At 37.2% G+C, this 258,427-nt stretch overlaps 2 protein-coding genes across 8 annotated transcripts; both read left to right on the top strand.

Moving 5' to 3' along the window:
• Positions 1–15,154: 15,154 nt before the first annotated feature.
• EVI5 (ecotropic viral integration site 5) lies at positions 15,155–206,721 on the top strand. 7 transcript variants are annotated; one of them, XM_044383641.3, is made up of 21 exons: positions 29,968–30,019; positions 33,935–33,983; positions 50,390–50,619; positions 73,909–74,098; positions 74,742–74,966; positions 75,781–75,855; positions 81,567–81,692; positions 83,330–83,473; positions 84,754–84,843; positions 84,952–85,049; positions 95,885–95,945; positions 104,737–104,790; positions 106,616–106,648; positions 107,223–107,369; positions 126,446–126,580; positions 129,018–129,158; positions 130,300–130,458; positions 140,109–140,255; positions 148,874–148,969; positions 176,821–176,916; positions 202,439–206,721. In XM_044383641.3, exons 3-21 carry the CDS (start codon positions 50,471–50,473, stop codon positions 202,748–202,750), a joined length of 2,478 nt encoding a protein of 825 aa, XP_044239576.1. In that variant the 5' UTR covers positions 29,968–30,019; positions 33,935–33,983; positions 50,390–50,470; the 3' UTR covers positions 202,751–206,721. The 7 variants fall into 7 exon arrangements, with proteins under 7 accessions (XP_026353394.1, XP_057166445.1, XP_044239578.1 ...); XM_026497609.4 differs by lacking the exons at positions 29,968–30,019; positions 33,935–33,983 and adding an exon at positions 15,155–15,425; XM_057310462.1 differs by lacking the exons at positions 29,968–30,019; positions 33,935–33,983 and adding an exon at positions 15,253–15,425 and having other exon boundaries at positions 202,444–202,582.
• A 20,932-nt stretch (positions 206,722–227,653) lies between these two features.
• Positions 227,654–238,514, top strand: GFI1 (growth factor independent 1 transcriptional repressor). Its single transcript, XM_026497614.4, has 7 exons — positions 227,654–227,696; positions 230,060–230,266; positions 230,586–230,768; positions 232,549–233,036; positions 233,141–233,278; positions 234,313–234,478; positions 237,192–238,514. The coding sequence occupies exons 2-7, from the start codon at positions 230,152–230,154 to the stop codon at positions 237,368–237,370; spliced, it is 1,269 nt and encodes a 422-aa protein (XP_026353399.1). The 5' UTR covers positions 227,654–227,696; positions 230,060–230,151; the 3' UTR covers positions 237,371–238,514.
• The last annotated feature ends 19,913 nt before the right edge of the window (positions 238,515–258,427 follow it).

The following is a 258,427-nucleotide window of genomic DNA, read 5'->3' on the forward strand; positions in this document are numbered from 1 at the left end:
GTAGGAGTTAAGGGAGCCACTTTATACCATTTACACAGAGTTTTAAATAGGATCACTTACTGATGGGAGTGGGGGGCATGGAGATCAAGCAGGTGTTATGCAGCTACTCTGCTCAAGGTCTGGAGCTTAATCCACAGATTTTATAGAGGAAGTGATGTGCAGAGGTCATTGTGGTGAGGGTTTAACATTTAACAGGCTCCGCGCACCATCTGAGAGCCAGAGGGGAAGAAAGGGAAAAGACTACATTATCTCTACTAGTTATCTAAGCAACTTTACGGAAGATCAGAACAAGCCTTCCTTCATTCCAGTCAGGGCATACATCCACCTGCAAGGGGCCTGGAACACGTAGCCCGGAGGGAGATCATTGCATGGACATGAACAAGATGGAGGGCCAAAGATGGAGTAGCATTGTCAGCCCTCCTAGGCTAGAAATCTGTTTCATTTTATTTTCCATGAAAGAAATAATTTGAGGAAGAATGCAGCTGTAAAATTGTTGAAAATTGTTGTTCATTTGACCAAAATCTGAGTTTTGATCTCATTTATGTCACTGCCTACTCTATATCTACATCCAGGTGATTCAGTGGGCTTGGGGTAAAGCACATAACGGCGCCAAATGCCCACATTTTGTATTCACGACTGTGAACTTCAAGTAGGTCATTAATGATGTCTGGCAATCATACTGTATTTCTCTAGTGAATTCATTTTTTCACTCTCCGACAACTCTTTCATACCTTTTCTTGGCTCCTTAATCTGCCAGTACTTTTTCCACCCTCACTCTCAGACGATGACATTTCTTCTTATTTCACCAGGAAATAAGCACAACCAGAAAAGAATATCCACAAATTCCCATGAGCCACCCATCTACATGCCTTCTATCTTGTAACAGGGGGTGACTTGTCCGTGATTCCATTTGAAGCTAACTCTTCCACTCTGGTACGAGGCTCCGTCCCTTCTCACTTATGCCATGATGTCGCTCCAGGAATTCTCCCTCAGTTTGCCCTCTCCGAGAAATCTTTCCCATCAGCCTTCAAACATGATGGTATTTGTTTTGCTTTAATAACAAACAAAAACCACAACTACTCCTCCATTTTTCACCTTTCCTTTATAGCAAAACCCTTCCAAAGATTTTCTGTTTCTCTGATTCTACTTTCTTTCTTCTTTTTTCTTGGACCCACTTCAGTCAGGGTTTTTGCCTACACTGTTCCTGGAAATAGCTTATGATCACCAATGAGTTCTATGTTGCTAAATCCTATGGTCATTTCTCTTGACCCATCAATAGCGATTGACTCAGTATTTTTGAAAGACTTTTTTTCTCTTGGCTTCCCAGACTCTGTGCTCTCCTGGTTTCCCTTCCGATTCACTGGGTGCTCTTTCTCAGTCTCTCTCATTAGTTCCTCTTCTGCCCAAACTTTAATTTTCCTCTAGCAAAGAGTCAGTCTTTGATCTTCTCTTTTTCATCTATACTCACTCCCTTAGTTCAATGTCATGGCTTTAAAAGTATCTGATCTTATTTTTAAAAATAAACAAAGAAACGGTAAGTATTCATACACTCAGAAATGAGACAGAAAGGAAATAGGCCAAAAAATCAATGGTGAATATCATTTGGTCATGAGATTATAAGTGATTTCAATCTCTGCTTTTCTGTAACCACATTTTACACAATTAATGTGTAATGTTTCTGTAATCGGTTAAAAAAAAAGATTCATGTCTGGAGGAATGCCTACTTACCCAATAAACTCTATTATTATTATGTAATTGTATTTTTAAATTATTATTATTATTAATTAAAGATTTTATTTTTAAGTAATCTCTGTAGACATGTGGGGCTCAAAGTCACAACCCCAAGATCATGCTCTACAGACTGAGCCAGCCAGGTGCCCCCCTGCCCAATAAACAGTCTTCTCCCACCCAAAGCATCAGAACATTTTGAAAATAATGAAGAGGCATGCAGATTTGAAGCAATCCCTTGGAGGTGGGAGAGAAGAAGCCTTGGACAACAAAAATTATGCCAACTGACTTGCATTGACCGGGAGGGAACCTAATTATATATCCTAGGTCCTCAGCGACTGAGAGGGACATTCTCCTGGGGAAGGACAATGGGAAGGTCCAAAGGCTCAAGGATCCCCTCCTATCAAGGATCTTAGGCTCTGGATTTTCTTTGAAGTAGAATGAAAATTCACTGAATACTTTAGTTCCCTAAAATTGGAATTTCAATAGTATTACTTCTTGTTTACAAAATCAGAGTTCTTCTTTAAAAATTTTTTATTACTTAATATTTGCTAAAAAAGAAAAAAAAGGGGCGCCTGGGTGGCACAGCGGTTAAGCGTCTGCCTTCGGCTCAGGGCGTGATCCCGGCGTTATGGGATCGAGCCCCACATCAGGCTCTTCCGCTATGAGCCTGCTTCTTCCTCTCCCACTCCCCCTGCTTGTGTTCCCTCTCTCGCTGGCTGTCTCTATCTCTGTCAAATAAATAAATAAATCTTTAAAAAAAAAAAAAAAGAACATGTGTATGTAATGAAATTCAATGATTAAAACAGACAGACTTGAACCTGGAAATTCAATTGGTTACTAAACATTACCAATACCTTTGCACATATTTGCACCACTCCTTCCCTGTCCTATTCATCTGCCTCTCTCCCCAGAGAAAAAGAACACTAGCCTAAATTTATCATTTTCATATCTATTTTAATAGTTTTTTTTTGGTATGTATTTTTTCTTAAACAAAGTATTATTTAGTTCTTATGGAACTTCCTAAAAACAACATCATGCCTTATCATGCTTCTGCATGTTACAGTTGCTTCTGTAACTCAATATTATGTTTCTAAGGTTCATCCACGTTGTTGGATGGTGCTGTAATTTTCATTGTTATATAATACCCTATTGTGTTAATATACCATATACATTCTCCTATCAGTGGATATTTAGTTTGTTTTCAGTTTTTTCTATTACTAACAATACTACTGTGAACTTCCTCAAGCCTGTCTCCCAATACACATGTGTACAAGTTTTTCTAGGTCAGTAGCTTTTGTGGTTTTTTTCACTGCAACCCAAGTAATGAGTATATTTTACTCAGTAAGTCAGTATACCTGTATGGCACAGATGGCTAGCTGTTCCTATGCTAGAAGTCACTGAGAAGTTTATCTTCAAATACTGAGATCTCTGGGGATTAAAATTGATTTCTCTTTTTATCTTTAAGATAGAAAGATAAATAAAATTTTTGTTGTTGACTTCTAATTTAACAGCATTTTCTTCAGAGAAAATATCCCATGTAATACCAATTGTTTGAAATTTGTTGAGACACACTTTACTGGCTGAAAAGCGGTCAGGTTTTAGAAATGTTCCATGCCAATTTTTATAAATGGTTCATGTGTGCTTGAGATGAATGAGTATTCTCAAATTATTGGATATAGGTTTCTATCTTTATGTAATAAATTAAAGTTCTTAATTACTTTATTTAAATAGATATATATATATTTAAAGATTTATTTATTTAAGAGAGAGAAAGTGTGTGCACAGGGCAGGGTGAGGAGCAGAGGGGAAAGAGAAGGAGAGAATCTCTAGCAGACTCCCCCCTGAGCATGGAGCACATTGTGGGGCTCGATCCATGGATCCTGAAATCATGACCTGAGCCGAAATCAAGAGCCACGCACCCAAATGACTGAGCCACCCATGTGCCCCTGTTTAAATATATTTTTAAGACTTTATTTATTTATTTGAGAGAGAGAGAGAGCAGTGGGAGGGGCAGAGGGAGAGGGAGAGAGAGAATCTCTAGCAGCCTCCATGCTGAGCACGGAGCCTGATGTGGGGTTTGATCTCACAACGCTGAGATCGTGACCTGAGCTGAAACCAAGTGTTGGATGCTTAACTGAGCCACCGAGGCACGCGTAAATATATCTTTACAAATATTTATAGGTGAAATAAATTTGCTTTAAAATAAAATTTTATTGAGGTAATTGGATATGCAATCATAAGAAGTAATGCAGAGAAATCCCTTCTATGTTTTGCCCAGTTTCTCGCAATAATAACATTTTGCAATACTACAGTATATCACAACCAGTTTACTAACATTGATAATTTGCCTTTTTTCTATCACTTTACTTCAAACCTTTCCATGTTCTTATGTTTGTGAATAGTTTATCTCAGATTTTATTTCTATTTTTTAATCCAATCTATAACAGTCTAGTTCAACCCATTTACATTTACTAAATTAGTAACATTTCTACTTGTTTCCAATTTCTATTTTTTCCTTTTTCATATGCTATTTTTCTTGTCGCCTTTCGTTTTTTACATTATGGTTTTAAAAAATCGTTGTTAACTTGTATATTATCATATTCCATTTTCTTCCCTCTACTAGCTTGGAAATAGCATAGTCTATTTCTGTTCTTTCAGTGATCACCCTTAAGGCATTCTTAACAGCATCCAAAGTTAATATCTTCCCTTCAAAACAATATAACGGACTTTGAACCCTTTAACTCTGGCCATCCCAACCTAAATGCTATTATTCCAGTTTTTTAGTTTTATCATTTTCTTAATCCTCCAAATTAGCATTAAACTGCTGTCTCTTTAGATCTAACTACATGTTTACCCATATCTTTGCTTATTAATTCCTCTCCCACCGCCCAGCAAAGGATTATTTTCTTCTCTCTTCTCCTGTTCCTGAGCTGAGACCAGCAACATTAGCGTTACCTGGGCAATTATGAGAAATGCAAACTCTTGGGCTCCCTGCTTAGATTTACTCAATCTACACTATCTGCATTTTATGAAAATCCCTGGGTGATTTGTATACACATTAAAGTTTGAGAAGCAGTGCCCCAAAGTATTCCCTTTAGAAATTCATGGAATTCTTGTTCACTACAATCTGCCTCAAATATCACTTACTTTGTGAAAACTTCTTTGACCACCCTGGTATTAGTCAGGACTCTTGATTGCATATGACAGAAACCCAGCTCCAACTAGCTCCCACCACTCTCCCTGCTCCTCCCTCAGTCTTCCCTGTCACAGTAAATGGCAACTCTAATCTTTCAGTTGACAAGCCCCCTAATCTCAGAGTCATCTTTGATTTCTCTCTCTTTATCCCATAGCCAATCTGAAGGGGAATTATGTTGGCTGAAAATATATCCACATTTGCTCACTTCTCACCCTCTTGCATTTCCCACTCCAGTCCACACAGTCATCATATCTCAATAGCTTCTGACTGGTCACCCCATTTCTGCCTTTCCCTAGAGTCAGTTCACTGCATGGGAGCCAGACAATGCTTTTAAACAGAAAACATGAGTCAGATCATGTCACTCTACTTATTTGTCCCATTTAGAGTAAAACATGACAAGTAAAGCCCCCCTATGTTGTCTGGTTCTGCTTTCTCCCTGATTTCGTATCCTAGAATTTTCTCTCTTGCTTGTGCCATTCTAACCACACCACTAGCCTCCTTGCTGTTCCTTGGATACACCAGGCACATTCCTGCCTCGAAGCTTTTGTACTTGCTTTTCTCTCTGCCTGGAATGTTCTTTGCCAGATGGCTTGCTCTCTCAACACCTTCTTTGTAACGTATTCCCTGACTATCCTCATTAAAGCATAACCCTTCTCCACATTCCCTTTCCCCTTTCCTGTTTCAGTTTTCTCCATACGCTTATACCATCTCATATACATTTTTTGTTGTTATTATTATTTCAACCAAGTCAAATCAAGATTCTTTCTCCTCATTCCCCATTCTTCCTTCCAAGATGATCTAAATTCCTAAGAAGCCTTTTCTTTTTTCATTGTAGGAAAATATGCAAAAAGTGAAGTTGACCATTTTAGCCATTTTTCGGTATGTATTTCAGTGGCATTAAGTACCTTCACAATATGGTATAATGATCATGATTATCTAATTCCAAAACCCTTTCCTCACCCCCACCAGAAATTTTGTGTCCATTTAGCAGTAACTCCTTATTTACCACCTTCCCTGGGCTCTAGTAACCCCAATTCTACCTTCCATCTCTATGAATATGACTATTCTAGACACCTCACACAAGTGGAATCATGCAAGGTTGTTCTTTTATGCCTGGCTTACTTCACTTAGCATAGCATTTTCAAGGTTCATCTGTGCTCTGGCATGTATCAAAACTTCATTCCCTTTTATGGCTGAGTAACATTCAGTTGTATGGATATACAATATTTGGTTTGGCCTCTTGGTTATTTTACCTTTTGCCTATTATAAAAAGTCCTGCTGTGAACATTGGTGTATCTGTTTGAGTTCCTGAGTTGAATTCCTTTAAGTGTCTTAGAGTAGAATTGCTGGGTCATATGGTAATTTAAGGTATAACTTTTTGAGGAAGTGCCAACTGTTTCACACAGTGGCTGCATCAGTGTTTACATTCCTTCAGCAATGCACAAGGGTTCCAGTTTTTTCCCCATCCTTGCCAACATTTGTGATTTTTTGCTTTTTTCATAATGGCAATCATAGTGGGTATAAAGTGATATTTCATTATGGTTTTGATTTGCCCGTTCCTAATGACTGATAATACTGTGCATCCTTTCACGTACTTTGTATACCTTCCTTAGAGAATATCTATTTAAGTCCTTTGCCCATTTTTTAATTGGCTTTTTTGTTGTTGTTGATTTGTAGCAGTCCTTTTTATAATCTAGGTATTACTCCTTTACCAGAAATATGATTTGAAAATATTTTTCCTATTCCATGTGTTGTTTTTTTAACTCTTTGGATAGTGTCTTTTGATGTACAAACATTTAAAATTTTGATTAAGTCCAATTTATATATATTTTCTTTTGTTGTTTATGTTTTTGGTGTCATATTTAAAAATCATTGCCAAATTCAATGTTATAAAGATTTTCCCCTATTTTTTTAGTAAGAGTTTTATAGTGTTAGCTCCTGAGTTTAAGTCTTTAACTTATTTTGAATTAATTATTCAATGTGGCATGAGGCGAGGATTCAACTTTATTTTTTTGCATGTGGATATTCAGTTTTCCTACTATATTTTTTTACTTATAGTACATATCTGTTTATTGTCTGTTTATTTCCACTATAATTTAAGCTCCATCAGGCAGGGATTATGTCTGTTTTTGTCACTGATAGGTTAACTATCTATTGCTATTCTATTTATTGCTATTTGTGGCAAAAAAAAAAATCACCTCAAAATTTAGAGCCATAAAACAACAATAAACATTTATTATTATTTTTTAAGATTTTATTTGTAAGTAATCTCTACACCCAATGTGGGACCTGAACTCACAACCCTGAGATCAAGAGTCTCACATTCCACCAACTGAGCCAGCCAGGTGCCCCTCTCTTACAGTTTCTATGAGTCAGCAGCAATTTGGGAACAGCTTTTTGACTGGTCCTGGCTTGGGGTTTTACATGAGATTCAGACAGATGTTGTTTGAAGAAGTTCCCTGGGGGGCTGAACGATCTGCTTCCACAGTGGCTCATTGAGGGGCTGTCAGGTTTGTCCTGGGTGCTGATGGGATTTTTTTCTTCATAGAGTTCCACACATATGGTGGCTGGTCTCCCCCAAAGCTTTCAGTCTAAGAGAACAAGGCAAAAACTCCAGTGTCCTGATGACCTAGCCTCAGAGGTTGTACTCCTTCTCTTTTGCCGTATTTTATTGGTTACACAGACCAGCCCTTGTTCAGTGTGGGAGGATCTGTACAAGCACATGAAGAACAGGCAGCAAAGATCACTGGGCCAAAGGAGAGGATGGCTATCACATGTATCTAGAACAGTGCCTGTTAAAATAACCAGCTCTGATAAGTATTATATATTATATATGAGGCTCAGGAAAAGCGGGATTGACTGGAATTTGGGATTCTAATATCTTCAGGATGCTCTCCATCTCATTTTTGCTTCTCTGAGTATGGCCAGCATCTCTGGGTTTGTACCTTTAGAGCTTCATAATGAGAAGGCAAAGGGCCTTTACCTGTTCAGGTCTGGTTTGAAAAATCCCAGGGCACAACTCTCTCAGGCCTACCCCCTCACCCCAGTCAGTGTGGTCATGGAGTAACATGATTGGTTTAGCTTGTGTCAGGCACCTACACCTGTTAATAGAAGATGGAAGGGGGTGTGAGCAGATAAAAATAGTACGACTCCTTCAGCCGGGTTAGGTACTTCCCTTTTTGTATGTTTCCACAATAACATACCTCCATATGATAGAATATATTTGTATTGTCCATTTATTTGTTCATATGTTTGTTTTCTACATCAGACTATATGTTCTTACACTAGAGCCTGAACATCAGTACTACATTTTTGTAACTCCAGACAACATGGGCTTTGTAGTGAAGAGAGACTTATGCTTGCATTTTTGCTTTTTCCTTCTACTCTTATTGTGACTTTGGACCAGCCTTAGTTTCCTCATCTTGTGAATGGGCCTAATGATGGCTGCCTCACGTGGAAGCTCATAATGTTATTGCTGACATGTTGTAGGAAGTGAGAGTGTTAGTTATAGTTCTTCTTAGGAAAGTGCATGACACAATTGTATATACTTAATATGTTTGTGAGTGAACGAATGAATGAATGAATGAACAAATGAAACATTCTTAGTGACTTGCTTGGGGTTCACTTGTAAATGAGGACCATAATAGGGTAATGGTGAAGATTAAGTGAGATTAATGAAAAGTGCTTCTATAGCCCAACTTATGGTAAGACTTCTAAAAAATAAGCTAAGACTTCTAAAAAATAAGCTATCATTATTAGAGAGCAATCTTTTAAAATTAACATATTATATTGGATCACTTTCAAGAGAATGGGAGAATAATGGAGAATAAAATTTCTCTATTTAGATATCTCTCACAGAGCATATCACTTGCTTCTATATTTTACAATAAGGTCTCAGTAGCCCTGAGTAATACAAATGCAATATCCATTAATAGAACACAGTAGCCTGCAGTATTCCAAGAGCTAAAGAGTTAAAAAAAAAAACCCAAAAGGTAAATCATACCAGATTAATAACTTTGTCTAGTGTCAAATTCTAAGAGCTGAAACCACCTAATATTTAGAAGCTTCTAGCCCATGCCTCAGAATCAGCACCCCAAAGACAACAGTTCATAGATAGTTGTCATTCTGAGACAAGTCAAGTCATTTAAGGAGGGAAGGAGAAAGGAAGGAAAGAAGGAAAGAAAGGAAGGAAGGAAGGAAGGAGGCAAGGGAAGGAGAAAGGAAGGAAATGTGGAAGAAAAACAAAATCAATTCGTTTCTCAAAAGACCAAAAAGCACTGGTTACTGCATTTCTAGTCCTCCACATTCCCAGCTTCCCCTAAAGGTCCTACCTAACAAATATATAAGGTGGAACTGAAAGGGTGTTAAATGGGTGGATCCCAGTGGCAATGTCATTGTAAACACTCCCTATGAGTCAGCTATAAATTCAATTCAAATCCCCAGTCTCCCTGTCTTCTCTGCTTATCATGGTTACCACCAAAATGACTGCTGCCTTTAGAAACGCTAATGGTAAACAATTAAATGTCTACAATGTTTGATTTTATTTCAAAACTTATAAAAATGTAAGCACTGCAACAGGAAATATTTTGTTACTGAGTTAGGGTTTATATACTTTGCTTAGTCTTCGAAACACAGGAACGGCTTGTTAACATTTCTTCAGTTTTATTTTAAGAATGTTATTGTATTATGGCCATTTGAGGGATTAACAAGAATTAATGAAGCATTAGGTTTAATTTCACACCTGTAAGAAAGGTATTTTAGTAACTGACTTTTTGTAATTCAATACTGCTTCTTTACCTTGCTGTGGTTGGCTACTGGTTATCTTTTCTGAATGTACATTCTCAGAGGAGATCTGATGAGTCCATAATGGTTTCACATTTCTCATGTGGAGAGAAAGAACAGCTGAGAAAAATGACTGGGTTACCATAGTTTTCATTCACAAATTCCATTTGGTGGCAATGTTGAAGGTTGTGTGGACTTTCAGTGATGACTTCAGCAGTGGTTGCTTCCCTGTTGTTTAGGAGTGCAGTTCGTAATAACAGCTAAATTAGGTTTATTGTAAAGCAATACCTTCCTAATGTAGTTTCCTCATCCTTTTTTTGTGGAGGTGAGGGCAGAGTGTTAATTAACATTAGCTAAAGTTTGTACTTTACTGTTAGACCATTTTCACACGAAATAACACATCTTAGAGTACATCGGTCTTTGGCAACTCTTATTCTTATTTGCCAGATGAAGAAACTGAAGCCTACAGAAGTTAAAGGCCAATTAGCAGGTGGTAGAGTCAGGATTTTTCTAATTCAGAGTCTTTTAAAAAATCTTTAATCTTTTTATTTTTGCACCTTGGTGCTTTGTGGCTTTGGATAGTAGCAATTACCATAGCTACCATTTGTTGAATGCTTATGTGCCTTGCATGTATTATTTCATTTAATTGTCACTTCAGTGCTTACGTACGTATGATTACTATTATTTCCAGTTTATAGATGAGAAGATTGGATCTCAAAGAGGTTAAAGCACATTTTTGGCAAGCACACTGAAATTTTAGGTCAAATCTAGTCGCTTGCATGAATGTAGAGCTTACTAGTTATCAGATAATTGGATAGTTTAAGTGGAATTACTATTTTAGCTGTACCAAATTTTACCTTGCTTTAAAGCAGTTATCTCAGAAAGTCAAGAAAGGAACAGATTGGGTGGGATGGAAATTGGCACTCTATTGACATCCCATTTTGGTGGCTCAGTTTTAAAATTGTTGTTGGATTGATAGTGCGAATGTCTAATATCACATATAAAAATGATGTCCAAACTCTCAAGCCAGGGAGCTATTTCTTTACCACGACTGTGGCAGATCTAGTCTCTACCTGTGCACAAAGAGCCAGGAGATGGCAATAGAATTGTGTGCCTCTTAACAATGTTCTTTTCTAAGACAATGTGTCTTGCAAACAATGGAATGTGGTAGAGGCGAGGTTAAAGCCATTTTTATAACCTCAATACGTTAAGAGGCCAAAATTTCAGTGTTTCAATGAATTTGGATTCATGTGGAAAGCAATGAGCCAAGTGAAATAGGCTTTCCCTATTTCATCATGAGCCTTCATTTTTCCAAAGCAAAATGTTTGGAACTTTAGCTGGGAGTCTCAATGGAGTGTTGTTTCTCCTTTTTCTAGAACAGCGCTGCCAGGAGAAATTTCTGAGAGATGGAAATGTTCTATATCTGTGCTGTCCAAGATAGTAGCCCGTAGCCACACATGGCTATTACTGAGTACTTGAAATGTGTGAGCACAAATGGGAAACTGAAATTTTAATTTAAGTTTAGATGTAAACAATCACATGTGGCTAGTGGCTGCTGTATTGGACAGCGCAATCCTAGAATGTAACTGAGATGCCCTTGTTCTCTAAGGGAGCCCCAAATGCCAGTTGCTCAGGGTGGGGGTGGGATGTTGTTCCCAAATGGGTTTGCCTCCACTGGTGAGTTCCTCTTCCATATACTGGGTAGATTTTGCCTCTCAGGAGTATGCCTCCTTTGCTTTTCCTTTCGGTGAGCAATGACTCACATGGCTGACTTATAAAACACCTTTGGCAGTTGAGAGCATGGTGTTCTGAGATTTAACCCTTGCCAGGTTTAGAGAGAGTAGAGCTCAGGCCCTTTCCTGTACAGTTGACACAAATCAATGCCAAGGGCGTACAGCATTAGAACATAGAAAACTTTTGAATTGCTAACTGAATTTCCCTCAAATTTAACTGTCTCCAAGGAGGGTGCCACTGCCCACTGCACCCATGCTTCCTCTATTTCGAAGTTCCAGAGTGTGAACAGCAGAGAGGTGGAGAGCTGGAGCAGAGGTGGTGTTGGTGTGGAATTCACACAGTAGAATTTCGCTTACGCAAGTGCTCAAGCACTTGTAAGAGATCAGAATTAGCTATTTCTCTGGTTGGATTGAGCTATTTCAGTGAAAATTTAAAGTGTAAGCTCTTTCATCAAATAAATTGAGTGAGTGAAGGAAAGAGGTAAACCAGGGAGATGGCTAGAGGGTCAGAGCTAATGGTATAAGCTTATCTCCTCCGGCCATTTAAGATAAAATATCTCAGGCATTTAACACAGCAGTGATTATTTAGATTTTTTGGAATATGTGTGTGTACATTATATATATATGATATATATATTTATATATGAAGTAGATACCTTGTACACTTATATATACATATAAGTATACACATCATATACATATAGTGCCAATTAAAAAATATAATTTGTACCAATAAAATCAACACCAAACTTGTTCTTTATCATTCATTCGAAATACATTGAACAGCTACTATGCAAAGTACTGGGGCTACTAAGAAGCCTAAGACAGAATATGATTTCAATCATTGCAAAACTCTTGATCTAGTGGACAATATACATAAACCATTTTCTGGCATTAGACTGACTGGGTTCAAAGTGCTGCCTCACCATTTTCCAGTTGTATAAATAGGAGAAAGTTACTTGGTATTTACTAAGTCTCAGTTTTCTCATATGGAAGGCATTCTAATAATACCTGCTTCATGAACATACTACGAAGATTAAAAAAATAATGTATATACAGTCCTTGCCAATACTCATACATGAAGAGTACTCAACCATGTGTTAGCTTATTTTTTAAATAGTAAGTTTCATTTATTTTTATAAATAAAGGTAAAATTCACATTAATTGAAATGTTAACTGTCCATTTTTTGACAAAATGAACACACCTCTGTAACTCGCATCCCTATCAAGATTTTTTTTTTAAAAGATTTTATTTATTAATTTGACACAGAGAGACAGCCAGCGAGAGAGGGAACACAAGCAGGGGGAGTGGGAGAGGAAGAAGCAGGCTCCCAGCGGAGGAGCCCGAAGTGGGGCTCGATCCCAGAACGCTGGGATCACGCCCTGAGCTGAAGGCAGATGCTTAATGACTGCGCCACCCAGGCGCCCCACATCCCTATCAAGATTTAAACAATTTTTATCACCCAGAAATTTCTCTCTTGTACCTTTCAAGTAAATTCCTTGCCAGAGGCAACCAGTTATGTTTGTTTGTTTGTTTTTTCACTACAGATTGAGTTTTGCCTTTTCTGGAACTTTGAATAAATAAAATCATACAGTAAGCACTCTATTGTGTCATTTATTTATTTTTTAATAGGTAATATGTTCACATGGTTGGAAATTGAAAAGGTACAAAAGGGCAGTCAAAAGTGTTTCACACGCACCCAGTTTTCCTCTCCTGAAGCAACCAATGTTATTAGTTCCATGTGGGCCTGTCCCGTAGCATTAGGGGTTTATACCAGGAGCTTTGAGAACTCCGTTTTAAAGGTTACCCAAAGAATATTGTGACAGCCCAGCTAAAACAACATAAAATCAGTTTTAAAAATAACCGGAGTTCTTTTTAGATTCTGATTCCAAATGTCAAATTGTGACATTTTACCTTTCTATGACTTAGGTAATCTTTAAGCCACATCTAGTTCAAGTTCTAACATTTTATGATTTTCATTCATCTATTAAACAAATATGTATTGAACAAATATGGAAATACAACCATGATCCAAAGAAAACCAAGCTCCTGGACTTATGGATGTAATAGTCCAGTGCAGCGGGAGGGGGGGAGAATAAAAATTCAACAAAATAATCATACAATTACAGTTTCAGCACTGTAGGAAGGGACCAACGTGAGGAGGTCCGAAGGTGCTTCTCAGAGGTAGAGACAAGAGCCAAATGAAGTCAGAAGGATGAAGGTTGGAAAAGCTTTCTAGGCACTGAGCGAAGCATATGCACAAGCTCTGTGGAGGGAGGAAGATTTGAGGGCCTGGAAAGGCCAATGTGGCTGGAACAGAGACAGCAGGATGGAAGAGACAGCAGTGGTCTGAGCAGTGAGAAGAGATGAAGAGATGGGCAAGGTACCTGACTATGCAGGGCTTGGTTAGTTAAGGGGTTTTGTCTAAGAGAATGGTAAGCTATTAAAGTGGTTTACCTGGGAAGTGACAGGGTCACATAGCCTTCTGTGTGGAGAAGAGATGGGAGAGGAGCTAGGGCGCAGGTGGGTAAGACATTTAGAAGAGTAGGTTCCTTCACCCTCACCCAGGAAGCTTGGACTAGGGTGGTGATGGAGGAGACATAAAAGAACAGATTCAAGGAAAATTTCAGAGGTAAAATCAACAAGATTTGCTGATACAGTATAGGAGGGAAAGGTAGATTTTCAAGATGTCTCAACTTTCTTATACAAAATGGATTGTTTCAATAAAATTGTTGATTGAAATTAAATAATGGCATGACCTAAAAGTCATGAAAAATTCTGCCTCATAAAATTTCAAGGTTTCAGAGTTTTTAGTTGGGTGGACAGCATGTCTCTACTTCCTATATTTTAGTATTTCCTAAGCCTGTTTTTAAAAAATGGAGACTTTTCCTTTTTCTGAAATGCTTACTACAGTGGAATCCCTTCCGGAGATTGTAAATGTATATCAGAAAATAACCAGGGGCTATCTAATTTCTAGGCAAACAATTCTGGAGTTTTTTTGTGCTGGTAATTACTGTCATTTTGTAACTTATAAATGTATAATGAAAGTAATTTATATTGCCTTTATTATTTTTCTTGCCCGTTTTTCTTGGAGTTGGACCGGAAATAGTAGATAGTTTCTGTCCCGAACTAAGTACTTCTAAGAATTTCTTCCTTGGTATTGGATGGTTGCCCGGCTGGACTTCATATATCTGTGCCCATGCTCTGCCCCCTGCCGGACTCTGCATAAAGCCAGTGCGTCGAGACGACTGAAGGTAGAGGGATTTGCAGTCACAAGCGCTATTCGCACATTGATTATTGTTTTTGAGAGTGACCTAGGTCACCTCTCGGGGAGCTCGGAAGGCCTTTCGGAAGCCTGCGTGTCTGCGTCTCGTGCCTGAGGCCTGGGAGGCGCGTGGGCAATGCGGTAGTGCGAGGCCCGCAGCTGCAAGCTGGGGGTCTTCTCGGGCCCCCGAGGGGGTGTGTCCTGAGCAGCCCTTACATGCAAGGGGCGGTCCAAGAGACTGGGGAAGTCTGCAATTTGTAAGGCCGAGGGCTGGCGCTTTGAAAGAGAGGCGGAGGAGGGAGCGGGATTTCCCCGCCCCCGTTCCCCACGGCCCAATCCCTTCGGCTTCTCCTTTTCTCGACCGGCCGCCCGGCCCCTAACCTGCTCGAACTCATTATGCGGTAGAGGCGGCCGGTCTCTTTAAGGCCCTGCCGCGCCTGCGCCTTGGGCTTTCCTGACGCGGCCGGCCGGACCCTGGAGGAGCCAGCGGGCGGGCTGGGTAGGGGTCGGGTAGTAGTTAAAGCAGCGGCGGCGCCGGGAGGGGTGGGTGAGGGTCGGTGGCAGCTCTGAACTCTCGAGTGAACGCAGCGCTCCAGAGAGGGAGGGGAAGGCGGCCCGCGGAGCCGGAGCGGGGCCGAGGCGCTGAGACGCGGCGGCGAGGCTGCCGGCTGGATGGGAAGTTAATGTTTACGGCGGAGTCCACCCAACGTTTCCAAGGTGAGGGGCGCCGCGCCAGGCCGGGCGGGCCGGGAGGCCGGACGGGCCGCGAGCCCGGGTTCTGCGGGGCGCAACACGGGGCCGAGGCGCGGCGAGTGGGGGCCGCCACCAAACTTGCGGCACGAGCGGGGCGGGCGTGCCCGGCCCCGCCGGGGCCTAAGTTCCCTGAGGCCGCGGCGGCCCGGGACCCTCCTCCCGGGAGCACTGAGGAGGAAACTCGCTCTTATGTCTTCCAGTGGAGTCCCAGGGAGGTGGAGGGACCGGGCAGCTTCGGGGGCGCTTCTTCACAAATCCTGTGGGGGATACTGACCTTTCACCCCCGCCCTCGAGGCCAGAAGTCCGTTCTCCTTGGGTGTCCTGATGGAGTGAGACCGTCCGCTCCCTTTACTTGTAAAGTTGGTTGTCTTCATTTGGCCTCCGGGATTCTGCGCAAGGCAGAATCTCCAGGCCGGTGATGGGCTAGCCAGGTGTGCTAGGTGACTCCCAAGGATGCACTTGGAGAGCGTTTGTAACCATCACGGAATCACCTTATGACTAGCGGGGCAAGCCTCAAATTAACCGCAGAATTTCCGGTAGATTGGATTGTGGTGTTGGTGTTTGCTTTAGAATTGCCGTGATTTCTTTGTGTCTGTCTGTTTTTTGGGCGTCTTAGATCAAGTCAGTTGTCATCTTTTCATTGAAGAGTTAACCAAAACTTTTGTAATAGTTCCTTTGCTTTTCTCCTATCCATTGCTGTTAGAGGTGACTTTGAAAAAGCATTTTCTTGCAAAGATATCTTTTGGTTTACAGTGTAGAATAATAAACTCCTTTCTTAGCTGAAAGAAATCCAGTGCTTCTTGAAGTTCAAGAAAAACTATCTGTTGGTGGTTTTATCTTTGTTCTGGACTGATACGTGTTAGTAGCTTTTTTTGTTTGTTTTGTTTTTAACTTTATTAGTAAACTTTCTTGAGTTTACTTGACGCTGCTTTTCTATTCTAAAATGCTAGCCTTAAGGTCTCTGAGAACTTTGTGTCAAGGAAACAGAAAACTTATTGAAGTATAATATAAGAAAAAGTGCACAATCCTGAGTGCAGGTAAAGAATTTTTACTAAGTATACCATCACAGATCAAGAAACAATGTTTCTAGGTTGGGATTTATACCTAGGAGTGGAATTGTTGGTTTGTGAGATATGTGAATGATAAAACTTTAGTATTAGATACTGTTGAGCATTTTCCCAAAGTGGTTGTGCTAATTAGCAGGGAATGATAATTCAATTACCCCACATTCTTGCTGATGCTTGTCAGTTGGAAACATTTTTGCTCTCCTGGTAGAGATGCAGTAATATATTAGTGTGGTTTTATTTTGCGTTTTCCTGATGGTTGTGGTTTTATGTTTTATTGGCCATTTATATGTCTTCTTTTGTGAGATGTCTTATTTTTTTATTTATAATTTTTTAAGATATGAGTCTTTCTGGGAGGTACACACACACACACACACACACCCCTAACTATAAACTATACATAATTTATCTTATTCCACCCTGTCTTTTCACTCTTTTAATGGTGGGTTGTTTGTGTTTGTTTTTGTTTTGATGGATGGACATTGTTAATTTTAATGAAATATATTTACTCTTTTTCTTTATGAGTACTACTTTCTGTGCCCTATTTAAGAAATTTTGCCCAGCCTAAGAATATGAAGATGTTTTCCTATGTTACCTTACAGAAGTTTTATTTTGTTTTACTTTTCACATTAAAGGTGTACAATTTACAGTAAATTTCGGATGGATCGTAAGGGGTCAAGATTTACTTTTAACCAGGTGGATATCTTTTTCACCCAGCATCATTTTTTTTGAAAATACCATACTTGTCCCTCTGCACTGTGTGGCACTTTCATAAATCAGGTGACTGTTTAAGTGTGGATCTGTTTCTGGGTACTTTATTCTATTTTATTGGTCTTTTTGTTATCCTTGCACCAGTATCATTGTATTAATTAATGTAACTGTATAATAAGCCTTGATATGTGATAGTATAAGGCCTCCAACTTTGTTTTTTTAACACTGGGCAGTTCTTGGCTCTTAGCATTTCCATATACATTTCAGTTGTCGATTTCAACAAATTTTGGAAATTGGAATTGAATCTCTATATATATCAATTTGGAGAGTATGTTAACACTGAGTTTTCCAGTTTATGAGCGTGGCATATACCTGTATTTATTTAGGTCTTTTAAAATTTCAGTAATGTTTTGTAGTTTTCTGGACATCGTTTATTTATTCTTAGGTATTTGAAATTTTTTTATGTTATTGTAAATGATTAAGTACAGTCAATCTAAGTCTTTAATCTTCATTCAGGACCTAATCCAAATTCTACCTTGTATGTTCTAGTTTTCCAAGTTGGTTCATTCGTTCTCTTCCTTTTCTCTTTCGTTCGTTCGTTCGTTGTCTAGGACCAATTAAAGAGTTATAGAGTGTTGAGTATATTGACAATCACTGTGTTAGGCCTTTGAGGATACAAAGATGATTAAGATGCTGCTCCTGCCCTTAAGGGGTTTAGAGTCTAGGAGAGGTAAGTAGAAATTCAAGAAGAGACCTTTGTCCTCCACTGTAAGTGCTATTATGAAAATTGGTTTGGCAGCATGCAAAAAGGACATTTAAATCAAACTGGGCAGGGTTGGGAGTGGGGGAGGTAATACGACTGGCTCGCACTGTTCTGAGAGCTTGAGCAAAGGATGTGGGCTGTGGGTAGGTAGGGGCTGCTATTCACTATACATGTTTCTGCTTAATCCCTTGGCTTTCAGCCTTAGCCTCATTCCACTCTTTGGAGTCTGGAGTCTCTCCAAGTCACTGTTTCTAGAGAATAAATTTATGAGATGATATAAATGAAGGGAAACTAGAGGATCTATACATTACAGACTTGATGCAGACTTTAAATTACTAACCTGCTCTTTGGCCCCATACCTCTCCCCCACTGACCACATACTGTCTGGAGACTCCCAAGTCTTGAGCCTTCCTGGGGTTCTGTGAGTGAGGCAATACCAGCTACTTGACCATATTCCCTTATGCAGGCCTGTAGATTTGGCTTCCTCTCCTCTACTCAATTACGAATTCCTCTCTTTCTTGTTTCATGGATGCCATATCATCTTTTATCTGTCTGAGAATGTTAAAGATAGTTTACTTAAGCTTTCTTTTCCTTGCATAGTTTGTTTCTTCCAAGTTACTTTTTGTCTGTTTGGTGTAGCCTCAGCAGTAGAGGCCCTCCTCAGAGTCTTGATAATCTTTGGTTTGGGCAACTAAAAGCTGATGGGAAGCCCTGAATTTGTAGGTGGGACTTATTGACTTCCAGTTTTACTCTATAATCTGCATAGAACAGTTGTTCTCAAGTTTGGTTGCACATTAGAAACACATGGGGAGCTTTAAATACACACACACACACACACACACACACACACACACACACGCTGCTAAACCAAATAGAACAGAATCTCTGAGGGTAGGGCCCAGGTAGCAATATTTTTTAAACATTTAGGTATGATTGCATACGGTAAGATACACACATTTTAAGTGTATAGTTTGATTTTGTCATGTATACACTCCTGTGTCACCACCAAAGGATACAGACTATTGTGAAAACCTTAGAAAATTCCTTTATATCCCTTTGTTCTGTCTTCCCCCCTCCCTGCCCAGAGGCAACCACTATTCTGATTTCTATCCCCATAGATTAACATCAGTATTTTCTAAAGTTGTCCAGGTGATTCCCCTGTGTGGCCAAGATTGAAGCCATTGGTTCAGGTGGACTGTTTGAAGTTATTCCAGTGTCTCTGTCTTTCCTTTTGGTCTGGTCGGATTTCTCAGAGAGTCTCGTCCAGTTTTGTGCTTGGAGGATAGAGGTTTGGTTGCCAGTGATCTGGGAACTCAAGAAAGAGGGCTGAATAATGAGCTGTACAACATTTAGTATATAAGGTCACATAATTTGCCTCTTTTTGTTGGGATACCTGTGTCTTCTACCATGTATGGTTTATCGTCTTGAGAGAATACATCTCCAGTCAGCTGCTGCATTGAGGATGGGCCACTTGGTAGCTTGGAGGAGGAATGGGGTCTAGGTTTCTAGCTGTTCACAACTATCACCTGCTCCTTTCTTTCTTTAGTCTTCCCTACCCCCTCTTTGTTCTGGCAATCCCTGAGCCTTTTGAGGATTGTATGGTATATATTAGGCTTGTTCTAAGTTGCCAGCACTGCTGGCTTGTGATTTGGCTGTCTTTGACAAAGTCAGTTACCACTCCTTCATCTTATTATCAGCTTCCAAAATTTTATTGTCATCTCTTCCTCCATTCTCCTGTCCTTGCGGTTTATGAGCTAAAAACAGAACACAACAACATTTTCTTTAACCTTGCTTTAGTAGAGTTTTGGGGAGGGAGGAAAATTAGTTGTGTGTTCAATCTGCCAGCTTAACCTGAAAGTCCGCGTTGTCTGCTTTCCTTTATACAGAAATGTGTTGCCATCTGCTGTTCACTTGTCTCCTTGGAGGGTTATATCTTTTAAATCTCTTTGTTTTCTCTTAGGCTAAATTTATACACTTTAAAGTATTTACCTTTAAATTATGTCCATCCTTTTCTGTGCTAAAATGTCCTTTTTCATACGAAATTTGTGGTGTTTTTTTGTTTGTTGTTTTCTTTTTTTTTTTTTTTAAAGATTTTATTTATTTATTTGACAGAGATAGAGACAGCCAGTGAGAGAGGGAACACAAGCAGGGGGAGTGGGAGAGGAAGAAGCAGGCTCATAGAGGAGGAGCCTGATGTGGGGCTCGATCCCATAACGCCGGGATGACGCCCTGAGCCGAAGGCAGACGCCTAACGACTGCGCCACCCAGGCGCCCCTGTTTGTTGTTTTCTGTTATGTCCTTATTTGACAACATAAAAAGCTGCCAACCCCATTTTGCCCTTCAAATTAATTTTTGACAAGTTTCGTGAAATATAAAAGTCTGCTTAACACTGCCCACAATTCTCAGTGGTCTTTGCTCCTCCACCAATTATTTTCCTTTTGTTTGCATATAAAATTAAAATATAACATTGGCAGTTATTACTATCTTGCTGGTTTGCTAGTCCTTCTCTTGGAAACATGGAGGTTAATTAATGCTTTGTAGATGGAACCTGTTGACTGTGGCCTCATATGTGTTTGCTCAGAAAGAATCATCCCATTTCTCATTATTTCAGATTGCCTGGTGTTTATTTGTTGCCATTTCCAGCCCTTGTTTTAATTGTATTGTACTTGAGGAGAGCTTTCCCCTGCCTGTGCTGTTTGCAGTTTATCCTTTAAGTGGCCAAAGATAATGTGGGTTTAGTGCTTGTTAATTGTTCTTTGTACTAATCCAATCCTGACAGTTGTACTCTGAAAAGTGTTCCCTAAAGCTGGTCAAAGTGGCTATTATCTGGTCTTCATCATTGGTTTTGTTATTCATTGTCTTGTGGGTTCATGATTAGGGCTCTCTCCTTGAGGAACTGATGGTTCCTATGTTCTTGGAAGGGACCTTGATGAGAGATAGGAACAGAACTGGCTTTGTTATCAATCATCGCTCTTTTTTGTTTTTCGTAGTAAAGTGCAAGCACTGATGTAAAAGTGAAGATGGGGATTTTGACTAACTTTAAGTTGGTTTTTAAATGATTACTAGCTGTCTTTTTTGGCCTGGTACAGATCTTTTATTATGTCGGAAATGAATCCAGCATTCTCATAAGTTGTGGTAGTAAGTTTTTTAGATTAATGTTAATAGATACTGGATAGAAGTAAAGCTTTAATGAACAGTTGTATAATATGATGTTTAAATGAGATACATGAGAGAAAGAAGAAAAATTTATTTTCCTCAGGTGTACCACAAATCAGGATAGTTTAGAAGACATGGTGGTGAGAAGATAGAGCTTTAAGAAAATTGAAAATGAATTTTAGGGAATAAGCCCATGAGAAGTCTAATGCCTTTGAATATTTATCCGAAATACATGTAAGAGATGAGCACAAAGTTTAGACTCTACTGCCTTTTTGAAAATGTGGAGAAGCTTCTTTTCTAGTGTCATGAGCAAGGTTTATAAAAGTTGTCATGCTAGTCCATTTACATGTAACATACAAGATTGGAAAAAGGAATCAGTAAGTGATCTAGAATTTTAAAGAAGTTATAAAATTATCAATAAGTCATTAAGAACCTCTAAAGATAACACATATTTAGCATCTCCTGTGTGTCAAACATAATGATAGGTATTGGGAAGATAATGGTGATCTATTCTACGTAGATAAAATCCTTGCTCTCACAAAATTTACAAACTAGGGGAAGGCACAGTTGATATATTGTTTCTGAGTGAGGTGATAATTTTGCTAAAAAAAAAAAAAAGGGTAATTAAGTGATTAATTTGTTTTAAATCTTGAGGCTTTTTATAATTCGTAAGGGAAAATGCTGAGTGAAGTAGGTTTTAAATCTTAATATTTGCTTTAAAAGTTTTTGGGATAAATTTATATATAGTGAAATGCATAGAACTTAACTATACAGTGCGGTGAGTTTTGATAAATGTATATGCTTTTGTGAATCTCTCTCCCCCACCCCCAATAATCCCTCAGGGTTTTTTTAGTCAGTTCCTGTTGTTCTGTTATTTTTTTTACCACAGATTAGTTTTCCTTGTTCTTGAACTTCGCATAAAAATAGAATAAATTAGTGTGTATTCTTTTTTTGTCTGGCTTCTTTTGTTCAACACAATGTTTCTGGCATTCAAATGTTTTAACGGTTTGATTTAACTGATTTAACAGTTTTTGCACATACCAGTAGTTTGTTCTTTTTAGTTGGTGTGTAATCCATTGTATAACTATAACACAGTTTATCCATTCTCCCATTTGACTATTATGAATAAAGCTGTCATGAATGCTTGATTACTGGTGTCTTTATAGACATACATTTTCACTTCTCTTGGATAAATAACTAGGGGTGAAATTACTGGGTCATGGGGCACATATATGTTTAACTTTAGAATACATTGCCATACAATTTCCCCAAGTGCTTATACCATTCTATAGTCCAATAAGCGGTCTGTGAAAGGTCTAGTTAAGTGACAAAACAGAATTGAGTTTCAGAAAGATTATTCTGGTACAGTGGGGCACAGGACTTGAAATAGGGAAAACACACAGTAAAGTAATATAGTTGAAAATTGATGTATTCCTGTTTCAAGAAATTGATAGGGAGGGAGAGAATCTTAGGGATTCTAGAGCTATGGTATGTGTGGTGAGGATAAGGGAGGAGTCAGATGACCCCTTGGTATCTGTCGTAGCCTGCTAGATATTGGCGTAGCAGTCATTAATAGAGGGGACACAGTTGAAGATTAGATTTTGGAGGGAAAAGAGGGTAATAAAAATTCTGTTTTGTTTGTGAGTAGTAATTGGGGGTAAAAGGAAGTAGATGAGATAGTTCTGGAAGTGCGTGTCGTGAGGAGAGAGCCAGATTGGAATGGGCATTTTGGGAGCCACTGATACTAGAGAAATGAGCTGATGAAGAGGAGTCTACAAATGAACAGAAGGAGTAACCACTACAGAAGGAAATATAAATCAGGAGACTGATTTAACAGAAACTATAAATCAGGAGACTGATTTAACAGAAACTATAAATCAGGAAACTGATTTAACAGAAGTTGAGAACTTTGAAAAAGGAGAGAAGGACTTGAATATTGTTACTGTGAGTAAAAATTAAGTACTGCCTTTTTGGAGGTTAATTATATTACACACACGCACGTGCACACACACACACATATATATATATATATCTGTTAAAATATCACTTTTTTTTGAGAGAGAGAGCACATGTGTGGGCATGCACAGTGGGGGAGGGGGTGCAGAGTGGGTGGTGAGGGGGAGAGGGAGAGAGGGAATCCCAAGCAGGCTCCACGCCCAGTGCAGAGCCTGATACAGGGCTTGATCTCACGATCCTGAGAGTATGGCCTGAGCCAAAATCAAGAGTCAGATGCTCAACCCACCGAGCCACCCAGGCACCCCACATTTCTTTTGTTTTTTTCTTTTTCAAGTAACCTTTACACCCAATGTGGGGCTTGAACTCACAACCCCGAGATCAAGAACTGCACATTCTACCAAATGAGCCAGCCAGGCATGCTAAAATTTCACATTTCTTGATCTAGTAGGTGTATTTTATAGAATAACTCCTGGAGAAACTGAAATGTGGAAAGATGTGTTTAGAGGTATTCATGGCACCTAGTATATAATAATAAAAAGTTGAAAACAACCCAAGTAGCCATCAGTAAAGGATTGCTAAATTAAATATGGCACATTCTTAGGATAGAATGTTATACAGCTAGTGTAATGCGGTGTATTTGCTATATTTCCTATTGCTGCTGTAATAAATTAACAGACTTAGCAGCTTAAAACAAAAATTTAGTCTCTTACAGTTATGGAAGCCAGAAGTCTGAAATGTTTCCCTGGGCTAAAGTCAAGGTATTGGCAAGGCTGCTTTTAAGGGTAGAATCTGTCTTCTTGCTTTTTCCAGCTGTTAGAATTGCATTCCTTGTATTCCCTGCATTGCATTCTGTGGCCGCTTCCTCCATCTTCTGAGCCAACAGTTAAGCATCTTCAGATAGGCCCAACCCAGATAATCCAGATAACCTCCTCATCACAAAATCCTTGACTTAATCTGCCAAGCCTCTTTTGCCATTTAAGGTAACATTCATAGGTTCTGGGTATTATGATGAAGAGCTCTCTAGGAGGCCATTAATCAAGCTACTAAATAATACTAACAAGGACAGAAGATCAAGGTGCATTAAAAAAATTCTCAAAGAAAAATATGTGTTAGTATGATCTAATTTTTGTTAAGTTAAAAAATACATATATTCTTTTTTGTTAGTACATGTATAGATTTTGTTTTTTTTTTAGAAAACTTGATGGAGATAGACTATATTGCTAACAGGCAGTCTTCGAGAGTAGGACTACAGAGTATTTAAACTTTTAATTTTTTTCTGTGATATTTCAATTCTTAATTAACATGTATTTTCTAATCAGAAAAACCACAATAAATAAAAGGATAGAGTATTATACTGGGTCACCTGTTGCAGAGAGATAAAGAGGCTCTTGGTGAGCAAACTTGGTAAGTGTGGTTTCAGTAAAATGGTGGGGTAGAAGACGGATTGCAGTGAAAAAGTGGAAGGTGAGAAAGGGAAGAATGAAAAGCTAAACATCTTTCCAGTTGCCTAGTTATGAGGGATGGCAGGATGCTGTGAGACCAGGGATAAATAAGATCCAGTGAGATTTTTAAATATGGCAGAGCAGCATGTTTGAAAATTGAGAGCCCAAACTGGGAGGAAGAGAGAGATTGCCTGAATTTTGGGTTAATTGAAAGAGCCTGAGGCCTGAGGTCTTCTGACTTGATTAAGCAGCAGACCCACTTGCTTATGTCAGGTGAGACCTAGAGAGGTGTGGCTATGCATAGTAGTTAAGTTTATAATATTTTAGTTTTATTCTGTATTATCAGATTTTTAAAAAAATCTTTTTTATTCAATATTATCAGATTTTAAAAAAATCCTACATGCTTTTTTGGCTTCTTCTGAAAGTCTAAGGTTATTGTGTAACTATGTAAATTTAGGCTTGCCAATATACCTTTATTGTTTTGGTTTGTACCCAAAACTTCTGTTTCTGTAGCCTAGCATATGAGTATCAGGGAGTAAGACCTTAGTTTTCTAGGTGCAACATTTTGGGATTCTTTTCTGTTGTTGAAACTATTGCGTTAAAAAATCTGCTTATATAAGCTTGTATCAGTTTTCTCTTGACTCTAGAACGTTACAACAGGAAAGCATTGGGGATAACCTTCAGTTCAACCTTTTTTCAAGTTCCTGACAAGGAAAAAGAGCTTAAATAACTTTTGAGGAGCTTAAGTAACTTGCGGAGGCCACATGTATCTTGTAGATAGAATCTGGTACTTTTACCTTGCTGAGATGCTGAGGACCTTTTTAAAAATTATTTCATTGATACTTACTATAAATGTGCCAGGATTTCCTGATTTTTCATATGTATTCTTCTATCCAGTTTTGATTAACATATATTTCCCCCTCTAATTTGATGACTCTTCCTTTATTACTATCAGTGTAATTAAATTAATTAACATTACTAGCATTAAAGTAGAATTTTTAGGACTTTGCTGTGATCTGTATACTATTTAACCCATTTGCAGAATTATGTTGAGGATTCTTATTGCCATTTTAGGATTTTTCAGAATAGTGGTAATTCATTTTTATTTCACATTGGGTATGGAGTGACAGGGCTTAATGTACTTTTTTTTTTTTTTTAAGAGAGAGGGCAAGAGAACACATTAGCAGGTGGGGGGAGTTGGGGGGGGGAGAGAATCTTAAGCAAGTTCCATGCCCATTGTGGAGCCCACACAGGGCTCAACCTCACAACTCTGAGACCATGATCTGAGCTGAAATCAAGAGTCGGACACTTAACTGACTGAGCAACTGACTGAGCCATCCCTTAACATATTTCTTGACACAATGCTTGATATGTTGTGTGTACTAAATAAAAAATTCATGTAATATATAATATATTTTAGGAGGTACTTGTTCTGAATTTGTACTTTTTTCAGACTAGATTGAAACATAGGGAAACTGGTATTTTAGTACATACTCTTGCTGCTGCCAGGAAAGAACTGTGTATGCGGATATATCCTTTTTTTTTTTTTTAATAGTTTTTTGTTTGTAACAATGGAAGGTTGAGGTCAGGGAACAGACTGAGGTCCTTACCCATGAACTTCAGCACCTCAGCTATAGCAATTTTAGGTGCAGCTCAAAGGATCAAATTTTAGTTAGCTAGTACACTTAGTGTACTTTAGACAGCATTCTCTCCTCCGAGTCTTTTTTTTTTTTTAAGATTTTATTTATTTATTCGACAGAGATAGAGACAGCCAGCGAGAGAGGGAACACAAGCAGGGGGAGTGGGAGAGGAAGAAGCAGGCTCATAGCGGAGGAGCCTGATGTGGGGCTCGATCCCACAACGCCGGGATGACGCCCTGAGCCGAAGGCAGACGCCCAACCGCTGTGCCACCCAGGCGCCCCTCCTCCGAGTCTTAATACAAAAGTATTTTTGGGGAAATTACATCAGTAATATGGTAATATAAAAAAAGATTTTACAGAATAATAATTTCCCCTTCTGGGAAGGAAAACAACCTTAATTTTTGTTATTATCTAGTAAAATTCTATATTATAAATAATTTCATTATAAGAATTGATGGCCAGAAAAAAAAATGTGGCATGATGTAGTAGAACAAGCATTTTGCTTTGTCATTTTGATTGTTACTTAACCTCTCTGGGTCTGTTTCTTTTCCAGAAAATGTGTTTTCATATTTACCGTGCATGGTCATGAGGAATGCAAATAATAGATGTAAAGAACTTGGAGCAGTAGGGGCACGTGGGTGGCTCAGTCAGTTAAGCGTCTGCCTTCAGCTCAGGTCATGATCCCAGGGTCCGGGATTGAGTCCCCCATGAGCAAGGAGCCTGCTTTCCCTCTGCCTGCTCTGCCTGTAGCTGTCCCTGCTTGTGCTCTCTTTTTCTGACAAATAAATAAATAAAATCTTTAAAAATAATAATAAAATAGAGAAAAATGGTAAATTAAAAAAAAAAACTTGGAGTAGTAACTGGCACAGGTTTTATGTTCAATATAAATAGTAGCTGTTATTTTGTGATTATGATGTTATTAAAGGAAGACTAAAAAAATGCCCAAAGGACAAATGGAATTTATATGGGAGGTAATGTATAAGGAAGATCTGTCTGATAGCAAGATTAATTTGTTTTGTATTCAGTTTTGAATTACCAAAGTAGCTAAGCGGATTAATAAAACTACCTACAAGATCATTTTCTCATGTTAGTGTGATAAATGATAATATCTACATAATGATTGTTGTTTGATGTATTGTGTGTGCTTAAAAATATTATCTTATTCTTTTTATGGTTTAGGTTGGCATAGTAGCAGGAGAGTTCTAGGTTTGTGTAATATCTTTTATGGATTCTTCGCTGAAGTGTATAGCATTAAATAAGACTTCATTTTTTTTAGCATGAACAAAACTTAATTCAGATCCATAGCTCATGGTAATTTTTGTTATTTGATCAAGATGGTTTAAAGGGACACTATTTCTTAAGAAATAAGTGTAACCTAGTAATTAATATATGAATTTATAAACATGAAAAGTATTTTAATACTGGATAGTAGTTGAAATGGCCAGTTAAAATATTTAATTAAATTTTTGAATATAATTGAACTTCTATAGCTCTTAGATTCTTACGCTAAATGAATGCTAATTCCTCAGGGTAATTGCATGCTATATCTAGTACAATTTCGGATACTTTAAACATTTAAAATGCTAAAACTGAGTAGTACTTCTTTCACTTGAAATGTTCCAATCATATAACCTATATCAGCAATACTCAGATGTTTTGAATGGGTTGGAAGAGAGAGAGAGAGAGAGAGAGAGAGAGAGTGTGTGTGTGTGTGTGTGTGTGTGTGTGTGTGGTAACTTTGTATGTAGCTTAAGGTATTTCTGACCTGTCTCAGTCCCATAGAATTAAGGGAATTTAGTTAACTAGAGAGGAGTGCATGTGGTACCCTTTAGTAAAGCCCTTTAACAGTGACTATAAATACAGATTTGCAACTATTAAACCATAAACTCATATTATTGGAACATTAAATATAAAACATTAGCAACAAACTGACATTTTATATTTAGAAGATTTTTTTGAAAAAAACTTAAGTCTGGTAAACAGGTTAGTTGGAGTTGGTAGCCTTGGTAAAATTCCATTTTCCTCCAGTATAGGCATGGAGTTGTGATGTGGTGGTCATTGGTTTCTATTCTCTGTTCATTTTTTCTTTTTTCTTTAGAAACTATTGCTATAGTTTACAAAGGGGGAAGGTTTCCTTTTGTGCATAATGTTAAAGTCAGGAAAATGTCAAATGTTTCTCCAGATCTGTCTTACAGATCTGTCCAGTTAATATAAAAATTATAAAAGAGGTTTTTACTGATATTTTTGAGACTTTTTATACTAGTATTACATGGATTAAAGAAAGATTACATACAGTCTGTAATAGGCTATTTACAAAGGAGGTAGGAATTTTCATGTGATATGTTGACAATTTCATTTTCAAATATAATTTCCATCTCAGTATTTTAATTAACTTCTTAAATTGGTAATCAGATTGGTTTTGGGCAGGCCCTGTTCTGTCAAAATCGTCAGGCTCATGACGTGTTCGGATGTACTATTTTCTTTTACTTATATGTTCTACATTTAGTTTTAGCTCACCTTCCTATCAGTGATTTACACTTAACAAGATGATTTTGTTTTGAGGCCAAATGGTTAGTATCCTAGATCCATCATTTTTTAGCTAATGGATCTTGGACAAATTGTTTAACCTCCACAAACATCAGTAAAACCTATATTAGGGTTATTGTGAGGATTGAATAAGGTAATGGATGTAAATCTTGTCACAGTGCTTGGTACATAGTAAAGTATATAGTAGATGATGGTGGTGGCAGCAGTAGTAAATAGTATATCATTGTATACAAATTTTGCTTTTTCGAAATTTAGCTCTAGAGGTAGGAGGGATTAGAGAGAGATGGAAATGCGCTGTATGCCTACAGAAAATAAATTAACTTGGAAATTTGTCATGTAGACATTTAAAGGAAGGAGACTTGTCAGCGATGTTGCTCTTATTTCCTGTTTTTTTCCCTTTCACTGTAGTATCTGTTCTATTTTTTGATTCCTGTTGAAGCCAGTCAGTGCTCTATATCTTCCCTTCTTCCATCTCTCTTTGACAGCTGCTAACTTACATAAATGAAGGACATAGTTTGATATTCTTTGTGGATATTTACAGGCTGTTTTTAAAAATCCATGCTCTATATTTATTGATAATACCCAAAACACGCAAGACATTGCTATTTAAAATATTTATTCCCATGTTTAAAGAATTGGAACAATACTTTTTTAATGACATGATCTGATTTTTATTTTTTTTGAAGATTTTATTTTAGGGATGCCTGGGTAGCTCAGTTGGTTAAGCATCTGCTTTCAGCTCAGGTCACGATCCTAGGGTCATGGGATTAAGTCCCCCATTGGGCTCCTTGCTCAGTGGGGAGCCTGCTTCTCCCTCTGCCTGCTGCTCCCTATGCTTGTGCTCTCTTTCTCTGACAAATAAATAAAATCTTCAAAAAATAGAGATTTTATTTTATTAATTTTAGAGAAAGAGAACGCAAACGGGGAGAGGGGCAGAGGGAAGGGGAGAGAGAATCCCAAGCAAACTCTGCACTGAGCATGGAGCCCGACAAAGGGTTTGATCTGAGGACCCTAGATCATGACCTGAGCCAAAATCACAAGTTGGGCACTTAACTGACTGAGCCACCCAGGCACCCCTGGAACAATACTTTCTTACAAACTGCTTAAAAGATTGAAGATGTATATTACATTTTTACCAGCCTTAAATCCTACTGGAACAAGGTTGAGTATAAGTAATTTTTTTTTCTTTTCACACATTTATTCAGTTGAATATAAAGTTTTTCATGGGCTCAGAATTTCCAGAACTTTGAAGAATGAAGAGAAGTAACAATGTGTACAGGTAAAAGTTAATGATTTTTTATGTTTACATTGACATAGACTATTTTGATATTTGAACAAACATTTTAGAATGTACTTCTAAGTTGGATACATTGCTGTTTATTGTGGAAGCAAATTAAGAAAAGACCTCCCTGGGTCCATTTGGCATTATAAACACTTATTACACAAAAACCTACTAAAAAAGCATGGTGCTAGAAGTTGATGAGCTCTGGGAATTATAATCCTGTATAAGCAGAGTTGTAGTTTAAGTAATGATCCCAGAAATACAATATCCTGTCATTCACCTACCTGCCAGTTTCCCTGTGAATTTATGGGATCCTGTGAAACTTATGGTGAAACTTGAGATGCTTGAAATAATCAATTTCAGGCTAGCAGTATAAAAAATAAGATGTGGGTGGAAGAGCTTGGATATCTATAGAATTGTCCTTTTCTTTGGTCAGAACAGATTTTAATTTTGATGTATTTTCTCTTCCCCCCACATCTTACCACCACATTAATGAAAGCCAATTTACAACAGTTCTTTTTACCTAGTATATCATATCCAATGATCAAGAAATATTACAAGACATGCTAAAAGACAAAAAGCACAGTTTGAAGAGCTAGAGCAAGCATCAGATTGAGACTTAGGTATGGTAGGGATATTGGAATTTCAGACCAAGAAATAATTTAAAATAACTATGATAATCCTAAGGGCTCTAAATGGATAAAGTGGACAGCATATAAGAAGAGATGGGCAATGTTAGAAGAGAGAAATTCTAAGAAAGAACCAAAAAGAAATGCTAGAGATCAAAGACATTATAGTATTGTGACAGAAAAACATTGTAACCATTTGGTGGACTTAATAGTAGACTGGACTACAAATGGCTGAGAAAAGAATCTCTGAGCGTGAGGATTTCAATAGAAATTGCTAAAACTGTAAAGGAAAGAAAAAAGATGGAAAAAACAGAGCAGAATAGTTAGTAACTGTGGGACAACTACGAAAGGTTTAACATATGCATAATGACACAAAATCTATTTTGTAATAAAGTGTCGAATATTTCATGTAATTTTTTGAATACTGCAGTGAAGGTGAAAAACTAAATAGTTGTATGGGTATTGAATGGTTTTAAGTTTATTAGTTGTTGTTACTTACTGTCATGACTGTGCATATGACGGGCAGCTGTGGCTCACTGCCACTGCCCAGCTTCACAAGAGCATTTGTACCACGTGTTGGTAGCCTGGGAAAAGATCAAATTTTAAAAATAAGAATACAGTTTCTACTTCACTTTCACACCATCAGAAAGTTGAAAAATTTGTAAGTCAAGCCATTGTAAGTCAGGGACTGTTTGTATAGTAGAGTTACAGGAAAAAAATGTTAACACACAAAGTCAACTGATTTTCTATGTAAATAGGAACGAACAAGTGGGATTTGAAATTAAAAACACAATACCTCTTACAGTAACATCTCAAAAAACGAAATGCTTATATATAAATCTAATGGAATCTATTCGAGGTCTGACATAAATCTAATGAAATAGGTACAAGGCCTGTGTGAGGAGAACTGTGAAACTCTGGTGAATGAAATCAAAGAACTACCACATAAATGGAGAGATATTCCATGTTTATAGATAGGAATACTCAGTTTATAAAAAAGTCAGTTCTTTCCAACTATATAGATTCAATACAGTCCTAGTCAAAATCCCAGCAAATTATTTTGTGGCTATTAACAAACTGATTCTAAAATTTATATGGAGGGGCAGAAGACCCAGAATAGTCAACACAGTTTTGAAGGAAAAGAAGAAAGGTGGAAGACTGATAATACTTGACTTCAAGATATATTCTTAAGCTACAGTAATCAAGACAATAGGATATTGGTGAAAGAATAGACAAATGGATCAATGGAACAGAGTAGAAAGCCCAGAAATAGACCCATATAAATATAGTCAACTGATTTTCAACAAAGGAGCAAAGGCATTACAATGGATAAAAGACTGTCTTTTCAACAAATGGTGCTGGAGCAATTAGGCTTCCACATGCACAAAAATGAATCTAGGCATAGACTTTACGTACTTCACAAAAATTAATTCAAAATGGATCCAACACAAAAATTTAAAATGCATAACTGTAAAACTCCTAGGAGGTAACAGTAGAAAGTCTAGGTGACCTTAGGTTGGTGATGACTTATTAGATGCAACATCAAAGACATGATCCATAAAAGAATTGATACCTGGACTTCATTAAAATTAGAAATTTCCCTCAAGCTACAGACTGGAAGAAAATATTTTCAGAAGACATATCTGATAACATACTGTTATCCAAAATATTCGGAGAACTTTTAAAACTCAGCATTGAGAACACAACATGATTTAAAAATAGACCAAAGATCTTAACAGATACCTCACCAAAGAAGATCTACAGATGGCAAATAAGCACATGAAAAGATGCTCCACATAATGTGTCATAAGGGAAATTCTGATTAGAACAATGATGAAATACTACTACACTCCTAGTGGAATGAATGGCCAAAACACCAAATGCTGGTAAGGATGTAGAGCCACAGGAATTCTCATTCATTATTGGTGGAAATGCAAAATGCTACAGCCAGTTTGGAATACAGCTTGGCAATTTCTTATAAAACTAAATTCAGAACTCATGCTTCTTGGTATTTACCTAAAGGATTTGAAAAACTATGTCCACACAAAAACCTGCTTTATTCCTAATTGCTAAAACTTGAACTCAACCAAGATATCTTTCAATAGTTGAATGGATAAATAAACTGATACATCAAGACAATGGAATACTATTCATTGCTAAGACAGAATGAGCCATTAAGCCGTGAAAAGACATGGAGGATACTTAAATTCCCCATTCCTTCCTTCCTTCATGGTTTTGTGGGGGTTTTTTGTTTTTGTTTTTGTTTTTGTTTTGTTTTGTTTTGTTTTGTTTTTTAGTAGGCTGTCCACCCAGCGTGGAGCCCAGTGTAGGGCTTGAACTCACAACCCTGAGATCAGGAGTCAGATGCTTAACTGAGCCACCCAGGCTCCCCTTAGATGCTTATTTCTGAGTGAAAGAAGCCAGTCTGAAAGGGTTACACACAAGGTGATTCCAATTATATGACATTCTGAAAAAGGCGAAACTATGAAGACGGTGAAAAGATCAGTGGTTGCCAGGAGTTGAGGGGAGGGGAGGCAGAGCACAGAAGGATTTTTAGGGCACTACAGCTACTCTGTGTGGTACTATGACGATGAATACTTGTCATTACACATTTGTCCAAAACTATCAGATGTACAACACCAAGAGTGTACCCAAATGTAAATGATGGACTTTTGGTGATAATGGTGTGTCATTAGTTTCATCAGTGGTAGCAAATATTCTATCTGGTGGTGTCTGTTGGTATTGGAGGCTATGTATGTGTGAGGACAAGGGGTTTTTGGGAATTTTCCGTACCTTCTCAGTTTTGCTGTGAACCTAAAACTATTCTAAAAAATAGTCTATTTAACACAAACCCAAAACAACCACAGAAGTTACGGAAGGATAGGCATACCTCATTTTATTGTGCTTTGCTTCATTGTGCTTGCAGTACTGTTTTTAACAAATTGAAGGCTTGTGGTAACCCTGGCTAAGCAAGTCTGTTGGCACCATTTTTCCAGCAGCATTTGCTTATTACTTCATGTATCTGTCACATTTTGGTGATTGTCATAATATTTCAAACCTTTTCACTATTATATTTGTCATGGTGATCTGTGATCAGTGATTACAACTCGCTGAAAGTTCAGATGATGGTGAGCATTTTTTAGCAATAAAATATTTTTTAATTAGGTTTGTGCATTGTTTTTTCAGACATGCTTTTATACACTTAATAGACTACAGTTACAGTGTAAACAACTTTTATATGCACTGGGAAATCAAAAAATTCATTTGACTCTCTTTATTGCAGCATTCACTTTATTGCAGTGGTCTGGAACTGAACCCACAGTATCTCTGAGGTATGCCTATAGAGGATAGTAAAAATTTTTGAGAATGGAGGTCTTTAAAGTACAAAAGGAAAGTTTTCTCTCTCTGCTTTTATTTCCCTTGCTAAATTTTCACTCCCTTGAGATAGTTGTAAATAGCTTGATATATAGCCTATCAAAAAATGGAATTATACTGCATATCCTTTTCTTCACCAAAAACTGATTGGTTCCATCATATTGGGAATTTCATTTTTTTTATGGCTGCATTCTTTTTTTTTTTTTTTTGAAAGGTTTTATTTATTTGACAGAGAGAGAGAGACAGCCAGTGAGAGAGGGAACACAGGCAGGGGTAGCAGGAGAGGAAGAAGCAGGCTCCTAGCGGAGGAGCCTGATGTGGGGCTCGATCCCAGGACTCTGGGATCATGCCCTGAGCCGAAGGCAGACGCTTAACGACTGAGCCACCCAGGCGCCCCTAATGGCTGCATTCTGTTGTATGGTGGTGTCATAACTTATTTGCTCATTCTTTGATGGGCATTGGGATTATCACCAGTTGTTTGCTGTTAGAAATAGTTCTGTGATTAATTTTAGTACATACATCCTTATTTACTTGGGCAAGTAATTCTTTCAGACAGATTCCCGAGTCAATTTATGTACATGTAAATTTTGTTATATATATTTCCAAATAGTCCTTCAAAACAGGTCTACTAATGTATGTGCTCACAGTAGTGTGTTTAAAAATACTTATTTACTTTATGCAGAGCGTTGATTTTTTTTATCATGAAATATTTCAAACTTAGAAGGTATAAAGAAGTGTAATAAATGCCTCTATTCCTATCACCCACCTTAACAAATAAAACATTACAAATGCTCTTGTAACCATAGTGCCCCCTCTCCCTCCAAACATAACATTTTTATGCTCGTGAATATGTATGTATTTATAAACAATATAACATATAGCCATAATGTTACATGAGGTAGTTAGCGTGGTTCCTGATAACCCTACCTCCTGATGTACATTCTATGTGGTTTCCTTCCACACTAAATAGAAATGACTTGTGGAATAATTAGGTTAGTGCAGAAATGAAAGAGTGTGACTTAAGATGCAAGGTCATAAAGTTATTATATCTTCTGTTTTGCTCATTTGTTCTGGGGAAAGCTGGCTGCCACATTGTGAGGATATTCACCAGCTTTCTAGAAAGGTTCTCATGTGAGGAACTGAAGCTTTCTGCCAATAATCATGTGCAAGAGACATCTTGAAGCAGATCTTCCAGCCCCAATCAAACCTTCAAAGATGATAGCACTGGCCAAGATCTTGTCTGCAACTTTATGATAGGTCCTGAGTAGGATCACTCAGTTAAACTATAGCTTAATTCCTGACATGCCGAAACTCTGAGATAATAAATATTTGGTGTATTAAGCTACTAGATTTGAGGGTAACAGATGAAAGAAAGAGAGAAATAAATAGGTAGATATGGAACCTTGGTCCCATCCTTGTGAATTGTTTTCAAGGGAGACCAGGGGAATGGGTATATGGTACTTTTTAGACTTAGGTGGGAAATCCCGGAACACTAATGGGGATTCAGATGTTGGGTGGCCAGAAAGAATGACAGTACAGTTGACCCTTGAACAACATGGGGGCTAGGGAGTGCTGAACCCCTGCACTGTTGAAATTCATGTATTACTTTTGACTCCCCAAAAACTTTACTGTTAAGTAGTTGTTAAGTAAGCAGTTGGCCCACTGTTGACTGGAAGCCTTACCAATAGCATAAACAGTTGATTAACATATTTTGTATGTTATATATATTATATGCTACATAAAGTAAGCTGCAGAAAAGATGTTATTAAGAAAGTCATAAGAGATTGGGGCGCCTGGGTGGCACAGCGGTTAAGCGTCTGCCTTTGGCTCAGGGCGTGATCCTGGCCTTCTGGGATCGAGCCCCACATCAGGCTCCTCCGCTATGAGCCTGCTTCTTCCTCTCCCACTCCCCCTGCTTGTGTTCCCTCTCTCACTGGCTGTCTCTATCTCTGTTGAATAAATAAATAAAATCTTTAAAAAAAAAATAAAAAAAAATAAAAAAAAAAGAAAGTCATAAGAGAAAATACATTTATAGTACTGTATTGTAAAAAGTCTATATAAAGTGCACCCACACAGTTCAAACCTGAGTCATTCAAGGGTCAACTATAAATAGATTTTTTTTTGAAGATTTTATTTATTTATGTGACAGAGAGACAACCAGCGAGAGAGGGAACACAGCAGGGGGAGTGGGAGAGGAAGAAGCAGGCTCCCAGTCGAGGAGCCCGATGTGGGACTCGATCCCGGAACGCCGGGATCACGCCCTGAGCCGAAGGCAGACGTTTAACGACTGCGCTACCCAGGTGCCCCTATAAATGGATTTTTGACCGCACAGGCAGTGGGAGAGTTAGCACCCCTTACCCCTGTGTTGCTCAAGGGTCAACTGTATATACTTTTGTGGCGTTTGTCATATTGTATTGCAATTGTTTCCATGTTTGTCTCCTCACATTCCATTAGTGGTGAGCTACTTGAGGATAGGACGAGATAGGAACTGTGTGTCTTACTCATCATCCCACTCAATGCCTGGCCCTGTCCTTACCCTTACTAAGTATTTGTTGAGTGAAATTGATAGAGTTGTATTGGATGTAAAGAACTTAGAGGCAATATTAAATCCCTGAAGCTGAGGTAGCCAGATTTTGAGTCATTGTCAGATAGCATGTAAAGACCACCTTGTTTCTTCTGAAGAGTAGCCATGGTCAACTTCTGAACTACTACTGTTACTTTGGTTATAGGAGTTTGGCACTGATTTTGATATTTGGCTGCTTTTTTTTTTTTTTTTTTAAGAGAGGGGGAGAGAGGGTGAGGGAGGGACAGAGGGAGAAGGAGAGAGAATCTTAAGCATGCTCCATGCAGAGCCCCATATACAGCTCGTTATCACAATCCTGAGATCACGATCTGAGTCAAAATCAAGAGTCTGTCCCTTAGCCAGCTGAGGCACCGAGGCGCTCTGATATTTGACTTCTACTTTACTATTGTTCTTTGGACCTTGGGTTAGGGAATGTTATCTGTAGATTTTAATTTTAGACTCTTAGGCATATTAATTGAAGATAAATGTTTTCTTTTCATTTTTCAAAATACGAAAGAATTATAAAAGACCTATAGCCCTTTTAATTGAGGACTTTGCTGGTGTATGTACAGGAGGCATTACTTACCCACATCCTAATGGATTATTTTTATTTTTGAATTATGGAAAGATAATATATTACCAGCAAAAGGTCATTATATCTAATTTTAGAATATCTGGTTTGAGTCTTACTTTTAGTATTTATTAGTAAGTGTGAGCCTCTCCGAACTTGTTTTCTATTTGGAAAAATTCTTGATTCCGTTCCATCAACTCAAGCACCCCCTGCCAAATGACAGAATGTGACTTTCTTCAGTCACAGAAATGGCACCACTGGTTGCTCAAGTCAGAGTAAATTACACTCATGATTTTTCTTTCTCTCTCATTCTCTACATTCAGTTAATCAAAAAGTTAATTTGTTTCAACTTCCATAATATCTTGCATGCATCTATTTTCTTTGTCTCTCCTGCCTAAACTTTAATTATTTCTCACCTAGCTTTCTATAACAGTCTTCTGCCTAGTCTCTCTACTTCTGCTCTCATTTTCTGTGATTTGTTGTTTAAAAAGAGAGTACTCTTTAGAGAGAGAGCACACATAGGCAGGGGAAGCCGCAGGTAGAGGGAGAAGCAAGCTCCCTGCTCAGCAGGGAGCCTGATGCAGGACTCAATCCCAGAACCCTGACCTGAGCTGAAGGCAGATGCTTAACCAACTGAGCTACCCAGGTGTTGCAGAGCACTCTTTATAAAACAGAGAAGATCAAATTTTTCTTTGCATGTTTAAAACCCTCATGACTTCCAGTTGTACTCCAAGTAGATTCCAAATTCCTTTCTTGTAAGACCCTTAGTGATTGGGCACCCATTGATTTTTCATCTTTCTACACTTCCCTTTAAATTACTATGTGTTAGCCATAATGGTCTCCTCTTAGTTCTTCTCACCTGTGTTGTTCAATATGGAGGCCACTAGCCACATGTAACTATTGAACACTTGAACTGTAGCTAGTCTGAATTGAGATGTGCTATAAGTATAAAATATACACTGAATTTCAGACTTAGTATTAAAGAATATAAAATATTTCATTAGATATTATCTGTTGAAATGTTCTGGATATATTTGGGTTAAATAAAGATATAACTTCACTTTCTTTTTACTTTCTAAAGTATAGCTTCTAGAAAATTTAAAATAACTAATGTGGTTTGCATTTGTGGTTCACCTCGGATTTGTATTGGACAGCCTTCTCTAACCCACCAAGCTTTAAAATTCCTCATGGCCTTTGTACATGTCATCCCCCACCCCCTTTCTTAAATTAATTAATTAATTAATTAATTAATCAATTTTTATTTATTTTCTATATCATAAGAATTCTATACTGTCTTATTATTTTAAGATTTTATTTATTTATTTGACAGAGAGAGAGAGACAGCCAGTGAGAGAGGGAACACAAACAGGGGAGTGGGAGAGGAAGAAGCAGGCTTCCCAGTGGAGCAGGGAGCCCAATGCGGGGCTCGATCCCAGGACTCTGGGATCACGCCCTGAGCCGAAGGCAGACGCTTAACAACTGAGCCACCCAGGCGCCCCTCTATACTGTATTCTTACAATAAAGCAAGCTACAGAAAAGAAAAAAAAATTTAAGATTTCATTTATTGATTTGACAGAGAGACAGCGAGAGAGGGAACACAAGCAGGGGCAATGGGAGAGGGAAAATCAGGCTTCCCGCTGAGCAGGGAGACCAATGCGGGTCTCAGTCCCAGGACCCTGGGCTCGTGACCTGAGCGGAAGGCAGACGCTTAAAGACTGAGCCACCCAGGTGCCCCATCCACCCCCCCTCTTTTTTTTTTTGCCTAGCTCTTTGCACAGCTGGCTGCTTCTTGCTCATCTTCTAGATCTTAAGTTGAATATTTCCTCTTGAGAAAGACAATCCTTAACCACTCTATTAAATTATTGTTTGTTGCCCTTATATCATATATCTTTCTCTGCATTTGTTTGTTCAGTCTTTTACTTTTTAACTAGCTCCATGAGGAGAAAGAACATGTCTATTTTATGATAAATGTTCATATGTATTCAGCACCCAGTAAAGTACTCTTTTGGTGTAGGTTCTGAATAAATATACTTGTCAAATGAGTAACACGGGACTGTCTTCTTCTCAGATCTGTTTTAAGGATAAACTATGTGAAACTATTTTATAAACTATAAAGGACTGTACCCATTTTATTTATATGCAGAAAAGCTGAAGAAGTTGGTTGTATATACCTGGAAATTAAGATTCAATTGGATGAAGCAAAAATCTGTGAATTTAGCCTGCATTTCAGGGTGTTCTTCAAACTTTGCATCTAATAGTTTGACACACTACTCATGTATTATATCACCTAGATTTTTGAGAGTTGTCATGTTTTGTAAATAATCTTTAAAAAACATTACCTCTATTCCTTTCCTTCAGGAGTTTTTTTTTTATACTATACCTTTTTTCTTTGTAGGGATAGGTATTTTAAATAGTGTCAGACCTCAGAAATAACAGGTGCTAAAATACTTGTAAATGAACCACTGTTCCCTTCAGTTTGGGCAGTATATTTTTCTTGGCAATTCCTTAATGTGCCAAGGTTATCAGAATATGGCTCATTATGCTGGTCAGTATTCATGTATCTCTCTCGCTTAAGTTATGAGTGAAATTCGTTAAGAAATTACCTCTGTAGGAAGAATGCTTGTCACAAAGAGCAGTTTTGATAAATTTTTTTTTCCCTTCCGTAGTTACACAGCTGTGCATTTGTATATAAGAAAACAAAGGGTGAAGGCAACCCTCTTGGGTCCCCTACCTCTTCAGGAGCTTTGTACTATCACTTTACTGTCACTCAATAAACTTTGCTTTGCTGTCTCCCCCCTCCCCCCCCAAAAAAGAAAACAAAGGGTGACTAACATACTTGGTAACATACTGATTACGAGACCATCAGTAACAGCAGAGGTCTGGAGGAGGAGTAGGAGATAATTCTTTGTAAACTGTTAGAAATGGGGACAAGAAACAAGCAAGATTCCAAATATAATTTTGAAATGTATAGTTAATTTACATCTCTGACGAAGCTTAGGAGATTTGTTGGGAGCATGTGGATGGGCCTTTTTAGTAGTAGTCATAGTGGTAGTAGTAATAGTAGTAGTAGCAGAGGCAGTAGAAGTAGTAGTAATGTAATAATGGCAAACATTTGAGTACTATGCCAGGTAGTGTTCTAAGTGTCATAAAATGTTTAATTTTCTGAAAAGCATGGGGATTGATATGCCTTTTTTTTTTTTTTTTAAGATTTTATTCATTTGAGAGAGAGAGTGAGTGAGAGCACACACAGGCAGGGTGCAGGGAGCAGAGGGCGAGGGAGAAGCACATTCCTCAGGCAGGGGCTCTATCCCAGGACCCTGGGATCTTGATCTGAGCCAAGGCAGACACTTAACCCATTGAGCCACCCAGGCACCCCAATTGATATGCTTATTAATCCACTTTTTTCAGATGAGGGATTGAGGTTAAGTAAATTGCCTAACATAACACAGCTAGTAAGTGGTAGAGATGACTAGAACCTGAATACAGAGTTCATATTGATCCAGCCTAGAATAAAAAAAAATGGCCAAAGACATATTTGTGGAGGACAACATCTGATAAAGCATAGAAAGGACCCAACAAAGAAGATTCCTGAGAAGTAGAAGGAAAACCCTAAGAACATGTTGTTATATAAGCCAGAGGAAAAGAAAAGAAAAAAGAAAAAAATGATTGTAGGAAAATAGCTGCATTTATTGAGTGCTAGGTATATGCCATGTACTTTGGGTACATTTTACTATTATTATCTCTATTTTACAAATAAGAAGCTAAGGCTTAATATCAGCAGTAAGTAGAGATGCGAGAGTTGAACCAGGTCTGTAATGTCAAACCCCGGTGCTCAGCCACTGAGGGGTCCTGCTTTGTAACAATATCAAGTGAGGCTGTGTGAGATGAGCACTTGTGGAAAGTAGTGATTAAATTGGGAGGAAACGTAAAATCAGAAATCCAACCCTAGAAATATAATAGTTGAATAATAATTTAAGAAAGAGAGGAGATCTAGGGAGTTTATCATCAAAGAAATAAATTAGGAAAACTTCCCAGAACTGAAGGATATGAGTTTCTAAGTTAAAGGAGCCCATCAAAGTGCTAAATAAAATAAAATTAAAAAAATATTTGCATTAAGGCATTTCATTGCAAACTTTAACAATTAAGGGACCAAAGAGAAGAGGGAGAAGTTCCCAGAGGTGAAGGGAAATAGAATAATTAATATAATTAGAGTGGTTTCAGACTCTTCAATGAAAATAATGAAAGGTAAAAGGCAACTGAAGGCAATGTCTTCAAAAATCTGAGGGAAAATTATTTCTAATTTGGTTTATAATGCAGCCAAATTTTCAAGTGTTACAGTAGAATAAAGATATTTTCACATAGGCATTGTCTTAAATTTACCTTTCAGGAAGCTATGAGAGGAGGTATCCCACCAAAATGAGAGAATATATCAAAAAAAAAGGAAGAAAGACAAGGTGTTTAGGAAATATTATCCAACCCAAAGAAAGGTGAAGGAAATACCTGGATCACAGTGAAGGGAGATCCCCAGGTGACAGTTGAGCACCAGGGGTAGACAGCAACCAGTCCAGAGTGGAGCAGGTCAGAGGGTTTTAAAGTGGGCATGTTCAAAAATATAAACTTGGTTAGAGATGAAGAGAGTTGTCAAGGATTCCGTGCATCATAATCTGCTCTGTTATTTTATGGAAAATTTGTCCATACCTAAACTTTTAAAAGCAGCTTCCTAGATATATAATTCACATACTATACAATTTTCCATTTAAAGTGTACAAGTCAGTGGCTTTTCATTAGCCCAGAAAGTAACCTTGAACCCTTTAGCTATAGCTCCCTGTCTCTCCACTCTCTGCAGTTCTAAGCAATCACTAATCAACTTTCTGTCTATAGGTAATGCCTATTCTGGACATTGCTTATAAATGGAATCATATGTGGTTTTTTGTGACTGGCTTCTTTGACTTAGCATAATGTTTTCAAGATTATCCATGTTAAAGAATGTGTCAGTACTTCATTCCTTTTTATAGCTGTGACCCAAGTTTTTAAAATGTAAATTTAATTACAAACCGCTTAAGCTCTTTTGTATATCTTTACTGAAATGTTTCTACTTTATTTTAGTCTGTTAGTGAAAATATAAATATTTATAATAAAGTCTTCAAATTATATCCTGTATCACTCAGAAAACAAGATTTTTTAAAAAAATTTATTTGTCATAGAGAGAGCACAAGTAGGCAAAGCAGCAGGCAGAGGGAGAGGGAGAAAGCAGACTCCCCGCTGAGCAGAGAGCCCCATGTGGGGCTCTATCCCAGGACCCTGGGATTATGACCTGAGCCAAAGGCAGATGCTTAACCGACTGAGCCACCCACATGCCCCAAAAAAACAAGATTCTTTAAGAAAATAGCCTACTTGTTAAAAGGCTTCCTTGAAATTCTTATTTCTTGGCATTGCTTTAGCATGCTAATCAAAATGCCGTTTTAATAGCAGTGGAAAAGTAATGATGTGGTTTAAATGCATTTGACTCTGAGCCACAAATCAATGATAAATTTTCCTAACTGAATTAAATGCTGTACCCTCAGGCCTCTGAAGCATTAATCTAATTCTCTGGTACTAATGTCTACTTTTTTTTCTTCATGTACTGTCCTTGTATCTACTTATATCACACTACAGGTATGTAAAAAGATGTTATTTCTCAACTATGTGAGCCCTCGATCCCTTCAAAAACAAGTTCAGAATGATGTCTTTACTAATAATTTATACTTTAATTTCATGGTTTCATTTCAAGTATTGTTAAATATTTTAATTTTGTGAGATAATATGATACTGTTCCAGGTACTATAGCTGTATAACAAACCACCATAAAACTAAATGGCTTAAAATAATTGCTTTAGTACATCCATGGATTCTGTGGGTCAGGAATTTGGACAGAGCATTGGGAGAAGGGCTTGTCTCTGCTTCAAAATGCCTGTGAAGCAGAGAAGCTGGGAAGACTCAGAGGCTGGGGTTGATTCTTCATCTAGGGTCTAGAATCATTTGATAGTGTATTCACATTCTTGTCTAGTGATTGATGCTGGGGCCCCAGCTGGGCTATTAGCCAGAATGCCTGTACTTGACTTCTCTGTGTGGTCCCTGTGTGGGCTAGTTTAGGTTTCTCAACAGCTTGGTGGCTGGGTTCTAAAAGTCAGTCTCAGTAATCATTTTTGTTATACGTTATTGGTTGAGGCAGTCAAAAATCAACCCAAGGAGGTCCAGACCAAGACACATTATACTTAAAATTGCAAAAATAGTGATAGAGAGTTTTAAAATTTGCAGAAGATAACAGTTACATGCAAGGGAAACCCCATAATACTATCAGCAGATTTTTTCAGGAAAAACTTTGCAGGCCAGATGGAAGTGGCATGATATATTCAAAGTCCTGAAAGGAGAAAATCTGCAGCCAAGAATACTCTATCCAGCAAGGCTATCATTCAGAATAGGAGAGATCAGGAGTTTCCCAGACAAACAAGGGAGTTCCTGACCACTAAACCAGCTCTACAAGAAATGTTAAATGGTACTCTTTGAGTGGAAAGAAAAGGTCATAAGTAAGAGTAAGAAAAGTAGGAAGCACGAAAGCAGTAAAAATAAGTATATCTGAAAAATCAGTCAAGGGATTCACAAAATAAAAGGATATACTGTATGACACCATATAACTAAAACATGGTGGGGGTTGGGAGGGAGAAGAGTAAAGAATGGGTTCAAACTTAAGTGATCATCAACTTAATATAGACTGCTATATGTAGAAGATGTTACATACAAACTGAGTGGTAACCACAAGTTAAAAACCAGTAATAAGTATGAAAAAAAAGAAGAGAAAGGAACCCAAGTATATCACTGAAGGAAGCCAACTAATCATGAGAGAAGAGAGCAAGGGAAGAGAGGAACAGAGAACTACAAAAAACAACCATAAAGCAAGTAACAAAGTGGCAGTAAATACATAGCTATCAATAATTACTCTGGACTTAATGCTACAGTCAAAAGATACAAGGTGATGGAATGGATTAAAAAAAAAAAAAAAGACCAGTAGAACAGATCAGTGAAGCCAGGAGCTGGTTCTTTGAAAAGATCAACAAAATTGATAAGCCTTTAGCTAGAGTCATTAAAAAAAAAAGAGAGAGAGAGAGATCAGAAATGAAGAGGAGAAATAACAGATACCACAGAAATAGGATTATAAGAGGATATCATGAAACATTATATGCCAACATATTGGACAACCTAAGAGAAATGGATAAATTTCTGGAAACCTATGACCTCCCAAAACTGAATCAAGAAGAAATAGAAGGTTTGAACAGACCCAGCTTGGGGCTTGAACTCACAACCCTGAGATAAAGAGTTGCATGCTTTACCGACTGCCAGGCACCCCCACTCTCATCACTTTTATTCAGCATAGTACTAGAAGTCATAGCTGTAGCATCAGACATGAAAAAAGGAATAAAAGGCATTCAAATTGGTAAGGAAGAAGTAAAACTGTTACTATTTGCAGATGACATGATATTATATATAGAAAACCTAAAGACTCCACCAAAAAAGTACTAGAACTGATAAATGAGTTCAGTAAGGTTGCAGGATACAAGATCAATATTCAGAAATCCTTTGCATTCCTATACACAAATAATGAAGCAGCAGAGAAATTAGGAAAATAATCCCATTTATAATTGTCCTAATAATAGTAAAATACTTAGGAATAAATTTAACGGAGGAGGTGAATGACCTGTACTCTGAGAACTATAAAACATCAATGAAAGAAATTAAAGATGAGATAAACAAATGGAAAGAAATTCCATACTCATAAATTCGAAGATACTGATAAATGTCCATATTACCCAAAGCAATCTACAGATACAGTGCAATCTCTGTCAAGATACCAACAGCATTTTTCACAGAACTAGAATAAACAGTCTTAAAATTTGGAACTACAAAAGACCCCAAATAGCCACAACAGTCTTGAAAAAGAAAAAGCTAGACATGGCACAATCCCAGATTTCAAGATATACTACAAAGTTATAGTAATCAAAATAGTATAGTATTGGCACAAAATACAGACACATAGAACAATGGAACAGAATAGAAAACCCTGAAATAAACCCATGATTTGTGGTCAATTAGTTCTTGACAAAGGAGGCAAGAATATGTAATAAGGAAAATTCTCTTCAGCAAATAATGTTGGGAAAATTGGACAGCTAGATGGAAAAGAATGAAACTCGACCACTTTCTAACACCATACACAAAAAATAGAATTAAACATCTAAATGTGAGACCTAAAACCATAAAAATCCTAAACGAGAGCATAGGCAGTAATTTCTCTGACATTGGCAATAGCAGTATTTTTTCTAGATATGTCTCCTGAGGCAAGGGAAACAAAAGCAAAAATAAACTATTGGGACTGTATCAAAATAAAAACTTCTGCACTGCAAAGGAACCAATCAACAAAATTAAAAGACAACTGACAGAATGGGAAAAGATATTTGCAAATGACATATCCGATAAAGGGTTAGTATCCAAAATACATAAAGAACTTACACAACTTAGCACCCAGATAACATGTAATACAATTAAAAATGAACAGAAGACATGAACAGACATTTCTCCAAGGAAGACATACAGATGGCCAACAGACAAATTGAAAGGTGCTCAGCATCACCTGTCATCAGGGAAATGAACATCAAAACCACAATGAAATTTCACCTCATACATATCAGAGTGGCTAACATCAAAAACACAAGAAACAAGTGTTAGCAAGGATGTAGAGAAAAAGGAACCCTCTTGCATTGTGGATGGGAATGCAAACTGGCATAGCCACTATGGAAAACAGTATGGAGGTTCCTCAAAAAATTAAAATTAGAATTCCCATATGATCCAATAATCGCACTAATGGGTATTTACTCAGAGAATACGAAAACACTAACTGAAAAGGATATATGGACCCTTATGTTGATTGCAGCATTATTTACAATAGCCAAATTATGGAAGCAGCCCTAGTGTCCATTGATAGATAGGGGTGTGTGTGTGTGTGTGTGTGTGTGTGTGTGTGTATAATGTAATATTATTCAGCCATAAAAAGAAAACTTGCCATTTGCAACAACATGGATGGAGCTGAGTATAATGCTAAGTGAAATAAGTCAGAGAAAGACAAATACAGTATGATTTCACTCATGTGGAATTTAAGAAACAAACAGGAAAAAGGAGACAAAACAAAAAAACAGACTTTTTTTTTTAAAGTAGGGCCCTATGCCCAACATGGGGCTTGAACTCATGACCCTGAGATGGAGTGTTACATGCTCTGCTGAGTGAACCAGCCAGGTTCCCTCCTCCAGACTCTTAACTGTAGAGAACAAACTGATAGTTACCAGAGGGGAGGTGGTTGAGGGGTGGGTGAAATAGGTAAAGGGGATTAAGAGTACACTTGTCTTGATAAACACTAATATACAAAATTGTTAAATCACTATATAGTAATCTGAAACTAATATAACACTGTGTGGTAACTACAATGGAATTAAAATAAAATAAAAATTATGGGGCGCCTGGGTGGCACAGCGGTTAAGCGTCTGCCTTCAGCTCAGGGCGTGATCCCGGCGTTATGGGATCGAGCCCCACATCAGGCTCCTCCGCTAGGAGCCTGCTTCTTCCTCTCCCACTCCCCCTGCTTGTGTTCCCTCTCTCGCTGGCTGTCTCTGTCTCTTTTGAATAAATAAATAAAATCTTAAAAAATAAAATAAAATAAAATAAAAATTAAAAAATAAAAATAGTCATTTTGGGGAGTTAAGAGCATCTTTATAACTTAATAAAATACAGAGCAGTAGAGAAACCATGATTGTTTTCATGGGAGATCCTATTCAAATATTGTAGTAATAACTAAGATTCCTATTGAACTTTATTTTATTAAGGTTTTACTTTTTTAGAACAGTTTTAGATTCATAGCAAGATTGAGTGGAAAGTACAGAGATTTCCCATATACTCCCTGCTCCCGAACACGCATTCCCCACCAGAGTGATGTACCTACATTGACACATAATCACCCCAAATCTGTAGTTTACATTAGGGTTCACTCTTAGTGTTTGTTGTGCATTGTATGGATTTGCTCAAATGTGTAATGACACATATCCAAATGATGGTATTACACAGAGTATTTTTACTATCCTAAAAATCCTCTGTGCTCTGCCTGTTGATCTCTCCCCTATTCCCAACCCCTTAAACTACTGATCTTTTTACTGTCTCCATTGTTTTGCCTTTTTTTGTATGGTTGGAATCATATATTATGTAGTTTCCTGAGATTGACTAAGCCCTTTTACAATTGAGATAATGCACATACCATAAATCCATCCACTCATTTAAAGTGTGCAGTTCAGTGGCATTTAGTATACTCACAAAATGGTGTAACCATCACCACAATCCAATCCCAGAACATTTTTGTCACTCAAAAAAGAAATCCCATGTACATTAGCAGTCATTCCCGTAGGCCCTTGAAGTCACTGATCTACTTTCTGTCTCTGGATTTGCCTATTCTGAACATTTTATATAAGTGGAGTCTACAATATGTGGTCATTTGTGCCTGATTACTAAGCATTTTTAATGATGGTTTTAACCTTTTTAGAGTATGTTCATGTATAAAAATAAATGCATAACCCCTCTATGAGGTAGACAGGAACTTTGTGATGTAATGGCATTGTCAGATTTACTATGTCTTCATGACCTCAGTTTACCATAGGATGAGGGAAGGAGATTTAGAGGTGACAGGGTGGAGATTTGGAAAAGTACTGTAGAGTTAAAAGAAAAATAGAACATGATGATATATGAAAAATGAATCAGTCCTATGGGATTTCTAGAACCATGAGTATGAAACTTTATTAAAGTGCAACTCCAATTAAATACTCCGGTTATATTTCAGTATTTAACATATGAAGATGAGTTATTGAGCCTTCAGTAGTTCTAAATTGAATCTCATATCAGCTGAATTTCAGCAAAGTTGAAAGGATGTCAGGATTGTGCTCTTGGTTATTCCAAACTCTTTAAATGGAAGCCTGTTGCTACGGTGTGCAGAAGGGGTATGATAAATTTATTTGTTTTGATAAATGAAAGCAAATAGTAGGAATCTTTTGCCTTTCCTACAGTTAACTCTGGTAGAGAACTTTTATGTAATGGAAATGTGAAGTATTAATTTTTGAAAGTTGTAAGCATATTTGAAATTAATGGTTGGTATTAATAAGAGGTAACATTTTTCTGTAAATTTTGTGTGTTAGGTTTTCTGTTTACTGTGATTTGGGGATGCCAATTAGTGCCATCTTGATAATTGAATTTGTGGTTGTAATTAGGTAGAAAGATCAATAGGATAACAAATCACAATAGGCTATCTTGTGGTCTACCATAGCTCCTATTCTTTGGTTCCTGTCTGGCTTTTTGCCCTGAGGAGCTGTGCTGCTTGTCTATACATTGGTGAGGACTTCTTTTGCCTGGAAGCCTAAATGATCTGCCCCTTGCTTCTTTTCCTTGGGTCCCATACTGTATCCTGCTTGTCTTTCTTAGGGTTTCTTCCCTCAACATTAAGAGTCCCCTAATCCCTTCTATAATGCTGTTTCCAAGAGAAGTAAATTCTAAAACGAGTTCCTGAAAATGAGAGGTATTCTAAGGTTAATAAAACTTTTGGCCTTTTCAGCACTTGTAATCAAATTTTTGTCCTAGAAGTTCCAGCCTCATATTGAATTGTATAACTCTGACCTTAGAATCCCTTTTCCATTTTATCCTTTCCTTGCATCAAAGTATCCTGCTGGGTTGGGGTGGAGGAAGTGGGGGCAGAGGGAAAGAGAGAGAATCATCAATGTATTGAGGTGAGAAAAAAAGCCTTGGGCAACCCATGAAGAGAATAGTGTTTGCTAAAATAGTCTTGGTGGGATTGTATGCCTCGGTATTTTAATTTCTGTGTGTATGAATTGCTATGTATAACTAAGATTAGCCGAGACTGTGCTGAATCCAAAAATAATTTGCAATGCTTTAGCCATTTACCTGTGACATAAAATTTAAGATCTTCTCGAAGCACATGAAAGCACGTCATAGTTTTTAGCTTTTATATATCTAAGTACTTCACGGTCAAGAAGTTCTTTTCATGATAGTTTTTAGAAAATACAGTCCCTTAAAAAGCCTATTAACACCTTATTTTGTAAACTCGTATAATTAAGAATGTTTAGTTTTATATAGGTATTCAAATATGGCTATTACATTTTTCATTAGTGAAGTGATAATGCCATGTTTGAATATTATTTATGTATATTCTATTTTTTCAGCTGAATTTGTATACATACCTGCTTAGGCGATGGACATAATTTATGATGACTTTATGGACATATGTGTAATTCACTTAATCTTAAGGATAGGAGGGATCTTAAGGGTTTTTAAAATTCTGGTTGCCCATTTAAAACAGAAAGTTATCTTCAACTCTGACATTTGGCTCTTACAATAGCTGCTTTGTTATAACCATTGGTGGGGATGTCTACTCTTTCTAGGCATCCCATTCTATTTCTGATTAGTTACAACTATGTGAGAATTGTGCCTTGCATCTCTTCTACTCTACTAACTCAACCATTTATCATAATTTTGTTCCTCTAGAAGAAGTCCCTCTTGTATAAAAATATTCTTTAGCTGTTTGGAGACAGGTATCATGGGTCTCCATACATCTTATTTAGGCTAAGCAACCCCAGTTTTTGTTGAATTATTAGTCATGTTACAGCATTTCTCTATCCTCATCACTCAATGGACATGTTTTAATTCCTTCACTTTCAGATGTTTTTGACTACAGAATACATTTTATATCCTAACTAAATATACCCATAAATATATTATAGGTAGTACATAGTTTTAATACGTACATGTAACTGAAACAACGATTTCATAAGACAGTATTTATTTACACTGATACTTTCTGTTCTTTTTCATTTTTAAAAATGCTGGCGTTACCTATCATACTGATTTTATTACTCCCTGATGGATTTTAGCCTGTAGTTTGGAAAAAGCTGTTCTAGTTTGTTCATATTGCAGAACTGAAATATTTTCCAAAAGTCGGGTGTTAGGATGATCGTTGCTAAAGTAAGTTTTACCTTTATCACCTCAAAGCAAATATTGTGATGGTGGTTATTAAGTAAAACTTAGCAGGGTTATCATGTTCTTGGTGATGAATGCAATAAAACTAAAATATATTCAACTTTCATTTTTATCCATAGGTGGCGACAGACAAGGTTGCAGAAAAGCTGAGTTCTACTCTCTCATGGGTGAAGAACACAGTATCACATACAGTCAGTCAGATGGCCAGTCAGGTGGCAAGTCCATCTGCCTCATTACACACTACATCCTCATCTACCACACTATCCACGCCAGCCCTTTCACCATCTTCCCCTTCACAGTTGAGTCCAGACGACTTAGAACTCCTGGCTAAATTGGAGGAGCAAAATAGGTGAGTGAGGTTGCTTGGCTTTTCTTTCTCTGCAGTTATATGAGCTCAACCATTCATTTATATATATATGCCATAATCAAAATTTACTCATATTAAGAATGTTTATTTTCTAGTCTTTGGCTCCTTGTTTATCAAAATTACTTAACAAAAGTATTCAAGTTTTTTTTTGGAGGAGTTGATCTTAAAACTAAAGTTGTACTAAAGTTTTCTTCTGGCTCAGATAGCTTTAGAGATTTGTTTTCTTAATACAGCAAATTCCCTAAATTGTTCCTGAATTTTAGAATTTTTTTTAAGGCAAATAAAACTACCATTTTTTTTCCTTTTTCCTTTTTTTTTTTTTTTTTTTTTTAGATTTTATTTGAGAGAGAGCACAAGTCGGGGTGGGCGGGTAGGGGAGGTGGAAGGACAGAGGCAGAGGGAGAAGCAGGCCACATGCTAAGCAGGGAGCTTGACAAGACATGGGGCTTGATCTTAGGACCCTGGGATCATGACTTGAGCTGAAGGCAGATGCTTAACTCACTGAGCCACCCAGGTGCCCCTAAAGCTACCATTTCTGATTTAAATTCTCAAACTAGCCCCCTTTAGTTAATCTGTAAAGTAATTTAATTTAGGGTAGATACCTGATTTATGGTTTAGAGTGGGAAATCTCTTCATTCAATTTATTAATGGGAGCCAAAGTATCCTTCTCTCTTAATGGAATGAAATAGAATAGTAGTTTGTTGAAAATGTATACTATGGACCCTGTGTGTCCTTCACTATATTATCAGAAGCTCTTTTGGCCATCAGCTACAAAAGAATTACTGGAAGAGACCCCCTTTTGTGTTCAGTCAAGATGTATACTACCACTGGCTTTAAGGGTAGTAACAGAGACAACTTCTTTTTTTTTTTTTTTTCTTCAAGATATTTATTTATTTATTTGACAGAGAGTGAGCACAAGCAGGGGGAGCAGTGGTAGAGGGAAAGGGAGAAGCGGATTCCCCACTGAGCAGGGACCCTGATGCGGGACTTTATCCCAGGACCCTGGGATCATGATCTGAGCTAAAGGTAGATGCTTAACTGACTGAGCCACCCAGGCGCCCCACAGAGACAACTTCTAAGAGCTTTTTTCACGTATAATTGACATAATAAAGTACATGTACTTAAGGTGTGCAGTTTGATAGATTTTGACATATGTATATATCTGTGAAATAATCACCAAAGTCAAGAAAATGAACATATCCATTATCCCGTTTCCATCCCTAGGCAGCCATTGATCTGCTTTCAGTTACTATAGATTAATTTGCATTTTCTAGAATTTTATAGAAATGGAATAATACAGTATGTACTTTTTTTGAATGGAGTATTTTACTCAGAATAATTATTTTGAGATTCATCCATGTTGTAATGTGTATGAATAGTTCATTTTTAATTGATTAGTAGTATTCTTTTGTGTGGATATGTCATAGTTTATTTGCTTTTTGTTATGAAATGCTGTGAACATTATTTATTTATACAAACCTTTGTATACATAGATATATGCTTCATTTCTCCTGGGCAGATACCTAGGATTGGAATGGCTGGTTTATATGATAGGTGCACATTGAACTGTCAAACTGTTTCCAAAGGGCCTATACTTTCTCACATTCCCACCATCAGTGTATGAAATTTTTAGTTCATCTACATCCTTGCTGATACTTGGTATGGTTAGTCTTTAATCTTAGCCATTCCAACAGGTATTTGTATCTTGTATTTTTAATTTGCATTTCCTAATGGCGTTGAGCATCTTTTCATGTCCTTATTTGCCATTGATGTATCTTCTCTGTTTGAAATTTTTGCCCATTAAATATTAGGTGGTTTGCTTTCGTATCTTTGTATTTTAAGAGTTCTTTGTATATTTGGGATATGAGTTCTTTATCAGATATATGCTTTTATTAGATACATGCTTTTAAAATATTTTTTTCCCAGTCTGTAGCTTATTCTCTTAATAGTATCTTTTGAAGAACGTAAGTTTTAAATTTTGATGAAGTCCAGTTTGAAATTGTTCTTTTATGGGTTGTGCTTTTGATGATTCAAGGTCACACAACTTGAATCATATTTTCTTACATAAGTTTTATAGTTTTAAGTTCTATTTTTAGGTCTGATCCATTGTGACTTACTTTTGTATATGGAGCAAAGTACAGATCAAAATTCATTTTTTGAATATGCATATTTAATTGTTCCTGTACCATTTGTTGAAAAGGCTATCCTTTCTTCACTTAAGTACTTTTGAGCTTTGGTCAAAAATTAGTTATTGTATATATAGGCCTATTTCTAGACTTACTCTATTCCACTAATCCGTTTTCTGTCTTAATGCCAATGTGGTACTGTCTTGATTACTGTGACTTTATGTCTTGAAATCAGGTAGTGTTAATCCTCCAACTTAGTTCTCTCATTTTGACTACTTTTGGAACTTAGCATTCCCATGTGTATTTTACATCAAGTTGTTAATTTCCACAAAAATACTTGCTGAGATTTTGATTGGAACTATATTGCCTTATGTATCCCACTGCCTTGCTAAACTTGTTCTGGTAGGTTATGTTGTTGTTGTTTTTAGATTCCATGAGATTTTGTATGTTTTATTTCTTCCTTTCCAATCTGGGTACCTTTATTTCTTTGTCTTGCCTTACTGCAACTGGCCAGCATCTCGAATACAAATTTGAATATAAGTAGTGAACATACATTCTTGTTTTCTTGATCTTAGGGATAAAGCATTAACTATGTTTACTGTAGGTTTTTGTAGATGGCTTTTATCAGATTGAGGAAGTTCCTTTTTCTTCCTTGTTTGCTTAGAGTTTAAAAGAAATAGGTGTTGGATTTTGTCAAATGCTTTTCCTGAAACGATCATGTGGTGTTCCTCTTATAGTTTAATATGGTGAATTACATTGATTTTTGAATGTTAAACCAACTTTGCATTCCTGGGATAAACCCACTTGGTCGTAATATATTGTCTTTATAAAATATTGTTGGATTTGATCTACTAAAATTATATTTAGAATTTTTGCATCTGTGTTCATAGTGGATATTGGTCTGTAGTTGTCTTGGGATTTTTGACAGTTTTATGTAATATCTCTGTCCTTGTATTGTCCTTCCTAATATAAATGTTTGGTGCCGTACATTTCTTTTCAAGCCCTGCTTTAGCAATAGCTGTTTAAATTTATTGAGACTTGTTTTATGGTCCTGAATATGGTCTTACTTTGGTAAACATTTTATGTGAATTTGAGAAGAAGGTATATTCAGCTCTCGTTTGGTGGAGTATTCTGTTAACACTGATCAATTAAATTTGATTGATAATGTTAAGTCTACTATATCTTTGCTGGTTTCCTGTTTCCTTGTGATATCAGATATTGACAGAGGAGTACTGAAACCTCCAACTATAACTGTGGATTTGTCTGTTTCTCTTTAAATTCTTTTAGTCTTTGTTTCGTGTAATTTGAGGTTGTATTTTTAAGCATATAAACGTTTGGGTTTGTTATGCTGTCTTTTGAGATGCCTTCTTTTTTTTTTTTATTTAAAGATTTTATTTATTTATTTGACAGAGATAGAGACAGCCAGCGAGAGAGGGAACACAAGCAGGGGGAGTGGGAGAGGAAGAAGCAGGCTCATAGCAGAGGAGCCTGATGTGGGGCTCGATCCCACAACGCTGGGATCACGCCCTGAGCTGAAGGCAGACGCTTCACCGCTGTGCCACCCAGGCGCCCCTGAAATGCCTTCTTTATCCCTTGTAATATTGTTTGCTTAGAAATAGACTTTATATCTTCTTCCATTCTGTGGGCTGCCTCTTAGTTTTTTTGACTGTTTCCTTGGCTATTTAGAAGCTTTTTATATTGATGAAGTCCCACAAGTTCATTTTTTCTTTTGTTTCTCTTGCCTTTGGAGATGTGTCATGAAAAAAGTTGCTATGGCCAATGTCAAAGAGGTTGCAGTCTATGTTCTCCTCTAGGATTTTGATGGATTCCTGTCTCACATTGAGGTCTTTCATCCATTTGGAGTTTATCTTTGTGTATGGTGTGAGAGAGTGGTCAAGTTTCATTCTTTTGCTTGTAGCTGTCCAATTTTCCCAGCACTATTGAAGAGACTGTCTTTTTTCCACTGGATGCTTTTTCCTGCTTTGTCAAAGATTAGTTGCCCAAAGAGCCAAGGGTCCATTTCTGGGTTCTCTGTTCTGTTCCATTGGTCTATGTGTCTGTTTTTTTGCCAGTACCATGCTGTCTTTGTGTTCACAGCTTCGTAGTATAGCTTGAAATCCGGCATTGTGATGCCCCCAGCTTTGTTTTTTCTTTTCAACAACTCCTTGGCGATTCAGGGCCTTTTCTGGTTCCAAACAAATTTAAGGGCTGTTTGTTCCAGTTCTTTGAAAAGTGTCATTGGTATTTTGATCGGGATGGCATTGAAAGTGTAGATTGCTCTGGGTAGCATAGACATTTTAACTATGTTTATTCTTCTGATCCATGAGTATGGAATATTTTTCCATCTTTTTGTGTCTTCCTCAATGTCTTTCAAGAGTGATTTGTAGTTCCTAGAACTTTACATCTCTGGTTAACTTAATTCCGAGATAACGTATGATTTTTGCAAATGACACTACAGATGAAGATTAGTATCCAAGATCTACAAAGACTTCTCAAACTCAATACACGGGAAACAAATAATCAAATCAAAAAATGGGCAGAAGATATGAACAGACACTTTTCCAATGAAGACATACAAATGGCTAACAGACACATGAAAAAATGTTCAAAATCATTAGCCATCAGGGAAATTCAGATCAAAACCACATTGAGATACCACCTTGTGCCAGTTAGAATGGCAAAAATTGATAAGGCAGGAAACAACAAATGTTGGAGAGGATGTGGAGAAAGGGGATCCCTCTTACACTGTTGGTGGGAATGCAAGTTGGTACAGCCACTTTGGAAAGCAGTGTGGAGGTCCCTTAAAAAGTTAAAAATTGAGCTACCCTATGACCCAGCCATTGCACTACTGGGTATTTACCCCAAAGATACAGACGTAGTGAAGAGAAGGGCCATATGCACCCCAATGTTCATAGCAGCATTGTCCACAATAGCTAAATTGTGGAAGGAGCCAAGATGCCCTTCAACAGATGACTGGATTAAGAAGCTGTGGTCCATATATACAATGGAATATTACTCAGCCATCAAAAAGAACGATTTCACAACATTTGCAGCAACATGGATGGGACTGGAGGAGATAATGCTAAGCGAAATAAGTCAAGCAGAGAAAGACAATTATCATATGGTTTCACTCATTTATGGAACATAAGAAGTAGGAAGATTGGTAGGAGAAGAAAGGGAAGAAGAAAGGGGGGATAAACAGAAGGGGGAATGAACCATGAGAGACTGTGGACTCTGGGAAACAAACTGAGGGCTTTAGAGGGGAGGGGATTGGGATAGGCCGGTGATGGGTATTAAGGAGGGCACATATTGCATGGTGCACTGGGTGTTATACGCAAGTAATGAATCATGGAACTTTACATCAAAAACTTGGGATGTACTGTATGGTGACTAACATAATAAAAAATTATAAAAAAAAAAGAAATAGACTTTATAGAATTAATACCTGTTCTTTTGAAGCTGTTTCAAAAAATAGAAATGGAAGGAAAACTTCCAAACTCTTTCTATGAGGCCAGTATTACCTTGATCCCAAAACCAGACAAGGACCCCACCAAAAAGAAGAATTACAGACCAATATCACTGATGAACATGGATGCAAAAATTCTCACCAAGATAGTAGCCAATAGGATACTACAGTACGTTAAAAGGATTATTTGCCATAAGCAAGTGGGATTTATTCCTGGGCTGCAGGGGTGGTTCAACATCTGCAAATCAATCAGTGTGATACACTACATTAATAAAAGAAAGGACAAAAGGACAAGAACCATGTGATCCTCTCAATAGATGCAGAAAAAGCATATGAGAAAGTACAGCAAGCTTTCTTGATTAAAACTCTTAACAGTGTAGGGATAGAGGGAACATATCTAATATCACAAAAGCCATGTACAAAAAGCCCACAGCGAATATCATTCTCAATGGGGAAAAACTGAGAGCTTTTTCTCCAAGGTCAGGAACACCACAGGGATATCCGCTGTCATCATTGTTGTTCAGCATAGTACCAAAAGTTCTAGCCTCAGCAATCAGACAATAACAAAAAGAAATAAAAGGCATCCAGATTGGCAAGGAAGAAGTCAAACTCTCATTCTTCACAGATGACATGATACACTATGTGGAAAACCCAAAAGACTCCATCCCAAAATCGTTAGAACTCACACAGGAATTCAGCAACGTGGCAGGATGTAAAATCAATGCACAGAAATCAGTTGCATTTCTATGCAGTAACAATGAGACAGAAGAAAGAGAAATTAAGGCGTTGATCCCATTTGCAATTGCACCAAAAACCATAAGATACCTAGGAATAAACCTAACCATAGAGGCAAAGGATCTGTACTCAGGAAGCAATAGAAGATTCATGAAAGAAATTGAGGAAGTCACAAAGAAATGGAAAAACATTCCATGCTCATGGGTTGGAAGAACAAATATTGTTAAAATGTCTTTGCTACCCAGAGCAATCTATTCATTCAATGCAATCCCTATCAAAATACCATAAATTTTTTTCCACAGCCTGGAACAAATAATCCTAAAATTTATATGGAACCAGAAAAGACCTCTGATAGTCAAAGGAATAGTAAAAACCCAATACTGGTGGCATCACAATCCCGGACTTCAAGATCTATTACAAAGCTGTAATCATTAAGATAGTATGGTACTGGCACAAAAATAGACACATAGATCAATGGAACGGAATAGAGAACCCAGAAATGAACACTCAACTCTATGGTCAGCTAATCTTTGACAAAGCAGGAAAGACTATCCAGTGGAAAAAAAAGATAGTCTCTTCAACAAATGGTGTTGGGAAAATTGGACAGCCACATGCAGAAGAATGAAACTGGATCATTTCCTTATACCATACACAAAACTAGACTAAAAATGGATGAAAGACCTAAATATGAGACAGGAATCCATCAAAATCCTAGAGGAGAACACAGGCAGCAGCCTCTTTGACCTTGGCCACAGCAACTTTTTTGCTAGATTGGACGTCTCCAAAGACAAGGGAAACAAAGGCAAAAATTGGGACTACTAGGACTTCATCAAGAAAAAAGCTTTTGCACAACAAAGGAAACAATCAACAAAACCAAAAGACAACCAACAGAATGGGAAAAGATATTTGCAAACATCTAATCGGGTAAAGGACTAGTATCCAAAATCTATAAGGAACTTCTCAAACTCAACACCCAAAAAGCAAATAACCCAGTCAAGAAATAGGCAGAAGACATGAACAGACATTTCTCCAAAGAAGACATACAAATGGCCAACAAACATCACTCAGCATCAGGGAAATCGAAACCAAAACCACAATGAGATACCACCTCACATCGGTTGGAATGGCTAAAATGAACAAGTCAGGAAATAATAGATGTTGGCGAGGATGTGGAGAAAGGGGGACCCTCTCACACTTTTGGTGGGAATGCAAGCTGGTGCAGCCATTCTGGAAAGCAGTATGGAGGTTCCTCAAAAGTTGAAAATAGAGCTACCCTATGACCTAGCAATTGCACTACTAGAGATTTACCCCAAAGATACAAATGTAGAGATCCGAAGGGGCTCCTGCACCCCAATGTTGATAGCAGCAATATCCACAATAGCCAAACTATGGAAAGAGCCCAGATGTCCATCGACAGATGAATGGATAAAGAAGATGTAGTATATATACAATGGAATATTACTCGGCCATCAGAGAAAATGAAATCTTGCCTTTTGCAACAACGTGGATGGAACTAGAGGGTATTATGTTAAGCGAAATAAGTCAATCAGAGAAAGACAATTATCATATGATCTTACTGATATGTGGAATTTAAGAAACAAAACAGGATCATAGGGGAGGAGAGGAAAAATAAAACAAGGTGAAATCAAAGAGGTAGACAAACCATAAGAAAGTCGTGTTTTTTTGGGGGGGGTTAATTTAAATTCAATTAATTAAGTATATTATTAGTTTCAGAGGTAAGGTTCAGTGATGTCAGTCTTATATAATACCCAGTGCTCATTCCATCCAGTGCCCTCCTTAATGTCTATCACCCAGTTACCCATCCTCCTACCTCCCTCCCCTCCAGCAACTGTCAGTTTGTTTCCTATGATTAAGAGTCTCTTATGGGGTGTCTCCCTCTCTGATTTCATCTTGTTTTATTTTCCCCATGTTTGTTTCTTTTACTAACCAGAATCATGCTGTATGTATTGTTCTTTGATGTGCTTGCTAGAGACGTTCTCAGCCTAGCACATTTCTTTTACCCGTTATATATTCCACAGAATTAGTGTCACTACTTGGGTTGCTTCATTCTGCTGTTATAATTATGTATATCATATGTATATGTATATATCACTTTTGTGCACAAACTTGAACACAGGGGCTGGAATTTGAGGGGAAGAGTGTCAGTTTGAGTCCTTGTCAATCCGAGGTGAATGTGTGTTAACTTGGCATTGAGCAGCTGGCAGGGCATACATGCTGACTCAGGCAGGGGGGCATCTGGACTGTGAATTTGGGACCCACAGGCTGATGGCATCATGTGTGACAGGGACGTGGCTGGTTTTGCTTTTAACTTTTATTTTTCTGGGACACTATCTCTCCTTCTATTCTGAATGAAAGCCTTGCTGGATAGAGTATTCTTGGCTGTAGATTTTTTACTTTTAGCACTTTGAATATATCATGCCGCTCTCGTCTGGCCTGCAAAGTTTCTGCTGAAAAACTCACTGATAGCCTTATAGGGTTTCCCTTGTATGTAACTGGTTTCTTGTCTCTTGCTGCTTTTAAAATTCTCTCTTTATCACTACTTTTGGCCATCTTATTTACTTTGTGTCTTGGTGCAGACCTCTTTGGGTTGGTTTTGTTGGGGGCTCTCTGTGCCTCCTGGATCTGGATATTTCTTTCCTTCCCCAGATCAGAAAGTTTTCAGCTATTAATTCTTCAAATAAATCTTCTGCCCCTTTTCTTGCTCTTCTCCTTCTGGGATCCCTGTCATGTGACTGTTGTGCTTGACAGTGTTGCTGAATTCCTTGGGTCTGTTCTCATTTTGAGTATTTTCCCCCCTCTCATCTGCTCAGCGTGATTACTTTCCATTATTCTGTCCTCCAGGTTGCTGATCCATTCTTCTACTTCCTCTTGTTTGCTGTTTATTCCAGGTGGTCCTTTTTAATTTTCATTTAGTGAGTTCAGTACCTCTAACTGGTTCTTTTTTGGTTTCCTAGCTCTTGGTGGAGGTCTCATGGAAGTCCTGCACTCCTTTCTCAGTTCTAGCGAGTATCTTTATGAGCATACCTTTAAATTCGCTATCAGACAGATTACTTATCTCCATTTTTTGTAGGTCTTTTGCAATGATTTTGTTCTGCTCTTTCATTTGGAACATATTCCTCTGTCTCCTCATTTTGTCTATTGCTGTGTCTGTTTCTATGTGTTAGGAAAGTCAGCTACATCTCCCACACTTGAAAGTAGTGGCTTTATGAAGAAGAGGTCCTGTAGTGCCCTGCAGTACAATGTCTCCTTTTCACCAGAAAATGGTACTTTAGGGGTATCTCCTATGTGCATTGCTACAGGGGTCTCCTACCATTGTGGTGGACCTGTGTTTGCCTTCAGTCCAGTCTGCAATGGCTCTCTGCCTGTTGTAGGCAGAGTTTGGTGCCTGTGTTGTTAGTGGGCTGGCCTGGGACTTCCTTGGGCTTGAGTTGAGTAAGACCAGGTGTTTGCCAGAGATGAAGTAGCACCAAACTGCGGGGCACTTTCCATGTGTTGCCCCTTGAGAAGCTTTTGTTGGTGGGTGGGGCCTGCAGTCAGACCAGCTACCTGTCCCCAGTCCACTGCTGTGGTCACAGTCAGACTGTGTGTGGTTATCTTCCCCTCTCTCTGGAGCAGGACTCACTTTGGAGTGGTGTTGACCCTTCTTTGGGCTGCTTGCACACTGCCAGGCTTGTGGCACTGCTTTGATGGGATCTTGCCAAGAGTAGTCAGAGGGGGTGGATCTGCATTGCTGTGGCCTCTTGTCTACATCTGGCTATGGAGAGTCTGTTCTGCCAGTCTTCGGGTTGCTTTCTGGGTTATTTATGCCAATGTGGGTGTTCTCTAGATGGCCATGTGACAAGAGGTAAGCCAGGGTTCCTTTACTCTGCCATCTTCCCAGCAGCCTGTGCTCAACCATAAGGGACTCTTAATAATAGGAAACAAATTGAGGGTTGCTGGAGGGGAGAGAGGTGGGGGGATGGGGTAACTGGATGTTGGACTTCAAGGAGGGCATGTGATGTAATGAGCACTGGGTATTATATAGGACTAATGAATCACTGACCTCTACCTCTGAAACTAGTAATACATTATATGTTAAGTAATTTGAATTTAAATTAAAAAAAATTCCTTACAGGAAATCCTAAAAAAAGAAAAGAAAAGAAAAGAAATTGTCTTTATCTCCGTGCACCTGAGTGGCTCAGTCATTTGGGGGTCCAACTCTTGGTTTTGGCTCAGGTCATGATCTTGGGATAGTGAGATTGAGCCCCATGTTGGTCTCAGCAGGGAGTCTGCTTGAGCCTGTCTCTCTTTCTCCCCCCATCCCCCATGTTCTCATTTGTGCAAGCTCTCTCTCTCTCTAAAAGGTAAATCAATCAATCTTAAAAAGAGAAATCGACTTTATCTCATATAGTCATAGTAGCTTTCTCTTGAATAGTGGTAAAATTTTATATATTTTTTCCATCCTTCCTTCTCTTTTTTCTTTATCCTTAAAGTTTGTCTGGTAGGCAGGATATAGTTGGGTGTTGCTTTTTAAAATACAAACCAATGATCTTTCCCTTTTAATTGGAATATTTGGACCATTTACTTTTTAAAAAATTACACTAACAAAGCTTTATTTCTTCCTCACATTTCATGTTCATCTCAAACTGCAGGTTGAGTACATCTTTGTTCCACACTTCTTCATTCCAGGACCAATGTCCTGTCCCTAACCAGGAACAACCAGACTTGCAGCAAATGGAAAAGAGATAGAGTGGAAATACCTTAAAGTATCTGTTAGGGAGTGATCCACATAAGTTCTACTTAGGTTTTATTGGCCAAAGCAAATCACGTACCCAAACCTATGGAGTGAAGTGGGAATTACAATCTTCTTGCAGGGATGGATCCAAGAAGATATGTACTTTATTCTTAATGTTTCATCTGCTTTTTTCCTGTATTTTTATCGTATTGTTACTGCATTTTTAATTTATTTGCACACTGTAAAATCCACCATTTTAAAGTGTACAAATATAGTGGCTTTTGTATATTTACTAAGTTGTACATCCATTACTACTGTCCTATTTCAGAACACTTTAATCACCCCCCAGAAGAAAGTACCCATTAGTCTCCCCTTTTTATCTTCCAGTCACTGGTAATCTACTTTTGATCTCTATGGATTTGCCTCTTCTGGCCATTTCATTATGGAATCATACAATAGGTGGTCTTTTGTGACTGGCTTCTTTCATGTAACATAGTGTTTTCTAGGTTTTGAGGAAAATAGATCATTTATATTTAATGTGATTATTGATAGGCTTATGTTTACCTCTGTCATTTTGTTTTATATTGTTTCCTTTTTATTTTTCTGCCTACTTTTGATTTAATGGAATATTTTTTAATGATTCTGTTTATTTTCTTTGTTGATTTATTAGCTATAACTGGTTTTGTCTGTTTGTTTTTACTGGTTGCTTTAAGGTTTGTAGTAGATGTCTTTAATTTATCACCATCTGCCTTAAAGGGATCTCATAGTATTTCACATGTTGTATAAGTACTTAGAATAGTACATTTCCATTTCTCCTCTCCAGTCCTTCATGCTAGTTTTTTCAAGCATTTTTCTTCTATATATGTTGTAAACCCCGTACTATATGATGATACTTGCTTCAAGCCAATTATCTTTTAAAGAGATTGAAATAATAAGAAAAAATCTCATGTATTTACATATGTGGTTTCCAACTCTGGAGCTCTTTGGTTCTTTCTTTAGCTCTAGATTTCCAACTAATTTTCCTTCTGTCTGAAGGACTTTCTTTAAAAGTTCATGTAGTGTGGGGCTGCTCTTTTATGTTTGAGCCTTTGTTTTTCTTTTGATTTTTAAAGATATTTTTTCTGCGTATAGGTTGACAGTTCTCCCCCCAACCCCCGTATTTTAATGATGTTTCATTGACTTCTGTCTTGCATTGTTTTCATTGGGAAATCTGATTCTTTCCTTATCTTTGTTCCTGTGTATATAATGTATCTTTTTTCCCCCTGTCTCTTTTTAAGAGTTTTTTTTCTTTATCTCTGGTTTATGCAGTTTAATTTTGAGGTGCCTTATTGTACTTTTTAAAAAAATTAATTAATTCATTTAGCAAGCATGTGAGTGAGGGGAGGGGTAGAGGAAGAGGGAGATAAGCAGACTCCGTGCTGAGCAGGGAGCCTAAAGCGGGGCTCAGTTCCAGGATCCTGAGATCATGACCTGAGCTGAAACCAAGAGTCAGATGCTCAACCAATTGAGCCACCCAGACGTCCCTGTACTTTTCTTCTTGTTTCTTATATTGGGGTTTTGTTGAACTTATTGTAGATTTATAGTTTTCTATAAATTTGGGAAACTTTTTGACCATTTTTTTCTTCAGAATTTTTTTGTTGCTTTCCTCCTCTTCAGAGATTCTAATTACACAAATATTAAGCCCCTTGAAGTTATTCCACAGCTCAGTGAGACTTTGTTCATTTTTTGGAAACTTTCTACTGCTATGTATTCAAGTTCACTAATATTGCTTTCTGCCATGTCTAATTTGCCATTAATCCCATCCAGCGTGTTTTTCATCTCTCACATTGTGGTTCATCTCTAGAAGTTGGAGCCAAGTGTTGTTTTTATGTCTTAAGTACTTAAGTTTTAAACATACAGAAATATAGTCACAGTAAATTTTAATGGCCTAATAGGCACTTATAGGTAGTGCTAAAGGGTATAAAGTATTTGTAAGTTTTGAACTGGTTCTTACATGGAAAAACAGTTTGCACAAAAGATAACTTTTGGTGCTGAGTTTTAAGTGACCAAAGTTGAATTTATTTTTATGGTTGTGATCAGTAATTATTGTACAACTAAAATATACAAACCACTGTTGTTTGTTAAGTATGGATACAGATGAACTTTTTTCCAAGTAATTCACAGTTTGTTTGGGAATACCAGATGTGCCCTGTGTATATGTTCATATCTAAAGAATAATTACTAGAGTTTAAAGATGCAGAGAAAAGAGGTTTTGACAAGTAAGAATTTGAAGAAATAAAAGGAGCAGAAGGTTGTCACCCTTGTTCTTCTGTGGATTGCTCAAAATCTGTACTTGAATTTTCGAGTTCACATTTTGAGACTTTCGGGTTTTCTCTCTCTCTCTCTCTCTTTTTTTTTTTTTTTTTTTTGTCATTAAAACTCAAACTCCATGGGAAGAATTTATGTGTAGAGAATGTAATGACATCTTGTTTTGCCTTAGAACAATCCTGGTGGAAAAACACATCTCTGACTCTAACAAAATATAAAATGACAGATACTAGGTCCAAATTTTCCTCCCCCCTGTTCTGCCCTACTATCCTGCCAACCTGTTAAGTCCAAGGAAAAATTATAAGAATCATAACTTAAATTTTCTCTGACCACTTCTGTGGTTTATAATGTAGATATGGAAGTTACATAACTAAAGTAAAAATTATGACTCACAATTACTACTTGTAACGCTTTTATTTATGATTTTTTGTTCTCTTCAAATATAGATGAGTCTCTGGTTATGTTACTTAACTCTCTTTGATTCAGAAAATATAAAAATGGCAATATTTAAGAAAATGATAATTTAGGAAACATGGAAAAATCAAATATCAAACAAACTGTTTTTCCTTCCCATTGTTTTATGGCAATTATAACTTTTAAAGTATCAGTGTATGTAGCAACCCCAGAAGGCTGTGAAGAAATGGTTCAATACAATATCAAAGATCTGTTTGATGAAAGTTAATAATTGATAGTCTTAAAGTTGAATTGGGACAGCTATTTTTTTCCTATGTGTTAAATGTGTTTTTCATTTAAAAATACAGAGGCTTTGGCAGAGATGAATTTAGGAAGGTAAGGTTCAAGTGTGATAACAGTGCATTTTAATTAAGGAGAGGAATGTTGCTAATTTAAATTTTTAATGGGCCATTATTTATGTGGTTTAGAGGTTTGGCATTGCAACCATGTTTATTTCCTTTTACATTCTTTGCTTTTTAACAGATTTTTGGAGGTGAGATATGAGAATAAGGAAATGGATAAGGGTTCTTTTAAACTAAATGTATTTTATGTATTTTTAAATATAGTAAGTAGGAATCTTTGCAACCTTAATGTATATATCTTTATCTTACCAACATCTGGATCTATACTGTCCAGTATGGTAGCCACCAGCCAGATGTGGCAATTGAGCACCTGAAATGTGGCAGGTCTGAATTGTTATGTGCTGTAAGAGTAAAACGTGTACGAGATTTTCAAGAGTTGATTTGAAAAAAAAGAATATCTCATTAATTAAATTTTTTATTACATGCTAAAATGGTATTTTGACTCTGGTAAAATTATTAAAATTAATTACACTTTTTTTTTTACTTTATATGCATTTAAACTGATATAAGGGGCTTGCAGTATATTTCTGTTTGACAGGGCTGATCCAGATGATCTAACTTTCATCTTACATTTTTAATTTTACTACTAAAGCATTACCTTGTTTTCGTGAGTATATTCTCTATAACACAACCAAGAATATTAAGGAATTAAAAAGCTTGGGAGGAAAACAGATCTTTTCAAGTCTCTCTGTTAAAAATTCATGTATTTTCAGTCATAGGAGAGGTCTTTAAGATCTTCACACAAAATGTTTATTCTTTTTCTTTTCATTGAGGATTATTTTGCATTTCTTATCAGTTGTCTGATTTCCTAAGGAATTTGATGATGTAATTCAGAGAATTTATTGAACTACTTTTTCTGTTGTATTTAGCTTAGCTTCACGTTGTGTTTTTAAATTAAGAAATCTTAGAAGTTAAGTCTGCTATGCTTGGCTGTCTGGAGTGTCTATATAAAAGTAATCCCCAAATGATCAGTTTCTGGTCAGGATATTTGGGAGGGAGGTACAAGTCTCCTGTGCTTGCCTTCTCTGAGACCTCATCTTAAAGAAACAGAAGCAAAAGAAAAACCCCCATGCTTTCAGAACTGGAGAGATCCCTGTCATGTAGGCACCCCACTGTGAGTTGTCTCTGAATTGTTTCCTGTGCTAATTCTTTGTGTTTTCTCTTAATTCTCCCCTTTTTGTTTCTCTTGCTCTAAGACTTGAATTTGTGCTTGATGTTGATGTGAAAGAGTGTGACTACTCTGTGAGTCAGCCATGTATTTTGTTGCTACTGATTTGGTGTTCTTTTAGCTTGCTAGTTGCTGTTTTTCTCTCAGTACGTTCATATTCTGTTTCTTTGATGTAACATTACAGATATTTGAACCCTGTATTTGGAAAGTTGATTGCCCTGCAGTAGGTGACAGTGTATTTAGCTTTCCAAGTGTTTTTCTTATAGAGCAATTTTTTACCTTAGCTTTTCTTCTTCTTCTTCTCCTTCTTCTTCTTCTCCTTCTCCTTCTTCTCCTTCTCCTTCTTCTTCTTTTTTTAGTTAATTAATTAATTTATTTGACACAGAGAGAGAGAGCACAAGGAGGGGGCGTGGGAGAGGGAGAAGCAGACTCCTTGCTGAGCAAGGAGCCCGACTGCGGGGAGGGGGAGCCAACCCAGGACCCCGGGATCATGACCCAAGCCAAAGGCAGATGCTTAACTGACTGAGCCACCCAGGTGCCCCTACCTTAGCTTTTCTTAGATCTTTCCTTAGCTCTTTGTAAATTATCTTAGCAATTTACACATTTCCAAATGGCATGATGACCTGTTGCTGTTGTATCCTGATCTTTTAGTTCTGGTATCCATAGGAAAGTATGAGTACAATACTGAGTACAATAGGGTATTCAAAAAGTTTATCAACTCTTTGTAAATACGGTAGTTCTCCATTGTCTGTGGAGGATACATTCCAAGAATGTAGCCAGTGGATGTCTGAAACAGTGGATAGTACTGAACTCTATGTATACTGTTTTTTCTATACATAGGTACCTGTGATAAAGTTTAATTTATAAACTGGGCACAGTAAGAGATTAGCAACAATCACTAATAATGTCATAGAACAATTATAGCAATATGGTTTAATAAAAGTTGTGTGAATGAGGTTTCTCTTAAAATATCTTAATGTACTGTTCTCTTGTGGTGATGTGAGATGGTAAGATGCCTACCTATGAAGTGAGGTGAGTGACCTAGGCATTGTGACATAGTATTAGAGCACTGTTGACCTTCTGACCATACGTCAGAAGGAGAGGCATCTGCTAATGGACCCCAGTTGATTGTGGGTAACTGAAACTGCAGGAAGTGAAGCTGCGGATAAGGAGGGACTACAGTACTTGCCAGATGGCTATTTGTAGGCTTCACCTCTCTTTTAAGGTTCAGACTTGTCTTTTCCATTGCTGTGCTTCTTACCTACGTTGATGTCCCCCAAGTACTTAATATTTCAAATACCGAAAAGAGAACCCATTGTTTTCCTTCTCCTCCATTGTATTTTTCAATCATGGTATTATGGTGAGGGGCTTTTTCTTTGATGTTCATCAAGCGTGCACTGCCACACACAAGCTGTTCTTTTTTCCTCATATGCCCATCATGAAGTACACACTCGCTGTTTTCCTTCTATAGGTGACCCCTTGGTGAGGAAAAGGTTCAGTTCTCAGTAGCAAAGATACGGTGAAGATAGTCTGCCTAATGAAATAAAACTGAAACTACTCTCTGTGTTGGTATATTCCCTTGTTCTCAGTTTAGTCACGAATTCTGTACATTAGGGAACTGGACATGCTTTTTCTCTTCCAAGTCTTCTAAGCTTCTGGAAGCAGCCAAACCTAGACTTTCTCTATCCTTGATGCTACTTAAGTCCAGCTGAAAATTAGCTTTAACAACCACATCTCAGATAATGTGGGGCTATAGCCATTTTAAATGCCGTCCTTAGAGCTGGAGCTACTCTAACAAAAACTTGGAGTTGCTTACTTAGACTGAGGATTATGAATTCTCCAGTCAGTAAAGATCCAACCTCTGATGTCTTAGTCTGGCAGCATTCTGGGAGGATGAATAGATCTGGGCTTGTGAATTGCTGTATAGCAGTGGCAGATAAAAAATGTCCAGGAGGCCACCCAAACCTGTGGGGAATGCCTTTGATTGGAGCATACAATATTCCTGCTGGGCTAGTATTCTTTTCCTTCCTCTTACATTAGTCAAATGGAAATTAAGATGGGATGGAAAGGTGGTTTCCTGTTTTGCAATAAATCTGTGCAAGGCAGTGAATCCACGTGCTCTGGAAAGAGGGAAATAAGTACGTTTTGAATAGACTTCTCAGTAGTCCGAGAACCTATGAGTAATGCTGTATTACCATTTTCCCAGTTGTTAGCCTCAAGTCTTTGGAAATTGTTGACATTTTCAGGTAGTATGCACCCTCTACTACCATGTCAGAATATTTTAATTATATTGAAACTAGGTGGCAACCTGTTTAGGAGTCTTTCTGAGTTGTTTCATCACTGTATTTAGCAAAGAGGAGTAAAAATACTTGATTCTAACTACACATTCTATAAAGTCTACATTTACTTTCTTTTCTTTTTTTTTTTTTTTTTAAAGATTTTATTTATTTATTTGAGAGAGAGAGAGACAGAGTATGAGCAGGGGGGAGGAGGCAGAGGCGGAGGGAGAAGCAGACTCCCTGCTGAGCAAGGAGCCCTATGTAGGGCTCAATCCCAGGACCCTAAGATCATGACCTGAGCCGAAGTCACACGCTTAACCAACTGAGCCACCCAGGTGCCCCAAGTCTGTATTTTCTTAATGAGTGTCTAAATTCTTTTTCTGTGTACTATGACTTAGAAGCTCAGTGGGGAGAGTCTTGACAGTATCAATTCAAGTATTCTGGAAAATTTTCCAGCTCTCTAACAGAAGACTTCTTCATTATACCTGTAGCACTGAAAAAAAATTCTGAAGTTTAGAAAAGTCTGAAATTTGCTAGAATGGGGCGCCTGGGTGGCACAGCGGTTAAGCGTCTACCTTCAGCTCAGGGCGTGATCCCAGCGTTATGGGATTGAGCCCCACATCAGGCTCTTCTGCTATGAGCCTGCTTCTTCCTCTCCCACTCCCCCTGCTTGTGTTCCCTCTCTCGCTGGCTGTCTCTATCTCTGTCGAATAAATAAATAAAATCTTTAAAAAAAAAAAAAAGAAATTTGCTAGAATGACCAACAAATTAGAAAACAAAAAAAATGGAATAATGTTCATATTTTCCTTTCTTTACTAAATAGATACATTTGGGGGTTCCTGGGTGGCATGGTCGGTTAAGAGTCTGACTCTTGGTTTTGGCTCGGGTCATGATCTTGGGGTCCTGGGATCCAGCCCCAAGTCAGGCTCTGTGCTCAGCATGGAGTTTGCTTGGAATTCTCTCTCTCCCTCTTCCTATGCCCTTCCTGCTTATGCTCTCTCTTTCTCTCTCAAATAAATGAATCTTTAAAAGAACAACAAAACAAAGTAGATACATTTAATATATAAAAAAAATCCTTTTTAAAGTAATGGTCATCACTTTAAAAAAAGTTTTAAAGGGCTTTCACCAATTGAAAGCAGTAGTTTCTCACCTAACTGTCACTACTTCTAGTGTCATTACAGAGGCAGTATTTTCTATAAATTTTTATAAAGTTGATATATAATTTGTAATTAGAGAAATGCTCAGTTCTTAAGTATAGTTTGTTTTGACAAATTTGTGTATAATCCACATGCCCATTAACACACAGATGATTTCTATCATGTTAGGAAATTCCTGTCATCCCAGAAAATTCCCTTGTCCCCTTTCTAGCAATCTCACCCCCTTGAAATCTCTCTTCTGGTTTTTATTTCCATCTATATATTTTACCTGTTCTTTTTTTATTTAACACTTTTTTGAGCTATAACTCATATACATACAATTCACTAGTTTAAAGTGTACAATTCAGTGTCTTCATAGTTGTATAATCATCACTACAAGAACGCACATGTCCATTAGCAGTCACTGTCCTTTCCTTCTTGATCCTCTTACTTCTACTCCAGTTCTCAGCAACAACTAATCTACTTCCTGAGTTCTAGATATTTTATATAGGCTGGAATCATACAAAATATTTCCTTTTGTGACTTCTTTCACTTAGCATAATGTTTTCAAGGTTTGTCCATGTTGTAGCATGTACAATATTTCACTCCTTTTCGTGACCGTGTAATACTCATATGGCTATACCAGTGGTTTTTTTTTTTAAATCCATTTAAATGTTGATGGACATTTGGATTGTTTCCACTTTTTTGGCTAGTATGAATAATGCTGCCATGAACATTTGTTGTATAAGTTTTGTGCGGCTGTCACCGCAGGAAACTGCACGTCCATTAGCAGTCAACTCCTCTCCCTTCTTGGGCATAGGTTTTCCTTTCTCTTGGTTATATGCCTAGGAGTGGAATTGCTGGGTTCACATGATAATTCTTTGTTTAATCATTTGAAGAATTACCATACTGTTTTTCAAAGTGGTTTACCATTTTATATTCCTATAAGTGGTGTCTAAGGGTTCCTATGTCTCCATATCTTCACCAACACTTGTTATTATGTCTTTTTATTACAGCCATCCTAGTGGTTGTGAAATGGTGTCATATTATGGTTGGCTTGCATGTCCCAAATGATTAGTGATGTTGAACAACTCTTCATGTGCTTATTGGCCATTTATTTATCTTTTTTTGGAAAAATGTGTATTCTGCTTCTTTGCCCATTTTTAAAATTGGGTTGTTTGTCTTTATCATTGAGTTGTAAGAGTTTCTTACATATTCTAGATATAAGTCTCCTGGGTTGCAAATATTTTTTCCCATTCTGTGGGTTTTCTTTTCACTTTCTTGATGGCATCCAGGAAGGTATGAAACTTTTTTAATTTTGATGAGTTCAATTTGTGTGTATATGTGGGTGTGTGTGTTGTGTTTATTTATTTATTTAGTCACTTGTGCTTTTGGTGTCATATTTAAGAAGGCTTTACCTAACCCAGAGTCATGAGGACTTACTCCTATATTTTCTTCTATACTGTACTTTTTCTTGAACTTCATATATATGGAATCATGTAGTATATGCTTTTTTGCATCTGGCTTCTTTTACTCAACCTGTCATTTATAAGATTCATCTGTGTTATTATATGTATCAGCAGTTTGTTTCTTTTTATCGCTGAGTACTATTGCAATGAATGAATATATCACAATTTGAGCACTTATTTTTTCTGGATATTTGGGTTCATTCTGGGTTTTAACTATTATGAATAAAGCTTCTATGAACTTCTTCAAGTCTTTCTCTTGTTGGCTCATATGAAAATGTATTTAGTTCTTCAAAGTGGTTGAAGTATGCCATCAATATATGACAGTTACAATTGCTGTCATCCTAGGCAACACTTATTATGGTCAGTCTTTAAAATTGTAGCCATTCTAATGTATACATGACTTTAACTTGCATTTCTCTGATGACTAGTCTGTTACTCATTTAAACAGCTGTGTTGTTTGCCTTCTTAATTATTCATTTTAAGAGTTCTTTGCATCTTCTGGATATTAATCTTTTGTCAGATACATATGTTGAGAACATTTTTTCTCAGTCTATGCTCATGTTTTCATTTTCTCAAGGGTATCTTTTGAAGAGCAGAGTTTTTAAGTTTGATGAAGTCCACTTTATTTTTTAATCAATTTTCTCTTTTATGGTTAGTATTTCCTTGTGTCTCATTAACACACTTTGCCTTCTCAAAGGTTGTAAAGGCTTTTTTCCTGTTTTCTTCAAGGAATTTTAATAGTTTTAACTTTAATATTCATGGCTATTGTCCATTTGAGTCATTTTTGTATGTCATGTGAGTTAAGGCAGGGACAGTATTTTAAGTAATGTAGTATCTTTATTTGGAATACTTCATTTATATATTTTTCTTACAGTTATTTCACTGTCCTCTGAAGAGAAACTGCTTTACCTTCTTCCCTAACCACCCATGATTGCACTTGGCATTCCTGCATATACCAGAAGTTATAACTTGGCAATGTCTGAGACCTTTCTGACTCTCTAAAAGCTTTTTCATCTATATTTCCATTATATATCAAACTTATATTTAGCTCGGGAAATACCATTATTTTCCTTTTAACTGCATGACTCTCTATTGATGGTAGTGCTGTAATTTAATTACTTGGCATATAGCAAGCACTCAAAGAATAATGAACTGAAATACAGGACTTAAGTTCAAGTTATTTCAGTAAAGTTTGTTTCTCTATTCCATTTAGAATTCTGAGGGATTAGACTCATACATAAAAGTATTTACATATGTACACTAATTTTTTCCACAAGATGTATTGTGGACTTACTGAAATAATATCTAAGGAAAAAACAGTATTTAAGTAAACATAATCATTATTTTTTTTAATAAAGAATATTTATAGCAAATAATTGACCCTTAATTTGCCTGATTGTATAAATTTTTCTGTTTCTGGCAATGCTTGGGATATTTTATATAAATTTTTGTTGAAATGGAGATGTATTAAATTATCCCATAAATAAGGATAGAATTTGTTCAGTTTGTGTTACTGTGTTGTATTATTGAATATGACATATTTGGGATTTGTAATTTTTTTTAATATGGGAATTTTGATTTTATTTCAACTCAGTCAATATTTAATGTACTTTGTACTGAGTTAAATGCTGTCAGGGTTATAAGGATGAGTAAGTTATAAATCTCCCATACAAAGGGTGTTTCTTAGTCTGATCAGTAGGGTTTGACACCTATGTTTCTTTTCTTTATTATTTTATTTATCTTAAATTATTACTGGGAGCATTTCTTGCATCCTAAGCAGATGACTGTCTCAAGAAATTACTGGAAGTAAATAGTAGCCATGTTAAAAACACAAATAGATTTTTTAGGACCCTTATTTGAATGACATGTAATTTACATCTTTATAGTGATGGAGCCATATTTTCCAACCTTTCTTTATAGTCTGTTTCTTTATGAAAGAAATAATGGATTTGATGTTGTGATGAGTCATGGAATTTATCTCTGAAATAATCTTAATTCATCTTTCAACAGATAAGGAAACATGAAGGCAATAGGGCCTTAAGAGTGAAGAGGTCTTAGTTTGAGAGTGCAAACCTAGTGATAAATAACAGCTGTTAGTTGGCCTCAGTTTTTGGGAGATAGTAAGGATTATAGAGATTGAGTGGATAAAAATCCTCCATCAAAAGCGAGAAGCTCTTACTCTGCTACACCTTGTTGTTCCTATGCAGGAATATGGGCCTGGTTTTGCCCTATCTTTTTATTTTTCAAGAAGATCCCCAGAATTGTAAATAAATATATGTGTGATATATGGGTATGTAAACAAATAAGTGAAATTTTCCAATTTTAATATTAATAATTGTTCAATTTATACAAACACTGCATGGCCAAACAGAACACTTTTTGTTTGGGCAGATTTATACGTGGGTAGAGAAAAATAAAAAAAGAGAAGGGATTTGGATATCTAGCCCAGGACATATTCTAAACATGTTAGAATTAGTTCTTTCACAGAATTTGTTATACCTGTTCCAACTGTAGTTTCTTTTTTCCTGAAGACCTCCCAACTATTTTTCTTACCAGATTTCTTCTAATTTGTATTTTTAATAGAGATGAAGGGAAATTATGATGGGACTAATAGCACTAAAATATGTAACATAATTTACTATCAAGTTATGAAATTGCGGGGTACCTGGTAGCTCAGTCAGTTAAGCATCCAACACTTAGTTTTGGCTCAGGTCATGATCTCAGGTATGTGAGATCGAGCCCATGTCAGGCTCTGTGTTCAGTGCACAGTCACCTTGAGATTCTTTCCCCCTCCCTCTCCCTACCCCTCCGCCCTCCCCCTACTCTCATTCTCTGTCTCTCAAATAAATATATAGTCCTTAAAAATTTTTTGAAATTGCTATGCTTAGATGAAAAAATTTTATAGATGCCAATCAGATATTATGAAATTATGCATATTCTAAAACCATGGCTATAGTGAAGCTCTAAGTATCATCATTACTTCATCTCCTATTGCTGTGAAATTAGAACTTGAGCAATTTTTAATTATGTTTTAGATTGTTAGAGACGGATAGTAAGTCTTTAAGATCTGTAAATGGGTCAAGAAGAAACAGTGGCTCCTCCCTTGTATCAAGTTCATCAGCCTCTAGCAACCTCAGCCACCTTGAAGAAGATTCTTGGATTCTTTGGGGAAGAATTGTTAATGAATGGGAAGATGTACGCAAAAAGAAGGAAAAGCAAGTTAAGGTATTCATATTCTTTGGTGACGTTCTTCCTCTTATCCCAAAGGGGCATCAAGGCATGAATTTATAGAAGATTTTTAAAAAATCAGATTCTAGTACTTTCCAAGTGCCATAATAAAGAGCTCTGCTTTATATTTTTCATTTATTTGTGCCCATAAAAGTTTTGACTTGTAGATATCAGTTTTTATAGATATCTCCTAATGGTAGAAATATATAGCTGAAAATTATTTTAGAAATTAAGTCCTTGTGTTTTATAGATTCAAGAATGAAGTTGTAACATCTGACATCTTTGAATTATCGGTATTTTACTTTTTTTGCCTCAAACACCTCTTTGAAAGATAACGGTTACTGTGCTTTCATTCACAGCTCTGCATATAGCTTAATAGCTTTAGAGGCCTTACTTTGGGAGAAATGTCAAGAATTTACATTGGCATTGTAGCCCTCTGACCAGAATAAGACACACCCAAGGGCCAAGTCTTAGCCTTGGTTAAAAGGTTCCCTAGTATTAAGAGTAGCTTTGTGAATTATAAATTTTATAAAGTGTTCCACTCCAGTCCAACCCCCAGTAAGTCTTCTTTGGCTTTTAAAGTAGGAGATTTAAATGGTTCATTTAAAAATTTTTATTTTACTTTTATTTTTATTTTTAGGAGCTTGTTCGTAAAGGGATACCCCACCACTTTAGAGCAATAGTTTGGCAACTTTTATGCAGTGCACAAAGTATGCCAATTAAGGATCAGTATTCAGAACTCCTGAAAATGACCTCACCGTGTGAAAAATTGATCCGAAGGGACATTGCTAGAACTTACCCTGAACACAATTTTTTTAAGGAAAAAGATAGCCTTGGACAGGAGGTTTTATTTAATGTAATGAAGGTAAGTTCTGTTTATTCATTTTTTTTTTTTAAAGATTTTATTTATTTATTCGACAGAGATAGAGACAGCCAGCGAGAGAGGGAACACAAGCAGGGGGAGTGGGAGAGGAAGAAGCAGGCTCCTAGCAGAGGAGCCTGATGTGGGACTCGATCCCATAACACCGGGATCACGCCCCGAGCCGAAGGCAGACGCTTAACCGCTGTGCCACCCAGGCGCCCCTGTTTATTCATTTTTTGAAATGAATTCTCAGAAGATTGAAATTATACATATAATGAAGCATGAACCCTCACCACAATAATCAGTTTCTTTTGCAAAAATTTGCTGTTAACCTAATTTCTGCTTTATTTTTGATGCTCCATTACTGTCTAGTTTGGAGAACTTAGAAAATTCATCACTTTGCTTGGTACTAGTTGGTTGAAATCAAATAACCTGCAAATCACTATACACCATAGAATGATCATTTATGAAAATGGATAATTTATCCTCTGTGAGTTTCACGATCTAAGAACAAAGTTTTCTGCTTACTGTGGCCAGCACTGTTAAAAGTTCTTAGCCCTTAAACATGTGCCACAAATTCCTTTATTTTCTTTTCCTTAGGAGCTGTCAACTTCTAGTTAAGAAATTGTCAGAAGAAAATTTTATATAATAAATCACCTACTTTTTAAACACTTATAGGATAACCTGTACAAGCAAGCAAACGCTTTTCTAAAAAAATAAATGGTCTCTACTCCACTGTCTCACAATTTTTAGGTTTTTAGAGAAGGAAGATATAATACATCCTGTTAAAGTATTCTCAACATTTTTTGCTTTTTAGGCATATTCTTTAGTGGATCGTGAGGTTGGTTACTGTCAAGGAAGTGCTTTTATAGTTGGATTATTGCTTATGCAGGTAAGTTAGTATAAGTATTAAGTGTCTCATTAAGTTCTTTATTGAAGTTGGATTGGAGAATTTAAAAATCATCCTTGTTTTTATTAAGCGTTTGACACTGGGCATTTTTCCCTAGGCATAATTTAAATAGGGATATTTAGTTTGCAGTTTAAAATATTAAAAATGTTGAAAATAACATATGTAGTAATAGCCTGCCACTAAACAAAGTTTCAGCTTCTTGTTATCTATATTTGGACCATAGTATTCCACTAAAGCCTGTATCTACTTTTAAATCTTAAATTATATGTCAATATTTAATACTCATCTTTTCTGAACCAAGGAGGACATGATTGAAGTGTTGGTATGAAAATCTTATTAATATCATACATCTTTGCAAATTTACACAGAAATTTTGATTGTCAAAGAGTTGTGGGCTTGTTATGCATATCTTGGTGTAGGCTCTAAAATAGAGGTACTCAGTTATTCTTACTGCCCCAGAGATATAACCTATATTTCCATTAGCAGCGAATAATTTTGGAGTGGGTTTGGGTGGGATGTTTTCAGAAGTCAAGGACAGGATCATCAGTTAATATCTTTGAATGGCAAATAGTGTTTTGTTTTCTCTTCACCTTTGTTGAAATTTTTTTTTCAAGTCCGTCATACTCTATATTATTCTCAGATTAAAATGTAATCTGAAGAGAAACCTTGGAGATAACCTGATTTGAGTCATATATATGCTGGGTTTTGTATCTCAGTACTACACTGAATTCTGTGAATGTGGGCTAGATTATTTAATCTCTCTCTGAGCCTAAATTAGGAATACTATCTACTTTCAGATTCATTGTGAGGTCACATGAGATAATAAATGTAAAGACCTAGCATGGTGTTTGCCACATAGTAGACATGCAATAAAAGTTCAATGACTTGTCCAAAATCATTTTTCTTGGTCGATAAAAGCAGAGTAGGAATCTGAAACCGTTTCCCCATTCTTTGCTTCAATTTCCCAGCAGTTCTGCCTGACTTTTAAAGCTCTGTAACTGTCACACTACTTTTCTGAGTAGCAAAAGCCTGATGTCAGAGACACTGGTTTATAACAAGAGTGACAGATTTTTATTTTGTTTTATAACATAAGAACTACTACCAATTGTTGTAGTATAATTGTCCATTTCTGGGTGACACTTGCATTATAAATAATAAAAACAAAACTAGATTTGTTAATGTTAAGGTATAGTGGTTTTGTACAATTGTGATTTTTCCTAATTTGTAATTGATTAGTATTGGTAGGATTTTTACTGTTGAACTCAAGCATTCCTGTTATCAATCCAGTGATTTTTTTCATAATTCTATGCCTTTTACTTTCATATTAGCTCCAAAATAACTTTTCAGTAGTCATTTCTATTGAGCATTTAAAGAGCAGCTTTTCCTTACTTGAGTTAGGAATCTCTTAACAGCAGACCTAGCTCTGTAGGAATCCTAAGGGGCCATATTTTCCTTCAGGATACTGTAGGCAATGCTGGTAGTGGTACTTTTATTTAGTGATTAATTTACTTAGCTAGTATTGTCAATGGCAACTAATACATTACCATAATAATAATTTTCTAGCCCAGGGCCATAAGCTAGAAAGTGTGGTACAGCCAGATTCAAAAGTCCCCTGTGTTTCTAAAGCTTATTCTTTTACACCCTTTTACACCCTTTGCTATATTGCCTCCCACATGTTAGCTTGGCAGCACAACTCAGAGTCTGAGAAAAAATTTTGCAAAGTTAGCTTAATTAGCACATGTTGTTTTAAAATAGCCAAAAGTGCTGGATATATGTTTTGTGTATATCTTAATACTCCTGTAAAATTGGGTAGATTTTGTCCCGGTTAGACCTTTGCAAAAGGCATGGATTCTCGTTAGGTCAGTGTCATAGAGAAAGTATGTAGTAGCATGTTCGCTGTAAGATTCAAGTGCCCAGATTTCTAATAGAAGGAAGTGGCTATAAAACAACTAGATGATTGTTCTTCATATTTGTATTTTACCTGGTGTCCCACTTTTTCACTTTGTGACCATTGTTTCAGTCTTTTTGAGAAGGGGTCACCGATTTTTTTTCTTTTTGGTCTTTCATTCAATTACTTCAACTTTTTAAAAAATATTGTCAGTTCCCATATCAATGCTGTTGCAGAGGAGGAAGGGAATGAAACTTTTTGATACGTTCAGAAGAGAAGAAATTCTTAAAGACAAAGAAATTTATTCATTCCCACTGTGACTAGAATGAGGGGTGGTAGGAGCGGAATGCAAAGGGGAAGGTGGGAGAAGAGGTTAGAGAAGTAGTAAGGGGTCATGTAATCGCCACTAACATGTTTGAGCAGTAAAGTGAAATGGTCTAATTCATGCTTTGAATAGATCACTCTGGCAGCTCTGTGCTGTATGGGGAATAGACAGGAAGGAAGCACAGGGAAGTGGCAGAGTGACCCATGAATGATGTAGGAAAAATACTGGGTTCAAAGCTGATGGCCTGGAAAGAATTCTTGAGATGTCTTTGGTGCAAAAGGTGGTTTTATTAAAACATGGGAACAGGACCTATGGGCAGAAAGAGTTGCACTGGGGTCATGAGGAGTGGCCCATTATATACTTTCAAGTTGCGGGGGGAGGGGAGGTTAGGGATAGCGTAGGTTTCTAAGGAATTTTGGAAACAACATTTCCAGATCCTTGAGTGAGCTAGCTATTGTTGGTAAAAGGTCATTTATTACTGTCTAATAAAACCTTAGTCATGAGACCTTTCAGATGTATATCGGTGGGTCATATGTTTGGGGGATGATTGCCAACATGTATCTTGGAGGGTAGAGATAAGGGAACTTTCCAAAGGAATTTTTATATGTTAAAGTAGACTTACAGGATCCTGGGGGGTCGGGCTAAGATTGCCTTTTGCCCTTAGCAAAGTATTAACATCAAGGCAGCTGAGTTCCTTGAGGAATGTCGCTCTGCCCATGTCACAGACTTGTCAGTGGGGTGGAATGGAGAGACTTTTCTTCTGTTTTTGTTTCCCACATCAATGATGAGGCTCTTGGAGTTGTCCAGTTACTCTTTTGATGGTGGTTTGGGCTGTGTATAGTTGGAGGTGGTTGATTCTTGAAATAATTTTAATTTAGAGCCAACAGGAGTTACTGATAGATTGGATGTGAAGCAAAAGAGGAAGGAGACTGTGATGACGCATATGGCTTTTGAGTGGAAGTTTGGGCAAGGAATGGCAGAGTAGGAAATTATGAGTGGTCTGAGATGTCTTTCAGACATCCAAGTGGAAACGTAAGTTGGGCATTTGAAAATATGAGACCAAAACTAAAGTTTCAGGCCATAGAAGAGAGAGTAGAGTCTAGGGGTTATAAAATGGGTGTGGATGCAGGTAGGATGATGGTGTGAGAATGGGAAAATTCTGTTCTAATTGCTTCTAATTTTTAAAAAATTGAAATACCAAATAAGATCATTAGCTTAGAGTTGAGTGGGAAGGAGGTAATGGAAGCTTGAGGACAGAGAAGAAAGTTTGAAATGGTGGCCTAGGAGAATGAGAGTAATTGAATTGGGGAAGTAAAGTGTACCAGAAACATTAAAGATCCACTGACATGAGTGGTCCTGAATTCAAAGTGAGACCAGCCAGCATGGTTAAGTGTTTTGTTTTGACCCAGCCACTTTCTGCTGTCTAGATGTGGTTGTAGAGTTGGATTTATCCAAGGGTAGAGTTTTTCAGTTGGAATTATTACTGAGAGGAGAGCAAGAGTAATTGTGGATATAAGTGAATGACTAAATATAACAGGGTAGGTAGCAAAGAGCACAGGAAAGAATTGGGAACAGAAAGAAGGTTAGTGTGGTATAAATGAGTGATATGCTTGCAAAGTCATATAGCTGTAAATACTCGGTGTGTATTAATCTTCATTGCAGCCCTATGAAATAATTGCTATTATTTTACCCTTTTGATACATGTTGAAACTAAGCAAAAGAGAGGTTAAGTAATTTGTGGAAGGTCACATAGCTATTGAGTGGGATTTGAATCTTACGTGGTGTGGTTCTAGAGTCTGAGTAAGGATCACTGGAGGAAAGGAAGGCAAAAGATCTGCTAGGCCAGGCAATTAACTCATGAAAATGAGTGGGGTTTGGGACGGTGACCTAGATGTTTGTAGATACTACAAAAAAGAAGAGTAATAATTAATACCTACAGGTATTGTTTCAGAGAGAAGGGGGAGTTAATGCAATGACAATGAGTCAGTGAGGTCCAAGAAAGGACATATACCTCTCTACTCCCGGGCTTCTTCCAGTGCTGTGGGAGAGAAAACAGCAACCTTAGGGGAGACAAGTTTCAGTTAGAGGAAAAAGGTAAAAGAACATTTGGTAGAGAATTTGAGGATCTAGGTAGGATATTTTGTTGATGGCTGGTTATGAGTTCCAGAAAGTGCTGCGGAAAGGGTTTTAGGGAAGGCTGGATATAGGGTTAGATTAAGGAGCAGTAGAACCACATGGGTTGAGAGTTCTGGGTTGTTGGGCTTCTTGCAGTGAAGTAAAGTGCTGTAGGGCTTGATGGGATTAGTTAAGAATGGTCTCCAAGGCAGAATTGTGGCTGTGTGTGTTGGGAGGAAGGAAGGAAGTATAGGTTTTACCCACAGTAACACTTGATTTCTATCCATGGCTGTGTCAAGGCCAGTAAAAATGTTATTAGAAGCAGTCTTTAGTAAGAATACCTAGAAAACCCTTGAGGTTTCCTCTTTTAAAACACATTGATATAATGCGAGTGAATGAGCATTAGAAAATTAGAAAATATTCTGAGTATCTGTGTAGCTCTTACATTCATTATCTTATTTGATATTTTTCTTGTGAGTTACACATAAAATGTGAAATTGGTACTTTTAAACCTTGCTTACAGATTTTTTGACAATTTATTTTACGTGTGTGTGTGTGTGTGTTTTAACACCTATACTGTGTTATATCATTTCGCTCAGAACTGTTGAAAATTTTCCCATCTCACATAAGGTAAAAGTCCAAATCCTTACAGTGGCTTCTAAAACCCTATGTAATTTGGTTCCCTGTATTTCTCCTTCATAACCTAACCGCCACTTGTAGAATTCCTCCTAATTAGTAGTCTCCTGTTTGGTGTTCCTTGAGCATGCCAGTTGTGATTCTACTTGAAGGCCTTGTGTTACTCATTCTCCCAGGACTCTTCTTTCCTCAGTTGCTCCCTTATTTCTTCAGTATTCTGTTCAAATGCTACCTTATCAAGGGACTTTCCCTAATCTGCCTACATAAATAGCAGCGTATCTTCCAGCATTTCCTGTTACTGTACTCTATTTTATTTCTGTAGCACTCAAAACCATCTGGCATACATATTGATTGATTTATTACATGTGTTGTCTGTCTCCCCCCAGTAAGATGTTCAGGTTCCATGAGGGTAGAGTGTTTATTTTGTTCACTGGTATATACCCAGAAAAACAGAAGTATCTGGCTCTAAATGAATATTAGTTGATTGAATTCATGAATTAGGCAAGTGAGGCAGTTAATCTCAGAGGTTATAAGATTTGTTTAACTTCTCATTCTGAGAATGGGAGATTAGAACCTTTTGATTCCTAGTTCATTGTTCTTAACATTGTATCACATGACCACTCAAAACGGTGTTCACAGATGAATGGGTACTTGGTTTATATAGAATTTAGCTTATTTGTGTATCACAGAACATTAACCTGTGTTGCTTTTTTTCCCCTCCTAATGTAGATGCCGGAAGAAGAAGCTTTCTGTGTATTTGTTAAATTAATGCAAGATTATAGACTTCGGGAACTTTTTAAACCAAGTATGGCAGAATTGGGCCTTTGTATGTACCAGTTTGAATGCATGATACAGGTAAAGTTGTAGTGTTGACAAGAAGGCATATTGCCTTTATATTCGCATCATCTTGGTTTGAGTGACAACCAAGCAAATTTAATGTTAAAAGTATTATAGCAAATGAAAAATCAGTGTTTTAATAATGTGATCATTTGTTGATTGGTTAACACAGTTTAGAGCTCCTTCCTGGTTGGATGCTATTTGCAGGTAGATCACAGTCTGGAACTTGACTGCAGTTTTCATATTCAAACTTTAAGCATTTGTGCCAAAATCTGTCACAACCACATTGCCTAAAATGAGTTTCCTTTTTATGCCCTATTGTATTCTGTTGTTATATAGACTATGCTCTCACAGGAGCTCATGACATTATGACACTGACATCAGTTCATTTCCTTTGAGACTTGTCTGTTCTGGTTCTTTCAGTCCTTTCTCCTGCCTTTCCCTTTTTATCTCACTCTTTTGCTAGCCTGTAATCTTTTCTTAAAATAAGGCTTTTGTGTTGCTAGTTTAAGACCAAGAGTCTAGTGACTGTGTGAGGGTGTATAGAAGAGGAGGGGAGGAATCAAAATCAAGTGAAAAATGTTTTTTGGAATATTTTACCTTTCTGGAGTTAATTTACATATATATGTAGTAGACTAATGTATATATTATTAACTAATACATATATATTGTATACTAGTAATATATATGGTAAACTACATATATAAATCAGTTTACTATATTGTCCTGTAACGGTGTAAGTATTTTCATTTACTTAAATTTCAATTAGATAAGCAGAACTTAAGAATATAGGTTAATATTTCAGCTGACATGAGAGCCACTTTTACAAGTCTCCTTTTCCCTGGCAGCCTTACCGACAAGAATTTTACAGTCCTTTCTTTTGTATGTGTGGTGGGGGGAAAAAGGGATATGCAAAATGTTGGCACATTTTAAAGAAAAAGACAAAGTAGGTCTTGAGATGATTCTTGGTTAAATTTTTCTCTCTGAAATAGTAGGGTTTTTATTTTTTTGAGAGAGAGAGAGCATGAGTGTGCATGAGGAAGGGGTACGAGTAGAGGGAGAGGGAGAAGCAGACTCTCCACTGAGCAGGGCTCTTGTGGGACTGGAAGATCACAACAGACCTGAACCACCCAGGCGCCCATGTACGCTTGTTTTTAACCCAAATAATCTCTCTTGGTTTATTTTCAGTTAATGTGTCATTTATGTTTTTAATTACTGGAATTGAGGAAGCATCTGTATTTTAGGTGAGAAAGTAGTAAGGTAAGGATGGGTAATCAATGGTAGATAGCACCCGAATGTATTTCAGCATAACATTTCTTTCCTTTAAAATTTTTTTTGGAATTATTATAGTTTATAGAAAAGTATTGAAAATATCAGACACATGTTCTACCAACATGATTAAACAAATATTAAAGTTTTATTTACTTGTTTTGTTATTTTTATTAATAAATGTTACACATACAGCCTAAGTTCTAACTCCACATCCTTTTACCCTTCTTACCTTCCCTCATCCTGAATGTATCAATTTCTGCATCTTTACTTTTCCAAGAGATGCCTGATCTTTGTGTTTGATATTGACTTATCTAGTATAAACACAGTTATCTGGTTAAAATGCTCAGTTTCACAGTGTTTTAATGAATTCTTTTCTTCTCTAGGAGCATCTTCCAGAGCTCTTTGTGCATTTTCAGTCACAGAGTTTTCATACCTCAATGTATGCATCATCCTGGTTTCTGACTATATTTCTTACGACTTTTCCATTACCAGTTGCAACAAGGATATTTGATATCTTTATGTCTGAGGTAAGCTAAGGGGCAGACTGTGCAAAGGAATCATTGGGTTAATCATTAGCGCAGGGCACTGAGGAGAACAATAAAGGAGATCCGTGTGTCCCATACTGAACTACTTACTGGATATTCTCCTTTAAACCTGTAACAACCCTATCAGGCACTGTTAGTACATTTAATAGATGATAAATGAGGAAGGTTAAGTGGCTTGTCTGTGGACACACAGCAGGTAAGTACTGTAGTAACCGTCGTTCAAATACAGGCAGTCAAAATCTGGAGCTACACTCTTTTTTTTTTTTTTTTAAAGATTTTATTTATTTATTTGACAGAGAGAGAGACAGCCAGTGAGAGAGGGAACACAAGCAGGAGGAGTGGGAGAGGAAGAAGCAGGCTCATAGCGGAGGAGCCTGATGTGGGGCTCAATCCCATAACACCGGGATCACGCCCTGAGCCGAAGGCAGACACTTAACCGCTGTGCCACCCAGGTGCCCCTGGAGCCACACCCTTAAACAAACCTCTGTATGATCTCCTGATTGATTCAGTGAGAATTAGTGAGAAGTGAAATTTGCCTTACAGTTGATATTATTGCTCTGCATCTGTTACCTAAAGAGCAAGAAGTAATGAGTATAATTAAGTTTCTTCTGTTCCATAAATATATTGCAGGTAGTCCTTTTAATTGTCATTGTCATGTTGTAGTCATCCTTTGTCTTTTATTCTATATTTTGGATGAGAAGGTAGGCAGGTAAGTTAGGTGACAAATGGTAGGTAGCACTTGAAAATATTATTAATTACTATTAGCAATCTCTCAGGGGTGGCTGGCTGGCTCAGCTGGGAAAGCGTGTGACTCTCGATCTCAGGGTCGTAGAGCTTACGTAAAAATAAATAAGCAAACCATCTTAAACCAAGTGTTAATTGTTGTTACTCACATCTTGGGAAGATTAGCTTATATTACCTAGTTAAATTAGTTTAGTTTGGAGCCAGCAAACTGACCGTCCTGATTCAGGTACCACATCTGTCCTTCCGCTTATTTTTGTAAATAGTTTTCTTGGAACATAGCCATGCCCATTTGTTGTGTTTCTCTGTCTGCTTTTGGTCTTAGTGGCAGAGTTGAATATTTGTGACAGTAACCATATAGCCCACAAAGCCTAAAATATTTGCTATCTGACTTTTTTAAAAAAAGCTTGCCAATTTCTAGTAAGATCCCCAGATGTTTACCTTAGTATTCTTTTGAATGATTAGTTTTTGTCAATGGAGGATTAAGACAAATTTGGCTTTATAAAAATGTGTTTCCACAGGGTTTAGAAATAGTATTTCGAGTAGGATTAGCACTTCTTCAAATGAATCAGGCAGAACTGATGCAACTTGACATGGAGGGGATGTTACAGGTAGGTCAGTTCATGATTTCTTGAATGTCTTTAGATTTTACTGTTAATTAGTTAATAATAAATAGCATTAAGTAGTTCTTATACTTTTCTTTGATCGTGTTTTATTAGCACTTTCAGAAGGTCATTCCACATCAGTTTGATGGTGGTCCAGACAAATTAATCCAGGCAGCTTACCAAGTCAAGTATAACTCAAAAAAAATGAAAAAGTAAGTATTTTATATTTTGGTTTTTAGTCATGGATGTTTGTTGAAGCATATAGGGGATTAAATAGAAGTGTCAAAATAGTCCAGCGATAAGTGCAGTTTTCTTCCTGTAGCATTTTTTTCGGTGGTACTGGTTTCAGTATAACATAAATTTAATGTTGGAATTTCATACTTAGTAGTGGTGCTTGGGACCATTACCTGTGAAACTCCCCTTTCCCATTCCACATTGACTGGAATTAGGAACCTGGTAAATGTATACCTGTGAGTGTGCTGTTATTTTGAAAACCAGTTCTGTGGTGTGATCCAACTTCATTGACATTCTTTTCTGCTCAGCCCGACTGTTAACTTAAGTTCAGGATTAGCCTGACCAACAAGGTAGGCATGAGGTTTAGATTGAGAATTTAAGGGTTTTTTAAATTGTGTATAATTTTCTAATGAAACTTTTCTTGATATATATTTAATGGAAGTTCAAGGTAAGCAGTCTTGGCTACCAAAGATTAATTTTTTGAAATATGGTTAAAGTATTAAGAATGACAGCTCTTGTTCCTCCAGATTCCAGTATTTAAATAAATCTTAGCCAGAGGTCAGAATTGCCATTCCTGACACTACTTTCTGTGGTACAAGATACTTTAAAATGATAGCAATACTATATGCTAACAGTTCTCAATATCTTCACTGCCGTAACATAAAATTCCGTTCACGTGTATGACATACTTCCAAGGATGTTCCTACCCCAGGAAGTATATTAGAATGTGAGTGTGAATTATGTTATTAAAATTAGCTGTAGGGACACCTGGGTGGCTCAGTCTGAGGTTAAGCGTCTGCCTCCGGCTCAGGTCATGATCTTGGGGTCCTGGGATTGAGCCCCACATCGGGCTCCCTGCTCAGCAGGGAGTTTGCTTCTCCCTCTCACCTTCTTCCTTGCTTGTGCTTGCTCTCTCTCTCTTTCAAATAAATAAATTAAATCCTAGAAATAAATAAATAAAATAAAATTAGTGCTCATTGGCAAAAACAAGCCAATTTATGAGCTTTCACTATTAATAAATTACTTGAGAAATTTCTAAATTACGTTACACCGTGATGTTGAGACATTCTTGACCAAAAAGCAGTTCTGTTCTATAATTGATAAAACCTTTAGGAGCCATGTCAACTTCCAGCTCTTGGTAAAACCACATTTAAATCACACTAGCCAAAAAAAGAATTTATTTTATTTTAATTACAGAGAACAACATAACTGATTTTCTTTTTAGATTTTATTTATCACCAGTATAATCCCATTTCTGAAATTTTAGTTGTTCTATTTACTTATCAAACTTACGACCCTCTAGTTCTTTCACTCTCTTACTCATACAGTGTCTCTGTTCCACTTCAAGATCTCTACTCTGATGTTAAATTCTTAGGCTTTGGTTTTTTGTTGTTGTAATTTTTATTTTGGTATACTTTTAAACTTTTTAAAAAGTTATAAATAATATGTGTGTGTGAGTAAAATCCATACCCATTTTTAGGGGATCCATTTGAGAGTAGGTTAAGATATTGTGCCCTTTTTTCTTAAATATTGAATGGATGTGTACTTCCTAAGAACAAGGACTTCTGTTTTTTTTAGCAGAACCCAATAGTTAATCAAAATCAGGAAATTATCATAGATATGGTACTATTACCTAATTCCCAAAGCATGTTCAGTTTTATCATTTGTCTCAGTACTATTCTTTGTAACTGTCCCCCCTTTCAGACCCTAGCCTAATCCTCTTTCTGTCCACTCCCTACCCCTCACCGCCTTGGTTTTGGATCCACTTTAAGTACTCCAGGATCATGTATCGCATTAATTGTGTCAGATCAATCTCCTTTAATCTGAAACGCTCCCTCCACTCTTCTTGTATGTCTTGACCTTGATATATTTGAAGAGTACAAGCTAGTTATTTTGTGGAAAATCCCACAGTTTGGGTTTTTCTGACATTTCCTCATGAGTAGATTCAGCTTGTGCATTTTTGGCAACTATACCAATGATGTGTCTTCTCAATTAACCAAGCAGTGGATATATGATACTGGTTTATCTCAGAATTGATGATGATATCTCTAAGCACTGGATTAAGGTGATATCTGCCAAGTTTACTATAAAGTTATTATTTTGTCTTTTATTGTTTCCAGATGTTTTGAGATTATATAGTATCCTATTCCTTACCATGCCTTCTCTCACCAGATTTACATCCATTTATGATTTTCTCACTCCCTCATTCCCTCTTTAATAATTGGCATTCTACTGTAAGGAAGAGCTTTTCCTTCTCTCTAATATATTTATTCATTTATTTATATAAGTGTGAATTTGTGGGCTCTTTTTTTTATTTGGTGAATTATAATTCATTACTCTCACAGTTGTCCCTGCTTTTTCCAGTAGGAGTCCTCTCAAGCTGGCTGTTGTGTCCTTTTGACATGTCCCCATGACTCTTTTGAGAATTTCCTTATTTTAAGACAACAAAAAGCCCCAGGCTCATCTTGTGCCTTACCCACTCCTGCAAAGCAGCAAGTCATTTCTCCAAAGAGCCTTAATTTCTTTTAGTAAGCTTTTAAAACGTAGCCTGAAGGTAATGGATAGACACTGAAGCAGTTGGCCTCTGGGAGTGGCATGATCCAAATGAACATTTTAAAAATGTCATCCTGGTAATAGTGTGCAGAAAAGATTGAATTATGAAACTGGCAGTAGAGAGAACAATTATGAGGTTCCTCTAGTAATTAAGGCAAGGTATAATGAAGACCTAAAAATGCTGCCAATAAAAGGAGAATGATGTAGCTCTGTAGCTACTTTGAAGTCTCTTTGTAGAAACCTTCTAAGCACACCTTGACTAACTGATCAAGGTCAATATCAATAGTGATATCCTGGTGATAATTTGTACCCTTGATATGACGTGATGAAAAAGGGACTGACTTCTGTGGTCTTCTTCCTCCAAACCCATAACCTCAGTACAATCATGAACAAACATAAGAGAAATCCCAATTGAGAAATTTCTTCAAAATACCTGACCAGTACTCCTCAAACAAAGTCATCAAAAACATGGAAAGTCTTAGAAATTTTCACAGCCAAGAGGAGCCTAGGAAGACATGGCAACTTAATGTAATGTGATTCCCTGGATGGGATCCTAGAATAGGAAAAGGACATTAGACAGAAATTTAGAAATCCGAATTTAGTATGGACTTTATTTAACAGTTTATCAATACTAGTTCATTAATTGTTACAAGTGTACTATACTAATATAAAATGTTAAACAGGAGAAACTGGGGATAAGGTATATGGAAACTCTGTACTCTTCTCACTTATTTTGTAGATCTAAAATTCTTCTCAAAAATAAAGTTTATTAAAAAACCATTATCATTGCAGTTGAAGAGGGAATGATAGAGCATTAAGAAAGTTGAATTGAGCATGCTTGGTGACTGAATTGGGAAGCAAGGATTAAATGATGATTTCTAGTGTTTTGTTTTAGGTGCATGAGTGACTCATGATAACATTATCACCTAACACATAACAAAATATTCACTTCAAAGTAGGCACTTGTGAAGACTGTAAACTTCAGCAGTGCAGCTGTTGTTCAAACATTTTGTACCTCTTTAGAGTCTTCTATAAATTCTTTTGGATATCCTATTCTTTTAGATATACTAAGGTAAGAGACATGGTAGTATAGCAGTCAAGGATGTGCCCTTAGGCAAGTTTCTTAATCTTTCTAAGCCTCCAAATGAGCCTAACAACCTGCATTAAAAAGTCAGGTTTGTGGGAGAATTGTGGGAAGATGGAGTAGAAGGCACCAGGAATCTGTCTCCCACCTAGAAAACAATTGCAGTGACAGAATCTGATGTGACTGTTTTGGAACTCTGGGGCTTATTGAAGCCTTGTAACTTTTAGGGGAAGGCTTCGATGGTGAATTGTGGTTAATTTGGTCAATTTCAACTCTTAGCACATTAGCACCCCTTAACACCATCCTCTACCCTTCAGCCACATGGTAGACAGGTGTGCTTGTATTTCTGGAGCAACCTTCATGTAGCTTGGGTGGGCAGGGTGGGCAAAAATGCCCTTGTCTTCTAGATGTCAGGGATCTGTGTGCTCTGATCAGTCATTGCTGTTTCTGATCACAGGTGCAAGGAAGTGAGTAGCCATTGGTGTTGCACTACTTTCCATTGTTGCACATCCCCTCTTCCTCCAACTGAAGTAATTGCCAGGAGATTTAAAGGGCATCATCCTTCTCTTCCCTTTTTCTTTTCTTCCCCTTTTGGGAGCCAGACAGGAAAGACTAGGACATTAAAAACAACTGCATATATGGGGGAAATTAGAAAGTGACTGTGTATGCCCAGGGAATGGCTCAGAAAAGTCCTGAAACAGTTTATAGCTCAGGTTGATCTTCAGCACAAAGATAGCCTATAACAATCAAAAAGACAAAATCAGTAACAAAAAACAGCAAGCTCTGGGGAGAGGGAAGACTATGATTTCCTGAGTTACCACATTACTAGATTCAAATGTCTAGTTTTTAACAAAAATCACAAGGCGTATGAAAAAAAAAAGGGAAAGTATGGCCCAAAGGAAAAGAGTATTGACACTTGAACAACATGGATTTGAACTGTGCTGATTCGCTTATATGCAGACTGCTTTCGATAAATGCAGTACAGTACTGCAAATGTATTTTCTCTTATAATTTTCTTAATAACATTTTCTTTTCTTTAGCTACCTTCATCTTGAGATTACAGTATATAACATACAAGAAATATATGTTGACTATGCTATTGGTAAGGGTTCCAGTCAACAGTAGTGAAGCTTTTGGAGAGTCAAAAGTTATACACAGATTTTCACCTGTACAGGGGTGTCAGCACTTCTGATTCTCATGTTGTTCAAGGGTCAGCTGTAAAAAGAAACTATATCTGAAAGAGACTTGATGGCAGATAAAGTAGACAGAGACTTTATTTATTTATTTTTTTTAAAAAAAGATTTATTTATTTATTTATTTATTTAATTTATTTTTTTATTTGACAGAGATAGAGACAGCCAGAGAGAGAGGGAACACAAGCAGGGGGAGCGGGAGAGGAAGAAGCAGGCTCATAGCGGAGGAGCCTAATGTGGGGCTCGATCCCAGAACGCCGGGATCACGCCCTGAGCTGAAGGCAGACGCTTAACCGCTGTGCCACCCAGGCGCCCCAGTAGACAGAGACTTTAAAAGAAGCTCAAAGAACTAAAGGAAAATGTGGGGAAGATTAAGAAAAAGATAGATGAACAAAATGGAAATATCAGTAAAGAGATAGAAAACCTAAAAGGAAACAAAAAAAATTCTGGATCTGCAAAGTCCAGTAACTGAAATGAAAGATTCATAGAGTGATTAAAAAGCAGATTTGAGCAGGCAGAAGAATAAGTGAACTTGAAGATAGAATATTGGAAATTACTGAATTTGAGGAACAAAAAGAAAAAAAAAAAACTGAACAGAGCCTAAGGGGACCAACATACACATCGTGGGAGTCCCAGAAGAAGAGAGAAAGGATCAGAGAGAATATTTGAAGATACAATGGCTGAAAACTTCCCAAATTTGTGGAAAGACATGAATATAAACATCCAAGAAGGTCCATGAACTCCAGGTAATGTGACATCAAAGAGATCCACACTGAGATACATTATATTCAGACTTGCAAAAGACAGAGAAAATCTTGAAAGCAACAAAAGAGAAGCCAATCACCACATACAAGGGGTTCTCAATAAAACTACAAGACTACAAGCAGAGTTCTCATCATAAACTTTTGAGGCCAAAAGAGAGTGGGCCAATATATTCAAAGTACTAAAAGAAAAAAATTGTCAGCCGACAACCCAAATCTGGCAAAACTGTCCCTCAAAAGTGAGGAAAAAATCAAGACATTTTCAGACAAAGGCTAAAGGAGCTCATTACCACTAGACCTGCATTGCAAGAAATGCTCATTCATGCAGGGTGAAAGGAAAGGACACTAGACAGTAACTCAAAGTAGTTTCAAGAAATAAAGATCTTAATTAAGGTAAACGCATGGGTAATTATAAAAGCTATGATCGTAACGGTTGTAACTCCACTTTTTGTTTTCTGCATGAATTAAGACTAATACATTAAAGAAACCTGGGGTGTCTGGGTGACTCAGTTGAGTGTCTGACTCTTGATTTTGGTTCAGGTCATGATCTCTGTCATGGAACTGAGCCCCATATTGGGCTCTGTGTTCAGGCACAGAGTTTACTTGAGATGCTCTCCCTCTCCCTTCCCCTCCTCCTCTGCCCCTCCCTCTGCTCACTCACTCTCTATCTCTCCCTCTCAAATAAACGAATGAAATCTTTTTTTTTAAAGATTTTATTTATTTATTTGACAGAGGGAGACAGCCAGCGAGAGAGGGAACACAAGCAGGGGGAGTGGGAGAGGAAGAGGCAGGCTCCCAGTGGAGGAGCCTGATGTGGGGCTCGATCCCAGAACGCTGGGATCACGCCCTGAGCTGAAGGCAGACGCTTAACGACTGCACCACCCAGGCGCCCCATAAACGAATGAAATCTTAAAAAGAATAGTTACTGGTCTAGGAGCGCCTGGGTAGCGCAGTCGTTAAAGCGTCTGCCTTCGGCTCAGGGCGTGATCCCGGCGTACCGGGATCGAGTCCCACATCGGGCTCCTCTGCTATGAGCCTGCTTCTTCCTCTCCCACTCCCCCTGCTGTGTTCCCTCTCTCTCGCTGGCTGTCTCTCTGTCACATAAATAAATAAAATCTTTAAAAAAAAAAAAAAAAAAAAAAAAAGAATAGTTACTGGTCTAAAACTAGTATTAATGTAATTTTTGTTTGTAACTCCAAATCTGCATAATTTAATAAGAGTAGATACTATATACCCAAAGCTAATATAACACTGTATGTTAACTACCCTGGAGTTAAATTTTTAAACATTTTTTAAATACCTTAAAAAGTAATTATGACCAGTGCACATGCACACAAAGACTAAATCACAAAGAATTGGGAAATCAGAGTAGATCTATAAATAGTAAGGTGATTGGATCAGTAATCAAAAGTCTCTTGAGTCGAAAATCCCTGAACTTGTTGGCTTTACTGCTGAATTCTACTGCACATTTAAAGAATTAATATCTTTTTAAACTTTTTCAAAAAATAGGAGGGAATACTTCATAACTCATTCTATGAGGCCGGCATTATTACCCTGATACCGAAACCAGATAAGGATGCTACAAGAAAACAATAGATAAATATCCCTTAAAAACATTGATGCAAAAGTCCTCAACAAAATACTGGTAAACCAAATTCAGCAGTGTGCTAAAAAGACTATATACCACCACCAAATGGGATTTATTCCTAGAATGCAAAGATAGTTCAACATACAAAAATTGATCATTGTAATATACCACATTAACAGAATGAAGGGGAAAAAAACACAGGATCATCTCAATTGATACAGAAAATGTATTTGACAAAATTCAGTATCTTTTCATGATTGAAACACTCAGCACAGTAGGAGAAGAAGGCAACTACCTCAACATAATAAAACCCATCCAGGGGCACCTGGGTGGCTCAGTCATTAAGCGTCTGCCTTCAGCTCAGGGCGTGATCCTGGCGTTCTGGGATCGAGCCCCATGTCAGGCTCCTCCGCTATGAGCCTGCTTCTTCCTCTCCCACTCCTCCTGCTTGTGTTCCCTCTCTCGCTGGCTCTCTCTCTCTCTGTCAAATAAATAAATAAAATCTTTAGAAAAAATTTTAAGAAAATAAGTAAAATAAATAAAAGCCATCCATATATGAAAAACCCATAGTAAACATCATACTCACTGGTATAAGACTAAAAACTTTTCCTCTAAGATCAGGAACAAGGCAAGGATCCTTGATATTGCCATTTCTATTCAACATAGTACTGGAAGTAGCAAAAGAAATAAAAAGGAAAAGAAGTAAAAGTCGTCTAAATTGGAAAAGAAAAATTAAAATGATCTCATGAGACAACATGATCTCATATGTAGAAAAACCTTTCTGCAAAAACCAGCTAATAAATAAATGCAGCAAAGTAGCTGGTTACAAAGTCAACCCACAAAAAATTGATTGTATTTCTATACCTTAACAATGAATAATTTAGAAAGAAATTAAGAAAACTATTCCATTTACAATACATCAAAAGAATAAAATATGTACGAATTAACCAAGGAAGAGAAAGATGTATACAATGAAGACTGCAGAACGTAAGAAAAACATAAATAAAAACTGCAGAACATAAATAAAAGCAAATCCTATGTTCATTGATTGGAAGGCAATATAATATTGTTAACACATTAGTATTATCCAAGGTGATCTGTGGAGTGAATTGAAGTGTGTCTTAAAATACCGATGATATTTTTTTGCAGAAATAGAAAACTCCATCCTAAACTTCCTAAATAAATTCAAAGGACCCAAATAGCTAAAACCATCTTGAAAAAGAACTACAAAGCTGGAGAACTCACACTTCCTGATTTCCAAGCTTATTACAAAGCCATCATAATCAAAATAGGGTACTAGAATAAAGATAGACATCTAGACCAATGGAATAGAATAGCACTCCAAGAAATAAACCCTCACATATGTGGTTAAATGATTTTTGACAAGGGTGCTAAGACCATTTAGTAGGGAAAGGTCTGTCTTTTCAACAAATGATGCTGGGAAGACTGGATATCCACATGCAGAAGAACAAGGTTGGACCCTTATTCAATATGATATGCAAAATATAAGTCAGAATGGTCAAAGATTTAAATGTAAGAACTAAAACTGTGAAACTCTTAGATGAAAACATTGAACAACACTTGGAATTGGATTTGACAATGACTTTTTGGATTTGACACCAAAGGCTCAAGTAACAAAAAATAAAAAGACAAATTGAACTGCATGAAAATTTAAAAATTTTGCACATCCTAAGACACTCTCAAAAGTGGGAGAAGATACTTGCAAAGCATGTATTGGATAAAGGTTTAATATCCACAGTGTATTGAGAACCCCTGAAACTCAGCAGCAAAAACCACAACTGGATTCAAAAATTGGCAAAGGACTTGAATAGACAGTTCTCCAAAGAAGAAATACAAATGACCAATAAGCACATAAAAAGATGTTCAATATAGGTATAATATAGATGAACCTGGGGGACTTTATACTAGGTAAAAAAGGCCAGTCACAATGGGACAAATTCTGTGTGATTCCATATGTATGATATTCTTAATGTCAAAATTATAGAGACAGAATGTAAAATGGTTGTTGCCAGAACCTGGTAAGAGGAATGGGGTTTTCTTATTTAAGGGTATACAATTTCAGTTTCATAAGATGCAAAGGACAGAACAATGGACATGATGGTGGTGATGGCTGCACATTGTAAATGTATTTAATACCACTGAACTATATACCTAAAAATGGTTAAGATGGTAAATTTTACTATGTGTATTTTATCACAATAAAAAAAGTTGTTGTGAGTTAAATGAGATTTTATATGTAGTAAATAATAGGTTTTTCTCCTTTGAGGGGGAATTTGATTTTTGACATCAGCTATAATTTTGGGGAGGCCTAGGTTTGTTAGTATTAGGAGTAGTTAAACTTGTTATTAACATTTTTGGTCCAGAGTAAGATCTAAAAATAACTTGGTGGGAGTAACTTTTATATGGCCTATAAACTTTTGTAAAGGTAATTTTACACTTACAGTTGAGTTGCAAGCATAGTACATTGTATTTGTTACTTCTTACTCTCCTACAATTAGTGACAGTTCTTTTAGTCTTTATCTTTCATGACCTTGATACTCCTGAAGTGAGCCGGTCAGTGGGTTTGCTGGTTTGAATTTGTTTGATTTCTCTTGATTAGATTGAGGATGTACATTCTTAGGAAGGATATCATGGAGGTGAGATACCCTTCTCAGTACATCTTAACAGGGAGTGCATGATGTCAACATGTATTACTGGTGGTGCTCACCTTGATCAGTTGGCTCAGGTGCTGTCAGGATACTGTAGTACAAATTTACTATTTTTCCCTTGATATTATCTAAATATTTTGAGAGAGATACTTTAAGACTATGCTTATACTTTTTACCCACTTATTAGTGTCCATAGATTTTTCTTGCCTGTGGGGGGGAATTCTAATAGTGATATTTAATTTATTTATTTTTATCATTATTATTTTTTAATGGTGATTTTTATATTTGTCTCATTCTTTCTACGTTGAGGAATCCTTTTGTTAGAAAGAGTTGTTCCAGGGCATCTGGGTGGCTCAGTCGGTTAAGTGTCTGCTTTCGGCTCAAGTCATGATCCCAGGGTCCTGGGATCGAGCCTCATGTCAGGCTACTTGCTCATCGGGGAGCCTGCTTCTCCCTCTCCCTATGCTGCTCCCCCTGCTTGTTCTCTCTCATGCTCTCAAATAAATAAATAAAATCTTAAAAAAAAAGTTTCTTTTCCCCCGTTATAAATTTTACACAATTTTTTAATGATTTTTTTGGGGGGGGGTTGTGTTGTTTTTTTTTTTAGTTAAACTGGATTTTAACCAGTGTATTTTAACCAGTGTATTTTAACCTGAGGAAGAATGCTAGATAGTTCTTTTTATAAGTTTAGGACTAAATAGAATCTGTAAACTCAGTTCTTTGATGCCTTGTATATTTCACTTTCTAAAGTTTATTTTTGTGTGGTTCTCATTTTTGTTATTTGTGAAATAGTTTTTTAAGTAAGAATCCATGTAACTGTTCAGATGATTTTTCTAATATCAAGTATCTCAAGTTATAAGTTGGGGGAACCTACTGGAATTATATTTTGTGTTAATAAGTAGTTTTAAATTTTATAATTTAGTAACTACTTCAGAGTAAAAACATATCTTTTTTTTCCTTCTCAGGCTTGAAAAAGAATACACTACAATAAAAACTAAAGAAATGGAGGAGCAAGTTGAAATTAAAGTAAGCATCTCAGGACTTCTAAAAGTGCCAAACATAAATTTATTGAAGTCAGTCGTTTGATCATGTTGATATATCTATTTCCTGTAACAAATTTAGCAGTGATGTTTGTTATTACTTACTTATAAATTTATTTACCATCCCACTAGGTTATAGTTAAAAATAGACATTTCAAAAATCAGAGTAATGCAGTAAGTGGTTTTCATTCTAGTGTGAGAGCAGCTCTGTTTCTAGATTTGTTGGTGGGTCATCAGGAGAAGATACTTTTATGGAGAAGATAATTACCACTTCATTTAAGCGTATTTTTAAAAATGCAGAGAAGTCGATCTATAATGTGCATAGACTAACAGGAGTGTAGTCTAAGGTATACCGAATAGAGCAAATCATTGCACCAGAACTAATGGCTGCCTTAGAGCTGCAGGAAACTTTGGCTAATTCAATTTTCTCATCTCTAAGCAAAGGTTATACTTTTGAACTCTCCACAGAAACAGGTAGATTGCCAATTTTAAGGGATATATGAATTCCTAGTATACCTTAAAATTCTTATTTGTACCCCCGTAGGCCAGAAATTCTTAAGTTGAGGATCTTTGACATTGTTCGAGTTGGAAATTAAAAGAAAGTTTTAGAGGTTTTATGCTGACATTTCAGGATGGGGATGATGAGTAGAAGCAGGAGTTAGTGAAGAAACTCAGTGACTTGCTGATCCAATTTCTTACCTCTTTGTCTGTATTCTTCCCCTTCCGAAAAAAAACCCACAAAAAACAAAAATAAAACGAGTTTGGAGTGACTCCTCCCCCCCTTTTTTTAACTCTACATTTGGATGTGTCTGAGTTTTGACTTGAACCTGGCAAGACATTAGATGACCACCTTACTTATAATTATTTAGCCATGTCTTAATTTACCTTTGCTATAAAGTACCTCTTCATTATTCACATCCATAAGCCCTTTTCACAAGTAAGGGAATGAGTTTTATGAAATTGGTATTCTTTCTTGCCATGGTCCTTCTCAAAAGCCTCCTTGGAAACCACCTCTCCTTTATTTCTGCGTGACCTCTCTCTTGTCTCTGTCCCTTTTCTAGATGTTTTATTTTCATTTCTATCAGTATTCCCTATTAATTAGAAATAGATAATTCTTCATTTTTCAGAGAGAGAAAGAAAAGATCCTTGTGGATGTTTTTCTCTCCTTTTTAAAAATTCTGTCACCCAACTGCTGCTCTACCATTTGCTTTTCTTTTAGGTACCATGAGTAAGAGTAACATTAAATCATACCCTCCACTTCAACCTACTGAAAGTGGAAAAGTACGTCATCCTGATGAGTGGGGAGAGAGTATGGGTTATCGCATACCACCAGTATTCGGAACTGCAAATCAAGAATCTGAGGATGGGAAGCCATCCTGTTCATTTCACCATGCTATGTTATTGAAAAAAAAAAAAAAATCACAGTTCTGTGAACAATCTTTTCTCTTAAAGAAGTTTCTTCTAAAATTAAATCACGTGAATAGTAAGAATACCAAGAGGCTTTTTCAGAAAGATCTTTAGCACAATTTAGCTTGTATTTGCAGTTTTTCTCAAACTTCAGTTTTGAGGGAAAGTTATAGTTAATGTACCTCACAGAGTACTTTTGAATGCCAGCTCCATGTGTCTTAGGGAAAAAACAGGTAGCACAAACTGTTTATAGAGAAGAAACTGGGAGGTGTGGGGTGGGAAATGAAAGTTCAAAAAGTTAGTAACACATTGGGTAAATAAAATTTGCTGATCTCAAAGGTAGTTTGTTCCATTTATAAAATTTTGTCTCCACGTAGTTTTTTCTTACTATCAAACCATTTTCATCTCTTACTTTACTCCTCCTGCCACCAAAAAGGACAAAGCTGTGACCATTTTTGTGGGACTACACTTTCTTTTTTTAGTTTATATAAGCTTGGGTATGTCTGATTTTTTACTCGGACCTGGCAACTCATCTCAGTCATAATCAGATGAGCACTGCATTTACGGATAGTTAGCCATGTATTATTGGAGCCTTTCTCTAAAATGGGAAATGCCACTTCCTTAGTCACACTCTCTGCCCTTCTCTCCAAGGTCCCTTTTACAAGGGAATGAGTTCTCTTAAACTAATGCTTTCTTGCCTTGGTCCTCCTCAAAAGCCTTCAGAGAGATAATCTTATTCTGTTTTTCATACAAACAGATGGTATGATCATCAAATTATTTGATGTTTTGATGTGGAAGTAGAAAATCAGCCATTGATAGTTTTTCTTTCTTTTTTTTTTTTTAATTTAAAATTCTAAGACCTTTGGGTCATGGACCTTTTTGTCTAAGAATTATATCTGGAAGCTCCCTGATGAAGGTTTAATTTTTAAGTATTTTCCACCCCTTTTCTGAAAGTGTTATAGAAAGATTTTGATAATAATTGTTTCATATGGAGAATCTTGCATTTTATTGTGTGAAATTTTTTATTAATAGAAACAGCTTTCTCAGTATCTTCTTCCAATCTATTGATCTTCCACCTGAGGGGGAGGAGGTAAGAAATATTAAAATTCTAGCTTATATTAGGGTAACTCACAAATCTTTAAAAAAGAAAAGCCTTTATTACCCCATTCTATTTAAGGCTGACAATTGAACTGATAATCTAATATTCATATTTAAATTTTGTGCTTTGGGATATAGAGATTTAAGCCCTGCAAATGGGAAGAGTTAGAGATTCTGACTGGTTTTTAGCAGAAGTTCAATTTTTTTTTTAATTTAAAAATGAAGTATTCCAGATATGTTGAAAAACATAGAATAATATAAAAACTCTTGTGTATTCACTGCCTGGCTTAAAAAAGAAAAACATGACAAATGTTATCTGAGTCATCCAGGAGTTATATTTAACAATCAGTGTGAAGTGTTAGTATTGGCACATTTATTTAACACTTAATATGTGAAGGGTCATTTACATGCATCATCTACTTTGATTCTTCTAATAACCTTATGAGAGGGTTCTTATCCTTGTCTTTTTGAGCTTCAGAAAGCACAAAAAATACGCTAGTGGTCACATTGCTAGAAAATGGTGAAAGTAAAGGATTTGAAATCTGATTTATGTTTTTTAAGACCCATATATATTCTTCAGTGTATATACCGTGCTGCTTTCCAAAGGAGACTTAATGCATTGTGATGTAAGGATTCAGATACCTGTTTTTCTGTGGCATCACAAACTTTCATAAAAAACTAATGGATATATAATAATATCCAATGGGGAGTACAGTAACATAATTTATTCAAGAAGTCATCCATTTAACAGGTATTGTAGAACCTACGACCTGTCCGAACACTGTTCTAGGCACTTGAAACAGGTTTTTCTGCCCTAATGGAGCTTACATTCTAGTATGGGAGTCAGACAATAAACAGAAAAGTACAATGTATAATATTTTGATGAGGATAAGTATTAAACAGAGAAAAGAATACATCTGGGAAGGGAGAATAAAATGGTAATGTTTGGATTGAAAAGTTAGAGAAGTTTGACTAGATTACTTTTGAATAAATACCTGAAGGAAGTGAAAGAGCTGGGTATATAGGTATCTGGAAGGAGAGTAGAATCCAGTCAGGAGTGTGCCCAGGGAGAAATAGTAAGGAAACCATTGTGAATGGGACAGTATACATCATGAGGAAAGTGACAGGCTAAGGTGTTGTTGAACGCGTGACGACTTTGGCTTTGAACCTGGAAAGTCATTTGGGTTTTCAGTGGAGGAGGAGAAGGTATGTTGAGAGTAGATTGCAGGGGACAGGAAGACTAACAGAGGCTGATGAAGGCAACAGATGATGGTGGCTTGGACTGAGGTGATAAGAAGTGATTGGATTCTGGGGCGCCTAGGTGGCGCCGTCGTTAAGCATCTGCCTTCAGCTCAGGGCATGATCCCAGCGTTCTGGGATCAAGCCCCACATCAGGCTTCTCTGCTAGGAGCCTGCATCTTCCTCTCCCACTCCGCCTGCTTGTGTTCCCTCTCTCGCTGGCTTTCTCTGTCAAATAAATAAATAAAATCTTAAAAAAAAAGAAGTGATTGGATTCTGAATAGATTTTAAAGGTAAAGCTGACAAGTTGATTTGTGGAGTTGTGAGAGAGATAGGAGTTAAGCATTTTGGCTTTAGTATGGAGAAAAATAGAGTTCCCAGTACCTGAGATGGGGGAGTCTAAAGGAAGATCTGGTTTGGGGAGGAATATCAGGAGCCTAGTTAGAGGTATTTTAAGTATTAGAAGCCTAGGAGATGTTCAAGTAGTCCCTTGAATATTCAGAGTTGAATTTAAGAGAGGGCAGGCTCAAAGTATAAATTTTGCAGTTTTTGGCAGAATGAGGATAGTAAAAGGCTGTAGAGTGGATGAGATTACCTGAGGAATGAGTTTAGATGAGAGAAGAGAGTTCAAGAATTGAGCTTGATCATAAGCCAACATTTAACTTAGAAAGATGAGAGCAAAGCAGGAGAACACTAGGGAAGTATAAGTGTCCTAAAACTAAGACAAAAGAGAGTTTCAGAAAGAGAAGGATTTTACTGTGTCAGTGCTAAAGCATGTTCTTACAAGATGAGAAAAATAATCATTGAATTTGTCAGTAGGGAGATAAGCTAGAAAAGAGCAGAGAAGTAGTGGGAACTAAAACTTCAATGAAACTAGAAAAAAATGGAGATAGGGAGTATAGATATCTTTCAGGGAATTTGCTATAAAGAAGAGAGAAATGGGACAGTAGCTTCAAGAGAGGGTCATGATGTTAAGGGGATTTTGCTTTTTCTTTACTTTTTGTTAAGATAAGAGAAATAACCACGTTTTAACGGTGACAACCAAGTAGGAAAAACTGATGTTGTGTGAATGGCAGGGAGTAATTGCTAGAGTCAGCACGGTTTAGGATTTAGCCCATGGTAGGAGATTTGGTCACCTAGCTTGGATAGTTAATCCACAAGAACAAGAGAGAATCTAAAATATATGGGAAAAAATGTAGGTACGAGGTAGGATGTGGTTGTGGGAGCTTGCAAAGTTTTGTTCTTGTTGCTTCAATTCTCTCAGTAAAATTGGAAACAAGATTATCATTTGAGAGTGACAGTGGGGTGAAGGGTTCCTGGTTTGAAGAAAGAAGAGCAAGTATGAAACAGGGATCTGAGAGGGTGAGAGAAGGAATGGCCTGAGGAAATACATTATTGCTGCTAGGGCACATTAGTAGTCCAACTGATTTTAGTGATTGTTAATTTAAACAAACTTCATTGTTTTATTTTTCTTCAGTCATATTTACCATCATAGGTGCAGACACAGAGTTGTAAGTATGTTAACCCAGAGTAGTGGTTTTACCAGGCAAGTATGATAACGCCTAAGGGAGAGAGGGCAAAGGGAAGGATAAAAGCAAGGGAACATCTATAATGATTGGAAATTAAACTTTGTAAAGAGGGAAGAGAGCACATCAGAGTGAGGGACAATGAAAAGTTGATAGGATCAATGGATTGTCCCAATGAGAAAGATTATTGAGTTTGGGTTATTTCATAAAATGAGTATGAATAAAAGGGTGAGAATAAAGTGAGTTGTTAGAAACTGAAATTCCCCCATTTGGGGATATAAGGTTTTTTTTAAAGTCGTTTTTCATTATTAAAAATAGCGCATATTGTTAGCATGTTTGTATATAAAGTTTTCGGCACCTTATATTTTCTTAGCCAGTTGTAAAGAGTAGAATTATTGAATTATAGGATATTAGTATTTTTCAGACTTTTGATATGCACTAAGTAAATTTCCTAAAGAGTATTTCCAGGGTATGTTCTTTTTGGCAGCGAGTTTCCATACCACTAACACTTTGCCTGCATTCAGTATTTCATTTTTGCTCTCACTCTTCATCTCACTTTCTCTTTTCTAATTTGATAGGTCAAAGTCTCTCCCTCTTTTTTTTTTAAGTGTAGTTTTCACTTTTAAAGTTTAGAAAATGCTCTTCATTCACTCTGGCAAATATAATTAAAAAGATAGGTACTCAAAAATTAATGAGAATTCAGTGAAATGATAAATTTTAGTCATCAATTTTCCTATATATCGGCAATAAACATTTCAAAAATATCTTAGAAAAAGAAATTCCACTTAAAATAAGAACGAAAGCATTTAGGAATCACCTAAATGAAAAATAAGATAGAACCTAACAAATTATCACTGAAAAACTTTGCATAAAGGCATTTAAAAAGGATGAATAAAGGGGAGAGACAAAAAAAACTCTGTGTTAAATAAAGTTATGATTTCGCCCGTCAAATATACATTAACAAACCCAGTCGTTTAATTCCTCTTGATTTTGCAGAGCATTAAAAAAATCTAGAGAATAGTTGTAAACAAAAGACAAAAATTATAACATAGTATTCAAGCCTGACTTCAAGAATATTATGAGCAATGCTTATCATTAATCAAGTTTTTGGTATTATGCTGTCTCATTTATTCTTCCCATAGCATTGTAGGTTTTTTATTACTCTTATTTTCTGATGAGGAAATGTAGAGTCTAAGATATTGAGTAACATGCACAGGTTTTAATTTTGAAGTGAGGATTTGAACCTAAACCTACCTAACTTCAAAACCCACTCTCTCAACTAATTAGTATACTAGTACTTAGGGTTTGGGGAGGATAAATAATACAATATAAAGATGGGGGAAATTAGCTCCACCAGACATTACAGAGGATTACAAAGCTATAATTACCAAAATACTGTGGTGTTAGTCCAAAAGAAAGACAGAAACATTTGAAATTTAATAGGTAATCCTGAAATAGTCTTTAATAACTGATAAAGTCTATTTATCAATATATGATGAAATAGATGTCATATAATTGAGGAATTGGTTTACTTAAAAAGTGGTATTCAGACATTTGGGTAGATGTTTGGGGAAGAAATCAATTTAGATTTTTATTTATAGCAAAATTTCAGAAGACTTAAAGGGGATGGAGAGGGAAACCCAGGTAAATGTTTTTAGTTCTTAATTTTATAATATTTTAGCATAATTTCTATTGTAACATTAACTATTTTCACTCAATTGTCTGATTGAACTAAACTTTCTAATAAGTCTTTTAGGATAACAAAATTTTATAAACAAAATTTTATTTTTTTGATGAAATATGTTGAGAACATGTTGAGAATCACATTTCTTTGGATTTGCAGATTTTGAAAGCATTTAATAATTGCTTATTTGTCTAGACCACTGTGCTACACATAATACGAATAGCCAACAAATGAGAAACATTTTCTTCTTGAATTCAAGCTATTTTGTAGTCTGAAATCACACATAAAGTAATATCAATTTCAAATCATTTAAATATATTCTAAGTGAATAGAACAAGAAGATCTAATTTGCAAATCTTTCTAATAACTCTAAGATTTATTTGTTCCAATATGGTCCATTTAATAAGATAGAATAATTCATAGGATCTTTATTTCCTGGTCTGAGACTTTATATGTTATATAAACTATAGTCTTCAGTGGAAAAATGATATATTGAATTAATAGAAATTTCTGAGGAAAACATTTTTAAAAGCAGGGATTTAGAGGGTGGTAGGGTTGTAAGAAGGCTAAGTTCTGGGATAGATTTGTACAAAAGGTAAGGGGAATTTGAAATTATGATGGCAAAATAAAGAAGTAACTTGAAGAATTCTAAAATGAAGGGATAAATAATATCAGGATTCATATGAAACTATGTTGTTGGAATATGCAAAAAAAATGGTTTTTTTATGTAGAGTGTTCTAGTTTTAATACTTAATAGTAATTTGATAGGGTTTGGGGAGTCAGGTATTGAATGGTTAGGTGAAGATTTTTTTTTTAATCTGGTTTTACTTTTTTTTTGTTTTTTGTAATGTAAAGATTTATTTCATTTGAGAGAGTGTGTGTGCGGGAGAGGGGAGGGGCAGAGGGAGAAGAGAGTCTTAAACAGAGTCTGTGCTGAGTGCGAAGGCCAACAAGGTGCTCGATCTCAGGACCCTGTGATCAGGCCCTGAGCCAAAAGAAGAGTCAGTCTCTTAACCAACTGCACTACCCAAGCATCCCAAATCTGGTTTTGCTTTTTGAACTATTAAGAAAATGCTAGTAATCGGAGCTGTTCATTTTTTTAAGTTTGGTATTTTTTTTTTTAATTTTTAATCTTTGAGGAGGCTCCATGCCCAACGTGGAGCTTGAACTCACAACCCTGAGATTGAGTCACATACTCTACCAACTGAGTCAGCAAGGTGCCTCCATTTTTTTTAAGTTCAAAACAACTCATAAGTAATTAATTCGATGAAAACAACTCAATCTTTATATTTTCAGAATGTAAGGAATTTTGCAGCTTTGCATATATAAGGCATAGATGAAGGCTGGTCTAGTTCTGAACTGACAATCTGGTATTTATCCTATGAGCTGCATTTTTCAGATTTCTTATTTGTTTATTTGATAAACATTTGAATACTATTTATGTAGTGTTTGTAAGAGGTAAATGAGTTAGAGTCTTTTCAATCTAATGGGGATGTTAAGACATAAGAAAATACTGATTATGAGTCATGGTAGGTACTTTAATAAAGAAAGGGGTTATTTCTGTATGTCCTGTAGCTTATATTTAAAATTCAGTCACAGCTGGAGTGATAAATGTGGTTATTTCCTTTACTATGTATTTCCTACTCTGAACCTATAAGAGCTTGACAGACAATAATGTAACCATTCCTTAGACCTTTCCCATTTGTAAAAGGTGGTACATTTTAAGGACTATGATTTAGGTATTTTTTCCTCTCAGGAATGCTTGCAAACAAACCTCTTTTTTTGTTGTTTGTTTCTTTTTTTCTTTTTCTTTTTTTTTGCAGAGGTTACGCACAGAAAATAGACTTTTAAAACAGCGCATTGAAACATTAGAAAAAGTAAGTAACTACTTATGCAAGTTTCTGTTGAATGCACAGGATTATTTTCTATTTATTTAAATAAAGGTTCAAGAAATCTATCACAGGTCTCCCAAGTTGTGTTATTAACTGCTTAGCTTGCCTAGCTTACTACTTAACTAATTTGTCATTAATAAAAATTGATCACTATGAGTCCTTAAACTTTAAGGTTAAAGTTTTAATTAAGATTATTATTAGAGTATTATTAGAGTAGCATGTTGATATCATTTGTTTTCTTTACATATAATCTCTAAAAAGTACGTTCTTCAGAGGTAACCTGATTGAGAATTCATTCTGTATAGTATTTTAAAAATGACTTTCAAATGTTCCCTTGACTTTCTAGCCACATATTAAATGTGTCAGTGATTCCTTTAAGGCCTAGGATTCCTTTAAGTTTAGTCGAAATGACTGACTGATTTCCCGTATAAAAATTCACCATGGTGTTGATTTTCAACACAGGGGAATTATACTTAAACATTTGGTTCTCAGACTTATTTTGATACTACTTTTTACCTCTTTCTTCTTCTCTGTTTTATATAAAATAACTGGGCAAATGTGGAAAGTTTTGCATTATTTTTAATATTGTGCTTTTGATGTAATATCTTTTGTAGTTTTGTTCTGATGCTATAAGAATATATTGAGTAATAAAAGCATAGTCTAAGAGTTTTGGTTGTTTGGAAGGGCATTTTTTTTTTAAACAAAAATGAGAGTAAGTAGGTTGATAAATGATATTGCCAAGTATCTTAAAATCTTCCCTGAAAATCTACAGATCAGTATTCAAGAAAGAAAACATGAAGATATGCATAGTTTGGATATTTGTCTTTTGTTTGAAAGCATCACATCACACACAAGGATAGGATGTTTATTTCATGTCTTACGGTTGTGTAATAATTTCAGGTACATTATGTTAAGTGAAAAATAGTTTTCCTGTATTTCCTTCATCTTATTAGAGTTGCTTTGAGGATTATTCTGTTTTTCCGGTGACTCTGCAAAAAGGTTGAGCTTAATTTAGTTTTTAAGTTGTTCTAATTGCATATTGTTTTTTCCACTAAATACTCAGTTTATAATATCTGTCTTCTTAGGTGGTCTTTTATCTTTGGAATGAGATATTTTCATAGAGAAAGTATTTTTATTTCACTGAACTGTCAGAAAGATAAAGGTGCTGTAGGAAAGTGTTAAGTTTGGATTTTACTTCTAGAAAATTAAGTACCTTCCTACTTGGTTGCATAGCCTAGGTCTGTCCTTTAGCGCTTAGAATTCTATAAATACTTACATATCAGTTAAATTCTGTGACTAAAATGTTTAGTTACTGAGTTATTGCTAGAGTTTATTATATTGAGCTCATTAGTTTCATTTGTCATATTTTCCTTGCTTTGCTTCCTTGGAAGTTGCTGTGTACAAATTGCCGTCACACTTTATAAGTGGAATTGCTTACTCAAATTCCTTCTCCCTTTCCTATAACTGGTTTGACAATATGGCTGACTCCAAGCATGAAGACTTAAAAGTATGCTTTAAAAAGAAGCTATTTGCTTGTCTCAAATGATGAAAAACCTCTTGGAATTTGTATTTGGTCTTCTAGAAGCATATGATTTTCTGCAGTCTATCCTTATTTTGATATATTTTTGTTAAGGTTAAGAATAATAACAAACACAGTAAATAGCCTTAAAGTCAAATCTAAATGTCTATTTTAATTACAATGAAAAGTAGATGGAATTTGGGTATGCTTTGTTTCTTCTTATTCCTAATTTTATGCACCTTTATTTTATTTCTTTCTCTTAAATTTCTATCTGAATTTTTCCTTTTGTAGGAAAGTGCTTCCTTGGCAGATAGATTGATACAGGTATAGTTTTTTTGTTTTTGTTTTTGTTTTTTTAGCCTTTTCTCTAACTTTACTTCTAAGGAAAGTCCTAAACCTAGAAATTCACATTTTAATGCATGCAATTTTACATGCATTTTCCTAGAAATAATTTTTTGGGCTGGTATAGATGCGTGTAAACTTAATTTTTGATAACAGTGTGTTATCTTGGTTTATTAAACACCTTTTGCACGTTTAAAAGCTAACCTTATTTTAAAGTATTTGTTCCAAAATGTCAATCAGTGGATTCTGTGAAATTAACTACTATACATTGAAAATTTTAGTCCTGCATGTACAACTCAGTAATATTGCATGAATTGAATTTTTATTGACTGAACAAAGAATTGTTCTTAAGATTATCAGGTAAATTTTTTAATTTAGTTTCTCAAAATTTGCTGGAGCGATAATGAGTTGCTGGTTAATAATTACTTAGGCTGTTCTGTTCTCTGAGGCGATTTTTTTTTCTTAACATGTCACAGTAAATAACTAAACCTCACAAAGGCAGTCTTTCTTGAATCTATCCTAAATTGCTTTACACACACACAAATTATGTCCTAAGGGACAAGTGACAAGAGCCCAGGAGGCTGAGGAAAACTACCTCATAAAACGGGAGTTGGCCACCATCAAACAGCAGAGTGATGAGGCCAGTGCTAAACTGGAGCAAGCTGAAAATACCATCAGGAAGCTCCAGCACCAACAACAATGGGTAAGGAGTCTGGTAGTGCTTTTTCTCACCTTTCTCATCCCCCTTCCCTTTAAACTTTTTTTTTTTTTTAAAAGCACAACTTCTGTCCTCTTGTTTTAAGTAATTTTGTTTTCTACTTTAATTGAATTCTTAATCAGTTTTATGTTATGTAATACTTAGGGGTATTATTGTGGTTTAAAGACTCTTTATTCTAACATTCTTTCTCTGTCTATACAGTTTTTTTAGAAATAGGTAATATTTTCGTTTCTTACATTATATTTTAAGTCACAGAAAATAAGTGATGTTTGTCAGATTTGCTTTTTAGGTTTTAGAAATCTGTTTCATATTGGTATTTAGAAATCTGTTTCATATTGGTATTCATATGGTTAATTTCTGAATCTTAACTCCAGCTAGTTCTTGTTAATTGTGCAGATGAAATATCCAACGTGGAGAATATATGTAATTATCTCACTAAAGTTTCAAAAATGTGGGTATTTGTGTCTTATGAAAAACTACAGCCTTAACTTCCTACATCAAGACATCAAATTATGGTTTAAGATACATGCTTATATTTTTCAAGAGGAGAGAAATTTCAAAATGAAAAAAATGAACTTTTAAAAAATTATGTTAACTACTTTAGGTTACTAAACAGCTACCTATTTTACAGCTATTCTGAGGTATCTTTTGCAACTTAGACACCATTTTTCATTGGCAAATTCAGACTAGTGTAACCTTAGTCAAGGATATGAGGGCTAAAAAGAAAAGCCAACTGTTTATTTTTAAAAAGATATTATTTCTTGTTTCAGTTTTCTGTTCTCAGGAGTTGGATTGTAACAGGAGTAGGCAGAAAAAGTTATGTTAAATCTAGAACTCTCTATGGGTCAGAAAGGCAAATAGAATGACTTCAAAGTTGGATGTTACTTTTATTCAGTAAAATTAAGAAACACCATAATGAGCTGGCTACAAATATCAGAAAACTGAAAGCAAAAAGAAGAAATTGACAATTGAAAAAACCATAAAATAAATTTTTTCTATTATGTTAATGGAGATCATTAAGAAAAATGAATAGTTTGTAAAAGAATACTAAAAAGTTGGGAACTCAAATATTTTGTTATGCATTTGTTATGAAGTGTTAATATCAAAGCATAAAAAATAGAAGAAACAGAATTGAAGGGTTCCTGTTGGGGATTAGGTTAAACTGAGTTATCAGTGTAATGTGATTTTGTTGTAGAGAAAGATAGTATTATGTTTGCATTTAGCAAAAACTACAGTTATAACCCATTAGAATCATGAATTATTGGGGTTTTTTATGTAGTTTTTCAAATATTGAGATCTAAAGGACATAAAAATAAGAATGTTTATAATGAAAAAAGTAAAATGGACAAGCAAAAATGGCTAGAATGAACTGAAGCTTTTGAAAGTAAAATGTAACAAAAGAATCTCTGTGCTGTTTCAGGGACAAGATAGACTCACATTGTGGAACTAAAGTATAACAAGTAGAATGCAGATCTCTACTTTGATTTTGTTTATATTTTTTTCTCACTTGGCAGACATTCTTCTAAACCGGAATAAAATGTAAAACAAACATACAAAGCAGTGATGTACAAAACAGGTGAAAGTAACAGAGCCTTGGTTAAATTTCCAACTTCAAAGCAAAGTGCATATCTCTAGATAATAAAATAATTTGCAAAATACAGGAATATTATCTTTAAGAATTTTAGAAAATAAGAAATACTAAAGACTTTGAGGTGGGGAGAACATAGTTCTTTAAATAATAATGGTTAGATATCTGAAGAGAACCAGTGATTTTGATGATGCTTCATTAAAAATTCCTGGAACAATTAGAAAAATAACTTACTCTTTAAAAGGGAATTTATTATGTATAAGTCAAAACAAACTGACTTGTTTCTGCAATAAACAAAAACTGTGCCATAAGTGCAGTTTTAAAAGTTATTTGTTAGGCACTCTCATGATATCTTTCTAGTCAAGGTAGAGAAATATAGATGAAAGTAGTAAACCTAAGTGGTTTTATATATGATTAACTATATCAAGAGGTTATCCATGTTGAAGCAAAGAGATGTCAGAGATGTCTTTGTCTCCTAAACCTATGCTTCCAAGTATTTTAATGTTATTAAACCCTTATATGCAAGGTATGTTTAAGAATTTTATACATGAAATATTTCAGAAATGTAGCTAATATGTTGCACAATGAATAGATTCCAAAATATATTTGAAGTATATTCAGAATAAGAAACTAAAATAAATGGTTATTTTACAAAAATAAGTCTATAGCCTTGCCCTTAATTTTCAAATTCAGAGAGATGTTTTAGTGATGCTTTATGTAACAAAGACCTAGAAATTTTAATTGACGGGAAATCAGGAATTGGCCAATAATGCAATACAGTTTACCCTCCCCCCCATCCCAAGTAGTCTTCCCAGAAGTATAATGATCCGATTTAATTCTAAGTAGCTTGCAGAAAATTTGTAGTGTTGTTTCTCATTTGAAAACTGAAACCTGTGTGAATTGTTTACACACTTTATTATGGCCAGTGTAGGAAAGGCTGTGGCAGCTCTGGGTATTTTTAGACTATACTAAAGAATACAGACATTTAAAAGTATTTGAGAAGTGATCTTATGGAAAAGTGATTAGCCTTTTTTGATATTGCTTCGGAGGGCAGAATGTGTTTAAGGTCCAAGGATACAAAATCTTATTCATTGGAATTTTGATAAATGGAGTAGTTGCTTTGCAAAGTAGTGAGCATACGAGTGGTAGGAAGTGAACATCTGTTGCTACATATTTTGATTTCAGCCTTCCAGTATAACCTCATGAATTCTTCAGAACTCAGAATAAAGGTTTCAAACCTCTATTCCAGGAGGAGGTATTGAATTACCAATAAAGTCACCCACCACCATCACCCTCTATTGCCAATAGTGTCATTTTGTATGATATAAAGAGCTTTGGATTTCATTTATGGGACTAATTCTAGTCAGACTGTTTTGCTAATTCTGTGACTTTTGATATTCAAGGACTCAGTTTTTTTCCTCTAAAATGATTACATAGGGGTAGATCATCTTAAATCTCTATTTAAGTGAACTTTATTGAAGTATAATTTACATGCAATAAAATTCATCAAGCTTAAGTGTATAGTTTAATGTGTTTTAACGAATGTATCTAGTTCTATAACTATAACCACAATCAAAATACAGAGTATTTCTATCACCCCCAAAATTTTCATCATGTCCCTTTGCAATTCACCTCTCTACTTCCAGCAACCATACTGCTTTCTGTCACTGTAGTTTTGCCTTTTTGAGAATTTCATATAAATGGAGTCATTAAGATATGAGGCTTTTGTGTCTGTCTTCTTTCAGTTAGCATATTCACTCACTTTTTTTCTTTTTGGTAATGTGGTAAAATAGATACAAAATAAAATTTACCATTTAAGTGCACAGTTCAGTGGCACTAAGTACATTTACAATGCTCTGAACAATAACCACCATTTATTTCTTGAACTTTTTCATCATCCCAAACAGAAGCTTTTAATAGGATTAAAAAATAGTTCCCCCTTTCTCCTTCCCCTGGTAATCTCTATTCTACTTTCTGTCATTCATATGAATTTGCCTCCTCTAGGTAGCTCATATAAGTAGAATCATACGATATTTGTCCTTTCGTGTCTGACTTATTTCACTTAGCATAATATCTTCAGGGTCATCCCTGTTGTAGTATGTATAATAATTTAGTTAGTTTTTATGGTAGTTGAATAAAACTCTGTTTTATGTTTATACCACATTTTGTTTATCCATCCATCCATTGATGGTCATTTTGGTTTTCTGCCTTTTGGCTATTATGAATAATGCTGCTGTTATCATTAACACACAGGGATCTGTTTGAATCCCTGTTTTTAATTCTTTGGCATATATATCTGGAGGTGGAGTTGCTGGATCATACAGTAATTCTGTTTAACTTTTTGAGGAACCCATTGAACTTTTTTTCACAATGGCTGCACCGTTTTACATTCCCACCAGCAATGTACAAGGGTTCTAATAAATTTCTTTACTTCCTCACCAACTCTTGTTATTTTCTGGTTTTGGGGAGTTTTATTTCTTGTTTTTTAGTAATAGCCATCCAGTAATTGGAAGTGATATTTCGTTGTGGTACATAGGAATGAATTTAACCAAGAAGATAAAAGACTTGGACTAAAAACTATGAATCATTGTTTATACATCTGTTGATGAAAGAAATTAAAGAAGACATAAATAAATGGAAAGATAGCCTATGTTTATGGATTGGAAGACTTAATATTGTTAAGATATCAACACTACCCAATATGATCTACAAAATTCTGTCTTTTGCAAAAATGGGAAAGTTGATCCTGAAATTCATATGGAATTGCAAGTAGCCCTAAATATTAAAAATAATCCTAAAAGAGAAAAACAGAGTTGAGGAACTCACACTTCCCAATTTGAAAACTTACTACAATGCTAGAGTAATCAAAACAGTATGATACTGTTATGAAGCTAGATATTCAGATTAATGGAGTAGAAATTTTGAGAGTCCAGAAATAAACCCATATATCTATGGCCAGTTGATTTTTGATGTGGGTGTCAAGACCATTCGATGAGGAAAGAATAATCTCTTTGACAAATGGTGCTGAGAAAACTATATAAGAATGAACTGGGACCCCTACCATATACCATATAGAAAAATTAACTCAGAACGGATCTAAATAGAGATTCTGTGGTTTTAAAATAGATTCGTGACCTAATTAGAAATTTTATAGTTTTAAAATAACTGTTTTATGGTTTTAAAATCATATGACATTCTTAGAACACATACGGATAAATCTTCATGACCTTGGATTTGGCAGTGGATTCTTGGATATGGGTTCTTACACACCAAAAGCATTGACAACAAAAAGAAACAGGTAAATTGGACTTCATCAAAATTAAAACCTTTTGGACATTAAAGGACATCATCCAGAAGATGAAAAGGCAACTTACAGAATGGTAGAAAATATCTGCATATTACATATTTCATAGGAGTTTAGCATCCAGAATATATAAAGAACTCTTAAAACTCAAAAAAAAAAGATAACACAGTTTGAAAATGTGCAAAGGATTGGTGCATTACTTATGGTAACCAAGACATGGAAACAACCTAGGTGTCTAATGATGAATGGATAAAGATGGGGGGGGGATGTACACACACACACACACACACACACACACACACACACACTGGAATATTACTCAGCCACACACACACAAAAAAAACCAGTGGAATCTTGCCATTTGCAACAACATGGATGGACCTTGAGAGCATTATGCTAAGTGAAATAAATCAGAGAAAACAAATACCATGTGATCTCACTTATATGTGAAATTAAAAAGAAAAACAATTCATAAATGAGAACAGATTGGTGGTTGCCAGAGATGGGGAGGAGGAGGTGAAATGAGATGAAGAGGAGTCAAAAGGTACAAATTCCCAGGTACAAATAAGTCATTGGGATTTAATGTACAGCATGATGACTGTAGTTACTGTGTTGCATATTTAAAAGAGAGTAGATCTTTAAAGTTCTCATCTCAAGAAAAATTTTGTAACCTTATGGTGACATGTTAACTAGACTTAATGTGATCATTTCGCAATTTAAACAAATTTTGAATCTTTACATTTTATACCTGAAACTAATATATTGTGTCAGTTGGCCTCAAAAAAATTTTTTAAATGAAGAAAGGACTTGAATAGACCTTTCTCCAAAGAGGATATACAAATGGACAACAAGTATATGAGAAGACACTCAGCATCATTAGTCATTAGGGAAATGCAGGTCATGATGAGGTACTAATTCACACTCACTAGAATAGCTATAATAATAATAAAATAACAAGTGTTGGCAAGGAGAGAAATTGGAACCCTTGTACCCTGCTGGTATATATATATATAAAAATATATAAAATGGTCAGCTGTTGTGGAAATTAGTGTTTCCTCAAAAAGTTAAACGTAGAATTATCACATTAAATTATCAATTCATTTTCTAGGTGTGTACCCGAAAGAATAGAAAACTGGTATTCAAACAAGTAAGTGTATACACATTTGTAGCAACATTATCCACAAAAAAGTGGACATAGCCCAAAAGTCTATCAGTGGGGGGCGCCTGGGTGGCGCAGTCGTTAAACGTCTGCCTTCGGCTCAGGGCGTGATCCTAGCATTCTGGGATCGAGCCCCACATCAGGCTCTTCCATTGGGAGCCTGCTTCTTCCTCTCCTACTCCCCCTGCTCGTTCTCCCTCTCTCGCTGGCTGTCTCTGTCAAATAAATAAATAAAATCTTTAAAAAAAATAAAAGTCTATCAGTGGAAGAATGGGTGAACAAATTGTGGTATATGCATACAATGAAATATTCAGCCACAAGAGGGACTGAAGTACTTACGCATGCTTTACTATGGATGAACCTCCAAAACCTTAAGCTAAGTGGAAGAAGCCAGAGACAAAGATCACATCATATGATTCCATTTATATGAAATATCCAGAATAAGTAAATCCATAGAGACAGAGCAGATTGGTATTTGCCGAAAGGTCGGGGTGAGAAAGGGGTGAGAAACTGCTTAATACGTAAGAGGTTTTACTTGGACTGATGGAAATGTTTTAGAACTAGGTAGAATTGGTAGTTGCACAACATTTTGAATATCCTAAATGCCACCTAATTGTTCACTTTAAAATGATTATTTGAATTTTGCTTCAATACATTGTTTAAAGAGACTACAGAAATGAAGGAATGAAGGTATGTATAAAGTTCGAGGAAATAACACATTTAGTTTGAGTGATTGCAGTAGAAGGTGGGAACAAGGGAGAATGTATTACATCGCAGTGCTGGAACCCATTGGTTAAGGTCAGGGTAAGATCAGAAGCAAGTGAGCTAGCTTTATATGAAGAGCCTGAGAAGAATGAGAGCTCCCTCAGGGATAGGGCTGGGCATGTCTTAATTGTGGTCACATTGAGATAAATATTGGAAATTTAGGTAGCGTAATAGCTAATGAGGGTGACTCCCTTACAGTGAATTTTCAGGAGTGAAGGATCAAGGTGGTCTGCCTATAACTGTTGTATATAACATACTAGTTTCAATTGGAGAAAAAGATGGAAAAAAAGATACACTGTGCAAACACTAAGCAGAAGACTGGAGTGTCTGTATTAATATCACATAAAGTGTACTTCAGAACAAGCAACATTTCCTAGAACAAAGAGAAAATCATGATAGTAATAGGGTCAGTTCACAAAGATGTAACTATCTTTTTTAGGATTGTGTCTATTTAGGAATATATGTCTCCTAACGTGTGTGCTCCTAACAATAGAGGAGTGTGAAGATGAACTGATAGAACTAGAAGGTGAAATAGACAAATCCACAGTTATGGTTGGAGTTTTCAACCATACTGTCTCAGTACATCCCTGTCTCAGTAACGAATGAAACAAGTAGCTAGAAAACCAGAATTGATGTAGACGACCTGTGCAACATTATCAACCAAGTTGACGGGCTTGGCCATTTATGTAACACTTTACCTAATAACAGAAGAATACATATTCTTTTCAAATGCACATAGAACATTTACAAAGATCATATTCTGGGCCATAAAATAAATATTAACAAATTTAATCGAAATCATAAAAGTATCTTCTTTGACTCTAACAGCATTCAGTTAGAAATTAATAATAGATATCTGAAAAATCCCCCAAATATTTGGAAATTAATGCATTTTTATCCATGTATCAAAGAGAAGAATCTCAAAGGATTTAGAATATATTGAATTAAATGAAGACACAACATTATCAAAATTTGTAGCATTCCCCTAAAGCAGTGTGTAGTGGAAAATTTATAGCATTGCATGCTTATATTAGGAAAGGAAATAAGTCTCAAACCAACATTCTAAGGTTAAGAAACTAGACATATAGGAGGAAATTCAATCTAAAGCAGGTAGAAGGAATAAGAAAAAAAAAGTAGAAATCAGTGAAATTGAAAACAGTACAAAATGAAAATAGAGGGGTGCCTGGGTGGCTCAGTCGGTTAAGGGTCTACCTTTGGCTCAGGTCATGATCCCGGGGTCCCGGGATCCAGCCCAGCTTCAGGCTTCCTGCTTTGCGCTCCCTGCTCAGTGGGAAGCCTGCTTCTCCCTCTCCCGCTCCCTCTGCTTGGGCTTGCACTCTCTCTGTCTGTCAAATAAGTAAAATTTAAAAACAAAACAAAAATAGAGAAAATTCATGAAACCAAATGCTGGTTCTTTGAGATCATTAATAAAGTTGATAAACTTCTGCTAGACTGATTAGAAAGAGAAGAAACAGTAACCAATGTCAGGGATGACTTTGACTTTTGACAGATGGATCCAAGTTGTCTCATTTTATGAAGTTGTTCTTCATGGTGTTATATTTCCTGTAAAACAGATTCAGTTAAAAAATTTTAACATAAGTAGTTCCCACTATAGTAATATTGAGTTTGATTACCATGCTGAGTTTGGTTACCACAGCCTCCCTGCCTTGTAAAGATAAGGTTTCTTCTATGCAACTATTAAGTAATCTGTTGGGAAATACTTTTGTATCAAATAAATATCTTGTCCTCTATTCACCTTTTACCTAATGGTTTTAGCATCCACTGACTGGGTTTCCAAAATGGCGATTGTCATATTTTCCCCTTTTTTCTACACCTACTAGCTAATGTTCTTCTATAAAGAGACCTTTCTCTTTTTTTCCTCTCTAATCTCTTAGGCTCACTCACTGTGGACTCTCATATCACTCCAGATTCACGGACTAGTGTTTGTTTAATGTTTCATATAATTTTAATGCTGTTGTTATAGTGATATGCCATACTTATTTCAAAATAATATATTTAACTTTTGAGCAGCAGTTTTTAAAAGGTAAATTTTTATTTTTAATTAATTTTGATCATTGATGTTCTTTAAAAGGCATTTCTTTTTTTTTTTTTTTCTTCAAAGATTATTTTAGAGGGGTGCCTGGGTGGCTCAGTTGGTTAAGCATATGCCTTCAGCTCAGGTCATAATCTTAGAGTTCTGGGATCGAGCCCTGTCATCAGGCTCCCTGTTCAGCACGGAGCCTGCTCTTCTCTCTCCTCCCCGCTTGTGCTCTCTCTTGCTATCTTTGTCTCTCTCTCTCTCAAATAAATAAATCTTTTTTAAAAAATTATTTTAGAGAGCGTACACATGCATGCAAGTAGGGGGAGGAACAAAGGGAGAGGGAGAGGAAGGGGAAATAATCTCAAGCAGACGGCACTGAGGTAAAACCTGACTTGGGGCTCGATATCACAGCCCCAAGACCATGACCTGAGCTGAAACTAAGAGTTGGACACTCAACTCACTGAGCCAACCAGGCACCCCTAAAAAGCATTTCTGCAGTCACAAATACTGAATGATTGTGTTTGACAGGTCATTGCTTTCATTTTATGCTGACCTTGATAGCTTGAACCTGATATTGCTGGTTTTCAAAAATGATCTAGTGAATTTATTAGCAAATTTAGTATTTAGTACACTAAATAAGATTTAATACTTAGTATTTAGTAGTAGTACATTAAATATTAAATATCAAACTAGCCATAAGATAAAACCAAGCATTAAGATTAAACTGTTCCTTTAAGTATTTGTTTTACATGTTCCATGAAACCCATAGAAGTAGAAATGATCCAGTGGTATTTCATACAGTTGTGTGTTTGACTCTGACCCTTTTGAGTCTTGTGGGGCATGAATGTATTTTTAGACGATATTTCCTGGTAACCAACTATCTTTGAGTCTTGCTTGATCTATTTAAAAGTTTTTTTGCCCTATACATGAATGCTTATCATTTCAGCTTATTCTGAATAAGCAGGGGGTTTTTTGTTTGTTTTTAAGATTTTTTTTTTTTTAGGATTTTATTTATTTGACAGAGAGAGAGACAGCCAGTGAGAGAGAGAACACAAGCAGGGGGAGTGGGAGAGGAAGAGACAGGCTTCCAGCAGAGCAGGGAGCCCGATGTGGGGCTCGATCCCAGGAACCTGGGATCATGCCCTGAGCCGAAGGCAGGCACTTAACGACTGAGGCACCCAGGCGCCCCTTTGAATAAGCAGTTTTGTCCAGCAGTTTATTTGCTAGGATCAAGCATAAACAAGAATTTTAACAGTTAAAGCTGCTGAGTGCTGAAATTACTGCCTTTTGAAGTTCTCGGGACCTTTGTACTAGGAAGTACTTAAGGGGAGGCTAGAAAAGATTTCTTCTGACATTCCTTCCTTTTCCTATAATTCCAGAAGAAAACATGAAAGAATTATGTGATACTTTTAACAACCAAGTTTTTGGGGCACCTGGATGGCTCAGTCAGTTAAGCGTCTGCCTTTGGCTCAAACCATGATCATAGCGTCCTGGGATCAAGCCCCACGTTGGGCTCCCTGGTTAGCAGGGAGTTTGCTTTTCCCTCTGCCCCTCCCCACTGCTTGTGCTTGCTCACTGGCTCTCTCTCAAATAAATAAATAAAATCTTAAAAAAAAAAAAAGAAGAAGAAAAAGGATTTGATATGAGGGATAAAAACTAATCTTACTTAAAATGAACACACAAATAAAGGTCAATAAACTAAAACCAATGAGTTTCTCAGTGGAAGTTGTGAAATCTTCTAGATAATTTATTTTAGAAAAAGTGTTTGTTCAGCAGCATTAGGAATTACCCCACACCTAATTTACCTAGTGGGTTTGCTTGTCTTTATGAATGTGGAAGTTAATGTTTAACATATCTTCCTGCATTCTAAGCCTTTAGCTCTACTTCAGTGACATTTCAAGATTTTAATTTGTAATTATTGGTAAGTTTACATAAGTCTTTCTAAAAATTCAAATAGAGTAATGACTTTACACATTTCGTAAACTCTTAACACTGTTCATCAATATGCCTATGAATCTGGACAGAAGTTTTCTTCCAAAACTAATTTTGACATTAGTCTATAATTAAATGTTTTACATTCATATGTAGTCATCTTTTCTTATCAGGTTAAATAATAAGTGAGCGTTCACTTTAATGGAAGTAATTGTTTTCTTAACATTTTCTTCAGCATTAAAAAAAATCTTGCAGTTTGAGTATATAAATAAGCAGAGACAAACTTCTGCCTTAAAGGATGTATATATTTTTGAAGATGTTGGGAACAAATCATTTTAAAAGGATATACCAATTTTTCAAAAAAAAAATTCAGTGTGGTAGATCTTTAAATAGTACATCCATATTGCTTGGATTTTTTTTTTAAATAGCTATTTGGAGTGTGTGGTATGGAGGATTACAGACATCTTTTTGGGGTCATATGCTGAGGCTGAGAGCAAGGTACAACTTTTTTTTAAATTGAAGTACAGTTGACATATAATAGTAAGTCAGCTTCAGATGTACAACAGTGATTCGGTAATTCTGTACATTACAAAACGCTCATCGCAATAAAAGTGTATTACAGTATGATTGACTATATTCCTTATGCTGTGCTTTTTATCCCATGACTTTGTTATTTTAAGACTGGGAGTTTGTACTGCTTACAAACATTACCTATTTCACACATCCCACCTCTCCCCCCACCTTTGGCAACCACTCATATTTATGAGTCTGTTTCTCTGTTTGTTGTTACTGTTGTTGTTGTAAGATATAATTTTTTACTTAATTTTTTTCTGCTATGATTTTGTTTTGTGGTACAGAATCCTAGTCTGGACTACTTGCCTTGTGTAATAATAGTTTTTTCAAGTGCTTTAGGTGTGACAGTAGATATGTACCATATTTCCATACTACTATAAATTTTGTTTATTTTTGAAACAAATAGATTTTATAGGTTATTTTTGCAACATTTAGTTACCACTACCTATGCTTAACATACAGTATATAATAGAGGGTTGTTATTGTTATTTAATCAAAGCATAGTTGACATATTAGTTTCAGGTGTACAACATAATGATTCAGAAATTCTATGTATTATGAAATTCTCACTACAATAAGTGTAGTTATCATTTGTCACCATACAAAGTTAGTATTATTGACTGTATTCTCTGTACTGTACTTTTCATATTGTTATTTTTTTCTTTCCTTTTTTTTGGTGGGGGAAGGACAGAGGGAAAGGAAGAGAGAGAATCTTAAGCAGACTCCCACCCAGCATGAAGCCTGACACGGGTCTCAATCTCATGACCCTGAGATCATGACCTGAGCCGAAATCAAGAGTCAGATGCTTAACCGACTGAGCCACCCAGGCACCCCATATTGTTATTTTTAGAACCCAGAGTTGACTAGGTCATTTATTTAGCAAATATTGTTTGCACACTTACTATGAAAAGCACAGTTTAGTTCTGACAGTACAGTAACAAATCAGTCAGACTTTCTGGCATTACTTGTATATATTGAGATAGATATTTTAAAAATTAATCCCACAGTTAGTTATTTAATTAGAGTTGTGATAAATACTATAAAAGAGAATATAGAGTTCTATGAAATGTGAGGGTTCCTAAATAGGACATATAATTATTAGGCTTTGAACTTAGTTGCTTAATTTATAATTAAATTTAGGGAATATTTGATACATCTGTGTAGACAATCCTTTTTCCAGTTGGATTTTTTTTTCACTTCATAATACAAGAAATCTCTCCAAATAAAAATTTTTGCTTTTCACTGTATCACTCATATATCCTTCAAATATTGAATGTGAGAATTTATTTTTTTGTTTTACTCAAAACACAAGCAAAAAAGATTTCTAAGGGTTTTACTGTAACTCATCTTACCTTTGTAACTTTTGTAACACCAGAAAAGCATATGGGATTGAAAGGCGGAGACTTCACCTACTAAAAACAATTTCTATTTCACTGGAGTGGGATTGCTGGTATCACAGAAACATTAAGAGATCCATTGACTCAAGTGAACTTGATGTTAAGTGTAGAGAAGTCATTCATTATTTATAGACTTTTGAATAAATTGTTCCTTGCTGGCTTATTAGCCATCGTAATTGTAGCAGTTTTCATTTGATAAGTCATATATTTGTCCAGGTTACTAATGTGAATATGAAATAAATTTTTCTAAGAATTTATTATAAGAATGTTATGTAAGATGTTTAGGGTTTTTTTAGATGCTTAGATTTTTAATACTATGCCATTAATTCTTAGAACAGTACATATTAAAATAGTATATTAATCTCTTAAAAATAATATTTCAATCCTTATATGGCTTAAAACTAAAAACAAGGGGTCTGTAGTCCATACTCCAATTAACAGAGGTGCCAGTTGCTGTGTGACTTTGCTAGGTCTTTTCAGTTTCCTTATTAGTAAAGTAGAAGTTGTGGTGAATGTTGATTGAGAGTACAAAGCACTTAGCGTGTGCTGGCCTCATAATGAAGACTCAGTAGATATTAGTTGCTGTCATCATCGCCGTTATCATCATAAACTTAAAAAAAAAAACCCTGTTTTGTAGTGAGTGGAACAGGAACATCTTAAACAGCAGCATCAGGAATGGTCAAGGTTTGGGCCCCGTAGGATAGCTGCTATTAAATCTCTGATATTCTCTTGCCTTTTCTCATTCTTTTCCTCACCTCAAGTCAACCTCATAAAATCCCAGTTTTTGTTTTGGTTTGTATTTAAATTTTTGCTATAATATTGGTTTCAGGATTTTGATTGTTTTGTTTTTGTTTTTTCTTTGTCTAATTGGTCTGGGAAAACTATAAAAAGAAGTAGACCAGCCATGCTAAATTCTCCTAAATAGACATGGAACTGGGAATTTTTGCTCCTCAGTGTTCACCTGTTTCACAGCCCCTGCCCCTCATGGCACTTCCTTCTGGTAGGGAACTGGCAGTGCCCTTGTGTGCTGCAGGTTTTTTCAGGCTTTGTGGTACCAGTCACCTTTCCTGACATCTCTTAAAGGCTTCACAAGAACAAACAAAGAAAACACCCTGTTTTATAAATAACATTTTCTTTTTTCCTGTGTAAAATTAAAAACAACAACAACAACAAAAATGGAAACAGGTAGTTTACAGTCCACAGCAGCATATTTTAACATTGTCACTTTGATGCCAATTCTTCCACTCACTGGTTTTGTGTACTTAGACAAGTTACTTAACTTCTTTGTGCTATAGTTTGTCCTGTGTATAATAGAGGGTTGTTAAGGTTTAAGGGAGTTGGTACTCTAGGGTAATACCTGGCACATAGTGAGTGCTCAGTAAATGGTATACCTATTATTAGGATTTAGTATTAACATTATTCCATTATTATTATTCTGTCAGCTTGCTTGGCAAATGTCATAGGCTGCTAGTAATAAAAACCAAAACTTAGAGCTAAAACTGACATGGCAAAATTTTTAATAGACTAAACATTGACAGAAGTATCACTTCCTGACTATATTGAGATCTGCAAAAATTTGAACAAAAAAATTTTGAACCAAGAAAATTGGAAATGGTAGAAATAATGACCAAAAAAGGATTCAGTTGCAGAAACTCTAATGGGTCAAATTTGAAATGGACCAAAACTCAGACAAAAATAAAACTTCTAAATCACTAAATTTAATCTTTTTTTTTTAAGATTTTATTTATTTATTTGACAGAGAGACAGCCAGTGAGAGAAGGAACACAAGCAGGGGGAGTGGGAGAGGAAGAAGCAGGCTCCCAGCAGAGCAGCGAGCCTGATGTGGGGCTCGATCCCAGGACCCTGGGATCATGTCCTGAGCCGAAGGCAGATGCTTAACGACTGAGCCACCCAGGCACCCCTAAATTTAATCTTATTTGTAAAATTTATCGTACATTAGTCAGGTTCTCCAAAGACACAGAATCAGTAGGGGAAACACACACACACAAACACGCACAAGGTTTTATTGAGAGTAAATGGCTCGTGCCGTTAATGAAGGCCGAGAAGTCCCATGTCTGCCATCTGCAGTCTGGAGACCTGGCAAAGCTAGTGGAATAATTCTAAAGTTCAAAGGCCAGGGAAACTGATGGTATAAATTCCAGTGCAAGGGTAGGAGAAGAACCATATCCCAGCTCAAGCAGGCAGGCAGGCAGGAAGTGAATCTTCCCTTCCTCCACTTTTTGTTCTATTCTAGCCTTCAATGGAATGGATGATGCCCACCCACATTGGTAGGGCAATCTACTGAGTCATCTGAAAATACCCTCAGACACACCCAGAAGTAATGTTTAATCTGGGCCCCATGGCCTAGTCAAGTTGACACAAAATTAACCATCATAAGTCCAACCTTTGTCAACTTGGCAACCATGTGCATCTCCTTAAACCATGCTTAGTCTCCACATAAAGACAACAAGGTCATAATTCTGCCTAACATGATACAGTTAGCCTGTGCACAACTGAAAATGCACTACTGCCTTCCCCAGAAGAGTCTTTCAGTGATGTTTCTTGATGTCTTATAACTTAAATATTGTGATGTAAAATTAACAGTAGTTAAATACTTTGATATAAAGTCAATGCATCTTATATATAAGGAAATAAAAGAGGAAAGAAAACACACATACACACATAACAAAATTAGAAGGAAATACATATGACAGTTCCAGTCCTCATTTCTGTTATGTGGTCATAGCTACTGTTGATAACTGCCATCTTCCACTACCTACTCTATTCCCTATGCTTTCAACAAGCACTTCAACTGATTCTTTGTCTGATGAGGAAACCCAGACCTTCATTCCTGAGGAGTCTGGACCATTAGTAATACTTCATAATTTTTCATTGACTTTAATCACAGGGCATGATAATAACTAAGAGATACTCTAAAGGATCTTCATTGTTCCACACATATTCTTCATTTCCACCTCTCGATTCCTGGATTTTTGAATTTTGATTACGGGAGAAAAGGCACCATATATTGGACACTGATTCAGAGCACATTCATCATTCTGGAGAACCTTGCCCCAGCCCTGCAAGATATTGCCATTTGCACTGTAATTTAGTCTTCAGTAGGTCATTCCGCCATTCTATCAAGTCAGCTGCTTCAGAATGTTAGGAAACATGGCAAAACTAGTGAGTTCCATTAGCATGGGCCCATTGTTACAATTCTTTTGATATTAGGTGAATTTTTTGATCAGAAGCAATCCTTTGTGGAATACCATGACAACGGATAAGGCCTTCTGTGAGTCCATAGATAGTTGTTTTGACAAAAGCATTTATGTGCAGGGGAGGGCAAATCCATATCCAGAGTAAGTATCTATTCCAGTAAGAACAAAATGCTGCGCCTTCCATGATGAAGTGTAAGCAACCTTCCACCAGATAGCTGTCTAGTCACCCCAGGGAATGATGTCATAGAAGGGGCTTGGTCTTTGCTGCTGGCAGATTGGACTCTTAGCAGTGGCTATAAATAACCTCGATGAATGGATGTCTGTGTTGCTGAGCCCACCACGCATAACCTCCATCCCTCCCACCATGGCTGCTTTGTTCATAAGCCTATTGGATAGTGATGGGTGGCTGAGGAAGGAGGCTGACTGGTATCCACAAAATGGGTCATCCTATCCAATTGATTTTTAAAATCCACTGTGGAGGTCACCCTTTGGTGAGCACTCCCATGGGGCACAAATAAATGTCTTCATGTTTTTTAGCCCATTCAAAGAGGTTTGTCTCCATCTTCCATGGATTTCTTTGTCATCACTTTTCCCTTCCTCTACATTAAACTCACTGTGGGCCACCTTATGGTCCATGTTTCAGCCAACCAAACAAATGCTAGAACCTTTTCTGACTCTCTAAGTTGCAACACTAAATGCAGAATCTCTGTTTAGTGAGCCTGTATGAATATTAAGAACTGATTCCCATGAAAGCACTTTTTGTCCAGTAAAAATGCATATGAATATAATTGGACAGGGCTAATTGCCATTTAGAAGATTGATCATTGGGTGGAATTGACTTAGTGAAGTTAGGTTCATTCTGAATACTTTATGCTTATGCATACAGACTATGTTAGATAGTAGCTGAAGTCACATAGGATGAATCTACAAAATAAGAAAACAGAAAGATTGACAGAAAACACAATATTGAAACCCTAGGGACAGGTAGATACATACACATGTACATATAGTCATACATATCTATATGAAGTAATAGAATTGGCAGAGGCAGCAGAGAAGATAGGTAGTAGAATTAAGGAGGAGTAGCACCTCAAAATCTAAAAAGTTTTAAGACCGTTCAGTTGTGTTAAATTCCATAGACTGTCTAGTGGAAGTAAGAGCTGAATAAAAGAGCTTACTTACCATTGAGTTTTTATATCATTACTGCATATCGATGTTGTTAATGATGAGAGCAGTTTCAATATGGTTGAGAACTAAAGCTAGTTTACAGTAGATTGAAGAACAACCCTCAACTCAATGGGAAATATGGAAGGAGAAATAACATGTGTAAACTATGGAATTTAGAATTTAGCCCTTGAACAATAGAGGGCAATTAGAAGTTTTGTAAATTTTATTGATAAAAATGTGTTTCCAATATTAGTACAGTTTTTTTGGGGTTTTCTTTGCTGCTTGGTTATATCAGATGGTTTCTACTAGATCCCGTGATTTTTTTCTCATATGAGCTGTCTGGGCTTGGTATTTTCCTGGGGATCTCATAATATAGAATCTTGGCAAACAAACCAGGACTACAGGTGTCAGGGCTTTACACTAGGGCAAAAAATTCTAGTATTACTCATGAAATAACCATGGTCTCATTAAACAAAAATTATGGCGCCTGCATTTTGGATGTGGTCATTCCAAAAGAGTGCCTTTTCCCTATTTAGTAAGGTAAGTATTTACTAAAGTGATATACCTGTTGCAGATGTACTCCATGTATAGAAATACTGTTTTACTGTATGGTGACTAATATAATAAAAATTATTATTAAAAAAAAAAGAAATACTGTTTTAATAGCACCAGAAGATTCCTAGGAGAAATAATGTCTAATACATTGAATTAAAATGTCCTCATTTGTTTAATAAGTCAACTATTCATTTAAAAAAAAGCAAGGGAGTATTATGTTTTAATTAAACATTTAATAGTTTTTAAATAAAGTTTTATTTTGACATCAGTCTTATTCCTAATGTATTAAAGAATGAAAGGAACTGTTCTTTACTCAAGCTAGTTCAGTAGATGATTCTCTGTGACTATTTGGGAATTTTGAGTTGTTTCTTTTCTTTACTGTGTGAATTAAATGTGATCTGATAGTTTCTTTTAAGGAAGTTTTACATAATGGTGAATTAGATGTCTTTTTGCTTTTTTAGAATAGCTTTTTATAGAAACTAGTTTAAAAAGGGATTTCTTAAGTGGCTGCATTGGTATTCACATTAAAGAGCAGGAAAGGAAATGGAAAGGTTTCGTGCTTCCGTGGTTAATTTCTTTGTGCAGCATCTTCTTTTTCTTTGTTTCCAGCAGTGATTTTCATGCATATCATTGAAGAGCTCTACATTTCGAAGAGCAAAGACATTTTTATTCTGTTGGGATTTAGGATGGTTCACATTCTTGTGGATGCCTTATTTTTATTTCAGTAAATATGTATTTCCGTAGTGTATGACAGTGCAGTCCCAGAGCAATATAATGCGAGCCACATATGCATTTTAAAATGCCACGTTAAAAGGAGTAATAATTACAGATGAAATTAATATTCTTAAACTCAATGTGTGTAAAATATTATTTCAACCTGTAATCAATGTAAAGACTATTAATGAGATATTTTGCCTATTTATTTCATATTAAGTCTTCAAAATTCAGTTTGTATTTACACTTACATCCTTTCTCATTTGGACTAGCAACATTTCAAGTGTTGGGTACTCACTTGTGGCTAATGGCCACACTGTTGTACAGGGCATGTCTAGAGTCAGAACAAATTCTTAGTGTCTGGATGGATGGACAGATAAAAGGAGATATTTATCTTCCGTGAATTGGATTTGATTAGTATCATAACTAGTTACCAACATAGAATAATGTGTGGCATCAATAGATACCAAGCCTGGACTTTTTTATTCCTTGGAAAGTTACTTGGAGTAGATAGGCTAGAAGTAGTGAGTAGATGGAACTTTTACATTTGGTTGCCCTTAATAACTATATTGTGTAATTGCATTTATTTATATTATATGTACATGTTCATACTTCTGTGAAATTTCATTATATGTCTCTAACTTGTAGCATAAATGCAATTCCAACTATAATGAAGATTTTGTGCTGCAATTAGAGAAGGAATTGGTCCAAGCCCGTCTGAGTGAAGCTGAGTCTCAGTGTGCGCTAAAGGAGATGCAGGATAAAGTCCTGGATATAGAGAAGGTGAGAACAATATAAATAGTGTCACTCCCAAAATAGAAGCAACATGTGATAGATGTACTTATTGAACAGTTAAATTGGACTTGGTGTTTTTATATATTGGAAACCTTATATATTAGTTACTAAGAGATGAAAAGAGAAAGAAAATAAGATTCTCAATTATTTGTTGTTGCCATACTACTCTAAGCCCCTTTTTTAAGGGTTAAAAAAAAAGGGATTAGAGCCCTTTTAGAGGTAGATAACTAGGATAATTTTGATATGAATAATATTTAATTATTGAAGAAAAGGAACTTAGGGGATACATAATAAGGGTTGTATTCAAATATTATATCTTCATCTGCAAGAGGTAGGATATGACTTAATACATAAACATTTCAGAAAAAATTTCATCTGAGTTTTACTGTTAAAACTTTCCAAGCTGCTATAAGACACCTCAGGATCTGTGGGAAGATCTTAGCCTAAGGTGTACTTACAGAAGCTAATTTACTTCTTTTCAAGGTGACTAAAGAACTTTAAGAATTAGAAATGCTTTTGGGTTTCTTACAGTTCTCAGACTTGAGAGTCTGTGTTCTAGATCACAAACTCTGAATCTCTTTTTTGTCATCTATAAAATTATTGATGGCTTGGGCTCTATGTTAAGTTTGTTCTTTTCACTATTAGGTAGTATCTAGCTATTGAATCAAAGCCTTATAAATAATGAACATGAGAGCCTCAAGTTGTTCCTGTTTCTAAATGAAATAAAGCAGGTATAACTACCATCAATAGTGAAATAATTTTGCTAGAAATATGTTCACTATTTTTATATTATTTTTGGAGAATTTATTCTCCTATTTGTTGAGAAAAGGCCAGCAAGAATGCTATAAAAAAGTGCATAACAGATATTTGGTTTCTAAGTTAGGAGTACTCTAGATACCATAATGTAGATAAGAATCTCGATCTTTCAGTTTTGAATATTTGGTAGAAAAAAAAGTGCTTGGATCCAGTTTAAAAACGGATTTCTTAAATAGCATTGTTGGTATTCATGTCATAGAGTAGAAAAGAAATTAGAAGGCTTCATGCTTCCTCTGGTTAATTTCTTCATGCAGGATTCTCTTTTTACTCATATATAGTAAATTTCCGGTGTTCAGTTGAGAAAATATTTAGTCTATCATAAAAGTGTGTAGTTGGCAAGAATAACTTTAGTCATGTTCTCTGTGGGCTAAAATCTTCATGTCCTACCATGAAATATTTTAGAGTTATAAAATTTCATAGATTCAGTACTTGAAATCTTAGTAGTACCTCAGTTGACCCAAGGAGCTTTTACTAGGGCCTAATTTAGGATTTCTTGGTCATGGCCCAGAGCAGTGTAATAAGGACTACCCTGTGTCCTAAGGTGGGTCTTTCAGTAGTGTAGAGATTAGTCCTAAATCTTGTACTCTTTAAGCAAATATTTAGATCACTTTGGTATTAATTTTTTAATCTTGATATAAATAATAACTAATGTTTAAAGACTTTATACTCCTTTCCAAAGTGACATGCTGAGAAAATATAACAAAATAGGCTTTGGACTATTCTTTTCCATAAATCTTCAAAATACAAATTATATCTGTGCTTTGTTTGGAGTCCTAATCAGAGGTTAGTATGGTTATTGCCACGTTGAAAAACATTTTAATCATGTTGCTTTAAAACTCTGATTACTGTTCCATTAAGCAAAGTACAGTTAGACTTTTTATGTCCTTAAGATTGAGTACAGTTACCCTCATATATTCCCGGTGGAAATATAAAACAGTAAATCTGCTTTGGAAAGCTTGAGAGTTTCTTAAAAGTTAAGTGCAGAGTTAACATCTGATCCAGCAATTCTGCTCCTTAGTATAAACTCAAGAGAATCAAAAATATAGGTCCACACAAACACTTTTACACAAACATTCATGGCATTTTCATAATAGCGAAAAAGTGGGAAAAAAACCAAATTTCTGTCAGCTAATGAATGGATAAATAAAATGTAGCATATACACACAATGGAATATTATTTGTCAATAAAAAGGGATGAACCTTGAAAACACACTAGGTGAAAGAAGCTAGTCATAAAAGGCCACGTATTGTGTGATTCCACTGATATGAAATGTCTAGAATAGACAAATCCACACAGACAGAAAGTAGACTAGTAGTTGTCAGGGGCTGGGGGAGGGGAAATGTGGAGTGACTGCTAATGGGTGTAGGGTTTCATTTTGGGGTGATTAAAATGTCTGAGATTAGATTGTGATGATGGTTGTACTGTGAGTACTGTTAAAACCACTGACTATTGTACATTAAAAGGTAAGTTTTATGGTTTGTGATTTATATCTCAGTAAAACTGTAAAATTAAGTACAATTACTTATGGGACAAAATAGCTCGTACTACATATGTTTTATTTTATTCTTTAAATTTAAAAATTCCAAATTATATTTTCTCTTGCTTTAGAGAAACAACTCCTTTCCTGATGAGAATAACATTGCAAGGCTTCAGGAAGAGCTCATTGCTGTGAAACTGAGAGAAGCAGAAGCTATTATGGGATTGAAAGAACTTAGACAACAAGTCAAGGATTTAGAGGAACACTGGCAGGTAATATCATTATATTTTGTATGTTTTTTAAAAAGCAGGTGAAACCTGAATATCCAGTTTGTGTGAGTTTGAAGTAGCTGATGATCAACACTAGGATTTGAGTTTAAAATGAGAAAGACTCTTTAAATGTAAAAATCTGAGAAGTTATAAGTTGAAAGTACCTTTAAGCTGTTTCTCCTGTTTTAATTCATTTAATTAAAAAAAAGATAAAATAGAGTTCAAGTCATGTTGTTGTTATTGTGATTTATATAACTTCAGTGATTTATATATCATTGTGATTTATATAACTTCTCCTGAAGAATGAAAAGAAAATTTTCCTTTATAGAGGACATATTTCTTCTGTTGATATTAAATCCATTAGTTAGTATGAAACAGCAGAAGGGTGACACTAATATAAATTTGTCTATACATTTGTAAACTTTTTTGAAAATTGGTTATCTCACAAAATCAGGCATTTATATGCCTGCAAATTTATTCACATATGAGGGAATGTGTTGACAAGGAACAAAAAAAACCCAGAATCTAGAAGACAGATCAAAAAAGGGGAGAGGAAAGAAAAACACTACATACCATTTCAGAATAGTGACTTTGGTTTGAATTTGGGGTGGGGCTACATCTAGCAAAGACTGAAATTAGTCCTTAACATTGCCACAGCTTTTTTTTTCCCCCCAGAAGTGTCAGGCAGCAATAATCTGGAAATTAAAAACAAAACAAAACTGATGCTTCACCATGTATATTTTGAGAACGCTCCTAATATTGCTTCCTTAATTCGTGAATGGCCCCATTTTTTCTTTTCTTGGGATTTCATTAAAAATGTGGAAATCTCTAGAGTGAAAGTTGTATTCTTTACAGTAATCCACAGTATAAACAGATTTGAACTATATTTGAGCTTGTATTCCAGATCTGCCACTTATTGACTATATCGACCTTTCTGAAGTTACTTAATCACCACCATTTCCATTTTCTGACCTGTATCATGACGATAATAGTGTCTAACTTTTTTAAGGTTTTCTGGAGATTAAATAAAATAATGTATATACAGTGATAAATATAGTACTGGGCATGAAATAAGTGCCAGGAAAGTTAGCTCTTATTTTGATACTGGGAATATTTGTTGCAATAGAATTTTTTTGTCTTTTAGCGCCACTTAGCTCGTACTACTGGAAGGTGGAAAGACCCACCTAAGAAAAATGCTGTAAATGAGTTACAGGATGAACTGATGACCATTCGACTTAGAGAAGCTGAAACTCAGGCAGAAATAAGAGAAATAAAACAAAGGATGATGGAAATGGAAACACAGGTATGATGAGAAAGCCCAGTAGCTTAGAAAATACCATTAGCATGGGGCACCTGGGTGGCTCAATTGGTTAAACAATTGGATTCTTGATTTTGGCTCAGGTCATGAGCTCAGGTCATGATCTCAGGGTCATGAGATCAAGCCCCAAATTGGGTTCCACAGAGGGTGTGGAGCCCGCTCAAGATTCTCTCTATCCCTCTCTCTCTGACCCTCCTGCCCCCACCATGCTCTCTCTCTCTCTCAAAAAAAAAAAAAAAATCATTAGCAGATCAAAAGTTTATGCACAGGTTATATCATCCCTAGAATAGAGCTAAAAGATGGATATATGAAACTGTCTCGACTGTAATTTCCTAGCCCAAAGGAAAAGGGCTAAAAATTGTAGTCTTTGATAACAGAGATTTAATGTCTTCTTTGACTCATTCAGCAAAGTTTAAGCAAGTCCTAAAATTACATTTAACTTTGTTGCCTTGTTGCACAACTTGAGAAGAAATATTCATGTAGAACAAAATTTCTCAATCTTTTGACTCTATTAAGATTTTGAACCAGGTGGACTGTCCTGTGCATTGTAGGATGTTTACCAGCATTCCTGTCCTCTACCCACTAGATCCCAGTACTCCCCACCCCAGGTTGTGATGACCAAAAGCATCTCCACACATTACCAAATGTCCCCTGGGGGCAGAATCGCCCCGGGTTGAGAACAATTGGTGTAGACTGTGATGTGAATTCTGCTTTCTTATGTGTAATTTGGTGACTCTGAGCAGTTAATTCCAAAATTATGCTTCTTTCTTCTCAAGTCTCCCCTTTCTATAATAAATTCTACCTTAAACATACTTGATTTAAGATCTGCAAAATCCTTTTTATGGAACTCATTTGTATTATAAACCACATTTGATTTTTATGTGGTACATTTGTGTGGACCATATTCTGTATTCTCTGTAATATTTGGTTTTCAAAATATTTAGTCAGTAGGGGGCATAGTTAACTCATGTATCATTCTGTATACCTGTGTACAAAATGATCATCCTAACTTGAACATGATAACAAATCTATAAATCCTTTAGGTTAAGTATATCTTGTTTTACATTGTTCAAAGTTATTTTCTTGTATTTTTCATTATAATTAAAAATAGTAAAATTGTGAAAAGTAGAAATATAGCTTTTGTAATGGGAAGTTTTATTTTTATGACAGATTTTATCTTTGTGTATATATTAAGGATGTAAACAGCTTTTAAGCCAATGTTCAATTTTTATTTTATTCTTTTTTTTTTTTTTTTGTAAGACTTTATCTACTTATTTGAGAGAGAGAGAGCATGAGAGAGCACAAGCAGGGGAGGGGGAATAGGCAGAGGAATAAGGAGGCTCCCCACTAAGCAGGGAGCCTGACAAGGGGCTTGATCCCAGGATTCAGGGATCATGACTTTAGCTGAAGGCTGACACTTAACAGACTGAGCCACCCAGGTGCCCCAGATTTTATTTAAGAGTGATGAGTGAATCAAATTCACAAACATCATTTTGAGAACTTTTGAATACAAAGCACTGTCCAGCCATCAGAGAACTTAACACCTGAGAAATCAGGCATGCACAAACTACAATTAATATAATTCGCTATATGACATGATGGTTATTAACTAATCATTTCACACTACATGTAAGTCAAGTCATTATGCCGTTCACCTTAAACTTACACGGTGCTGTATATCAATTATATCTCAATAAAATTAGAAAAATGTATAATTTAGAAACTTGGTAATTAAACAGCTCAGTGGAAACTGCTGTGGAAAATAGGAGGGCAAAATTAATTCCAACTAGATGGCTTAAGGAAAGGCTTCCTAAGGAATTTGTATTTTGAATTGTACCTGATTAAGCGTGATTTTGGATGGCTTTTGCTGGAAGAGGAATGGCATAAGGCACTTTTTCCTAAATGCCAGTGCTTGAACTGATGATGGTCCATATTGAGCCTCCATATCAAGAGATTTGTCCTTGTTGATACATGTAGTTTCAGTTCCTTCATTTTAGTGCCTTTTAGAAAATACCACCTAGGGAGTACACCTTAGTTTATTGAGCCATGCTGTTCTTTCTGTGTACCAGTTTTTGCTCTTACCAATAGTGCTGCTCTGAACATTCTTGCACATGTTTCCTTGCGGATAGCTCTAAGAGTTTCTTCAGGACAGGGATTCTTATCTTTTTTTTTATACCACGAACCCCTTTGGCAGTCTGAAGCCTCTGGACCCTTTCTCAAAATAATGTTTTTTAATGCATGAAGTAAAATACATAGGATTGCAAAGCAACCAGTGACATTGAGGTACAGTTCTCAAAATACTGAACAACAAACAAGTATGTGATAGAGCACACATACAGAGACACACCACATGCACATGGCTGGATTCGGGTTTTTAATATTTTGGATTTCTCATACCTACGTTAAAATGTACTATGATTTTTCTTTTGGGGAGACTCTTACCTAGTTTCAGAACAAAGGTTATAGTAAGCTCATGGAATGAATTGGGCTGTATTGTATCTTCTTTTGTTGTTCTATAAAATTTTATGTAAGATTAGAATTACGTCTTACTTGAGTATTTGCTGGAATCCATTCCTTTAAACAGTGTTATCTTTTTGTTTTGCTTTGTGGAAATAGTAACTATCGATCCTACTTATTTAAGGTTATAGATCTTTACAGGTTGTTTGTTTTTTCTTGAGTCTGGTTTGATAAAATTCGCTTCCGTAGGAGACTGTCCATTTCATCTGAATTTTCAGATTTATCACTTAGAGCTGTTCAGAGTAGTTTTTTAAGAAGTATCTTTTCTTTTTACTGAATCAATATTTGTCTCTTTTTTTCATTTCTAATAATGTTTTTTGTGCCTTTTTAAAATTTTCTTATAAGTCTTGGAGAAGTTTGCCAATTTTTTAGAGGCTTGCTATTTTTATTGATATTTCTGAAGACTGGGTTTTTAATTTTTGTTGGTCCTCCATGTTGTACCATTGTTTTTGTATAATTTAGTTGTGTTCTTTATATATCCTTTAATTATGTGTTGCTTGGGTTTCATCTTTTTCCCCTTTCTTTGTACTCCTACTTTAGTGTGTTTTCTTTTCTAATATATTTTTTATTCTTCAGTTGCATACTTTTTTGACTTTCCCTTTGATTGCTTCTTTGACTCGAGTTGTTTACAAGTATCATTTATATTTCCAGATATATAGATTTTCTGATTCATTAGTAATTTATGTCGTTATTTTAACTAAACTGCTTTGTGGTCACAGAATGTGGTCTGTAGAGTCTTATTTATATTAGATCAAACTTCTTAATTATTTAATGTTTCTTAATGTATTGTTTGTATGTTCTGTATCCTTTCTAGTTTTTGTGTGTGTCACCTTATCTTTCAAATACTAACTAGTAGATATCTTCTATTGTGATTGTGGATCTGTTTATTTTTGCTTAGAATTATAATTTTTTTGGCTTAAAATATTCTGAGTCCCTTTTAGAGGAACATACAAATATATAATTGTTATTTCTTTCATGGTAAAATGAATCTTATTATGTACTGATCCTCTTTATCCTTCAGGATGCATTTTGATTTAGTCTCATTTGTCTTTTTTTTTTTTTTTTTTTTAAAGATTTTATTTATTTATTCGACAGAGATAGAGACAGCCAGCGAGAGAGGGAACACAAGCAGGGGGAGTGGGAGAGGAAGAAGCAGGCTCATAGCAGAGGAGCCTGATGTGGGGCTCGATCCCATAACGCCGGGATCACGCCCTGAGCCGAAGGCAGACGCTTAACTGCTGTGCCACCCAGGCGCCCCAAGAAGAAACAGACAGAGCGAGATGGGCAGAGGAGAGGGCAGAGAGAGAGGAGAGATGTTCAGGGGCTTCTGCTGAGCCCCCCGGGGCAGCAGCAGCATTTTGCAGGAAGTGGACAGAGCTTTTCAGGCCTTCAGAGGAGTCCTGAGCCATTACAACTCTGTGCTCCGGGCCGGCCTTCATTTGTCTTAATACAGTTATCTAAGCTGATTATTGTTTAGTATTTGCCTTATATATCTTTTTCCATCTTTTTAATTTCAACCTGTTTATTACCTCTCTGATAAACTGCATATAAGTGGATGTTTTTAAAAATCCAGTCTGACAGACAAATGGTTGTACAACTCTGTGAATATACTAAAACCACTGAAGTATAGGTACACTTTAAGTAGGTGAATTTTATTATGTGTATATCTCAATAAAGCTATAAAAATGCAGTCTCACTCTCTTTTAGGTGTCATATGTAGTCCATGTTTAATGATTCAATTTGGATTAATATCTGTCACCTTGCTAGCTATTCTTTGTTCCATCTGTTCTTTCTTTCTTTTCTTATTCTTCTAGTTTCTTTTGGATTTTGGGCATTTATTATAATTCCATTTTATCTCTGCAATTGACTTATTTATTTATTGGCTATTTTATTTTTTATAATTTTTATTTTGTTATATTAGTCACCATACAGTTCATCCCCAGTTTTTGATGCAATGTTCCATGATTCATTATTTGCGTATAACACCCAGTGCACCATGCAATATGTGCCCTCCTTAATACGCAGTTGACTTATTTATACTCCTTAACTTTTTGTTGTTTTTTTTACTGGTTGCTTTAGGTTTTTAAGTATACATCTAATCACAGCTTGTCTTCAAATAGTATTGTGCCCTTCACATGTAGTATAAGGACCTTACAACAGTATATTCCCAGTTCTTCCCTCTTCTTTTGTGCTATTGTCATATATTTTACTTTTACATATAGTACAGACATATGTGCTACTAATTTTGCTTTAATCAGTTACCTTTCAGAGAAATTTTAAAAAATTTTTAATGAAGTTTATTTTCTCTTCAAGTCCATTTCAGCATTCTATTTTTTTGTACAGATCCATGTTTCTGTCTGGTGTCATGTTCCTTCTGCTTGAAGAACTTCCTTTAACATTTCTTTTACTGCTGGTCAGCTAGCAGTGGATTCTTAATTTTGTTTCTTTGGGAGAGTATTTCTCCAATTTTAAAATACATATTTGCTGGATATTATATTCTGGGTCGTTTTTCTTTGTTGTTTTTCTTCAACGCTTCAAGTTATTCTTCTTGTCAGAAACCATGCAAGCCAGAACTCTGTTGTCATTCTGTTTTTGTTCACCTGCATGTAATGTTTGTCCCTCTGCTTACCCTGAAGGTTTTCTGTCTTGTTTTTAGCAGTTTGGAGATGAAATGACTTGATGTACTTTTTTGTTTTGTTTTTTTTCCTCTGAGTTTCTTGGTCCTCTGGATTTGTGTCTACCATGAAATTTGGAAAATTCTTGGTTATTCTTTCTTCAAATATTTCTTCTGTCCCAGCCATACTCTTTTCTCCTCCTGGGATTCCCATTACACATACGTTAGATTATTTGATATTGAGAGTAACTCTTGGATGTTCTATTCTTTTTTTTCCCCCTCATTATTTGTTCTCTTTGTGTTTCAGTTTCTGTTGACTTAAATATTTCTGTTGACTTATTATTAAGTTCACTGATTCTTTCTTCCACTTTGCGAGTTGTCTGATGAACCATTGAAGCCATTCTTCACATCTATTACTGTGTTTTTCATTTCTAGCATTTCTGTTTGATTCTTTTAATTTTTATTTCTCTGCTGATATTAACTGTGTGATCTTGCATGTTTTTCACTTTTCTGTTGGAGCCTTGAGCATATTAATCACAGTTATTGTAAAGTCCCTGTCAGGTAATTTTGGTATCTGTGTCATATGTGAGGCTGATTCTGTTGATTGCTTTGTCTCTTGGTAGTGTTTTGTTTTTTCTTACCTGTTTCTATGCTTTGTAATTTTTTGTTGAAAACTGAATATCTTGAGTAGGACAGTAGACTAAGGTAAGTAGTTTTTATGCCTGGAAATGGGCATACCTTTTCCTCTGCTAGGCCTTTAATGTGGGGGATTTGAGTTAATATAGTCAGGAGTTGGGCTGGGTTTGAGGTTTGTTGTTTCCGTGGTTACCCTCATTGCACCACAGGCTTCAAATTCCTCTAGCACTATCTTATTTTTAGATTGGGGGCTGGTTTGCCAGCAGGTTTTCTAAGTGTCTTTAGGTCTTCCATTTACACACCGCTTCAGAGAGAGTCAGTCCCCAGAGTGTTCCACTGTTACTTGTTACAGGAAGTTGGAGGGGCAGAAGAAGGGTTCCCCATTTTTCTGATAAAGCCTCAGTCTTAGGCTGCAATGTGTCCCTGGATCTGGAGTGTTTGACTTTCTTAGTGCTCCTACCCGACCACCAGCTGTAGTCCTAGGCCCACAATATAGTCCTGTCCCTTCCTTAGATGTAATGGTTCCCCCAGTGCTCCAGGGGCAACAATGTTTCTTGGCCTGCGAAGGCTATGAAACCTTTTATTTCCTAGAGGAGTCAAGCAAGGCTTAGTGCTCCTTCTGTATTGCCTGCTATTCTCCTCTCTCAAGCCTGTGCTGTGAAGATCTCTTTCTCAAGACTCTCATCAATCTCTTTTGTGTGTACCTTTTGGGGTCCACGAAGAAAAAGTGTATAAGAGCTTATGAACTCTGCTTATAAGAGCTTGTGAACCCTTAGGCTTCACACTGTCTAGCCAGCCAACACGTGGCCGGGACCAATTTGATAATATTCTGGCTGAATTATTCGAAACAGCTTCTGGCTTCATCTGCCCTGTCTGTCCTTAGATTGGAGGATAGTTGCTTGCCTTGTGACCTCACCTCTCTGGTTCCAACAAAAGTTGTAAATTTCAAGTTTGGCTGGCTTTTTTTGTTTGTTTGTTTTAATTGAAAGAGTGGGAATAATGCTCTTTCTATCCTACAACCCCATCAGGAATCAAAACTCTTTAAAATGATGTATTTAAAATTGTTTTCTTTTTTCAATTTATTTCTTCCCTTTTTTCTATTTTTCCCCTCCTTTCATGCTTTTTTATTGGATTAATTTAGATGTTTCTTTTTCTGCTACTGCTTTGATTTTTATAATTCCTTTTCTTTTCTGTTAGTGTTTATTACCTGAAAAAAATAAAAAATGCTCACCTGACTGCACAAAGTTTAATGTTGGTAATTATCTCCATCTTCCTTCTAAACTGTGTAAGGGCCTTAGAAGATCTTTATGTGCTCTTCTTCCATCTTCCAGTCTTATATCTTACTATTATTGTACATCTTTTTTAAATCTCCAAATTACTAGGCATTATTATTTTATGGAGTCAGTGCTTATTTGGATTTGTCTATTCGCTGTCTTTTTGCTCTGTTACTTTTATTTAATAGTTTCTCTCTGATTTCAATCATGAGTTGTAAGCTCTCACTTTCTTAAAGGTAAATGTGCTTTTTTTCTCACTCTTATATGATAGTTCAGCTGAATATACTATTGTAGGATGAAATTTATTTTTTTAAGCAACACAAAGTTTTCCTCTTGAGATGTCTGCTGCATATTTCACTTTCCCCCTTAACAGATACTCAGTTTTGCCCTTGATGTGTCTCTTCTTTTCACTAGCATTCTGTTTGTTAAAGTGTATCTTAGTGAAGGCCTATTTCTACTTATCCTATCTAGAACTAGTTGTGTTTTCCCAAAATGTGGATTCATATATATATTTTTTTCCAGTTGTAAAAATTCTCAAGTATTGTCATCTCTTAGACTATCCTGTCTCACTTTTTTCTTTGTTTTCTATTTTATCCTGCAACCCCCATTAGGTCAATTTTGTACCTCCTTATTCTCTTCCATGTTTCTTAACCTCTTCTGGAACACTATTTCTTCAGTGTAACTAATCTCCTGTTTAACGCTTTAATTAATTTTTAACATTATTGGCTATATTAACTTCTAGAAGTTGTATTTGGTTATTTTTCAAATTGGCTAAATGTGTTTTTTCAAAAAAATATTAGTTATTTACTTGAGAGAGAGAGTGGGGTGAGGAGCAGAAGGAGAGGGACAAGCAGACTCTGCGCTGAGCGGGTAGCCAGGTACCTGGCTCCATCCCACAACCTTGAGCTCATGAGCTGAGCCAAAATCAAGAGTTGGATGCTTAACCAACTGAGCTACCCAGGCACCCCCAAATTTGCTAAATGTTTTTTGATAGTTACTTGTTCTTTGCTTATGTTTTTGCTTCCTCTTTTTATGTCTAATAATTTTAAATAAACTATTTTGTATAAAGTCCTTACATGAGTACTATCTAGAGTTTTAAAAAAATCTGTGCTTGTTATCCTCTTGTCTGTAATTTCTCACTCATTGTCAATTTTTGGTTTTGTTTATGTGTGGAGTTCTATAATTTTGGATCATAGACTTGTATTATGAGGTGGAGAGAGGAGTTCTATCTGTGGGAATTCTTTGCAGCTTATGTTGAAGGTATGTCCCTCTGAAGTGTAGTTATTTGTTTAGGGGTAGGAGGGAAGACAGTAAAAAGTTGTGGAATATTTTGAATCTAAGTACTAAGTACTTGAGTACTAAGAAGTTCACTATTTTGTAGACAGATAGGAAGAGGAGTAAAAGTAAAAATGAAGAAACTCAGAAATAGTAGAAAGTTTTGGAGCTTAAATCTTATTACATGGTGCACATTTTTTAATAAAACTGGAGGCAGGGTCACTTTTTGTGAGTTAGGTAGAATAGGTGTAATAATTGTAACAACCAAGGATTTATTAAGTATCTATTTAATTTCAAACATTATGTGAGACTCCTTTCATAAACTTTTCTCATATGATTCTTCCAAAAAAGCCTTTAAAGTCTAGTGATAATATCTATGCTTGTACCAGTGTACTGAAATTTGATGGGATTAGATAAGTTTAGCAAGGTTGAAGAACTTTAAAATGAGGAGCCAGATTTTCCTGTCTTTGCTTATAAAATCCCTACTGTTTCTTTCAGACCCCTAATAGGATATTTTGGGGTTGAGAGAAATCAGGCTACGGGAAGCCTGCATGGAGAAACTACCTCATGTCAGTCAATTTAAGCTCTCTCTATATTTTTTAGCATGTTCTATAGTTGTAATACATAAAGCAGCTAGCATTTATTGAGTTCTTTCTATATATTAAGCCCTGTTCCATGTAATCTCTCGTTTAATACTGAAGAGAATCAAATGAGAAATAGGGAGTATTTTTATATGCATTTTTCAAATGAGGAAATAGACTCAGAAATATTATAACTAGTTTGCTTAATCACCAAATAACAAGTCAGAATTCAAAACCAGTTCATGTTCCATAAAAAAGACTGTGCTGTACATTGGAGGGATATAGACGTGAATATGACACATTTCATGACATCAGGGATTTTACAGTCCAGTAAATGGTGATGGTACTTTTTAGTCAGTCTGTGCTTTCTTTTGGGAACAGGAAAGAGGAGTTAAATTGATGATATTTCTGTATCTACTCATTTGTCTGACACTGCCTGTTTTGGAAATTAATACCTTCAAGGTCTGTGTAAACATTCTTAAAGTTTGTAGATATTTATTGTATAAACAGAAAATTAGGAAGAGTTTCTAATATGGACCTTGAGTATTCTTTTGGATGACTTGATTTTTAAAGCACGTTTATAAAATTTTTTTTTTAGCATTTAACTATTTGTTAAATAAAATCCACCTGTAATGATAGCATTTTATATAATGTTATTGAGGTATAAAATGGGGAGGTAGAAATTTGTTGGTTTTTTAGGGTCTTTAATCTCTGAGTATTTATATTTTTAATTATTAGAATCAGATCAATAGTAACCATCTTCGAAGAGCAGAACAAGAGGTGATTAGTCTACATGAGAAGGTACAATATCTTTCGGCACAGAACAAAGGACTGCTTACTCAATTAAGTGAAGCAAAGCGCAAACAAGCAGAGATTGAATGCAAGGTAAATAGATCGGCTACCTAATGTTTTTGTCAATATAATAATGCCTTTTTGTTTTGTCTCTTCATTATTTTAAAACCAAATAAAACCAAAAAAAGTGAGTTTTATTTCCCACTTTTCCTAAACTTGGTTTGGTGGTTGCTTTCAGACAGGATTAGCTCATCTTGCTGTGAGGTGGATTTCAGGCAGGAAACCTCATTTTCACCCACTTGGTTAACTGCTAGTTTAGGAAATTAAGTAAACCAATTGGTTGAAAACTGATATCTCTTTATAATTTTTCTTTTGACTTGTAGCCCTTTAAAACCAAAGCTTTTAAAATCACAACCAAAAAGAAAAGTAATTTAGAGAAATTAAGGCAATTCTGCTTTGATCGGTATGGTATCAGTAGGCACTCAATATTGATACATGTTTTCTGCGTAGAGAGCAAAAGAAGTGTGTTTGCCCTTGGGTTGGGAAAATTGTGTACATTTCCCATTATTATTTTGACTGGGTTTCCTATTTTTTGTGTTAAGTGTTTGGATTTATAAAGCATCAAAAAGTATTTGAATGAAAGTAAATGTTTCCTGAAATCAATTTCCAGCATGACAGTGGTGAGAGAGTGAGGGTGGGATGAGGAGGGGGGTGGAAGGAGAAAGAGTGAGTGTGAGAGTAAGAGAGAGAAATAACTAAAGAGATGACTGTGGTCTGAGCATTAGAATAGATTACTGAGGACAAGTTATGGGATTTTAAAATAAACTAGGCATCTATCTTTCCATGATGAGACAGCAGGAATGATGCCCTTTAAAGATTCCAGCCTTATTATTCTATGATAAGAAATAAGACTTTCAATGGTACATATGAAGCTGTAATTCCATCAACTTGTTCTGGTGTCATTAAAAACCAAGAGTGAAGCTTGAGTGGTTTATCAGTGTCACTGAAATCCAGAGATGAAATTACATCCTAATAAATATGCATGACTCTTGCAATTTACACTGACAGAAATCTGTAGGCAGTACTGAAATTTGTACTAACTTAAAATTAGTCCCTCTAGAAGGATATGACTAGACTAATTTAAAAATAAAATGATGTGACATGAGGTTATATCAATCTGATTTGTCTTTCTAACATGTGATTGAATTTTTATGATGCCATATTGTCTGTGCTGACTTATTTTTAATAAAGAGCTAAATTTAATCTTTTTTCGTTATTGGTGTAAGTTTTCCTTAAACATAAGTTGGTAACACTTATTGGATTTAATATTGTTCCTCAAATGCCTTAGCACCTTTTAAGCAAAGTAAGGTGTTCTTTGGAAATAATTTGTGGGATTTGCTGATGAAAAATATATATTTTTTATATAAGTAATAGGCTCAGATTCAGAATTTTAGAAAATTTTAAGAACCAATATGAGATTTTAATTTTTAACTGTTCAGTAATAATTCTGTGAAATTTGTTACAGATGCTGACTCTGATATCTGCCTGTGTGTTTACCCTGTATATTGACTTATTCAGTGTTTTGTAATACTTTTGTAGATTTTGAGAATGACCAGTGTGTTATTACTGTAGCACCTAGTACATTGTAATTAAGTGTATATATTTTACCTTGTTATGCTGGAACAGTTCAGGAACAAACGCTAACTTTTTCAAGGAAGCTAGTCCTTCAATGTAGAAATCTGATTCATTTTCATTTAGTTGTTTTTTTTTTAAAGATTTTATTCATTTATTGGAGAGATAGAGCACATGCAAACATCTGCATGAGTTGGGTGGGGGGCAGAGGGAAAGGAAGAAGCAGACTCTGCCAAGCAGGGAGCCGGTCTCTGGGTGCAATCCCAGGACCCTGAGATCATGACCTTAGCTGAAGGCAGACAGTTAGCCAACTCAGTCACCCAGGCGCCCCTCGTTTAGTTTTGTATGATTATAGCTTATAATTTGTTGATAAATAATTATTAAATTTCATTTTATTTTTCATTTATGTAATATATCCGGATACCGTTTTTAATATTAATGTTATTTTCCCTCTACAACTGAATTTGAATGTTCCAACTTAAAGATGAAAATAGTGTAAGTCTGTGATCTCCAATATGAAAATTCAAAACACTCTGAAACCCAAATGTTTTCTCATAAATTTCGCACAAATTCATTTGGATGGCCATTTAGAATTTTTATTTTATCCCAATTGGTGTGGATATTTATATTTTACAGTTTCATTGTGTTTAACAGTAAGCATAGTATTCATATGGATGCAGCCACTGGATAATACTGATGTATGGTTTATGTATCTTATTATTTTTCTAAAATCTAGAAAATCAGAAATTCTATGACATACCTAGCCCCCAAGATTTTAGTAATGAGATTGTGGGATTTCTGCATAATTCTAAATTTGAAGATTGTAGAAAGATTTTATATTTTCTAGTTCTACATATATAGAGAGATACCAATATAGATATGTATATATCCATGAGAAAACGTATATTAATATATATATGTATATATATATATACACTTGTAAAATTGTATGATAAGTAATTTTAAGTGAGGAAAGTCAGAGTATTTTACTATGATTATAACATTGTACATATATGGAGTAATGACAGGAAGGAAACAGGAAGAAAATAAACCTGGTACTTATATATAATATAAACTTTAATAGCTTAATACATGTGCATTTTTTCATAATGCTTTGATTTTTTAACTGAGTATGCATGAAAGCATTACTCACACTCTTTCCCCTTTTATCTCATTCTCCTGACTCTACCACATACCCCTTCTTTTATTTTTTGCTAGGTAACTGCTTTTATTATTTTCTGATAAGTCCTTTCAGAGTTGTTTTTTTTTAAGATTTTATTTATTTATTTGAGAGAGAGAGTGAGTGAGTGAGAGAGTATGAGAGGGGTGGAGGGGCAAGGGGAGAGAGGGAAGCAGACTCCCCACTGAGCAGGGAGCCTGATGCAGGACTCAGTCCCAGGACCCTGAGATCATGGCCTGAGCCAAAGGCAGATGCTTAGCCAACTGAGCCACCCAGGCGCCCCGTTTCAGAGTTTCTTTTAGGCAAATACAAGCAAGTAAAAGAACATAATTTTTCCTTTCACTTTCTTACCTAAAAATTAACATATTGTATGTTTTTCTCTTTGCCTTTTCTGTCACTATGGTGGGGTTTTTTATGTCATTATGTTTTGTAGAGCTTTCAGTATCAGTGTTTCAAGAATCTTCTCATTAGGGACGCCTGGGTGCCTCAGTGGTTAAGCCTCAGCCTTCAGTTCAGGTCATGATCCTGGGGTCCTGGGATCAAGCCCTGCATCAGCTTGCTGCTCAGTGGGGAGTCTGCTTCTCCCTCTCCATCTGCCCCTCCCCCCCCACTGTGCTCTCTCTCTCCTCTCTCAGATAAATAAATCTTAAAAAAAAAAATTTCTTCTCATTAGTTTCTAAGGTACATTGTTTTCCATTGCATGGATGTACTATGGTATACTTAATTAGATCCTTATTGATGGGCACATGGATTGTTCCCAGTGTTTTGCTTGCCACAAGCAGTGTAGTGAATAAGCTTGTACATATATAATTTCAGACATACAGAGTTATATCTACATTCCTTTAGAGGAACATCTACACGTGCCCTTAGATTGTTTCATCAATGAGTAAATGCATTTGTACTTTCATAAAATTTTGTCAGATGACACCGCTTAGGGTTGTACCATTTTGTACTCTGACCAAGAGGGCATGATAGTACCTGTCTCTCCATTGTGTTGCTTACAAAATGTACTTACAAAGTGTATAGCCAAACCTTTTCATTTTAAATAGATGTAACTTGAGTATTTTAGGATAGTGATTCTCAAATAGGGATGGGAAGAGGTGAGATTATAAGACTTCAACGAATGATGGCATCTGTTTAGATATTTGTCAAATACTTGGGCAGCCTTTATTTGTCAGTCTTATAGGCACTGAGGATTTAGTAGTGAGGAAGGTGAGCTCAATGTTTAGTGAGACAATAAGTAAAAAATATATAAGATCATTACTAATGTACTATAAAGTGGGCTGTAAGGGGAAGTGGTGATTAAGATGGAGTGCCAGGAGACGGTATCAAAGCTGGGATGTGAAGAATAGGAAAGAAGCAGCCATATGAAGAGCCATGGGAAGATCCTGGCATGAAAAGGTTACAGAGTTCAAGATCTAAAAGAAGAAAAGAAGTTGGTTGCTGAGTCTTGCATAAAGTAGAAAGCTAATGAAATAAAACCAGGAAAATAGGTTGGGACTCCACTTCTTACCATATAAAATTTTAGAGCCTATACTAGTGAGTTTGGGTTTTACTCTTAAGTGCTGTGGGAAACCATTGAAAGGTTTTAAGCAGGAAATCAACTATGACTTTTTTTTTCTGCTTTGCTGTATTTGCTTCAGGTTGTGTTTTTGTTTTTTTTTTTTACTTTAAACTTTGAAATATTTTTGTTTACAGAAAAACAGCAAAAATAGTACAGAGAGTTACCATATACCTTTTAATCAGCTTCTCTTAATGTTAACATCTTACATAACCATGATACATTTATCAGTACTAAGAAATGAATGATGATACAATGTTATTACTAAACTACAGACTTTATTCAGATCTCCCCCATTATGTTTCTGTCTCCTCCAATCTGTGACAGTTTCTTAATGTTTCTTATCTTTCCTTACCTTGATTATTGAAGAATACTGGTGAGATATTTTGCAGAATATCCCTCAGTTTGGGATTGCATGTTTTCTTATGACTAGACTGAGATAATGTATTTTAAGAAAGAATACAGAGTTGAAGTGTCCTTCTCAGCACATCGTCTTATGGTTAGTGCTGTTAACCCTGATCATTTAGGTTGGTGTCTGCCAGCTTTCTCCACTACAGAGCTTTTTTCCTTTCCTACTCTGTTCATTACAAGCAAGTTACTAAGTCCAGCCCGTAGTCTGACAGCAGGCAGGGGTGTTAAGCTACATCTCCTCAAGGAAAGAGTATCAAAGAACTTGTGGACATATATTAAAACCACCACAATAATTAACAAATATTTAGAGGAACTATTTTGAGGCCATGCAGGTGTCCTTAAAGTTTCAGCAACTAATTTTAGCATTTATTAAGGGATATTGCTTGTAGCAATTAATATAATTATTTTTTTAAAAAAACACACATACCACTGTGTGTAGAGATAGGTTTGAGGTGGCGTTGGAGAGAGATTTGTTAGGAGATCATCAGGAAATAGTGCAATACTATTTTGTATAGATAAGTTTACAGTCTGTTTTTATAGAGAACCAACAAGACTTGGTGATTATATTGGAGGGGGGAAGGTGAGGGGAAATTTGGGTTTTTTTGCTTGATTAACATAATTTTGTATAATTTATAATATATACCTTTGTAAGTATTATGAATTTATATAATTCAACATATACCATTTACATAAATTATATAATTTTACTTGATTAATATAATTTTATATACTGTTAACTAAAATTTGTAGAGTATAAATGTATTAGTTATCTATTACTATTTTTAAAATTACCTCTAAAACTTAGTGGATTAAAATAGCAATAAGAACCAATATCCTAGAGTTTTTGTGGGTCAGAAATTCAGGAGCAGCTTAGCCAAGTAGTTCTGGTTTGGAGTCTGTTATGAGGCTGCAGTCAGCTGAAGGCTTAACTGGAGCTAAAGGATAAGGTGTTTTAGGTGGCTCTCTCACAAGGTTGAAAGTTGGTGCTGACTGTTGGAGACATCACTGCCCTCAAGAGAATTTCTCTTAGTAAAGTATTTAGACAAGTGAACAAACAAGCACAATGCAGTATGAGTAGTGCCATGATTGAGGAGGTATATAGGACACTAATGGGAGTTTAGTGTTAGGGTAATGGTTCAAGGAAGGCTAACTGAGGAATGATTAAGCTAAAACATTAGAGCTATGTAGGAGCTGAGGAAAGACAATACATAGAGTTCACTGGACAGAGGAAATAGCATGTGTGAAGAGTAAAAATGAGAGGAACAAGAGGTTGCTTGGACTAAAAGAAGTTCACTGTAGCTGGAGATAAGTGTCGTGAGGAATACTGGTAAGCTACGAGGCTAGAACAGTGAATAGGGAGCAAAATCATATAGAATCTAGGACACCAGTATAAGGACTTGAGTCATTATCTCAAGATCTGTGGAGTGCCATAAAGTGTTTTAAATAAGGGAGTGACAAAATGATATTTGAATTTTATGGAATATAGACACAGTGATGTGCTGGAGCCAGCCAGTAAAGGCCTGCAAGAACCAATTGTTAAATTTTCAGAAATTTTGACTCGTTTGTTTAAACAGCCATATTAACAATTAAGTTATATAACATAATTAAATTGTGATAGGGCAAAAGTAATAACTATTCAAACTTCATAATTTCCTACTTATTTTTACATTTTACTACTATCTGTGCTTTTGAGTTTATTTATACCCTTGTATCTGTATGGTGGAAATACCATACTGCACATTTCTTCCCATCTCAGTGTTCAGTAATGTCACTTTGGTAGCTTGAAAGGAGCCATGGTGGGACGATTTACAGCACATAAGTTGTCAAACTACAAATCAGGGCTGAATTTTTTTTTTATTTTTTTAAAGATTTTATTTATTTATTTGACAGAGAGAGACAGCCAGCGAGAGAGGGAACACAAGCAGGGGGAGTGGGAGAGGAAGAAGCAGGCTCCCAGCGAAGGAGCCCGATGTAGGGCTCGATCCCAGAACGCAGGGATCACGCCCTGAGCCGAGGGCAGATGCTTAACGACTGTGCCACCCAGGCGCCCCTGGATTTATTTTTTGTTGACTATCTAGACCAGATGATGGTAGACTATAGCCCATAGCCCAAATCTGTCCGGTTGCCTGTTTTTGGAAGTAAAATTTTATTGGAATATGGCCTTGCTTATTTGTTTTATATTGTCCATGGTTACTTTCACACTGCAGTGGTGGCAGGTAGAATACTTGTGATACACTGTATGGCCCACAAGCCTAAAATATTTACTCTCTGGCTCTTTAAGGAAAAGCTTTTGATGCCTGTGCTTGATTTTTAACACAGGTTAAAGTTTAAAAGTGTGTTGTATCTTCAGCCTATACATTATTAATAGCACAAAAATTTTAAGGAAATTTTCTTTCAGTATTTGGTTACTATTACCAGAATCAACAAAAAACTTGCTCACATTATTAACAAATGAGTGAAATTCTAACATAAGTCTTCCTTGTTTCACTTTCATCTTTTCTCTAACAAAAATATTCAATCAACATGTATATCAAAACTTCACTTATTCCCCAGTTTCAACCATTGGTAGCTTATAGATATAGTTTAGAAAAAAACCAGTGAGAGCATTCTGTGAGAATATAGTGACTACACAGAATGGGCAATGAGTATTGTATATCTTATTATCTGTATGTTGTGTTTTCTATATCCTCTGTATCGGTTTATATTAAAAATATAATAAACTTATGCATGAACACATATGTGTACACATGCACACTCACACATACACACACACCCCTAGGAGAAAGCTGATTCCTAGACATTTTTTTTTAAGATTTTATTTTTTTATTTGAATGGGGGTGGGCACAAGCAGGGGGAGCGGCAGGCAGAGGGAGAGGGAGAAGCAGGCTTCCCACTGAGGAGGGAGCCCGCTGTGGGGCTCAATCCCAGGACCCCAGGATCATGACCTGAGCTGAAGGAAGATGCTTAACCACTGAGCCATCCAGGCACCCCTGACTGTTAGACGTTTCTAGCACAGCAGTGGGTATACATTTGACCGTATGCAAATTGGCAAAATATTTAAAGCAGTATTTGCTTAAAGTGAAGCAGCAATATCATATCTGAGATACAAGAATAAATATAATTTTTTATTTGGAAGTTTAATTATTACACTTATACTAAATTTGTTATTTTTAGAAATTTTGTTATTATGGTACTGTCAGGTGCTAAATTTCTCCTAAGATCACCATGCTGTACATTTTTGATACAACTGATTGCTAAATTTCAACTGAAGTTAATGGAGGAGAAAAATATTTTTGCATAGCATACTTTTCTCTAACATATTTTCTTCATATTTTGTTATTTCTGGATCAATATTAATTGGCAACGATATTGTACACTACAGTTCTGGGGTTTTTCTTTGTGAAATTTTGAGGTGGTAGAATTAAGTACTATGCTTTTCCTAGGAAGGTCAGAATTATGATATAATCTAATTTCTATTCTCTTTTGAAGTATAATGTAAATATTCATTAACATTTATTGCTTCAGAAAAAATATAATTTTTATATATTATCTAGCTAATATACTCTCTGAGTATCCTTCTCCGTTAATCTGTTGTCTTAATTAAGTGTTGGAAAGTTTTCAATATTTGTTCTTGCATAAAAAATGAGCAGCTCTCACAGTCACCAGTGATTTGAATTGTTTTAATTAAGTTCATTTTTAATTTTAACTTTTTGTGCAACATTTACTTATATGAGTGGTGTTTCTTAATGCTTAAAGATGGAATGCTATTCCATATATTCGGTCTTCATTTTCTATCAAGTTCAGGAAATAATTGCACTTTTTTTCTCTCATTTAATCATAGATCTATTTGTTTTCAAATTTTGAAGCAGATTTTATTTTTTATTTATTCCATGGTTTATTTTTGGTTTGTTTTGTTTGCTGCCCTAGAACAAGGAAGAAGTGATGGCTGTGAGACTCCGGGAAGCAGATAGCATAGCTGCTGTGGCTGAATTACAGCAGCACATTGCTGAGCTGGAAATCCAGGTACCATAGGAAAATAATAAAGTACACATAGAAATAATGCCATAGTTTCTCTTTCCTGCAGAGAGTGATTTATATCTTCCTCCTAATGACTGTGATTCTATTTTCAACATATATTCATTTCCAAGTACTTTTGTGGTAAAATACATATAACATAAAATTCACCATTTTGAAGTGTACAGTTCTGTGACATTAAGTACATTCACATTGTTGTACAACCAGTCTCCAGAACTCTTTTCATCTTGCAAAACTGAAAGTCTGCTTATTGAACATCTCCTCATGCCTGTCTTCCCCAAACTCCATGGAAACTACCATTCCACTTTTTATCTCTGAATTACACTACTCTAGGTACCTCATATAAGTAAAATGATATAGTATTTGTCTTTTTTTTTTTTTAAGATTTTCTTTGTCAGAGAGAGAGAGAGAGTGCGTGCGCACACAAGCAGGGGGAGTAGCAGGCAGAGGGAGAAGTAGACTCCCCACTGAGCAGGGAGCCCGATGTGGGACTCCATCCCAGGACCCTGGGATCATGACCTGAGCCAAAGGCAGACGCTTAACCAACTGAGCCACTCAAGCATCCCTGTCTTTTTTTTTTTTTTTTAAAGGTATATTTATTCATTCTAGAGAAAGAGGGTGCACAAGTGGGGAGAGGGGCAGAGGGCGAGGGAAAGAGAGCGAGAAACAGACTCCCCACTGAGTAGGGAGCCTGATAGACTGAAACACAGACCAGCCCACCTACCGACCACAGGGCTCAATCACAGGACTCCGAGATCATGACCTGAGCTGAAGTCAGGAGTTGGCCACTTTTACTGAGCCACCCAGATGCCCCTGTATTTGTCTTTTTATGACTGGCTCTTTTTACTTAGCATAATGTCATTAAGGTTTATCCATGTTGTAATATGTGAAAAAATTTCCTTCCTTTTTAAGACCAAGTACTATTCCATTGTATGTATATACCACATTTTGTTTATTTAGTCATTGGTAAACACTTGGGTTGCTTGCACCTTTTGGCTATTGTGAATAATGCTGCTGTGAATATAGTTGTACAAATCTCTTTGAATCCCTGCTTTCATTTCTTTGGGATTTACCCAGAAGTGAGATTGATAGATCATATGGTAATTCTGTGTTTAATTATTTGAGGAATTGCTATACTATTTTCCGCAGCAGCTGCACCATTTTACATTCTTGCCAGCCAGTGCACACGGGCTCTTATTTCACCACATCCTCACCAACACTTGTTAATTTTCTGGGGTTTTTTTGTTGTTGTTTTTTATAGTAGCCATCCTAATCAGTGTGAAGTAGTAGCTCATTATAGTTTTGATTAGCATTTCCCTAATGATTAGTAATGTTGACCATCTTTTCATTTGCTTATTTGCTATGGTATATCTTCTTTACAGAAATGTCTGTATGAGTCCTTTGCTCATCTTTTAATCAGGTTGTTGAGTTATAGAAGTTCCTTATATATTCTTGATGTCAGTCCCTTTTCAGATAGAGGTTCGCAAATATTTTCTCCCTTTCTGTGGGTTGCCTTTTTGTTCTGCTGCTGTTTTTTGATGCACAAAAGTTTCTTTGTTGAAGTCCAACTTACCTATTTTTCTTTTGTTGCCTCTGCTCTAAGTCTATGTTTGAGTGATAGTTTACCATATTTGTACATTGCCAAAGCAATTTTCAAAAGATTTAAAACTAAACATTTTGTCACTCTGTGTCCTATTTCTTATTGTATAATAAAAGGTAGTAAATTTCTAATATGAGAAAAATATTATGATCAAAATCTTATTTCTTTCAAAATGTGTTATATTCTATTCCAAGCCATAATACAATTTTTGCTGCAACATCTAGAATTTTCTTCCCACTTGAAATATCCTTTGAATTAAATTTCGATTCAAAATTTGGTTAATTTCTAAGACTTACGTATATTATAGCCTCATCTTTTGATCTGGGTCAAAAGTGATCATAACACATTATGATTTGTTTAAATTTATTTAAAAATAGCCTTTATGTTCTGTTGGTAATGTTCCCTGTAAAGTAGCACATATTCAGAAAAACTTTAGACATGAACTGACTGCTTGACATATTTGTAATCAACGATTTAAATCATGCTATTATATGCAATTCTAGTTTAAGCCTGTAGTTTTCTAATATCAAGAAAATTATAAAATTTTGCTATATTTCTATGCATGTTAGTTGCAAACAGCAAGATTTATATCATTTTTATTTATTCTGAAATACTTATTAAAGTGAAGAGCCTGATATGCTGCATATTTTGTTTAAAATGAAATATAACATGTTATATCATTTCTGAAAATAGAAAATGCATGAAATTTTTACTATCAGGAATATGTGGGATCAAATGGCTCTTAATTAAATAATCACTGGAATCCTAATTGCTAGATTCATTGGTATTTTTTTCCAGTATTTATCCTGCTTGAGTTTATCTCATTTATCATTGTTGACCAATTGTCCTCTTTATGTTCTCTCCTCCCATAGCTTTCCCACCACCACTCACTTTCGTCTGTCTTCTTTCTTGTTTATTGTTTTAGTCTTCTTATCATTTCTGAACGTTTGTATTCCTTTGAGAATCCCAAGTTTTTGGCTTTTTAAAAAGTGTATTCAAATGAAGGGTGTCATTCACATGGCTTTAGGAGCCATCTGTACAACAGATCCTAATGTAATTCCAGCCCTCGCATGTTTCCCCGAACCAGTAATTTTTAAACCTTTTTAAAAAATTAATTTAAAAATTATTAGCACAATATACCAAGAAGTTCATAATACAAAACTACATTATAATATGGGTAAACACATTACCCATATATAATCGTGGCTCAGGTCAAGATACAGAATATTGTCTGTACCCCAGAAGTCTACCCAATCACACCTGACTCCCTTGTCCTGAGTTTTGTGGTAGTCACTCCCTTGCTTTTCCTTATAATTGTGTCATCTTCGTATGCCTCTCTGATCTGTACGGTTTAGTTTTCCCTGTTTCTGAACTTTGAAAAGTGTTCTTGAATATCTTTGTCTCTTCTTTCTTTGTTCAACATTATTTTAGTTAGAATAATCATTTTTATTGTTGTACGTGTTCCATTTTATGAATATATCACAATGTATCCACGCTAATATTATTGGTCATTTGGGAGTTTGTGGATTGGGCCTGTTTTGAACAGTGCTGAGATTATGAGCAACCTTGTGCACTATACTGACCACATGTACATGTTTCTCTAGTGTGGAATGTTTGTGTCACAGAGCATGCAAATCTTCAGCTTTATTTTCAAAGTGCATGTACCAGTTTAAACTCCCAAGAGCAGCATATGAAAGTTCTTGCTTGTTCCATATCCTCCTCAACACTTGGTGGTGTCAGATGCTTTAACTTGTGCCATTCTGGTGGGTATGCAGTGATACTTCGTTGTGGTTTTAATTTCCATTTACCTGATTACTAATGAGGCTGGCAATTTGGATTTCCTCTTTTGTAAAGGTCTGCTAAAGTCTTTTTGTGTATATTTTTCTATTAGGTTTTTGTCTTTTTCTTTGGATGTATAATTATTTATTTATTGATGTTATGTTTTGCAAATACCTCTTTCCACTGACTTGTCTTTTGTTGTTTTTTAACTTATTGTGTCTTTTGATGAGTAGACCAATAGTTTTAATGGACAGTAGACCACTCTACCTGGAATTTGCACAGGCACTTCAAATTCAACATGTTTAAAATTGTATGTTTTTATTTCATCCAAAAAATTTTCTTTTCTTTTTGTATCTCTAGTCTTGATCAGTGGTATCATCTCTTAAAGGATTGTTCAATGCCGTTCTTAACCCTCTATATCAAGGCTATATAGAGAGAGTATGTAAACTTTCAGCTTGACTAGATAATACCAAATTCTTTTAAAAAGAGCTTGTGCTAGTTAACATTACCAACATTTTACCTTCTCACCTATTCTTGTAGTGTTGCTTTCAGATAATTTTTAATAACTCATAAAGATTGAAGTGTCTTGCCCAACTCCTCAGTTCCTTCAAAAGAGAAGAGTCCTGAGTAGATCTAAAACTAAATCAAAGGTAACATTAATTTCAGAAATTTTTCCTTTAATAACTCTCTTAGCCTTTCTGTTCCCCCAGCCATTCCCTGAATTCTTCTGTCCCCAGCCTTACCTGAACTATTGTAGTAACTTCCTAGTCAGTTCTCTCTTTTCCAGCCTCAGCTCTTCCACAGAGCTACCCGAGTTAGCTTTCTGAAAAATAAAAACTTTTACGGACTGCCTTTTACCTAGCAAATCATATCAAAATTCCTCAGCATAAAATGCTTACCTTTTCATTGTTGCCCAGACCTGCATTTCCCATCTCATCTCAGCATTTATCTCCTCATCCTCCCTCCCTACCCCCTACACATACACACACACACACACTTTTCAAATTTTTCACATTCTTTCAAAATTCTGTACCATTCTGCAAGCTACTATGTCTTACTAAATTGTGTTTCTCTGTATCCCCTAGTCCTCTGCTTTTTTTTTTTTTTTTAAGATTTTATTTATTTATTTGACAGAGAGACAGCCAGCGAGAGAGGGAACACAGGCAGGGGGAGTGGGAGAGGAAGAAGCAGGCTCATAGCGGAGGAGCCCGATGTGGGGCTCGATCCCAGAACGCTGGGATCACGCCCTGAACCAAAGGCAGACACTTAACCGCTGTGCCACCCAGGTGCCCCCACTAGTCCTCTGCTTTTAAGATATTTCTTCTTACTGAGTTGTGCTTGGCTAGCTTGCTATTAATACATTTAGTAAATGTGTTTTCAGTAAACATCTTGACGATTCAACTTTCTTTCATTTATTTACTTATTACATGCAGATCCATAATAGATCCATAATAGATCTCTTGCTAAAATCTGAAACTCCTTTCTCAATTATAAGAATAATACATTTTAGTCATGGAAATATTTTAGATCATTTTCAAGTTCCACTAGGGGGAGAACTCTGTCAAATATTTTGTGCTTCATATCTCTTTCAGATCAACTCTTCCAATTAATGTTACTCTCTTGTGAATGAACTTTTTTCCCATAAACGAATTTCTCTCAAATTCTTCATTTAATAAATTGTGTTATTGTGTAATCTGCTGATATAATTAAGACCTGCTTTTTAAAGTATTTATGAAACTTATACTTTTATAAGTATCATATTTAGGTAAGGAAATATATTAGGTGAACAAATACTCATTTTTGTAAACACAAGCATTCAGCGGTAGATACACTTATGAGGCTAAAGTTTATTAAATTTGAATTCAAAGATTCTTTAGTCATCTTGAAACGTTCTGTTTGATTTAAACTTTGTAATCTTTCCCTATGTTATTATTTGAGATATCTGCATCTGTAATATACTTAAGATTTTTATAATAGTGCTTTTCTCCCTTGTCTTTGGAGGAACTGTTTTATATTAGTGTCTCACAGTGAATTTAACCTTTTTTAAGTGTAGCAGTTTTTAGATTTTAGCCATTTTATTAGAACTATTTGAGAAAGTTATTAGCTAGGTTTCCTCCTTCTCAAACAGAATTCCACTTTACAGATGTATTATAGTCGTCATTCTGTTATAATGCTTGTCTTGAGGAGATATACACCTATAAAATTAAGAGGTTAAACTGTAAGGTTTCATTAAACATAAAAATTATATCATGTGTATTATTTTAATACTTTTTGACCATTCAGAGTTACCATTATGAATTTTAAATACTATATAATCCTTTCATTTCATTCAGATCTCTATGATTTTATTAGATAAAGCTCCTTTGGCCAAATTTCTATCCAAAATAATACTATTCTAATCACTATGCTCTTCTGCCACTTCATGTTTCATCAAAACAATTATTTCTTGCCGTAAAATATACATTTCTTGTTATTCTTTTTGTCTACATTCTCCACCAGAGTGGAAGTTCAGTGAGAGGAATTTTTGGCCATTCAATTGCTGTATTCCTCAGCACTTGGTATATGATGCTTGGTACATAACCATCGCTCAACTATTTGTATTAGATGTTAAATTAATACAATAATTCACTTATCTGCTATTTCTGCAAGAGATTTTTACTGTATATACTTTGAGTATTCAAAATTTTAAAATTCAAAGATTTTCACTGTATTCATACGTGCATCAATTTGCATACATTTTTTATCATTAGGTCACTGGTGAGGATGATAGAATGACTTCAGGCTCTGTCTAAATGCATTTATCATCTTACAGAAGAAGTGACTGAACGTGGGTCTCTTGTCTCTTCTTTGAAAGGTTGTTGGATAGAATTTAAACCTCTGAAATTCATGTATGTTTATTGTTGGTGTCAATGGCTTCAGTTACATCTGAGAAAATGCGAGTTGTTAACTTTAAGGGAGAATTTTATTTTTTTCTTCCTGTCTGCACATATACTTTACAAGCAGATTTTCTGGTTTCTTTATTTAAGTAGCCTGCAAAAATAAATATGATAGAACCTAATCAGAATAAAAAGCTTCAAGAAGTTTAATTATTATCAAGAGAGAGTACTCTGGTTTCTCTTCAGATCGTATAAATCTTTCACCTTAATTATTATCAAGAGCAAGAGGTTTTTTAAATCCTAAATGACTCTGTGGTCACAACTTTTTGTCTTTTAGTTTTCTCATAATTGCTAGAGATTTTGTATTTATTAAGAATATAAGATTTTGAGGGGCGCCTGGGTGGCACAGCAGTTGGGCGTCTGCCTTCAGCTCAGGGCGTGATCCTGGCGTTGTGGGATCGAGCCCCACATCAGGCTCCTCCGCTATGAGTCTGCTTCTTCCTCTCCCACTCCCCCTGCTTGTGTTCCTTCTCTCGCTGGCTGTCTCTATCTCTGTCAAATAAATAAATAAAATCTTTAAAAAAAAAAAAAGAATATAAGATTTTGAAATCAAACTACTTCCTAAGTATCTTTGACAAGTTACCTAACCTATCTTTTTATTTATTCATTCAGAACTGAGGATCTGAAAGTTTTCTGCTTTAGAGTTGTTGGTATTAAATGAGAAAGCATTTGTAAGTCATGCAGATTTGGGAAAAGAATTCTCTGCTAAAGTACTAGTAAGGGCAAAGAGTCTAAGGCCAGGAGAAATGTCTGAGTAGAGTCCCTGGGTGAAGTAAGAGGGGCAAGTAAAGGAAGTCTGAGAAGTAAATAGGGCAGCTTATGTAGGGCCTAAGAACTTTGGCCTTTCTCTGAGTAAGATGGAAAGTCATTAGAGGGTTTTGAGCATAGGAGTGATCAATTAGGAGACATTTAACCTACTAAAAAAATTTAATTGAACTTGATTCAGAAAAAAAATGCTTGTAAGAGTAGTTCATAGTATTTAGGAGGGAGGAAATGGTGGTTAAAAAGTGTTTCCTCCTCTTAGTGGAATTTTCCACCTTTATTCTATTGATCCAAATGTTATTTATTAGTCCAGGGCTTTATTTTTATATTCACACTAAATAAAACTTGCTCTACTTTGCAGGTGGTGGAACAAAACACAGAAAAGTTAATTTTTGCTCAGGTAGTTGAAGAAAATAGGTGGGAATTAAACTCACGCTTTCTGATATTTAACCCGGAATTGAGTTTGTATTTTGGTTTTTATAAAGATAAGCATATTAAGTTGTCATAACCATATTAAAAGCTTCTGTGGGTCAAGCACATCTATATAATTAATGCTGCTTTGTTATAAGTCATGGAAATTTTTAAATTTAAAACAGTGTAGTTCTACTCAAATCCAACTTTTTGTTCTTTTCCTGGTACCCAGTAACATTTACCCACTTTCGTTAGTTTGCCCAGCAGATAACCTCTAGGGATGCCTCAGATGGGCAATACCCCAACCACTCTTGGCTTAAGAAACACCCACTCAAAATTCTGTTCTGACCTAAAATGAGTGAGTTAGGTTTAAATCAGTGTGCCCAGATCAGTATGCAGTTTTGGCAGAGATGGAGAGGAAGTGATAAAATCTTTATCACTGAACTTTAAAGTAACGTGTTTCAATAATGTTAAATTACAGTGACATTACTAAGTGATGGAGTTTATCATAAAGCTTTGTGATCAGTTTGTGCTTTTCAATTTCCTGAGCTAATTTGTTAATAGTTTCACAACAGGTGGTAGTTTATATGCCAACTCTTGGCCAACAGACTTCTTTTTGGAAGATTTTTTTTTCCCTTGAAGCACAATGGTTTCCGTTTTGAGCAACTTAAAGTATTTTTCATTTTTCTTAAATGATTTTCTCAAAATTTTAAGCATTTTTAAATTAAAAAATAACTATTCTGTAATTTTATCTAGTTTTAACAGTGACTCTCAACAAAAGAAGTTAGGTATGTAGGATATTTTATTCAGCTTGCTATGTAGTCATTAAGGATTATAAAATTCAGTTAAAATTTTATTTACTTAAGTGCTCAGATTCTTTGGTATCCAAATTTAGTATGCAGTTAAATATAAAGAAATTAAGTACCTAGAGGTTTTCAAGGTATTACTGTATCTAGAAATGAAGAATATCATTCAGATACCCAAGACGAGCTCATAGTAGCATCTGAAGAATTAGTGAAGGAGGATTAGATTCTTAAATACCATAATATCAGCAATCATCTTGATGTTATTAAAAGTTAATTTATGTGCACCTAGCATATACATCTTGGCTTCTCATACCATTCTCTAATGAAGGAAACGAAGTCTCCTCAGAGAAATAGCTGATTCCGGGACTGGGACAGGAAATATAGTAAGGACAAAGATGAGCCTAAACAAATTATAATACTAGAGAAGGGAAGGGCTTAAAAACAAAACAAAACCCTACATTAATAGTATCTTAAAGAGACAGAAGAGCCAACAGAAAGAGTTCTAATGGCCAAAGGTAGAACAAATGAGGAAAAAATGTTTAAAGTTGTAGTAGATTTTAACTCACAGTATAAAATAAATGCCCATGAGTCTACTGATATAAATAATGATTAAATAAATTAATAAGTGGGAAAGAAGAGATAAATCTCTATGCAGAAGAATTCCAAATAATTGATGTAAATATTCTATTCTTAAGGAGAGGAAGAGGTAGTCCTTTTCTGTAAGTGTGGGCTGTGCACAATGACTTCCCTCCAAGGGTACAGTATGGAAAGGGCAGGAAAAAAAGAGTAACTTTACAGTGGAAAAACTTGACAAACACTGCCTCACAGAGATAATCAAAGTCAACAACAGTAGTTATCAATCATATTGATAGTATGTACTGTGGTCTGATGAAAATGGTACTTCTGTAGTCTTCCAGTAACCCTTAAACCCCAATCTTAACATGAGAAGAAATATCTGACAAATTTCGATGGTGGGGCATCCTACAAAATACTTGACCAGCACTCCTCAGAGCTCATCAAAAACAAGTGAACTCTGAGAAAGTATCACAGCCAAGAGGAACCTAAGGAGACGAGACAGCAAAATGTAATGTAATATGGTATCCTACATAGGGTCCTAGGACAGAAGAAGGACATTAGCTTAAAAACAAACAAACAACTAAGGAAATTTGAATAAACTATAGACTTTGGTTAGTAATAAGGTATCAATATTGGCTCATTAATTGTAACAAATTTACCATACTAATGGGAGATGTTATTAATAGGGGAAATTAAGTACAGGAGGTATAAGGGAACTCTGTCTTATTTTTTCTGTAAATCCAACACTGTTCTTTAAAAAGTCTATTGTAAAAAATAGTTTATGTAATTTAATGTTTTTAGGGACCCCTGGAATTATATAAATTTAAGTATTTGTCACAAAATTGCTTTGTTTCTAATTAAACTATGATTTACAGAAATATTTTCTAGCTTTTAGACCTTGTGCAAATGCTGATTTTCCATATGGGTGTGTATTTGGTCCTATAAGAAAGATCACTTTAAAATGTGTGTGTATTTGTGTGCGTGTTTCTCTTCTCAAATGGAATTAAATCAGTCTTAGCATTATAAAATGTTTGAATTTATTTTCTCCCTTCCATACTTTTCAGATTACCTAATTATTTTCTTAAAAAGTATATGTACTTTTTTCCTAGTTACTAAACCATAAAAAATATTCAAACCTTTTTGTCCATGACTTTAAATTACAGGAAACTGTTTTAGAAACTTAGAATGGTACATGATATGAGTATGATTTGTTTTTAGATGTTTCAAATGAGTCACCTTGAAGTCACAGAGAGGCTACCATTTACCACATTTACTATTATGATTAATTTTTCTTAGGGCAAAGTACAAATCAGTAATAACTTACTAAAACTTAGTGGTTGCTATTGATGTTTCAGTAAGGTTATGTTGATTAATCACAGTGATTACTTATCAACTGTCAGGGATTTACTCAAATCATTGAGTTTTCTTCTACTGTAGTAATTTCATATGCAGTTATAATTTGCTTAACACATTTTGCTTTAATATATGCATTGAAAATATCAAATTAGGACTTAAAAATTGTCCCGCTGCTGCAAGTTAATATGGTTGCCTCTGTGACCGTTGAACATGGTTTCATAATATAGCCTTGAAAAAAAGTATTATTTAACCTTAAAAACAGTCAAGATATTGCCTTCTTATGGTCTCTGAAATAGTTTAACTTTTGCAAAGGAGAGAGAGAGAGAGCTTGGATATATCTTTAGCATAGTCTTTCTTTGTGTTACATTTTTCATCTGTGAGTGTAATTTAAAATATTTTTAAAGTGTAAGCTTTACACTTGCATTTGAGACTAAGCAACCTGCATTGTGTCATGACCCTTCTAATACCACAAACTTTCTGTAATACTACTCCCAGTGAAAAACCCACATCCTATGTATAACCTTAGATTTATTTTGAAATCTCTATGAAGAGAGCATAGAGAGATTACTAATTGTTTCTGTTATTTCCTTTAAGGGTGTGATGTCTATTTGTAAACCATGTTTTAAGTTTTAATAAGTGAGGCTTAAAATGTTAAACTATTTTAAGTACTGATTTCCTATTCCAAAGTTATAAAAATGAAATAACTAATTATAAGTTTCAGTTGAGAATTGGGTGGTGTATTAAACATCTGTAGAACATTCAAGAAAGGAAAAAGCAATAATACTTCCAGGAGCCAATACTTCTGATACCACAGGCCAGGAGAATAGTAATAAGCAAATGCAAATTTAATGATAAGGCACTTTTTTTTCCTGTTTTATTGCTGTTCTTGTTTTTACTATTTCCTTCCATTTTAGACTTATTTTGTGTTCTTTATGTAACTTCTTAAGATGGATGCCTAAATCCAGCATCATTTTTATTATTTAAAAATATTGGTAACTATTCATCAATAGGAGGATTGTTAAGCCATAGTAAATCCATACTTGAAATAGTCTACATCTTTAAGAAAGAATAAAGATCTGCAAGACATATTAAATGAGAAAAACAAATTATGCACAGAATGTAAATCATAATTCCACGTGTGTGTTTTTAAAAGTACATGTGTGTGTATTACTTGTTTTACACATTTAAATACATTAGAGTGTCTTTTGTGATTCCTATCAAAACTGTTGACAGTGTTCCCTCTGGGGAGAGTTAAAAGGGCTTGGTGCAAAAAGAGTAAGGGGCAGGAATTCACTTTTTACACTATATGAACTTATATTATTACTATTGTAATTTTTAAAATGAGTATACATTTAAATAACTTCTAAGGTAATTATTAGGAATATCTGGGCAGGGGCACCTGGGTGGCTCAGTCGTTAAGCGTCTGTCTTTGGCTCAGGGCCTGATCCCAGGGTCCTGGAATTGAGTCCCACATCGGGCTCCTCCGCTGGGAGCCTGCTTCTTCCTCTCCCACTCCCCCTGCTCGTGTTCTCTCTTTCACTGGCTGTCTCTCTCTCTCTGTCAAATAAATAAATAAAATCTTTAAAAAAAAAAAAAAAAGGAATATCTGGGCAATCACCTAGCTATGGCAATCACCTAGTATGGAGAAGAAATGGTACGGCAACTTGGTTTATATTATTATAGTGGAGAAAGAGAAAGAAATACCATTCAAAAAAGATCCCAGCCAAGAAGAAAGGTAAATCAAAGATAAGAGAGGAATTACAATTGCTTCTCACTATAAAATAAACATGAATTCAATAAAATTAAGAAATCAAAAGATAAAATGATTTTTAAAAACTGAGGTAAGAAGTAAGATTTTACTGCTAAGGAAGCAAATTGAAACCCAGTACATCATTGCAAAAACAACAAAAGAATAGTCTATTCAATAAACAATGCTGAAAAGTGGAATATTGGCATAGAAAGAAAGCTTGAGGTAATCATAGTGAATGCAGAGATTAAGAATGTAAAACAAGTATTAGCTAGCAGATATGGATGAGAGGTAGATAATCTAACACTAAAGATAACGTGTCCCACAACACATGGCAAGAAGATATTCCCAAATATGAACAATTTCACGTATGAGTAAAATCGTGGTACTTGTCTTTCCTTAACTGACTTATTTCACTTAGCATTATACTCTTTAGGTCCATTGTGTCGTAGTAAATGGCAGGCTCTCACTCTTTTTTTTTATGACTAGTAATATTCAGTTGGGTATATATACCACATGATTTCTCGCATATATGGAATTTAAGAAACAAAACAGGAGCACCTGGCTGGCTCATTCAGAAGAGTGTGCACCTCTTGATCTTGGGGTCATAAATTCAAGCCCCATGTTGTGTGTAGAGATTACGTAAATAAATAAACCAAAGAAAGAAAAAGAGACAAAACCCCAGACTTAAATACAGACAGCACAAACTGAGGGCTTCAGAGGGGAGGGGGGTGGGGGAATGGGATAGGCTGGTGATGAGTGGTAGGGAGGGCACGTATTGCATGGTGCACTGGGTGTTATACGCAACTAATGAATCATCGAACTTTACATCAAAAACCAGGGATGTACTGTATGGTGACTAACATAATATAATAAAAAATATTAAAAATAAATAAATACAGACAGACAGACAGCAAGCTGATGGTTACCAGTAGGGGGATGGGTGGGGGAATGGATGAAATAAAGAGGATTAAGAGTACACTTACCTTCATGAGCACTGAGTAATGTATAGACTTGTTGAATCACGGTATTATACACCTGAAATTAATATAACACTGTATGCTAATTATACTTCAATTTAAAAAAATATATAAACAAGAAGAGGTCCCTGAAATTCAGAAAGATTCAAATATACAAATCAAAAGAATACCGTGTGTTCTAGGAAAATTTGACACAGAATAATCCATAAACACTTAAAGCAGATTATGCACAAACTTGTATGGGAAGATTGAGACTTGTCCAGATCTCTCACAGCATATTCAATGCCAGAAACCAATGGAGCAGTGGCTGTGCTGCACTCCAGTATGATAGGCACTAGCCACATAATGGCAATTTAAATTTAAATTGATTTAAATTAAACAAAATTAAAATCAGTCCCTCAGCCATACTAGTTCAGTAGCCTCATGTTTGGGCATTTATTTGGGTAATTAGAATTGCAATTCAAGGGACACAGATTTAAGTAGAAACCCAAATCATTTTCCTTGTATTTTCTATCAATTTTAGCTAAAATTTAAGATTTAGGGTCGCCTGGGTGGCACAGCGGTTAAGCGTCTGCCTTCGGCTCAGGGTGTGATCCCGGTGTTGTGGGATTGAGCCCCACATCGGGCTCCTCCGCTGTGAGCCTGCTTCTTCCTCTCCCACTCCCCCTGCTTGTGTTCCTTCTCTCACTGGCTGTCTCTATCTCTGTCAAATAAATAAATAAAATCTTTAAAAAAACAAAAAAGATTTAAAATTTAAGATTTAATTTTCATCTTCATTATTTTTGCCTTTGTGTGAATTATTTAAGGTAAACATGTATAATTTGACAGAAACAGTTATTTCTCTTTTTTAAAAACTCGCTGTACATATTCCAGATGTTAACATTGATCATTAAAATTATTTTTCTCTACTTTTTTCCCCTCAGGCCTTTAAATTCCTCTATATAATAGGTGAACTCCAAATCATAAGCTAAAATATTTGATGGAGGAGCATATGCAGGGGGGAAAAAATGACTCAATCACTGTTTTATCCACAGCCAAGCCAAACCAAACCATCTCGTTGAAATTACTGAGAGGAAATTAATTTTATAGTATGAGTTATTAATCTTAAATGTATAAAATATTATTGGTACTATCTTTATATGGGCTGTCTTTGATTTATACCTTGTCCTCCCTTGACTTCATATGGGAAGGAGTTACTGAATTGATAAATAATTATAATTTGATTTTTCATACTGGCCTTCTCCTATACTTGATAAAAATGGCTGGCTCCCTATCAAATTTCAGTACTATAATAATCTAATAAGTTGATAAAACTTCTTGTTGGCAAAATCAGTTCTTTATGTTTCTTTTCAACAAATGGGAAAAGAAATATGCAGCCAAGAATACTCTATCCAGCAAGGCTGTCATTCAGAATAGAGAGAGAGATCAGGAGTTTCCCAGACAAACAAAAACTAAAGGAGTTCATGACCACTAAATCAGCCCTGCAAGAAATATTAAAGAGGATTCTTTGAAGAAAAAAGACCAAAAACAATAAAGACTAAAAGGAACAGAGAACATCACCAGAAATGCCAGCTTTACAATGGCACTAAATTCATATCTAACAATAATCACTGCAAATACAATGAAATATTACTCAGCCATCAAAAAAAATGAAAATGAAATCTTGCCATTTGCAACAACATGGATGAAGCTAAAGTGTATTATGCTAAGTGAAATAAGTCAGAGAAAGACAAATACCATATGATTTCACTCATGTGGAATTTAAGAAACAAAATGGATGAACGTGTGGAGGGGAAAAAGAGGGAAGCAAACCATGAGCCTCTTAATGATAGAGAACAAACAGGGTTGATGGAAGGAGGTGGATGGGGGATAGGTTAAATGGGTGCTGGGTATCAAGGAGGGCACTTGTTATGATGAGCACTGGGTGTTATATGTAAGTGATGAATCACTTCATAAATTATACTCTTGAAGGCAATATTGCACTATATGTTAACTGGAATTTAAATAAAGACTTGGAGGAAAAATGAGAGAAGAGCATGTTTTATCAGTGAGATGAATATATAGGAAGCTGTCTAGTCATCTGATGCTAAGGAAGACATGACAAACTTTGACAGCTAAGGATTGTGCTCCCCAACTTTGGCTTACTATCACTCTTTATGGAGGGTCCAGGAAAAGATATATGAATCAAACATAAAATTATCAACACCATTTTTAGAAAACAATTCTAACACATATCCTGCTGTGGTTTGTCTCACAAATATGGAAGTAGGAGTGAAGCCCCTGGCTTTTTCCATGTGATCCTTGATAAGTTAGCCACTGAGTCTGTTTAGTCCTCTAGCGCTGTTGGATCTTGACCAAGCTTAGGTCAAGCCACCTATGAGGATCATGCACAGGTGCAGGGGCCATGCCAAAAAAAGAGGGCAGCTTATGACTTTATCAGTCTGGAGAAAATCCTACTAAGAGAAAGAAGTGGTGATAAGAATCCAGAGTATGAAAGTAATAGGTCTAGAGCATAATGGTCTTTAAGCTAACAGAAGAGGATCTCGAGAAATAACAGTGCTGGGTAGTAGAATGACAAGAAGATGAAATGATTTTTGCTTAGATTTAGAAAGGCTTTTTGAAATGAATTTTTCAAAAGACTCAGTATCCCAAGACAGCACTCTCAAAGGACTTGTCAGGTCTTAACTCAGCCTAGCATGACAGTGTTTATCATTAGTAAACAGGATATCATCATATAGACTTTACTTATAGGCAAAAGAGCAAAAGCTGCTTTATACTGCACAAGAGCAACTATTTGGTATTTAACTTTGTGGTATTAAAAACAAAAACAAAACACAAAGCCAAGAAATAAAAGCAGAGATGGATCTTTTACTGAGATGATAAACCCTCATGACATGGAATATGAGGATATTAAAATATGACAGTTCCAGCCATCCAGAAGATGAATCAGGTTTTTTTCAGCTGCAGTTTTCTCCAGCTGTGAGCACTGTCTCACTGAGCGAGGTGAAGCTTAAGACGTGGCTGTTTGATGCTTTCCTTTTATGACAGGTTCTCTCTTTCTTAGTGATTTCTTTGTGACTAACCCTGTGCTTTTCCCAGAATTTAAAGTCGTCTACCTATGACATAGAATATTTTCGCCGACAAAAAGGCGAAAAGGCTTTTGTGTGTTTAAAGTGATGTGAAGTATGGAGAGAGTTCTTTGGATCTCATAGGGATCAAAGAGTTAAACTTATAGGTTAGTCTCTTAATAAGAGGCAAAAAACATAGCCACTAATATTTATTATGTTTCTCTTTTATCAAATATATATAAATAATATAATAAGTAAATGCTTACTGGTATAATATATAAAATGCTGTCTTCTAGTGCTGTTCCTATATATTTGGCTTCTTTGGCTTCAGATATTTAAGTTTCTGTGCCCCTGTCTTCTATGCTTTCCCCCTTAACCAACCATTAAATATATGCTATATTAGTTTTATCCTGCTGCCTATTTGGTTTGAAAAAAAGGAATGAAAACAGAACTGTACTTGGAGTTTTGTTGGAATGGGAAATTTTTGTATTTTACCTTGCATAATACAGTCTCTAGACTTGGACTCTTAAAAATATTAAAGTCATGACAAAAAGAAAAAGCAGAGGGACTATTACAGATTAAAAGTGGGTAAAGAGATATAATAACCAAAGGTAACCATAAACCTCGGTTTGATTCTGGACAGTAATAATCCATTTGGGGCCCTTTTAAGGGAATGTGAATAGGAGCTACATATTCAGTGATACTGTGAAATTAAACTATTACTTTAAGTGTGATAATGGCATTTAGTTATGTGGGACAGTTCCTTATTCTTAGGAAATGCATGCTGAAATATATAGTAGTGAAATGTCATATCTGCAATTTACATTCAAATGGCTCAGAAGATATCTATACATATAGAGAGAAAGAACAAAAGCAAATGTGGCAAAATAGTAATCAGTGAATATAGCTGAAGGGTATACGGGTATGGTACTATTTGAGCTCCTGTGTAGAAAATTCTGAAAACTGAAAAGCTAGAGGAAACTTCTGCAGAATGTAAATAATAGACTAGGTGCTTTTATGTTTTGTGTTTTCAGCTATGTCAAATATGCATCTAGTGCATTGACTGGGTTTTAACTGGTTAAATTCTCTAAGAAAACCCAAAAACTTCTAAGCAAATTATCCGGTTGCACAGAGTATTAAAAAGCCTATGGCTGGAAACACAGCTTTTAAAATCTGCTATCTTCCTGTCTCTAAGGAAGTGTCCTTCCTGTGGCAAGATAGGGTAAGTTATAACCAGCATTAAAAACACAGATAAAGAAACAAACACAAATGGACTCTTAGACATGCCTATTACAATTTCATTTAGAAATTGAGGCTTAATTTGTGAGTTTAAACAAACCTGAGCCCCTGCCTCCTCTTCTCTCACCTCCACAATATTTTTTAATATGAAACGCTGCTAACCCCCACTTTTTCTTCCAAACACTTGTTCAAAGCAAGTTAACATTGTATTCGTCTCAGTTTTGCTGCAATATAACACACGAAAAACATGCTGCTTAGAGCTGTAGAGAAAACTTTTCACATTTTTACTTAATTCTTCTAGCTCTATGCACCAGCACATTTAATTATTCAACTTTTTAAAGAGTATGTTGGAGTACAGTAGATGTAGGTGATGGTATCTCTGATTAAACTGTCCGCTTTCTACTGTGACTGTATACACATTGCACAAATAAATATTCGCTTTTTTCCTGCTGACTATAGCATGTACTGATTTCCCAGTCAACTGTAACAGAATATGTGGCACATCTTGGGCACATTCCATCTCTACCTCATCCTTTCCTGGATTATAGCTCCCAGTGGTTGCGGCGATAAAACAGAAGTGGTATACCTAAGGTCATTAAAAACCAGTCCAAGTAGTCAGACACCAGAATCACTGCTCTTTTTTGCTAAATATTCCTCTGTACACATTTATGGTTATATTAAAGAACTTAATTTTTTGACTGTATCAACCTGTTACCTAATAAAAATTTTGGAAAATTGGATCCCTTATTTATTGTCATATCCCCTCATAGATGTTGATACTTTTAAGTTTTTAAGTGATGATTCTGCTGGTCCTCAAATCTTTGGTTTTTCTTCATTCTTTTGAACAGTTACTTATCTTAGTATTCAGTCATAGGGGTCATATATATGGGATTTTTTTCTGATCTTAAACTTTATTTAGTTCCTCGTCATACATTACTAAACTTTAAAATAGTATTATCTTCTGTTTGAGAGCTAGGTTAACCAAGAAAGGGATTTGAGTTCAAAGTGAAGCAAACTCTGTAGACAGGGAACTGACCAGCTGAAACTAACATAGAAATAATATGAAGTGAAACTGATAGCAGAATTGAAAGAAATTAATTTAAGAAACCTTACCAGTTTTCCTTTGTTTTAAAATATATTCACTCTGGGAATGTAAAGACTATTTGTAAATAAATTTATGAGTCGTGGTCATTTACCACATTTGCCATTGTGGTGGTAGTTAAAAAATATTTACCTCTTTTTATGTATGAAATTATACTAAGTAAATTCTATAATAAGTATAGACTTATAAAATATTATTTGAGATTCTTAAAAGGTAAAAGTATTTTGTAACTGGCATATAAATAAATTTTGAATTTGTATTTAAAAAATAGTTCATTTTCAAAGGTAGTACAAACCAGTGTTTCAAGTGTAGGTCTACATTCTGACTGTATCAGAACCCCCACTTGTGTAGCTTTCAAAGTTTACAGATTTTCAAAACTCATTTACGGATATTTAGAATTCATTGGGTCAGAAATAGATTCTTTAATCTGTGCGTTTACAAAGCTCCCAACCGTAGTCATCTTTGGGAATTACTGTTTTAAGCATTTCCTAGGTTATGTTGTTTATATGATTGTGTTCATTTAGCCATTTTTTTAAAAATATCTGTTAGATTGGATGTTTTTTATTGCAGATAACAGAAAACTACATTCTGGATATATTTATGGCTTAAATAATAAAGGGGATTTATTGGCTCAGGTACCTGAAAAATCCAGAAGTAGGATATATTTCAGGAAAAGTTTGATTTGGGTTCCAGCTTGTTGCATTAGGCATGATTCTGAAGGCTCTGCTCTTCTTGTCATTTTTTAAAAAGATTTATTCATTTTTAAAAATAAAAGTCAAAATGTAAAATAAATAAAGATGTATTCATTTTTGAGAGAGAATGCATGTGTGTGAGACTAGGCGGAGAGGCAGAGAGAGGGGGAGAGAATTCTCAAGGAGACTCCCTGCTGAGCCCAAAGCTGGATGCAGGGCTCAATCTCAGGACCCCGAGATCATGACCTGAGTCGAAATCAAGAGTCAGCCACTCAACTGACTGAGTCACCGAGGCGCCCTTCTGCTTCTCATCTTTTGTCCTGAGGAGGTTTTTCCTCATTGTGTTAAATGGCTAACAAATGAACCTTATAGGCATAAGGTTGTCATAATATCCAGAGTAAGAAGCTATAACCCATAATTTCCAGTAAAAGTTTTGAGAGTCACACTATTTGAATAAAACCCGAACCAGCCACAGTGCAAACAGATGTGATTATCCTGTTTGGCTTAAACCCTACCAATCAGGGCCTTACCTGTGGGGTTAAGAATGGGGATAATTCCTATCCTATAACCACTACATAATGAAGGAGAGAAAATAGATCTTGATGTAACAACCATAAAATCTACTCTAAAATACTGTAGAGATGAACTGTAACTCAGCCTAGTCTAAAATTATATTGTTTTAATGAAGTACTAATTTATGATTTAATATTTTTCAGTTTATGTTTCTAGTAAAATATGAAGAAAGTACTAATCTTAGAGCAACAGGTAGATTTTAAATGAAGAATCAGTAAGTAACCTGTGGGAGATAAATACCTCTTCACACGTGTAAATGAACTACAGTGCTTGCTTTCCAGTGGGGAGAGGGGCAGGCCTGTATTGTTTCCTTATTGATGACTTCTTCCAGTATTTTGCTATGAAAATTTTCAAGCATACTCAAGTTGAATTGTACAGTGAACATCCACCACCTCCATTAATTCCATTCTGGAATTAATATTTTTATGTATTTCTCTTATCTGTTGCTTTATTAGATACTTACCCATCCACCATTCCAGCTATCTTATTTTTTGATGCGTTTCAGAATAAGTTAAAGTTGTTATACTCTATCCCTAATCAATTAAACATGCATATCTTTAGGTTTTTGATGAACTTTTGACTAAGATACTCATACATGGAACTCTGTATCTTAAGGCTTTAATATGAATTAGATTATTATAGACATCATGATGGAAATTGCTAAAATAATTACTGAAAGATAAATCCAAGAGTGAAAGTGAATTTAGGCTTTTTATAAATATTACTTTATGTTCTCTTAATATAAAGTTTCTTTTATCGCAAGACAAAAAGTTACATATTTAAGGTCTGTTCAGTGAAATTACAGAATTACCAAACTTGTTGATGTGTTGGAGCTCTTTAAGTTTGTCACTTACCTAATTAGTTTTGCTTAGGAAACCACTTAACTGGCAATCTGCTGTTGTTATCAGCTAGACCAAAAGAAAACGTCCAAGAAAATCCAAGTTACTGGTAAATTTATTAGGATAGCTGACATTTTCCCACCTGCTTATCACAAAGAATCATGTGGACTTGCTTGAAAATAGAAAGCTATAAAAGTTTTTGCAAAAAAAAAAAAAATCTTTAACATTAGGTAATTGAATAACTGTCTCAGAAGTTATATGCCTGCTTTTTAGAATATAATAAGTTAACTGGATATTTCTTTGGCATTGTAAGTGTGTATTTAGTTACCTTTAAAGAGGACCCTAAAGAGCTTCGAATCAACATATTTAAATGAGAGCCCATTTGCAGAACATAAAAATCACAGATTCTTAGATAAAATGTTATTTATATACTTTAATTTATTAAATAGCATTTAGGACATCTCTCAGTTTACTCCAGTTTTTGAAATATCAGCTATATTCCCTTAAAGCAGACTGTTAAATCAGAATACCTTACGCAGAGCTTTCAGACTGGTGTGTCTTTCACACTGGTATGCTTGCTACTAACATGACAGCTGTGTGGGAATGGGGTCTCTGCTAGAGCACAAAGCTGCTTAATTACCCTTTCTTTGCCTTCAGTTTAGTCAGTGTACCTTACGAGTTGTTACTTGGGTATGTGGTGTTTGTGTGCGTCTACAGAAATAATGGCTTAATGGGCATCAGAGATTTTTTTTTGTAAACTTTTGACTTTCTGTATGTAAAAGCTTTCCAGAAGAAACCTAACATTAAACTTATGTACAGTTATATTTAAATCTAAAGGAACAATTATATGCAGTTGTGTTTAATCAAATATATAAAGTTTTTCTCTTTGAAATTCTGCCTTTTTTCTACAATGAATAGAAATTCAAGGAAAACCTGGTTTTTTTAGTCATAAAGTCTGTTAAGAGGGCTTCTTTGATTTTCACAAATATCTTTCAGGAGTCTTTTTTTTCCCCCAAGTTAAAACATTCCATTTCTTTATTGTAAAATTTCTCAATTGCTCTGTTTTATATTAAATACTCTAAAGAAATCAAGGCATAAAATTTTTGGCTAAACCTTCCTAAGACCCACCTTTGGAGGAAACAGATCTTTGGAGTCACTTAGTCACTTTTTGTAAAACAGATTTTTTTTTTTTTTTAAAGATTTTATTTATTTATGTGACAGAGAGACAGCCAGCGAGAGAGGGAACAGAGCAGGCGAGTGAGAGAGGAAGAAGCAGGCTCCCAGCAGAGGAGCCCGATGTGGGACTCGATCCCAGAACGCCGGGATCACGCCCTGAGCCGAAGGCAGACGCTTTAACGACTGCACTACCCAGGCGCCCAAGATTTAATGATTCCTATCATGCCAAACTTTTCTTTCATACAGGTTTCCCTATGATAAAGAATTGGTATTAATTATGGTAATTGGTCATTTGACAAACTTTCAAACCTGAAGTATTTTGCATTCTTGAACTTCTGTCTCACAACATTAGAGCTTACCTTGGACTTTGTAGTTTTATTCACCCTGAGAATTTTATTTTGTCCTGCCTGATATTCTTGCTTTGGGATATCCAAAATCCTCAAGAACTTCACCTTCACTGGGGACCAGATGTAAAGGTAACTTTTCTAAGTCTGATTCCAAACCACAAATATCTGGCCTTTCCATCTCATCCCCAAGGATTTCTTCCTAGTAGTCAGTTGCACTTTCCATTTAATCAACCATTTCAAGGCAATTTATATGGCACAATGCTAAAATTAGTCTCAAATTAAAAGCCCTCAAAGAAGACAGCTGAACATATACCCAAAGGAGTGATTCTCATCAAATTAAGTCCCCTTTGGAAATATATCTACCTACTCAGTTGTGGCTGCTGTTCCTCATGTCACATATGGGATTTGGAAAATACATTCTATAAAAATAATGGCTTCTTTTATGTCAGTGAATATTCGCTCTTTTTTTTCTCTCTCTCTCTCTTCTCCACGTTCTTCTTTTCTTCCTTCTTGACTTCCTCACTACTTATTCCCTTCTGCTTGACATATTCTTTACCTACTTTGAGATGTACAGGACTGAGATGGAATAAGTCTAGAACCAAGGGAAATCATGGAACAGGGTAGTCATGAAACAGACTGACTTTGGGTAGTGGATTTATTAGTCTTTATTATATTGTTCTTTTGTTCTTTTTCTGTGTTTCTGAAATATTTAAAAAGGAGAGTGATTAAAAATCAGATGCAGGCATAATTACATGTAAACACTATTTTACAACTATAAATGGTACTATGAGTCATTAGCTTAGGGCCATAAATGAAAGTATGCTGTAACATTTCTCTTCAATTCTTTTTGTATTGTGATTTCCATTTAAATAAGTGGGGGCTAAAATAAATATTCAAGCAAAGACATGAGATTTTTTAAACAAATCCAAAAAAGCTAATTTGCTTGGTCCTTTGCATAAATCCCCATATATATTCTTGCCTGCTCCAGTGTTTCTTATGTGTAGAATGCTATAATTTAGGGAGAAAAATGTATCAACTCTTTATGTAATTCTTAGGCAATTGTTAGTTCACTCAATTAGAAATAATAATAGTATCTATTACACAGAGTTGTGATGATTACATGTAAATGGCTCAGAACAGTTCCTAGCACATTGTTAGCCCCAGTCTCTATCAGGGTTGCACAAGAGAATTAAGTCTTACAGAAAATAATTTGAGTAACTGTCTTCTCACTTCTTCTGAGGATGGTACATAGTACCACTTTAGATGCATAGGAGGGAAGTTAATTCATTGCATACAATGATGCTTTCCAAGTTAAGGCTTAATTCCTCTGGGGAACATCAATTGAGAAGGTCTGGTAAGTGCTCAAGAGTGTTAGCTGTTACTACTTTGGTTGCAAGTAACAGAAACCCATATTTAAACTGGTTTAAATCATAAAGGGACTTTATTCGTTCACATAAATGAAAAAACAGATGGGGAAGGTTTCAGAGGTGATTAGGATTCTGAGTCACTCTGCTGTTTTGGTTCTACCTTTCTTGGTCAAATTAATATTTCTCCTTTTTTACTTTTTTTAATTGAGTATAATTGACACATAATGTTACATTCATTTTAGGTGTACAACTTAGTGATTTGACAAGTTTGTACAGTATGTGCACCGCAAATGTAGCTACCGTCTGTCCGTTACATTGCTATTACAGTAGCATTGACGGTATCATTTCCTTATGCTCTGCTTTTTATCCCTGTGACTTACTCATTCCCAGCTGGAAGCCCACTCCCCTTCACACATTTTGCCCAAACCCACACCCCCTGCCCCTCTAGCAACCGTCAGTTTGTTCTCTGTATTTATAGGTCTGATTGTGCTTTTTGTGTGTTTGTTCATTTTTTCCTTTTTTTTTTTTTAAGATTCCACTGACAAGTGAAATCATATGGTAACTGTCTTTCTCAATCTGACTTGTTTCATTTAGCATAATACCTTCTAGATCCATCCATGTTGTCTCAAATGACATGATCTTATCCTTTTTTATGGATATGTAATTTTCTATTGTATATATACCGCATCTTCCTTATCTGTTCATCTATTGAGGGACACTTAAGTTGCTTCCTTCCTGGCTATTGCAGATAATGCTGCAGTAAACATAGGGGTGCATTTATCCTTTTGAATTAGTGTTTTTGTTTTCTCTGGGTTAATACCCAATAGTGGAAATATTGGATTATATGGTTATAACGTTTTTAATTTGAGGAACCTCCATACTGTTTTCCACAGTGGCTGCACCAATTTACATTCCACCAACAGGTCATGAGGATTCGTTGTGCTTCACATCCTCACCAACACTTGTTATTTCTTGTCTTTTTGATTCTAGCCCTTCATTCTGACTGGGGTGAGGTGATATCTCATATGGTTTTGATTTGCATTTTCCTGATGATGAGTGATGTTGATCATCTCTTCACATGTCTGTTGGCCATCTGTACGTCTTCCTTGCAAAAATGTCTACTCAAGTCCTCTCCCCATTTTTTAATTGGATTGTTTGGTTTTTTGGATATTAACTCCTTATTGGATATATCATTTGCAAATATCTTCTCCCATTCAGAGGTTGCTTTTTGGTTTTGTCTTGTTGCTTATTTGTTTTGTTGATGATTTCCTTTGCTGTGCAGGAAGCTCTTTATTTTGGTGTATTTCCAGTAGTTTATTTTTGCTTTTGTTTCCCTTTCCTTATGAGACACATGTAGAAAAAATGTTGCCATAGCCAATGTCAGAGAAATTACTGTCTGTGCTCTTCTAGGATGTTTATGGTTTCAGGTGTCCCATTTAGGTCTTCAGTTCATTTTGAGGGGTTTTTTGTGTATGGTGTAAGTTTCATTCTTTTGCTTGTAGCTATACAGTTTTCCCAGCACCATTTATTGAAGAGACTTTCTTTTCCCCATTGTATGTCCTTGCTTCCTTTGTCATAGATTGACTACATAATCATGGGTTTATTCTGGGGTTCCATTGATCTGTGTGTCTATTTTTTATTTTGTTTTGTTTTGTTTTAGTATTACTGTCTTTTTTAATTTTTATTTATTTTTTCTTATCACCATACAGTACATCATTAGCTTTTGATGTAGTGTTCCATAATTCATTGCGTGTAATTCCCAGTGCTCCATGCAATACGTGCCCTCCCTGATACCCATCACCGGGCTTTTATTTTTTTATTTTTTTGCTGTACCATACTGTCTTGATCACTACAGCTTTGTAGTGTATCTTGAAAATCTGGTATTGTGATACCTCCTGCTTTGTTCTTCTTTCTCAGGATTGCTTTGGCTCGAACCAATATTTCTTACTAAATTCTCAAAAAAAAATATTTTTTTTCTTAAATACAGGCTTATAGCTAAAAATCATAAAGTGTCTGTTGAATATGTTTAAGAATCCTAGCACATTTGGGGCGCCTAGGTGGCTCAGTCGTTAAGCATCTGCCTTCGGCTCAGGACGTGATATCAGGGTCCTAAGACTGAGCCCCGCATCAGGCTCCCTGCTCCGCTGGGAGCCTGCTTCTTCCTCTCCCACTCCCCCTGCTTGTATTCCCTCTCTCGCTGGCTGTCTCTCTCTCTGTCAAATAAATAAATAAAATCTTTAAAAAAAAAAGAGTCCTAGCACATTTGGAATATAATTGTTAAATTAGACAGTTGGTTTTTTGATATAAATATATAAGGTTTTATTTTTAAGTGATCTCCACACCCAGCGTGCATCTTGAACTCATAATTCCAAGATCAAGAGCCGCATGCTCCACTGACTGAGCCAGCCAGGTGCCCGTAAATTAGACAGTTCTTTGCTTAGGTGATTGTACGTGATATTCATGTGTTCAAATATATAAGAAATGTTTTAAAACCTGTAGGAACTATAGTTGTTCTTTTATATCTACATGATTATTAGTTAAACTGCTTCAGCAGGCCATATTCTAATAAAAGATTTTTAAGGCAGGTTGCCAAAAAGAGAAGAACAGAAAAACAGAGTGGGCTTATAGGAATAATTCGATAGGATTTGAAGAACAGAGTAAGGGTATATAAGAACGCAATCAAGGTGGGAAGGACGGTTAGTGCAGAAGAGCAGTTCTGTTGGATCGGTACCCTGACTTCATAGGGGAGCCACCCATTCTGTTACTGGAACAGTTCTAGTTAGTTCTTTCTGCCAAGGATGTTAGAAGGTGTGTAGAAAGCAAGAGCATGTGCTTGGCTGCAGATGACCAAACCAGATGATATCCAGGGTCCCTTCTTACTGTGAGTGGAAAGATAGCAGTAGAGATCTCCACATGGGAAAGTGCTCTGCAGTACAACCCATTACTCTCGAGGTAATTTTACAGGACCCCTACAGCACGTTTTAAAACCTACTTTGTAAAAACCTATAAATACTCAGATAGCACTAAGATAACTTTCACAGAAACTTCAAAACTCAAATTGAAATGTATATCTTTCTGCTCTGTATGTACTGATATTAAATGATCTTTAAGTTGGATTTTTTTTAAAGGTTTTATTTATTTATTTGAGAGAGAGAGAGCGCAGGAGCAGGGGAACAGCAGGCAGAGGGAGAGGGAGAAGCAGACTCCCCACAGAGCAGGGAGCCTCACAAGGGGCATGTTGGGTTTTTAAGAGTAATAACAAGTATAGGAAAGTGTACATAGTGTCTGTAGTATAAGTAAAAAATGTGTGTGTGTGCAATTGTGTTTGATTATATATGTACAAAATCATGAGAAGATTACACTAAAAAATTATCAACAGTGGTTGTCTTCATGGAAGGAAAGTGAGGGGTCGGTGACTATTAAAAGTAAACTGGTACTTTTCTGGTATCAGGAGTTACTCAGAGCTTCAGTAGCTTCAGTAGCTGTCTCTGGATCAGAGCTGCTTAACATTTTAAGCATCAACACATGGCTTTTAGAAATAATCTGGAGATGTCAAAAACAATTCAGTTTCATCCTCTAATAAGCCCTATGTCTTTTATTATTATTTATTATTATTATTGTTATTATTATTATTATTATTTGAGAGAGGTGGGGGGAGAGAGAGAGCATGAGCAGGGGGAAGAGGCAGAGGGAGAGAGAGAAGCAGACTCCCCACTGAGCAGGGAGCCTGATGTGGGACTCAATCCCAGGACCCTGAGATCATGACCTGAGCCGAAGGCAGACATTAAACCCACTGAGCCACCCAGGCACCCAGCCCTATGTCTTAAAAGACACATTTGTTTTCAGATAGTAAAGAAAAAGGCAGCTTCTCCCCTTCCAATCTATATCCCTGGAAAGTGGTCACATTATGGTTCTGGATCTAGCTGTTATATTGGAGCACCTTTTAATCAGCTGTATCTAGGACTCCCAATATACATTCCTAAGTTAATTAAACAGAAGAGATTCAGAACTGTTCCTCCCCTTTTAAGAGTGGTTTGCAGAACCTTTTCTTTTTTCTCTTCTTTGTTCGCCAAGCAAAAGCTGATTCCCAATGTAGCTATGAGAGGCTCACTACCTTATCACTAAGCATTGAATCTCTTATGGTATGGATAGAAAATCATTTGTGCTCAAAGTAACTAGGACAATGCCTTTGAATTTCTAGGGTAATTTTTTCACTATAGACCCATTCAATTGTTGGTTTCTAAGAGTCTCTCCAAGGTACATTTTGTAAGTTGTATGTGTGGTAAACAACTTCCACTAAGTGTCATTTAGAAATATTCAGTATAGTTTACTATAAATTGCTTTCCAGAGATAGTTTGAGAACAGATTAGTTCAGAATTTAGCTAAAGGGTATGCCTTTATGCTGTCCTATATCTTCAAATATTTGAGTATATGCTGTGAAAGTTGTCTCTTGTTTTTGGTTTGTTCTGTTGTCACAAAACAGAAAGAAGAAGGAAAGCTCCAAGGACAGCTTAACAAGTCTGATTCTAACCAGTATATTAGGGAACTGAAAGATCAGATAGCAGAGCTGAATCATGAGGTAAGTGATAAATTTTGATCTTCACATATTTCTTTCTTCCTTCCTCTGTATTGTAACAACACTGTATTACTGGTTTATTACTGGTTATGACTGACTCTTTCATGATAAATATTTTCTGTGAATCCCTGACTATGATTAAATAATATTTTAGAAAATTGTCTTTTTAGTAAGAATTGTTCTGTTCCAATATTGAGAATTAATTTTCCTCAAACCTTTTTATCATGATCTAAAATGATCAATTAATATTTGCATGGCAAATATTTTTTTATTGTGATCTAAAAATCTTTGATAATTTGTCTAGGTGTTATAAGTTACATCAGTTAAACAAAGGTTTTCTTTATACTTTTAAAATAGATTTGTGTTATTTACCGTTGTGGATAGAGGGAAGTCTTTTTACTCTTGTCTTCTTATTCCCTTCATGGTGGTATTACTGAGATTGCAAAAAAGGATACTTGCCTAATATCAGTTAACAGATTTCTTAGTATCTAAACACTTTTTAAACTGGCACTGTCTTGAATCTGTGAGATTCGACTCATGAAATTTTCAAATGCTATTAGTAAGTACTCTAGTAAGTAATTTAAATTAATGTGTTTGATTAGGGAGATGCTTCTTATTAATGTGGCTCTAGGTCAATTTCCTTGTCCTTTATTATTTTCTAATGATAAGTACTTATCTAAACATGAATACAAAAGCGTGTTTCTTATCTTGAATTATTTGTACAATAAGGTTTATTCACAGTGATAAGATTTAAGTGGGTAACGTAACCTCTTTTGTTAAGAAAGAAACTCATTTTGACCACTAAATTAATTTAAACCTCAAAGGGAAAAGTTTGGACATTACTCTTTCCTGGTATTACATCCTTCAGTTAAAGTCTGAGTGTTTTGGGTAATACCTCCCGGAGGTGGTCAATCTAAGTAAATTCTGAATGGAGAAACAAAACATTAACAAAAATGATAAATCTTAAATGTGGTTTTATTTAACTTTCCTGAAATTTTGGGGGTCATTCCTGTGATTTTCAACCACGATAGCATTTAAGGGATTCAGGATTATGTGTAATCTTTACTTAGTTGTGTACAGTTTTTATAATCTGTTCTGACCTAATAGCCATGTGTGAAAGAACAAGTTACAAATAAGATGTTCTAGAAATTCTTATTGTTTTGAGAACCCTAGGAGTTATTCCTTGTATTCAAAAGCTTTTCTCAAAGGAAATTTTGACTAAAATAAAGCCATCTCCCCTTTATAATTTTGACTTAGAGTGATTAGGAAGCTTAGAGTTGCTGAATTAACAAAATTGTGTAGGGATTGACTTTATTTCCACGACTAGGCTAAAATAAAAATCAGCCAACATTAATTTTACTGTCAGATTTACTTAACAAAAAATAATGATAATCTCCTCATCAGGACTGCCAGAAAACAGTTCATGAGAGGTCTCATGTTAATGTCACTTTTTTATGTGTGCCCTGTGAAGGTAATCTTTTGTCTTGCACAAACATGGAAAGAAAATTAATTAATAGAGTAGAATTTTCTACCGTTAAAATAAAGAGCTAGGTTTTGTAAATTAAAAACTAGAACAGTTTGTGATGAGATGCTAACTGTGTTATTCGAAGTACACAGGCCCTGGGCTTAAGCAGGCCCCAGTGAGAGAATGTGTAGAGAAGAGGGTGAGTACCGTGCAGCTGGGGACCACACAAGAGTGCAGAGGTGAGAGTGAGCCAGCATGGGTGTGGATTTAGAGGCCAGACTCAATTAACAATTAATGTGATTAAGTTGTGGGAAGGAAGGGCAGATTGAATAGAACCAGTTTATGGTGAATCTTCAAAGCTAGAAGAGATTAAATTTACTAGATAAAGTGAAACCATTATAGGTCTTCAGTTAGAGGTTCCTTTTCATTATGTTTTCGGAGCAGATTTTAATACGTTCACCCGTTTCAAAGGTTTACAACTAAAGAAAGGTTAAGTGAAAACAAGTGAAATTTTAAACCCAGGTAATAGTTGTAAGTACACTTACTATGCACATTGCTGTTGGTTGGCCCAGCTTCTTAAGAGGATTATGGAAGGTATCACTTTTTTATTCTGGTGATTTTTCATTCTTGTGCTATAGCACTTCACAATGGGGAAAAAAGCCCATAACCAAAGTCAGTCTGATCTCTCCAACTTAACATTTGCCTTGTGTGCTAGAAATGGCCAGAATCTTTAGCTTTCAATATAAAAATTTCAAATATTAATGTTATATTTGAACATGTGACTGTTAGGATTCACTCTAGCAGCTGATTTTTATACTTCTCAAAATGTTGAAGGAAATGTTGAGAGAAACTTTGCTGATCTATAAAATAACAATAGTAGTTACTATTGAGTACCCTCCATTGGTCAGGCATTGTGTCAGATACTTCATATGTATTATTCCTAGCCCTCATAATAATCCCACATGATGGTAGTATTCTCAGTTGAATAAATATGAAAACAGATTCACAATAATTAAGTAACTTGCTGGGGTTATACAAGTAGTAAATGATTGAGCCAGGATTGAATCAAGTTTGGCCTGTCGTTTTCTGTGCTGTTTATAGACATTAGATTAGAAAATATGTCATCAATGTTTAAAAATCTAAAGAATGGCAATTAATGACAATATTTTAACTGTGTTGTTCCTCCCTGAAACGTTAATTTGCATACATCCAGTAAGTGAATTCTGCAGTTGACCTCGCCACAGGAGCTCCGTCTCTTTCCCTGTTAGCATTGCAAGTGGAGATTTATCTTCACTTCCTGCAGTTTACGGTGATCCATCCAAGTGCCTTCTCTGACTCCCAACCCCTGCAGTTCCTACCATCACCACCTAACTATGCTCTTAATTTTACCTACTTCACATAGGAATGTTTTAACTTGGAGCCTCTTACACCCTGCCAAGACCCTCATAGAAGCCACTGCGGAAACCCTTGCTGCTCCAGATCTGTCAAGAGCCTTGGTTAAATCCCACCCATCTGTACATCTTGTCTTCATGGCATACGTAGAAAAGAACCTGGATCCCAGTTCAAGTCTTTCCTTATTCCATCTTCCCCACTTCATACCTTCCCATCCATCTATAATCATACCACCTACTAGGCACTGTGTTTAGAACTAAAGATAAAGATTGAAACACAACTCATATCCCTCAAGGGGCTCACAGCCTAATAACAGAGACCAGTGTTACAAATAAACGAATTGTAATACATAATGAAAAATATTGCATTATAGTAGTTACCATTCATTTAATAGTCACTCTGTGCCAGACACCGTCCTAAATGTTATACTTACATTATTTCTTTTAATCTTCACAACACTCCTATGAAGTAGGTAGCATCATTATTATTCATGTTTTACATGTAATGAAACTGAGGTTCTGGGGTATTAAATAACTCCCCATGGTCATACCGTAGTTAGTGATAGAAGTAGGATGTTAGTTCAGACTACAGGACTCCAAGCCCATTCATGCACTTAACTACTGTATGCTATGCCTCCTTTGAAACATATAGGAATAAAATGGTAACAGCATCTGGATTGGATTTTGAAAAATGAAAAGAAATTTGTCACGCAGATTGGACATCAGGAACATATAAGTCAGATACATAAACCAGAATTGTAGGTTCTAGGAATGAATAGCCATGTACTTTTGCAACATAGGTCTGTCTTCTTACAGCTACTGAGCACTGAAGACAAAGAATATTTTCTGAATGCCAGGAAAGGGAGCTAGAAAAAGGTAGAAAGTTATTCTTATTTAGAAGCTAAAAGAAATATACTCAAGACTCATGTAGGTATAGACATACTGAGAAGTATAATCTTATGGTTCAGCCAAATTACCACTTGACTAGGCTTCTCTGGGCCCTTTGGAGCCTTGCTGCCATTTACTGTATTATTTTTTTAGGAAAATGCATACTAAACAGCTGATTTGAAAATGTTTTTAGATATAGATTATGTTTTCACTTGTTCTTGATGGTGATATGTTCTGGTGGATGTTGTAGGAATAGGTAAATTTATTCCAGTCTAAAGATAATTCATTTGTGCTAAAATTAAATATTTTTTATTAAACAGCTTTGCTGAATTTTTATAATGTCATAGTAGTTTTAATGTGCTTTATGTCCTTAAAAATCTCACAAAAGTAATTCTAGTTATGTTTGCTTAGTAAGTTTTCTATGTAGAGCAAGTTTTCCCTTTTTTCATTAAGGTTTCTAGTGGTAGTTGCTAAACTGGGTGTAGATACTTTGGATGATTATTTTAATCTTCACAATTATCCTGTGAAAATTATTATTCTCATTTTATAGTCTCAGAGAGGCTAAATAACATATCCACAGTCACATAATCAGTAAGCAGCAGAAGCTTGAAGCAGGACTTTCATTTGACTGTGATGTATTAAACTTAGAATGAAGTAAAACCAAAACAAACTATATCTTTGTGAAAAGAAAGAGGGAAAAAAACCTTAAGAGCATTTTGGTTCATTAATAAATACCCTGCCTTGTTCTAGATATAATGAAGCAAGTTGTAAATGATGCAGAATAGCCAACTACAATTTTGTGAGACAAAGGAGAGAAAACTATAGGAATGTAGTATGGAGCCATGAATAAGACCCATACAAAAATGCATACCACAGGAGTATCTATATATTTCTTGTAAGTGGACCTCAAACTTGGCTCTAAGGTTTTCAGCAGTTAACACAAAAAAAGGGAAACCTGGTCACTTTCAACATGTCAGAGTGAATGTATAATGAAGACAGACCAATCGGTTAGGAGAGCCACAACTATTTCTGATGGTGAGACGAAACAGCAGTTTCTTCATTGCTTATTTGTGAACAAAACCTTCTAGTATGATCACCTATTATAGACCAGCTATTATCCTTAACATTTTATAGTAGAATGGGTTCATAATCATAAAAATTGAAAGAGATTAAAGAACAAACTCTTTAAAGACTTTTGATAGAAGTACAACATGGGAGTACCCAGGTGACAAGTTTAAAGCTCAGTAAATTATCACAAAGTGATCACAGCCATTAACTAACACCCACGTCCAAGAAATAGACTCAAAGCCACATTCATACTCTCTCGCAACCACTACTCCCTCCTCTTCAAAGATAACCATGATCTCAACTTTAATACAATAGTTTAAGTTTTTGAATTTTATGTAAGTGGCTGTTTATAATATATATTCTTTTGTGTCTTGCTTCTCTTGCTTAAAATTGTGAAATTTAACCATGTTATTTTAAAATGTAGCTATAGATTATTCATTCTCATCACTGCATACTTTTTCCTTTGTATAAATATACTATAATTTATTTCTCTTTTTGTTGGTGAACATTTGAATTATTTCCAGTTTAGTCTGTTAAGAACATTGCTGCAAGTGGTTAGGCCATTTTACACTCCATGAGCGGTGAAGACATTCTTATTCTACATCCTCATCAACATGTAGGATTGTCTGTCTTTATCTAATTTTAGTCATTCTTTGGCTGTGAAGAGGTTTCTCATTATGGTTTTAATGTGTACGTGAGTAACTTTTCCCCCAGCATATAGAACAATGTTGCCATGTAATAGACACTCCGTGGAGAAAAAAAAAAAATTGAATAAATAAATGATTTCAAAAGGCTTTGCTAATAAGGTAATATAAAAGCTGCGATAGGAATGCTAAGAAGCTTCCTGATGTGCAAAAATCAGTGGAAAGAACATTCTGGGCAGAAGAAACAACTAGCACAAAGACCTTGGGGGAAATGTAGTGGACTTTGTGAGAATCATACTAATGTGGCTGGGGTATAATGCAGGGTGGGGAAAAAATAGCATGAGATAAGATTAAAGAGGTAGTTGAGGTCAAATCCTATATAGCGCTTTATAAGCTAGGATAAATAGATGTGTTTTATTCTTGGTTCAGTGGGAAGGCTTTGGATGGTTTTAAGCAAGGAGTGATGTGATCTGATTTGCCCTGCCTGCTATTTGGTGAATTGACTGTAGGAGAGCAAGAATAGAAACAGGGAAATGGAGGCTGTTAAAATAGTCTAGGTAACAAAGGGTTTAGAAGGATGGGAGAAGTGAAATGTATTAAAGATATGTTTTAGTGGTTGAGAACTTGCTGATGGATTGTATGAGGGACGTAAGATAAAATAGTCAGTGACTCCGGAGATTCTTGGCTTGACATCTGAGTGATTGGTTGGTGCCATTTACTGAGGTTGGGAAGGGTAGAATACCAGGTGCTCTATTTTGTTTACATTAAAATTGAGATTCCTATTAAATATTAAAATGAAAATATGAGGTGGGCAGTGGATATGTGTGAGGTTCTAAAAAGATGTTGGGGCTAAAAATAGGTATAGTAGTTATTGGCATATAAATGTTATTCATAGGTTAAGGGAAGGGGTTCTACGAATAAGTTTGTGACACTCCTGACCTATAAGATCAAGAGAGCCAATAAAGGAGATCGAAACTACCAGTGAGATGCGAGGGAAACTGGCAACTGTTGATACAGGAGCCCCCGAAAGGAGACTTTCAAGAAGGGAGCATTTCAACATAGTTATTTTAATTAGATTATAAACTCCCCTGGTCCTCTTGAAGAATGAATGTATTAAGAAAGATATCTTTAGCATTTTTTTTTTTTACCATATATCAGAGAATGATGGATGATTTATGAAAGAACTTGACAGGAGGAATTGTCAGTCACTGAACAATTACTGAGACCCCCTTCCTGAAGAACTTAAAGAAATGTAAGCTATTTCAGGACAAAGCTGGCCAAAAAACAAAACAACATAAAACACTATTATAGGATGCTATAAATACTACACAACCCAGGTAAATGAAGCCAACTTTCATTTTAAGGATAGCCTTTGTGCTCGTTCCCAGTACCCAGAAGGTCTTCTGTCATCCTGTCTTCTTTGTTGAGGAGACAGTTTTTTAAGCTATCATATGTTACAAGAATCTTCTTTTATTTCTACCAGCCAAGTACAAAATTAGGAGTTTGAGTAAATAAAAGGAAATCTAAAGAAAGCCCATTCCAAAGTTTGCCTTAGAAAGTGTTCAGACGTTGAGTGTTCTTTTTTAAATTCTGATAACTGTTTATGTATGCTTGAGCTATAGATTTAGTAAAATATCTACCAAGAAGTATTTTGAGTGTCCTGACCATTATTAATATGTTTAATATGTATACTCACTTGTTATTAAACTAGAATTTTTGAAATGAGGAGCTTTTAGGATCAAGTGACAGACTACCCATTTGTAACTGTGGATCTTTTTTTCCTTGCTCTACATTCCCAGTTTAAAAGTAGTTAATAAAATCACTTGAATTTGAATTTAGTTTATTTTATTTTTTAAAAAAGATTTTATTTATTTATTTGAGAGAGAGAGAGATAGCAAGAGAGAGCACGAGCGGGGAGGAGAGGGAGAACCGGGTGCCCACTGAGCCACCCGGGTGCCCCGAGCGTGAATTTTTTTAAAGAAACTTAAAGACTCTGGGGCGGCTAGGTGGCTCAGTCGGTTAAGCGTCTGCCTTCAGGCTCAGGTCATGATCCCAGGGTCCTGGGATGGAGCCCCTCTTGGGGCTCCCTGCTCAGTGGAGAGCCTGCTTCTCTCTCTCCCTCTGCTGCTCCCCCTGCTTTGTGCTTGCGCGTGCGCGCTCGCGCGCGCGCGCGCTCTCTCTCTCTCTGTCAAATAAATAAATAAATAAATAAATAAATAAATAAATCTTAAAAAAGAAAAAAGAAAAAGACTCATTCAACATTGATCTTCATCTAGGTATTAAAATCAGAATATTAAAGGTAGAAAAGAACTTGGTAATTTGGCTATAATTATTGGAAGTTATTTTTTCTCTTTATTTCAGTCTAAGTAATATTTTTGTTTTTTAACTGTATGCTTATTCTGTATTGACTGTTTCTACCAGTCTTTATTCCCTTTTATTTTATTTTTTTAAAGATTTTATTTATTTGAGAGAGAGAGAATGAGAGCGAGAGAGAGCACGAGAAGGGGGAGGGTCAAAGGGAGAAGCAGACTCCCTGCTGAGCAGGGAGCCTTATGCAGGACTCGATCCTGGGACTCCAGTATCATGACCTGAGCCAAAGGCAGACACTTAATTGACTGAACCACTCTGGCACCCACTTTATTTCCTTTTAAATCTTTCAAAACCCCAAGTATATTACCTAGTATACAGAGGATAACCTAAAATAGAATTGACATTTTTACAAACTGCATTGATAGCAACAGTGTATTGGTGGGGGCAGAAATAAGGAACAAATACAGTGTTTTCTTTTGTATTGATGTCTGTTGATAATTGAATCTTAATTTTAGGATTATTGTTTTAAAAAATTTCAATACATGGAGTTATAAGCTTTCATGCATATTGTTACAGTAAAAAGTGCCCGGTTCCCCAGCATGGCTGCTTCTTAATAAAAGAATGTATTCCCTTAAATTTGTTTTTTTTTGTCTAGTTAAAGCAATGTGAAGTATCATGCGGGAGTTCACACAAGCCTAACTACAGGAAAATTGTTTTTCTGCTGCCAAAAGGTCTTATGTAGATAATGAGAGATCATATTTGTACTCCTATGAAAATTGCTTTAAGGCTCTTCAAATTAAATGTTTAGCTCTGGGTGCCTGGGTGGCTCAGTCATTTAAGTGTCTGCCTTTGGCTGAGGTCATGATCCCAGGGTCCTGGGATCGAGCCTCACATCGGGCTCCCTACTCAGCTGGGAGCCTGCTGTTCCCCCTGCTTGTGCGATGTCTTTCGAATAAATAAATAAAATCTTTTTAAAAAATGTTTACTACTGATTTTAAATCTTAAAACCTCCATTCATAGATTTAAATTTCATTCTTAATGACTTCTTTAAATTGGTGTTGTTATTCCTATTCCTCTTATATGTTCCATTTTAATGACATCTTTATTTTTTTTAATTTTATTATGTTATGTTAGTCACCATACAGTACATCATTAGTTTTTGATGTAGTGTTTCATGATTCATTGTTTGCATATAACACCCAGTGCTCCATGCAATACATGCCCTCCTGAATACCCATCACCAGGTTTACCCATCCCCCCACCCCCCTCCCCTCTAAAACCCTCAGTTTGTTTCCCAGAGTCCATAGTCTCTCATGGTTTGTCTCCCCCTCTGATTCCCCCCCTTCATTTTTCCCTTCCCTCTCCTAATGTCCTCCATGTTCTTCCTTATGTTCCACATGTAAGTGAAACCATATGATAATTGTCTTTCTCTGCTTGACTTATTTCACTTAGCCTAATCCCCTCTAGTTCCATCCATGTCGATGCAAATGGCGGGTATTCATCCTTTCTGATGACTAACAGTCCATTGTATATATGAACCACATCTTTATCTGTTCATCTGTTGAAGGGCATCTCGGCTCCTTCCACAATTTGTCTATCGTGGACATTGCTGCTATGAACATTGGGGTGCATGTGCCCCTTCTTTTCACTACATCTGTATCTTTGGGGTAAATACCTAGTAGTGCAATTGCTGGGTCATAGTGTAGTTCTATTCTTAACATCTTGAGGAACCTCCATACCATTTTCCAGAGTGGCTGCACCAGCTTGCATTCCCACCAACAGTGTAAGAGGGTTCCCCTTTCTCCACAACCTCACTACCGTTTGTTTAATGACTTCTTTAAATTAGTGTGAATATTCCTAATCCTCTTATATGTTCCATTTAATCTTGTATGGTTAGTTTATCTTACTTGAAGTCATAAGATTAAAAAACAAAACAAAACTGTACAGTGTACAATATTTAATGTCTGTAATAATATAACTGTGTAGAAGACATAAAGCTGAGATTTCAGATTCACATTTTTTTTTAAGCCAGGCATGTTCTTAAAGTTTGTCTGGTTTTTCTTGATAAATGAGGAAGCTGAGGGCATAAGAGTTAAGGGACTTACCCAAGGTTACACAGCTAGTTGGTGGCAGAGACGGAACTACTCCCCAGGCATTCTGACTTCTGATCTGCTACATCCCACTGCCTTACCACAATCCTGCCAGCCCATTTAATTGTCAATGTTAGATGTAGTAGGAGTTCCATAAGGTTTAATTAAATTAAATTAATTACTTCTCTCAGATGGGAACCTAATCCTAGTTAGTAGAACTCAACTACCACCTAGTATTCTTTACTTTTCTTCCAGCATCAGGTTCTGGATTTCTCTTCCATCTGAAACTGGGGAATTGCTGTGACTTGACCCTTCAGATTCTACTTCAGTTTCCAGTACGTGCTACTAAAATCTTAACTTTTAAATATTAGATGATTTTCTGAAAAGAGGCAGCTGAGATTTTCTAGCCAAATTTGACATTCCCAGAAACATAGAACTAGATAAACATAGCTAACCCAATTTCATATATATCTATTATTTAAGAAATACAAGCTTACCCAAGAACATAAATTAACTCAGCTATTCAATACATTCTGTTGCAAGAGTTTATTTAACTTGTAACCAAACTCCCAGCAATTGTTTCTAGATTAATTTTTTTAAATCTCCAAGGCTATATATCTTTCCATTCATTCTTTACCTCCAAAAAGAATATATAACACAGAGGAAAAACTATAATAATCCCACACGGGGTACCTTACTTTTTATTCAAGACTTTTAGACCACTTTCCAGTTTTATGCTATATTCATAGAAGGGGGCGGTATTCAACCCAATTATGCCTCTATGTATGTATCCTATTCCTACTATAGGTAAAAAAAGATATTTAAATCTGCTAATGAAAATATGTGTTTTTGATGATAATTTCATTGAATAACTGGAGTTGAATCCTCAGAACATGACAAAAAAGTTGGATCTGGTAGGAGGAGGTAAGGTGAGATAATGAAATCACTTAAAAAAAGGAAAATAAAAAATAAAAAACAAGGTAAGAAAAGGAATTAGACCCTGGAGAAGATGAGATACGCAGGAAAAAAGCCTCTTAGGGGTATTCACTAGGGAAAGATAAGCCTCAGAAGAGTTAAGAGATTTTTAGGATGAAATCTGGGTGAGCAGCCAGTTTAGATAACATAGAATCAATCAGAAATGAGGGATGTGAATCTGGTACTCAGAATTAAAGGACCAAATAAATAACCTTGAGAAACAGTGTTCCACTGGCCAAGGAACAGGACCAGTTAGAATTGTAAAGTCAGACTTGGATACAAAGCTGTGTCAGATAGGTTATTTTTCTGATATTGTGCAGATGCTATGCAAAGTACAGTGTAGTCTTACTCTCAAGGAATTTACAGTCTGATGGGGAAAAGTGGAAGTTAATTTAACAAAGACTGTATGGTTGATACTGATAGTGAGTATACTTAATAGTTCAGAAATGGGAGATAACACAGCACATAATTTTGTTTAAGTAAGAGTTGTTTTACTCTCCTTGATGCTTAGGGACCAGCTAAACTGTGAGTTCCTTGATGGCAAAGATTGTGTCTTATTCAGCTTTATATTTCTTAGAGTCTTTCAAAAATCCTAATACAGTACTATGAACTCATGGATTCAGTCAGTTCTCTTGGTATTCAAATGGTCCTCAATTTGACCAGTGGAAACTCTTTCAAGTATCTCTCTCTCTCTCTCTTTCTCTCTCTCTCTTTCTTTCTTTTTTCTTTTCTCTCTTTTTCTTTTCTTCTCTTTTCTTTTCTTTCTTCAACTAGTATCTTTTTTTTTCTACAACAGCATTAGTCTTTGAGCACTTCTGTGTTTTCCAATACTAAGTGGCAAGGGTTTTGTTTGTTTTGTTTTGTTTTTTTAAGATTTTATTTATTTATTTATTTGAGAGAGAGACACACAAAGATAGCGACAGAGAGCACAAGCATGCAGGAGCAGGGAGGGCAGAGGGAGAAGAAGACTACTCGCCGAGCGGGGAGCCCGATGCAGGGCTCGATCCCCCAAGACCCTGGGATCATGACCTGAGCCGAAGCCAGACGCTTAACCAACTGAGCCACCCAGACACCCCACTAAGTGGCAAGTTTTTAAATAGAACTTTACAGTTAACGAGAATAGCTAGATTTTCAAATGTGTTGTAGTGAGACAATGTCTATTAGTACTAATCTATAAATTGCTTAATAAGTGGTTCCAACAATTAGATTGGAAATGTAAGTCATAAAAAACCACTTAAGGGAAACTGGATGTCAAATACCACTTAAGTTATGAGAAGTAAAGGCAGATGATAATAAGCAGTTCTTTTTTTTTCTTTTTTTAAGATTTATTTATTTATTTTAGAGAGAAATAGTGGGAGAGGGCAAGTGAGGGGAGGGGCAGAGGAAGAGGGAGAGAGAAAATTCTTAAGCAGACTCCTTGCTGAGCATGGAACCCGACTCAGGGCTCGATCCCAGGATCCTGAGATCATGACCTGAGCTGAAATCAGGAGTCAGCCATTTAACCAGCTGAGCCACCAAAATGCTCCAATAATAAGCATTTCTTAAAGGAACTAGAACTAACTATGACGCCTATAGTGACAGGTGTTATAGTTGCTTATAGCAGTTCTTAAATAGATTTCATTGAATAAGGATAGGAGAGACTTAATTCCATTAACATTCCCATGAAAACACAATCTAATAGCATATTCTTCGATCTTAGACATGAGAAAAATAAGATATAAATGCTTAAAACTATTTCCGGGGTGCCTCGGTGGCTCTGTCAGTTAAGCCTCCGACTCTTGATTTCAACTCAGGTCATGATCTCAGGGCTATGAGATTGAGCCCCGCGTTGGGCTCAGCACTGGACGTGGATCCTGCTCAAGAGTCTCTCTCTTCCCTGAAATGAATTACATGGTTAACAGTTGACTTACACCACACACAAATAAACCATACAATAAAAAAAAAAACCATTTCATTAAATGTATGATACCAATAAGATTTTAATGTGACTACAGTATTAGATGTACTTGTTAACATTTAAGTGAAACTAATAGGATATGCTTAAAGATTTCATTCAGCCTGATTTGGGCAACCAAATGAGCTACAGTTTTTAAGTCCAGTGAACTTATTCATATACTCAGGTTTCAAGACTTGTGTATTCATTTTTAAAATTTTTCATTTATTCAAAAGCTGATTATTCTGGGGCTCCTGGGTGGCTCAGTTGGTTAAGCATCTGACTCTTGTTCTCAGTTCAGGTCTTGATCTCAGGGTCATGAGTTCAAGCCCTGTGTTGGACTGCATGCTGGGTGGGGAGCCTATTTTAAAACAAAAACAAAAACTAATTATCCCTATTCTTCATCGAACTCTTACTTTCTCTTTTCATTATCATGCCAGTATTTCTAAACACATCCATAAAAGGGAGAAGAGGGAAAATATTATAGATATATGTGCAATTTATCAAATTCTTAATAACAGTTCTGGATTTTTTGTTTTTTAATTTGATGGTTAGTTTGTTTCAGAATTTTGTGACTTTGTTCTTCAAAAAAAGAACTTACTACACATGGTTGAGAAACTCATTTTTTAACAGTGGACTTAGAGTCAGGAGACCTGGATCCTAGGCCTAGTTCTACCACTGATTTACTGTGTGCCATTAGGATGCCAACTTACTTGATATATTCATTCAGTCAGTGAGCATTTAGACATCATTTAGCTCCCAAGCATGCTTCAGGCCTTGCCTCATTTGTTGCATCCTAAAGCAGTCATGCTAAATAACCTTTAACGTGCTTTCCATCCCAGTCCTGTGCTGGTATCTAAAAGTCATTGTCCCACTTGTGAAGGAATTCAGACTGGTAGGGAGAACAGTCTGTATGGACAGTGGTGTGGTAGAACCACATGGCACTGTGGCCTAGAAATGTGTCCAAAAATCTCTGGGTGTGGGGCTACCTAAACTATGTCAAAGGAGGAGTAGAAAATAGCCAGGAGAAGGAGAGTAGAAGAGTATTTAGGCAGAGAAGCCATCATATGCAAAGGTTTGGAGGCAAATAAAGAGCTCAGAAAGGAGAGAGAGAAGGAACAGCTCTAAAAGTAACAGGGAAATCAGTAGAGGGGGGCACTTCTGAAACTGGAGACAGCCTGATCAGTTTGTTTGTCGTTTGTGCTTCTGAAAATAGCATTCAGAGAGATTGATCTGATGGTGAGGGTAAAGCTTTCTTAATTAAACAAGAGGAAATCCATAAAATAGAGTCTTCTTCCTTGATATGTTTTGAATTATATTCTCATTAAGACCTTGGCCCAAACGATGCATTTGGGAGCCAATATGAATCTTTTCAGTTTAATTTAGGTATTCTCTTCCTATTATCCAAACTACCCAATACTTCACACTCGTTTTGTAGTGCCTTATGTTCTTAAATCTAAAAGTCCAGTTTCTTCAGCTATGCCAAGATTTTGAAATATAGCCCATCATTTTTAAAACCTTACTTTCTTTTGCATCAAGTAATTCAGTTTTAAAATGCTAATTTTTAAAAGAAATAGTAACATAGTATTGACGTTTTTTCAAACTAGGAACATTTGTAAATGTGACTCTAAGTGTCAACTAAAAGAGAATTGGTAAAAGATGAGCTAGCTCCCTCAGATTTACAAAAACTAAAAATTTTAAATTGTGGTTGGAAGTCTTTAGTGCAGTAAATCATGTGCTTTTCATGAACCCTATCTCACAGATGCAGTTGGACTTCAGATAATCAGATTTTCACTCCCCACGAACTGGACAGCTAAAAATGTCATACCAATAATATGTGTCAGAGACTTAGTGCTACTTTGCTGCCTGTCTGATTTAAGTTGTTGTGGTCAGTCTGAGGAACCTGTGATATGATAAGATAGCATTCATGAGGTCATGTGGTTTGCAAGTGCCCAATCTTAACTAAGCAGCCTATGAGCACCTCAGAATGAGGAAGAGAGGGATACTAACCTTTTCTGTTTGAAAACTCATTTTGTGTTCAGTGACAAAATAGTGTAGGTCTGTGTTTATATGTGTATGTTATGTATTTTTAAAATTATTTTTCCATCAGGAGTTAATTTTAGTTTCTGGAAAAAACTGAATGCTACAAATGCATTCATCTTCTGTCTAAAGCATTAAACTTTCACTGCAAATATTTTCTGCATATTAAAGTGAAGCTGGAGAAGCTAGCCACCACTTGTTTTTTCTATTGAGGAAAACATTGGATGTTGAAGATTACAGTTCAGTGGTTTTAGTATATTCACAGAGTTGCGCCATTACCACAATTTTAGAATGTTTTTATTACTTCAGAAACTAATACCATTCCCATTAGCAGTCATTCCTCATTTCCCCCCAAGCTCCCTCCCTCCAGCCCTAGGCAACCACTAATCTGCTTTCTGGCTCTGTAGATTCCCAGTTCTGGACATTTCATATAAATGGAATTATACAGTAGGTGGTCACCTGTGACTGGTTTCTTTTATTAGCATAATGTTTTCAAGGTTCATTCATGTTGTAGCATGTATCAGTGCTTCATTCCTTTTTATTGCCTAATAATATTCCATCAAATGGGTATACCACATTCTAGTTATTTGTTTATTGGTTGATGGACATTTGGGTTGTTTTCACCTCTTGACCGTTATAAATAATGCTGATGTAAGCATTCATGTACAAATTTCATTGTGACCGTATGTTTTCGTTTGTCTTGAATGTTACTTACTAGTGGAATTGCTGGGTCATGTTGTCACTCTATGTTTAATCGTTTGAAGAACTGCCATACTGTTATCCAAAGCAGCTGTACCATTTTACATTTCCACCAGCTGTGTATGAGGGTTCCAATTTCTCCACATGCTTGTCAGCACTTGATATTATCTCTCCTTTTTGTTACAGCCATCCTAGTAACTATGAATGTCATCTCATTTTGGTTTCGATTTGTGTTTTCCTGGTGGCTAATGATATTGGGCATTTTGTCATATGCTTATTAGCCATCTGTATCTTCTTTAGAGAGATATTTACTCAGATCCTTTGCCCATTTCATAATTGGGTTATCTTTTTATAAAGACTTCTTTATATATTTTAGATATATAAGTCCCTTATCAGATAAATGATTAAAATTTGGGTAATTAGATAGACTGATAAAACATATGATTTAGCCTTAGAGAGAAGAATGATTCCTTTTAACGGTTCAACCCAGATAGAAAAGAAGTACTTCGTTTTGATGAGGATGTTTTGCTAAACATTTGAATTTTTTCAGTGCTTCAGCTGAAGGTTAAATCAAATGAAATGTACTTTGATGTAGCTTTAAAAGTTCAGAGTGAAACAAGTGTGAAGTGATTTATTTCCTGTAATTGGTCATAAATTTACATAGAAGCTCATATATTCCTAACCTCATCACCATTGACATTAGAGTACCTTCTAAATAATGTTAATGGTTTCAATTTTATCAAGACGTGTCAGCTGCCAGGAAGAGTCCAATGCAGTTTCATTTTGTTTGCCGTAGTGTACTGGATAAATCTAAGTATATACTACAGAAAGACTAAGAGTTCTTTGTAAATGACTTAATTCTTCCCTTTCTCTCCTTCTCTAGTAACAAATGCACAGTATAAATTTCTTCAGTGCCAGACTTTCCTTTCCACCTTTTTCACTTATGATTGTGGGTACATATTTTTTCTTTGCTTCTAAAAGCGTTAGTTTTAACTATTGCATTTTATACAATTAACACAGAATCTGTATGTTTTTTAAATGTTAAGTGCTTTATCTGTTTTTTAAAAATAATTTACTTAGCTTAAAGCCAGAACCATTTTCAACATTGTCTATTTTATATTATTTCAAAAAAATTCTTGAATTTTTCAACTTAATCTACTTTTAAGTATTCTAGGTCTGAACTTTTGCTCCTGTCTATGTAATACAATGATCAAAAAGTCGTGACCTCCAATTGATTGCTTTTATTGGTTTCCCGTTCTGATTCACTGGAAATCTTTTGGCTTGTGTGCTTATGGCTAGTTTTAATCTTTCTCATGTGTACAATTCATTTTTGAAAGAAGCCGATAATTGAGAATTAATTTAGTACATCATTTCCCTTTTACATTTTGAAAACTGAGAAAACTATTAAAACTATTATGTAAGGATTTCAACAAAATTACCGATTATACTTTGGAGAAAGAAAGCAAAGCCTCTAGAACTTAGAAATACAAATCTTTGTGATTATTGAATTTTATGTCCATCTTCTCATATAAAGTATAATGTGTAGTTATTTAAAATTTTATATCTTATACATCACTTACAGAAATGTTACATTTAGCTTTAACAGCCATAGTTCAGTGTTTTACAAAGATTGATTTTATAAACCCAAATGTACAAATAGGAGCTTTTATAATCTGATATGACTCAGTCTTGGAAACTTACTGCATCTGTTTTGCAGTTCTCTTGGTATCACATGACTCACTTAAATGGTTTAAACCCTGTCTAGTAGTGATCAAAGTTCATTTGGTTAGGGGTTTTTTTGGTGTGTGGATGACTTTTTTCCACTTTGTTGTGGACTGAATGTCTTTCAGAATATTCAGTGCAGCCCTTTTTATTCTTTTGAATCTCAGAAAGTGGTAGTTGTCTGTACAATTCAGCCTCCAGTCACACATGGGGGAAAATTTTTTTAACTTGAAATAATATGCATGGAAGCACTTTTAACTGTAAAACCTCATATAAATATAAGGGTTTATTATTAATTCTGTTACCCCTACACATTAAAATTGAGGAAGGATAACCTGTTGTGTCTCTTTAAAATCAACTGCAAAAATCAACCCAGACCTTTTCAAGTTACCATTGTTCTATAATTACTGGAAGAAAGCAAACACATAGAGAACATGTGTACTCTATCTACATGGACACTAGCCCAGGTGATCAAATTTCTCAGCACAGATTTCACTATTATTTATTAGGAAGTTATAGTTAGAGGCTACAAATCTCTAAAGCTATAACATTTCTCTGTTTTATGAAAGAAACTTTTAACCTGTAGAGGTTTAGCTAATGAAGTAGACTAATGAGAAATTTTTTAAATACTTGCGTATCTTTAATGATTATGAAGTCCTTTGGGCCTTCAGAATATTCATTCCCACAGGTTCTTCTCCCCGCTTTCAAATTTTACTGATAATCTTTATGTGAAATAGCTGTAATAGGTTTTAATACGTTTTTAGTATTTGAATTTTTACTATCATGCAGTTAGAAACTCTGCTATTTCCTGTCAAAACCTACGTTCATCAGACTATGAACATGACAGTTTCCTGTTTTCTTATTAGCTATACTGCCTCTTGTGCTTTATTTTTTATAAGTTATAAAATATCTTACACTTTCTTTTTCTAAATTACTAAATACTTTCTTTGGGTCAGCATTGTTAAATACATGCAGAGAAATCTTACAATCCAATCTCTTTGAAGCTAGTGAGAGGGTAAGATTTCGTTAGCTCTTTAAGCTGTAATGAGTATGTCAGAATATCTTAAGTATTATTTAAACAATTTCTATATGTTTTTATTTCTTTACTCTGTCTCTTCATGCATAACATGATGAAGCAGTCCATATCAGGTAAGAAATAGTACATTATTGGAGTCTTATATGTTAGCGTGCCCCTGTCTTCTTATTAATATTCTTATTCAAAAAGGATGGATGAATAATTAGTACCAGAAGGCTTTCTCAAGAATCTTGTTATCTTTCAATGTAGTTCGTCTATATTTCTTAGGTGCCCACTCTTGCCAAGTCAGAATGCTGAGTTCTGGGATACAAAAATGATTAAGAAACAGTCTCCATCATCAGAGGCTAACAGAAGAGGTAGAATATATGTGCAGCAGCCATCCAGACAGTGCTGATTTTAAGTATTCACTTTAACTTGGAAAAAAACTTATCTATGAATAATAGCTCAAATATATATGTGTGTCAATCAATAAATACAGTATTAAAGTTTATGAAAGTATTAATGCCTATTGATGTATTAAATGTTATAAAATTATTAAAGTGTTAATATTTTAAACTATTAATATCAAAATAATACCAGAAAACAAAAAAGAAATACTTTAAAATGTAAAAGAAACAGTTTTTATTTTTTTGTTTTTTTGTCATTGGATTATTTGGGGGTTTTGTTACGGTGAGTGTTACTGCTTATCCAAATGGTCAGCTACAAATGAATTTGGAAGTATTTTTGAGAGATTTCATTGATGACCTTATTTTTTTAATGTGCATGTTTTTTATTGTGGAAATTTTCAAATGTTCACAAATGCAGGGAGAATAAGTTTAATGAACTTTGTGTTATCTATCACTGAACTCCAAATCTTTCTCCTTTTTTTGCTTGTTTTTAAACTGTTTTTAAAAACTACTTAAATGGAATCATACAGAATCTACTCTTTAGTACCAGGCTACTTACAAATGCCTGGGTGGCACAGTTGGCTAAACAACTGGCCCTTGGCTTGGCTGGTCCTGATCTCAGGCTCTTGAGATTGAGCGCTGCATCGGGCTCAGCAGAGTCTGTTAGAGTTTCTCTCTCTCGCTCTCCCTCTTTCCTCCCTCTCCTATAAAATAAATAAGTAAACCTTAAAAAAAAAAAAGTTTTTCTATCAAGGGCTGTAAAGCTAGAACTATTGTCCTAAGGTTAGACATGTTATCCTTGAAAAGGTATAGTCTGTCACCTGAATATGAAGCTGATCCTCAGAATAAAGTTTGAATTTGAAAGTTGACATTTGCTAGGAGGAGGAGAAGAGAAGGCTCTGACTCTGTTTTATAAACACACGTTTTCTCACTTTGATATAAGCTGAGATGCTGAGTATCTAAAACTGGATGGTGTTCTTCAGTGATGAATCCCCTGAAACACCTCATGGGAACTAGATTTGAAATTAGATGGTGAAGGTGTCATATCTTAAAATATTTATTAGCCTCATAGTTTTCTGTTTTTTTATTTGCTTTTTTCCCCCTGAGTTAGTTGTGTGTCCATACCAGGCCATTGTATTTTTAAAATATAACAGTGGCCAGTGTGATGGTGGCAGCAATAAATTAACAAGAACATCTTAAGTTCAAATTTATTTATCCTTACCAAATTTTCTTAACATGATCCTAATATGGTAAATCCCTAAATATGATCCATTTAGAGCAGTGTCTCTCAGCATGTGATCTATGGATCATCCTATTCAGAACTCCCTGGAGTGCTTGTTTAAAATACTGATTCCTGAGTCCTACCTGCTGAATCCAGGTGTCTGAGAGGAGGGCCCAAGAATCTATATATTTTTAAAACAATAATCTTAGGTTGTTCTTTATACATAACACAATTTATTAATTACTGGTCTAGAGGATTAGGAAGTCAAAGGGTGCTGTTAACATCACCAACATTCTCCCAAAAGTAAGCACTCCAGAGTGACCTACTGAATTGAATAGTGTGTGAGGTCATCTCTGTGGTAGTTTGTGGCTCTTTTAACTGATGTTTGGAAAATGGCAAATCTACTTAATACCTAAAGTAAGTTATTTTTAAATGTTACAGAACTAGAAGGCACTCATTAGAAGGAAACATTTTATCACACAATAAGCTCGTTTTTACTATTTTACATACTCATGTTTGAGAATAAAATAATTCGAAGGACAGAATTAGATTATGTATTATGTTTCTAAAACATCTTCTAGTTCAATAGGCTAACGTTATTTAAAAACCATATTTCAAGAGAGAGAGAAACAAACCAAGAAATAGACTCTTAACTATAGAGAACAAACTGATGGTTACCAGAGGGGAGGTGGGTGGGAGGAATGGGTGAAATAGGTGATGGGGATTAAGGAGTGCACTTGTGATGAGTGCTGGGTGATGTATGGAAGTGTTGAATCACCATATTGTATACCTGAAACTAATACAATACTATATGTTAACTGTAGTGGAATAAAAAGAAAAAATCTCAACCATCCCAGCAGTAATCAAAGAAACAAGGTGACAATAATAGTGCATATTATGATGGAGAAAAATGTGTAATGGCCATGCTGGCCAAGGCTGGATATGATAGACATGCTCAAATACTCCGGTGGCAGAATAAAAGCTATGAAAATAAATGTGATCATATTTATCAAGAGAAAAAAACATAAAAATCCTTTTTTGTTTGCTTCTACATAGCTAGGTGATGACAACACAGGAATCCACTAAATTATCCCCTGTATTTAAAATCTTTTTAAATAAGATAATTACAGTTTTTTAAATGTATGTTGGAAATTTTTTCTTAGAATTCTGAAGGCCTTGCTCTCCTCTCTTTACAGTTGAGAAGTCTAATATCATTGTCATTCTTTTTTTTTTTTTAAGATTTCATTTATTTATTTGAGATAGAACCAGAGAGAGCACAAGCAGGGGGAGCAGCAGAGGGAGGAGGAGAAGTAGACTGCCCGCTGAACAAGGAGCCTGACGTGGGACTCGATCCCAAGACCCTGAGATCATGACCTGAGCTGAAGGCAGAGGCTTAATCAACTGAGCCACCCAGGTGTCCCTATCATTGTGATTTGTAATTTTTTATATAAAACATTTTTGGTTTTGGCTGGATACTTATCTTTTCTTGTTCTTAGTGTCCTAAAATTTCATTGTGAGGTACCATCATATAAGTCTACTTTTACCCTTCGTGATGGATACTTGAAAGGCTTTTTCATTCTCAAAGCTCATGTCTTTCAGGTCAGAGAAAATTATGTCTGGACCCTCTCTTAGATTATCTGAGTTTTTTTGTTGTTTGTTTGTTTGTTTGTTTTTTACGTGGTTACAGTTTCTTCACAGGAAATAAATGATTAATTTAAAGAGTCTTCTTTTCAACAATAGTCTGTTTCCTACTCGTTGCCTTTTTTCCCCGGCTAGCATCTCTTAGATGCTTTTATTTTATTTTATTTTATTTTTCAAATATTTGACTCCCTGCTCAAACTTTAGGCCTGGGGAACTTAAAAAGCTGGCAGGAAGTTCTGAATGCCTGGATAGGGTTCGTTGACTATGAACTAGCTGAGACCCTTCTTTGGGGAAATCCCAAGATTCACCAGAGAAGAGTCTCTTTGCTTAAAATTCCAAAGAGTCCTGGTCCCTCTGTTCCCTTGGTGAATCTCAAAAGTACTTCCAGTCACATTCAATGACTTTAAAACCTGTCTAATTTCACCTAGAAAAATACTTTTTAAATCTTTTTCATGATATGAGTATGTTACTGGCATTTCACAAAGTTTAGTTGTTTTGTTGTTGCCTTATAAAGATGTTCCAACAGTCTTTAACCAAAATTAGAAAAGACAAGGGGCTGCAGAAGGGTATGCTAAAGTATGTGCGTGTGTATGTGTGTATGTGCGTGTGTGTGTTTGTGTGTGTGTGTGTATATATGTATGTACATTTCAAGAAAGAGAGTCAATAGCTTTTGTCAGATTCCTGATCCTATGATTGATTCAAACGAGATACCAAACAAAGCCAACCAAACAAAACGTTGCCTAGAGTAGTGGTCCATACCCTGGGACGTGCATCAAAATTATTCGGGTCTTTTGAACATATACATCCTGGATCCTACCCTATACCAGGAGAAAGTTTCAGGAAAAGGCATTTCAACAGACTGCTCCTTGTTTCAACCACCAAGTAGTAGATTTGGCTCCGAACAGCTTGGTCGTACTACTGAAAATGGTATCCATTTCTGCATACTAGACACACACAGGCAGTTGTTCCTTGTTCAGAAGCACTTTTATTGTGAATAAGAGTTCCATTTCAGGTCAACCAACTCCTTTCTGACTCAGCCTCATTTGGTTTGAACAGAAGATCTACCACACTGATTCTCAAACTGAGGTATCACAATCTCCTGAGATGCTTGTAAAATTGCTTCACTCTTGGGGCACCTGGCTGGCTCAGTCAGTGGAGCCTGTGACTCTTGATCTCAGGGTTGTGAGTTTGAGCCCCATGTTGAGTGTGCAGGTTATTTAAACAAGTAATAAATAAACTTTAAAAAAAATGTTTCACTCTCTGGATTTTGATTCCTTAGATCTGGGTACGGATTTTGCATTTTTAATAATCATCCTTGGTTATCCTGATGGAGATGATCAGTGGACCATATTTTGAGATATGCTAATCTCAGTGTGCTACCAATAATAATAATAATATCTGGGGAAAGTGTAGGGTTGAGAAAATTGGTTTTTGTTGTTGTTTATATATTATTAGCTTCTAAAAGTCTAGTAATAGGATCAGCAGTACAGCTCTTAGATCCAGACACCCAAGACTTTGCATGTTAGAGGGGCCCACTTTTGGCCTTCCTCTAGCCAAACCTCTCTTCACAGGATGAGGAGTCCCCCAGGACATCTTCACCTAAAGTTCAGCCCCTTCTAGACCACGTTATGGGTACTCAGTACCCTGGAATTCCTTGTGCAAATGTCCCCTTTCAGGGCATATACAGGCCTCCTTCCTCTCAGAACCAGTGTGCACACTCCTGGGTCTAAGAGATAACTAAGGGATAGCTTCCGCTTTACCAGAGAGTCCCTGACCTTCACCTTTTTCTTCTCCAAAATTCCTTTATGTTATCGCTATTCTTTATTAGAATACAGTTCTCAAAGAAGCTTTAGTTGCATCCCCTTTGACATTGAGGAAATGACCCTCCACCTAGAGTTAGTTTTATGTAATATTTGAGGTCACTTATTACATCTGATAAGAGGCTGCAGTTCTTTAATTGCAATAAAATTTGTTAGAGCTACAGCTTTCCAAACAATTGGGAAGTTGTGGTTCCCCTGCCTACTCCTTTGGTAACAGCCAGGGAAAAGGAAAACACGTGTTCCGTATTATTTCTTCAAAAGGATCTGGGAAGAAAAGAAAGGAAGAGATTAACTGACTTAATCTAACACTTGGAGCTATAAATCGTGTGTTGCAATGTGGTGATAGGATGTTGCATCAGAACGTGGCAGTTGTAGTAATGCAGTGGGTATCACAGCTATGGGGAGGTCCTTGTGGTGCTCTGTGCCCTTTCCCTAAAATTTCAACTCCGAGTTTAGATCCTTTCTGCTCTGCCAAGGGAGACGGTGTTACTTAAATTACATTGTACCTCACTGTACTTTTGTTCCCTTGGCCCAGGGCATAGGGATTTCTTTATGGTTGAAGGTTTGCCTGAGGCAGACATCACTGTACGAGTCTCAGCATCCTTCTTGTTTCCCGTTGTTCACACACCAGCAGGAAAGTGCTGACGTTTCTTCACTTCTTCCTGGAAGTCTGTCAGGAAAGCTGGCAGGTGTATGGCAAGGCTGTAATGTCTTTACTTTCAGAACCGTTAGTTTTGAAAGTATATGTAATATTTCCTGAATATTTCACACAAGCTTTATCTTAAGATTTGAAAGATAGTGAGTGACCAGGAATTTGTCCCTGAGAAACAAAGTTGAAGGTTAATAGTAATGATAAGGGAAGGAGGCATGGGATCTATTTCAGCCAAATTCTTGCAAGTCAAAGTAGAGTTTGGTAATTAGTTTTTCTCAATTATTGTTTGGTTGTTTTGTTTTTAGCCCTTCTGCTCTATTGTAGGAGAAAATTCATGGTGTGTAAGAGAAATTAAACAAGTGACAATATCAAAATTAAATTTTCTATTTAAAACCTAAGCTCTTGAGGACGACAGGGCTGATGTCTCAATTACATGCTAGTAGAAGTGGTAGTATCCATGGCGGTCGGTTTGGAAGTTTAAGGTAACTTAGGCAAAGAAGTGGGAGATGATAGAAAGAAGTCACCTTTAATCCTGAAAAAGCTGGTTTTGGAGAATGTGGTTTAGATTTGTGACAACAATGGGATTTTCATTGCTGAACTCTAGAATTAGTCAGACTTGCCCACCCAGTAACAGGTAGCATATGATGTCCACATGAAGGTCTGGCCATGTGAAACTCCTGGGATAGCCAGAACCTGGTTCTGAAAGGTGGAAAGAGAAGAGCAATAGCTGAGCAATACATGCCATTCCTCTCCCCTATTCCCTCATGAGAGAAGTTGTTCCTTCTCCCTGAGGAGGAGTAGGGGAGAGAAGGCAAAATTACATACTATTGGCATTCCTCCCATGAAGAAAGAAATCTCATTAGTGGGAAGAAACATTCCTGCCCTGAGTGAATGGTAGTGGTTTGGTGGTCTTTGGGATATTATAATAGGATGGAGACTCATAGCAAATGTTCATTATTTGTAAATGATTTTCATTATTATGGGGACATGCTCTTGAGGCAGTGTATGTGACAGTTCAGAGTATGGTCTTAAAGTCCACATCTTCTAGAGGTGCATGCTGAAATATTTACAAAGTAAACTGATAGAATGTCTGGGATTTACCTCAAAGTAATCCAGGGACAGGAGGGGTATCATGTAACAGGATTGTCCATGATGTTAGTTGTTGAAATTGGGTGATGGGTACATGGAGTTCATGATATTATCTCTAATATAATGAAGGTTCAGTTTGAATCTAAATTTTGCTATTAGCTATGTGTCCACAGCAAGTTACTCTACCTGAGTTCCCATTTCCTAATCTCTGAAATGAGGTTGATGAAATCTACCACATAGGACTGTGTGATAATTCAATTAAAATAACAAGTTACAAACCCATTACGTAACGCATAGGAGGCACATAAAAATTGGTGGTTACTATTTTATCTAGAAATGCCAAAAAAAAAAAAAAAAAAAAAAAAAACAAGGTGTCTTCTTTCTTAAACGTTTGCTTTCTTGGTGTATATGTTTCCCCTAGTTGAGTATATTAACTTGGATTTTGTTTTGACAGCTCAGGTGCCTAAAAGGCCAGAGGGTCTTCTCAGGCCAGCCTCCTTTTGATGGAATCCACATTGTCAACCATTTAATAGGAGATGATGAATCATTCCATTCCTCTGATGAAGATTTTATGGATAATTCCTTACGGGAAAGTAGCGTTGGTTTTCCTTTGCACAGAAAATCTGGCCCGATGTCTTTGGACCCCGCTGTAGCAGATGGTAGTGAAAGCGAAACAGAAGACAGTGTGTTGGAGACCAGAGACAGCAACCAAGTGGCTCGAAAGGAGCAGCCCCCAAGAAGAGAGTCATACTCAACCACTGTCTGACCATCACTGTGACCTAGACTGGAGTTTTTTAAGGGATCAGTTGTCATATGATTAAGGGTTTGGGGAACATATCTGTTTCATATGTACATATGTATATACATATATACATATATATATATATATATATATATATATATATTTTACAGTCTTATGCCTTTTTATCTTTGCCAAATCTTCACCACTGACTTACCATTGCCATAAAGTAGACTGGAATATGGTTAATGGGAAAAATAAGGTTCTAACAGTATTACTGAATATTAATGTTTCTTGTTTAGGAAATGCAATTTATATGTGGGAAGCATTTTGAAGTTCAGAACTATGGAAAATTGAATTTTCTTCAGACAAAACTGCTCTAGTGCAGTATTTCATGCTAATTCAATAAATTGCATATTTATCAATTTGTTTCCAGGGCAGCTGTCTACAAACATTTGACCAACATATACATCTAATTTATCTTGTGTTTTTGTGTTGGTAGAGTGTTTTTGGTTTTTGAATTTTGGTTTTTCAGTTAAAATTACTGCTTTAGTAGTGGGCCACTGAAAGGTCCCAAATACAAAGCCTTTTTCCCCCCCATATAATTTTACAAACACAAATGATTGGTCATCTGTCTTGAGAGTTTTAAATTTTGTTTTAATTTCTAATTTTTATGTTCATATGATGCTTCCATGTGTTGCCTACTGGTCAAAGTAGTAGGTTAACTATAAATAAATTGGGGTTTTGTACGTATTTATAAATCTACATCACCCACATTGAATATCATTTTATATGGAGAATGTACATGTTGCAAAATGACTGCCTTTAGCATTCTAACAGGACTTCTGTAAATACTAGGTTAAAAGAAAATTGAAAATAAAACCAAACACTAATATTTTAATAGCTTTAGTATTTTGCTTAGCATTCAACACTAGCAGATTCATAAGTGAACTAATGCTTGTTCAAAAACACTATTGGTGACATATTTTACTTCATGTGTATATAGCAAATTTTTCATGATTAAAGAGGTTATAGCACATATTACTTAGTGCTAATATCTACTTAATATAATTTAAGCAATGGACTGAGGTCCAAGATATACAAAAATTATATCTGCAAATAATCTATGAACATTATCTTCAGATTCTCTAGTTAATCCATAGATAAAGCCATAAGAATTCTTTCCTACCAATTCTTCCTTTTTATCGTCTAGACATTTTTTCTTGGAAACCTGAATGCCTGTCATTGATAAATTGGTGGAAACACCAAATTACACTTAGATTACGTAAAGATAACAAGAGTGTGTTAACTGGATGCTTTCCACTTCCATTTTCATCAGCAGCCTGTGAAAAAATAGCCTTCAAGGATAAGAGGAAAGTCAAATTCAATATATATGGAGGTACAATTTTGCACAATATGTTGCATGCAAAAAAAAATTATATGACAGAATGGAATAGAAAAGATAAAATCGTTTTGTGTCTAAAGCCAGAAGTTAAGCTTTATGGTACATAATGGACTAGGCTTTTCCAGCAAGCCCTTTGTAGTTGTTTGCTTGAGAAACAAAATTGAAAATATGCCTGTTGTGTCCATATCATCAGGTTAAATTCTAGTGGTTAAGTAATTTACCTGTGGTTACAAGTTATTAAGTAGCAGAGCCAAAATCTTAATCAAGATCTCTCGGACACCAAGTTGAAAAGGTTCAGCTAATGAATTTCTGAATTCTCTGCTATTCTGACAATTAATGTGATTTAAATATGTTTCCTGAATTTATATAGATCTATATCTGTGTATAGATGTATCAACACTCATAAACTCTGCACAGCTCTACTAGAATTGTCTACTAGAATTGTCTGACTGGTGCTTTTAAGATTCTCTTTTGGGGTTCATTACTGTCAGCCTAGAGGCTGTTGATGCCCAGGTAAAATGAGATGAATCATGGCCGCACAATTGCTTTCACCCCCACAATAAGAAATCTATTGATCTAGACCAAGGGTCAGCAATAATAGTCCATGAGGCTATTCCAGCCAGCTTCTTGTTTTTACATGACCCACAAGCTAAGAGTGGTTTTTAATTTTTAAATAGTTGGGGGGAAAATCAAAAGGATAATATTTTGTGTCACATGAAAATTCTATGAAATTCAGTACTGATAAATAAAATATTACTAGAGCTTACCCAGTGCTTATCCATTTACATATTATTTATGGCTGCTTTTGTGCTACCATGGCAGAGTTGAGTAGTTACAACAGAGACCATAGGGCACAAACAGCCTAAAAATCTACTATCTGGCACTTTAGAGAAAAAGTTTGCAGACCCTCTAAAATATAAGTTTACATGTTAAGTTTGTCTCAGTAGAAGATCAAACTATTTGCTTTTGCTGTTGAACTAATGGTTTGGGAGACTAAAATTTCCTAGTGGATCTTAAACTCATAACTATTCAAAATGGAAAATGTTCCAGCTATTTTGTATTATGAAGTCTTTGATGCCAAAGACAAATGTGGAAGGACATCTCTACCTTTGGAAATGGAGAAAGAAAGGGAAGAATTCCAGAATGCCATCACTGCTCTTTCAAGCAGGCATGTTGACCTTTAGGGTATGCTTAAGTGAGCCGATATTACATCTTTCCAGAATCATGTTTGAGTTCTAAATTTGAAAGATATTCTTAGAGAATTTCCTATTTACTGTTTTCTGGTTAGGAATTAGGTGTTAAAAGAATCATGGTAAGTAAACCTTAATCCATTGATATTCTTGTAATTTGGACAATGGAAAAACTAAAAACAACAATTGTCTCATTCAAGAGCTTTGATTCAAATACTCCATTGAAGGGTTTAGAATCTTCCTGGTTTTTAGGATGAACAAGGTACTATGCCCTGATTTGACATTCAAATTAAGACTTCTGAGGTATTGGAAAGTGTTCTCTTGATAGATTTTATTTAATCCCTGATATTTTGTGTCATTTAAATGTTAAGTTAAACACTCAGAGCTGGAGAACATTCAGGGGAGGAATAAGTGAATAGAATAAATAACAAACACACACAAATACTCTCTTAGGATAGTTACCTTCCGGTGGTGTTGCCATCTAGGCTGACACGCTTAACGTAGAAGCTATAGGTGACCTGAAAAAAATGGAAATCACATTGAGGTGATGAAACAACTTTTAGATCAAGCCAATATTTCAACAGCCTTTCAAGAATCAATGATAAATGTTTTTCTTCCTGAAAAAAGCAAAGATATACATTACACAATTTCTATCCTTCCTATTGAGTACCTATTGATACTAGGTACTCAATGTTTGATGACTAATTGAGACATCAAGTTTCAATTAACTGGCAAGCTAGTTTGGAAGGAAAAAAAACAACAACTTAGCTGTGAGCGTGATCCAGCTTGTTGCTCTCCAGATAGTGCCTTTGAAAACAAGGTCTAGACCTTTTTAAGTGTTTTATTTCTAACAGCATAAGAAATGAATTGGTTCCATATTCTCCTTTATCTTTTTTTACATAATACACTATCATTTTCAGATTTAAAGTAAAATAAGTATATGAATTGTGTTTCGGTAAAGCCCTTTCATGGCCAGCTTAATTATTGTGTGGTACCAGACGTCAACAGCTAACATTTTATGAAATCAAGGATTTACTTTATTAAAACAGTGTGCTTTAGCCTGAAAGTTATTGCTGCTCTATCATTAACAAAACAGTAAGTTTTTAAAACTAATTAATTTTAATTTAATTCATTCTCCTGAAATTAAAATTCCTGGTTAAAAGTGGAGTGGATGCTATTTATAATCCAACTTTTTACATCACATCCATTGATCTACCTATCCTCTCTTTTCACTCCAAAGAAAAGATGATAGAATAATACGTTAGATATACTATAGAGATGCAAAATTATAATGTTTTTCATTTTACTGTTGGAATTTCTTATTGTAACATTGTATGATAACCTGATATGTTTACTTGTGCCTTTGCTTTAAACAATTATTAAAGTTTTTCATTTTATAAGAATTTCTGTTTCCTTAAACTGTTCAACTGAAAAGGGGAGAGGCATCAAAACACTATTAACAATGCTTGGCCTAACATCACCTGTTCATTAGTGAGGTTTGTGTTCCGTGAGTACAGGGACCATGTCCACCTGGTCCACCCATGTATAATTAGTGCCAGACAGAGAGCCTGGTACGTGACATTTTTCAATTTAATGAAAGGCAAGATATCTAGATTTGCTGTTTCCTTCAGGAATATGCTAACTTTTTGAAAATATTAATAGCGATATTTTTATCCCACATTATATTTTATGTGATTGGATTAGCAACTAAGCCAATAAGTATATTCAAATATGTAATTTGAATATGCTATTGTGAAAAGAAAGATATGCTTTCTGCATCTTTATCACAATGTTAACATTGTTTACTTCAGAAACAGTAGTTCACTATATATTCTGCTTCATTCCTGAAGGATTGAAGACACTTTATAAAGGTACATGAAATATGACAAGATGCTGTAACCCCGGGTCTGTCCACCTTGGCACTATTGGCATTTGAGGCCAAATTGTTGCAGGAGGCTGTCCCGTACCTTGTAGGGTTGTGCGGCAGCATCCGTGGCTTCTACCCACTAGATGCCAGTACCATCCCTCCTTCAGTTGTGACAACCCAAAAGGTCTCCATTTGTTGCCAATGTCCCCAGGAAGGAGGACTGAGAATGAAAATCACCCCTTGTTGAGAATCTGTGGTATAAATTTAGAAGTGGGTCAAAAAACAATGAGCCACTAGGACCAAAACTAAAAATATATGCATCTATTGAAGAGAGATTGCAAATTTGACTCTTTCTAGTAGTAAGAAAAGTAAAACCTGAATCACAATGAGGTGCCACTTCACACTTATTAGAATGGCAATTAAAAGAAAAAGTGTTGGCAAGGATATGGAAAAATTGGAACTCATGCCTTGTGGGGAATGTAAAGTGGTGCAGCCATTGTTAAAAACTTTGGCATTTCCTCCAAAAAGTGAAACATAGAATTACCATATGACCCAGCAATTCCACTTCTAGATATATACTCAAAAAAGATTTAATGTTAATAGTATCATTCACAATAGCCGAAAGATAGAAACAACATGGCCATTAGTAACAGACGAGTAAATAAAATGTGGCATACATACAATGGAATATTACTCAACTATAAAAAAGAATGAAATTCTAATACAAACCACAGTATGTATAAACCTTGAAAACATGCTAAATAAAATAAGCTCAACACATAATATGATTCCACTGGTATGAAGTAGCTGGAATAGCAAATTCAAAGAGACAGAAATAGAGTAGCTGTTACGAGAGAGGAGCAGTATGGAGGGGAAGGGAAGTTACTGTTTAATGGATACAGAGCTTCTGTTTGGGGTGATGAAAAGTTCTGAAAATGGACTTTGGTGGTGATGGTTGCACAACACCGAATGTATTTAATGCTGCTGAATTGTACACTTAAAAATTTGTTAAAACAGTAAAAAAATAAATTAGGCATGTTAATAACTTAACAGTCATAATTAAATATGTTGAAATACAGATATATAGAAGGGAGAAAAACTAAAACCTGAAAGTTATAAAATTTACAGTGTCCATGAAAAAAATTTTTTTAGATGTAGATTTCTAATGCTAGAGTGGGACTCAAGCTTTGTGTTAATGAAACCTGGACAAACCACATAATTCTACGGCCTCCTCGTTGCTCCTTGAATACCACACTCCCATCCAGAGGCTTGCCCATCCTGGAATGGTGGTTGGCCACGTTCCCACAAGGCTAGCTCCCCACCTCCTCCTGGTTTCTGCTCCGGTCTCACCACCCACCCCCCACCGCCGCCCCGAAGAAGGGCTTTTCTGACCGTTCCTTTTTAAGTCTTCCCAGTCTTATTTTTCTCCATAGCACTGACGACTGTCCGACATTGTACACATGTTACATCTTCATTTGTTTTCATCGACCCACTCTAGACTGAAAGCTGTGTGGTTTTCATCTCTATCCCCAGGTACTCAGAATAGTGCTTTAGCTCACAACAAATGTTTGTGGAATGAATGAATAGTTGAATAAATCACCTTACCTCAGTTTGTTTACCATGAAAATGGGCTAAACAACATCTTTGGAAATATGTCAGTGGAAACCCCAGAATCCCAGTGCAGCCGGCCTAACTCCTGGGACCTCTAATTCCTGAATACCACTTTGGCACAGGACATCCAGCAGGCACTGGTGAGGAGGCCAAAGAGGAACCAGACCAACTGCTGTCCTCACACATGGAATGAGAGAGCAAGTGTACAGATACAATGTCATGAGAATTCAAAGGTTATGTCCAACGTAGGGGAATGGTCTCCTTTGACACCTTCCCCTGCTCCCCGCCCATCCAGAAGCCCCATCTTGCCCCATGGTGGGTCCTGTGATCCCTGTCACAACTGCCTGGTGTGCCCCACTCTCTGCTATCTAACGGTCTGCTCATTCATAGGTGCTAATATCTCCTGATTTGAGTACATGGCCACATTCCTCCTGCATTCTAGATTCCACCATGGATGTCTAGAAATGAAGCCTCCTCTACCAGTATGGGGGATTTCAGGCCCAGAGAACCATCCTAAATCCTCCTGAATTGACTCTCACAAGGAGCTGCTACTGTGTCCATGTAAGATCTATCAGCTGTTGTGTCCTCACCTGCTTGTCACCCAGGCTGGCCACTTTTTCAGAGACTGTGAGCGATCTTCTCTGAGGCTGTCCTCAGTAATAGGAGAGATCAGGACTAGGTGGAAAAAAACTAGTTGGCTTTAAAGAAGATGTTGTTTCTCTGATTTTTTTTTTTAAAGGAAATGCATACTGTACACATGAGAGACTCCAAGGCTGAAAGATGCTGTGGCAGTTGAGACGCACCTGGGAGCCCCCAACTGTTCCCTGCCTCTGCTTCAGGGGGTGGAACAGGCAGCCGCTGCACACAGCCCTCCACAGAGACCGGAGCAGAGCAACCAGTCAAGTCACCGAGCCTTGAACCTGGTGTCTCCTCCCTGGCCAAGGGCTCGTCTTCCTCTTCGGACAGAGGCCCTTCTGGTCTCTGGTGTCACCTCTGCCCCTCCCACCCCAGGACTGGACTAGGTGCTCCTCTTGGTGTTTACTGTACATCTACCTTCAAGACACAATAGTGTGGGAGCCTGCCTAACCTTGACCGGGCTGACTCTTCCTGCGGGTAGAAGAGACAGCATTTATTCCCCAGTGCCCCACATTGTCACTCCTGTTTTGTATGTCCCAAGGTCTAGCTTCTGCCCCTGTGCCCATCCGCAGAGCTCAGGATTGGACCAACCACACTCCATTTACAAAAAGTTTTAAGTGTTTGGTGCATGAATAAATGTTCGTCTCTGCAGCCTCCCTTCTACCAGATAAGCATCAGGTCCGGCTTAGGCTCCTCAGCCTTAAGAAGTCTCTGGGCCAGGTCCCTGTCACCCCTCTGCTCAGCCGGGTGGAGCTCCTGCCAGTGCTGGAGACGCAAACTGCCGGGTGAGGAGGTGGAAAACCCAACAGTGACATTACACATACATTTATAAATATAAAGGAAAATGTCATGCCTTTCCCCCCAGGTACAGTCCAGCTCTTCCCTTTCCTGGCAAACTACCTTCCAGTTGTGATCTTCGGAGGGAAGTTCCTGGTGGGCAGCAGCCCGGCCAGTGCTGGGATTTGAGTAATCACAGGGCCAAGTGGGGCATGTGGGAAGGTGTGCTGTTTGGTCTGGCTCGCAGCCCTGAACAATCTGTAGCTATTTTAAACGTATCCCACAGCCTTTCATTTGCTTCACTAATTTCTCTAAAATAGAATTGTCTATTTGTGGGTCAGAATTGGAGAAGCTTCTTGTTCATCATCAAACTGCTCTTTGGTGAGACTGGAGACAACACGTGTGCCAAAACCCAAAAGGGCTGGGCACATAGTGAGTAAGTGCTCAATCAATGTTAGCTAGAAGAGATGGTGCATTGCATCTCTGAATCCCCGGGGCCAATCAATACGGGCCACTAAGAAAATAGTAATTGATTTGAATGTTCCTTCTCCTGCCTCGACTTCTCACTGCACGTCAGTTCTCTATCCCGTTGTCGACATGGTATTTCTACATAGATGTGTTGTCTGAGGAGCTGGCCTGACCGTCTCTATTTCCTATCTCTGACGGGGTAATAATACCAGTTGTTGCTGTTGTTGTTGTTATCGCATACCCTAAAATCTCAGTGGCCTACAGCGTCTTTTCTCACTCATGCTCCATGTCCACCAAAAGTTGCCCACTGCTCTGTTCTCCACTGTTTTTACTCTAGGACCCGGGCTGGTGAAGCCCCTTCTATTTTGAACATTGCTGATTGTTATGGCAGAGGGAAAAGTATTATGATGAACAACATGCTGGCTCTCAAAACTTTGGCCAGGAAGTGATATACATCACTTCCAGCCATATTTCATTGGCTAAGGTAAGTCACACGATTCAGACTCCCCCAGAGAGAAGTGGTGAGTATTTGGAAACATGGTACTTGCTTTGTTACCTATTCTAAATACATTTTAAAAAAAAAAAACAGTTTTATTGTAAGTCATACACCAAAACATTTGGCCCTTTTAAGTATAAAATTACATAATATTTGGGGCGCCTGGGTGGCACAGCGGTTAAGCGTCTGCCTTCAGCTCAGGGCGTGATCCCAGCCTTCTGGGATCGAGTCCCACATCAGGCTCCTCCGTTATGAGCCTGCTTCTTCCTCTCCCACTCCCCCTGCTTGTGTTCCCTCTCTCGCTGGCTGTCTCTATCTCTGTCAAATAAATAAATAAAATCTTTTTTAAAAAATTACATAATATTTAGTATATGCACAGTTATTCAATCACTAATGACAATGGATCACACCAATTTCAGAATATTCACATCAATTTCAGAATATTTTCATCACCCCAAAAAAGAAACCCCATACTCATTAGTGGTCACATTCTATTCTCTCCTTCCCTTAGTCCCTAATTAGTAGTCTACTTTGTGTCTATAGATTTGTCTATTTTAGACATTTCACATACATGGAATGATACAATTAGATGACCTTTTGTGTGGGATTCACTTAGCATAATGTTTTTGAGACCCATTCATGTTGTAGCATGTATCAGTATCCCACTCCTTTTTCCCCCCAAATAATATTCCATTGTATGTGTACACCATATTTTGTTTATCCATTCATCACTTGATAAACATTTGGGTAGTTACTAATTCTTTGCTATCATGAATGATGCTGCTGTGAACATTTGTGTACACATTTCTGTGTGGACATAGGTTTTTCGATTCTCTTGGGTACATATTTACAAGTGGAATTTCTGGGTCACCTGGTAATTCCGTTTTTTGGTAACATTTTGAGGAACAACCAAATTGTTGCAAATGTCTGCAGGATTTTACAATTCCACCAACAATGTATGAGGATTCCAATTTCTCTATACCTTCATCAACACGTATTATTGTCTGTCCTTTTTGTTTTAGGCATCTTAGTAGGTGTGAAGTGGTAGTTTATAGTGGTTTTGATTTGCATTTCTTTGATGACTGATGCTGAGCATCTTTTCATGTGCTTAATGACTCTTTGTATAACTTTTTTTTTTTGGTAGGAAAGAGTCTAGATTTTTTTTAGTATGTTCGGTTAGCCAATATATACTACATCATTAGTTTTTGATGCAGTGTTCAACAATTCATTAGTTGCATATAACATCCAGTGCTCATTACAACACGTGTCCTCCTTAATACCCATCAGCCGGTTACCCCGTCCCCCCACCCCCTTCCCTTCTGTGACCCTCAATTTGGTTCCCAGAGTCCAGAGTCTATCTCTCATAGTTTGTCTCCCTCTCTGATTTCTTCCCATTCAGTTGTTCCTCCCTTCCCCTGTGGTCCTCCGTGCCATTCCTTAGGTTCCACATATAAGTGAAACCATATGATAACTGTCTTTCCCTGCTTGACTTATTCACTTAGCCTAATCCCCTCAGTCCCATCCATGTCGATGCAAATGGTGGGTATTCATCCTATCTGAGTAATACTCCATTGTATACATGAACCACATCTTCTTTATCCATTCATCTGTTGAAGGACATCTCTGCTCCTTCCACAGTTTGGCTATTGTGGATGTTGCTGCTATTAACATTGGGGTGCATGTGCCCCTTCTTTTCATTACATCTCTACCTTTGGGATAAATACCTAGTGGTGTGATTGCTTCGTCATAGGGTAGCTCTATTTTTAACGTCTTGAGGAACCTCCATACTGTTTTCCAGAGTGGATGCACCAGCTTGCATTCTCATCAACAGTGTAAGAGGGTTCCCCCTCCTCTAGATCCTCTCCAACATTTGTTGTTTCCTGTCTTGTTTTTGCCATTCTAACTAGTGTAAGACGGTATCTCATTGTGGTTTTGATTTGTATTTCCCTGATGGCTAACAATATTGAACATTTTTTCCTTTGTCTGTTAGCCATTTGTACGTCTTCTTTGGAGAAGTGTCTGTTCATGTCTTCTGCCCATTTCTTGACTGGATTATTTATTTTTTGGATGTTGAGTTTAATAAGTTCTTTATAGATCTTGGATATCAGACCTTATCATTTTTAGAAATGTCTATTCAAAGCCCTTATGCATTTTTTAATTGGGTTGGGGTTTTTTGTTGTTGAGTTGTAAGATTCTTTATTTGGCATGCAAGTCCCTTATCATGTATGGTTTGCAAATATTGTCTCCCTATTCCATAAGCTGTCTTTTCACTTTCCAAATGGTATCCTTTGAAGTACAAAAGTGTTTAATATTGATGAAATCCATTTTTTCTATTTTTCCTTTGGTTACTTGTACTTTTGCTGTCATATTTAAGAAATTATTGCCTAATTTAAGGTCCCTATATTTTCTTCAAGGATTTTGAGAGTTTAGCTCTTAAATTTAAATTGATGACCCATTTTGTATACCGTATGAGGTAGGGGTGAAGTCCTTTTTTATAGAAACCTTTATTTTGAAGTAATTTAGGTTTACAGAAAAGTTGCAAAGATAGTACAGAGAGTTCCCCCATAGTCTTTACCCACCTTTGCTTAATGTCTAACACAAATATTGCACATCTGTCAAAATAAGAAATTATTAATGATACAATAGTTTTAACTAAACTATAGGCTTTTAGAACCCACCAGTTTTTCTACAAATGTCTTTTTTTTCTATTCCAGGATCTAATTCAGGATACCACATTGCATTTAGCTAGGTACTTTTTCTGTGTTAAATCATTTAATCCTCACGGTAGTGTAATTCACTTTGCAGATGAGGAAATTAATGCACAAAGAGCCAAAGTCACTGCCCAAGGTTATATCGCTAATAAGTAATGGAATTTTTCTCATCTTTGTCATCAATCCCATATTATAGGTAAATTGTACTACATCCTCCTATTGCCTCCCAACGAAGGTGCATGGAGTGAAATGTTGTGCTGTTGCTAGCCTGAAAATGTTTTTATTCTGTGTGATTGACAGTTTGGGCAGTATGGCAGAGTCTGCCTGATGTCTCCCCATGTCTTTGCATTCTTTCATAATGCTGTCCCTTGGTATAAGGGCTTTTTTTCATTCATTGTGTTAGACTCTTACTGGATCCTTTCAATAGAGACTTATGTCCTTTAGATTTGGAAACATTTTACTTATTTCTGTGATGATTTCCTTTCTCACTCTATTAGTGAGATGTTGGGGCCCCTGGATTGATCCTCTAATTTGCCTTTTTCTATCCTGGTTTCCTTATTTAGTGAGTCATTTCCCAAATTGGGAATATATGTACACATTGTTATGTGACCTGATTTTTTAACTTAACTTTTTTTTTTACATATTTTAATGGCTGTACATCATATAAACAATCTTAAATTTATTTAACAAATGTTTTATTGTTGGACATGTGTTCCCTATTATTGCCATGAAACTGCTTAAAGTAAGTTATAACATACATCTTTTTTCCTTATGATGTATTATTAAAAACTGAATTCCTATTTTGAATACTTTTTTTGCGATACATCATGTCAATTACCCTCCACAAACTAACATTTCCATTAGTAATGTAAAAGACTGATTATTTGGGGGGCACCTGGGTGGCTCAGTCGGCTCAGGTCATGATCCCAGGGTCCTGGGATGGAGCCCCGAGTCAGGCTCTCTCAGCAAGGAGTCTGCTTCTCCCTCTCCCTCCACCCCTCCCCCTGCTCATTCTCTCTCTCTCTCTCAAATAAATAAAGTCTTTTTTTTTTTAAAGGAATGTTCACTTTCCTTATAGAACATACTTCTGGAAACAGATAAGCTAATTTAAAGCTGAAGACATATTCATTATAAATCAAAGCTTGTGGTATTGAATATATTTGGGGGAAATTTTCCTCTCTAATCTGAGAGATAGCTTCATAGACTATAATTATAATATATATTAAAACTATTATGCTTCTAACCATCCTTAGAACAAATACTCTGGATTATACATAGTTATCTTTTCTCTGGCTTAATGAAAATCATCCTTGTCCTAGAGCTGATACTGAGGCATTAGATTAAGGTAGCCAAAGGCACTGAAAAGAATAAGGTGGCCAAAAGCTTTCAAACACCTAGTGATCTATCATTAGCTGAATTTTATTTTTTATTTTTAAATTTTAATTCTAGTGTAGTTAATATATAGTGTTATATTAGTTTCAGGTGTACAATATAGTGATTCGGCGATTCTGTAGATTACTCAGTGCTCATCACTGTTAAATGTACTCTTAATCTCCTTCATCTGTTTCACCCATCGCCCAACCTATCTCCCCTCTGATAACCATCAGTTTGTTCTCTTAAGAGTCTGCTTTTTGTTGGGCACCTGACTGGCTCAGTTGGTACAGCATGTGACTCTTGATCTCGGGGTTGTAAGTTCAAGCTCCATGTTGGGCATGGAACCTACTTTAAAAAAGAGTCTGTTTTCTCATTTGTCTCTTTTTTCCTTTGTTCATTTGTTTCTTAAATTCCATGTATCAGTGAGATTATACGGTATTTGTCTTTCTCTGACTTATTTCTCATAACATTATACTCTCTAGCTCCATCCATGTTGTTGCAAATGGCAAGATTTCATTCTTTTTTATGGCTGAGTAATATTCCAGCATATATATGTATAGCACATCCTTATCCATTCATCTCTTGATGGACACTTGGGCTGCTTCCATAATTTGGCTATTGCAATAAACATAGGGGTGCATATATCATTTCCAATTAGTGGTTTTATATTCTATGGGTAAATACCCAGTAGTGGAATTACTGGATCTTAAGGTAGTTCTAATTTTAATTTTTTGAGCAACCTCTATACTGTTTTTCCACAGTGGCCATACCAGTTTGCATTTCCACTAACAGTGCACAGGGTTCCTTTTTCTCCACATCCTCACTAGCATTTGTTTCTTGTGTTTTTGGTTTTAGCCATTCTGACAGATGTGAGGTGATACCTTATTGTGGTTTTGATTTGCATGCTGCTGCTGATGAGTGCTGTTGAGCATCTTTTCATGTGTCTGTTGGCCATCGGGATAATTTCTTTGGAGAAACGTCTGTTCATGTCTTCTATCCATTTTTTAATTGGATTATTTGTTTTTTGGGTGTGGAGTTGCATAAGTTCTTTATATATTTTGGATACTAACCCTTTATCAGACACGTCACTTGCGAATATCTTCTCCTATTCGGTAGGTTTTCTTTTAGTGATTATTTACTTTGCAGAAGTTTTTTTTTATCTTGACATAGTCCCAATAGTTTATTTTCACTTTTGTTTCTCTTGCCTTGGGAGACATATCTAGAAAAATGCAGCTATGGCCAATATCAGAGAAATTACTGTCTATGTTCTCTTCTAGGATTTTTATAGTTTCAGGTCTCACACTGAAGTCCTTAATCCATTTTGAGTTTATTTTTGTGCATGGTGTGAGAAAGTGGTCCAGTTTCATTCTTTTGCATGTAGCTGTCCAATTTTTCCAACACCATTTGTTGATGTAACTGTCTTTTTACCATTACATGTTCTGGCCTCCTTTGTTGAAGATTAATTGACCATATAATTGTGGGTTTATTTCTGGGCTCTTTATTCTGTTCCATTGATTATTATTAGCTGAATTTTAAATAAATTGCTTTGGATGTAGAAAACTCATAGCCAGTTTTTACCAAAAATGAAGGTATCATCTTCCTATACATGATTTGTCAAGGACTAAAACATAGCCAAGAAAACCTTAGTAGGCTTAGTGATCAAAAACCCAGATCTGGAATAGCCACCTAACCCCCCTATAAAAGTAAAGATCTTCTATAATTTTTCTTTGCCTCAAAAGCCATTTCTTATAAGTGTCCTTATTCTTTATAGATGTAACCTGAAATATTTACAGAAGAAATGGTATGATATTTGGGATTTACTTCAAAATAGTCAGGTGAAGAAGGGGAACAGTGGGTGGGGAGATAAATAAAACGAGTCCGTCCCGAGACTTACTGAAGCTGCATGGTGGGTACACAGGGTACGTTTTACTTTTCTATGTATGTTTGATATTTTCCCCCCACACACACACAAAACCCCACAAAAACAATAAAACCTCCTTTTCTCTGAATACGTGGGAGAAACTGTTTCAGGCCCTCAGATTTGGCAATTTAAACATAGTCTCTGAGGCAAGATGATGGAGTTGTATCCTAGATGTGAGTTGGCTCACGGGAGGCTTGTTGTACCTGACTCTACAAACCGTGGTCAGTGGCCTGGATTTTTGTAGCTCACAAGCCAGTTTCTAACTGGAGCTCAGTAATGGTCTTCCACTTGAAGCAACTGATTAAAAAATATGAATTCAGGGGCAGCTAGGTGGCTCGCTAGTTAAGCACCTGACCCTTGATTTTGGCTCAGGTAATGATCTCAGGGTCCTGGGATGGAGCCCGGCATCAGGCTCCCCGCTCAGCAGGAAGTCTGCTTGAGGATTCTCTCCCTTTCCCTCTGTCTCTCTCCCCGTCTCTCTCAAATACATAAATAAATCTTTTTAAAAATATGAATCCAATAAAGCACCTGATATGCTGGAAATCTTTGAAATCTTGACTTAGATGTATATCTATGTAAAAAGTAACCAAGCTATACTCTTAAGATTTATGTAATTTTACTGTATGTAAATTATACATCCACAAAGGTTTATAAAAGAGAATAAAGCCCCCAAGACTATTTCTAGAGCTGTTTAAGAATTGCTGTAAATTACAAGCTCTGATCCTCATAAACAAATGGTGTTACTTACCTGTTCTGTCTATAGGCATGATAATACCCATCATTTATCTCATCTTTTATAAAGCCTGCCTGAATAAAAGACCATTTACTATGTTTGCTTACTAAAAGGGGACAGCATAACCAGAGTTAAAAGTCTGGGCTTTAGATCACTTAGGTTTGAAAACCATTAAATAACTGTGTGACTTTGGGCAAAATTTCCTTACCCATAAAATAGGAATAATAATAATAACAGTGCCTATCTCAAGGGTAGTTGTATTCGATGAGATGATATGGTGAAAGAACTTGGCACAATCTCATAGTTAACAACCAATACAAATTAGTTATTTGCTCCACTGACAAATATCGAACCTGGGTTTGTCAGGCTAATGTTGTATACGTAAGGACCAGGCAGACTGGGGTGCCTCAGTGGCTCAGCTGGTTGAGTGTCTGCCTTCAGCTCAGGTCATGATCTCAGAGTCCTGGGATTGAGCTGGGCTCCCTGCTCAGCGGAGAGTCTGCTTCTCCCTCGCCCTCTGCCTCTCCCCCTGCTCATGTGCTCTCTCTCTCAGATAGGTAAAATCTTATTTAAAAAAAAAAAAAAAGGACAAGGCAGCTGTTTGTTTGTTTTTTTAATTGTTTTAAAGATTTTATTTATTTGAGAGAGAGAGAGAGAGATTGCATGCACAAACGGGGGAGTGGCAGAGGGAGAGGGAGAAGCAGATTCCCCGTGGAGCAGGGAGCCTAGTGCCAGGCTTGATCCTGGGACCTGGGATTGTGACCTGAGCCGAAGGCAGACGCTAACCGACTGAGGTCCCCAGACGCCCCCCAGGCAGACTTTAGATACGAATTTTCTGTTATATCCCAACATTATACTATTTATTGCTTTGAACTTTCTCAGCCTTTGGATTTGTTGGCAGGAATTGCTTGTGGGGCCAACCACACAAGTTCGACATGGATACACTCTCTTCTGCTGTCCCCTATTAACGCTTACATTCAATCTGAAAGAACCTGCGCGACAAGATAGTTTCTGTAGATGAGCAAGACAACTCTTTCCGTTGTCAAAGCAGAAAGGCAAGCACTGTTCTATATGCAGATAAGATAATTCTTACTATCTCAAACTCAGAGCTCCTGATAAAACTCTCTTGACTAATCAGTGCCAGAAAAGTTAGATATTTGCAAAATAAATTTACATTTGGCAGGTACTTGGTAGATATTTCTCATCTTATAACTAGTTTATGATGACATAACCATGTTAGATAAGTTACTTTAATTACCTCTGTGTACATCACAAATACTTGATCCCATAGGGTATGGCAGGATGTAGCAAGTTGTGACTCCTGGGCATGTTTAATTAAGATTTTATTTTGGTGTTAATATTTTACAAGGTTTTTTATATTAAGTTTATGTTGATGCTGAATCTAGCTGAAATTATTTGGATGTTCATTATACTGTTCTTTAAGCTTTTCTGTATGAAAATATAAAATTGGAAGAATATTATTTTGGCCATATTCTGTGGAAGGAACATTTTAGGGTCTCATTTGTGTGCTATGCAGACTCAAAACAATTTCTTTGAGAAAACCTTACACCTGACTTCGGTTTTCCCTTGTAGGTGAGAAAGCCTTTTAAAAACAGCCAGCTGTCCTTCGTACCCAAGCTTTCATAATAGGCATATTCTACTCTGAATTGTCTATTAAGGCATATGTGTCTGAATTTTGACAACTCAGAACAGCTACATTCCAGGATTTAGCTGGGGATATAATCTCATTTGGTCATCCAATATTCATTAAAAACCCAGCAGGGAGAAGCAATTTTCAGGGAGTATACATCAGCTTATGCATTTTTTTCAGACAGTCTAGGCTAAAACATATCCATGGATTAAACCAGATCAATAGACAGCTGGTACCTTGCTAGATAGTGCCATAGCTTCCCAGAGTATAATTTTTACCTAATTGTACTTTTGTGTGATGTCAACAATGTGTATCGAGTGTTATGAAACACAGCAACTTTTGCGGCATCTATTTTAAGGATATCTGAAAACATTGTTTATTTCTATAACAATAACTGTTTTTTAGGACCCCAGGGAAAAATATATCTGATCTTGGCACCAAAAATAGTTAATAGTATTAATTTCAGCTTGGCAATTAAGAAAGAGAGAGGGAGAGAGAGAGGGAAAGAAAGAAAGAAAGAAAGAAAGAAAGAAAGAAAGAAAGAAAGAAAGAAAGAAAGAAAGAAGGAAGGAAGGAAGGAAGGAAGGAAGGGAGGAAGGAAGGAAGGAAAGAGAGAGAAAGAAAGAAAGAAAGAAAGAAAGAAAGAAAGAAAGAAAGAAAGAAAGAAGAAAGAAAGAAAGAAAGAAAGAAAGAAAGAAAGAAAGAAAGAAAGAGGAAGAAAATTTCTATCTACCCTCTCTGACCCCTTCCTTTGAGCACCCTAGCAAAAACATTAAGTTTTGGTAAGAGAAGTATCACAGGATATGCCAAAATCAATGCCTTTCTACAATCCAAACTGCAAAATACTTTCCAAAGCAGAAGCAAAAATGTCTTTATGCAAAAAGTAGATCACATTCTTCTGCAACTGGCAGAATATTCTGATGCTCCAAAATCCTAACCCCTGCTTCATATTACTTGAGTCTCAGATCTGTAGCACAAATGGCAATGTGTCAACTGGTTGTATTAGTCAGGATTCTCCAGAAAAGCAGAATCAATAGGATATATATAGACGTAGAGGTTTTCCCCACTATCCTAAAGGAGAGCATTCATATGAAATCTTTTGTAAGTTGAGATGGTGTAAAGCAAAAAAAAAAAAAAAAAAAAACAACCAATTACCAGTCATTTATACTGAAAATCTTTTGAGGGTTCCCAGACCTCAAAAATAATCTCTCTTAGGCTTTTCAAATACCTTAGGACACGTCTTGCTACCAGATAAAAAATATAAGTCCAAATAAAGCACAGATGCTCCCAGATACAGTTCAAAGCTATGGCAACTTGGGGCACCTGGGTGGCTCAGTCGGTTAAGCTTCTTGGTTTTGGCTCAGGTTTTGATCTCAGGGTTGTGAGATGGAGCCTTGTGTCAGGCTCCGGGCTAAGCAGGGAGTCCGCTTGAGATTCTCTCTCCCTCTCCCTCTGCCCCTCCCACTTGTGCCCTCTCTCTAAAATAAATAAATAAATCTTTAAAAAAAAAAAAAAAAAAAAGCTCTGGCAACTAGATGCTGAGATGCTGAGTGTAGTTCCTGAGGAAGGAGCTTGGTGGGACCACTCTCTCTGCTCAGGACGTGTACTGTCTCTATAAGTGTTTGATGAAAAACATACGCTGCATATTATTTTCACCTTTTTGCCTTTTTTTCATATCCTCTTAAACAGCTCTAGAAATAAAGTCTTCGGTGCTTTATTCCTTTTTATAAACTTTTACTGTATGTGTAACTTATATACATATGCAGTAAAAGGGCAAGACTTTTACTTAAGACTCTAGCTTGGTTAATTTTTACATAGATATACACCCAAGTCAAGATCCTCTTCAGATTTCTTTCTGTTAGCGAAAACAGGTACGAACTAGGTCTTTTGTAAAAGCAAGTGGCATAAAGCAAACTTTTGAAAAGCGGGGGGTACCTGTATATAAGAAGAGATTTATTACAAGAATTGGCTCACACTGTCATGGAGGCCAAGACGTGCCAGCATCTGCCAGCTATAGAACCAGGGGACCAGTGGTATAATTGATTCTCTGTCCAATGCCTGGAAATCTGGGTAGGTGATGGTGTAACTCCAGTTACACATGAGAACTGGAGGACTGCTGGTTTACCTGGACCCTGAAGGCCCAGAACCAGGAAGGCAAGAGAAGATGAACATCCCAACTAAAGATAAGGAAGATGGTAATAGAGAGAGAAGTCACCCTTCTTTCCACCTTTTTGTTCTGCTAGGGCCCTCTGTAGATTGGATGATGCCAGCCAATGGTGAGGGCAATCTTCTTTACTCAATCTACTGATTCAGTGTGGTTTGGTAGAAAGAGACAAGATTTGGAATCAACAGATTTGGTTGGGTTTTAAAAAGCTGATAGCTATCAGAACCTGGGCTTCTTAAACACTTCTGTTCTTATGCCGGAAACAAGAGACTCTAATGCCTGCCTCAGAGAACTCTCAGCCTTCCCTTCTCCTCCATGAGGCCAGGCCAGCAGCAGCAGAGCTCCAACACCCGGTGGGCTGCACCTGCCTGGTACTGGTTCATGCGGTTCATGACGTCTGCCCAGGGATTTACCTCTCAGGGTGAGCCTGGGGGATTCGTGTGAGTCTCACAGCTGCCCTAAGGTGTCCAGGATCCCCATCTCGTCCCTTACCTTTAGGTATGGCATCAGACATTGCCTCGAGGGGAGCTGTGTTTTGTGAGTAATTTTTAAAATTTACAATATAGAGCCTTTACTGTTTTAAAGGGAAGTGTTTCATCTGGGGTAGGGTAAAATGATAACCAAACATCCTGGAGGAAATGATGAAAAACTCAAAAGAAAAATAATGCTACATTTCTCTCTCATTACATTTTCCATTCACCAAGTAAAATCTACTCCTTTTTTTTTTCCATAAAAGTTCACGCCGGGTATGTTTCTATGAAGAGTCATCTCATACAGCCCACACATAAGGTGACACTTTATTCAGTCAATCTGTTCTTAGGAACAATGTAAAAATATATACGTGGTGAGGTTAACAAAGTTCTTATTTGAGCTCTGAACACCAAAGCTGAAAGCCTCTATGTCTTCAGATATTTGAAATCCTTAATGTAAAAGTTTAATTTAAATTTTTCATAGTAATGGAGTATTATTTTATAATGTGACATTTAAATATATCAGTCACAAAATGTTTATTAAAAGAAAACAGTGTTTTTCTTTTTGTTAGAAGAGGTTCCAAATATTAATACGAGATTGTATCTTACTCATAGCGTAAGTCTTATATTAATTTATCTCCAAATTTCTCCTTTACCCCGTTTCCTAATTTTTGCGTATGTTGATAAAAAACCATTACCCATTTTCCATAAATGATGATACCACTTAATCTTATTCTGACTTATAGTGTCATTTGAATTTTATTTTGATAGCCTGCCACTCACAAGAGTAGAAGGGAGACAATTACATTACCTAACATTTGAATTAGGTATCAATTATCACTCTGCATTTATTTTCTTTGAACTCATATAATTTAGAAAATACATAAAACCTGCATTTCTATCTGACTACACTCACCAAAACAGCTAATCCAAAGACAAAAGTTAAATAATTTTTTAATACCAAGAGGAAAAAACCATGACAATATGACAGGGTGTGACCACTGTCTCACAAATGCTTCTTGTGTACAAAATAAAGACCTGTTCTATGTCTGGTCTTTAACCAAGGTCTAACTCTTCCATAGTTGATTTTTATAATCCGTTAACTGTTTTTTAAGTGATATGAATTCTTTTGGCATATGTATTATATAAATATGCTATCCAAAACACTTTCTGGTATGTATCAAGAGCCTTAAAAATATTCATTGTTAGATTCAGAAAATCCACCCCTAAAAATATATCCTAAAGAAACAATTTAAAATGTGGGCAAAACTATATCTGGAAAACTTTCCATCACATTATTTAAAGTAGTAAAAACTGAAAACAAGCTAAATACTAAGATGGGAATGATTGCATGAATTATAGTAATCTAGACGGTAGAATCTTATTTTAGCAATTGAGAATGATGAAAGATAATATTAAAGCAAGGAAAATGATTGCTATAATTTTTATTTAAATAATTTTGTTATTTTTTTAACTATTAAAGAAAATCTGAAAAGTAAAGAGAATAGAAAGAAATATGATTATAATATTCACTTACAAAAGAATACACTTTTATAGCTATATGGTTATAATTATGTGTGTTTTTTAAGGCAGAGCAAAAATACTAGGATGTTGTTTTACTGCGGTTTCCTCTTTTTTTCTTTATCAAATTAAATATATAATAATTTACAGGCAAAAAGTATTTTTTAAAAATAAACCACTGCCTTCTTATACACAAAATCTCTTGCCTGGCTTATGAAGGAGCTTCATGTCCAGTCCCATCCTGTGATTTTTTTTTTTACTGTTTTTATTAAACATTGATTTTACTTTCAGTATGTCTTCCATAGCTACTCTCAGCCAATAGCTCAGGGTATTTGACACATGGGAAGCATCTCCTACTTCAAAGATGGGCAAACTAAGTCCTGACGGTTATTCCCTTAACTTCCCCCTAAATAAATCTATAGACTATCTAGAAATGAAAATTGATCCTTGATTCATTTTCCTCCAACCTTCGATTTAAAAAAAAAATCCAAGTCCCTGCAAATTACTATAATGAAGTTTACTTATGCAAAGTTGAATAAATTGAAGCAGGATGTGGAACAAGAAGGCTAAACCTAGGACACCCTCACTGGGAGAATTCTTCGATTCTTGGTGCCCAGAGGAACCTGTGAAGAGTGGTTATCAAAGTGTTGCTCTATGGTCTTACAAGGTATGTAGTTATTCTGACTTTACAGGTGAGAAACTGAGGCTGGGAGGGTTGAGCTAACTTGCCCAAGTTCACAGGGCCAGTCACTGGCAGAACAGAGACTCATTTCCACAAAGGACTGTCTACAGAAAGCCTGGACTCTCCCGTCTTGGTAGCATTGCTGTGAGCATCAGATGAGGCAAACATTATAGAAAAGTATGCTGAAAATGGGGGCATTGCCCCTATCTGTGGTTTCAAGATCCCCACTCTTCTTATGCCTACCCAAAATAGAACAGAGATGGTAGCTGTAAAGCTTTGTGAAAATATAAACAAGAAACTGGTAACAGCCTGTTACAATTTTCTTTTTTTTTAAAGTCTCAAATCTTTTGTTGTAGGGAAATTCTGATCTTGAAATTCTACTTGAAATAAATGGGCCACTGGCCAGGGCTTGGAAATGTTTGTGTATGAAGAGCATCCTTTGTCTTTTGGCATCTACAGATATATTATTATTATTTAATAATAATTGATAAATAACTGACAAAAATAGCAAATTTTACACCCTCCTTTTGGAAAACCAGTATGTATAGAAAATTATGCTCCCAGCCTAATTCTCCTTACCATTAGGTCTATTTTGGTTCCAAAAGAGTGCACTGGGGGATGGATTCTTTCTAGCTTTTAAAAATGTGCACTTTGGGGGCAGGGGTGTCTTATTCTCTTCATTCTCCGTTTAGTGGTAAATGAGAGGTAGTTTGAAGTAGCGGGAAGTCAAGTTCATTGTATCATCATTTCCAGTGCTGGCTCTTAGCTCCTCCTTGGTGAGTTTCTTAACCTTTCTGTGTACCCCTCTTCTTACTTTTCTCCTCTGTTCTCCCTAAGTGTGGGAGTCAACACTACATACCTGGGAAATGACCTGATCTCTCTAGTCAGGTATTTTTATGTGCATTTATTTGAATTGGTAATATATCCATATGGTTCAAAACTTAAAAGATTATAAAGAGAAAGTCTATGCCATCTCACTCCTGCCTGGTTTTCTCTGGGTGTCCCTGTTCCAGTCCTCAGTTTTATTTTTGCAAACGCAGAGGATGTGAATGGCAAACTAAGCAAGATGACTAGATTTAATCTGAATGAAAGGGATTTATTCTAAAGTGATACTATTATACAAGGTGATTATTTGTCCCCTTCATAACCTCCCTCAAGTTTTCTGGGACTTCAAACAGCAACACTCAACTAAACTACTAGTCACAGTGCCTTTTCAAGAAATTTTGACTTTGAACTTGCTTGTGTGCAAAGGAAATGGTTCAACTATTTCTCTAGAACTTGGTTGATAGTACATTTTCTTTTGTTCCACTTATACTTTTCTTTTAAAATTTTGCCTTTTTCTACTGTTCCATAAGATAGAAGGAATAAGGGAAAGCCCTGTTTTGGACTGCTTTAAGATTTTTATAAATTTGGGCCAGGACAAAGCATATAAGAATAAAAAGCTTGTATATAAAATGCCTTAATTTCCCTTCAATTTATTCAATATTTGTGATCCTTCTGACTAAGATTGTTTACCTCTGGGTGCTAACCAATTTATAAGGAAAGAGGTATTGAACAAATGAACAGTAGTGTAAGGAGAATAGAGAAGCAGACTATTAAGATGTGTGTCTAGTCCAGCACCTGGCACACAGTAGGTGGAGGACCATTGCTATATAAAATGTCTAATCTATTAAAACATGTTTGTACTGTCATGGTAACCAAATATTTTCGGCAAATCTTACGGTTTACAAGACAAATTAAAAAACATCTCTCTAGCGAAACGGCTACAAGGACCTTATTTTTCCATGATAACTTGGGCCTCATCTAAAATACGGTACGTTATCTTGCAAGAACTGAGAAGCAACACTCGCTTCTCCCGGCATCTGACACTGAAGACTTACTGTGAATGAAGTAGTGATCAAAATCTAACTCAATTACTTAAAAAAGTAACGTAATTTCAATGATATCCACCCCCATCGGGAAAGGGTTCAGGTTTAAGCATACGCAACAGGCCACACTCAAGGATCACAGCAGACATCTAGGGTTGGAAGTTACTGCATTTGTTTATTTATGGGTGGGGTTTACATTTTTCCCCCTGTTCTATTAACCGAATTACTTAATTAACTCCATTCATTCGTTTACTCCGTCCACAGCCGTTTCTTAAGAGCGTACTGCGGACATAATAGTGAAGATCCGCGCCTACCCTCAGGGAACACACAGTCCGAGCGAAGATTTACTCTTCAATAGTCATCAGGGTGGTGCCTTTATGGCGCGGTATCGCCCCTCTCAGGACCAGGAGCCCGAGGTACCGCTCTCCCGCAGGGCGGGGTCAGCCGAGCCGCCGCCGTCGCTGCCCCCGTCGCTTCCCCCGCGCTCTCCCTCCCGCGCAGTCTTTAATTTCGCAGCTCCGACCACCGGAAATTAGCCGCGGGCGGAGGGGACAGGGCAGAGCGCGGGTGAGCACGGCGTGGGGAGGGCGCGCCCGCCAGCCTAGCCGGGCGCCCGCGGGACGCGCCGCCAGCGCCCTCTCCGCCGGGGGCTCGGCGCTCGCCCACCTCTTCCAAATTTAACCATTACCTAAATCCGAAGGGAAATGAGCAAACCTCTCGGATTGGGTGTCAAGGTATTTTCAGCCTTGTTGGGCGTATTTATCCCGAAGTGTTTCCACAACAAGCTATTTCGGGGCAGCGGGGCAGGTTTCGCTCTGCGGACGCCGCGGCCACTCGCCGGGCTCCAGGCCGGCGACACCGCCGGCCGGTGATTCACGGCCCCGACCCGGGGGCGGCACTGCCCCAGCAGGCGGCGGGATTGAGGTGGGGGTGGGGGTGTCCCGGGCCAGAGGGGCGGGGAGAACTCCTCGGAGCTGGCGTCCCCACTCCCCGGCGCTCCAGTCAATCTGTGTCCTGAATCTGTGACTTCTTCTCGCTGCGGAAGTCTCCCAAGAGCCAAGAATGGTTCATTTTCTTTTGAGTCATTTCTAGTGCCTGGGTGTTGGGCCCTTCGGGTCTCCCCATCCCCCGCAGTCCCACAGAGCAAAAAACGCGGAGGACCTCCCGGGAACGAGGCTGGAGAGGCCGGGCCCCCTGTCCTCCTCCTAGCCCCTTGCGCAAAGGAGCGCGCCCAGACTGGGGGTTGGGGGGCAGGTCTGAGAGGGCTAAGACAGCTACTCCTTAACGCTCAGGAAGTGAAGCTTGTGGTTTTGGGGGCTGAGCTCGGAAGGAGATTAAAAAAAAAAAAAGAGAGACAGCGCAGTTTCTCCCGAAAGCAACTCAGTTTGAAAACTGTCGGAGCGCAGTGCCCGCGCCCTGACCCCGCAGGTAGGTCCGCTGCGCCTGTTCTGCGCCTGCCCCCCTGGTGGGGGCGGCCGCGGGGACTAACGGGGCACCGTCACTGCGGGGGCGACCAGAGGGCGCTGCCGGGTTCCCCCCTCCCGCTGCTGGCCACTGTGCGGGAGCCCCGAGAACCCTATCCGCAAGGGATTTTGGCTCAGGGGAGCAGGATTCATCCGGGAAGGAAACATCTGGTGGGGAGGCGGTGGCAGCTGGGCTCAGGAGGCTGCCCCTCGGCGCCTCCACTCCCGCCTTCCCGGGCCCAGACGGTGAAGAGAGGCCCCGGCCCGCGTGCGCTCGGGGGCCGCCCCGCCCTCCCGCCGCCAGCTGCTGCGCGAGGTAGCCTTCCCACGCGCTCAGCCCTAGTCCCTACCACCCCCCAACCCAGTCCGCTCTCCCAGGATCGGGCCGGGCCAGCCAGCAGGAGAGAGACGTGCGGGGCTTGGCCTGGGTGGAGAGGACGCCTCGGTGCCCGCCTGATCCCGCGCCGTCCCAGCCAGCACAAGCTCAGCGGACGCGCGGACAGTTCCCCCTCTGTCCCCACCTCCGCCCGACTTCGCGCCGACGCAGACCCAAGCCTCAGCAGGGCCCTCGAGACCGCTTCACCCCGTTTTCTTTTACCTCTGAGTTTCATGGCTGTCTAAGGAATTCGTTTTTGCGTTTGTGGTGTCTAATTATACGGCCGAAGTGGCGGCTCACGCAGAGGCCCAGGGAAAACTGTAGTGGCAGAACTGAGTCCTGGGGCAGCCCCGGCACCTCCAAGCCTCCGACCGTAGGGGCGGACTCAGACCGGGCAGGTGCCACCCTCACTCTTAGAGGCCTTCTGGCTTTTAAGACTCCGGAAAGGTCTTTTGGGATTCCGCTCGATGCATGTCCTGGCCGTCTTTTCTCCCGAGCCTGTCGCCGCTCCACCCCCAGGGAGGGGGACACAGTGGGACGTGGAATGCCCTCTAGGGAAAGAGTTCCTGAGAACTCGTTTTGAGCTCGGAGCACCAACGGGCAGTCAGTGTCCTGCATCCTGCCCTAAGAGCCGCGCAGCTCCGAATCTGGCAGCCTAAGCCTCGGGAAGGCCAAGGACGAGCGGGTCTTGCTCCGGCCCGTGGTCCCCCAGCACCCTTGTTTCTGAACTAGACAAGACCATGGAGAGCTGCTGTGCCCGAAGAGCCTGCAGCTCCCATGTGAACCCGGCCTCCATCGAGAGGAAGGCAAATTCGTTTTCCCCAGACCTAGTAGCCTGTCTGGTTCCGCCCCCGAGCAGCCCCGCGCTGAGCTGGAGGCGCTGCCCCGCCTCACGGCCGGGCTCAGGTTTCGACCCCGGGATTAGGTGAACTGATTGGGGGTTAATGAGAGCGGCGCCGCGGGCAGCTAGCTCCCTCCCAGGCCCGCGCCTGGACCCCCGCGCCCTGGCCGCGGCAGAACACCCTGCGCTCTCCGCGTCTGCTAAACTGTTGGTTCCCCGCGGACTCCAGACATCGCGCAGTTCACAGCCAGCGCGCGCGAATCGGGCTCGACTTCCCCTAAACAAGGTTTTGGTGAGCAGAACGAAAAGTGCTTTTTCCCAGGACTTGGTTTCCGAGGTTAGGTCTCCATGGTCTGGGGTGTCTTGCCATAGACTTTGCCTGTCTCTGCCGCGCTTGAGTTTCCAGACCCACTTTTTCCTAGCGTGAGGCACGAGTGAGGGGCGAGGGAGATCACCGGGATGCGAGTTCCACCAGGGGCCGGGGTCGGTCCTCTGTCATACCCCCTCCCACCACCTTCCTGTTCCTCTTCTCTCCAGCTCCAGCCTCTGCTGCCCTCAGCCCCTCTGCTGCTGTCACCCGACCCTGCTCCTCAGCCTGCCTAGTGCGCCCCTCCCCACCCACCCCCTCCAGTTTCTAGCGGGCTCTGGGAGGGCTTGGCTCCTAGCCCCTTCCCGATCCTCGACCACGAACACATCCCTCGGCCCTAAATTGATCAGCGCATCCCTGCCCTCCTCCCCACGCCGAAAACAGGGCCAGGCAGGCAGCGAGTTGGGGTAACTGGCCAGTTGGGGATCTCAGCTCTCCGGAGAGTTTGATTGCCAGAGCGAGTTTTGCGAGGGAAGGGGAGGGGCCAAGGGGTGTGGGCAGGGCAGAAGGAAGAGGCCTGAGCCTGGGCCCCGGGACGGGTTTTACCGCTCAGCTGTGGCGGCGGCGGCGGGCTCGCGCCACCTGTCCGAGTGCCACCTGGTGAGCGAGGCTCAGCGGGGCCAAGCCCCTCCTCCTGCGGGCCTTCCTCCCTCCTCCGGGCCGGAGCTCTCTCTCCACCCGGCTGCCCAGTCCCGGGCCCCGGAGCGTGCTGACCCGCGTTTCCACCCGGTTCTTCTCTCGCAGGTCTCCGCCTGGCTGGGGCTGAGCAAGCACTCGGGGTGACAGCGGGCCGACTGCAGCTCCGGGGAGCGGAGTGGGGAGCGCGCCAGACCACCATGCCGCGTTCGTTCCTTGTCAAGAGCAAGAAGGCTCACAGTTACCACCAGCCGCGCTCCCCGGGGCCCGACTATTCCCTCCGCCTGGAGAATGTCCTGGCGCCAGGCGGAGCAGGTATGGGGTGCGCGCGGGCCGGGCGGGGCTCCCAGAGATGTAGATTATGAGCCCCGCCACACCATCCCCCAGGAACCCGGCAGGGAGACACTGACGCCCCCCTTGCTGCCTTTTCTGTTTCCTACCGTCCGGGTCCCTTCCGGGCTTGTCGCCTAGGTGCCACGGTCTCTTTGCTCCCGCCCTCGGATCCGGAAGGGTTCCCAGCCAGGTCTGGGGAAAGAGGAGGACGCCAGGGTGCCACGGTCTGGGGGGCGCTACTTCCGAACCACTGGGCCCAATAAGGCCCAGCCTGAGTTCCTATCCTGCCATCACTCCGTAGACAGCACCTCGAGCGCAGGCGGGGCTAAGACGGAGCTCCGGGGTCGTCTGTCCCCCGAGTCACAGTTGACCGAGGCCCCCGAGAGATCCTCCGCATCCCCGGGCAGCTGTGAGGGCAGCGTCTGCGACCGGAGCTCAGAGTTTGAGGACTTCTGGAGGCCTCCGTCGCCCTCTGTGTCTCCAGGTAGGAATCCGTTGGGAGCTCTGGGGCCGGGGTGGCAGGGAATAGACAGAGGCTGCTTTGGGTGGAGAAATGCTGAATGGATGGCGGAGAGTCTTTCCGAGAGGAGAGCGCTTGTTCATGGGGTAAGGGACCCATGGGGGAGGCGTCTGACTTCTCTGGGACTGAGTTAGCCTGTTCGCGGGGTCTGCTGCTTAGATCCGACGCGGCTGGACTCGGGTTGTTCATTCCTAACATTCGTTTGGCGGAGATGGTGGGGGAGAGAAAATAAATGAGTCGTCTGGACCGACAGCAACCTCGACATTTCGTTTTCTCATCGGCTGACTGTTTAGAAAGAGCTGGGATCCCAAAATCCAGACCCCCGAGTCTCAAACAAACGGAGACTTGGGCAGTCTTTAAAACTTCCTCTGGCTCCCGCAGCATCGGGCCTGGCAGAGCTGGGCGCCAAGCCGGAGGGACGCGTGTCGGGACGAAAATCTCTGCCCTCCTCTGAGTCTTCTTAGGCGCGGATCGGGGGCCTGTTTCAGTTTTCGTTCTGCCGGGTTGGCCTAGCCTTGGGGACCAGTCCGTTGGCTTAATTTCCAGACAGCAATTGAGGTTTGCGCAAACATTGGGTGGGAGCAAGTCTTGGGTTCTGGCCAGGGAAGGAGAACGCAAACCAGCCGGATTCTGCCAAATGTTTCCAGACCGCATTTACTAGTTTTAAAAGATAGCCCCAACCCCATCCCACACTCAGTGCGTTGAGTTTGCTAAAGCCGTAAATCCAGCGAGTGTGTCTGGGAGTCTGCGCTGGAGGATTCTTCTTGGCTGTGTAGGACACGGCCCTGCAAGACTGGGTGCCGCCGGAATTTCTCCGATGGAAACTAGGGGTGCAGCCTGTCACTGAAACGGCTAGTCTGGAGTGTGCGGTGGGAACAGATTTGTAAATCTGTATGCAAATGGAGAAAGGATACGTTGGATATTTGGTTTTAGCAAAATTCACGTTGGGCCGCGGTGCAGAAGGCCGCGAACGTGGTAAAGCTATGTCCCTGGCACGTGGTGGCTAAACCTTAATTGTAAATTATTCTCCGAGAAATTTGGATCCCCCCCCCCAATAAAACTATGACAGGAATGAGAATAGGAGTATCTATTCTGAGCTGCCTGTTCAAGCTCCAAACCCTCTTCCCGCTGCCCCTTTGCTATCTGCAGTGGCTATTTAATAACTGTTAGGAATGTTAACACCTTCCCGTTTTTTTTCAAGCAGATGTCTTCGGTAGTCCAGGCCTCATTTTATTGGTCCTCTCCCTCCCTCCTTATCTATGCCGGAAAGAAAAAGGACGGAGTGGGAAGCTGTAGGGGCCGGGAGAGCGCTGCCACTGAGCGCTGGGCCCTCTGCGCAGGAGCGCTGTCCAGACTCTAACGGTGGCCGCCTTCTCCCGCTTAGCTCAGCTCAGAACATTTCTCCAACACAAACAGCTGGGCGCGCTTTTCTCTGCGGGACCGCGAGGTGCTCGGGTCCCGCCAGAAAAGACCCTCTTAACTTCGTTTCCGCTGCCCTGGCGCCAAATTTACCCATCTCCCCGACCGATGTCATTTTAATTATCCGTTTGCCGCCCTGCCGCCTCCAGTGATCCTCGAGGCCCCAGAGACCCGGTCCGCGTTTTATCCTGGGGGCGTCGTGACACCTAGCGCGGCGCCTGGCGCACGGAGTACTCCACCAGTGCCGGGCGACTGGCAGACGCCGCGGGGCGGCCTCCGCCCCGCCGTCTGAAGCCTAACCCGACGCCTCCTTGTGCCTCCACAGCCTCGGAGAAGTCGGCGTGTCCGTCGCTGGACGAAGCCCAGCCCTTCCCCCTGCCCTTCAAGCCGTACTCTTGGAGCGGCCTGGCGGGGTCTGACCTGCGGCACTTGGTGCACAGCTACCGGCCGTGCGCGGCCCTGGAACGCGGCTCCGGCCTGGGCCTCTTCTGCGAGCGCGCCCCGGAGCCAGGCCACCCCGCGGCGCTCTACGGCCCCGAGCGGGCTGCGGGCGGCGCGGGGGCCGGGGCGCCCGGGGGAGGCAGCGCAGGAGGTGGCGCTGCCGGCGGCGCGGGCCTAGGGCTCTACGGCGATTTCGGGCCCGCGGCGGCAGGGTTGTACGAGCGGCAGACGGCGGCGGCGGGAGGGCTGTACTCGGAGCGCGGCCATGGGCTGCACGCGGACAAAGGCGCTGGCGTCAAGGTGGAGTCGGAGCTGCTGTGCACCCGCCTGCTGCTGGGCGGCGGCTCCTACAAGTGCATCAAGTGCAGCAAGGTGAGGCTCCCGCGCGCCTGGCTTTGCCGGCCCCGCGCCCGCGCCCCCCGCCCTCGCCCCTCGGCCCCTCTCAGCGGCCTTCTCCCCGGCCCCACCCGCCTCAGGTGTTCTCCACGCCGCACGGGCTCGAGGTGCACGTGCGCAGGTCCCACAGCGGCACGAGACCCTTTGCGTGCGAGATGTGCGGCAAGACCTTCGGGCACGCGGTGAGCCTGGAGCAGCATAAAGCCGTGCACTCGCAGGTAAGCGCGGGGCGCATGGCCGCACGCGGCCCAGTTCAGGTTTTCGCATTCGGGGACGTTCTGCCTGTCGGTGCAGCACCGGCCCCTCTCCGCCTGGCAGCTTTTCCCCTGGGCTTCCCCGGACTGCCCCCAGTCTCCTCCACCACGTCCCTTTGCCCAGATGTAGGTGTGTAGGGAAGGGTGGCCGGCTCAGGCTTCGAGGCAGCCCTGGAGTTTGGTGTCACATCATTGTAAGCCTCCAGAGGGAGACCAGATCATTACCTTGAATTTGAGGAGGGTTTGTATGTGCCCTTGCTGCTGATATATCAGATTTATAAGCTCTGGGGTTTTTGCCTCGCTTCTTTTCACCAAATGGCTGTCACTTAATCTGTATTGACCCCTCCCAACTGAAAGGAAGGGATGTCAGCTCATTCCGCGTATCCAGTAGCATATTTGCCCTGCGGTTATTTCATGCATTCTTTATTAATAATTGTTGTCCAACTTCCAGGTGCTAGGCTCTTGAGAATCCTATAACACACCCGGTCCCTGACAGGAGGCCCACACAGAATTTTTCAGTTTAGCTGAGTGTCGGAGAGTACATAAGCAATTGGGTACACAAGTAACTATGACAAGCAAAGGCTTACTTACAGAGACTTATCTACCAAAGACAGTACTGTTCTCCCATCTCTCTCAACATGGGCTGGAGGGGCTGGTTGGTCTCAAGAGACTGAGGTCTAAGCCTCCTGGTGAGGAGGGTGGAGAAGTGTTTGTAAATGGGTGTCAAAGAAGCAGGGTGGGGATATGTTTTTGCCATGGGGTGTAGAGGGTTGTGGGTGAAAAGTGGGTAGAAAAAGTGTTAAAGGGGAAGAGGCTGGGGTGGGGAGGGTGGAGATTGGAAATAAATCTGGGGAGAGGGATGATGGGGCAGGCTAAGTGGAAGGGGAGCCTGAAGGAAGGGAGAGCCCTGGTTTGGGGGATTTTATGGTCAGGTTAGTGGTGAGGAGGATGACAGCCTAGATGACTACAATAGGAATGCCGCATCTTTCTACCCACAGGAACGAAGCTTTGACTGTAAGATCTGTGGCAAGAGCTTCAAGAGGTCATCTACTCTGTCCACACACTTGCTCATCCACTCAGACACCCGGCCCTACCCTTGTCAGTACTGTGGCAAGAGGTTCCACCAGAAGTCAGACATGAAGAAACACACCTTCATCCACACTGGTAAGCTGAAGGCCCTTGGCTTGTCTGAAAACACCTGGTGAAGGCTCTCATGGAGGAGCATTGTTCTTCCCCGCTGAGGTCAATATAATTCACCTTTGCTGTGGTATTCTGGCTACAGAGTGAGTGGTAGATGAGGCCTTCCAGATGGAGTTAATCACTGCAGTGTGTTCAAGAACACAGGGAGGCAGATTCTCTTAGATTCATTTACATACGAGGTTCTCCCCAGAGGGGCCTTGGTGTGGGGCTGCACTTGAAGAACCACTCAGCTGGTCAACCTCAGGTTCTCTATCTTTGCAAAGACTGTTTTCCTCTAGTTTAGCTGCTGCTCCAACTGCTGCCTGCTCTGAGTCAAATATGAAGCTGCAGAGATTGATGACTTCTCTAGGGCTGCCACCCAGCCTTTTAGGGAGGCAGGAGGCCTTATGTGTGGTCCCTCCACTGCATTTCTTGCAGTCGAAGAGCTTTCTCTGATTAAGGAGGAAAAGACACGGTAAATAGTACTAAGCTGTCTGCTAAGCACTTTTCAAATGCATTATCTCATTTTATGCTTACAAGAACTCCGGGAGGTAGAGACTATTCCTTATCTCCATTCTAGAGAAGAGAAAAGTGAGGCACAAAAGGGTTAGGTAACCTGTCCAGGGCTCTGATAGCAAGTGGTAGGGCCAGGACTTAAATTCAGGTCTTCCTGGCCTCAAATGTCTATTATATTGACCACTGTTTACTGTATTCTATTTTCGGAGTCATGAGCCTTGGTAGATGTAGAAAGCTTCTAGTCACTTGCTGCTCTTTTCAAAATATTAGCAAATTCATGCCATAATAATGGTAATTCTTTACCTATTATAATACTTTATAATTTACAAACTGCTTTCAAACCTATTCCTTCTTTTAAAAAAAAAACCTACCCCCCCCTTTTTAAAAGATTATTTATTTGAGTGAGAGACAAAGAGGGCATGAGTGGGGGGTCAGAGGGAGAGGGACAAGAAAACTCCCTGCTGAGCCGAACATGGGGCTTGATCCCAGGACCCTGAGATCATGACCTGAGTCAGACACTTAACTGACTGAACCACCCACGTACCGCTATCCCTTCTTTCGATCCTTACTGCCACCGCCGTAAGTAGCCTTAGGGTGATGAAACTCAGGGTGATGAAATGATTTACCAAAGATCAGACAGAGTAAATCTTGGGGCCATGGAATGCTCTGGATTGCAATCCTGGGCTCTTTCCCTAACATTTTGATTGTATATAGGTGGCAGTTTTAATGCCAGGAGCTGTTTCTTTAATAGTAAATAAGACATGTACAAGAGACTCAGAATTCTGACTATTTTATTCCAGAATATGAATGCTGATTTAAAACAAATTTCAGTGTGTTCACAACACCTACCTTTGATGCTTATAAATTATGTTTTGGCAGTGTAGATTCCCCTTCAGAAAACCTAGAAAAATAACCTACTTTAATCATGACCCCTTATCTGAAATTTCTGTGTAAATCACTTCTTTTGAGTAAAGGTATTCAAGACCCTTCCCAAAATGCAACTAGGATCTTGACTGAAGAAACATTAAGTCTTTATCAAACATTCACATCATAGCTAGAATTTGTTTCTCAGATTTGTTTGACTTTAAAGGGATAGGCTAAGTTTGATGGGTGGTTCCTTATCAAAGAAATCTGAAGCATGAAGACAGAAATGGGTGGAGCAAGAGGGACAGAAGTTTCCTCAAAAACAAACCTTATCTCTTTCGTGCACTTTTCCAAGACCAAGCCCTGACAATAATGCCATGTGGAGGCTCTTTGGAAATTCATGCTATTTACCCAAATATTAAACAGCACATGAATTGGGGGCAAAGACAAAACTGCTTTTCTTTCTTTTTTTTTTTTTAAAGATATTTATTTATTTATTTGGGGGGGAGAGAAAGTGTGTGGGGAGGGACACGAAGAGGGAAAGAATCGCAAGCAGACTCTGTGCTGAGGGCAGAGCCTGACAGAGGACTCGATCTCACAACCCTGAGATTATGATCTGAGTTGAAACCAAGAGCTGCACACTCAACCAACTGAGCCATCCAGGCTCCCCCAAAACTTTTTTCTTTGTTATTTATTAATTTATGGTAAAGACTTGCTAGGATATAAAGAATCCTTATAAAAAGAAAGTAAAATCAAGATGGAAAAGGATCCGCTATTTAAGAAATACTTTGCGACCCAAATGTGGATTTTTAAAAATAAGACTTTGAGCCATGTCTATGCCTCAGACACATTCTATTGTCCTTCAAGAGCAAGAAAGAAAGCAGGCTCACTGGTCCATACAAACCAACACCCACTTGGAAACTCAGATTTGAAAACTTCCTCTGAATTAGAGCACAGTCACATGGCCCCCACCCCCACATTGAACATCTGCCGTGGGAGTGCTCTGCTTCTAAAGTCAGGGGTGTCTTGCCAGGGTGGATTCAGCTGTGAGTCTGGGCACGTGGCCTTTGCTGTTTCCGTTTAGCAGGAAACGGTTTGAGGCCCTTTGCTGGGAACCCCCACTCAGAAAGTCTCCCTTTCACCTGGTGCACCCATGACTTCCCAGGAGTTGCGTGGCAACACGTCACCCTCCAAGTCGCTTGAAGACCTTAGACTGTGGTGCAGCCGGCTGCTGCCAAGAGCATGTGGGTCACAGCGAGTCCCCTCTAGCTTTATTGTAAACTCATACTTCCTCCCCTCCCCTCCTCCATCCTCGCAGGTGAGAAGCCCCACAAGTGCCAGGTGTGTGGGAAGGCATTCAGCCAGAGCTCCAACCTCATCACCCACAGCCGCAAGCACACGGGCTTCAAACCCTTTGGCTGCGACCTGTGTGGGAAGGGCTTCCAGAGGAAGGTGGACCTCAGGCGGCACCGGGAGACCCAGCATGGGCTCAAATGAGAGCCCTGGATGGCTGCAAGCAGCAGTTACACAACACTAGGGAGGGCAGCCTCCCCGTTTGCCACCATCCATGTCAGACTTCTCAGGCCCTCCAGGCCAGTCCGAAGCTCCCAGCAGGGTGAGCTCCTTCACCTTACTTCCTGGAATGGCAAGAAGGGATAAGTTACCTTTTCAGAGTTCAGCCCAGATGGGAACCAAACGACTCACTGGGCTTTGGACATGCCGAATAGTCTCCTCGACACCTGAAGACTGGAGGTCAAGAGGGGACCCGCTAAAATCTCAGGCCCTGCAGTTCTTCCCATTCCCAGCCCGGCTCCACAGACAGGAAGGTCCTTCAGGTTTTTCCCCTCCTCTTGCCCCACCCCAGATACTGGGGTGGGAGAGGAGGGGGCCACCATTTACATTTCATTATCTAGAATGAAAAATGAGTGTTACTTATTATCTTTCTTTCTGGGGAGTCTGTCAACCCCTTTCTATTGGGTGCTGCCTATAAATCTTGGAGGAATCAATTCTCCCACTCGAAGACTGGTTCAGAAACTGATTTGGGGAAAGAGTTTCATACTTTTGAAATTACAAAATATGCTGTCCAGCCTGCTCCAAGCAGGAGCGGAAGAAACGTGGACTTGGTGGTGAGAGGAGAGGAGAGTCCTCCCTGCAGGAGGCTTGTGAAGCCTCCGTCAGAGGAGGGAAAGCACAGAGCAGCACCTCTGGACAACACACCCTCCCCTCACTCAGCAGACATTTATTGACCACCAGGTCCCGGGCCTGTGCTAGGTACTGCGGAGCCAGAGAGTAAAGTTACAGCCCGTGCCCCTGCCCTTCAAAAGCTAACAGTTGCACTTCCAAGTGGCAGGATCTGTTTTTTTCCCTCCTAAGGAATTCAGAGAAGACAAAACAAAATCTTGACCCTTCTTTTCTGACACGTTTGGATTTTATCAAGCATAAACAGAAAAATAGCTGAACAGATACTTCCAAGATCTGTGTGTATATTCAGTTTTTTATTGTTAAGCTGATATTTTTAAGATGTCTAAGCTAGCAGGCATGTGGAGTGACCCTCCATGTGTGTTATAAAGAAAAAAGTGGTATTTTTACTTTGATGAGGTTTGTAAATGTTTTTAGATCTTCTGGAGTGCATTATGTTAATACATATTTATTAGAATGATGTTTTAAGTTAATAAAGTATTAAGACTCTGACCTCTTGCTTTTCATTTCGGCAGGGAATTTGGGGACGACCTTTGTTTTAGTGGATAGCAGGAGCTGGCACTGAAAGAAACTACAGTGGGCTATTAAAAGTAAAGCAGACAAGCCAATATCCAGAAGAGAGTACAACCCAATTGCTCGGATTTTCATTTGCTTTTTCCTTCTACACCTCAGAGATCGTTCTTTCTTAACAGAAAAACTAGGTATACAAAACTAAGCTCCTACTTTATAAAGTCCCAGTGGTTCCATATGTACATACGTACTTCTGAAGACTTTAGGGTTGTTTTTGCTGGTGGGTGGATTTTTGGTTTCTTTTATAGGCCAGAAGGCTCCCAGATGAATGAAGAAATCACAGGTATTAGGTCCAGAAATTAAGTGTTAGTCACAGCTCTGTCACCAATATGCTGTGTGACTTAGGCAACTCCCTTGGCCTCCCTGATTCCAATTTCCTTGACCATAAAATGTGGATATGGTTCTGTCATCCCAGTCCAACCTTGGCTATTTGATTCTGCGGAGACTGGAAGGGAGAGAAAGTCTATGGTATGGGTTAGTTGCCTCACCTAGGGAAAGTCTCAATCTAAAGATGCATTCGAGGCAGTAAAATTGGAATTTGGGTTATTTCTGACTCTATCCCACCTGTGGGAGTTTCTTGCATGAATCAGTCCTTTACGAGAATGCAACCAGAATAAGGGAATAAGGTCCTGACCTAGATCCCGACTACCTGTGCTCATTCTAACGTGTCCCAGCCAAGGTATGCATGGCCCATGGTGACCACCAGTAGATTGTCCATTTCAATTTTCATCAATTTCACACATATTGATTGAGTACCTAGTATGTGCCTGGCACTGTTCTAGGTGGTGGGGATACAGCAGTGAGCACAGTGTCCTGTGGGTCACTGCTGAATCCTCAGCTCCCAGAACAGTGCCTGGCACACAATAGTATATCCATAGGTATTTGCTGAGGTCATAGGTAAATAAGCAAAGAAAGTAAAATCCAGCTTTATCCTGGCTGGCTCTGCTTTTTAGAGCACAATGGGAAGAGAAATTACTTGAGACTTTAGGAAACCGATTGAACACAGGACTCTCTCGAGTTGGTGGGTAAGGGGGCTTTGACACGGCTTTTCTCCAGTCTCTCCAAATCTCAGTCCTTGGCTGTGCTCACCTGGTTTTCAACACCATGTCTTTCCATGTCAGTTTACTGTCATTCAGAATCTAAATTTGTTTATAATGCAGTTTAAGGTAATTTTCCAGAACTGATGGGTGAACAGGAACCTCTTCCTAGTGTCCTGGGAAACAATTCCCAAGAGTAAAGATCACAAAACATCCTTCCCACAGAATTCGCTGTGCACACTGGTTGATTATTTCCAACCTGGTTTGAAAAGTAAAGAAGTTGCATCGAGAGGTAGGTAGACTGATTGAAATCTAGTTATCTGTCCTGTCCTTCTCTTATGACATTTAGAACTTTGGGGCCATTTTCATAATCCTTGTTTATGCTATAAATGAGAAGTTGTAATTTTGATGTTAACCATATGCCTTTTTAGGGAAAAAAAATACATCTTGATATCCTCAGTTCAGAATCAAAACAAATTACTGCGACTGTTACCGTGTGAAATTTGAAGATTGCAAATATCTCTTTTAATGTTATTACTTGACTCCATTAAAAATAGATCGTGAATATTCCATGTCACATTATTCATGAGGCAGGCTCTATGCCTTTTGTCTGCCGGAGTAACAGTAGAAAGGGTAACAAGAGACACCAGAGCACACCTTTGTTTCTTTCACTAAATTTTTAATAACACTTCCAGCTAGCCAGTTGGTGAAGCTCAGCTCTTGCATAAAAGTGGAAAAGCACAGCTATCTCAGAGAAGACCAACTCTTTCACTAGCTAATTTGAGTTTGCGTTCATCTACACCAGAGACGATTAAATTACCTATCAAGTGTGCCGAGCTATCAGGATTCAGGCCGCGTAAAAGGTGAATTTCATCTGATTGATTTGAGACACGAATGGAACAAGTGAGTTTCAAAAGCCCCGCCTTAATTAAAGGCATAGCAAAGTATCACTCCCAGGTAAATTCTTGACTGCCATTGCCCTTGAAAATTGGGTGGTGAGAGTGACTTGACCCACATCATTTTGTTGTGGGCCTGTTTGTTTAACCTGATCATTTAACAAAAAGAAAATAATTTAGAGGAAGGTCTGAAAGGACTTGACTACTTCGTACTGTACATTTCTAGAGAACAATTTGTTTAAATCTCTGCTGCTATATGATTTCTAGGGAAAAACTTTTCAGAAAGTACATAATACATTTATTTTAGCAACATTTCCTTTTTTAAGTCAGATTTTAAAAGTAAAAAAATTAAGGGGTACCTTGGTGGTTCAGTCGTTAAGCACCTGTCTTCGGCTCAGGGCGTGATCCTGGAGTCCTGGGATCGAGCCCCGCATCCAGCTCCCTGCTCTACTGGGAGCCTGCTTCTTCCTCTCCCACTCCCGCTGCTTGTGTTCCCTCTCTCCCTGGCTGTCTCTCTGTCAAATAAATAAATACAATCTTTAAATAAAAGAAAATAAAAATAAAATTAAGAAAATTAAAGAAATTTCACCCCAAACCCTTCTAGCTTAAAAGTTTATTTTATTTTTAGTGCTGCTTTTCAATCTTTACCCACATGTGTGTATATTTATATTTTTTATTTTAAACCCTGTGATCAGGGTAATTTACAGTTTATGTCTAGATAGCTCATATTTATTATAATATGGACACATAAAACTGAAATATTTATATTTTACAATGAGAATTTTGACAATTTTAATGATTAAATTTTGTTGAAATTTTACTATTTATTAGGATTTTATTGGTCCTTAAGATAATAGATTTCCTGGCTTTACTTTGAAGTTACTCAGTTTTTAAATAAAACATTTCAAACATATGAGAAATCACAAATAATATAATAATCATAATTCTGCCATATTTACTTCAGGTTTTATTTTTAAAATACAATATTACGAACATGGTTGAATATCTTATGGAATATGTTCCTCCCTAACTCTTTTCCTTTCTTCTCTCCTCAGAGGCACCCACTATACCAAAATTGGTATATATCATCGCCATGACTATTTTTATACCTTTACTTACACATATTCCCATAAACTATATATAATACTATTTAGCATACATGGCATCATAGTGTATGTATCCTTCTGCCATTGTACCTTTTTTTTTTTTTTCACTCCACACTTCATTTTTGAGATTTGTCCATTTGGCACATGCAGTTTTGTTCATTTATTTAATTGCTGATAAAGAATTCCATTGTATGAATACTTGGTGATTATTTTTGTATTCTCCTGTCGGGAGAGTTTGGGTTATTTCCAATTTTCCCTATTATAGACAATTCTGAAGCAAGCAATCTTTCACATATCTCCTGTGAGCAAGATTCTTTAGGGTATATTCCTGGGAGTGGAAATGATGGATATTACCAAGTTGCTTTCCAAAGTGGTTGCACCAATTTACATTCCTACCCACAGCGTAGGAAAATTCCTATTTCTCTGTACCTCACCAGCATTTGGTATTGTCAGACTTTAAAAATGTTTGCCAATCAGATGGATGTGAAATGTTACTGTAATTTACATTTGATTCCTAGTGAGGTTGAGTATCCCTTCATAAGTTTATTGGCCTGACAGGTTTCTTTTCCTGTGAGATGCCTGTTCATGTACTTTGTCCATTTTCAGTTGGGTTGTTTGCTTTACATCGATTTATATTTTATTTTTAAAATATTTTATTAATTTTATTTTATTTATTTAAAGAGAGAGCATGGTGGGGGGGGAGAGCAGAGCGAGAGAGAGAAGCAGACTCTTCACTGAGCACAGAGCCCAACACGAGGTTCCATCCCAGGACCCTGAGATCATGACCGGAGCTGAAGTCAAACACTTAACCAACTGAGCCACCCAGGTGCCCCTATATCAATTTATATTTTAAAATGTATTCTAAGTACTCACTGTTCTGTTAGTTTAAATGTGTTGCCCACATCTCCCAGTCTGTAGCTTGCCTTTTTGTTTTGGTTGAAGGAAGGATTTGTTTCTTTGTTTGTGTGTTAATGTAGTCAAATACATCGGTCTTCAGGTTGTGGTTTATGCTTTTTATATCCTAATGAAGAAACTCTTCCCTGATTGGTGGTCATAAGCTCATTCCCTCTAAATGTTTGCTTATAACATTAGCTTTTTATTTTTTTAAGATTTTATTTATTTATTTATTTGAGAGAGAGCGTGTGCATGGGTGCATATGTGCATGAAAGTGGAGGGGGGAGAGGGAGAGCATTGCAAGCGGATATCAAAACGCAGGGCTTGATCCCACAACCCTGAGACCATGACCCGACCCGAAACCAAGAGTCGAACGCTCAACCGACTGAGCCATCCAGGTGCCCCTACCATTAGCTTTTTAGTTTACTTATTTGTCTATGACATGAAATAGAATCTAATACAAAAAAATTGTTCCCACATAGGTGACTAATTACTCTGAGATTATTTATCGCAGATTACATCCTTTTCCCTCTAATGGTAAAGCCACCTCTGTCATATGTCAAGTTTCTACTTCTGTATGGTTCTATCTCTGGGCTTCCTAATATGCTCCATTGGTCATTTTGTCCATCTCTATGCCAAAGCCATCGAGTCTTTTTTTTTTCAGAGTCTTAATTATACCTATAATAAACTCTTAGTAGCACTAAGGAGGGCTTCTCTCTGACCTATTTTGTTCTCTTCAGGAATAACTTGGCTCTTGCTTGTGAAAAACTCGGTTGGGTTTTTTATTTGTACTTCATTTATTATTTAATTGGGGGGAATGGACATCATCTTGATATTAATTCTTTCTATCCATAAATAAGGTATATCGCTCATTTGTTTAGGTCTTCTTTTACATCTTTTAATAGCATTTACTGATTTTTGGCATAATTTTCTCTTTTTATTTGTTCATTGCTCTTGTAGTTCTTTTTTAAAACTGCATTTCCTAAGTATCTGCTGCTGGTATATGGGAACAAAATTATTATTTTTTTGTATATTGACCTTTATCCTGTAACTTTGCTGAACCTTCTTTTTAGCTTGCTGTAGTTTATTTCAGATTTTCTATGTAAGATAGTCATAAAATATGCAAATAATTATAGCTTTGTTTGGCCTTTCTAACGTACTCTCCTTGACTTGCTGCATTAAGACAAGGTTGTATTGAACAAAGGCAGAATAAGAGGCATACTTGTATTATTCCTAACCTCCAGGGAAATGCTTTTAATTTTTCATAATTTAGTGTGATACTTTGAGTAGGTTTTGGTAGACACATTTTTAAAAATCAGGTTAAGAATTTCTATTTCTATTTGGAAGAATTTCTGCTTGTGTGCCTGGGTATTTAATTTCGTTGTACAATTTTGGGGCATCTGTTGAGAAAAGTATGTTATTTAATTTTTAAATCTGATGGCTTTTATTCTTTGTCAGTGTGGTGCATGACATTTATAGATTTTCTAATGTTAGATTATCCTTGTATTGCTGGGGGGAAACAAACCTCAACTTGGTTATTTTGAAAATCTACATTACTGATTTGGTTGACTGAACTTTATTTAGGATTTTTGCATTTATGCTTATTGGTGAAATTGGCTTTTAATCTTTCTTTCTTTTACTACCCATAAGTAGTTTTGATATCAAGATTTAACTCATTTCAAAATGAATAGGACAGCATTTCCTCTTTTTCTGTTTTCTGGAACAATTTGTGAAAGACTGAGATTATATGTTCCTTGAATGTTTGATAGAGCTCATCTGGGCCTGTGTGTGTGTGTGTGTGTGTGTGTGTGTGTGTGTGTGTGTGTAAAGGGAAAGGGGAGTGTATATTTTAAGCCTTAGTGACAATAGTTCTATTTAGGTTTTTGCTTTCTTCTTAAACCAGCTATATTAGATTACATATTTCAGGAAGTGTTCTGTTTCTTTTAAGAAATTATTTGCCACTATATTTAAAAATCAGTATGAAAACAATATGAAATAGTATATGCTTTATCTTTTATTATTTTTCAAAGATTTTATTTATTTGAGAGAGAGAGAGAGAGTGCAAATGGGGGTGGGCAGAGGGAGAGTGAGCAGCAGACCCCCGACTGAGCAGGGAGCCCAGCGCCATGTGGGTCTCGGTCCCGACACCTGAGATCACTACCCGAGCTGAAGGCAGGTGCCAACTGAGCCACCAAACACCCCAACAGTATGAACTGGTATAAAAAATCAGAGTATTCTCTGATTTCAAAGAAGTCTCTTCTATACCTAAAATCATGCTTAATACTTCATTGTAATATTGTTTATTTGTGCCATTATCTTTCTCTTGCCAATTTTGTCAAACGTCTCTATTTTATTGGTTTTATACAGCATATTTTCCTTGTCATTTATTTTTACATTTTATCTAATAAGATTTCTTACTTGACAGAGGGAGTACTTAGATGCGCATTTAAAATTTCCAATCATTTTTTCCGGTAATTTTTTATTAATGAAGTATAATTTAATTACATCTTGATCAGAGAACATGACCTGCAAGACATTAATTCTCTGGGGGCGCCTGGGTGGCACAGCGGTTAAGTGTCTGCCTTCGGCTCAGGGCGTGATCCCGGCGTTATGGGATCGAGCCCCACATCAGGCTCTTCTGCTATGAGCCTGCTTCTTCCTCTCCCACTCCCCCTGCTTGTGTTCCCTCTCTCGCTGGCTGTCTCTATCTCTGTCAAATAAATAAAATCTTTAAAAAAAAAAAAAGACATTAATTCTCTGGTATTTGTTGAGATTTACTTTGTAGCCTTATCCATGGTCAATATTTATAGATAATGTGTGCTTGAAAAGAATGTATGTTTCCTAATTACCAATGATAATATAGTTATACCAACTTTCTTTTGGTTGGTTTTTACATAGCATTTTTCCTATCCTTTATTTTGAAGCTTTCTTTGTCCTTATGCTTTAGGTGTGTATCTTTGTAAAAAGCATCAACTGAATACTGTTTACTTTTTAAAATCTTTCAGACATGAGTAAAATATAATTTCCAATCAAAACTTTGGTTTCTGATACTGTTTGATTGTGTGTGTGTGTGTGCTTGTGTGTGTGTGTGTGTGTGTCCTTTTGACCACACACACATTTGGAGGAGAAAAGTACTCAATTACTTTGTCCAAAAGAATAAGATACTGCTTTACTCTGCCTGTTCATTTTCTGGTATTCAAGGAAAAAATCCCAACTTTCAGTTTTTTAAGCCTGAATTTGTTGTAACTGTAGAGAAGAAACAAAAGCAGGAAGTTAGATTTGCTTCTTGATGTTAGTTTTATGAACTTCATTGAGAATTTTTTTATTTTTGGTAAAATAGGAAGCTCAGTTTCAATTCTGTCTTTTAACATGAATTAGACAACTTCTAGCTTGCCCTTTCTGAGAACTAGAACCGGATGGCATGCCTCTATGAGAGTTTGCAGCAATTGCAATTCCTTAGCTGTTTTTAGGGTAAGGAAGGCTAACTGGATATCTCCTGTGACTTTTTGGAAGAGTCAGAAACCAATCTTTCATTAACTTTTGGTAGACTTGTCTGTATTTCACTTCTTGGACATACATTCCCAGAGATTTCACACAGACTCGACTTCCTCTTTCCTTTTACTAAATTTGTTCACGGGACTCCAATAACCAAGAGCAACAAGATCTTAACTCAGCTGAGGGAATCCCATGACAATATCACATTTTTGCATACCATCTTTCTGATTTATCTTTGCATGGTCATTGGTTGTATCGTGTTTAGGTACTATATAAAAGAACATGTAAAATAAAAATTTAAAAATAACGATAGAATCAAGTGAACTCTAAAACTTTTCCAATCCAAAGGTCCTCTGACTTTAAGTGCTTCCTTTTTTTCTAAGGGTTTAATTTAAACTGACAACTGTAGGGGCATAATTTAGGAGTGTCCAGCCAAGTCCTTCTACTCCTTAGAGAGTTAACACTGGGGAGCTATGGAAAAGAGATCCAGAATATTCCATGTCGCCAACTGACCAAGGATGGAGGCTTTGTGACTAGCTATTCCATCTGGAAATCTTTCTCTTCATTTGTGATTCAGAGAGGACAGGAATAAGCAAGTTTAGTCAGTAGATGCTTATAAGTTTGTGTTAATGGACTGTGGTTCTATGTTTGTACCATGTATGGGTTATTACATTAAAGGAAATCAGGTTATAGCAAAGTCATATTACACTAAAACTTTACTGAATTTTTACTTGATTCACAATTCAAGCCTTAGGTCATTATTGGTATGTAGAAGTACTGATAAAGATAGAGTTCTCTAGGGGCGCCTGGGTGACTCAGTCGTTTAAGCATCAGACTCTTGATTTCAGCTCAGGTCATGATCTCAGGGTTGTGAGATCAAGCCCCACATTGGGCTCATGCTGGGCTTGGAACCTGCTTAAGATTCTCTCTCTCTCTCTCAAAAAAAAAAAAAAATAGAGTTCTCTATCTGACAGACTGCTGGACACAGGTGCTCTTACCAGGCACATGAAGTAGTGGACAGTAGATTGGAAGACACATTGCAGTCCAAGCAGCAGGACCAGAGGTGTAGCTAATCCCAGGGCACCCACGAGCTTATACTTTATACATCCCTAAGGATCCCCTGGCATCCACATGGAGATTTATTTTTCACTGGTCACTGTTGGTCCAGGACGGGGAGGTTCCAGGTGTGGGAAGTGAGTATGAAGCTTCCTAGGGAATCTTCTCTCTTATATCTTGGAGAAACAGTACAGTTTTGTGAAAAACAGCATTGAATCAGGAGTCAAGAGGTCTGCTTTACAGACTCTGTATAAGTTAAGGTTCTCTAGAGAAATAGAACCAATAAGATACATCTCTGTCTCTCTCTCTCCAAGAGATTAATTTATTATGAGAAATTGTCCCATGGGATTACAGAGGCTGAAAAGTCCTAAGATTGACAGCCAGTGGAGACCCTGGAAGGAGAGCCCTTATTGTAGTTCCAGTCTGATTCCAAAGCCTGAGAACCAGGAGAGGTGATGATATATAGTCTAGTGCAAGGGCAGAGGAAGACCAATGTCCCAGCTCATCAGTCAGGCAGGCAAAGTTCCCTTGGAGTCTTTGGTTTTATTCACTTGGTTTGGCCTTCAGTTGATTGGGTGAAACCTATATACATTAAGAATGAAAATCTGCTTTACTCGGTCTGTCATTCAAATGTTAATAGCATTCAGAAACTCTCACAGACAATCCCGAATAATGTTTGACCAACTGTCTGGGTACCCCATGGCCCCGTTAAATTGACACAGGAAATTAACTGCCAGGGTATGTGTATGTCAGAGTAAGGAGCACTACTTGCTACAACTACTCCAAAAATTCGGTGGCTTACCCAATAAAGTTTATTTATTGGTTTGGGGGTGTTCAGATTGCTGCCTTCACAGGTGATTGAGAGATTTCCGCCCTTATCTGTGGTTGTCTGATGGTGCTGCCATCTTCTAAGTATTTCTTGGGCTCCTCTGCTGGATTATCTGCGTTTAGCTGGCTGATGATGAAGCTAGACAGTAGTTAGAAGATCATATGGGCACTTTATAAAGACAGACCAGGTAATGGGATAGGTCACTCCTGTCCGCATCCCATTGGCCGGAACAGCAATTCATGATCCCAATCTAACTGCAGAGGGGGCTGGAGAATGTAATCTTCCTTCGTGCCAAGGAAGAGAAGGTGGGGGCCGGTGAGCATCTAGCCCGTCTGTGCCAGAGCCCTAACGAGCTTTTAAATTTGGGCTTATCCCCTCTCTCAGCCTGTTTCCTTCTCTGTACAGTGAGGATGATGGACTAAGTGCTCTCTCAGGGACTTTCCAGCTCTGACCATCTATGTTCTATAATCCTATCAGAACCCTTAGCTGGGCCCTGAAAACACCCAGCTTGGAGAGGATCTCCGACAGTCCAATAGTCAAGAACAGTGATCAGTGTTGCCCCCGAGAATTGTATTCACCCAGATGTTTATTCACTTCCTGAAGTTCCCAAAAATCAAGATGACTACCTCTCCCAGGGTGTAGCCTTACCCTAGGTCATGGTGCCAGCCCCACTTTACCAGGTGTGTGTGCAAAAATTACTGTGGCCATGAACCTTCCTCCTCATCTCCTCTTCTTCCAATTCTCATGCTATGAGAAGTGATGACCCCTTGGGCTTCTTCCCTAGGATCCTAGAGGACCAGAGGGGCCCAGACTATATACACCCAGTCCCAGATAGTCGAAAAGACAGCTTCACAAAAGGCTGAGCTATGTCAGAGTAATTATGTTCACAAGTTTTCTTCTTTTCTGCATTTTCAGATGACTGCAATTCGTTTGTTTTCTTGTTTATTACCTGACTCCCCATCAGATTTTAGATTCTATGAAGTCCTTGATCATGTCTGTTTTATTTACTTCTGTATCCTCAGCACCTATGAAAGTGCCTAGCATACAGTAAATATTTTTTTGAATGAATAAATATCACTTAAAAATTGTTGACGTTTTAGTATAAGTCTGGGGCAATAGAATTTCTTGGGGGAAGTATGTTAGTAATACGTTCATATATTTACCTCCTGAGTAATATTTTAATCTTACCTGAGTCTACTACCGACACTAAGAATTTCAGAAGAATGAGCAAGAGGCCAGTAACAGACTCTCTCTCATGGTTTAACCTAAGTGTGGGGGCCCAGGGGGGTTAACATTGAGGGTGCAAGTACTGTTTCTCCAGGCCACAGAGCATCTGCTGTCAGCATTCAGTCGAGCTGCACTTTCTCACATTATCAGAGCAGAGTACGTGCCACGCTGTACTACATGGGATGATGGCCAATTTCAGAGTATGAGCAGCCACTTCTTAACTAGAGAGTGTAGCTGTCTTTTTTTTAGTCCCATGGTGTATAGGAATTAGCTTTACTCCTTATTTGTGTATCAAATACGATGTGGATATCCAAAAGCTCTTTTTGTCCCTGAGAAAAAGGTGTGATTGATCTCTCCTTAGCTTATGCTTTCAGTTTCACTGTGATTGTTATCTCTTTGAAAAATCTGATTTCCTTTACTCACCACCCACCTTACAAATTAAACACGTTTGTAAGATAAATCTAGAGCAAAAAGAAAAAAAAAGAGCAAAAATATTATAACATATGTCAAGAGCCTGGTACAGAGAAGGGCCTCAATAAATAGCCCTACTATCATTAATGTTTTTATCATTATTGATATGTTCTAATATTAGTAACCGCCACTTATTAAGAATTAGTCTGAGGTGCGGCTGGGTGACTCAGTCTGTTAAGCAACTGATTCTTGGTTTCATCTCAGGTCATGATCTCAGGGCATGGAGCCTGCTTAAGATTCTCTCTCTCTCCCTCTCCCTCTGTCCACCACCACTCCTCCCTCCCCCTCCCCAAGACACACGTGCACGCTCTCAGGCATACTTTCTCTCTCTCTCTCTCAAAAAAAAGGGAATTACTCTCTGCTAAGAAATGCACTAAGTTCTCTGCATACATTTTCTCATTTAATCCTAACAATATTCCTATGAAGTGTTATATTGATCAGGGCTGTTTAGAGAGACAGAACCAGGCAATCTGGCTCTCCAGGCTGATCTCAGATGATTTGCACCCTTCTCTGGGGCCAGCTCATGTCATTGATTGGTTATATTTCTCAATTAGATCTTGACAAATTTTTATTCTGGAAATCCTAATAATCTTACTAAATCACAAACATTCAATTAACAGAAAGGTATTTCTTCTTTCAAACAACTCACAAGGATATTTAAGAAATTAGCCGCTCATTTCTGAGGACTACAATTTACAGACATCTTTCCCAAGCCTGAGACTCTTGCATTACCTGGTGCCCTTAGATTCCATCACCTGAGTTCTTTCCATCTACCTGATGGAGACCCAGCTTCTCTGTGTCCCTGAATAAATACAATTGTATGAGACACCTGATCCAGCACTTTACTGAAGTCCAGAGGTAAAGCTATACTCTCTTTGTTCACTAACTTACTGATTCTAAAATCAGAAATGCAAATATGTTTCTGGCAGCATTTGGGAAGTGGGACTACACATATCATTTTAATTGCAGATAGAATCTCCTTGTAGATATTGATATTTTTTTTATTGCTGTGGAACTCACTGAGCAATTTCAAATTCACTTAAAAATTTTTATTATGTAACATTTGTTACATAAAGAAGAATATATGTAAGGAAATTGTATGTTGTGGGCATAATAATAAAATTGAGCAACTATGATCCCAGCCCAAGCTTAAAAACTAGAATTTTATCAATACCATTGACTCTACCTGTAGACTCCAGCCCCTAGCACATTCCCTTCAGCATCATGCTTTATTTCTTCTTTTATTTGTGTACATTTGGGGTAAGACTAGAAAGCTCTGAAACATTCTGTGACTTAAAAAAAAAATCAGCTCTAGTTCTCTCCACAAACTTGGAAAAAATAAGCATGATCTCCATGGCAGGCACCCCCCTCCCCAAACCCTTGCTTCCCGTACACTTAAATATAGGCTACAATTATTACTTCTCTATTTAGAGATTATTGTGGTTTCAGTTTTCATTGTGTCCTTGTGGGTTTTTTCTGTTTTGGTTGCCATTATAAATGTCTCTTTTATCCCCCCATGTGGTCACTCTCTTAAATACCTCGGTTAGCACGTCTTCAATGGAGTGTGGTTTGACTGCATATATGCCAGCCTCAGGGATACTCAGATACTTTTGTTCCATTCCAAGTATAGAAGACATGCAGTGACATTTTAGGCTCTGTGAACTGTGGGGGGAGGGAAGAGACATACATCTCTTAAGTGCTGATAATGTGTCAAGTTTTTTGCTGGTATTTTCCCAATTCAAAATTCCTGTTAGGTAATTGTCATTATGTCTGTATTATAGATGAGAAAACAAACTCAGAAAGGTAGTTGCCCAGGGTCACACAGGTACTATGTGTTGGAATCAAGAATTGAAGCCTAATCTTCTGTGGATGTGACGGGTGAGGGGGCAGTTCAGCCCAAATGAGAGTCAGCAGTCTCATGCCTAGGTATCTGCCCCCACCCCTCTCTCTGTGGGAATGTGATGCCAATACTACTCATTCACTTCACAGGGACTTTGTGGGGTTTAGGGAAGCAATACTTTGGATTTCAGAGGACAGACACTATAGCTATCAAAAAGACCATATTATTTTCTGGTGGTCAGGCAGGGAGTGGTGGGTATTTAATTCTGGATCATCATTGTTTGTGGAGACCAGCAAAGTTGAACACCTCTAATTCAGACATGATCCCAAGCCTCAGGCCACTCCTGTGCTCAGCCATTTCTCTTTACCAAATCTGCTCACAGACTCTGACTTGTGTCTGTGCCCCTCTCCTACCCCAGTCTTCTCACCAAAATGAGCAAAGACAGGACCCTAACGAGGAAGGCCCAGAAACAAGACTCTTAGCACACAAACTCAGTAATAAGCTTATAAAGATATTTTTAATTCAAACATATTTGACATACAACATTGTATAAATTTGAAGTATACAACATGTTAATTTGATACATTTATATATTGTTATATGATTGCCATTATAGTGATAATTAGTACTTCTATCACGTTACATAATTATCCTTTCTTCTTAGTCATTGGAATAATTAATCAAAAATTTTAACAGTATTTCAAAGTGGTATATATATTATATCAATAAATGTAAAAATAGGTTCATTCATCACAGAGTTTCAAAGTGTAGCTATCAAGGAAACAACTTTTGTTTTTTATTTTTATTTTTTTAAAAGATTTTCTTTGTTTATTTATTTATTTGACAGAAAGGCAGCAAGAGAGGGAACACAAGCAGGGGGAGTGGGAGAGGAAGAAGCAGGCTTCCCGCTGAGCGCTTGATCCCAGGACCCTGGGATCATGACCTGAGCGGAAGGCAGACGCTTAAGACTGAGCCACCGAGGCGCCCCAGGAAACAACTTTTAAATACGGAATGATGGTCACAGCTTTGGGAGCATTTCACAAATGAAAAAGCTTGTATATAATAAGTGGCACCGATCAATGCCATTCCTGACTCTTTTTGGCCAAGGAATCTGAATATCTAAAAATGATGATTCTTCTCCAACTTCTCTCTGCCTCTGGTACTGGGTTGGTTTTCTTCAACAACCTGCCGACTGGCCATGGCAGTGAGAGACAGTGTGTGCGTGTTAGCATTCTGAAGGTGGTTTGGAGATTTACCCCCACTGAGTTGGTAAACTTCCTCCTTCTTAACGGTTTTCTAGACTCCAATCCTAATCATTGCCTTCTTTCCAAATTCTCTACGTATGTTGCTCAGGAAATAAAAGTGGTTGTAAACCACAGAGGTTGGTTCTCACCAACTGCTGGATTCAACCTGTAGAAAACTGGACAAAGTACAGTCAACCCTTTAAGGACCCCGGAGCAACTCCACGTGAAGAAAGTGAACTCAGTTCGTATTGTGTAAATTGTGCCCTGAACAGTCTCAGGAAGTATCACAGCTTCCTGATTGCAAACCCAGATAAAGTTGAAGGCCACAGCTGCTAAGGACAAAAGCCACCAACCCCTAAAATGAAGAAAAATGACATCTATAGGCTGCAGTTATGAGAAAGTCCTATTAGGCATATTAGGGTCTAAAACAGAATTCAGAAGAAAGAATTGGTTTTGTGTCTCACACAAATAAAGATCACTTGGAGCTTTGGAAATAGAAGGGGAATAGGGAGTCGTGAGTGTTCTGGCTTCTACTATTATGAAGTGGGTTTCTGCATGACCATTTCACTGCAGAGCATTTTTGAATCTGATGAAGTGTTACAGGGCTACGGGGTGAAATGACGGGAGCCTATATATTGGGAACATCTTATTCTTTAAAATCTCTTCTCTGCTCAACCTGCTTTCACTGCCTGCCATTAAATATAAAAGTCAGTGTGTATTTTCAATATTAAGAAAAAAGACTGCAGAGTGAAAAGATGAGGTTTGATTGCAAAGAGCAGAGTTCAAATTCCTTTGCTGACTAGTTGTGTGACTAGACGATTTAATCTTCGTTGCTTTATCTGTTAAATGGAAAGAAGAATATCTGCTTGTAGGATTATTGTGAAGGTCGGAGATTATATGTAAAATGCCTGAACCAGAGCAGACATTCAACATATAATAGTTATTATGCTATTATTGTTAACAATTGGCTCTGAAGTTTATCACCTGGCGCTCAATTTGAAAAATAATAGAGCTGGAAATTTCCATTTCTTGTGGTAGTATTGTGGATTAAATATCCTCAACAATCCACCAGATTGAAGCAACAAAAATTCTGGGTAAAATATTTTTAAATACTTTTTAAATACATCCAAAGTAAAGAATTTGTTGATTTCAAAACGAGCAATGAAAGTAGGAAATCTGGTCAGGAAACAAGTGCCAAGTCAGCTGTCACCCTGAGGCTTTTTTCAAACTCTGGAGAGTCTTTCCTCCTCGACAGCTGTATGAAGCAGAGCATGGAGCCCGGAGTTACGAGTAGACTGACAGAGGTGGAGAATCTGATCGGAAAGCCACCTTATCATGCCTTCAGTGCAAGGTTGAATAAGAAATCACACTGCACCGGAGATAATGAAGAAATGTCTATCTTCACCTTGGTGCTGGTGGAAGGGACAGAATTCTGCCTTGAGAATTCAGAAACCCAGTTGGTCCCCACATGTGTTTTCTGTCACAGTTCATTTTAGTTTAAATGGGGAATTTTAATTAAAATTTAATCTAACTACGGTTCCACATTGGTAGCACCCCAGGAAACTGATAGAAGCAAATGCAGATTTCTTAGAAGGAATTTAACTTTAGTTCGGATCTCAAAAGAATTCCTACTGGTTGGTTCCAATGAAAATGGACAGCTTTAAAAAAAATCACAAACTGGGGCGCCTGGGTGGCGCAGTCGTTAGGCGTCTGCCTTCGGCTCAGGGCGTGATCCCGGCGTTATGGGATCGAGCCCCACATCAGGCTTCTCCGCTGGGAGCCTGCTTCTTCCTCTCCCACTCCCCCTGCTTGTGTTCCCCTCTCGCTGGCTGTCTCTATCTCTGTTGAATAAATAAATAAAATCTTTAAAAAAAAATCACAAACTATACAATGGAATTAAGACACCATGAATGAGAACCATCAAAAACAAATTTCAGCAAATAGGGACCCACAAATATTTCAGGTGTTGGAATTGACACAAACTATGAAATATCTATGTTTAATATATTTAAAGAAACTAAATGAATATTTGAAATTATGAACAGTGAACAATGACAATAAGGAATGACCAAGCAGATTTGAAAGCAAATAGAACTTTAAGAAATAAAAGGAGAACAAAGAAAAGATAGGAAGAGTAGAAAACAAATAGCAAGATGTGAGACTCAAACCTAACCGCGTCAGTAATTCCGTTATATGTAAAGGTGAATGATTTAAACCAGTGTTGTCCAACACGGCAGCTACTAGCCACATGTGGCTATTGAGATTTGGCTAGTGTGCCTGAGGAAGTGATTTTTAAATTTTTATTAATTTTAATAGGCATAAGTGGCTAGTGCCTACTGTATTAAGCAGCACATTTCCAAAGATCCCAATTAGGGGAAGCGTGGGTGGCTCAATTGGTTGAGCATCTGACTCTTGATTTTGGCTCAGGTCATGATCTCAGGGTCATGAGATCAAGCCCTGCATCAGGCTCCGTGCTGGGTGTGGAGCCTGCTTAGGATTCTCCCTCTCTCCCTCTCCTTTTGCCCCTCCCCCTCCATTTGTGCTCTCTTTATAAAAAGAAAAAAGGAAACAAAAACCAAACAACAAAAAACAAAGATCCCAATTACAAGTCAGAGATTATTGGAGTGCCTGACTGGCGCAGTCACTCAAGTGTCTGACTTCCGTTCATGTGATGATCTCAGGGTTCTAGGATGGAGCCATGCACTGGGCTCCACGCTCAGCAGGGAGTCTGCTTGTCCCTCTCTCTCTCCCTCTGCCCCTCCCCCTCCTTCTGCTCTCTCTCTCTCAAATAAATAAATAATATATTTTTAAAACGTCAGTTGGATAGAAAAAGCAAGTTCTAATTATAAGCTGAATAAAAAAAACTATTTTAAATATAGAACCAAATAGGTTAAAAGTAAAAGAATGGAAGGATATATATCGTGATAACACTTATTAAAAGAAAGCTGGAGTGCCTGTTTTAATGTCAGACAAAACAGATTTCAGAGCAAAAATATTACCAAAGATAAAGAGAGACATTTCGTAGAGATAAAGGAGACAGTTTCTCAAGAAAATGACACAATCATAAATATTATGCAACTAAAAATAGAGCTTTAAAATACATGAAGCAAAACTGACAATACTGCAAGGAAAAATATATAAATCCACAATTACATTCAGAGATTTCAATATTATTCTCTCAATAACTGGTAGAATAGACAAAAGCAACACTATCAAAAAGCTTGATCCAATTGACATCCGTAGAACACTCCATCTAAAAACAGCAGAATACACATGCTTTTAACGTACACACAGAATATACATTCTTTTTAAAGTAAAAAAAGATATTTGCCAAAATCGACCATATTCTGAGACATAGAAGATGTACCAATATATATACAGTTATTCAAATAATACCAAGTTTATCTCAGATCATAATGGAATTAAATTAGAAATCAATAACAGAAAGATACCTTGAAATATCCAAATATTTAGAAACTAAATAATACACTTCTAAGTATCATACAAGTCTGAGAAATTAAAAGGGGAGTTAAAAGGGGGGGGCCTGCTTCTCCTTCTCCTTCTGCCTGCCCTTCCCCCAGCTTGTGCGCTCCCGCTCTCTCTCTCTTTCTCCCTCTTTCTGTATCAAATAAATAAAATCTTTAAAAAAAATAATAAAGTTAACTAGTGTAGGGGTGCCTGGGTGGTGCAGTTGGTTAAGCCTCTGACTCTTGGTTTTAGCTCAGATTGTGATCTCAGGGTCGTGAGATCCAGCCCGGAGACCGGCTCTGTGCTCATCTCGGAATTTGCTTAAGATTCTCTTCTCCCACTGCCCCTTCCCCTACACGTATGCACTCTCCCTCTCTCTCTAAAATACATAAATATAGGGGTGCCTGGGTGGTTCTGGTGTTAAGCATCTGCCTTCAGCTCAGGTCATGATCGTAGAGTCCTGGGATCAAGCCCTGCATCAGGCTCCCTGCTCAGTAGGAAGCCTGCTTCTCTGTCTCCCACTCCCCCTGCTTGTGTTTCCTCTCTTGCTGTCTCTCACTCTGTCAAATAAATAAATAAATAAAAACTTTAAACTTAACTAATATAATTCACCATATTGACAGGCTAAAAAATAGAAAAAATGGTTGCTTATTTCAATAGGTACAGAAAAAGCATTTGGCAAAATTCAACATCATTCCTGATAAATTTTTAGCAAACTAGTAATAGAAGAGAATTTTCTCAACCTAATAAAGGATATCTATAAAAAATTCACAGCTAATATCATGCTTAATAGTGAAAAACTGAATTTTTCCCCCTAAGATGAGGAATAAGACAAGCATGTTTGGTCTCAGCACTTCTATTCAACACTGTACTGGAGTTTCTAGCCAGTGCATAAGTCAAGAAAAAGAAATTAAAGGTAAATGGATAAGGAAGGAAGAAAAAAACTGTATTCGCTGACATCATGATTATCTTTGTGGATAATCCTATGAATTCTAGAAAAAGAACTTACTAGAACCATTATGTGAGTTGAGCACATTTTCAGGATACATGATCATAGTGCAAAAATCAATTTTCTTTCTTTTTTTTTTTTAAGATTTTATTTATTTGACAGAGAGACAACCAGCGAGAGAGGGAACACAAGCAGGGGGAGTAGGAGAGGAAGAAGCAGGCTTCCAGCAGAGGAGCCCGATGTGGGGCTTGATCCCAGAACACCGGGATCACGCCCTGAGCCGAAGGCAGACACTTAACGACTGAGCCACTCAGGTGCCCCAAAATCAATTTTATTTCTATATACAGTTGACCCTTGAACAACAACCCCTCACACAATAAAAAATTGGGGTATAACTTTTGACTCCCCCAAAACTTAACTACTAATAGCCTATTGTTGACCAGAAGCATTACCAATAACAATAAATACTTGATAAACACATATTTTGTATGTTATATGCATTATGTACTGGATTCTTACAGTAAAGTAAGCCAAAGAAAGGAAAATGTTATAAAAAAATTCATAAGGGACAGAAAACACAGTTACAGTACATGTAAAAAATCCGTGCATAAGTGGACATACATTTCAAGCCTGCATTGTTTAAGGATCAACTATGTAAGCAGTGAAGAATTAGAAATAAAAATTACAAAAGCAATACCACTTACAACAGAATAGAAATATGAAATAGGAATAAATTTGACAAAAAGTGTACAATAACTATATAATGATGACTGTAAGACATTGGTGAAAGAAATTAAAGAAGACCTAAAAAGATGGAGAGATAAATATTTCATACTCATGGATCAGAAGACTAGAGATTATTAAAATACCAACCCTCCTCAAATTGATTTGTAGGTTCAGTACTATCCCAATCAAAATCCCAACAGACTTTGTTTTTTGAGAAATTGACCAATGGATTCTGAAATTTATATAGAAATGAAAAGTAGCTAGAATAACTTAAACAACTTTGAAAATAAGACAAAAACAAAAAACAAAAATAAAATTGTAGTACTTATACCACTGGATCTCAAAACTTATTAAAAAACTACAGCAATGGGTGTGTGGGTGGCTCAGTCGGTTAAGTGTCTGTCTCCGGCTCAGTTCATGATCCCAGGGTCCTGGGATCGAGTCTCATGTCCAGCTCCCTGCTCATCAGGGAATCTGCTTCTCTCTTTGCCTCTCCCCCCTGCTCATGATCTCTCTCTCTCTCTCTCTCATGCGTTCTCTCCCTCAA

Source organism: Ursus arctos, unplaced genomic scaffold (genome assembly GCF_023065955.2).
Source record: "Ursus arctos isolate Adak ecotype North America unplaced genomic scaffold, UrsArc2.0 scaffold_12, whole genome shotgun sequence".
Classification (NCBI taxonomy): Eukaryota; Metazoa; Chordata; class Mammalia; order Carnivora; family Ursidae; genus Ursus; species Ursus arctos.

What these genes read in the sequence shown, in the direction of transcription:
- EVI5 (XM_026497609.4), top strand. Translation starts at nt 50,471, where the DNA reads ATGGCCAGTCAGGTGGCAAGTCCATCTGCCTCATTACACACTACATCC. An exon ending in AGTTTGAATGCATGATACAG is followed by an intron (nt 81,693 to 83,329) that starts GTAAAGTTGTAG and finishes TTTCTTCTCTAG; the next exon opens with GAGCATCTTCCAGAGCTCTT. An exon ending in TTGCTGAGCTGGAAATCCAG is followed by an intron (nt 148,970 to 176,820) that starts GTACCATAGGAA and finishes GTCACAAAACAG; the next exon opens with AAAGAAGAAGGAAAGCTCCA.
- GFI1 (XM_026497614.4), top strand. Translation starts at nt 230,152, where the DNA reads ATGCCGCGTTCGTTCCTTGTCAAGAGCAAGAAGGCTCACAGTTACCAC. An exon ending in CCTGGCGCCAGGCGGAGCAG is followed by an intron (nt 230,267 to 230,585) that starts GTATGGGGTGCG and finishes ATCACTCCGTAG; the next exon opens with ACAGCACCTCGAGCGCAGGC. An exon ending in ACACACCTTCATCCACACTG is followed by an intron (nt 234,479 to 237,191) that starts GTAAGCTGAAGG and finishes CCATCCTCGCAG; the next exon opens with GTGAGAAGCCCCACAAGTGC.